This window comes from Chiloscyllium punctatum, chromosome 41 (assembly GCF_047496795.1).
Source record: "Chiloscyllium punctatum isolate Juve2018m chromosome 41, sChiPun1.3, whole genome shotgun sequence".
NCBI classification, from domain to species: domain Eukaryota; kingdom Metazoa; phylum Chordata; class Chondrichthyes; order Orectolobiformes; family Hemiscylliidae; genus Chiloscyllium; species Chiloscyllium punctatum.
The window spans coordinates 15,249,140-15,479,015 of record NC_092779.1 but is presented as its reverse complement, the minus strand read 5'-3'; the positions used below and the strand labels follow the sequence as shown (position 1 = coordinate 15,479,015).

The following is a 229,876-nucleotide window of genomic DNA, read 5'->3' as shown; positions in this document are numbered from 1 at the left end:
TTTCACCAGCCTACTGATATTCCAGTCATATTTTTCAGTGCCTATTTCTGCTTGCACAGAGCTTTTTTATGAGCCTTGGTGCTAGTCATTAAGGATTTCTTTCGGTTCTTATGCCCCCAAGAGATTGCCTCGTCCGAAGTAACAGCACAGATGTAAAGAGACATTGAGAGACAACAGCCGAGAGACACTGCTTGAGATGTTACCTTCCTCCTGGACTGGCAATATGCCTCACTTTGTTGTACAACTGGACCCATTAGACCATAAGACATAAGAGCAGAAATTAAGCCATTCAGCCCATCAAGTCTGTTCCACCATTCAATCATGGCTGATAAGTTTCTTAACTCCATTCTCCCACTTTCTCTCCATAATCTTTGATCCCCTTGATACTCAAGAACCTATTGATCTCACGCTTAAATATATTCAATGACCTGGCCTCCACAGCCTTCTGTGGCAATGAATTCCACAGATAGACCACTCTTTGGCTGAAGAAGTTTCTCCTTATCTCTGTTCCAAAAGGTTTTCCCTTTACTCTAAGGCTATGCTCTTGGGTCCAAGCTTCCCTCTTCTTCCCAAAATATATCAGCACCATCTCAACGGAGGGCTAGCTGCTGGACTGGGCCTTCATATCCCTGCAGACCTGTGTCCATTCGTTGCTGCCAAAATGAAAAGACCAATGCCTTGGCCTGCCAATTCTCAGTTTCTTCAGACTGAGATTCCAAATTTCAAAATGTTCTTCAGAGGTTTTCAGATGGCTGAATGTTTCTTCAGGTGTTGGAACCCTATTGACTTGACCACTTGCAGGTCCTGAATGTGTGCATGTGTGCACTGAAGTTAGTTAAATATAAAAATAGGAAGATGAAGCTTCTGTTATACATGACACAGGGGGAGCACATGTGGAGTACTGTACACAGTATTGGTCTCCTTCTTTAAGGAAGAATGCAATTACTTTGGAAACAGATCAGAGAAGGTTTATTAGACTAATGTCGAGAATGGGTGGTTTGTCTTATGAGGAAACATTGGACACCCTTGACTTGTGTCCACTAGTGTTTAAAAAAATGTGACTTAATTAAAAGATATACAGGTAGTCCCTGAGTTGTGGATGGGTTCTGTTCTTGAGTTCACTCACAAGTCAATTTGTACACATGCACAATGCAGGAAAACATAGAATAATCTTTCATAAGTACAGGAATTTTTTTGATCTTTAAAATTACATTTCTGTATGGGATAGCACTCCTAAGCACAAGGGTTTGTAAGTTGAGCATGTGTAAATTGGGGAGTCCCGTGAGATCTTAAAGGAATTTGGCATGGGGATGTAGAAAGGATGTTTACTCTTGTGGGAAAATCTAGAGTTAAGCATTGAGGACAATAGGCATCATTCATTTAGAACAGATATGAAGAGGGAATCTTTTACTCACAGAGTGCTGTCAGTCTTTGGAATTTTCTTCCTCAAAAAGTGGTGGAAGCAGAGACTTTGCATATTTTTAAGGCAGAATATATCAATTCTTGATAAGTAAAGGTAGGAGAAAGTGAGGACTGCAGATGCTGGAGATCAGAGCTGAAAAATGTGTTGCTGGAAAAGTGCACCAGGTCAGGCAGCATCCAAGGAGCAGGAGAATCGACCTTTCGGGCATAAGCCCTTCTTCAGGATTCCTGAAGAAGGGCTTATGCCCGAAAGGTCGATTCTCCTGCTCCTCGGATGCTGCCTAATCTGCTGCGCTTTTCCAGCAACACATTTTTCATCTAAGTGAAGGTAGCCAAGGGTAGGCAGGACTGTGGAATCAAATCAGCCATGATCTTATCGAATGGCAGAACAGGTTTGAAGGGCTGAATGGCCTACTCCTACTCCTAATTTGTATGTTCATAATGTACCTAGTTGGAGCTGCCTTGTACAAAGTGACCTCCAAGCTTCTCTTCTCAGAACAGGTGGACATTGGAAGCAGGGTGCTCAAGAAGAAGACCCATGGCAAGGCCAAGATGGCAGCTCCACTTCCAATAGCAAGCACTATAGGAGAGGTGGGAGAGTTAGGGACACCTCACAGTGCAGCTTACTTAGGAGCATAGGAATTAGGAGTGAGAGTAGGCGGTTCAGTCCTCCGAGACCACTCCACCATTTAACATGACAATAGCTGATCTTATCCTGGTCTCAACTCCACTCACCTTCCTGTTCCCCACAGCCCTTTTCCTGCTGTTCTTCAGAAACCTATCCATGTCTTTCTTAAATCTGTTGACTGATTCTGCCTCCACTGCACTCTGAGCCGTGTGTTCCACAGATTCACAACCCTCTGAGTGAAGTAGTTTTTCATCTCAGTTTTGAACCTACCTCCTCTCATTCTGTCTCTGTACCCTCTTTTCTGAGATCGTCCCACAAGGGGAGTATGATTTAGCATCTACCTTATCGATCCCCTTTGGCATTTTCTGTACCTCAATCAGATTCCCCCTCATTCTTCTGAACTTCAGCAAGTACCAGCCCAAGCTACTCAACCGCTCCTTATACAACAGCCCTTTCATCCCTGGAATCAACCTGATGAATCTCCTCTTAACTGCCACATCCTTCCTCAAATAAGGAGACTGAAACTGGACACAATGCTCCAGGTGTGGTCTCATGAATGCCTTATATAATTGTAACAGTTTCTCACAGAGTCCTCAAGTGCAAAAATACCAGCGTCAGGTTGTAGGATTGACCCTTGACAGAGTTTCTGCGGCCCCTCCATGACCCCCCGCACCCCATGAGCACTGTTGCACCCCCTCAGGAAGTAGGACAAATTGTTGCTGCCATTCCAGTCACATCCACAATCCACTGCTCCAAACCTATCGCTGCGGGCAGCCAGAAAAATCCATCTTTGCACCATGTGACGTGCCCCTTTAATTGTACCCATATCTTTAAATATGACTTCACACAACCTTCCACACCCACCAGCAGTTATTGCGAGAGCCACCTGAGATCGCACCTGGAAGTGTGATTAATTATTTACATCACCTCAGTTAGGTGGGCGTAGAGAAACCAAGTTGGAACTGACTTATATCTGAAGCAAAAAATTGGCCCATAGTTTTCCAAGTGGCAATGACTGCTAGTTATTTTAAAAATTCCATATTGTTTATCGTCTTCCTTTCAGTATGTGCTTGAAGCTTAGAAAAACTCAAAATAAGGGAAACCAGATTTCCTTAACAAATAGCAGTATTTGGATCTAAAGGTGCCCTCTTCCTTCATCTTACATTTTGACCCTGTATTATTGTCTTATTTAAGGAAAGGTATAAACGCATTGGAGGCAGGTTAGAGGAGAGTTACAAGATTGATACCTGGAAAGAGCAGGTTGTAAAACAGGACAGGCAGAAGGCAGTAGAATTTGGGTAGTTGAGTATTTTTAAGGCAGGGGAATAACAGGGTTTCAGGAAATGGAGAGTTCAAAATACAAATAGATCAACCATAGAGTCATAAAGTCAAAGAGACGTACAGCACAGGAGTAGACCCTTTTGTCCAACCTGACCATGCCAACTAAACATCCCAACCCAAATCTAGTCCCACCTGCCAGCACCTGGCCCATATCCCTCCAAATCCGTCCTATTCATATACCTATCCAGGTGCCTTTTGAATGTTGCAATTGTACCAGCCTCCACCATTTCCTCTGGCAGCTCGTTTTATACATGCACCACCCTCTGTGTGAAAAAAGTTGCCCCTTAGGTCTCTTTTATATCTTCACCTCTCACCCTAAACCTATGCCCTCTAGTTCTGAACTCACCCACTCCAGGGAAAACACCTTGTCTATTTACCCTATCCATACCCCTCATGATTTTATATAACTCTATAAGGTCACCCCTCAGCCTCCAACACTCCAAGGAAAACAGCCCTAGCCTATTCAAGCTCTCCATAGCTCAAATCCTCCAATCCTGGCAACATCTTTGTAAATCTTTTCTGAACCCTTTCAAGTTTCACAACATCCTTCCTGATAGGAGGGAGACCAGAATTGCATGCAATATTCCTAAAGTGTTCTAACCGATGTCCTGTACAGCTGCAACATGACCTCCCAACTCCTGTACTCAATACTCTGACCAATAAAAGAAAGTATATCAAATGCCTTCTTAACTATCCTATCTACCTGCAACTCTGCTTTCAAGGAACTATGAACCTTCGTGTATAAGTCTTGCTAAGATTTGCTGTCCCAAAATGCAGCACCTCGCATTTATCTAAATTAAACTCCATCTGCCACTCCTCAGCCCATTGGCCCATCTGAAAAAGATCCCTTTGTAATCTGAGGTAACCTTCTTCGCTGTCCACTACACCTCTAATTTTGGTGTCATCTGCAAACTTATTAACTATACCTCTTATGCTCACATCCAAATCATTAATATAGGTGACGAAAAGTAGTGGGCCCAGCACCGATCCTTGTGGCACTCCACTGGTCACAGGCCTCCAGTCTGAGAAACAACCTGTCTTCTACCTTTGATCTAGTTCTGTATCCAAATGGCGAGCTGTCCCTGTATTCCATGAGATCTAACCTTGCTAACCAGTCTCCCATGGAGAGCCTTGTTGAACGCCTCACTGAAGTCCATATAGATCACATCCGCTGCTTTATCCTCATCAATCCTCTTTGTTACTTCTTCAAAAAACTCAATCAAGTTCATGAGACATGATTTCCCACACACGAACCATGCTGACTATCCTTAATCAGTCCTTACTTTTCCAAGTACGTGTACATCCTGTCCCTCAGGATTTCCTCCATCAATTTGCCCACCTTCGATGTCAGACTCACTGGTCTATAGTTCCCTGGCTTCTCCTTACCACTTTCTTAAACAGTGGCACCATGTCTGCCAACCTCCAGTCTTCCGGCACCTCACCTGTGACTGTCGATGATACAAATATCTCAGTCAGAGACCCAGCAATCACTTCCCTAGTTTCCCACAGAGTTCTAGGGTAAACCTGATCAGGTCCTGGGGATTTATCCACTTTTATGTATTTCAAGATATCCAGTATTTCCTCCTCTGTAATATGGACATTTTTCAAGATGTCACCACCTATTTCCCTGCATTCTATATTTTCCACGTCCTTTTCCACTGATGCAAAATATTCATTTAGTATCTCCCCCATCTCCTGTGGCTCCACATAACAGCCACCTTCCTGATTTTTGAGGGGCCCTATTCTCTCCCTTGTTACCCTTTTGTCCTTTATGCATTTGTAAAAATCCTTTGGATTCTCCTTAACCCTATTTGCCAAAGCTATGTCATGTCCCTTTTTGCCCTCCTGATTTCCCTCTTAAGTATACTCTTACTGCTTTTATATTCTTGTAAAGATTCACTCGATCTATCCTGTCTATACCTGACATATGCTTTCTTCTTTTTCTTAACCAAACCCTCAATTTCTTTAGTCATCCAGCATTCCCTACACCTACCAGGCTTTCCTTTCACCCTGACAGGAATATGCTTTCTCTGGACTCTCATTATCTCATTTCTGAAGGCTTCCCATTTTCCAGCCGTCCCTTTACCTGTGAAAATCTGCCCCCAATCAGCTTTTAAAAGTTCTTGCCTAATACCATCAAAATTGTCCTTCCTCCAATTTAGAACTTCAACTTTAAGATCTGATCTATCCTTTTCCATCACTATCTTAACCATGATCTTCTTGAATGGCCTACTCCTGCTCCTAGTTCATATCCATGTTTGTACCACATGGAGTCCAATGACAAAGTCACACAGAACGACATCATCTGCAAACAGAAAGAATTTAGACTTTTGCCTCCATCAAATATTTCTTTGTAAAACCCCAAAAAAATCATTACCAAAACCAGGTTCATCTAGGCACCTTTTAAAAACTCTGAAAGCTTTGTGGCTTTCTTAACGGGTGAACACTCTCCTATCACTGTGACTGGATCAAACGTCTGTGGTTTCCAGAAATTTGGAATAACACTAGTAAGTACCACTAATACTCAACGGGACAGTCAGCCTTTGCAGAGAGAGAAACAACACTGATATGTACTAGAAATGATAAGCGGTCACAAACCTGAAGTCTTAACACTATTTCAGTTGATGCCAGATTCTCTTTTATCAAAACAATTGTAATGCCATTGAAGCATGCTGGATGTCCACTGCAGCTAAAGAGATAACTAGTTAAATTAAGGTGAGCACTGTATGATGTTAAACCTCCTCCAAGGCCTCTCAACCCAGGCAGTTTAATATCTCTCCTTTATCCCATTATTACGAACCTGGAGGAAGAAGTGCTCATTGAGATAATGATGTGCCTGGCTGACTAATCTCACATTAGCTGGTACAGTAAGTTGCTGTCTGTTCACAGCAGGTAATTGTAGGGGTTGCCAAGATTAAGTGGAAGAATATTATTGCAGGCAATTTTCAAAGACAGACCAGACAATGTCCACTTTATCCTTACTCATCCTGAATTATAAGGACTGGCTGGGAATTAAATTGTTCTCAGTGTCCTTGTTCATGTGAAAAGTGGCAATAAATAATAACTTACTACATGATGGACCTTTGTGATGTGTCTCACAGTTAGTTTGCAGTATATCATTAAGGGATGTTCTCATCACTGTATGATAGTATATATCTTAAAGCTATATTGCATTCTAGCTGTGAGACAAAATACACATTCTTGCTCACTGTGTTACCATAGAGTCATAGAAATGTACAGCACGGAAACAGATCCTTCGGTCCAACTTGTCCATGCTGACCAGATATCCTAACCTAATCTAGTCCCATTTACCAGCACTCGGCTCATATCCCTCTAAACCCTTCCTATTCACATATCCACTCAGATGCGTTTTAAATGCTGTAATTGTACCAGCCTCCACCACTTCGTCTGGCAACTGATTCCATACACGTATCGCCCTCTGCATGAAATGGTTGCCCCTTAGGTTCCTTTTAAATCTTTCCCTTCTCACCCTAAACCTATGCCCTCTAGTTCTGGACTTCCCCATCCCAGGGAAAAGAGCTTGTCTATTTACCCTATCTAAGCCTGATGAAGGAGCAGTGCTCCGAAAGCTAATGTGCTTCCAATTAAACCTGTTAGACTATAACCCGGTGTTGTGTGATTTTTAACTTTGTACACCCCAGTCCAACACCGGCATCTCTAAATTATGCCACTCATGATTCTATAAACCTCTATAAGGTCACCCCTCAGCCTCTGACGCTCCAGGGAAAACAACCCCAGCGTATTCAGCCTCTCCCTATAGCTCAAATCCTCCAACCCTAGCAATATCCTAGTAAATCCTTTGTGAACCCTTTCAAGTTTCACAACATCCTTCTGAAAGGAGGGAGACCAGAATTGCACACAATATTCCAAAAGTGGCCTAACCAATGTCCTGTACATGACCATCCAACTCCTATACACAATGACTTAAAAAGTTTAACACATGAGAACCAATAAATGCAGAATAGCACTGGAGCTCGATTAGGCTAAATTTGAAGGCAGGGAGAAAGTAAGGACTGCAGATGCTGGAGATCAGAGTAAAAACGTGTGGCTCTGGAAAAGCACAGCCGGTCAGGCAGCATCTGAGGAGCAGGAGAGTCAACGCTTCGAGCGTAAGCTCTTTATCCTGATGAAGAGCTTATGTTTGAAACGTTGACTCTCTTGCTGCCTGATGGACTGTGCTTTTCCAGCACCACATTTTGTCTCTAAATTAGGAGGCAGACTCACAATTGTCCTCACACCCTCCACAGTTTACTGGATTTTCCTAGCTGTACTACTCTCTCCCACTGCACCCTTCCATCACCAACATTCAGCGTCTCACTCCAAGTGTGTTTGCTCCTCTGAGTTACTTCTGCCATGTAGCCTGTAGGTTGGGGGTTGGTGAGCTGGACAGCTGATGCAGAGTTCTGCTGGAAGTATGGGCTCGATTCCCACACCAGCTGAGATTACCAGGAAGGCTCTGCTTCTCAGTCTTGCCTCTTGCCTGAGGTGTGGTGACCCACAGGTTAAACGCACACTCTAATGGTGAAGCGCCCTGACTGAGTGAGTATGGATAGCAGAGGGCAGAAAGAGTTTGTAGTGTGCAGGGTTTGGTGGGTAAGAGCGAGTGTGGCAAGATACTTTGTACAATAGTGAGCTTTGGCAGTAACTTTAATCGAGTGAGTGTGAAGTATTGGAGAGAAGATGGTGGCATTTCCTCTGGTAGAGCAGAGAAGATCATTGACCTTCTTCATACATTCATCCACCAAGATCTCCATGTCCCTGTTTGAAAAGCAGGGCACCAAATTCTCTATCTATCATCTCCAGGGCAAGCAAATCAAACTGTGCAGAATGATCTTTTAAAGATGGCACCAGCACCAGACATCCTGAGATATCCTGACAGTGGTGAATATATCCACCTGCAGGCATGTGGGAGCGTGCAAACAGCAGGGTGACATAGGAAGGTGGTGCATAGGTACTGAGGCAAGTTTGGGTTGATAGCATGAGAAAACTCAAGCTTCTCAGGTAGAGAAACCCTCTGTGAAATCTGCCAAAAATGACCCTGCACTGATTTTTGGTAAGGTTCAGTCCAAAGTCGTTCTTTCTTCCGGTCTTTATGACTGCACTCCAGTCTTTATTGGGCCTGAAATCAGGAATATTCATAAAGGGTGAGAAGGAAAGGTGTGCATTGTCCTTAAAGGATGATAGTAAATCCATGAGCATGGCCTGAAAAAAATACAAAAGCTGCCAATATTTTGTAAAAACCTTTGCAAAGATGGTTTGGGTGAGGAAAATACTCGTTAAAATGTAGGACAATAGATGTGGAACAAAAAGAAAAATTGCCAGAAAAGCTTAGCAAGTCTGGCAACATCTATGGAGAGAAAGCAGAGTTAACATTTCAGGTCCAGCCATGCTTCTTTAGAACAGCTCTTCTGAAGAAGAGTCACTGAACCCAAAACATTAACTCTGCAATCTCTCCACAGATGCTGCCAGACCTGCTGAGTTTTCTTTTTCAGAAATTTCTCCTTTTGTTTATGATCTCTAACAATGGCAGTTCTTTGGCTTTTTTACAATAAAGTGGAGACAGGGAATTGTGCTGTCGCTGTATAGTATCACTTCAGAATGATATACAGTCCAGTGGCAAATTTGGAGTTGGTGGCGTGCCCATGACCCTGCTTCCCATGTCCTTTGAGATGTTAGAGATTGCGAATTTGGAAGGCGTTGTTGTAGGAGCCCTGGTGAGTTACTGCACTGTAAACAGTAAATACAGCTGCCATTGTATGTTGATGATTAAGGGAATGAATGTTCAAGTGGGTGATGGGATGTCTTCAATGGCAGCTGCTTCATCTTGGATTGTATTGAACTCCTTGAGTGTTGTTGGAGCTTCCCTCATCCAGGGAAATGGAGAGTATTCTATCACACTCCTGGGTTGTGCCTTGTCGGTGGTGGAGAGGCTTTGAAGAGCCAGGAGGTGAGTTACTCGCTGCAGAATTTCCAGACTTTGATTGTCCAGCATTGTAGGATGCACCAACAGATGACAGCAAAAGGACAACCAGCTCAAAGTCTCCTAACCAACTGAATGACAAGAGCAAATAAAGGTTCAAACAAAATCAGAAGTGAAGAACTTGCATTCATATGGGGCCAGCCAACTCTTCATGATGTTCCAATGTATTTTGCAGACAACTGAGTAATTTAGGAATATAGTCATTGTCACAGGGAAACATCAAAAGCAATTTGTGGACTACAATGTCTCACAAACAGCAGGGAGAGAAATGATCAGACAAGTCTGCTTTTATTTGATTATTTATTTATTGTCACGTGTATCTTGCTACAAAATACAGTGAGACGTGTTGGATAGCAATTTTGTTAGTTATTTTCTATGCAGTAATATTTTTTATATGTGTTGGCAGCCCAGGTCTCAGTTTAATGGTTCATCCAAAACAAAGCACCTCCTACAACATAGCACCTCCTACAGTACAACACTTCCTGCAATGTAACACCTCCTACAGTACTGCACCACCAACAATACAGAACTGAAATGTCAACCTGAACTCTTTGCATCAGTCTGTAGATTGGGGCTTGAACCCACAAACCTCTGACATAGAGGCAAGTGTAATATCGCTAAGCCACATAAAATGCTGCTCTAAATCTTACATTTGGACTCTTAAAACACTTACATAAATGGGACCCTCTGGTAATCCTGATGAGTGATAATTGACTGGGCTGTGTATAGCTATTTTTTTGCTTAACCCTCATGTATTTCTAACGGTGACATAGAGATGTACAGGACGGAAACAGACTCTTTGGTCCAACTCGTCCATCCCGACCAGATATCCCAACCTAATCTAGTCCCATTTGCCAGCACTTGACCCATATTCCTCTAAACCCTTTCTATTCATATACCCATCCAGATGCCTTTTAAATAATGTAGTTGTACTAGTCTCCAGCATTTGCTCTGGCAGCTCATTCCATAAACACACACCCTCTGCGTGAAAAGGTTTCCCCTGAGGTCCCTTTTACATCTTTCCCCTCTCACCCTAAACCCATGTCCTCTAGTTCTGGACTCCCCAACCCCAGGAAAAAGTCTTTGTCTACTTAGTATCTCCATGCCCCTCATGACTTTGCAAACCTCTATGAGGTTACCCCTCAGCCTTCGACATTCTAGGGAAAACAGCCCCAGCCTATTCAGCATCTCCCTGTAGCTCAAACCCTCCAATCTTGGCAACATCCTTGTGCACGGTGGCACAGTGGTTAGCACTGCTGCCTCACAGCACCAGAGACCCGGGTTCAATTCCTGCCTCAGGCGACTGACTGTGTAGAGTTTGCACGTTCTCCCCGTGTCTGCGTGGGTTTCCTCTGGGTGCTCCGGTTTCCTCCCACAGTCCAAAGATGTGCAGGTCAGGTGAATTGGCCATGCTAAATTGCCCGTAGTGTTAGGTAAGGGGTAGATGTAGGGGTATGGGTGGGTTGCGCTTCGGCAGGGCGGTGTGGACTTGTTGGGCCGAAGGGCCTGTTTCCACACTGTAAGTAATCTAATCTAATCTAAATGTTTTCTGAACCCTTTCAAGTTTCACAACATCCTTCCGATAGGAAGGAGACTAGAATTGATATACTAAATGAAGTCACTTTCCCATAAGAAAACAGGTAATAATTTTTAGTCATGTACTGTACCTGACTTCCAATTTTTACATTTAATAAAACACTATTGGATGTTCTAAACTTAATGGGTCTGAAAATCCTCTTTCTAAATTTGCCATGTCTTTTTCTTAGGGGTCCCTCAGGTACAAGGATGACCTGCTTCTTCTTCAGATTGATGGGATTGGAGGTGGCTGATGGGTCCACTGCACAAACTGCAGACTTTGCCATTTGTGGGGCAGGTGATATTTGGAGAGTTGGGTAGATGAGTTGTTGGGAGGTTTGTGCTCTCTCTCTCTCTCTCTCTCTCTCTTTCTCTCTGATGTCTTGAATTCACTTTTGCATGTTCCCAGCTGTGTTATTTGATATGTTTGGTACCTACCAGACTATAAGACAGATATGATTCGGAGATGCCGGTGTTGGACTAGGGTGTACAAAGTTAAAAATCACACAACACCAGGTTATAGTCCAATAGGTTTAATTGGAAGCACACTAGCTTTCAGAGCGACGCTCCTTCATCAGGTGATTGTGGCGGGCTTGATCGTAACAGAATTTAAGGCAAAAATTTGCAGTGTGATGTAACTGAAATTATACATTGAAGAATTGATTGTCTGTTAAGCCTTTCATCTGTTAGAATACAGTGATTGTTTCACTTCTTTCATGTGTAAATCACAAAACCCCTTTTTTAAAAGTTGCATTCTCGGGTTAGCTGTTAACAATGGTGATAGCTAGACAATATGTTGAAGGTTTAAGCCCCCTGTGTTCTCTGTCTATGACCTGATGTTTAGACTGATTCCAATCGAAAAAGTGAGATAACAGAGTTTTACATGAATTCATGCAGTTTTTGAGCTCAGAGTTCTACATGAATGTATGTGGTTTTTGAGCAAAGTGCAATGTAACTCTGCAAGTACAAAAAAATTCACCACACAAAATATATGTGTGCATGTGGGTCTTTGTCTGTGTGTGTGTGTGTGTCTGTCTGTCTGGGGTGGGGGTTGTGAGTGTGAGAACGTGTGTGTGTGTGTGTGTGTGTAGTGAGTGCAGAGTGTCTTACGTCTGTGAGGGGGTGCATGTGTGGGAGTGTGTGTGTCTATAAGGGTGTGTGTGGGTGTCTGTGTGTGCATCTGTGTGTACTTCTGTCCGTGTGTATGTGAGAGTGTGTGTGTGTAGGAATAGCTGTGTGTGTGTAGTGCAATAGTGATCACCTGTCACATGTCACATTACAGGTGATCACCATTATACTACACACACACAATCAGCTATTCCTACACACACACTCTCACATACACACGAACACAGGTACACACAGACTCACACACAGACACACACACACACACACACACACACACACATGTTCTCACACTCACAACCCCCACCCCAGACAGACACATACACACACAGACAGACAAAGACCCACATGCACACATATATTTTGTGTGGTGAATTTTTTTGTACTTGCAGAGTTACATTGCACTTTGTTCAAAAACCACATACATTCAGGTAGAACTCTGAGCTCAAAAACTGCATGAATTTATGTAAAATTCTGTTATCTCACTTTTTAGATTAGAATCAATCTAAACATCAGGTCATAGACAGAGAACACAGGGGGCTAACACCTTCAACATATTGTCTAGCTATCACCATTGTTAACAGCTAACCCGAGAATGCAACTTTTTAAAAAAGGGTTTTGTGATTTACACATGAAAGAAGTGAAACAATCACTGTATTCTAATAGATGAAAGGCTTAACAGACAATCAATTCTTCAATGTATAATTTCAGTTACATCACACTGCAAATTTTTGCTATAAATTCTGTGTTACGATCGAGCCCTCCACAATCACCTGATGAAGGAGCGTCGCTCGAAAGCTAGTGTGTTTCCAATTAAACCTGTTGGACTATAACCTGGTGTTGTGTGGTTTTTAACATAAGACAGATAGACAGACAAATGGCTGATGGTTTAACCTCAGGCGATGGCAGACATTGAGAAGGAGAGTCCTTCATGGTCACCTCATCTGGTACAGGAAATGAACCCACACTGTTGGCATCACTGTGGTACCAATCAGCCACCCGATTCCGTTGTTCTGTAATTCCTGAATAAACTTGCTTCATTTTAGTCATTTTTACAGGGTCATCTTCACCCACCATATGTCTGTTCATGCATGTGCATTGGTCTATATAGGGTCTGATCGGTAAACCTGCTTCTATGAAGATGTCAAGCCCTGATACAGTTACAACATTTAAAAGACATTTGGACAGGTACATGAGTACGAAAGGTTTAGAGGGATATGGGTCAAATACAGGCAAGTGGGACTAGTTTAGTTTGGGAAACCCGGTGGGCATGGACTTATTGGACTGAAGGATCTGCTTCCACGCCCTGTATTCTATGTCCTTCAAAACATTTCTCATTCCATAGTTAGATTACACCATTCAAAGTAAACAATAAAGGCAAATCCTTGTGTTTACATTGAATTTTTGGAATAGAAATTGGTCTTTGCTGGTGTTTATGCACCACATTCTTGCCCCCCTTCACTTAACCTTTTCTCCCTTCCTCCTTCGTGTGCATATCCTTCCCATTCAATGCGCTCCTGCTGTTCACCTAAATGACTCGTTGTGACAGTTAAATACCACTTTCTACCATCTCCTTAGGTGAAGACGTCTCTGCTGGAATCTTCTGCTGGGAGTTATTGATGACTGCCTTATGTTAATTTTCTCCATTTCTGGTCTAGTAGGAACATGGTCTCTGCATCTACTCTGTCAAACCCTTTCATGAACTTAAGGGTCTCTCTTGGATGACCCTAAAAATGGTCAGTCATGATGTTCTTTTGTCAAATCTGTGTTGATTGATGATTACACTCCATACACCCGTGTAAGAATTTCAACTTCTTTGACTAACATCACTTTAAGCAGGAAAGTTAAGGGTGAACATTTGAATGAACGAATTAGTGTTGTTGTCATATGTAGATAAATGAGTACAGTGAAAAGTTTACAATTCACCATGTATGGTGCCATCTTAGGTACAAAGTACCTAGACACAGCTTCCTCAGTACAGGTTCTTCAGGGGAAAAAAATTAGGAAAATAAAGGAATAAAAAGTCCAGCATTACAGATGGTAAAAATAAATGAGAAGATAGAGAAATAAAAAGTTCAAAATGAGTGTCCTTCTAACCTAGTCCATGCTGGTACCTAGTCTCCAATCCGTTCTGGGCCATGACTCCAGACCACGCGGGCCGGGAGATTCGAGGGGTGCTTTTGGCCTGGAGCTCTCTGCCCTTTTGCCATAACACAGATGGGTGATCCTTGTGGAGGCCTGAGCTGCTGCATTCGGACAGGGTATGCTGTTTATTTCCAAGCCTAGCAGCAGTCAGGGGAGATCGGCAGGTTGCTCTGTCTTGGCTGTGTCTGTCTGAGATGCAGCGTGGTGGTGCTGTCCATGATGGCAACATGAGTTAGGCAGACCTGCGGGGCGGTAGTGTTGTCATGGTCATCTCACTGGACTTGTAATCCTGAACCCCAGGCTAACGTGCTGAGGATATGGGTTTGAATCCCACATGACAGATGGTGAAATATTAATTCAATTTAAAAAAAATCTGTAACAAGTTAGCCTGATGGAGGCATAAAAACCCCATTTTGATTGTCATAAAAACCCTGTTTGGTTCACTAATGTCCTTTAGAAAACGAAATCTAGCCTATGTTCCTGTCATTCTCCCTCCAGACCCAGCTGCCAGCCTACCCATCCGCATCCCTGCTGCTGGTTCTTTCCCCAGTTCTGAGGAAAGGCCATTGATCCATTAACTCCATTTCCCTCCACAGATGCTGTCTGACCTGCTGCACGTTTCTACTTGTTTTCAGCGCTGAGAGGTGGTGCAGAAAACCGTGACTGGAATTAAAAGGCAGAAACTGTATGGTCGGCAGCTCAAAGATGATCAACCACATTATGTAGGAGAGATTCGGGAATTCCCACTCACAGTCTGGCCAATCTCACTGGAATAACTTTCCTAGAATTCAGACATCATAATCAACATGCCTGACATTTAATCCAATGAGACCTACTTTGCTGCCTATTGGTCTCAGGTGTATTCCTAAGGCCAGGGCACTGTGCATCAGGAGCACTAATCCATGTACTGTACCTTTAAGAGAGTGAAGGACTTCGAGAGGCATACAGAGTGCTGGAGAATTTACAATGTAACATGTGGTCCAGCAGCTAGAGTAGCAGGTTGCCTCGATACAAAAACAAATTCAAGTTCAGCCAATCAGATTAAATTATACCCCAAAAATACCAAACTCAAATCAAGTTTGAATTTAGTATATTGACAATATTAAAAACCAATGACACAATCCGATAGTCTGGGGGTATAAGACTGGGAAAAACTGAACAGTTGGGAGGAGAACTGCCAGAAGACCACCAGACGTAGGCTGCTAGTCAGAACTCTCTGAGAAGTACCTGTCTAGAGGAAGAGTTTGCATGAAAAACATTGACACCAACCTGTAGAGCAAATCTGCAGAGGAAGATACCAAGAGAAGATTCGATGCTGGCTGGTTTTAAAATTTGAATTTTTCTGTAAATCTTAATCAGGCGTTTTATCGGACTAGTATTATAGAAGGGAAAGTAAAAGATTGGTTAGAGGAAGGAGTTGTAAATAATTGTTAGTTAATTATTCTCTGTTATACCTTAAGAAATAAAGTTATTAATTTTTACTTTAAATAGTTCTTGGCCCCTCTTGAATTTTCACAGATTATAGCACGGTTAAATCATTTGTGTTGCAGGTTTAAATTAGTGGGTGGGGGGGATGTTTACCGCATCTCGTAACACACACACATCCAAACAAACTCAAGAATTCCAAATTTACATAAGGACTTTCATAAGTCTTCCCGAGTGCAATATTGGAAAAACGGAAACAGAGAAAATTGGAGTTGGAGTAGGCCATTCGGCCCTTCAAGCCTGCTCCACCATTCAATATGATCATGGCTGACCATCCAACTCAGTCCTCTCTTCTTGTTTTCACTCCGTACCTTTTGATTCCTTTAGACCCAAGTGTTATATCCAACTCCTTCCTGAAATGATACAATATTTTGGCCTCGGCTGCTTTCTGTGGGAGTGAATTCCACACGCTCACTGCTCTCTGGATGATGTAGAGGAGCGGGTGTTGGACTGGGGTGGACAAAGTTACAAATCACACAACACCAGGTTATATCCAACAGGTTTATTTGGAAGCACTAGCTTTCTGAGCACTGCTTCTTCATCAGGTGGTTGTGGATCATAGACCATAAGACACAGAATTTACAGCAAACGATTACAGTGTCATGCAACTGATACAATATATTGAAGAACCTTGGATTGCTCTTCAGTCTTTTAGAATGGGTTGCAGGTTTTGGTTCATTAATATATTAATCCCAGAACTTCTTTTAAGTCTCTCTCTGGGTGAAGTCACTTCACCTCATCTCAGTCCGAAATGGCATACCCTGTAACCTTAGACTGTGACCCCACCCCCCTCACCCAGTTCTGGACTCCTCAGTCATTGGGATAACATCCTGTCTGTGCTTACCCTGTCCAGTCTGTGAGATACGCACACTTTGATGGAAAGTACTGCGCTTTGTATGAAATTGAAACAATAAAAGTTTAACTGTGCTGACATCATTTTGAATCGCAAGAGTGAAGTCGGAAAGGTGAAGCTCAATGATTTGTTGTGTGACTGTCTCATCTTCAAAGTGGGCAGATACCTCCTTGGAATACAGCACGGCTGTTAAAAACCTGTAATAAAACTAAATATGACCTTGATGAGCATGTGGATATGACTTTCACTTGGTCAGAAGTTCTCATCTAAAAATACCCTGACTCCCTGTGCTCCAGGTTGACCTAGATTCTGACGATCAGCGTGAATTCCCATTGTACAGCCCGATACTCCATCTCCAACAAATGGAAATACTGCATAAAGTTTAGAATGTTGTTTTAAAGAGATGTCCAGTTAGTAAGACAAATTGCTAGAAATTATATGATTTTTGCAAGTAAGTGATGGTGTAACTCCCACGCTATTGCTCACAAGGATATAATTTTCTCCAAGAAGGAATGCAAATCACCAGTGGGCAGTCGAATCTAGCCAGCTGCAAAACTGAGGAAATACATCTCAGTTCACTGCTCATTAAGTAATGTACCATTAGTTGCTGATACACCAAGGATTTATATCTATGTAGTTACTTAATTGAAAGTTAGTTGCAGAGTGTTTAATATTAAATGATTTACAAAATGTATTCCTCACCTGGTACACCGTATATATTGCTGAAGGCAAGTTCCTAAAGAGTTCAAGAACCTCTCAATTTATCCTATCCATTGCCTTTTCTTTCCAGAACCTTGCAGTACCTATGCCTCAAAATCTGTCTCGTCAATACAGGGATGATAATCTGCTTGATAATACCTTATCTTTAAACTCTTGAAGCTAATAGTTGGCAACTAAAACAGAAATTGCTGGAAAAGCTCAGCAGGTCTGGCAGCACCTATGGAGAGAAATCGTTGTTAATGTTTCAGGTCGAAATGCTAATGTTAAGATGAGATTCCCTACAGTGTGGAAACAGGCCTTTTTGGCCCAACCAGTCCACACCGACCCTCCATAGAGTAACCCAACCAGAACCATTCCCCCTAACTAATGCACCTAACTCCATGGGCAATTTAGCATGGCCAATTCACCTAACTTGCACATCTTTGGACTGTGGGAGGAAACTGGAGCACCTGGAGGAAACCCACACAGACACAGGGAGAATGTGCAAACTCCACACAGACAGTCACCCGAGGCTGGAATTGGACCCGGGTCCCTGGTGCTGTGAGGCATCAGTGCTAACCACTGAGCCACCGTGCCCATTACTGATTTCTCTCCATGGAAGTTGCCAGACCTGCTGAGCTTTCCCAGCAATTTCTGTTTTTGTTTCTGATGTACAGCATCCATAGTTCTTTCTGTTTTTATTTAGTTGGGTTTTAGAAATATTTTTCTAAGCCCCATTCAACAAGGGCAAGGAAACAAAATCTCACAGCACGCAGCTCACGCCTTGATATATTCTTCACTCTACATTCTATGCTGAAAAGAGATCTCATTTGAAACTCTATATTGACCCTATTCCGATGAGAGTTTAAAGTACTTTAATGATATGGAATATAAACCCTTTATAGACGTGCATCGTGCAGGCATATATTCAGCATTCCAGAGGACTAAGTTCTGACAGCCAAATTCATTGCAAATTAAAGAGTTTTACTGCACATTAACTAGTGACAGATTTAAAGGCAACACAGCCGGACTGTTGATGTGCAAAGAATAAAAAGCTAGGTAGCTCGAGATTATGTTAAATATTGAATCAAAATGGAACACTGCTGGATTCTTAAATTGCTCACTCACAATAGAAAGCCAATGTTTGCTTTTACTTTCCCTTCCCATTTGAAGAGTAGATTAAAGCAACATTGAAATATCATAGCCTGGTAATGACAGTTTGTATCTCCCTACTAAGGCTCAACACATTCAGATCACATTTGTCTGCCACCTTGTTATTTTACTGAGGTTAGGTTTCTTCGGGATAATGGTGACAAATGCCAAGAATTTGCTCCTGGATTCTCAGAGGCAGCCGCTGCAAAGTTGTGATGGACGTTACTTTGTGATGCCTGGGAAGTAGGGGATACCGCAACCACTTGGGAAAGGTCAGGCTGGGTTTATGGCCATCAGGCAGCTGACAAGCTGGTGTTGAGGCTCCCATCCCTTTAAGGGACAAGATCCCACTCCCTTCCAAGAGCTGTTGGCTGGTCAACAGACTGGTAGGTCTTCAGTCCCAGCAGAAACTCCAGGAGCAGCGGTCAGGGAGGAGATAGCCATGAATCCCCCCTTTATGAGGCAAGAGTGGGTCAACGGGCCTAGTTATACAGGCTGCAACAAGTGGGAGTGGCATTGCTAGGACGCTGACCATTTCCTCCTGAGTCCGCTCCACCAATCACAATGCTTCCTATTAGGAGGCTCCTGTGCTGTCCCACCCATTGAGTCCACAGGGAGGATGCCAGGTGACTTCAGGCAGGGCCTCAAGAGGCAGAGAGGCCCACCCCACCCCCACTTAGGTATGATGTCAGCGGTGGTGGGTAAGACGCCCTTAATTGGCCATTTCAGTGTCTTTTGAGCTGGATGACAGTCACAGTTCTTTGCTCTTTCTTCACAAAGCTGCAACTTTCAGCTTTCTCAGTACATAAAATTACTGCTGGATTTGTTCTCATTGCCCTTCCAGGCAGTAAGATCCCGATCCTAACAATAAATTGCATTAAAACTATTAACAACCCCCTCTGTCTCTTGCATTAGGTCTCTACACCATCTGCCCTCTTGCTCCTTCTCTGCCTCTGTCAAAAAAGTATTTTAAAAAAGCCTATTTTCCAACACCTTTCAGTTGTGAATTAATGCCATCTCTTGCATTATCTTAGTAGTCTGAATCTAGTTATTAGCTGCATTTATTTAAGTTACATAGTGGTTTCTCTCCACATTACCGGCAGCTCCTTAAATTTAAAACAGAACAAACAAAAGCAGTATAAAACCAAATGGACAAATGAGGGGAAGTCTCATTACCTTAGCTGCTTCTGATGAACCTGCACTGTATTCTGTCATACCATTGTTTTTCTTCTGCTTTGAAGAACAGTTGCCCTCTTTATTACCTCTCCTTAGTTAATCGAGGAGACTTTGATCTGCACCAGATTTGGGGAGGCAATGGCTGAGTGATATTATCACTGGAATGTTAATCCAGAGACCCAGGGAGCGTTCTGGGGACCAGAGTTTGAATCCTGCCATGGCAGATGGTCAAATTTGGATTCAATAAAAATCTGGAATTAAGAATCTCCAGATGACCATGAATCCATTGTTGATTATTGGAGAAGCCCATCTGGGTTCACTAATGTCTTTTAGGGAAGTAAATCTGACATCCTTACATGGTCTGGCCCAAATGTGACTCCAGACCCACAGCAACTGCCCTCTGGGTAACTAGGGTTGGACAATAAATGCTGGCCTGGCCAGTGATGCCCTCATCCCGTGAATGAAAACATTTTCTCTCAAGAGTTCCAAGGGTCATTCTGAGTTGTGCCCCTCTCTTCCTTATAAAAGGTGTGACAATGGATTCTGGTTCTGCCTCTACATGGCACTACATTGTTCCACATCGTTTTGTGAGAAACTGTAGTCACCTATTAACAAACTGCAGTAAACGAGAAGCAAATCAATTCAACTTTCATCTCTTAATCACACAAAGATGACAAACTAAATTACAGAAAAGTTAATTTTATTAGCAATCAGCTTGGAATATTGATAGTGCACATTATAAGCGTGTGTGTGATACAAAAGAAACCAAGAGTAAAGCTCCTCATAATAGAATTCATGGCACATTATGATGTTACAATGACATACATCAAGGTTAAGTTAACCCACTGGAAATGCCCTTCAGGAAACCAGGGCATTCCATGATCCCTCAGTGTTCCTAAGAGGTGGAGCTGCTGACAGTTTGTATTCCTGAAGAGGTGAAAGTGAGGACTGCAGTTGCTGGAGAGTCAAAGTCGAAAAGTGTGGCGCTGGAAAAGCACAGCAGGTCACGCAGCATCAGGAGTGATGAGGGAGCTTATGCCCGACACGTTGGCTCTCCTGCTCCTCGGCTGCTGTGCCTTTCCAGCGTCACACTTGTCCACTCTATATTCCTGAAGACCTGCTTCCTCTGCAATGTATTATTTGTGACCTCCTTGAAAAAAAGGCTCTGTGGTAAATTTTTATGCAGCTCTGCTGTGCAGGCCACACTGTCGACTGACATATTGACTTCCAATCCAGATTCCACTTAAATGGATTAAAAACGGAGCCTCCAAATATATACACTAATGTAGTAGAGTAACACAATTCTGACTGACATGGTGGGTCAGTGGTTATCACTCACAGCAGCAGGGACCCAAGATCGATTCTAGCCTCAGGTGACTGTCTGTGTGGAGTTTGCACATTCTCCCCATATCTGCGTAGGTTTCCTAAGATGTGCAGGTTAGGTGAATTGGCCATGCTAACTTGCCCATAGTGTTCACGGATGTGTAGATTAGGTGCATACGTTTGGGGTAAATGTAGAGTAATAAGGGAATGGATCTGGGTGGGATACTCTTCAGAGGGTCAGCATGGACTTGTTGGGCTGAAAGAAGTGTTTCCAGACTGTAGGGATTATATGATATTCCTCTTTCCTATGTTCTTAAAGCCGACTTTTATTTGTTTCCCTAATGTCTATGTAACTCAGTGTCAAAGTTTGTTTCATAAATGCTTCGATCAAGTGGTGGCTTAATACATTTAGCATAGCAAATGCTGCATTAAAAATCAGCTTGTTATCACTGGATAAGTTATTGGTGGTAACTGGATAGAAACCTTTCAATCTTGGAATGCCACTAATGTGGATCAATGTTCTTGTGGTATCAGGTGAAACCCAGGAGCCGGGGAGGCTATTAAGTCCCTTGCTTCTGTTCTGCCATTCTTAGTCATGATTGATCATGAACTTCGATGTCATTTTCCCACGCTATCCCCATATTCCTTGACATCATTAGCTCATCTGCTGATCCTGTCTTGAAGATATTCAATGTCCGAACTTCCACAGGGCTCCACAGGAAGTAGAGGATTCCAAGCCTCTTGCATCCATTCATGGAGATGCAAATGTAATGCCATCTTCCCTCTTACAATAGCTTGTCACACTACTTCATAGTATATGGAAGCAGGCCATTCAGCCCATCACGTCCACACTGACCTTCTGATGAGCATCCTACCCTGACCCACCCGAATCCTGTAACCTCATATTTCCCCATGGCTAGCCCACCTAACCTACACATCCATGGACACTATGGGCAATTTAGCACGGCCAGTCCCCCTAACTTGCAAGTTGGACTATGGGAGAAAACCAGAGCATCCTGAGGAAATCCACACAGAAACGAATGGAACTTGTAAACTCTACATAGACAGTCGCCAGAGGTTGGAATCGAACCCAGGTCCCTGGCACTGAAGCATATTGGCATATTTTGTTGTGATGTTTATAACAGCGTTGCTCCTGACACTCAGTTAGGAGACTCAGAACATTCAGTCTTCTCCTGGGTGAATCACAAACATCTTCTACTCTGAGTGATATGTGGCCAAGTCTCTCAAACCAGATTTTTGGGTTAATGTATTGCTAAACGGTGGTAGGGTTAGATTTGGAGGGCTAGGGGATGGCAGTACCCTCAAACTCTGGTAACATGAAACTCTGTCAGCCTGAATATTGCAATGGCCCTCAACTGCAAAAGAGATAGGTCCAACAAGTCATTGCAAGTACCCCTGAGTGGTACTGCCTTTTGCAACATGGCCTTTGTTCTGGGACACTTATAAGCCCAGGTATGTGTAACCACAATCTCTAAATTGCTCAGTTGCCAGGGTATGGGGTTGGCAAGTGTGGAGGGAGGACAGGATGAATCTCTTGACCATGTGTGGGATGCTCTGTGCAGGGAGAGAATGAGGCAATTTCCTGGTAAAGAACCAGTACAGACATATTCCATACAAAACTGTCAAAGTTTCAGAGACCTCCAATGTACAACTTCTCTCATCTTCGATAAACTTTGATTCTGGTCCTACATTGATGCTGTTACGTGACATAAAAGTAAAACTACTCGCTCATACAATTTTATCTATTTCTTACTGGCTACAAAAGTATGTAAAGCAATATGGAAACATTCAATATTGTGCTTTTCACTGCAGTTAAAGAAAAGCAAAGTATGTAATGGCAATTAGCACTTACATTAAGAAAAAAGCATGATCTGAATACTTTTGAAAGTAAAAAGGGAGCAGATCGCTGCTTGGAGACAGCCAAAAGGTGGTAAGATTCTGTAGTTTCCAGGTACACACTGCAGCTTCTCTGCTTCCCAGGTCCCGATGCCACCACCCTCCCATTCCCTGTCAGATTGTCAACCTGTCAACCACCCTCAACTGCAGAGGAAAGAAGTCAATGCAAATAATTGCTTGTGGGTGGGAACGGGACATGGAGAAGATTGCGTCCAATTGTGATGCCCCTTGAGGGTGAACAGCCCGCTGGTAAACACCAGACGGGCTGATGGATAAAAACATCAACTTGGGTGAAAAATATATTCTCTGGCACTTGCGCATCCCATACTCCAGAATGGATCCAGAGAGGACACAGGAAAATAGTTGAGAAAGTAAGTGAATGCAAACATCCCTTTCTTTCAGATACCCAATAAAGTTACAAGATGCAGGGCTATATCTGCATGTATCTTTTGATCCAAGCTTTCTGTGACACATTATGTATAGCCATAGGTGAAAAGAAGTAATGCCCTACTGATATAATCCCTGTTTCTGGTTTATACATATATCCAGTACACAATAACATAAGCACCACAGGGTTTGAAAGATGTTAGAGCGTGGTTGGGTAAAATGTAACAAGGATAAATTCTTAAATGCTGTCATCAATTTGATATTGGTTGAAGTGACTAAAAGTTGATACAGAATAGCACAGGAAACAAGCTCAAAAACAGAGGATGAATACGTTTGAATTCCCTTTTAAATTTTTCAATTAATACACACTCCAGATTACATCTTCAGAAAACTCCCTTTTTTAAGGCGCATTAGAAGGAGATTCTTTGTTTGCTCCATTTAGATTTCCTATGTAACATTTAGTTCTAATTCTCCGATGACCTGCTTCAATGCATTGCTGTCCAGGCTCGCTATCACTTTGCGCTGACCCCGTTTCTTGGGGACAAACACTTCCTTTGTTGTTAAGGTGGCATTGTCTTGGAGGATACTGCAAACAGAAAATGTTATTTGTGTTACAAACTTGTTCAAATTTGATGTTGAAGCTTACCTCATCAGGATAGAATCTCAAGAATGCCAAATTTTCTTTGACTATTCATGGGCACCAAACAACCCCAGTACCCAGTGGCTAACCACTTTAACTCTACCTCCCACTCCGCCAAGGTCGTGCAAGTCTTGGGCTTCCTCTGCCGCCAAATCCAAGCCACTCGCCAATGGAGGAAGAATGCCTCATCTTCCGCCTCCGGACCCTTCAAACACACAGCATGAACATCGACTTCGCTAGTTTCCAAATCTCTCCTACCCCCCCACCTCCCAGATCCAACCCTCTAACTCAGCACCGTCCTCTTGAACTGTCTTGCCTGTCCATCCACCTTCCCACTTGTCTCCACCCTCATCTCCGTTCTATCACTATCACCCCCCACCTGCATCTACCTATCACCTTCCCAGCTACCTTCCCCCCACCCCCACCCTCCTATTTATCTCTCCGCCCCCTTTCCCTCCTGACATTCCTGTTGAAGGGCTTATGCCTGAAATGATGACTCTCCTGCTCCTCGAATACTGCCAAGTTTACTTATACTTGTTATAAACTGCACAAATTCATGCACAGCCATCAGTCTGCTGTAAACTGAAGGAGCATGTCTGTGCATTGTGCCTTTTCCAACTTTTGGGATAACCATTGTCTACTGTAAACCAACAGCAATGCCTTAATCAGGAATTGACTTGCTTGAACTGAATTTAAAATCAAATTTGGCCATTAACCATTCAATGGTACATTAACTATTTATCAACCAGAGTCCAAGTTCCCACTGATTGGGACATTTTTAAATGCAGTACAAATGATTGTTCTGTTTGAGATTTGGTATTCTTGCGATTTTGTCCTGATGAATGTTAGATGGAAAATTTCAAGAAAGCATGTTTCTTTTCTGTCAGTCATATTCAAGTTCTATGCAACAACCAAGCATTTATGTTTAAGAATAATCCCCAGGCTACATTTAGGTTTGAACAACATAATGTCATAACTTGACTTTCAGCATTTTGTGTTTCAAACCACTCCTTTTGTGTTAGCTTGTCATTTAAATTATTCACACTGACTTTCTTTGCCCTTAAGTCAGTCATTATCCCTTAGCCAAGAGAGTAACCAGTTCCCAGTGTAAATCTATCACTGAGAAGTTAGTTAAGCGCTGACTGATATAATTCAGCTGAACACAATGCTACAGATACTGGATGTCAGAAATAAAAACAAAATCAGAGAAACAGAGTAAGTGGACAGGATTCACCAGGTTCCTTGGAGGTGTGGGGGCCGAGGAGAATTAGAGAGGGACATGGGCGAAGGTAGAAAAACTCCAAATGAAGCTTTTGGCTGGATTTCAAATACATAGAGATATCCTTGTGATTTTCTCATCTTCACAGTGGAGATGACAACCCACCCAGCAGTGCAGGGTGAAGGGAGCTGAGGGCAAGTCATTAACAGGAACTTTCCCAGGTTTGTGTCATTTTATAGATGCCAGAGTTCATAGTGAGAGTACCCAGCAGCCTGAGGGTTACATGACATCTGCCATTTAATCCCTAAGAAGAGGGAGCCTGCTATCCAATGGCAGACACAGGCCTGTCACTGCACCTCTCTCTCATGAATACCGCTGTCACTGAGAGTGACCGAGCTCAAGACTCTTCCTTGAGTGAGAAAGATTCAGCCCAGTGTTTCAGAACAAATCTTTGTCAGAACAGGAAAGAAAAAGTGAGATGGGACAGCATTGCTTGAAACCTTTTCCAGTCCTGAAAAGTGAACTTTGTTTCTCTCCCCACAGATGCTGCCTGACCAGGTGAGAATTTCCAGTAGCTTGGCTCTTCAGTTTGGAGCCATTCATTTGTGGAGGGAAAGCAAAACTCTGGGTGGTATTTCTAGGATACAGATTGATAGCTGCTGGTAAATTCACCATGTGAGGAACCGAAGAAATCATCTCCATTTCTCTCCCACTCTGGGGCATGAGATGGATGCGTTCTTAGTTGCTTGCTTGCTATTTCAGATTAAAGGAACATGTGCAACATCTACAGAGTCTCAAGAACACCAAAAGAATGGACCTTCCTTCCCCTTCATCCCCAATGCCACTATCACCCCTCACCATCCGAACCCACTCCTGTTCCCTCAACTCCTTCTGCTGAAGAAAGAATAGAAAACTTTGCTGTTACATTTTCTGTCAATTTTCCAACTTTTACCTGATGTAAAACAGATGGAAGCGACATTGAGTTTTTAATAAGATGATATGTTAATAAAGGAACACACAGCCGGAAACATTATTTAATGAGGAAATCCAGCGGATGCTGGAAATCAGAAATGTGAAATTACTGGCAAGACTCAGCAGGTTCTGCAGCATTCGAGGAGAGAAATAGAATTAACATTTTGGCTCCAATGACCCTTCCTCAGAAATGGGTGTAGCCTTGAAAAGGTTGGTCTAAATGCTGAGGACGAGGTAAAGGGGTTGGGGGGGGGGGGGGGAAGGAGTAAATGACAGGTGGAGATGGAACGCAGAGAGAGAGAGAGAGAAACACAGCTAGACAGACAAAAGATCAAGTCATTGTTTAAACCTCGTGGAAGTAACAGACAGCCTGGGCGAGTGAAGGCTGCTAATAGGACAATGGGTGTGGCTGAATGGAGTGGTTTTTGTAGCAGTCCACATGATCACAAGGCCTGATGTGTAGGAGTTGGGGCAAGGACAGTGGAGAGAGTGCTCAGGCCTTAAAGTTACTGAACTCTACATGGACAATTGAGTCCCCTTGCATTATTTAATGCAAAGGTTTGATTACATTTCTATCACTTATGCTGATTTTGATTTTCCTTACCTGAACATCTTTAACTTTGCCTTCTCTGTATCAAGTCCATCAATGCGAAGAACCAGATGTTCGAGAGGCTTTCTGAGAGGGTTTGTAAATTCAATCACTAGGGTTACCTCATGCCCAAACATCACTGGGCCTTCAACCTGAAGAGAGTGTTGGCGGGGGGGAGAAATAAAACCTGTTAGGGGCTACTAGCAATAACCATTTATCAATCAGAGTCCACATGACAATCAAACAATACCTCTTTACATACAGTATAAATTATTGTTCCCTTTGAATTTGGTATGGCCTGATGACTGCATGCCTCTCTTTTTCAGCCATATTCTGCACCACCAAGCAAATGTTCATGGGAAATTTACCTTCCCCACAGCCTCCTGGTCCCTGGTTCCAGAAGGTTCCCTATAATATGTTCAGCCCGTGGTAAACCACAGGTAATTGAAACTGTGGAAAACAATTCTGCAGATACGGTGGTCGCCCTATGCCACAGTTTCAGGCTTGCCCCTTTTGTGTTAGTTTATCATTTGAATTATTCATACTGACTATCCTTACCCTTAAGTATGCCATTAATTCTCAATTAAAACAGTAACTTGTTGCCACTGTGATCCTAGCACTGAAAATAATGGAAGTGCTAACTGGAATCAATTAATCAATCAATCAATCAGATTTGTCTCAGTCTTTATCAATCCCTCAGGATTCCTACAGAGAAATAAATTCTCCCCATATTTGTGTGTTTCCTCTGGGTGCTCTGGTTTCCTCTCAAAGTCCAAAGATGTGTAAGTTAGGTGGGTTGCCCAAGCTAAATGGGCGGCACGGTGGCACAGTGGTTAGCACTGCTGCCTCACAGCGCCAGAGACCCGGGTTCAATTCCCGCCTCAGGCGACTGACTGTGTGGAGTTTGCACGTTCTCCCCGTGTCTGCGTGGGTTTCCTCCGGGTGCTCCGGTTTCCTCCCACAGTCCAAAGATGTGCAGGTCAGGTGAATTGGCCATCCTAAATTGCCCGTAGTGTAGGTAGGTGTAGGGGTATGGGTGGGTTGCTATGGGTGGGTTGCGCTTCGGCGGGGCGGTGTGGACTTGTTGGGCCGAAAGGCCTGTTTCCACACTGTAAGTAATCTAATCTAATCTAATCTAAATTGCCTATAGTGTCCAGGGAGGTGCAGGCTAGTTGGATTAGCCATGGGAAATGCAGGGTTACAGGGCTGGGTTGAGTCTGAGAGGGATGCTCTTCAGAGGATCGGTGTGGACCCGATGGACCAAATGGCCTGTTGCCACACGGTAGGGATTTTTCTGACAGCAAAACAATGGACAACATTTTGACATCATTTTCTGAGGCAAACTGCTGGAAATGCTCAGCAAATCAGCCATGATCTGTCGCTAGAGAAACAGGTTTTCCATTTTGGGGTCAGTGACCTTCCCTCAGGGCTGGTGCACTGCTGAGACAGCATCTGGACTACTCTGCACAGTATCAGTCTGCTTATTTAAAAATTTAAATGCATTGGAGTCAGATCAGAGAATATCCACCAGATTAATACCTGCAATGGATGAGTTGTTCAATGAGGAAAGGCTGGACAGACTAGGTTTGTACCTTACAGGGTTTAGAAGAGCCAGAGATAACTTGATTGAAACATACCATCAGACCATAAGACACGGCAGCAGAATTAGGCCATTCAGTCCATCAAGTATGCTTCACCATTCAATCATGGCTGACACATTTCTCAACCCCATTCTCCTGCCTTCTCCCTGTCACCCTTGATCCCCCTTACCAATCAAGAACTTATCTCTGTCTTAAATATACTCAATGACTTGGCCTCCACAGCCCTCCGCAGCAATGAGTTCCACAGTTTCACCACCCTCTGCCTGAACAAATTCCTTCTCATCTCCCTTCTGAAGAGCCATCTAAAGGCCCCAGGTCTTACTTTCTCCTACTGGTGGAAACATCTCCTTCACCTCTCATCCTTCTAAGTGCTGAGTAAGACCTAGAGTCCTCAACTGCTCCTGATATGACAAGCCCTTCATCCCAGGATCACCCCCATGATCATCGTCGGGACTACCTCCATAGCCAGCACATCCTTCCCTCGATACAGAGCCCAAAACTGTTCACAATATTCCAAACATGACCTGACCAGACCCTTGTACAGCCTCAGCAGTACATTTCTGTTCTTGTTGTCTCGCTCTCATGAAATGAATGCTGACATTGCATTTTCCTTCCTAACTACCAACTGAAGCTGCATGTTAACCTTAAGAGGAAGGTGGACAGGAATGTGGATTTGAGGTTACAACAGGGCCAGCTATGATTTTATTGAACAGCAGAACTTGCTTGTGGTGCTGAACAGCGTACTCCTGCATCTTGTAAAATAAACTGATGACGGTGCTAGGCAAATGCAGGGAGGAAATGAGTCAGTAAAGATGGGTCAAGAGGAAACAAAAACAGAAATTGCTGAAAAAACTCAGCAAGTCTAGCAGCATCCGTGCAGAGAAATCAGACTGAATGCTTTGGGTCAAGCGACCCTTCCTCAGAAATTCTAGAATGGGTCTAGAGGAGGTGTGAATGACAATCACAGAATCATTATCAGAATCTGCTAACTGAGAACATAGGTGCAATGGTTATGATTGACTTGCTTGTTGATTGGCAGAATGCACAGCAATTGGGGAACCAGCCGATATCAAACATAGTGAACCAGAAAGAACCCTATCTTTTATTCCATATTTACTACTCAAACTGTAATTGCATTCTTCCTTATGCACTGTGTTGAATTTAGTTTAAACCATATCATGCTATTGAACCACAAGTTATCTCATAAGGCCTGGTCTTCAACCATTTGGTTTGATCATGGACAACAAGCGTTATCACAAACAACGTTTCATTAACTATGAGCACAACAAAAGCATGCACTCTGTACTGTGATGTGGAGAAAAATGTCCACATTGCACACATTTCTCCCTTCCCCAAACTTACAGAATCACAGGATTCTGTTAAACGGTTATTTTATTATTCATTTACTTCTACTGCTCTGGATGACAATTACCAAATACAGATACTCTGAGAGAACTGATTATTAGACATGTAGGAGCAAATTTCTGAGGATGCTAGAATTTAGATTAGATTAGATTACTTACAGTGTGGAAACAGGCCCTTTGGCCTAACAAGTCCACACCGACCTACCGAAACACAACCCACTCAGACCCATTCCCCTACATTTACCCCTTCACCTAACACTACGGGCAATTTAGCATGGCCAATTCACCTGACCTGCACATCTTTGGATTGTGGGAGGAAACCGGAGCACCCGAAGAAAACCCATGCAGACATGGGGAGAACGTGCAAACTCCACACAGTCAGTCGCCTGAGGCAGGAATTGAACCCGGGTCTCTGGCGCTGTGAGGCAGCGGTGCTAACCACTGTGCCACCCATGGTGGCATCCTGCCACTCTGTATTGAAAACAAAAATTGCTGGAGATCACATCAGAACTCTGAAGAGTCATCCAGACTTGAAATATTAGCTTGCCCTCTCTTCCTGGATGCTGCCTGACCAGCTGTGATCTCCAGCATTTGTTGTTTTCAGTAATTATTAGACATCTTGGGCTCTCCACTTTTTAGAAGTACAGAAGTTCTGAACCAGAAGCGAATCACCTTGACCAAAATGAACATACAAGCAAACGAAAAATATTTTTGATGAGCCATTTTTAACTTTAATCTTTACTGGCTGCCACCAGTGTGTGAAATGGAATTGAATTTCATTCAAAAAGTAAAATCCCTCTAGTTAATAGGTGCAAAAAAAAATCCTTCATCATTTTTCTGTGTTTCAATAGGAGTTTGGCCCCTGTTTTGGCAAAAACAGTAATTTGAGCCCATTTTATACATAACTTACTCTCATGCTCAGCTTTGGAATCTGCAGGGGTACAGTCTTCTGAACAGCAAGGGTCTGCCCTGTTTCATTGACCCGGCCACTGATGAAAAAGTGCAGGATGGACTGTTCAACAAGGTGATCGACATAGTCCTTTGACTTGATCTTCACTTGTGCCTGATGAACTGAGGGTAGTGATATGACTAGGTTAGAAAACCATCTTTGAACAGAAGATTGTTGTCCTTTGTTTTGAAGTTAGAACCTGTCGTTTCACTTTAATGTTTTTATCAAAATGTGTGTTGCTTTGTCCAAATAGTTGTTTTCCACCAATTCAGCTCAAATTGATCACTCCATTAACTGTAAAAATGAACATCCAGTCCAACTGGCTCATATATCCAAGATGTGAAGAATTGAGTGTAAAAACAGCATGTACCACCACATAACAACGGCTGATAATAATCTAGGAACAAAACATACTCTTCTGGTGTAATGAATTTAAAGATAGTTGACTCACAGAGAAGATAGCTCTCACAGAAAGAACAAGTGTGAAAAACTTGCAGTCTGGATTGAAAACTAGCTTAATGTTAAAAGGCAGGTAATTAATAAATGTAGAAAGCATTGGTTGTATAATGAAGTGAATAGTATGGAGGTTATGAAGTTATTATATGCTGTTATTGCACACAAGCAATCTCCCTGAGGTAACAGTGGCTGAAGGACCTGAACTTAAGGGAATTTATATTTGCCAGGATTTGGTGTTGGAGAGACTGTTAGGTCTGAAGGTTGATAAGTCTCCGGGACCTGATGGCCTGCATCCCAGGGTACTGAAGGAGGTGGCTCGGGAAATCATGGATGCGCTGGTGATTATTTTCCAGAGTTCAATAGAATCGGGGTCGGTTCCTGAGGATTGGAGGGCAGCTAATGTTGTGCCACTTTTTAAGAAGGGTGGGCGGGAGGAAGCAGGAATTTATAGACCAGTTAGTCTGACCTCAGTGGTGGGAAAGATGCTGGAGTCTATTATAAAGGATGAAATTACGGCACATCTGGATAATAGTAACAGGATAGGACAGAGTCAGCATGGATTTATGAAGGGGAAATCATGCTTGACTAATCTTCTTGAATTTTTTGAGGATGTAACTCGGAAGATGGACGAGGGAGATCCAGTGGATGTAGTGTACCTGGACTTTCAGAAAGCTTTTGATAAAGTCCCACACAAGAGGTTAGTGAGTAAAATTAGGGCACACGGTATTGGGGGCAAAGTACTAGATTGGATAGAGAATTGGTTGGCTAATAGGAAACAAAGGGTAGTGATTAACGACTCCATTTCGGAATGGCAGGCAGTGACCAGTGGGGTACCGCAGGGATCCGTGCTGGGACCGCAGCTTTTTACAATATATGTAAATGATATAGAAGATGGTATCAGCAATAACATTAGCAAATTTGCTGATGATACAAAGCTGGGTGGTAGGGTGATATGTGATGAGGATGTTAGGAGATTACAGGGTGACCTGGACAAGTTAGGTGAGTGGGCAGATGCATGGCAGATGCAGTTTAATGTGGATAAATGTCTGGTTATCCACTTTGGTGGCAAGAACAGGAAGGCAGATTACTACCTCAATGGTATCAAATTAGGTAAAGGGGCTGTTCAGAGAGATCTGGGTGTTCTTGTCCACCAGTCAATGAAGGCAAGCATGCAGGTACAGCAGGTCGTGAAGAAGGCTAATAGCATGCTGGCCTTCATAACAAGAGGAATTGAGTATAGAAGCAAAGAGGTGCTTCTGCAGCTGTACAGGGCCCTGGTGAGACCACACCTGGAGTACTGTGTACAGTTCTGGTCTCCAAATTTGAGGAAAGACATTCTGGCTATTGAGGGAGTGCAGCGTAGGTTCACAAGGTCAATTCCTGGAATGGCAGGATTGCCTTACACAGAAAGACTGAAGCGACTGGGCTTGTATACCCTTGAGTTTAGAAGACTGAGAGGGGATCTGATTGAAACGTATAGGATTATGAAAGGATTGGACACTCTGGCAGGAGGAAACATATTTCCGCTGATGGTGGAGTGCCGAACCAGAGGACACAACTTAAAAATACGGGGTAGACCATTTAGGACAGAGATGAGGAGAAACTACTTCACCCAGAGAGTGGTGGCTGTGTGGAATGCTCTGCCCCAGAGGGCAGTGGAGGCCCAGTCTCTGGATTCATTTAAGAAAGAATTGGACAGAGCTCTTAAAGATAGTGGAGTCAAGGGTTATGGAGATAAGGCTGGAACAGGATACTGATTGGGAATGATCAGCCATGATCATATTGAATGGCGGTGCAGGCTCGAAGGTCTGAATGGCCTACTCCTGCATCTATTGTCTATTGTCTATTGTGTATGCACTAGTAGGTCTCTTCTGGATTTTAATTCCTCAGTGTGAAGTTTAGGAAATAACTATGCAATGTTGAAAATACATATGATAAACAGAATGAAAAGAGCATTTGAAGAACAGAATGATTATTGATAGGTTTTAATCAGTCTCAAATGGTGGTGAAACCGAATGAAATTGATCACGCTCATTAGCACAGTTTCTGTTGCAGACTGGGATTGATGCTGGGAGTGAATTAGGGATGAGGTATTCCTGACACACATCAATATGAAACAACAACACTGCCACTTTTCATTTATGAAGCGCCTTCAAAGTAATAAATCATTCCAAAGGGCTTCACAAATGTTGTCAAACACAAAAATTGCACACGGAGTCTCAGGAGGATACACTCAGATAGATAACCAGAAACATGGTCAAAAGGAACTGTTTGTTAGGGAGTGTCTGAAAGGAAGAGAAAGAGGTGGAAAGGTTCACAGAGGGAACTCCAGAACTTAGCATCCAGGCATCGGGGGTGCATCCATTCATGGAGGGTTACTAAAATTAGGAATGTGGAGGCAAGTCAGAATTGGAGAAGCCCAGATGTGAGGGGTTGCAGGGCTTGAGAGGTTACAGAGACAGGGGCGGGTGAGAGCACTATTTCCTTCTGCTTCCTCATTAGCCACCTTGGAGTCTGGAGGTTTATTGTCTTTAGGAAGGAGGAAATTAGACTTCAGTGCAGTCAATAAAAAGACCTTGTATTTATGGTACCAGGAGTCTTGGGTATGACAGCAGCCACAAAAACATCAAGGTCTTTGGATGTATCTGTGGAGGCATTGCAGATGGAAGTCAGAGCAGAAAGGCGCTGTTTCAGGGGCCCTTAGAAGAAGTGATCCATAAAGAAGGTGTTAAAATGTGATGATGGAGGGAACTAGCAGAGACAGTCAAACCAATCTCCACTACCACAAGAACAGTCAGAAAGTACCAGAACAACTTCAATGACTCACACAATTGGTTGAAATATGTCAATGCACTTGTCTCAACACAGCCTGGGACTGCAGCATTGTAATAATAGTGCTTGACAAGCAACCCAAGGTTCAGGTTAACGTTCTGGGGATGAAAGTTCAACACTCTCTATTGCTCCTTAACATTAAATAGAATACCATCACTGAATACCCTGCTATCAACATCCTGGGTGTTACCATTGACCAGGAAATGACCTGGACAAGTCACAGACATACTATGACTACAAGAGCAGGTCAAAGGTCAGGAACTCTTCAGCAAGTAACTCACCTCCTTACTCTTTCATACTTGTTCACAAGCCATACATCAGGAAAGTAATAGAATACTTGGCACTTGTCTGGTCAAATATAGCTTTGACAACACAAGAATGGGAGGAGCCAGTGCTGGACTGGGGTGGTTGATGAAGAGCAGCGCTCCGAAAGCTAGTGCTTTCAAATAAATCTGTTGGACCATAACCTGGTGTTGTGTGATTTTTAACTTCGAACACTCAAGAAGCTCAACATAAAAAGACTTTGGGAGTGCAGGTTCATAGCTCCTTGAAAGTGGAGTTGCAGGTAGATAGGATAATGAAGACAGCGTTTGGTATGCTTGCCTTTATTGGTTAGTGCACTGTGTATAGGAGTTGGGAGATCATGTTGCAGCTGTACAGGACATTGGTTAGGCCGCTTTTGGAATGCTGCATTCAATTCTGATCTCCCTAATATAGGAAAGATATCATTAAACTTGAAAGGATTTGGAAAAAAGATTTTCAAGGATGTTACCAGGGTTGGAGGATTTGAGCTATAGGGAGAGTCTGAACAGGCTGGGGCTGCTTTCCCTGGAGCATCGAAGGCTGAGGGGTGACCTTATAGGGGTTTATAAAATCATGGATAAGGCGAATAGCCAAGGTCTTTTCCCTGGTGTAGGGAAATCCAAAACAGAGGTGAGAGAGTGGTGCACGTATGGAATGAGCTGCCAGAGGAAGTGATGGAGGCTGGTACAATTATAACATTTAAAAGGCATCTGGATGGGTATATGAATAGGAAAGGTTCAGAGGGATATGGGCTAAGTGCTGGCAAATGAGATTAGATTAGGTTAGGATTTCTGGTCGGCATGGACGAGTGGGACCGAAGGGTCCATTTCCATGCTGTACTGCTCTATGATTCTATGACCGTGCTGAACAAAGTAACTCGTCGATCATCACTCCATCCATTACCTTAATAATTCACGCTTTCCACTATCAATGCATAATGGCCGCACAGTATACAATATACAAGGTATAATGCAGCAGCTCCCAAGCTTGTAACCTCCACAAGGACAAGGGCAGCAGATGCACAGGAACACCCCCACATGCAAGTCCTCCTCCAAGACAGACACCATGCTAATTTGGAACCATATCACCATTTTGTCACTGTCACTGGGTTGAAAACCTGAACCCATTTCTTAACAGTGAGTGTACTTACAGCAGATGGTTGTAGTTTTTCCAGCAGACAATTCACCACCCACTTCTCAAGGGAACTTAGGAGGGGGGGGGGGGGGGTGCGTAAATATAGGACAAGGCCAGCAATCCCAACATTTTATGAAAATATAAAAATATAACTACACATCCACTCAGCCCTTGACCTTTCTGAACTCTTGCAACAGCAATCTCACCAAATGCTGGATTACTGCATACACTGACCAGTCACACTCTTAACTTGCCGTACACTCCACACAGACTACTTCATTTCTTCAAAATCTTTATTTAAAGTGGCAATGCACCTCTATCTCACCTTTAGGAGATGCATGTGTTCATCTGGGGTCAAGTTTTGCAGGCATGTTACATTCACTTTCACACTCTGTCCAAAAGGTACAAGTGGCTTACTGTCAGTTGCAGAGAAATGCAATTGGGGAGCACTATCATAATGGAAGTTACTCTTTCAACAGGAAGTGGGAACACTCCAAGTTCTGGACTGATGTGTTTGCAGGGGAAGCTAAAGACAGAGCTAAGTGGGCAAAATGAGGTTGGTTGGAGAAGATAAGGCAATGATCAGCAAAAATTCCATCAACTTTGTGCAATTTCTCAAAGCATTGCTATGCCCTTATACTCAGCATGTAGCTTCTCAAGAGATGATGTCACTGCCTACACAGCTGAACAAGAGCGTCAGACTTTTAAGTGACGGGGGGTTACCTTGCAGGAAGTGTTACTGCACTCCATCTGGTGTAGGAGCACCTACAGTGCTGTACGAAAGGGAGTTCCAAGTTTTTGTCACAGTGACAGTGAAGGAACAGTGATATTGTTCCAAATTTTTTTTTGTTTATTCATTTCTATGGGATATGGGTGTCGTTGGCTGGGCCAGCGTACATTGCTAAACTCTGATTGCCCTTGGAGAAGGTGGTGGTGAGCTGCCTTCTTGAACCGCTGCAGTCCACCTGCTGTGGGTTGACCCACAATGCTCTTAGGGAAGGAATTCCAGGATTTTGACCCACAATGCCCTTAGGGAGGGAATTCTAAGATTTTGACCCAGTAACAGTGAACATATATTTCCAAGTTAGGATGGTAAGTGACTTGGAGGGGAACTTCCCATGTATGCCATTCCCGTATATCTGTTTGTCCTTCTAGGTGGAAGTGGTCGTTGGTTTGGAAGGTGCTGTCTGAGGATCTTTGGTGAATTTCTGCAGTGCATCTTGTAGTACACACTGCTGCTACTGAGCATCGGTGGTGGAGGGAGTGAATGTTTGTGGATGTGTTGCTAATCAAGCAGATTGTTTTGTCCCGGAGGTATCAAGCTTTTTGACTGTTGTTGGAACTGCCCCCACCAAATGGGGAGTATTCCATCATACTCCTGACTTGAGCCTTGTAGATGGTGGACAGGCTTTGGGAAGTCAAGAGGTGATTACTCGCTGCATTATTCCTAGCCTCTGACCTACTCATGTAGCCACTGTCTTTATGTGGTGAGTTGAGTTGAGTTTCTGGTCAATGATAAGCCCTAGGATGTTGATAGTGGAGGATTCAGTGATGAAAGCACCATTGAATGTTATGGGTGGTAGTTAGATTGTCTGTTACTGATGATGGTCATAGCCTGGCATTTGTGTGGCACGAATGTTTCTAAATCAGCATTGTGTAGGATAGGAGGAACACTTGCATGTGATGGTGCTCCCATGCAGCTGTTGCTCTAGCCTTATACAAAGATTGCAGTTTGGACGTTCGGACATTTGTTCTCCTACTATTTTCACCCCAACTCAATAATGACACAAGGTTAGTTGTGTACCACAATGAGTTGTCATTGGATGAAATGCATGAGAAGGAATGGTGGGTATTTGTAAATCCAACAGCTGAAGGTGCTATTTATTGTGATCAGAATACTTCAGAGTAACTATTGAACATTGAGGATCATGTCTGTTTGGCTTTGTCAGGCGTGTTGTCCAAGCCCCCTTTAGGAACATGAAACTTCATTTGAACTTATGCCCTGCCTTCGGCCATCTCCAGATTCTGAGGTAATCAATGCAGAGAGTAAGGAGGTGAGTTACTTGTAGAGATCTATGGAAGCTAACCTGATATGACCGACCAATAGTTCCTCTTTCTTCCAGAAAGGTGACTTCCCATTGGCAAACTCATTGATGCCAAAAATAGCACTGGGGCAAAATAGTCTGAATGACCCACACAGATGACCCATGTCTGAACGAACCACGCATCAAGTGAAAATCCAAGATCACAGCAAAGAAAATGAGCAAAACTTAGCTGTTGCAAAACTCAAAATAGTTTCCATTCCATATACCCATCAGCAACACAGAAATCAGATCCAACTGATTTCAATTTCCCAACTGTACAGGAGATTAATTCTTGTTGGATACCCTTTAGAAATGATGTCCCTGCAGGTTTGACCATTAAAAAGTGGAACCTCCACCCCAAATAAATATTTAAATGAAGCATGCACATATTGCTGTTCCCTCACCAAACCCCCAATAACCCCATAACTGGATCACAATGCACCGGTAATCAGAAAATCCAGAACAATGGGTCTCACCTTGATGAGGTTCCACAGTGACTTTAATGGTCTCCCGCTTAAATTCAATTTTTGGAACTCCAGTGTAGAACACCACGGTGCCACTCAGAAAGAGAGTCGTACTGCGTTTTTCATTGCTGTTGTTTTGGAGTTCTATGCCAACAAAGAAGTTGGTATCAAGGAGGACATTCTCAGGAACATGCATGTTTAAAGATACATCCATTGTGACCTCAGTTACAGCTTGTTCCTTCTTCAGCCCGTGTTGGATTGCTGTGTTCAGTGCCATCCTCTCCTCTGGACTGCCTGAAGAGAGAGGTAACAAAAAAAAAGGAATGGCGATGAGGTCTGCCCATGAGGTAATTTTACAAGAACTAGAGGGCATAGGTTTAGGGTGAGAGGGGAAAGATTTAAAAGGGACCTAAGGGGCAGCTTTTTCATACAGAGGGTGGTGCATGTATGGAATAAGTTGCCAGAGAAAGTGGTGGACACGGGTACAATTACAACATTTAAAAGGCATCTGGATGGGTGTATGAACAGGGAAGGGTTTAGAGGGATATGGGCCTCTAAAATTGGATTAGATTAGGTTAGGATATCTGGTCAGCATGGACGAATTGGACCGAAGGGTCTGTTTCCGTGTTGTACATCTCTATAACTCTACGCCGCCATATGCATTGTTCATCAGGATTAATAAATGGCAAGTGTTGGGGAAACTCAGCATCTTGCGAAGAGAAACTGTGTCACCTTTGAAGCTTAGTGTGACTTATCTAGAACTGAAAAGGGGACTGATCATAGGTTTATTCATTGGGAGAGTAGATTCATAAGTGCTCTCTTCCAAAGTGCTGTGCAAAGTCAAGATATCTCATAGGGATCGATTTCGGGGCATCCCTCTTCATAGACAGGAGGGATAGTTGTCCCTGAAAATGGAGTGGAAAACCTGTTATTTAATCCTATTTGCTTAAGACTTCCTCCCCCTTGCCACTTTGCAAATGTAACTTATGTCTGCTGGAAGTCATGCTATGCAGTAATTCTCCTCACAGCTAAATTCGATTTAAATTAAAAATTTATTCATGTAGAATTAAAAATTCATTAACCTGGATTGTTTGAAAGTTGGCATCTATAGATCACAATTCTGATGTGGCAGATTAGTGCATTTTTAACATCACATATCTCACTCCAATTGTGTTTTCTGAAAGCTTTTACTGCTGAAGTTGATTCCTCTGTTACTTGAATTCCTTTCCTCTCACTCCCTTTACTATATCTTTCACTTGCTGTACAAGATAAACCAGCTTCACTCTCTACTCATATACCATTCCAGTTTCATTAATTTAGTGTTTCAGTCTTCCTCCACCCTTGCCACGCATCAAGTAATTTGCTACATTGAAATTTGGCCAGTAGATTTTAGCTGTGATGACAGGGTGGCTAGTTACTTATGGATGAGAAATTGCTTAGCATCAGCCTGTCAGTGCAAACTGGGTAGAAAGAAGAGTCTTCTGTTATAATGGGAGGCTTAGGCTTATGCAATATTGGCCTTGGGCTCCTCTTACATCAGACTGGTGAACTGCATAGAGCTCACAGTGTCCTGAGGCAACATGTTGGTAAGGCTGGTTTGAATTTCAGCCCATTGTATCATCAACAGTGGCTCTTGGCAGTTTGCAAATGAGGAACTAAGTGTTTGGGACTGTGTGAGTACAGACAGAGGGAGATAAGTGAACAGTAGGAACAGGGGTGATCAGGATTGACAGTGAAATGGACTTGCCAAATTATGCATCTTGGTGCCCATTTGAAGATTGCAAAACAGTGCAGCATTGTTGAATTTCCAGGCCCAAAGTATTCATGGCAATCAGTGTTTTATTTCCTGTTCAAGCAGTGTGGAACATTGAAACATTCCTGTTACAGTGTTCCATATTTGCTGCATGCTTAACAATTAGCCAAGACTTAAACGCTTTGTAATTCTCATTAACGTGACAGATTGGTACAGATAAACCGATTTTATGCTTTCGAATTAAAGGTCATATTAATGTCAGAATTAGGAAGAATAAAATGTTTAAACGTTTGGCAATTAAATAAAGGTTAAGGAAAGGAAATATAGATGCAGATATTACAGAATTAAAATAATGCAGATCATAAAATAGCAAGCTTTAAATTCGGCGCAGATTTTCTTGCTGGCTTGCCCATTGCTGATGAGTGAGACATGCAACTTCAAGACTTTTTCAACAACCATTATACCCTTCACATCATCACCGTCACCTTCTGCACTCCTTCCCCCATCATACCCTTCACATCATCACCATCACCTTCTCGACCCCACACCCTTCCCTTCTCTTCACTGTCGTGTTTTCTCTTTGGGAAATTTCCCAATTGAAACCTGAGCTGTAGACACGGCAACATGTTGGCCTGAATTGATTTGACAGAAGATACCCAAAGATTACATTTCAAAAAGAGGAACTTTAATATGGTCAGAAAATAGAATAACCCACTTGCAGAGAAAAGGAAACAAACACATTCTTGAGAAAGGAGTGACTTGTAGTTTGAACATTGCAATCCACAAAGTGAGGGCTCAAATTCAGAACAAATAAGGGGCGGACCATCCCTTGAACTTTAAGGTTTCATCTATCTGGCCTACATGTGACACACAGCCTTGGGTTGACTCTTAACTCCAATAATCTCCAGCCCTGAAATGGCCCTATCAAGCCACACTGTTCAAGGAGTAACTAGAGAAAGGTAATAAATGCTGTCCTTGCCATCAATGCCCACACCCCATGAAAGAATAAAGAAAAAAATAAATTGTCAGCTTCCCTGGGACTTCCCAAAGCTCAGGTGTAATGAAATGTTCCTCACTTACCAAAATGAGTGCAGCTCCCATAAAACACATGACGCTCAATACCATCAAGGACAAAGCAGCCTGTTGACTTGTACCATGTACATCACCTTCAATAGTCACTCCCTCCAACACCAGCACCAGTATTTACTTAATAAACTGCAGCAACTCACCATCTTAACACCATCAAAGGCACCTGTGGGTCTATGGTTATTCAACGAGTGACACCAGTGTGGAAGATACCTCATCATGGGTGAGGTCTTAGCTAATTTACACCACCACTGACAAAATCCTTCAGGTTTAGCTGATCCAGAGATTAAGTCACATGAGATCCAGGCTGAGTTGTAAGTTGGGAACAAAATTAACTTGATCATATCACAACAGTTGGTAGTTGTGGAGGGGGTGTCTTTCTAACTGGAGGTCTGTGACCAGTGGGGTTCTGCAAGGGTCAGTGCTAGGTCCTCTCTTGTTTGTAATTTATATAAATTATTTGGATGAAAATATAGGAAGTCTGATTGGTAAGTTTGCAGACAACACTGAAGTAGAGTTGTGAATAGCAAGGAGGGTTGTCAAAGGATACAGCAAAATGTAGATCACTTGGAAAGTTGGGCACAGAAATGGCAGATGGATTTTAACCTGGGAGGTTAAAAAAGAAAGTTTACATTAAAAACTTTACAAGTCCCTTAGGAGCATTGATATGCAAAGGGATCTCGGGATGCAAGTCCATAATTCCCTGGAAGTGGCAGTGTAAGTGGAAAAGGTGGTAAAGAAAACATATGTTATGTTTGTCTTCATTGGTCAGGGCACTGAGTAAAGAAGTTGGCAAGTCATGTTGCAGCTATATAAGATTGTAGTTAGACCACATTTGGAATGTTATGTGCAATTCCAGTCACCACACTATAGGAAGGATGTGGAGGCTTTGAAGATGGTGCAAAGGAGGTTTACCAGATTGTTGCCTGGATTGAAGTGTGATAACTATAAGGAGAGGCTGGATAAACTTTGTTTTCCCTTGAGCATCGGAGGCTGAGGGGCAACCAGATAGATGTATGCAAAATTATGAGAGGCATGACTAGGATGGATAGTCAGAATCTTTTTCCCAGGGTAGAAATGTCAAACACTAGGGGATGTAGGTTGCAGTTGAGAGAGGAAAATATTAAAAGACATGAGCGAGGCAAGTTTTACATCAAGGTTAGTAGGTGCTTGGAGCTCACTGCTATGGGAGGTGAAAGCAAAAATGATAGCAATATTTAAGAGGCATTTAGACAGACACATTAACAGGCAGGAATGGGTGGGATATAGACAATATGAAGGTAGATGGGATCAGTCTAGAATAACATCATGGTCAGTACAAAGGCCAAAGGGCCTGTTCCTGTGCTGTACTGTTCTATACTTGATGATCATTATGTGCTCAAGCTTTTGCTGTTGTATGCGATGGACTAGATGAACCAATAGGTATTTTCATCAAGTCGTACAGTGCAGAAGAGGCCCTTCAGGTCTGCACTGACAAAACGACTCTAAATCTACACCAATCCCACTTCCCAGTATTTGGCCCACAGCATTCAATGCCATGACACTGCAAGTGCTCATCTGAGCACCTTTTAAAGGTTGTGAGTTTTCCCGCCTCAACTTGAAGATAGTGAGGACTGCAGACACTGGAGAGTCAGAGTAGATAAAATGTGGAGCTGGAAATAGCACAGTAGGTCAAGCAGCATCAGAGTAGCAGGAGAGTCAACATTTCGGGCCAGGACCCTTCAACTACCTTCTGCTGAAACAGTGCACTCTAGATCCCCATCAAACCTCTTGCCTTTCATCCTAAGTTACACCACCTTGTTACTGACTCTACAACGAAGGGAATAGTTACATTTTATCCACCTTGTCATAATCTGAACCATCTTAATCAGGAGCCCTCTCAGTCACCTCTGCTCTAAAGGAAACAATCCGAGCTTATCCAGCTTCCATCCGTAGGAAAAGAGCTCGAACGCAAGCGGCATCTGGTGAATCTCCTCTGAACCTCCTCCAGTGCAATCACATCCTTCCTTATAGCATGGTGACCAGACAGTTCCCTGCCCTGGTCAAAAGTGAAGACTGCAGTTGTTGAAGATTAGAGCAAAGAGTGTGGTGCTGGAAAAGCACAGTTGGTCAGGCAGTATTCGAGGAGTGAGAAAATCGACATTTCGGGCAAAGGCCCTTGCCAACGTGAAAGAGTTTATAGATTTAAGAAAGAACTATTTGACCCAGCCACTTTGGTGTGTTAGCAAGATGGAATGACTCACATTAAATGAGTTGCCCAGGTGAGAAAGTTGCTTCTGAAAAATAACACATCTTAAAAATATGTGGATCAATGACCTGACATTTAAGATGGTTACATAACTGCTTTGCCTCCATGATTTTAATTTATTTGCACATAGGAATTTATCCTGTCAAATTTCAAAACAACTGATGATCTCCCTCATTTTAAGTTGATGGTGTGAAACTTTATGACTACATGCCACTTATTGGGGTGGCATGGTGGCTCAGTGGTTAGCACTGCTGCCTCACCACACCAAGGTCCCAGGTTCAATTCCAGCCTTGGGCGACTGTCTGTGTGGAGTTTGCACATTCTTCCCGTATCTGCGTGGGGGTGCTCTGGTTTCCTCCCAAAGATGTGTAGGTCAGGTGAAGTGGCCATGCTAAATTGCCCATAGTGTTAGGTGCATTAGTCAGAGGGAAATGGGTCTGGGTGGGTTACTCTTCGGAGGGTCGGTGTGGACTTGTTGGGCCGAAGGGCCTGTTTCCAAACTGAAGGGAATCTAATTCATTTTTTAAAAACTAATAATTTACAGTGGGGGCCATGCAGCTTCTAGAAAATGAGGTTACTGGGATCTCAGATGAATAAACATTTGCTGAAATCACTACCTTTTATCAGAATTTAGCTGCTTTTTGCTTCAGCATTTTTGTCTTGTTTTTCTGAAGGTGAATCGTCAAGAAGCTTCAGTTCAGAGTATGTAAGTCAGGAGCTTTTTTAAAATTTGAGTGCTTGATTACCAATAGCTTTTTCAAGCAGACTCTATACACATATGCTAAGCTAATTATCTTTTTTGTAACCTTCTGTATTAGAACCAGGTTTTTATCTATATCACAGGGGAGACTGTAGGATTGCGTGGGTCAGAAATAACAACTTATAAGTAGCCCGCTTTCTAGTTAAATACTTGGAAAGAAGAGCAAATTTTTATAATGAGCAATTTAAGAAATGCTGAGAGTTCATTGGACAAGCAATGCTGCAAAACTAGCTTGGAGCCATGCAAGGAGAGATGAAAGTGAACTGGGATTAACTGCAACAGAACAGGACAGAGGAAGAACCCAAGACAAATGATGTCTCATTTCAGTTTATGTAGACTTGACACTGTCAGGAAGTTCTTTGGAATAATCCCCAACACATCAAGTTATGGAGTCTCTCACCCCTAGTATTCCTGGTTCCCTATATTCTAGTTTAGAAGGTTGAGAGTTACTTCATTGGAATGTATATAATTCTTTGGAGGCTTGATACAGTGGAACTGTTTTGTCCCCTGGCTGGAGAGCCTAAACCTGGATCACGGTTTTGAAATAAGGGATCAGCTACTTCGGTCCAAAACTGCCTGATAGTGTGGTGGAGGCAGCGGCCATTAAACAAATTGGATAATTTGAAGACAAAAGACTTGCAGCAAAATGGGACAAATGCTGGGCAGTGGGACTTAGCAAATTACTCAAACCTACAGAGACACAATGGGCTCAATCACCCTCTTTCTGTGAGGTAACCATTCTCTAATTCTGAGAGAAACTTCTTCATTCAGATGAGGGTGAATCATCGGAAATTTATCACCCCAGAAGAGTATGGAAGCTGCACTCATTGAGTATACTCAAGGCTGAGATCTGGACAGTTTCAGACACTAAAGGACTCAGGAGAGATGTTGGGACAAAGTGGGAAAGTAGAGTTGAGGTGGGCAATCAGCCCTATTGGTACTGAACGGTGCAGCAGGCATGAGGGACCATTTGCCCTCCAGCTGTTGCAATTGCCTTTGGTTTCCAAAGAAATGCCTCTGCCCTCCTGCAATTCCAGCCTCCCACAAGTGGTGTCACTACTGCTTTGCGTATTGGGTCTTCACTACAGGTCTTTTTCATTGTGTCACGTAGCAAGTGTCTTAAACCTTGACATTAGTTCCCCAATTTAAAAAGATAAATATGCTGTTTTGTTAATTGGGGAAACAAATATTGGAGAATCAATAAATGAAAGGCCAATGAAATCTCTGGTTCCGCAGCCATCTCAAAGACTGAAATATTGAATAAAGGCCTATGACTTTGACACAAATGGACAGTACTGGGAGGGCTTCCCGTGCTTGTCTGTCCATTAAATTTGAATGAGTGCCCTGGAGGCTTCTGGATATAAGTTAAAGGCAGGTGACGCTCCATGTTGAGAAAGTGTGTTTGTAAAATTCAACCCTCAGGGTAGGAAAAATATTTTCATCAAAATGTACATGTGACCACAATAACATGCTCAGGGTACAGTGCGGATGCCTGTGGTCAGAGCATTTATTGAAGAAAACTAGCCTCTGCCTCACAAATGTGGCAATTGCAATGGAACAGCAACATACCCCCGGACCTTTGTAGAACAACTTTGAACTGACAACTTTGTAAAGAAAGGGAGACAAACAGAATTGATTTTATGGATGCATGCTCTACCCATGGAGGGAATTTCTTGGAAAACCACAAGAATTATATGCACTCACAATCGAAAGACACAGATGGAGATTTTTCACGGTAATGACCCCTGGACAGTATAGGCTGTCTGGAGCTAAGTCTCCCGTTACCAAGACTGAGAGGCCAGTGCTCCAGGTAGACTTTAAGCCTCAGTCACAGCATCTTCCTGCAGCTTCTAAAGCTGCAAGGGTCACGGGGTAGACCCTCCAGCTTTGAAGACCTGACCCTGTCTTTCACTGGACAGCAAGCCCCCTCTCTGCCATTCTTGGGCCAAATGGAGGACCATTACAAATGAGTGACTGTTTCCCGCACTGTGCCAGCTTTTGACCCTCACCTAAACCTGAAGGCAGGGGCTCAGGAGTCAATAGGGAAAATCCTGTCCCATGACAAAACACAGAGACAAGGAAACGTTTGCTCAACAAAATCAGTTCGGAGACCCACTGGGGATAGGACCGCACTGCTTGCTGTAAAGGAGCATCGTAAATGCAATCAATAAAGTTTGTGTTTACAGTGTTTACCCTGTAGAAATCAAACAGAGTGACACTTCCTCCACCAGATCACATTAAATTTGTGGAAATCACATGAAATTCTCAGCAGTGTGACAGATTTCGCTGTAGTTTTAACAAATTGCCTAATGCATCAGCATCGAGAAAGATCTCATTTCACCAAAATTTCACAGTTATATATAAATCCCACAGTTAGATTACGCCAAATAACACATTTCCCCCCGCAGCAGTAAATTTTCACCTTGTGCTTTAAAACTGATTTTATCGAGCACGTTATGCTCATCAGTCTCAACCTCAGGATTCTCTGCAGCAGCCTGATCATGTTCTCCATGTCCCATTTACAATATTTTCATGCTGTTGCTGTGCTTGCAGCTCTGCAGGACAATGGCTTGTTAACCATCGGAAAAATCTGCATGAAGCCTTCTTCCCACACCTCTATGCAAACATTGATCTGCCAGACGTTCATAACCAATCTCAGTGAAATTAAATATTCGATGGCTGTAACTTCCAAGGCAGCACAAATGTTGGATACAATAAGCTTTAATGCAGATTTGACTTTGCCAGGTGTATGCAAAAATCAGCAGCATCCTTTTATTACTGATTTAAAAACCCGTGACCTTAATTGTCACAGACATTCCGCTGCCACACTACTGTAATTTTGCTCTCAGCGCTGAGGATAAAAGAGCGTTTTTTTCCAGTCGTATGAGAAACAAACAATTGTTCACTGCATCTACACTTCTCCATAGACATATGCTTAGACAAAGGCTTTTATACTCCAACACTGAAATTTAGAAGAATGGGGGGGGGGGGGGGGGGGATCTCATAGAAACATATAAAATCCTGATGGGACTGGACAGGCTAGATGCGGGAAGAATGTTCCCGATGTTGGGAATTTCCAGAACTGGGTCACAGCCATTCAGGACTGAAATGAGGATGTACTTCTTTACTCAGAGTTGTGAACCTCTGGAATTCTCTCCCACAAGAAGCTGTTGGGGCCAGTTCGAAAGATATATTCAAGACGGAGCTGGAGGTATCCCTTGTGGTTAAAGGAATCAAAGGGATATGGGGAGAGGGTGGGAATGGGATACTGAGATTGCATGATCAGCCATGGTCATATTGAATGGTGGTGCAGGATCAAAGGGCCAAATGGCCTACTCCTGCACTTATTTTGTGTATTTCTGTGTATTACAGAGTGTTCGCATTCCAAAATATTTCTTTGGTCATAAAACACTTTTGAGATGAACACTTCAGCACAACATGTGCGCGTGAATCTGGAGGGGTGCAAGCAATTAATTGTAGATTTCTTTAAGCAAGCAGTTCTGCTTACTGAGGCACACAGATTATGAACCAGAAGTGCCAGTTAGAATTGTTTATTTTTTACTGAATGAAGTAAAGAAAACAAAGTAAGGGGAAGGAATAAAAGATGGAATCCAAAAAGAGAGCGAATTAAAGAAACAAAAATGAAAAGTTAAAAAGCGTTATTACCAATTATTTACAATTTAAGCCAATGAGACTCCACAATTGCAAATGTTCATAATCAATCCCAGACAGGTCATTTGGTAGTAATTAAGACTTGTTATGCCATTAAAAATTTATGCTGATACACCACAGCAGTTATAGCATGAGAAGCCTACACTGATACATTAGGGCAATATTGAGTGGGCGCAACATGATTAGAGTACTGCCTTTTGAATGTTACATTAAACTGAGACCACTTCTCCCTGTGCAGGTAGATGTAAAAGACCCCATAGCTCTATTGCAAAGAAGGGGAGGCGTATCTTGAGAGTCCTGGCCAATATCAGATTTGACTTTCTTTTTGTCTCCAAAAAAGAAGTACTGGAATGGGCAAGCTCTGAATTTATCTGGCAAGTTAGTGAATACCTATCACGCAAATACAACATCAAAATGTTCACTGTATTTCAATGCTGAGAGCTCTGCACTCTTGGAGAAAAGCTTAGCAGGAGTAGAGCTATTCAGCACTGACTTCCTGATATTAACCACACTGGTGGAAGCTGTTGACAAATTTGATCCTAAATAATGTTGCTATTCTTTCTACTGCAAAATCCAGATATTGTTTGTGTAGCACATTGAGTGCAGTATTCCTACAGGGGTACAGTGACAACAAAATGAGCAAATGTTTTGACAGGTCCAAATACAGCATAAAATATTTACGACCTCGAAGCAGCACAGAAATGGAAGAAGTTAATGTGCAATTTGCCTCCAACCGGATTTGTTCACCTGATGCAGCAATATGTAATGTTATGGGCGATAACATAAAAACTGGAACACTGGTAATGTGTATTGAGAACTGCAACGGACATTTTCCTACAATTCACCGATAAATAAATATTACATTCACAGGCACATCAGTGTCTGAGCCAACATTAATATACTTAGTTAGAAAGAGGCCCAAAGTAATAAGAGACCTTTAACTTCAGATCACCTGTTATGATATGGTGACAAGATCATGAGTATGTTTCTTAAAGGTAATACTGATCATGAGACATCCCATAACAGAAGTAACCAGGGAAGGAAGGACAGAAAGGCAGAAAGGATTTTCTTAACATAAGACCATAAGATATAGGAGTAGAATTAGGCCACTCAACCCACTGATCACAGCTTAAATGTTTCTTGACCCCATTCTCCTGTCTTCTTCCTGTAACCCTTGTTCCCCTTACTAATCTCTGTCTTAAATGCACTCAATAATTTGGCCTCCACAGCCCTCTGTGACAATGGGTTTCGCAGATTCATCACCCCTGCAGCTGAAGAAATTCTTCCTCATCTCAGTTCTCTTTACGCAGAGAGTAGTGAGTGCATGAAATGTGTTGCAATGGTGGTGGTGGAAGCAGAGTCATTAGGGACATTTAAGCGACTGCTTGACATGCACGTGGACAGCAGTGAGTTGAGGGATGTGTAGGTTAAGTTAATATATTTTACATTAGGATTAAACCTCAGTACAACATCGTGGGCCAAGGGCCTGTTCTGTGCTAAACCTTTCTATGTTCTATGTTTTAAAGGGTCATCCCATCACTCTGAGGCCCTCTGGTCCTGGTCTCTCCTACTGGCAAAAACATCTTCTCCATGTCCACTCTATCCAGGTCTCTCGGTATTCTATAAGTTTTCAATCAGATCCCCCTCATTCTACATCAGGTACAGACCCAGAGTTCTCAACCATGCCTCATATGATAAGCCCTTAATCCCCAGGATCATTCTTGTATATCTCCTCTGGACCCCCTCCAACACCAGCACATCCTTCCTTAGATACAGGACCAGTCTGACCAGAGCCTTATACAGCCTCAGCAGTATATCTGTTCTCTTGTATCTCAGCCCTCTCAAAATAAATGTTAACAATGCATTTGCCTTCCTAACTGCCAATTGAACCTAAAGAGAATCCTGAACTAGTCCTTCCAAAGTCAGATTTCTGAAGTCTTCCACTATTTAGAAAATAGTCCACACCTCTATTCCTCCTACTAAAGCATAAAGTCACACTCGCCCACATTATATTCCATCTGCCACTTCTTTGCCCACTCTCCTAGCCTGTCCAAGTCCTTCTGCAGTCGCCCCATCTCCTCAACAAACTTTGTGTCATCTTTAAAAAATACCCTCAGTTACTTTGTCCAGATCTTCGTTAATGTACAGCGTGAATAGGTGTGGTCTGAACACTGGCCCCTGCAAAAGTCCACGAGTCACGGGCTGCCATCCTGAAAAAGATCTCTTTATCCCTAATCTCTTTCTTCTGCCAATCAGCCAATCCTCTATCCAGGCTAATACCTTGTCCCTAACACAATAGGCTCATACCTTATTTAGCAGCCTCCTGTGCTGCACCTTGTCAAAGGCCTTCTGGAAATTCAAATAGACCACATCCACTGGCCCTGCTTTGTCTAAATTGCTCATGACCTCCTCAAATAATTCTAACAGATTTAAAACATAGAATAATACAGTGCAGTATAGGCCCTTCGGCCCTCAATGTTGCACCACCCTGTGAAACCAACCTGAAGCCCAACTAACCTAAGATTCAGTGATGACCTCAAAACCAGAGGCCTTCCAGTTTGAAAGCAGCAGCAAGTTGCGATGTCAGGTAAGTGAGGGAGGTGACAATTCAAAATGGAGACATCCTACACCCGCCTTTTCTTTCTATTTTTTAATAAGTGGCTTTTGCGCCTGGTGACCACAGTTTATGGGATGGTGCTGGGGGTGAGAGAGGGGTTCTTCTAGTGGTGCAAGGAGCTTCGGAGGCTGAGGGGTGACCTTATAGACGTTTATAAAATCATGAGGGGCATGGATAGGATAAATAGACAAAGTCTTTCCCCTGAGGTGGGGGAGTCCAGAACTAGAGGACATGGGTCTCGGGTGAGGGGGGAAAGATATAAAAGATACCTAAGGAGCAACTTGTTCACGCAGAGGGTGGTGCGTGTATGGAATGAGCTGCTAGATGATGTGGTGGAGGCTGGTACAATTGCAACATTTAAAAGGCATCTGGGTGGGTATATGAATAGGAAGGGTTTGGAGGGATATGGGCTGGGTGCTGGCAGGTGGGACTAGATTAGATTAGAATATCTGGTTGGCATGGACAAGTTGGACCGAAGGGTTTGTTTCCATGCTGTAGATCTCTATGACTCTATGTGAGGCAGGCATGGAGAGTCTGTTACCAGGAAGATACCCCCCAGGCAGCTAAACAGTGAGGCCCTGGATGGCTGACAGAAAAGTAATAATTGGCCTCCTTTAGCTGGTCATTATAGGCTCTTAACGAGTTGGGTTAGCTGGCCAACTGCATGGAGTAGTAGCCCTGGGATAGCACTTCCTGTCTCCATCTCCCACCCAAGCCAGCAGTAACAAATCAAACCTTGAGAAAATGTGCACAGGTGAGGATGGCTCTGATCTGCGTCTGAACCTCCGTTAGTGAAGAAAAAGGTACAAAGTGCGTTGCCCCTGTTTGAACAAATAACAACCTCCTGACACCCCATATCTCTCAGCTCAGTGACTGGACACTGGCTGCTGGTTCATCACAGCCCTGATATCAAACATCTCGTCCAACATGTCCACATTCCTTTTGTGGTTTCACCCCTCAGTTTTATCTGCAGCCTCCTCCAGCCATACAGCCTCCAAGAACAGTGCATGCCCCAAACTCTGGTCTTGCAAGAATCCCACACATCCTTTATCACCAGCCTTTGGCAGCTATGCTGCTCCCGCCATATAGGTCCTTCACTCTAAATTCACTTCATGAACCTTTCCATTTCTCTCTTATTGGTAGGATCTCCCTTTAAACCAACCAACAGTTCTTTTGGCTCAGAGTAATAATCTGCTCCCATGAGGTGTTCTGGGACATACTGCTGTGTAAAATGTGATATAAAAATGCAAGCTGTTGTTGTTTCGTTCCTGCCTCTTCTTGGCTCATCAGGAAATTTGAGAAGGAATGGGTAAGTCACCTCCTCAGCTCCCTTCTGGGCTTGCTGCTCCTTGGCAGGAGGGTTTCCTGTCAGTTCTTCACCAGGCAACTGTCTCGCTAAAAGAATGAGCTCCAGTAGTGTCACAGTCTGCATGATGTAACCAGGCTGGGATCTGTACATTAACCTGCAGCTGCCAAAAGCAGGGCTGTGCATGAGCAGGACTGGAAAAGGTATGTACCACACTGACGACAATTTAACCTCTTCCACAAACCATTCCTGTTGGGTGCAGAGAATTAAAACAGGATGCTTCACTCACAGGCATCGGAGTACGGCACAATCTCAACCTTCACTTCAACGTCAGCTATAGTCAGCCATGAGTTAGATTTGCAGGATAATTATAGCACAGAAGGAGGCCATTTGTCCATCGGGTCTATGCCCGCGGTTTGCAAGAATGACTCTGCTAGTCCCGTCCCCTGCCCTTCCCTCGTTGCTTTGCAACATTTCTCCCCATCAGGTATTTATCCAATTCCCTTTTGAAAACCAACTACTGAATCTGCCTTCATCGCAAACTCAGACATCCCCAGGTCTAACCACTCACCGCACAATGTAATTGCTCCTCATGCCTTTTGACCAGTGATTTGATTTCATTGTCCTCTGGTTCTCAACCCTTCAGCCAATGCAAACAGCCTCTCCCTACTGCTCTGTCTAGCTCTCTCAGGAATTTGAATAACTCTACCAAATGTCTTCAGCCTCAGCATTTCCAACCTATCAGAGATTGAAGCCTATGACATCCATTGCTCCCAGTCCATTGCTGTGTAACCTGCTCCCCAATGAAGATGACTGATGATTATGTGCCTCTCGCTGTGGAGTCCTCCCGGATTTGGAAGATATCCCTGTCTGGACGACAGCTCCAAAGCAGCACAGGTCAATGATAAGGCAACAAGATTGGGTCCCCAGTCCTCTGGACCCCACACATGGCGTGAGTGACCATCTACTGGGAGAATGAGATTGGGTTTCTGTCAGTCTGACCTTTGGCCATTTAGTGAAGCCTCATGTGATACCACTGATTTCATCGCTGCTTGGTCAATGGTAACATGGACCTTAATGGCTGCTTTCACAGATGAAGAGGGCGATCTCAGGAAGTGGAGGATAGGTGATGAGTGCAGGATTTAGACACTCACAGTCAGTGCATCTCCAGATGTTTTATGAAAATAGCTGATGGTTTCTGTTGTTTGGAAATGATAGATGCGTGCTCCTGAGTGTGTACTCACCTGGAGTAATTGTGCGGAAAGAGTCAATTCTCAAACTTGTGGCTGAAAAATGTCAGTCTGAAACTAAAAAGGTGGTTTTGTTCTTTTATATATCAATGGCCTCAATATCAACCCTGGCTCCCCCCAAACCTATTAATGGATGGGAGTGAAATAGGAGGAGTACAGGTTTTGCTTTAAAGAACCCCAAAACACTTTGCACATGTCTGCTGCCTTTTGATGGAGATGGACACTGTGACATTCAAATGTCCTGCTGTGGAGAGGTTTGCTAACTTAGCTTACATATTAAATTGGATTCCTCCAATATGTTTGGGAGCCCAGTTTAAAGTTCACTGTTACTTTGTGGTCTTTCCCAGGAGCTTGGGAGAAAAAAAGTGGGAGAGCTTTAACACAAAGATCAGTCTCTGAGGTATGCCATGGCATTGCTATGATGTCTGGAGTCACATATTCACCAAGAAGGCGGACCTTATACAGTCCAGAGCATGTTGCTCTGTAGTCTTACCAATGCGCACAATGTAATAATAAACATTGTTTAACAGTAGCCTAGAAGTCTGACCTGACCTTGACTGAACAGCCCAGTTAGAACATGATCCAACATGGAGGCAGTGATGGAGACAGTAGTCTAAGAGGGACACTGTCCCTGTCAGATGAATGTAAATAAGATGGCAAGATTGAGCAACCACAAGACAAGGTTAAATTCTGAGACAAGAAGATCTCCTGAAAATTTCCTGAGTACAATGGACTCGTCAGTGAGGTGAAGCTAGTGAAGACTTCCATGAAGTGAAGTGAGGAATACTCCAAAATGGCAGCATTCCTGCCTTAGCTCAGAAATCCCGATGTGGCCTCCTCTATATTGGGGAGACGGGCCGCCTACCTGCGGAACGTTTCAGAGAACACCTCTGGGACACCCGGACCAACCAACCCAACCACCCCGTGGCTCAACACTTCTACTCCCCCTCCCACTCCACTAAGGACATGCAGGTCCTTGGACTTCTCCATCACCAGACCATAGCAACACGACAGTTGGAGGAAGAGTGCCTCATCTTCCGCCTAGGAACCTTCCAACCACAAGGGATGAACTCAGATTTCTCCAGTTTCCTCATTTCCCCTCCCCCCACCTTGTCTCAGTCAAAACCCTCGAACTCAGCACCGCCTTCCTAACCTGCAATCTTCTTCCTGACCTCTCAGCCCCCACCCCGACTCCGGCCTATCACCCTCACCTTGACCTCCTTCCACCTATCGCATTTTCAATGCCCCTCCCCCAAGTCCCTCCTCCCTACCTTTTATCTTAGCCTGCTGGATACACTTTCCTCATTCCTGAAGAAGGGCTCATGCCCGAAACGTCGATTCTCTTGCTCCTTGGATGCTGCCTGACCTGCTGCGCTTTTCCAGCGACATATTTTCAGCTTAGCTCAGCAATCCCTGACCTTTCTGAGGCCCTTCTCTGCTGATGACGGACTGACACAAACTTTGATGAGAGCTGTGAAAGGTCCAGCCCTAATCACAGGCCTCGCTATCTCCCCTATCCTTGAGAACACAGCTCACCCTCCCCTTCCTATTTCTGGGGTATGTCCCAAAGGGGCCCCACTGAAACAGCAACTGCTCCAGGTCAGCACTTTCTTATACACAAACAACCTCAAAGCTGAAGAGATCCTTATCAGGCAAAATGTTGATGAATCCTCAGCAGAATTCCAGTCAATCCTTGTTTCAGTCCCGATAATCTCTTTATTGAATGCGCTGGTCTAACCAAAGATCCCAACAGTACATCTCAGTACATTACACTGAAACTTTACAGAATATCATCATGGAAGACATAGCACCAAAGGTGAGCTTATCACTTGTTACAGTAAGTTCAAATTTAGGATCTGGGAGGCTGCAGCCTTTCACTTAAAAATCACTTTGGTGCAACATTTGCCAACAATGATAAAGTTTAGGAAAGACACTTTTTGAAGTTACAGGATCAGAACAAACCCTTTATGAGTTGGAAAGCACATGCCCAATTCAACCTTTTACAGTGGTTACCAGACATTCCTGTCCAAGCCAAGGTGATAGCAAAATCCATTCTGTGAGGAATGGCCATGCCCAGATGATATTGCTGTTCTTAGTCAGACCCTCAATAATAGTGACACCATGTCCATCAAACTGTATCACATTTCAGTCACATCTTCATGATGAAGCAGAGTAACAGCACAGCAGGAAAGAAAAGGATACACTCTGGTTCCCACTATTTGGTGGGGTGCCATGTCCCAGAGGTCCCTCCTCATTCCAAATCTTTCCCCACCTCAATCCTCCCCCTCACCCCTGTCCCAACCTCTCCCCCTTTCCCCATCTCAATCCTCCTCTTCACCCCTGTCCTAATCTCTCCCCTTTCCCCATCTCAATCTTCCCCCTCACCCCCGTCCCAATCGCTCCCTTTTCCTCAATCTCAATCCTCTCTCTAACCCTTGTCCCAATCACAAGCTTCTCTCCCCATCTCAATCCTGAGTGCCAACACTCCCTTCCTCTCCTCTCTTGACCACTGGGCTGTGTCCCCAAGGATCCTAAACTGCGGACTCCTGCCACGGGTGCCCCACTGCTGCCCACTTGCCGGGTGGGCAGTTTCTCACAACGTCAGCTGGGAAAGGGAATAGTGTAAGTTCCAATGATCGAGGTCCTGCTAACATCACAGAATCACAGGACTATAAAAGGGCACCAGTCATCCTGCTTTGCCTGTCCCAGTTCTATTACATAGTGCTAATTTCCCACAGATCCCCCATATCACTGTGCACCATTACTATCAAAATAACCATCAATGCCCTAATATGATCAATAAGAATCCTACTGCTCCAGCCTTGGCGATTTTGGCCTTCCCATCTCTGGTAAATATCAGAGTCAATGAATCAAAGTACTACCATTAAGAATTAGATTTCCATTTTTCATAAGATTTTAGACTACCTTAAAGATGTGGACCCTTACCCTCTTCATGTTTGTATTGATTGGTGATGTCTTTCCTGCTGTCAGATCCAATCTCCTTGGTAAGAACTAATTTTCCAACTTCATCGGTCTTCACGTCGCCCTTTATTAGGGAGCCATCCTTCTGTTTGTTCCAATAGACTATGTCACTGTTTACCTTCAAGCAGAAAATCAAAATTAACTCAAACTATGGTATATATTTTGCAATCTATTATTAGATCCACCAACAGGAAGTTATTTCATAGCCTGTAATCCCAGCAATTAGCTTATTGAATTATACTACATGTTCCTTTGGTCATTCATTACAAGCAGAACAAAAATTGCATTCAGCCTGCCCTAGCTTGACTACTTCTTGATATGATTCTGCACTTGGGCAGCAGGTGCTGAAGAATTCTGAGTGTTCTAACAACAATAAATTTAATATAATAATTTAGACTTGATGAAGGCATCAATTGATCACACACAGGGACTGATGTTTTGCAAACAGAAAGGAATATGCTTAGTCTTGCACTATTTTCGAATTCTCCAGGAACCTGAGGAGTCAGTTGTTCATTCTTGCTTTCACCATGGCAACACTTTGGCCAATCATAGTCAACCTGCTAACCAATCAACACACTTGTTGCCGGATATATAAATTATTGTGCTCATCTGAAATGTGGCATTCTTGCCTTTGCCCTGATGAGTACAGGACCAGAAGCTTAATCAACCTTTAAATTACTTTTATATGCTTTTGATGTGGAGGAAGCAAGCTCCAATGGGCTAACTTCGCTCATTCCGAGCAGTCCCTTGGCTGTGTCACTGCATTATATAAACTTACAGATGCAAAACAGTCAAACAATTTCACATCACAACTGCTGCTGCTCCCATTGCTTTACTGACCAGGTCCTGATCATGTTTCAAATACCATTTGAGGTATCCTCAAGGTACATCTTCACTCTCCTTAGCTGCCCCTTTATTAACATTATTTTGCCTGGTATCATGATCTCATTTGTTATTTAATCGCTCCTATCTTCCACCTTATCCTTTTGTTCTTACTGTTCAATTCCCACCTCTGAACTTGCTTAAAGTCTGTTATATCTAGAAGCTTTGCCAGTTCTGATGAAAGTTCACCAACCTGAACCAGTAACTTGGACACTGTTGAGTATCTCCTGCATTTTCTGTTTCCATTGCCAGTATCTACGGTAATTTGTTTCAGGAAGGCCAAAAGGGTTGACAAGAAATACAAGCGAACGTCCAAGCATGAAGCATTAGCAGGGGGTGGGGGAATTAGTGGGATATGGCAATAGTCACAGCTCTGAAAAGGAAGGTTTGTTTTTTTAATTGAAGAAAGAAAGAGACAGAGAGTGGAAGAAATAGAGAACACATTCAAATTAGCAAGCACAGCTGATGATGTAGTACTGGACTAATAATCCATTGCACTGGGCTAATGTTTTAGGGAGGCAAAAGTGAGGACTGCAGACGCTGGAAACCAGAGTTTAGATCAGTGTGGTGCTAGAAAAGCACAGCAGGTCAGGCAGCATCCGAGGAGCAGGAAAATCGACATTTCGGGCACAAGCCCTTCATCAGGAATGTTTTAGGGATAGGAGTTCAAATCTCATTGTGGCTGATGGTGAAATCTGAATACAATAAAAAAATCTGGAATGAAAAGGCTAGACTAATGGCTACCAAGTAACCATGGCTGATTTCCGTAAAAACCCATTTGGGAAGGAAATCTGCCAAACTTACCCACAGTCTGGCTTACATGTGACTCCAGGCACACAGAAATTTGGTTGACTCATAACTGCCCTTTGGGCGATAAACGCTGCCCTAGCTAGCGTGGCTTATACTCCATGAACAAATGTTTCGAAAGAAAACATTGTCTTGAATGGGGAACAGAATTCACATCTCTGCATCATGTCATAAAGTAAATCTTCAGTAATAAAACGGTTCTGCTGGGACTTGTTTATTGCTATAAAAGTCCTGAGGACTGCTACATACTGCCAAGTTGCTACATACCTCCGCATAAATGAAAGGAGCATCGTATGGCAAGTAAACATGTCCATGCTTTATGGCATTAACAGAAGCTGGTCCACACCTAAACATGCCTAAGGAAAGGAAAATAAATTATCAAAACATCACACAACTTACTGGAGAGAAGAAATAGAAAAAGTTGCAATGTGACATCAACTAAACTTGGAGTAAAGGAGGTTTAGTAGACTCTTGATCTATGTGCACCAGAGGTTCACTCGAATGATCCCTGGTACGGAGGGATTGTTCTATGAACAAAGACTAAACAGGCAGGGAATCTACTCACTGGAATTTAGAAGAATGAGAGGTGATCTCATTGAAACATTTCGGATTCTAAAGGGGCTTGACATGTTAATTGCAGAGAGGATGTTTCTCCTCATGGGAGAGTCTAGGACCAGAGGGCATTTGTCTTAGAGTAAAGAGGAGCCAACTTAAGACTGAGATGAGGAGGAATTTCTTCTCTCAGAGGATTGAGTGTGTTCGGAACTCCTTGCCATGCAGAGCTACGGGGACAGAGTCCTTGTGTATGTTTTACCATTGCGATAGATAGATTCTTGATCATGAGAGGAATCATGGGTTATCAGGAAAGTGGACGTGAGGAGTGTCAGACTGAATGATGCAACAGGCTCGAGGGGCCAAATGGCCTTCTCTCATTCCTATTTCTTATGGCTTCATGAGCAGGTTTGGGTGAGGTAGACAAAGAAAAGCTCTTTCCATTAGCCAATGGTATAAAGACCAGTGAGGGGCACAGATTTAAGATTTTGGAGAAGGGATGTGGGAGGATGTGAGGAAGTGCTTCGTTTATGCAGTGAATGGAATGAAATAGATCTGGATTTGTTGCCTACAAGGGTGATGGAAGCAGAGACGATGACAATTTTAAAAGGCAATTGAAGGAAATAAACTCCAGGGTCAGACCATGGGAATGAAACTGATTAGATTGTTCTAAAGAGAGCTGATTGAGATTTGATGGGCTGAATGGCTTCCACAATAACTCCGAAATATAACGCGGTCCAATATTAGAGATGGAAAACCAATCACATTAAGTCAGAATTAAATGCACACTCTCATAATAAAATATGCTATTTTCGAATATCCTGCTCTAAACCTTGCTATTTACAATAAGCTTAGCATTCAGATCATCACATATTGATGATATTCAGTTAAGCAAACACAAAACAGATGATCAGAAGAAGATAGACTACAGTTGTTCTACCAATGATTGTACTGTCATATAAATGTCAGCAGGCACCAGCGGCTTGGGGATGGACAATGTGGTGAAGGAGGTAATGAACCAGGAAGATCTTTGTTTCTGGAAAGAGTTGGAGTTGACGGAATGTATGGTACAGATTATTTAGGCCGCTAAGTTTATGATAGTCCGGTAGTCATTCTCTTGTGTAATGCAGTCAGTGTAGTCTGTGTCTGTGTGTGAGTGTGTGTAAAGTATACAGTAACATTAATAAGTCTGTGACATGACAGCCTTGCAAACAGTACTGCAAATAAACATCAAGACCCCTGGCTCACAAATCTATAGCAAATGTTTAAAGGACTAACATACAGAAAACAAATCGGAATGATAAAAGATGGCTTTATCTATGAGTGCAATCACCAACATTAAAAAGGAATTGTCACCGTTCTGTACACAAATAATTGTGATATATGAATTTCAAACACAACCCTCGGTTTAACACTATGTCAGGGCATTAACAACCTAGGGGAAGGAACGGGGTACAAAAAATTGTTGTGTTCCTGAACTAGTAGCTCAGGACTCAGTTAACAATCTGCAGACATGATTTTAAAATCTCACTCTCGACAGCTGAGGAACTTAAATTCAATCAATTAAATAAATCTGGAGTTTTGTAGCCAGCAACATAAGTGGTGACTATGAAACGGTGAGTTGTCATAAATACCCAAATGGTCCATGCTTTTCCTTTTGGGGAACATATCAGGCAATTTTTCTCCAGTCTAGTCTAGATGTGACTTCTGACCCACAGTGTGATCCTCTGAAACAGCTCATCAAGCCACTCAGTTGGATTCAAGACAGTTCACTACCACGTTCCCAGAGGGAACGAAAGGTAAGCAATAAATTCTGGCCTTTCCAATAACACCCGTGCTCTGTGAATTTCAGGAAAAAATACAATAAATGAGGAGACTGGCGGAAAAGGAACAGAAAGCTACTAAAAGGATTGCCCAGTTATTCAATCCAAAAAACTGGGAGGGTTTTGGCAATTTTTGCTCATGCCATTTCCCCTTAAACATCTCCGTAGAACATTTTTAAAAATAAAGCAGTGATAAATTATTACAATGAATATAGGAAATAATGAATTTGGCTTAACAGTTGACTGATATTTCTCCAAAATGATTCAGGGCATCATCTTTTATACCTTGCCCTTTTCCGAAATCAATGTCCTGGTTCTTTCCCAATCTTTTCTCTTTTTTCCAGCCTTACCAAAATCCATTTACTCTTTCATCTTTGCTTCTGTTGCAAAATGCACACCTGAAACAGCCCAATCTTTCTTCCTTGCAGAGGTGCTGAATAATCTGCTCTATTTTTGACCGCGTTTTCTCTTTTCATTTCTGATTTTTGGCACTTTCATTTCTTTTCATTTTTGTTACCAGCTGTTCCCTTTGCTTGATGCCAATGAATTCCATGCAAGCAGCCATGTAACCAGCACTTGTGTTTGATTGGGGGCAGCTTTGGTAGGTCAACTTCATGTCATGGGAACTCTGTGTGCTGCGAAGACCCTTTGAGGGGCGCACTCAGCACGTTGTTGCTCCTTGTAGGCCCATCCAGGGTAGCAAGGCCTTAGGGGGGTGTTGCCAATCAGACCCTAGTCCATAAGGTCCTCAGAGGCATAACAGGCAAGAGGAAGATTTTGCCACTTCGCTGTCTGCGAAGGCAGAGGATGATGGGAGGGTGGCTCAGTGGTTAGCACTGCTGCCTCACAACATCAGGGACCTGGTTTTGATTCTAGCCTCCTGTCCGTATGGAGTTTGCATGTTCTCCCAGTGTGTGTTTGCATTTCCTCCGGGTGCTCCGGTTTCCTCCCATGGTCCAAAGATGTGCTTGTTAGGTCAACTGGCCAATTTAAATTGTCCATGGTGTGCAGGCTAGGTGCATTAATCAGGAGTACATGTAGTGTAATGGGTTAGGGGGAATGAGTCTGGGTGGGTTACTCTTCGGAGGGTTGGTGTGGACTTGTTGGGCCAAATGGCCTGTTTCCACACTGTAGGGATTCTTTGATTCCAGGTGGTCCTGTTTAGCATGTCTCAACACAAACCAAAGTCTGACCACTAGCCTGTGCAGATACCACCCATAAAGAGCGCACCCCTGGGTCCCCACATTAAACAATGTCGAGTGCAAACATCAGCCAGGTCTGCTATTGATGGACAATGGGAAGTGGGTCAGAGCTGTGCACCTGGGAGTCTGTAATAATGATCTACACTTAAGCTTCAGACAAAAGCAGGAAAGTCTTTGACTATCTGTGTTGGGACAGAGGGCAGCAGCCTCTGAAACTCAGAAGTCATTTTCAAGATACCCTTCTGCTCACCCCCAAACAGGGAGGGGACTACCCAAAAGGTCATTGAATATGCCCTCCCGTTTTCTCCAGGAGTCATTACCACATTTGTGGTTGAAGAAACAAACCTTTAAATATTGCACCTGGAAATATTCAAATGTTCCTGGATAATCTCAAGTCGGGCTGTCCAGGAAGAAAAGCTGCAAGCCTATCATCTGAGCTATTACGACTCCAAACTGACATCACCGTCCTCAGTCAGTCCCTCAGTAAGGGTGTCAGCATGTCCATCAAACTGTATCACTTTTTCAGTCACATCCCCACAATGTGGCAGAGTAGCAGCAGAGAAGGAAACACTCAGTGACCCATTATTTGCTAGGACACCCTGCCCTATCTGCCCAAAATCTGTGCATCGAGATTTAACGTATCCAGTCACATGATGACCCACAGATGAAACCCATGAACCTGAGCAGGCATCAGTCTTGAGTTGAGGGACAGTCACTGACCGTGTTTGAATTAAAACAATGTCAACATTCTGGGTTAATAGAGAAAACTGTGGAGACAATATTTCCTCAGAGAAACAAGAGGGGAACCAATGCAAGGCGTTTTATGTGTAGCCTAATTCTATCCTAGTATATTCTGGATATTAGGATGTGGAGATTACTCCTTGACATCCAGGAGATATCTGGTTTCCTTGGCCTGGCATTTGTTGTTCTGGAATGATGCATACTCTAGTCCACTATGGAGGTTACTCCATCAGCTTGACCATATTTCTGGCTCCAGTGTAATCAGCCTACAAATGGGAGCTGGGCTGTTCAGTCACTTCCCACCCCAGCCTGAATCTACAGGCTCCATGGTTCCCTCCATTAATGACTAACTGGCAGGCTCCTGCATCCTCACTGGTAGCACAATGGGCTGAATTGGCTTATTCAGTGCTTTATGATTCTGTAATCCTGTGTTCAACAGATAAACAGCAGGAAGTGTAGCAAAGGCTGTCTTCCCTCAACCCCCAAATGCCATTGAGGGTCCAGTGATAGGAAACAGCCTGTGAGGTGATGTTACAACAGACAGAATCCCCAACCCAGATTCAGCAACAATGACAAGGCTGGGAGATTCAGATTGTCCAGATTTTACTAATGTGATGAGCACTCCATCCTCTTATATACATAAAAACCAAATTATTTTCATCACCGTTACTGGGTTTTAGATAGTCACTGTCAAAAAAACCCCAGAAAATTCAATGCTTGCCTACAAATTGTTGAATAAAATTAGATCTGTCTCTCCAATGTCCTCCGTTCTCCCTTGAGGACATGTTAGAAGCAATAACCATTACAGTGATGCCCAAATTGTCATGAAGTGCCACAGGTATATGTTTGTGTTTCATATTTCTCAAGGATATGGGTCTCTCACAGTTCACTAGGAATCAGGGTTAGGTATGTTTTTACTGTAGATATCAACATCAGAAAGACATAGTTCAAGAGACAAAATCCTGTAGTGACCCACCTTCACTTGTTTCCTGAGGTGTTGCATCTATTACTTGCCATCCACCATATTCTGGCGGTAGATCAATTCTGGCCATCCAACATTCATTCCAGCAGTGGTAGTTCCTAGTTATGGTGACCAACAAGACAACAACATTGGTAAACTTCGCAAGTGTAAATTATAATGTAGAAACCAAATGTGGGTGTTTTCCTGCTATTTTCTGCCACCTTAATATTTGAAAGCAGAATTGGAAAGGAATGGTCAAATCGCGTCTTACAGCATCTTGTTCAGAACTGTTCAAAGTCACAGTCTGAAAATTACAAATGTGACAATTTTACTGAGAGAAATGATGGGAAGTTTGCCAACAATGTCAACATGAAAACGAGTTGAGATCTGAAACATTTTCTTTCAACTCCAATATCCAGATTCAAAATGTGGCACACAGCTTGGAACAATATAAATACCGTCCAATTAAATCAATCCCATCTTTGTTTTCGATGACACAACTGTTGCATAATGTATACTACATTAGCTGGAGTGTTTTTTGAATATCTAAGTGTCCCTGTGTAGCCACGCTTTCAATTATTCAGAAATAAATTTGAGTAATCAATGTAAAATTTTAAATGATAAATGGTACAATGTACAACTGGGTAACAGAATACATTCAAATTTATCTTCCTCTTTCCAGATTATAAAGGCTTTGATGACAGCTACAGATTTCTTTTCTTGCCAGAATACCTCCCGAACCAAACTAGGAAAGGGGAAGGGTCATATCAAGTTCACAACCTGACCTGACACAAGACCATTCCCTCCGTGACTACCTGGTCAGGTCCACGCCCCCCTACAACCCACCCTCCCATCCTGGCACTTTCCCCTGCCACCACAGGAACTGTAAAACCTGCGCCCACACCTCCTCCCTCACCTCTATCCAAGGCCCTTAAGGAGCCTTCCACATCCATCAAAGTTTTACTTGCACATCCACTAATATCATTTATTGTATCTGTTGCTCCCGATGCGGTCTCCTCTACATTGGGGAGACTGTGCGCGTCCTAGCAGAGCGCTTTAGGGAACATCTCCGGGACACCCGCACCAATCAACCACACCGCCCCGTGGCCCAACATTTCAACTCCCCCTCCCACTCTGCCGAGGATATGGAGGTCCTGGGCCTCCTTCACCGCCGCACCCTCACCACCAGACGCCTGGAGGAAGAACGCCTCATCTTCCGCCTCGGAACACTTCAACCCCAGGGCATCAATGTGGACTTCAACAGTTTCCTCATTTCCCCTTCCCCCACCTCACCCCAGTTCCAAACTTCCAGCTCAGCACTGTCCCCATGACTTGTCCGGACTTGTCCTACCTGCCTATCTCCTTTTCCACCTATCCACTCCACCCTCTCCTCCCTGACCTATCACCTTCATCCCCTCCCCCACTCACCCATTGTACTCTATGCTACTTTCTTCCTACCCACACCCTCCTCTAGCTTATCTCTCCACGCTTCAGGCTCACTGCCTTTATTCCTAATGAAGGGCTTTTGCCCGAAACATCGATTTCTAAAGCTCCTTGGATGCTGCCTGAACTGCTGTGCTCTTCCAGCACCACTAATCCACAATCAAACCCATGCCCACTTTCCAGCCAGTTAAACTTCAACCCTATAGGATCAACATCAGCATTCATGCCAAACAGGCGATGCTTATTAGATGGCTGATCACAAATTACTCATACATTGTACCACAAACGTCACTATCTGAAATGTGTATCTAACTTGCATCACATCTCACTGGGTAGGTGGTGTGTTGCAGCCATAGTATGTGGGAGCTGTTGTCCTCCTGTGTGATCTTCAGCAACTACATCTGCAGTGAGAATTTACAGCTGAAGAAACTTCAGCGTTGCCTTGATGAGCTGGATTCTGAATTTCCGATACTTTGATACAACAGAATGAGTGTTACTGGACACTTTGTTCTAGAAGGACGACACACCCACATGGCGAGACCAAATGAAATTGGTGGTCAGGAACAGGAGGGTGGGACTGCAAGGAAAGCAGCAAAAGGGTCCTACAAAGTAGCAAGGAAGTAGCCTTCACCTTTGCCAAAGAGTTCAATGTTAATGCAGCTTGCGTGCATGAGAGTAGAACTCCAGGAAGAATGAACGAATGGACCACAGCAACATGCAGGAGCCAATTAATTTGGGTACGGAAAAGAAAAGTATCAGCAAGGTCCATTACATGTGGGAGATAAATACAGTTCCCTGTAGCTTGAGATCATGAGTCCCAGAAGTAGTATTGCCTGCCCAGTGCCAGGATTTATGATCGCTCCTCAGAGGAATTGGGAGTACACGAGGAAGGATGCAGTTGTCATGGTCCACGTGCGTACTAAAGACATAGCTAAGACTAGGACAGCAGTTCTGCCAATATAGTCTGAATACCTAGATGCTCAATTCAAAGACAAAACCTAGATTTCTAACTGAACCAGGAGCAAATTGGCACAGAGTAAATAAGATTGCAGTCGAAGGCATGGCTTAGTGATTAGTGTGAGAGAAATAGGTTTCAATTCATGAGGATTGGCACCAGTACAGGGGCAAGAGGAAACGGTTTTGGTCAGTCCTCATCTGAACTATGTTGGGATCCATGCTTGAATCATAAAACTAGGGCTGTATGGAGGGCTTTAAGCTAAATAGAGAGCAGGAGGGTTGTGTTCAAGGGAGATTTAGAAATTTAAGAAGAAAGTACAAGGCAATATTGCAGGGTAGCTAGATGGATAATGATAACCAATGAGACAGAAAGGACTAGAGCATAAAACATAACAGCGCATCAGCAAAGATCAGCATAGACCAAAAAGATAAAAAGGCAGAATTAAAAGCATTTTATTTGGATGCTCAGAGCATTTTTAACTAGATAGGTGAACTGAACTGAAATCCTCATGATTTCAGGAAATAAATTATTATGATATAATAATCTGTATGGTTACAAGGTGATCAGGACTGAGACCTAAACATTCAAGAGCTCTTGACATTTCCAAAAGATAAGAAGACAGAAAAGGAAGTGGATTAGCTCTGTTAGTAAAGGATGGTGAAACAGTGATGAGACATTATCTTAATTCAAAAGATTACAATGTGGAACCAGTTTGAGTGGAGGAGGGAAGAAACAAAAATACTAAATGTGAATAGTTTTTAGACTCCTTAACTTTAGCTATACTGTAAGATTATATATAAATCAAGCTAAAGTGGGTCCGTAGAAGAAAGATAGCACAATAATCATGTTCAGTTTCAGCCTTCATATGGATTGCACATATCAAAGTGGCAAAGGTAGCCTGGATGTTATGTTCATTGAGTATATTCAACACAGGAACAACTGTACATTCTGGAACCAACCAACCAACCAAAGACATGGCAATGTGTAGTGAGACGAGATTTATTAATTACTACATAGTAAAAGGTTATCTAGGTAAGCGCAATCATAACATTATACAATTTTACATTAAGTTTAAGACTGAGAAAACTGAGTCTAAAATGAGTGCCTTATACCGAAAAAGAAGTAATATTAAGGTTATGTAGACAGAGCTGACTGAAGCTGACTGGGAAAATAGAGTCAGAAGTAAGACAATAGTGGTGAGACATTTAAAAAGACCATCAACAAAGTTAGAGTCATCAGATCATCATAAATAGAAGCAAGAGCAGACCATTCAACAACATTGCCCCACTGTTTATGCCAGTCTTATGTCACCACAATTTGCAAGACATAATTATGTGTGTTTTCCAGAACCAGGGAATGCACAGACAATGGTGGAATTGAGATTAAGCAAGCAAAAAGAGTAGGTCAAATGATCTTTGTCTGATAGGAAAAGAACAGAAGTACTATATATAAGTGATGTTATTTCTGAATTTAACAGAATTAACGTGATAAAGTACACGGTTAATGGTTCTCACCAGATTGAATCCTTAGTCAAGTTTGTATCTTTCTTCCCATTTTCATCAAGAATGATATCAGTGGTTAAATTAGCATCATTGTCATGTGCTGAGGAGAAGTTTGTTATCACTCTTCCTGGTATCCCCAAGCAGCGAAGAACTGGTCCGAATGGAAAGAACATAATATGTTCAATTTTTACCAGAAGGAAATAGCCCTATCTGTGAATGAAAACTCTCTGACCTCTTAGCACTTTGATTATCTGATCAATACAACTCTAAATCAGGAACAGAATCAGGAATTTTGACGGTACTTGTGACAATGGTTGTGTCCCTACCTCAGAGCCAGGAGGCCAAGGTTCAAATCCCATCTGCTGCAGATACATGGAATAACATCTCTGAACAGGGTGATCAAAAATATCTAAGGTCATGAATTTAGAAAGAAGGAGTGGTGTAGAGGGGTCAACACTTTGCTCAGAGTCCAATGCCCCAGATTAATGGTCTGGGGAAATGGGTTCAAATTCACCATGGCAGCTGTCGAAATCCAAATCCAATATAACTCTGGAATTTAAAGGGCTCTTGTGGTATAATGGTAGTGTCCCTACTTCTAGAGAAGAGTTCAAGTTCCATGTACTCCAAAGGTGTGTCATGACATCTCTGAACAGGTTGATTAGAAATATCTATATCAAGAATTTAAAGAAATGCTATTTGCTCATCCCTATCAAAAGTGAATTTAGTCCAACTTACAATCTTTGTAACAATTCTGAGAATACATACCAAGTGCCCAGAGACAATTTCTAGTATGAATTTAATACCTTACCGTCAGCGCTGGGTGCATTACTATCCAGTTGAAGGGTACCTTTCCCCCCTTCACCCCAATCAATATGAACATGTAAAGGACCTCATCCAATCACGTCCCCCAGTGGCAGGTGGAAGGGCATGCCACGGGGAACACAACAAGGAGACCCTGTGGAGATCATTCTTCATTTCTGACAAGGTTGGAGAGTCCTCCATTCAAAGGCATCTTAGTTCCTGACTATGGAAACCAGCAACAGCAAGGGAAATGACTACTGACAGCCCTGTAGACAACACTCCTCCCCAGTAACTCCCAACCCCACCCTCACTTTCACCGCCATGTTCCACCAGCCCCCATCCCTCAACTGGGACCCAGTGATGATACCCAGCCTCGGTGGGAGGGGGAGGGTGGTGGTGGGGGGTGTGTGTGTGGGTGGAAACAATATACAGGCAGGAGCCACCATTCCCCATTGGCACTGCAAGATCTCTGGGTCACTGGTCCTGGACTAGCCCAAGTTTTTCCAAGTACATGATTGATATTTAATTTGGCAGGGCCTGGTCTGAAAGAGACAAAGCAGAGCACCTTTCCAGCCAGCAGATACAAACTTGTGGGCACCTCCATCAAATCCATTCTCTAGTATTGTCACTGTGCCCAATGTTGACCCTAATTTGTCTTTCCTGTACACTGATCAGATCCTGTAAGAGTAACGTGCTAGTGTATATCTTAAAGAGAACTTTACGTGCAGCCTATTTGCTCTCTGCACACTTTGTGCATAGCTTTACAGCAACTGGGAATTTAAACAGATTAGAGGGAACATTATCTGTGATCCAGGTCAGAGACCATGTAGTCTCACAGACCTATAGAACAGAATGTTTTTCTCATTACTCAGAACTGCCAAAGTAAAAACTATTTCCTGACATACTCCCTCCTGAATGTTTCCCAAGCTGATTTAGGATTAAATCACCAATCCTTCAGCATCAGGAAGCCAAATCCTGCAACTCTCTGCCTAACAGCACTCATGATAAGGTTTGATCATTCTCCCCACATCTCTTAGCCATGTGTCCTCCTAGCTATGGGAGGTGCTTTTTACACAGTGTCACACATTAACCCTTACAAAGCCAAATAGTACAACTGCATTTTAGTTGATGCATTGTTGCTATTGTGACTGTATTTGTGTTTGGGAGTGGAAGGACAGAGAGGCACTTCATGTGACTGCACAAGCTTGATACATTTGTGCAGATCGGAATAACCTCCCCCATGTTGGCTTTGGTGGAGGTTGTTAGGGGGCGGGGGGGGAGGGCGAGTGGCGGGAGCCCCACCCCCTGCCTCAGTGTAGACCACTTTGAAAAGGCTTGCAGATAGTCTTCCTGTTCAATGATTGATGCTCTCTTCAGGTCTTGTCCAGCCATTTCTCTGATATGCACCCAGTGACAGGCAGGGTAGTCACAATGTGGAAGGCCTGAAAAGCAGACCCTATTTAGGCAATCATTCAGATTTCATTTTGGAGAGTGGCTGTCTCTCCATCAAAGCCGGTCAGTGCCCGATTGTAGGGAGCCAACATTGGGAAGGGGTTGCGTTGCAAGTGTGAACCCCATATTGCCAAATAAATGCTCTCCTCCTGTGCAATCCCTAGCTCACAATACTGATCCCATCATCACTCACGTGGAGTCTGAATCCCTCAGTGATCTCCCAGAGGGCAGCATTGCTTCCTTGATAGTGTTAGTTGCAATGAGAGCTGTTGCACTCTGACTGATAGCCATTCACAGGGATGTGGTTTCTGCTGCCAGGGACCTTGATCCCAGCGGGGGGGGGGGCTTGCCACTTTAATTCAGCAGGCCTTATCGGAAGGGGGCAATGCAAGATTCTTGTCAACTCTCCATCCAATGGGAATAGACCTTGGCTGACCCCATTAAACGCCTGTGTGTGTGTGTGTGTGTGTGTGTGTGTGTGTGTGTGTGTGTGTGTGTACGCGCGTGCATATGCGTAACAGCGTGGGCTCAGAGAGACAGACAGACGGTGTGTGTATATATGCCAAAGCATACAAATACCTAGCTATGATTACATAAAATGCAGGCCTCAAACTATGTTCATATCCAACTTGGTAGGAGACAGAAGCTCTCACCTGTGTTCAGTACAGCAGCAAAGACCCAGCATTGTCCATAACAAACCGGCAGCCCCGTCTCGGCATACTGCTGTAAAATTTCTCTGCTGCTATTCCAGGCTGTGGGGGATATTCCATTTGTGTACTCCCCATCCCAGCATCCAACAAGGACACCACCATCATCTTTTGAATTTATCTGGATTGGGGGGGGGGGGGAAACATTGGTTGATCAAAGAGACTAGTTTATTTTTCACAGGATATCTTTAAATTAAATTACTGTAAAGACATTGTTCAGAAACAGTTTCAAAGTTATGTTCTCCAATTACTTATCACTTTGAAGTTTGCTTTTCAAATTGATGAAATCATATTATCAATGAAGTATTGTAACATTACCATGCTGTGGATTTGAAGATGGTAAACTAAGACATTGTGCAACACAAAAATCTGTATGATGCATGGTTATTTTAATTTTGGATGATTTAACATATGTTCATAACAATCATTTCAGATCCTCCCTGGTTTGAATTCACTTGAATGGATTTCCACAGGTTTTGATGTTCAGTTATAATCTCATTGTTGAAGCTCTGTGGATAATTGTGGATACAATGGTGCTGTGCAGCACTGTTCAAACACCCGCCATCATCAATCACAGTGGTTTCACAAGCTGAGATCTTAACAGTTGCATTTACTAAATTCTATCAACCAAAAACATTTCTCCCTAAAACTGGAATAGAACAAAACTGAACTCCCAAACATATTCTTGACAACTCCAATCAGGGAAATGCATGTTGTGTTCTTTATTTTGAACTCCCTCATTCTGCTGTTCTCATGTAAACTTAAAAATGGATGGTATTGTAGGTATTGTAGAAATAGTTTTATAGTGTACCCATGTTCATTTAAGTAAGGAGATCTGGGGAGCAAATTTCTGGTGATCTACCAGTCCACATCCTGGGCTCATCATATTCACAACTAAAAGGTGGGTGCTGCTTCAAGTGGGGGACAGAATTTGTTGCCTTGCCTTAACATGGCATGAATGAGTCCAATATCTTCTATGCTTGAGAAAAGAATTTATATCTGGTACCACAGCCATAACCCTATCACCTGGTCCCCTTTTAAATTTAGAATCCCTCCTCTTTCTCTATCCAAGGCCCTTTAGCAGTACATTTACTGAATGTCTGATTGACCATTTTTCTTGTGGGTCTCTAAACAGTAAGTGATGGCAAGTTATTCAACCACAGGAGCATCACAGTCAAATCCATTTCTGTGGTAACTCTCATGGACAAAGAGGGAGTAGTAGTGAATTTAAATTATGATTGCTTTTCCTCTCTTAAGCCTGAGACAGCAAGGTATTTTGTGACTTAGTCCTTTCTTTTTCAAGTATTATCTCTTACTGAGGAAGGCTGAAGGTTTGTCAGGTTCGAAATCTTTGAAATAAATCTAAACACTTTAAGATGAAATCAAAGATAGGGTTCATTAACAAAACTGACAAATGGCAGCAGAATTCCTTTGCTTGTCAATCTGTATAAACAAGAACTCAGGAAGTTAAGGAAAAAACAGGCTTAGAAAGGACATGGATTAAAATGACAAATGTTGGTTAATCCAGCGGTACTAAAATAAAAATCAATACATAAATTACGTCTCTGAGATTGTCTTCTCTTCAGTGAGCTAATGAGGTAGGTGAAGTAAAGCCCACACCAATGGATAGTTTTGTGATCCATATTGGTCCAACACTACTTCTTTCTCTCAAGCCATGTCACACCTCAGCTTACTTGAAGGGGTTGCTGTAGCTTAGTTGGCTGGACAGCTGTTCTCGGACACAGAATGATGATCAACTTTGCGAGGTCAATGCCCACAATGGCTGAGGTTATCCAGAAGGATTTGCCTTTTCAACCTCTTCTGTTGTCTAAGGTATGGTGGCTCTCAGATTAAACCACCTCAAAGTTGTCGTTCTAATGAGAAAGCAGCTCCATGATCTGGTAAGACTGCAGTGACTTTCCAGTCACTTGTGAAATGCTAATTTCTGAAAGAAATCAATCTTATTTGGATGAATTGATGGTAACTGCTTCCATTGCTACCCGAGGGAGTCTGATCCATTGATTGACCCTTCTCCCACTGAAAACTTGTTTCTGCAGATTACTTTGGAATTACTCCTCTTCAGGTTATGTCTCTGGTCCTGACATTCTGGACAAACAGAGATTGTTTGTCATGATCTGCATTATAAAGTCCTTTTATATCCCAGAAACTGAAATCGTATCACCTCCTGACCTTGTCTTTTAAGTGAAAATGTGCCCAATTTATGTAGCCACACCACACAGTCAAGTCCCTCCATCTCCAAAATCATTCTAGCTGCTGTCTGTGGTGTCCTGTTAAGAGCTGCAACACTCTTACTGTCATATACACATACTGTACACACACATACACTGGGGGGGGGGTTCATTTCACTCAACAATTTTTTCTGTCAAAAACAACCTGACCTCAACTTAAAACATAAACAGATTCGAAACAGGACCTCACACCCAAAGTGCATTTTCTAACCTGCGATGTCACCTCTTGTACATTGATAAAACCTTTAATTATCTAGGGACAAAGACTTGAAAGGAATCTGGGTTTTGCATTTTAATCAGCAGACTCTTCCTAAGTGATTAAAGGATTCAACAAGGGCAACTAGTTTTAAAATTGTTAACTTTTTGCCTATAAATACTGTGTCTTACACCTCTCTATCAAACCATACTTTAGGAGGAAACTGAGCTCCAAAAGCCTGCGGTTTCAAATAAGCCTGTTGGACTATAATCTGGTGTTGTGCGCTTTTTGACCTTGGCCACCCCAGTCCTACTCCAGCATCTCCACATCACTGTATTCTAAGTATGATTGTACCAATGATTTGCAAGGATTATCGCAGTTACCTGCTGCCAAACACAATTGTGATGGCTTCAGTTTATTGTCAAATAACATCCTCCAGTTGTCTTTTGATTCAACAAGTATGGATCCATGTAGCTTATAGTGCACAGGCTCTGTCAGACATTGCAGTATTTCTTACACAGAAAGTACATGTACATGAACTTTCAACTCAACAAAATGGTTCATTTCTCATTGCCATGCTCTGACCAGAGTTAACCTGTTCAGTTTAAAATTTAAACAAAGTCCGGGAGTTAAATGTCGAGAATGCAATGCTGGAAAAGCACAGCAGGTCAGGCAGCATCCGAAGAGCAGGAGAATTGATGTTTCGGGCATAAGCTCTTCACCACTCTCGACTCTGATCTCCAGGATTTGCAGTCCTCACTTTCTTCCGACAGTTAAATGTCAATTATCATAATGTGGTGCATTCTGCATGGCAATGCCTCTAACAATCAGAGTCCATTTGTCAACTCATTAGCACTCCCCCCGCCACCCCATCCCAACACAGTGTAAATATTGGCTTTCCCCTTGAATTGGTACCCTTGAGTGGTTTTGATGAGTGCAAGACCAAAGGCTTTCAGGAAATGTGTCTTTTTTTTTCAACAAAACTCAAATAGTAACTTATCAAACTTCAAACTGATGTGGTTCAAGAAAAGGACTGGCATAACAAATGATTCAAAATGGAATTATACTTCAATCAATGATCTACGTGACAAACTAAATTACTTTCCTCATCAATTCAGGGAATGCCTTAAAATTCTCAATGTGATTAAGTATAACTAAGGAGTTAGTACAGCTGATAAAGTCCAAGCCAACAACTTAGAAGTTGCAAAACAATAACAGTTCTACCTGTACTGTCAATGTTATTAATCATTGGTCCCCAGGTTCACCGTCTGGCATGAGGTACCAAGAGAGTTTCTGTCAGTAATGAAAGTTTCTCCACGAGATGGGAAAAGAAACTTTATGATCATGTGCAGGTTAAACGAGTACTTCTCAATCCATTGAATATTAGTTTTTTTTATAAAACACTCTAGGTGAAGGAATGGAGTGTAGGATGTCACTAGAGTTGAAGCATAGGAGATGGAGTGAATCAACAAAAAAAAAAGCAGCTGGATTTCATTCAGTTCCCCTGTAATTCCACAAAAAAAGTCAGACACTGATTCAGGTAGTGACTTTTCATTTCATCCCTTTTATATTTTCTATTCCACTGATCCTACCCAGTATTTACATCTTCCATCTTACCTCCAGAAGATCAATTAGTTTCCCTTTTTAAACTGCAGTGCTAGTTTCTGACAATGAATCGTGGGTTTGGATTCACTGACAAACATTGCTTGCAATGAAATCATTTCACAGCCCACATCCCATTTTGGAAAGGTACCAAGGAAACCAAGCTGTACTTTTGAGACAGATGTTTTTGAATAGTAAATGATGCAACCACTCACAAGCATGTAACTCTGTCTTCTCCACTGTTGCAAATGAGCCTTGTTCATCTTCTTTATTACCCCTGGATTGTCACAAAACTGGTAGGAGTGTGGTATTACAGATTCAGCATTCTATGGATAAAGAACTGGTTGAACAACAGGAGACAGAGAGAAGTAGTTGAAAGGAGTTTCTCAAAATGGAGAAAGGTGACCAGTGGTGTTGCACAGGGACCAATGCTGGGGCCACTATTGTTTGTGATATACATAAATAATCTGGAAGAGGGCTCTGTTGTTATGATCAGCAAGTTTGCAGATTACACGAAGATTGGTGGAGTAGCAGAAAGAATAGGGGACTGTCAAAGAATACAGGAGAGTATAGATAGACTGGCGAGTTGGGTGGAGAAGTGGCAGATGGAGTCCAATTCAGGCAAATGTGAGGAGATGCATTTTGGGAAGTCTAATTCTAGAGCGGATTATACAGTAAACAGAAGAGCCTTGCGAAGAGTTGATGAGCAGAGAGATCTGGGAGTTCAGGTCCAGTATGCCCTGAAGGTTGCTGCACAGGTGGATAGAGTGGTCAAGAAGGCATATGGTACACTTGTCTTCATCAGACAGGGTATTGAGTACAAGGGCTGGCAGGTCATGTTAAAATTGTACAAGACATTGGTTCGGCCACATTTGGAATACTTTGTACAGTTCTGGTCGCTACATTACCAAAAGGATGTGGATGCTTTGGAGAGGGTGTAGAGGAGATTTACGAGGACGTTGCCTGGTATGGAAGGTGCTAGCTATGAAGAGAGGTTGAGTAGGTTAGGATTGTTTTCATTAGAAAAAAGGAGATGGAGGGGGGAACCTGACTGAGGTTTACAAAATCATGAAGGGTATAGACAGGGTAGATAGAGATAAGCTTTTTTCCCAGGATGAAGGATTTAATAATGAGAGATCACGCTTTCAAGGTGACAGGTGAAAAGTTTAAAGGGGATACATACAGCAAGTACTTTACACAGAGAGTGGTAGGTGCCTGGAATGTATTGCCAGCAGAGATAGTAGGGGCAGGCAGGGTAGATCAATTTAAGATGTGTCTGAACAGATGCATGAGTAGGTGGGGAGCAGAGGGATACAGATGGTTAGGGATTGGGCGACAGGTTTAGACAGTGGATTTGGATCAGCTCAGGCTTGGAGGGCCAAAGGGCCTGTTCCTGGGCTGTAAATTTTCTTTGTTCTTTGTTCTATCACCATTGGGTTATGCACATCTCCTTCACGCACTGCAAACTCATTGTTGGATTTTCCAACAGGCTTAAGGACCTTGATACATAAAATGGGTGGCATCCAGATTGTCTTGATTTCCAGTGCATTCATCCCATCATAGTTGCCTTACACATGTGGCTTCCAGTGCATTCAAGTACACCACACTGCAAGCTTGATAAATAATCCAATTGATTTGATTTACTGTTGTCACATATACCTAAGTACAGTGAAAAGTTTTGTTTTATATGCAGATCAAAACACAAAGACACACAGACTATCAGTGTAATGCTTCACACACTCAAGATAATCCAACAAATTTTATCCATTTGGGAAAGAAACAGTTAATGCTGGACACTGCATTGTGTTTTCTGTGAGTATGGCAGATTGGATATGGTCAACACCTTGATATGCTGTTTAAAATGATCCATTAATCTTTGGGATATATGGCCTACATACCTGGCATCACAACAGCACTACAATTCATATACCAAAACCTAATGTGTATGATAGCGATTGTCTTTTGGGCATTCTGTTAGTGGTGAATGTCACTCATGCTGCTACTGCCTGAAAGCTTAATGCTGAAATAGGGTTCAGTAAAGATATCCTGAAGGAAAAGACGACACTGAACACACTTTTCTCACAGTAAATCATGAAAACTCCTTATGTAGTCACTCTTGGACTTGAGAAGTGCTCAGTCTCTCTCAGATCACCCTGGAAGGGTGGGGTATGTCGAGTGTTTGAGTAACAAGTGAAGGTAGCTGTTTCACATGTATCAAACAGCAGATTCCGTCGATTGATTGTAACAAGCAAATATGGACCATACCCAACAAACCCACACTTGCAAAATCCTCAGCACCAGGTCTAACATTAGCTGTCATTCAGCAATTGGACAACTTTCGCTAGGTAAGCCTGAGTGTGTGAATTACACTAATAACATATTTTGAATCGTCGATCAGGCTTGCAATGTGCTACACATGTATAAGGGAAGCTACATGTATTAATATTTTTTGTTTTGCAGACAGAAAAAGCATGGTGCCTGTTTCCACTCAACCAAACAGCTAACAACCAGCCGCTGGCTCACTTCTTATTGCAATACCTTGACCAATCAGAGTTACTCAGCCTAATTTGAAATCTAAACAAACCCTGGCAGTTAACTGTTAATCATTAGCTGTTACACGCCTCCTGGCAACATCTCCACCAATCACAATCAGCACCCTCCTTTATTGGTATTCTTACAAATTGTTTGATGAGTTCAAGGTGAAAAGCATTGGCAGAATGTGTGTTTCTTCAGCAAATCTCAAGTCTGTCCTGCCAAATATTTCTTTAATAGTATTAGGAAATGGATAAATTCTGCCACGGGATGTTTTGCAGCCACCTGAGGGGACTACACTGGTTTCTTTTTGGGGTTTCAGTTGATAGTCAATGTTCGATTTATGTATAGCACAGAACAGACCAGTTAACCCAACCAGTCCCCACCAATATTTATGCAACATACAAACCTTCTTCAGCTAATCATTATCACAATCGTCCCAACAATGCTGCATACCTTTAGTTCTTATTTATATTATAATATGAATGGTTATATATTAGGAGCTAGAAACAGAGAGTTACACATAAAGGTTTCAGTTGGGAACATTTACAACTGCATCTGATTGGCACAGAATGGACAATCAAATCAGATGAAAGTAGACTGGTGCAGCCCCTTCAATACCAGAATCTGACAAAAATTAAATGAGACAGAACTTTGCTTACTTGAACATACGATCTAGGAGGAATAGGCCATTCAGCCCCTCAAGCATGCTGTGCTATTTGATACAATCACGCTGATCTCATCTCTGTCTCAAGTCCACTTTCCTGCCCGCTCTCCATAACCCTTCAACCCAAAACCAATTAAAACTCCGTCTTACTCCTTCTTAAATTTATTCAATGTCCCAGCATCCACTGCACTCCGGAGGAATGAATTCTACAGATTCACAACCCTTTGAAGGAAGTAATTCCTCCTCAACTCTGTTTTAAATCTGCTACTGCTTATCCTCAAACTGTGACCTCCCCTTCGAGATTGCCCCACGTGAGGAAATATCCTTTCTATATCGAAGCTTGAAGCATGAATTGTGATTAAGCAAACAGCACATAACCCATCAGTACTACACCAAAGTCCTGTTTCTGTTAACTCCTGAAATGACTCTGGAGTATTATTCTTATTGTCCTGCTGTCAGATCAACTCACCATTGCAGATACAACTCGGGAGATTTTGACTGGACATCCTCTTGTCTGCAAGGGCATCTGTGCTCTGTCCAGTATGTAAATACACGTGTCCAATACCATTCTTTCAAACTGGATGGAATTAAGGGTACAAACTGAAGATTATAAAGTGAAGATGCAATCACTTATGTCAACATAATAATTATATTGTGTTTCATTAATACCTTCTGAACATAAATAAAAATCATAATGTTCAGTATGATAAATGAGATTTTTCAAATACTGAACAATAAGTAAATACACTTAGTTATAAAGTTTAAAATCAAACAGTTTCTTGGTCATTATTCATGAAAGACAATGGACATCCCCCTCTAGTAGAGAAACATGATTGGTTTAATTGCTTGAAGGCACCATTTCACATTAAGGACAGAGCAAGGTGAGGCGGTGGACCTCCATGAACTATTGCAGGGTACAGGGACCGAACCTGTGCCTTTGGAATGTTTTACACCAATCACTTGGCATCAAAGCTAACCATATTTACACCTGGTACTAAACAGCCCTATGTAAAACAGTGCCCAGCATCATAAATGCTAAGTGAAAGGCTGAAATTAATTTGAAAGATCAAAGCAGCTCTTGAATAGCACAAAGCTTGATTACCTGCCAATTATGCATTTTTGCTGTTTCTCTGCTATGACTAACTGCTTTTCTATTTAATCAAATTGGAACATTGCCCACCTTGGTACCTGCTTCAGCTTATCTGCCTCTCAAACCCTTTATTCATGCCTTCATCACTTCGAAAACAGAACTATTTCAATGCTCCACTCATCATCTTGCAACCTCTGTAAAAGTAACCTCCTTCAAATCTCTGCGGGTCATAGCTTACTCTTGGCTCACATCCTGTTTACTGATTGCTAACATACATTTGTCCTAGATCTAGCAATGCCTTCATTTTAAAACTTTCAACCTATTTTTCATTTTCTTCCATGACTACACCCCTCCCAATTTCTGTCCCATCCTCCAGCCCCACATACCCCCTTGGATCTCAGAGGTTTCTTTCGTTCTGATGCTTGAACATTCCCAATTTTAACTGCTCCAAAGTTGCTCACTATGGCTTTGATTTCCAAGGCCACAAGTTATAGAGACATAGAGACCTATAGCACAGAGACAGGCCCTTTGGCCCAAACTGGTCCATGCCGAGCAAAACGTATATCCACACTGACCCCACTTGGCCCATCTCCTTCTAATCCTTTCATATCCATGTATTTATCCAAATGCCTTTTAAATGTTGTTAATGTACGCGCCTCAACCACTTCCACTGGCAGCTCATTCCATATGCGTACCACCCTCTGTGTAAAAAGTTGCCCCTCAGGTTCCCTTTTATTTTTTCCCCTCTAACCCTAAACCGATGCCCTCTAGTCCATGATTCCCCAACCGTGGGAAAAAGACTGAGTACATTCACCCTATCCATGCCTTTCATGATCTTATACCCCTCAATAAGGTCCCTTCTCAGTCTCCTATGCTCTAAAGAAAGAAATCCTAACTTGTCCAACCTTCCCTGTAACTCAGACCCTCGAGTCCTGGTGACATCCTCGTAAATTTCTTCCGCACTCTCTCCAGTTTAATAACATCCTTCCTATAGTAAGATGACCAAAAACTGAACACAATGCTCCAAGTGCAGTCTCACCAACATCCTGTACAATATAGCTTCCCAACTTCTATCCTCAATGAAGGCCAGTGTGCCAAAAGCCTTTATTGCCCTGTCTATCTGTGACTCCACTTTCAGAGAACTGTGAACCTGAACTCCAGGATCCCTCTGGTCCACAACACTCCTTAAGGGCCTACCATTCACCATGAAACTCCTATCTTGATGTGACTTTCCAAAATGCAAGGCCTCACACTTGCCTATATTAAACTCCATTTGCCATTTCTTGTCCCACTCCCCCAGCTCCTGCTGCAATATCTGATAACTTTCCTCACAATCCATGATACTGCCTATTTTAGTATCATCAGCAAACTTACTAATCATGCCTTGTATATTCTCATCCAAATCATTGATGTAGATAACAAACAGTAATGGGCCCAGCACCGAACCCTGAGGCACTCCACTAGTAACAGGCTTCCAATCGGACAAGCAGCCTTCCACTGTTACCCTCTGCTTCCTACCATCAAGCCAATTGTGTATCGAATTTGCTAGCTTGCCCTGGATTCCATGCGATCTAACTTTCTAGAGCAGCCTATCATGTAGAACCTTATCAAAGACCTTACTGAAATCCATGAGACACGTCTGCTGCCCTGCCCTCATCAACCTTCCTAGTCACTTCATCAAAGAACTCTAACAAATTTGTGAGGCATGATCTCCCACTCACAAAGCCATGATGAGTGCTCCTAATCAAACCCTGTTTTTTCAAATGCACGTGTATATTATCTCTCAGAATCTTCTCTAGTAACTTACCTGCCACAGATATTCTCGAACTCCCTGAACTCCTCTGCCTCAACATTCCTGCCTTACAAAGAAATGTAATCATAGATACTGCAGGAAGATCGATCTGACAAAGGTATCCCACACCATTGCATGATTCTTGACTGCTCTCTAAAGTAGCTAGCAACTTCTCAGGGTAAACAGAGATGGGTAATAATTTAACCTTGACTTTACATGCAAGACTTAAAACCCAATTCAGAATAACCTCAGTTATCCGAACATCAATTATCCGAATTTTGGATTATCAGAACAAGATCTCAAGCTCTCTTAAAAACGTTATCCGAACAATCAATTATCTGAAGAAAATACTCCCCACGAATCTCATTCGGATAATCAAGGTTGTTCTGTAATATATTTAACAGATCAATGATCTATTCTTTGCCTCATTCCTAGAATATGAATGAGCTTTTGGTAATGCTCAAGAGCAGAGATGTCTGTTAGGAATGGCTCAGTACAGTCAAGACAATTTCTCTACAAGATAAATAAAAGCAATACCTGGTCAAAAAACCAAGTTCTGGAGACCACTTCTGTGAACTTCCCATAGTAAATGCAGCCAATGTCATTTAAGACGTATTCTTCTTTTTCTGCGTCATTATCCAAATAAACAGCATCCTCTGGATTGTTATAACAGAAGTTTAAAACAAAACAGGCAGAATTTACAAGGTAGGTTAGGCTTTGTGTGTTAAATACTGAGAAATACAATTTCATACTGAAAAATTTTGAAAACTTTAATGAACTAACCATCTTCTGTGTAACAGGGAAAATTGCAAAGTGAAGCTAGGAGTGATTATCAGACAGTAATTCATTCTAGACCGTTGCTCCAATGTGTGATTATCAGCCAAAGTTTCATGATGTACAGATGTAACTGAACCAGAGTTTAAATTGTACCATGGTGGCTCAGTGGTTAGCACTGCTGCCTCATAGCATAAGGGTCCCAGATTCGATTCTAGCCTTGGGTGACGGTCTGTGTGGAGTTTGCACATTCTCCCTGAGACGGTGTGGGTTTCCTCTGGGTGCTCCGGTTTCCTCCCACATTCCAAAGATGTGCGGATTAGGTGAATTGGCCATGCTAAATTGCCCAAAGTGTTAGATGCATTAGTCAGAAGGAAATGGGTCTGGGTGGGTTACTCTTTGGAGGGTTGGTGTGGACTGGTTGGGCCGAAGGGCCTGTTTCCACACTGTAGGGAATCTAATAAAAAAATATAATCTAATCCTCATTCATTGTAATTGGTTCTAGTGTGCTATATCTGGATTACCTTTTGCCCTTTCCCTCCCACAGTAGATCCCAACAATCTGCAGTGCATGTCAAAGATCTGGGTGCAAGGAACATGCGAGTTTCCAACTATTTAAATTTAATGATCCAAAAAAAAAAATCATGCATGGGCGTTTTCCCAAGTTTCTGCTGTTTACTTTCAGCAGCCAAGGCTCATTGGCAGGAGAGGATGTTCATACAAACAATATTATAAAAGCAACATATTGCAGATGCTGGAAAACTGAAATAAGAACAAAGAGAAAAGGCTGGAGTTTAGATAAACAGTCATCTCTGTTCCTCTCCACAGATGCTGCATGACCTGCTGAATTTCTCAAGCATTCTTGTTTCAAGGAACTTAGATATTTTTGGTTATAATTAAAAATGATTAATGCCAGTTATTAGAAGTACCATGGGAAAAAACAGACAGAAGGCTGTGAAAATACCATATTGTCACCTCTTCTGGATGATACTGCAGATTGGAAGGTGTGTCGTGAGAACCGACTCCTTGTAGCTTCAAAACAAAGTGAGCCTTAAAAGGGATTCATTTTATAAAACAGTACATTTAAAACAGTTTATTACATTCACAAAGAAATCGTTTATAGTAATAATAGTGTGGTGCATTGAGCAATACCTTCACACCAAGGGTTGAAGAGAATGTAAATATCTGTATCTTTATCTCTCACAGTTCTGCGGATCCCATACGGAGTCATCACAGCTACATACATTCTGAAACGTCCCACGATGCACTGTGGAGATGACATGACCGAGAGAGTAAGCGCGTTGTTCCAGATCGACACCACTTTGGCTCCCCATTGTCCTTTCTCCAGTTGTTCTTTGATAAGAATTGGAATGTAAGTTCCTTTGGTGCGATCCGGATACCTACCTGCAACAAAAGCAATAAGTTCCAATTCAGAACAATTGGTTCACTTCATTGTGATCATATTTAGCTCAGTTGACTGGACAGCTGGTTTGTGATGCTAGCATGGGTTCAATCTGTACACTGACTGAAGTTGCCAAGGACTCCCATTCTCAACCTCCCCCCCTCACCTGAGGTCTGATAACCCTCAAGTTAAACTGTCATCAGTTCTTTTAGATCAGATTCCCTACAGTATGGGAACAGCCCCTTCAGCCCAACAAGTCCACAATGACCGTCAGAAGAGTAATCCATCCAGACCCATTCCCCTACCCTATATTTACCCCTGACTATGGGACAATTTAGCATGGCCAATTCACCTGAACTGCACATCTTTGGATTGAGAGAGGAAACTGGAGCATCTGGAGGAAATCCACGCAGACACGGGGAGAATGTACAAACTCCACACAGACTGTCACCTGAGGCTGGAATCGAACCTGGGTCCCTGACGCTGTGAGGCAACAGTTCTAACCACTGAGCTACCCCAAAAGTGTCTCTCTTCTCTCCTTTTCTCACTCTGTCACACTCACTCAACACATGTTTCACGTTCAAGAACAGCTTCTTCCCTGCATTTATTAAGCTTCTGAATAGACCTCTCAAATTTCAAATCTAATGTTGATCTTGCTTTTGTGCACCTTCTCTGTAGCTGTTATTTTATTCCTCACTTTGTTCAATCTATGATCTTTGTGTCTTTATATGTTATGATCTGCTATTCTGCATGCAAAACAAAACTTTTCACTGTACCTAGGTACATGTGACAACAATAAATCAAATCTCTCTCTCTCTCTCTCTCTCATGAGAGAGCAGGTCTATGATCTGGTAAGACCATGGTGACCAATTTATTTTCACACAAGTATATTGGTAGATACAATAAAAACCGAGGGGTTTATTTATAGAACAAAAGCTATCTGTAAAGCATGGAAAATATTCAGAGAAAAAGAACAATGATTGATGCAAAATGTCTATGTTTAAGGTAGGAACATTTCAAAATGTTTGAGCACATTCTCTTGCAAACTTCTTTGTGGTCATGTTGAGCAAAACACATTTATCATAATAAACAATGTAAGATTAAATAAATCTGAAGACTTTACCACATGTACCCACATCATTAGTCATAAGACCTTACACTGCAAACTCCATCCCACAATCCAAGCTACATTTTTCCAACACTTCAAATATTTATCCCAGACTCCCTGTTCCATGTGATTCGGATGCCCCATGTAGCTGGGGGATTATCTTATATGGGTATATTTTCGTTCTTTTTATCATTGCACTATTTTTAATTTAATTTATTGTTCCAGTTGGAATGATGGATGCTCCCAACTTTGGCCAGTTTTATCCAACCCAACTTCAAAAAGCAGAAATGTAACAAAATTACAGTCAATCAAGGCACTTTATTTCAGCTCCAGAGAAGTGGCTAAGGCAGAAAGCAACAGAAGGATACATTTTTAGGGTGAAAGAGGACTGTAAGCGATTCATGGGGAGTATAAATACTGATATAGGGTGGACAGGTTCTCTCCACACTATGGGCTCTACGTAAATCCACAGAAAGATTTGCTGATAGTGACTTCAATCCATTTACTTGGACTAACTCAGGTACTAAGCAAATTACTACTTATATTTCTGCCTTGCCTCAGTTTGCATGGCCATACCAATATTTCCGGACTTACATTTTCAGTGTCTTTTCTCTCTCTCTACCACCCGCTCTAGCAGTGTTGCCAACTTGACCTCCTGTTTGTTCAAGCTAAATCCTACAATGTGGAAGAATCAAGCACAGTTGAGTAGATGGCAATGATCTTCTCTGGGCTATGCCCACTGTATTCACCTTATATCTGAAGCACTGCTGTAATCTGTCAATACTGTGCCCAATAATCATCTTGATGGTTGCATTGGGTCTTAGATTTCTGACATTCAGGAGAATCAAGGAGGCGGGGAGAAATGGAGTTAACATCTCTGATCAGTGACCTATTCAGAACTCTGATAAAAGATCACAAACTTGAAATTTTAAGGCTGTTTTTCTCTCTCTCTCTACCGATGCTACTAAAGTATTTTCAGCATTCTCCATCTTTACTTCGGGTGTGAAGCCTCCACAGTGTGAAACGAGTACACAGTTTTGATTTCCAACAACCATTCTACCTTGGTCTACATGCAAGCCTGCCACAGGGGACTATCACAAAGTTAAATTCTGTGGGTACTGATGGAGTAGTTGGCATTGCCTAGATAATGGTGAATTAATCTCAAATCACTTGCTCATTGGTTGAGTAGGAATGCTTTCTGCTCATTTTAAATGATTATATTGGATAGAGGGGAGGTGTAGTGGGGAGCAGATAGGTGTGTGTGACCAATCACTTTTTGTGGGAAAGACAAGAATCTGGTGGAGTTAGCCAGCTCCATCATGCTGATGTTGTCAATCGGGGTGTTTGGCGATAAAATGCTTTGATCCACCTGACTAAACTACTTTTTGGTTGTTTAATGAACCATCGATTACAAATCGGTGGACACCACTGCAGCTGCCTTACAAGAACTGGAAGTATTAAAAAATGCGATTTCACATATTCTGCTGCTGGAATGACTTGACCAACTCAGAGTCAGGTCACTATCTTGATACAGATAGCGCATTCAGAAACTTCCTGTGCATTTTTCCTGTGGCTTGGTAGCTTTACCTGGAACTGCTGATTAATGAGTAAAGACAGTGTACCTTTGGTGTCTTTATTTTTATTCAGTCATGGGTTACGAGCATCACTGGCAATGATGGCATTTCTTGCTCATCCCCAATTTCCCCAAGAATGTGCTGGGTCTTGAACCAGGGCAGGCCATGTGGTGTAGGTAATCCCACTGTGTTGCTGTTTGAGATTTTTCACTCAGCAATACAATGAAGGAACAATGATACATTTCCACATCAAGATGATGTGTGACTTGGACAGGTGTCTGCAGGTTGGTGCTATTCCCACTCACCTGTTACCCTTGTCCTTCTGAGCGGTGGAGGTTGTGGGTTTCGAAGGTGCTATTGCGGGTAAGTAGACATCCCATCTCTGCTGCTGCTTCTCTTCCCTACTGGCACTGACCACCAAGAGCTGACAGCAGTGAAACAAAGCTCCAGTAAAAATGAATGTTGAGGCTCCTCAGAGGCGGGAACATGGCTGATTTGAAGAAGCCAGTTCGCAGGAGCATCATGTGATACATAACTGCTTGAATTCAGTGCACTTGGTATTTAATGAACAATTAACACCAACAATAACCAAAATCCAGTTCCCGTCTTGGACAAAGCAGCAATCATCATCCTCAGTCCCTCCACAGCCATTTCAACCTGGTACCACCCAGATGACGCACATTAAGCTGATTTTGTTTCTAATCAATCAGTTCAGAGATGTTATGACACACCATGAAGTAGGCCTTCAACCGAGGCCTCCTGGACCAAAGACAGAGACACTACCACTGTGCCATAACAGCCCTACCACCAGAAAATGGAGAACAAAGCCTGCATTTAATCGATAAACAAGATCATAATTGGTATACATTTAAACATTTATTGAATTAACCTTCTCGCCCCTAATGATTGATTTTATGTATTCCAAGAGCAGTTTCAGCCAGCTCAATAACAACACACAGATGGTTTGTGTGTTATATAAATTATTTTCTTCATAAGGATTGTTTACTGCATACCCAAAACATGAAGTCACTTGTTCTGAGTGCGCACAGCTTCTTAAAGATAGCTTTATGTGGCATCTGTCTGCAAGACTTACTCTGCAAAATTGTTTCATGATGGCAGCAAGGAGAGTAATTTATATTGTATCGCACATTATACAGGAAAGAAAATCAGTTAACCAGGCTGATTTTCAGAGATATTTGTTCCTGTTATAATTGTCTAGATTCCAGGTTCAAATCCTACATGGAGATGTAGCATGTCATGTCCAGATAGGTTGATCAAAACGTGATATTTGCCTCCTGATATTTTGTTTTTGACTGTGTGGCGTTTGCTCATTCTCCCCATGTCTGCGTGGGTTTCCTCCGGGTGCTCTGGTTTCCTCCCACAGTCCAAAGATGTGCAGGTCAGGTGAATTGGCCATGATAAATTACCCAGAGATGTGTAGGTTAGGTGGGTTACTCTTTGGAGGGTCAGCGTGAATTTGTTGGGCCGAAGGGCATGTTTTACACACTGTAGGGATTCTAGGATTCTAGAAAATCGAATATGCAAAACTGCCTCCCTGATATGGTGGTGAACTGGGTGTGCTGCTGCTCTAGTAAACTAGCTGGGTTGACTAATAGTCTCAATGCGACATGCGTTCAAATACCATTCAAAAGACTGATAGGGGAGCCACTGGGATGTTGTACAACCCCATTGGTTTGCGAATAGAAGGAAACCTTGCTGAGCTTTCCCATTCTGAACCATATATGTGTTCAGTCCTAAAACCAACTTGGGGCTGTTGTCTAACGGTGATAGCTTCCTTATCTCTAGGCGAGGTGACCAGAATTCAACGCCCACTTGCCTTGGAAGGGTGCTACAATGTGAGCAAACACTTCGATTAAAAACAAATCAAATCTACTGAAGAAAAAAACCCAAAGAACTGCGGATGCTGGAAATCTGAAACAAAATCAGAAATGGGTTGGAGAAACTCAGCATCTCTGTGGAGAGAGAGAGAGAAAGGTGAGTCATGTTGAGGGACCCTTCTTCAGAACGCGAATTACCACCAGGGACGGGTAATAAACGTTGGTCCAGTTAGTGACACCCACATCACGTGAATGAATAAAATAAATGTATAAAGAATGATGATAAATGATGAATGCTGTATGTCCTAAAGACCTGCATTGCTGCTCTGTGTCAACCTTCTGTTGTATATCCTCCACAAACACTGCTCCTCACAAAACTGAGGGGACGTGGCTTTGATTTTGAACATCCTAGGAACTAGTTCGGGCCTTCTTGTGAAAGCACAAAGGCTTTTTGCAGTTGGATAATCTACAGCTTCTACTGTTCATATACAACCAAATAAAAGTGCATAATTTTGTCCTTACTGAGGCTCTTACAGAGTAAACAATGTGGAAAGGAATCTCCAATTCAGACGAGTGAGTGTTCCTTTAATGCAGCTTCCAAGCAACATTTTGAAACCAATCCTGCGTGGTTTTAATCAGTGCAACAACCTCTGCTTTTAGATAGTAATGGACTCCTGAAGCTAATTTAAATAATCCTTCAGGCCACTTAAGGAAAGTCTTGTGTTAAGGTGAATGGGAGGCAGCAATAAAGCAGGAGGTCTGCTGTTGGGATTTGAACTCAGGGTTTTGTTAAGTGGAGGAGAATGGATCCCCTTCCCCTCACCTGTGCGTCCAAGCAACGAAATGTTGGGGTAACTATGCAACATCTAACTCTGTGCTAACTCTGTCCATAGTACTGGAGTAACAGTGCCACCTCACTCATGTTCCAGTGCTAATAGCAAACAGCCTGACAGCACCATCAGATACAATCAGGTTAAAAACATGAGATAAAATGAACATTTTTCTGTTGGGTTATCTTACTTAAACAAGGAACATACAGCAGTACAGCAGAGATACAGGCCATTTGGCCCACCATGTCTGTGCTGAACATGTTGCCATTCTTAACCTGCACATGGTCCATATCCCTCTATTCCCTGCATGTCCATCGATCTGTTCAACTACCTCTTAACCACTGCTATCCTATCTGCTTCTACCACCTCTGCTGGCACTGCATTCCAGGCACCTATTACCCTCTGTGCAAAACAAAACTTGCCTCACACATCTCCTTTAAACTTTTCCCCTCCCACTTTAAACCTCTGCTCCCTAGTGTTTGCCATTTCCACCCTGGGCAAAAGACTCTGACTATCCAACCTATCCATGCCTCACATTATCTTATAATTTGGAGGTGCCGGTTTTGGATTGGGGTGTACAAAGTAAAAAACCACACAACACCAAGGTTAATTGGAAGCACTAGCTTTCGGAGCGCTGCTCCTTCATCAGGTGGTTGTGGAGTATAAGATGGTAAGACACAGAATTTATAGCAAAGGTTTACAGTGTGGTGTAACTGATCTTTTCAGACCAGGTCTTTTTCCATATATAGTTTCAGTTACATTACACAGTAAAAGTTTTCTATAATTTCTGTGTCTTATGATCTTATACTCCACAACCACCTGATAAAGAAGCTAGTGCTTCCAAATAAACCTGTTGGATTATAACCTGGTGTTGTGTAATTTTTAACATTATTTTATATATTTCTATCAGGCCTCCAATGCTCTTGTGAAAACAATCCAAGTTTTTCCCAAACTCTTCTTACAGCTAATACACTCCAATCCAGGCAACATCCTGGTAAACCTCTTTTGCATCTCTCCAAAGCCTCCATTTCCCTCCTATAGTGTGGCGACCAGAATTGCACACAATACTCCATATGTAGCCTCACTGAAGTTTTATACAGCTTGGAACTATTACAATAAAATAGGTCCATTAGTTCACCGTGATCCTTTTTTTTTACTTTTAACTAAAATCAATCCACTGTTTTTGACCAGAGTTGGGAGGAGACTCACAGAAACATTGCTCTGGGGAGACAACTTGTGGCCAGAGCTGGGAACTGCATTGCGAAAAAAAAAAGGCAAAAGGGAGATGTTGACATGTTTGGTAAATGTTGATGAAAAACATCACTGAGAACAATAGTACCAATAATTTTTGTACAACAAATAGATTTTTTTAAAAAAACAATGTGTAGATTTTATGATTTTTGCAGAATCTATTTTTTTAATCAGCACTGAAATTTGCATAGTCTGTCACAGAATATATGAATCATATATTCTTTCATCTTTTACTAAATGAGTTGAGTATTTACCTGAATCTCTTCTGGGAATGATACAAGATTATTGACCTAAATTCTTCTTCTTCAAATATTTATTCACTTCCCTTTTAGAAGTTATTACGCCTCTGCTTTCACCACTGTTCCTAGTGAAGTATTCGATGCCCTAGTAACTTTCTGCATATATAAAAAAAACCTTTCAATTTCTTTTTTTCATGGTTTTCATGTTGAAGCTTTTACTCTGTACTTACCCATGCTTGGCCATTGAAATCATTTTCTCTGGTTTACCTCATCAAAAACTTCCATTTGGAATAGCTCAGTTAGATCAAATACTAAAATTCACTGTTCCAGTAAAAATGACCCCAGTTTCTCTTCATCAATAAAGCTCTTGTCCTGTTTTGAATATAGAAGATCTCTGACGTACAACTTCAATAGATTTCACATCTTCCTATAATCGGTCACTCAAAACTAGATGATGTACAGTCAGAGAGGCATACAAATGTACAGCATGGAAACAGGCCCTTCAGTCCAACTCATCCATGCCGACCAGATATCTTAAATTAATCGAATCCCATTTGCCAGTATTTGTCCCATATCTCTCCAAACCCTTCCTATTCATATATCCATCCAGATGCCTTTTAAATGTTGCAATTGCAAAAACCACCATCACTTCCTCTGGCAGCTCATTCCATTCACGTAGCACCCTCTTTGTGAAAAGTTGCCCTTTAGGCCTCTTTTGTATTGTTCCCCATTCAATCTAAACCTATGCCCTCTAGTTCTGGACTCCCCCACCCCAGGAAAAAGACCTTGTCTATTTACCCTATTCATGTCCCTCATGATTTTATCAACCTCTATAAAGGTCACCCCTCAGCCTCCGACACTCTAGGGAAAACAGCCCTAGCTTATTCAACCTCTCCCTAAAGCTCAAACTCTCCATCCCAGCAACATCCTTGTAAATCTTTTCTGAAACCCTTTCAGGTTTCACAACATCCTTCATATTTTATATTGTTTTCATAAACTTCTGTTTTCCAAGTTGAGGTTGAACCTTAAGTACTGGACAAGCGGAGGAAGTCATGTATTTGTCCATCTGCTGCATGGATCCAACTGTTCATGTGTGTCAAGGTTTGGGCTTTTTTAGCCACCAGTCTATTTTAACAATGGAGACTGACAAACCACAGACAACAATACTGTCTCAGTGAGTTTTTATTTTCGTTCAGCCAGTTGTTGCAATTTGGGCTGCGCAGCGATGTAACATCCGAGATAAATCAGATCAATACTTGAAGGGAAACTAAAATAACAGGCCTGCGAGAGACAGCATGAGAATGCAAAGAATTGAGAGATCTTTCAAAGCACCAGGCAGGATGCACTGAATGGGAGAAAGTGACGACAGCAGATGCTGGAAACCAGAGTCGAGAGTGTGTGGTGCTGGAAAAGCACAGCAGGTCAGGCAGCATCCAAAGAGCAGGAGAATCAGCGTTTCAGGTATAAGCCCTTCATCAGGCAGGATGTACCTAATGGTCTCCTTCTGCATTTATCAGAAGTCCTGAATGTTCTGAAATGCACAAAAGATGGATATATCCCCAGGATCTGACCAGTGGAGCGCCACAAGGAACTCTGTGGGAAGCTAGGGAAGTGATTGCTGGGCCTCTTGCTGAGATATTTGTATCATCGATAGTCACAGGTGAGGTGCTGGAAGATTGGAGGTTGGCAAACGTGATGCCACTGTTTAAGAAAGGTAGTAGGAACAAGCCAGGGAACTATAGACCGGTGAGCCTGACCTCAGTGGTGGGCAAGTTGTTGGAGGGAATCCTGAGCGACAGGATGTGCATGTTTTTGGCAAGGCAAGGAATGATTAGGGATAGTCAACACGGCTTTGTGCATAGGAAATCATGTCTCACAAACTTGATTGAGTTTTTTGAAGAAGTAACATAGAGGATTGATGAGGACAGAGTGGTGGATGTGATCTATATGGACTTCAGTAAGGCGTTTAACAAGGTTCCCTATGGGAGACTGGTGAGCCACATTAGATCTCATGGAATACAGGGAGAACTAGCCATTTGGATATAGAGCTGACTTGAAGATAGAAGATAGAGGATGGTGGTGGACAGTTGTTTTTCAGACTGGAGGTCTGTGACCAGTGGAGCGCCACAAGGATCGATGCTGGGTCCACTACATTTTGTCATTTATATTAATGATTTGGATGTGAGCATAAGAGGTACAGTTAGTGAGTTTGCAGATAACACCAAAATTGGAGGTGTAGTGGCCAGCGAAGAGGGTTACCTCAGATTACAACAGGATCTGGACCAGATGGGCCAACAGCCTGAGAAGTGGCAGATGGAGTTTAATTCAGATTCAGATTCAGATGCAAGCTGTTACATTTTGGCAAAGCAAATCTTAGCAGGACTTATACACTTAATGGTAAGGTCCTGGGGAGTGTTGGTGAACAAAGAGACCTTGGAGTGCAGGTTCATAGCTCCTTGAAAGTAGAATTGCAGGTAGATAGGATAGTGAAGAAGGCATTTGGTATGCTTTCCTTTATTGGTCAGAGTATTGAGTACAGGAGTTGGGAGGTCATGTTATGGCTGTACAGGACATTGGTTAGGCCATTTTTGGAATATTGTGTGCAATTCTGGTTTCCTTCCTTTCGGAAGAATGTTGTGAAACTTGAAAGGGTTCAGAAAAGATTTACAAGAATGTTGCCAGGTTTGGAAGATTTGAGCTATAGGGAGAGGTTAACAGGTGGGGCTGTTTTCTCTGGAGCGTCAGAGGCTGAGGAGTGACCTCAGAGGTTTATAAAATCAAGAGGGGCATGGATAGGATAAATAGACAAAGTCTTTTCCCTGGGGTGGGGCAGACCTGAACTAGAATACATTGGTTTAGAGTGAGAGGGGAAAGACAAAAGAGACCCAAGGGGCAACGTTTTCACGCAGAGGGTGATACGTGTATGGAATGAGCTGCCAGAGGAAATGGTTAGTATAATTGCAACATTTAAAAGGCATTTGGATGGATACATGAGTAGGAAGGTTTTGGAGGGATATGGGCCGGGTACTGCGGTGAATTAGATTTGGGTTAGGATATTTGGTCATCATGGACTAGTTGGACTGAAGGGTCTGTTTCTGTGCTGTACATCTCTATGACTCTATGAACTCTACGATGCTTTTCAGGCACAATTTTAGTTTTACAAAAAACTGTGCTGCTTGTTTTTAAGAATTCTAAATATTTATTTATTCTTTTCTATGGTCTGTAGAAAGTTGTAACTCCTGATGTTAGGCTGACAGATCTGTGATGACTTCGTGTATTCCTTCTTACTTACCTGAACAGAGGTATTTCATGGCAATATTTCAGTCCTCTGGCACAACTTCCAAACCCAGAGATGTCTGACAGATTATTATCGGAGTCTCAGATACTTCGTCCCTGATTTCACTAATGCTCATATCATACAAGCCATGACACCTTATAATATTACCATGAGAAATACATTAATTTCTTCATTTCTACATCTTTATCTATGGTCAGCCAAATTACATCTCCTCCTGTGTCCCATTATCACATTTCTTTATAGAATCTGATACAAAGGGTTTAATTAGTATTTCCCCCTTTCATTGATACTCTGAAAGTATGTATTTTTTCCATCTGAACCCACCTCTGCACTTCCACTAACTCTCTTTTCATAACTCTGGGACATCTCCACAGGACCACTTTACAGCGGTGTTGTGGACCTAACCGTCATGGACCAGAAACTCAACTGGACCAACCACATCAATGCCAGAACCACTGGAGCAGGTCACAGGCTGAACATTCCATGGCAAGCGTTGCACTTCCCACTCCCCACAACCATATACGGGAAGAATATGCTCCATTTGCCTGGAGGAATGCAGCATTCAAGAAAACTCAACACCTTCCAAAGCAGCCCACTTGATTGGCAACGCACACAGATACTGATTTCCATCCATAATTTCTAGGCTCTGCTTGATTTTCTATTAGGGCTCTGGCATTATTATACGCCTTCTTATCATGTCTTATTTTTAAGTTCTCTAATCCTCCAGGGTATCTCCAGCTTTTGCTTTTCTTCCTTTCCTTCTTATAAGAATGTATTTTCTGTATCTCAATCAACCGATGTTTCATTTTGAATAATGAATTTGCCTGTTTTAAAGTTAAACACTGTCACCTTTCACGTTTTCCCCTCTGGTTTTGATTGAACCAGATTGTGCTGAGAGTTACTGTTCGCAAGACTTATTTACTTCAAGTCATTCAGCGCAGAAACAGACCCTCGGGTCCAACTTGACTGTGCTGACCAGACATCCCAATCTGATCTAGTCCCATTTGCCAGCATTTGGCCCATATCCCTCCAAACTCTTCCTATTCATATACCCATCCAGATGCCGTTTAAATGTTGTAACTGTACCAGCCTCCACCAATTCCTGAATTCATCTGTTACTCACCCTCAATCTCTTAACCTCATTCTCACTCACTCATACCTTCTATCCACAACCGAAGTCAGGGGAGCAGCGCCAGAATCAGTGAACAGGATGACTCCAGGGAGGATGGGGGGGGGGGGGGGGGGGGGGGGGGGGGGGGTTGGAGAAGAGGGGATGGGAGGGATGGCAGCAGAAGTCTAATAGCCCAGGAAGTTAGGGGATAGGTTGGGGAGGACACAGATAGGGAGGGGGACTGTGTATGTGGTCCATTTATAATTGCCTTTGAACTGAGTCGCTTGCTAGACCACTTCAGAGGACATTTAAAAGTCAATCACGTCACTGTAAGTCTGGATTCACAAGTAGGCCAGACCAGCTAAGGATGGCAGATTTCCCTCCTTAAAAAAGGACATTTGGTGCCAAATCGTGGTTGGCACAGACATGGTGGGCTGAAGGGCCTGTTCCTGTGCTGTAATGTTCTATGTTCTATGGCATGTCATTGTCATTGCCCCATAACAATTATTTTGACAGCTCCAATCTAATAAAGATATTAAAAAATAAGAAATGTTGATTTTAATGCCCTGCAAGTTTTCTTTATGTCTTTGCTCCCTGCATTGCTCAAGGAAGGGTCCTGCAAATGAATGTTCAGTTCCCGGGGACTCTAATGTAAAGCTGCAGGTTTGACAAGCTCAGATATAGCTGCACCCTAAAATTATAATATCGAAAATCAGCAAACAAAATGCTGGCGGAAGTAATTGCCCCAGTTTCGTGACATGTTACTGCATGACATTTACTTTCAATTATTATCCAGCGCTTCACTTTCTCCTTACAACTTTGGAATTCCCATCCTCAACGGTAGTGGATGCACAATCCTCCAATATTTTTAAGGCAGTGCTAGATTGATTCTCGACTACCAAGGGGTTGCAAGACTATCAGGGATGTACAGGAATGTAAAGTAGAAGTTAAAATCAGATCAGCCACAATCTTATTGAATGACCTCAGCTTGAATCTTGCTCATATGTTCATAATTGCCCCTCCATTTGCCATCGGTTACCCTATAGGTCAATTCTCCCTGAGCTCTGCCTTCCCCAAAACGTCTCAATGCGTGCCGGCTTTAACTTTGGGAGAATCCGGCCAACCAATGCTGCATTCAACACCTCGAATATCGACAGTACGGCTGAGAACTGACGATAATTCACAGGGAGAGTCACATGATCTCCCTCTGTCTTCAGCAACCAAAGGGAATTCTGGGGCACGCGCACTGATCTGAACATGTTACACAGGCTCCCTCTGTCAACGTACTCACCAATCAAAAACTCAATCCACAGCTTGTCTTTTTCCAAATCGATTGCTCGGTTGACAGTGATGGTGATTTGGAAAGGCTGACCACGTCTCACAACAAGGTTGCTGCAATCATAGAGCGCTGTATGATGCTGCCTCCTGTTAATGTCATCTGGATTTGGGTGAACGTCAACGCTCCATATCTCCAGAAACGCTTTAATGGAAACAAAAATAAAATGTAAATTCTTTGTCAGACAGTTGAGTTATTTTTATATGCATTGCACTTTGTTTTTAATTCATTCAGGGAGAGATAGTTCTCTCTTCAAGCCATCCTTTTTAAAATGAAGTGCAGCATTAAGTACAATTATTGAAAGCAGAAACACTGGAAGCATACAAGTTGATCAGTACATTTTATACAGATTTCAATTGTATTACCACCCATCAGTTCCACTACATTATAAATCATATAGTTCACACAGTGCAAAAAGAGGCCATTTGGCCCACTGATTCTCCAAAGAGCATCCCACCCAATCCCTGTAACCCTGTACTTCTCATGGCTAGTCCCCCTAACCCGCACATTCCTGGACACCACAGGACAACTTCACAACCTTTCAGACTGTGGGAGGAAACCTGATCATCCGGAGCAAGTCCGCTCAGAGATAATGTGCAAACTCCATCCAGAGAGTCACCCCAGGCTGGAATCCAATCCGGGGTCCCTGTGATGAGACTGAAGTACTGACCACAAAGCCACCCTCCAATCTTTCCTCCCACAAATGCTTCTCAATACGTTGTAGAGCTTCAAACAATCTATTTTTGCTTCAGATGGTTAACATTGCCAATCTCTTTTTAATATTTCTGCGTGAAAATGCTTTAATGCATTTGCTAATTGCAAGTATGTTCATAATACATACCAGCGTTTATAAAGCTCTTATGCAACTTTAAGCTTTTATAACATTGTTTGCATACATGATAAAAACATGCTGTAAGTCTGGATAAAAGCACATTTTTATGTTAAGATAGTGTTGTTGTTAATGATGTATTAATGGTTTTCCATTTCATTCCCATTGTAACACACAAGTTGAGAGGGCAGAGAGGAGGATGGGGTGGGAAGAGAGCAGTATGGAATTGGAACGAACTCTCCTTCTCTTTCCAGCTCACATGTGGATCAGTACAGAGCCCCCCCCCCCCAACCCCCACACCCCACACCTCTTTTCCGATCAGCATCTTGTGCAAGTTCAGCAAGGCTATGGGGTGTTTGAAAATTGAGAATGTATCCTGAGAGAAGCATTCAACCCCAATTTAAACACTTTATTTCCTCCTTTGCAGGGTGTTCCTCAGAACCATCATCACCAATATGGTGAGTGGTACAATGGCCTGCAGAAATATGCATACACCTCACCTTTGCCATATTATGGACTTAGATTACCCTTTAGGACTTGAACCTGAGACTAAACATTGGACAATGATTTGTGTAGAGTCATAGAGGTGCACAGCACGGAAACAGACCCTTCGGTCCAACTCATCCATGCCGACCAGATATCCTAAATTAATCTAGTCTGATTTGCCAGCAATTAGCCCTTATCCTTCTAAACACTTCCTATTCATCTACCCATCCAGATGCCTTTTAAATGTTGTAATTGTACCAGTCTCCACCACTTCCTCTGGCAGCTCATTCCATACACGCACCACCTTCTGCATCAAAAAGTTGCCCCTTGGGTGCCTTTTAAATTTTTTCCCTCTCCCCTTAAAACTAAATGCCTTCTAGTTTTGGACTCCCCTACCCGGAGACAAAGACCTTGTCTATTTACCCTATCCATGCCCCTCATGATTTCATAAACCTCTATAAAGGTCACCCCTCAGCTTCCAACGCTCCAGAGAAAACAGCCCCAGCCTATTCAGCCTCTCCCTGGAGCTGAAACCCTCCAAACCCTGGCAACATCCTTGTAATATCATCAATTCACAAACTCAGCACATAAGGTTTCATACATTTTGAATTTTCAGTCCACTAATGTGCATGACAGCGATTTCGATGTAAACATCAAATCTTGAAATCGTTTGAGTGCTTAGCAGCAGAAATATTTAACACGGTCAGTTTCGCTTTTTACTGTTTCTTATATAAATAGCGTCTCTCTTTATGAGAAGAAATAAAAACACATCTATATCAAATGCTTTGACAGATTCAAAATGAGAGCAGTAATACGGTTATATACATAGCACATGTTTGAAGCTGAACTCAATTCTGAATTTTGTTTTATACAAATGTTACTCCAGAGGTTATATCTGAAATATTCACCATGCTTTAGAATTGTATGTTTGGCAGACATGGCATTTTTGTTCTTCAAAAGATAATTGTAGCTGCCGACTAGAACCATTTTAGCTGCAATAGTTGTTTCATAAAGCTCAGTCCCTCTCTGGGGAAATAGCTTGCTGGCTCTGTCGCCATAACAAAGCACCAATTTAACAATCAGTCAGAGGACGGCTGCTGAATGAGAACACATCAGCTGTGCAAGCTAAGCACTTTAAGATGGTTTTCTGAACAATAGAAAATGTGCAAATGTGAAGTCTCATATATATTAATGGAAATATCTTTGTTCTTTTGCACATCAATTATGAATTAGCTTTAAAAATAACAGCCCCAAAAGGATTGCGTCTATGAGAAACATTCTGGAGTAATGCTGCCTTGCCTCTGTAACTTGATGGAAATGGGTTACGCAGGACAAACATGCAGAATTCTGAAACAGTAATTGTACAATCAAATTAAACCCCATTTCCTTATGTTAGGCTGAAAGAGAATGGAACCTTAACAGCATTTTTAAATCCCTACAGTGCGGAAGCAGACCATTTGGCCCATCGAATATGTACAAGACCTTCTAAAGATCATCCCACCAAGACCCCCTCCAATCCCTGTATTTCCCCTGGTTAACCAACCAAACCTGCAAATCCTTCCAATCCATCTAACCTGCACGTCTCTGCACTGTGGAGGAAACCAGAGCACATCTACGCAGACAAGGGGAGAACGTGCAAATTCCATAGAGACAGTTGCCCGAGGCAGGGATTGAACCCAGGCCCCTGGTGCTGGGAGGCAACAGTGCTACCTACTGAGCCACCCTTAGTGTAGTATGTTTTTAAAAATATCTTTCCCTTTTCATCATGTTTAATACGAAGCCAAAACACATATAAAACAAAGGTGACCAGAGGTAAATAGGAAATTGTAGTCAATTGGCAAAATTAAAAAAAGTCTTGCAATTTTTAAACTTTTGCACTGCTGTTAGGAAGCTACTTTCCATAAATGATCAAAAAGCAGTGAATGTCTGTATTCCATGACAGTCCCCATCACTGGCATTATCCTCACTCATCTTGTGTGATCCCATGTCCAGTATATGGCACAAACCAATTCACATTTCCATAACAGCCAAGGACAATATGAGGTAAAACTTCTGTATGCAACAAATGGTTAGTGTTTGGATTGCACTACCTGATAGGGTGGTGAATATAGATTCAGTAGTAGCTTTTGATAAGGAAGTTCCAGGTAAGAGCCATGAGGGGTGGCAGAGAGTGGCACAAAGGAGGGGTGCAGCTTGTAGAGAAGGAAAGTCACAGTGCGGTCTTCGGATGGTGGGGGTTACCTGATGCACAAAGGGCATCTTCTGAAGATTTCGATCCTTTCAAGTTTTACACTACCTTTCGGTCTATATTTATTCGATATCTTGTATACCTTACTGCTTATCTCTGTTGTACATTTTAGATAGTTTACATTTTAAAACTGAATGCCAATGTTCTAAGCTTTCCTGTCACATGTTGAATAATCAATATGTAACATAACGCCCAGCAACAACAAGCTGCAATGGTGAGGGAGGGCAGCCTCCAACAGCAGGAGGCGACACAGAGGGAGGACACCAAGCAGAGCAGTCAAATGGACCATTTCTGGAGGAAAAGGTGTCTTTGGGGGAAGGAGGCCCCAAGGAGGAGAAGGATCAGACAGATAAAGGATTTTCTCAAACAGTTGTAAACCATATGCTTAATTCCATATAAATGCTGCCTCTTGCTTAGCCTTAAATTTTCTTTCATACTTGTAATAAACTGAGACTAGGGGAATAAAGAATCCCTGCTTCATGATCTTTCAGGCGCCTGTGTATTCAAATCTCACGTTACAGACATGTGCACAGCTAATCCTGCTGCTTTGCTTCACTTTCTAATTCTTAGCTGTAACAAACTATTTTGTAACTAGTTCATCAAATCACAATCAAAAAGTGTGGCGCTGGAAAAGCACAGCCGGTCAGGCAGCATCCGAGGAGCAGGAGAGTCGATGTTTCGAGCATAAACTCCTCGTCAGGAATGTTACTGATGAAGAGCTCATGCTCGAAATGTCGACCTTCCTGTCCCTCAGATGCTGCCTGACCAGCTGTGCTTTTCCAGCACCACACGTTTTGACTCTGATCTCCAGCATTTGCAGTCCTCCCTTTCTCAAATCACAAGAAATACAAGCTTATGTCTACTACTTCCCTTCTCCTCACAGGTTCCTTTGCAACAATTAAAAATAACATCCTTAGCAAAACACAATTACAGAATTCTGCAAAATAAACTTTTGCCCTTGCTTGTTCAATGAATCCATTAATTTTCATTGTGCTTGCTGGACACTTAACTGTTGCAGAGGTCTGGCTCTTTGTCTGGAGTTTTGCTTCAGTTCTGCTGGGAATTTCCTGGGAAAATCTTGCTGGCAGAAATTCTGTGTTAGCTGCTCAACAGGTTTTCATTAGCATTACATCAATAGATCAGGAAAAACCCTGAGGAAATTCACAGCTTTTGTTTCTCTGTTCCTCTCCCCCATTTAAAAATCACAAATTCTCTTTTTCCCCAATTATGCTTCCTTCCTGCTTTAGCAAGTGACCTACTTTTAAAAATACATCTGAATGAAATGAATTCTAAATGTTCATCTTTCAATCTTCAGGCATATAGGGTACATTACCTCCCTTTAAACCTACCGCAAAGAGAAACACAACAGTTTCCCTACTTTTAGTTTCATTCAATCGACATTTGCCTAATAATCTGATCTGTCCATTTTGTCACCATATCCACTATTATCACACGTAAAGAACTGAAAAATTTGCAAGTGTTTACAATTAATTTATCACCTATGACAAAATTTCAAAGTGGAAGCAGCTGATGATTAATTCTCCACTTCAGTGCAAGGCAAAGTGTTCAACTGGATTTAAGAATTGTACAAATCTCATAGTGATGCCACTGGGAATTGATTCTGTTCTGAGGTTTGAGCCGAGATACAGTGACGGGTCAAAGCAAAGGGAACTTTACTGCGTATCTAATCACACAATAATCGACCTCGGGTGTGTTTGACGCAGACACTGGATGCTCAGAATAGTAAGTGTTGTATTAACTCCCCATCTTGTTGAACAAGGACAATCACACAGCAAAGTAATTAGAAAAACACTTTTCATGTTGTTGAATTCATGAATGATTTCAAATCCAATGAATTAGCCATTACAGACAATTTAACTCTTTCCTCCTCACTTACAGTAAAAAAAACTTGTAAAGCTCCAATATTTGAGAGCCAAGAGCAAAGCATTCTTGTAGTAACGCATTATTATGCTTTGCATGCACTTCCATTCCAAAGGTAGCATTATGAACCTATTGTTTTGCTCTAAAGCATTTATGTTTACAGAAACTGTCTCTGGCTCCTTTTTGGTGCAGGAGGCCATTCAGCCCATTGTTTCTGGACTGGCTCTAACACCAAGTCCAATTCTATTATCTAGTGCCAACCTCCTGCCTTTTCCTCATTTCCCTGCCCACGATTATTATCCAAAACAAAAACCATCCAATGCCTCATTGAATGCCTCAATTGAGCCTGCTTCCACCACATTTCCAGACCCTAACGACTCGCTGTGTGAAAATGTTTTTTCTTACATCACTCTCACTTCAGTTGCAGCCTAACGTTATCACTTGAAATACATGCCCTCTCGTTTCCATTTCTTTTACAAGTGGAAACAAATTCACCCAATCCACTCTGTCCAAGCTGCTCATTTTGAAACCTCATCAAAATCTGACCTTTGTCAGATCTCATCGCAGCCTCCTTCTCTCCAGGGAGAACACTCCCAACTTCTTCAATCTGTCCTCATATCTGAGGTTTCTTATCCCTGGAACCTTGCTAGTAAAACGCTTCTGCACTCTCTACAATACATTTGCAACTATCCTATCATGTGACATCTACAACTGCACACGATACTCCAACTTAGGTTTAACAAGGACAAGTTCACCTTTGCTCTGGAACTCTTTGCCCCTATTCATAAAGCTGAGAACAATGTATGGTCTATTTACTGCTCTCTCCACTGCCCTGCTATCTTCAATGATCCGTGTGTGCATACACCAGGCTCCTTCTGGTCCTGCACCTTATTTAGAATTGTACTTCCAATTGGATATTTCTTTCAGTGTTCTTCCAACCGAAGTGCATCACCTGACACTCCTCTACATACATGGTCCTTAATACAAAGGGAAAAAAATCCTAGCTACCTCTATACACCTTGCCCCTGTTATCTACCCTGGCTTAGCAAGAAAAGAAAAAGACTTGCCTTTCTAGAACACTCCCTGGATTCTCAAAGTGCTTTATTACCAAGTAAGCATTTTTTGAAGTGCGGTCAATGGCATAATGTAGGAAATGTGACCAACAGGTGCACAGCAAGATCCTACAACAGCCATGTGACAATGAACAAATAGTCTGCTTCTTCGATGCTTATGGGTGGGTTGCTCTTCGGAGATGAAGTCTTTTGGACTCGAAACATTAGCTCCCTCTTTCTCCATGGATGCTCTCTGACCTGCTATGATCTCCACCATTCGTTGTTTTCTGTAGACATTCCAGCATCTGCAGTAATTTGTTCCAGCTCTTAAGAGGGTTGGTGCAGACTCCGTGGTTGAATAGCCTCTCTGCACTGTCAAGATTCTATGATTCTGCTGGGGTCTAGTATGTGGTCAGTGAACCTCACAGAATCAGAGGAGCACAGCCTGTTAATATCCACCTATTTATATCCAGTTTACACCTTGAACACTCAGGTCCATGCACCCACACATACTCAGTATGGGCTCTTACTAGTTGCCATGCCTGGCCTTATAAAACCTACACTCTTAAACCACAAGAGAGAGAGCTGTCTGGAGGTACAGATGAAGTCAAGGAGGCTGCGTTGCTATAGCAACATTCACATCCTCCTCCAGCTACATTGATCTAGTGCTGCTCTCAAGTGCCCCTGTGAAATTCAAACCCGTTCATGTCATGGTGTTATCACTCCATGTGGTCTTCTGCTTACCTACACTACATTGTGCCCTGTATCATTCCTTTCCAGCATTATCCATCTCCACAACTTGGCTCTGTGTCACCTGCCCAAGGTATTTCAACTTCCCACTGTCAGCCACTGATAATAATCGGCCTGTGTTGTCAGCTCCCAATGATTTTAATAGCCACTTGTTTGTACGTCATTCAGCCCATTCCACCCTAAGCACCTTTCAGAAATACAATTCAATCTTTCTCCTGTGCACTTATTTTTATGGATAAACATTCTGAGGGAGGAATGATTGCTGTAAAGAGAATTCCTGGCTGAGATTATAAACTGCTTCTGAATGTGCAGATTAGAATTTACAAATCCCATAATGATCTAAATGAAAAAAAACACAAGACAATAAGCACAAACTCACAAAAATACTTCAATTAAATCTTGTTCTGTCACACTGCACAATCAGAGGACTCGTAAGTGGTTATAACTTCAATTCTGACACTACCATTGAATTTAATGCTGGATGCAATTGATTCAAAGAAATGGTTGCCTCGGAGTACTTCCAATCTGTAAAACAGGTATCAGCACTTTGGTGTCAGCATCTGCTTTCTGAACTGAAAGCATCAGACAGTGAAACATTAAAGATAAGTGGTTAATAAAACTAAACAAGTTGGAAAAAAAAACTGTGTTTGGATTGATATTTAGTATTGTGGAGCTGTACAATAGCTGGACAAAGTGGGTGGCACAGTGGCTCAGTGGTTAGCACTGCTGTCTCATAGCACCAGGGACTGGGTTCGATTCCAGCTTTGAGCAACTGTCTGTGTCGAGTTTGCACATTTTCCCCATGTCTGTGTGGGTCTCCTCTGGGTGCTCCAGTTTCCACCCACAATCCACATATGTGCAGGATAGGTGAACTGGCCAAGCTAAATCGCCCATAGTGTTCAGAGATGTGTAGGTTAAGGACATTAGTAATAGGATAGGGGAATGGGTCTGGTTGGATTACTCTATGGTAGGTTGGTGTGGACTTGTTGGGCCTAAGGACCTGTTTCCACACTGTAGAAATTCTATTTTTTTTAAATTATAGAAACAGACCCTTTGGTCCAACTTGTCAATGCCAAATAGATATCCTAAATAAACCTTGTCTAATTTACCATGCTGACCAGATATTCTAAATTAATCCATTCCCATTTGCCAGGACTTGGCCCATATCCCTCTAAATTCTTCCTATTCATATATCCATCCAGATGTCTTTTAAATGCTGTAATTGTACCAATCTCCACCAGTTTCTCTGGCAGCTCATTCCATACATGCACCACCCTCTGCATGAAAAGGTTACCTCTTAGGTCCCTTTTATATCTTTCCCCTCTCACCTTAAACCTGTGCCTTCTAGTTTTAGACTCCCCCACCCTGTGGAGTTTGACAAGCTTTGTAGCTTGTCCAAATACAAACAAAAATGGCTGTTTTAACCGATCTCCCACCAAAGTTGCAGGGATATAGAAAATAGGAGCAGCAGTCGGCGATTTGACCCTTCGATCCTGTTCTGCCATCCATCCTCTTCCTGCTTTTCCCCAATATCCTTTGATTGTCACAGCCTCAAGTGCTATATTCATCTCCTATTTGAAATTATACAATATTTGGCCTTGTATTCTTTCTGTGACAGTAAATTCCACAGGCTCACCACTCTATGGGGGAAGAAATTTCTCCTCATCTCAGTCTTAAATGGTTTGCCCCATATCCTTAGACTGTGATAACTGCTACTGGTCTGCTCATCATTCTACATCTCCCCTGTCTGTTCCTGTTAGAACTTCAGAGATTTTTTATGAGACACCCCCTCATTCTTCGAAGCTCCAGTGAACATAATCCTAACCAATTCAACCTTTCCTCATATGTCAGTCCTACCATCCCAGGAATCAGTCTGGTAAGCCATTGTTGCATTCCCTCTATAACAAGAATATCTCTAGATATGAAGACCAAACCCGCAGGCAATATGGCAGGTGGCTGGGTGAACTCTAGTGGTAGTTCAGGGCCAATCACTGTTGTGCTGATGGGCAAATTGGACAACTTCATCAGCATTTATTGTATAAAACGTAACTCATCATTTACAAAAGTCAGAATTCTATCACAGAACAAAGAGCAGCCTGGTGGCTCAGTGGTTAGTATTGCTACCTCACAACGCCAGGGACCCAAGTTCAATTCCACCCTCGGGCAACTGTCAGTGTGGAGTTTGTATGTTCTCCCTGTGTCTGCGTGGGTTTCCTCCTGCAGTCCAAAGACATGCAGGTTAGTTGGACTGGCAATTACATACTGTCCAGGGGTGTGTAGGCTAGGTGGACTATGCAGAAAACGCAGGGTTATGTGGTGAGATCTTCTTTGGAGGGTCAGTGTGAACTCAATGGGATGAATGGCCTGCTACCAAGCTGTTGTGATTCTAAATGGTTCATCTTGGTAATCATTTTAAAAATCAAAACCTTTTAAAACTTAATTCTGACTGCTCTCCACAGATGCTGCCAGTCCTGCTGAGCTTTTCCAGCAACTTCTGTTTTCATTAATATCAGGGTGTTGGTGAGACCACACCTTGAATAGTGTGTAAAGTCCTGACTTCCTTGTTTAAATGTGATGGAGACAGTTCAGAGGAGGTTGACAAGACTGAATAAAACAGATTTCCTACAGTGTGGAAGGAGGCCCTTCAGCCCAACAAGTCCATACCGACCTTCCGAAGAGTAACCCACCCAGACCCATTCCCCTACCCTATATTCGCCCTGACTAATGCAACTAACCTACACACCCCTGGACACTGTGGGCAGTTCAGTATGGCTAATCCAACAAGCCTGCACATCTTTGGACTGTGGGAGGAAACTGGAGCCTCCAGAGGAAACCCATGCAGACACGGGGAGAACGTGTAAACTCCACACAGACAGTCGCCCGAGGCTGGAATTGAACCTGGGTCCCTGGCGCAGTGAGGCAGTAGTGCTAACCACTGAGTCACCTTGCCACCCTGATATCTAGAATGAGTGGGTTGTCTTATGAGGATAGTTCGGATAGGCTGGGTTTGTTTCCACAGAAGTTGCAAAAATGTGCGATTTTATTTCCGTGCTTTTTTAACATTTGCAACAAATCACTTTAAGCCAGAAGGAAAGTAGCTTAGCCTGCCTTCAGCAGATGCTCCGAGTTGTGAGTTTGAATTGGAAACATAAGAGACTTCTCGCTAAGCGAAACAGCCACTTTTGTGCTTCTTGCAAACCAGTGGAAGCATTTGGAAAAGGAAGGCTGAGGTGATACATTCAGATCAGTCAGAACCAATTCAACAGATTTTGGAAACAAAAGGCTAAGGCACTGTTCTTCAAGTTTTCCCTCTGCCCATGTGTTTTTTTCCCTCTGTTTATGTCTGACTGTCTGTGTATAAGGAGGAGCTTACCAGGATTCTACAGTTTTAATAGAGTTTACATTAATTTAGTATAACAGTTTATCTTTAACTTGGTTAAAGTTTAATGGCCTGTTATTATTAATGATGTTCCTTAACTACAGGAACCTAATTGGTACTTTTTAAAATCAACCTGCATCTAAAAATTAAGGTGGTTTGGGGATTTTGCGCATACGTTTTCAAAAAATAAGCTTTAATTTATGTGACAACTTCAGGGTTAGCAGGGCTCGATTTCCAGTGGGTTACCCCAGTGCATGGTGACAGAATTTACATAAGTGAGGGGCAACTTTATTGAAGTGTATAAGACCTTGAATAGTCTTGACAAAAGTAGACATGGAAAGGACATTTGTTTCTTGTAGGCATGTCTAGAACCAGCAGAAACTGTTTCAAACTTAGGGACTGCCCTCTTAGTATAAAGAGGAGGAGAAAATATTTTCTCTTAAGAGTCATGCAGTTTTGTATCTCTGCCTAAGGAGGTGGAGATGGGGGAGGTCATTGAATATTTTTAATATCGTGGGAGTTAGATTCCTGTTAGGAATCAAAAGGTTGGAACAAATTATCACAGGTTGAACCTGTACCGAAGACAAAAACAAAATGCTGGAAATCACAGCAGATCAGGCAGCATCCATGAAGAGAGAGATCAAATATTTATGCTGTCCCCTCCACACTTCACATCGGCTCTAATAAAAGAGTCATCTCGACTCAAAACATTAGCTTGCTCTCACTCCACGAATGCTGTCTGACCTGTTGGGAATCAGAGGTTACCAGGTAGATGGGAACATGAAATTCAGAACACAAACAGATCAGCAATGATCCTACTGAATGTCAAAACTGCTCAAGGGACTGAAGGGCTTATATTTGTATGTTGCATGTATGTGCACATTTGTCATCTTAGATTCATTTCATTTGTTAATGCAATAACACAGATGGATGGGTGCATTCTAAATACTTCTCATTATTTTGTCCAGTTTCCCAGTGTATTGACAAGCGCAGACAACACAGAAATGTGAAATAGAAAATACATTTATCATAAAATAAGTCTCTTGATCTTAACAAGAAAATATTAAGGAACCTTCACCATCTCTTTATTTTTGACGCTAATAGACAGAGAAGCATGAATACTTAGCTAGATGTTTGCATAAATTGACATCGGGTGTTTAAGCTGACACTAACATCTGTCTACTGAATTAAAGGTCTATGACAGTGGCACGTTAATGACAAAAGAGGTTAGTGTAAAAAGTAAATGGGCGGAAAGATATCTGTACTCAAATTCACATTTTATTGACACTCAAATGTTGTGAGAGTACTAAGATAAATGATACACCGTTTGATTATGATAAAGCTGTGGTGAAAGCAGAGACAGCAAAACAAGAGAGTGTGAAAGCAATAAAATCTAATTTATCAAATGGAGGCTGTGAAAATTCGGTAATGTTTAATCTTGCGACACTGGGGATAGCCCTGTATCCACTGGCATCACAACAGGAGCATTCCTGCACAGAACCTGGGGTCAATGAATTTCAAGTGAAGTGTGTAAGTCCTGCCAGCAGGAGGCAGATCCACCAGGGAAAATGTGGGAATGAGATAGGGTAAGGATCCCAATATTATTCAGGGCACTGGTTTGTGATCAATTCATTGCTTCCAGCAAATCAATCTACACACAGAATCAGAGCTGACAGCATTCTATTTTCAAGACTGTCCTACTCTGATCAAAAAAATGCCTTGGCTGATGGATCTCACAGAAGCCGTAAAACCAATCAGCACAATCTGAGCTGATCACCATGTTGATTGGTACATTGCTACGAAGTTCCCACTGCAGAGGCCCTTTTGGTGAGGTTCCCTTTCGGATAGACGTGGCTGAACTAATATTTCAGTTGGACCAGTGATAGAGCTACTCATCTGAATTGGAAATATTCACCAAGTGACCATGGCCACATCTTACTCAGTCACTTACCCAGCACAGTGGTCAATGTTACACAAGGACAACAGGACCCTAGAGCAGCTGTGCAATGATGTCATGGGGCAGCACGCCACTGAGTATAAAGTCTGGGCAGAGTTAGAAGAGCAGACTACACTAAACTCTTTACTCTCTGGAAGAAACACAGAGCACATGGACATGAACATGAACACATGAAGAAGATGGATTAGTCATTTTCTAATATATTGATAGTAAGGCAGAGCCTGATACATCCGTAATTACTATAGACTGCAGCTTTTGGTGTTCATTTATACGAAAGGGAGTTACTTTGAAGTATAAGGCTGAAGACAGAAGATTAAAGGGTGACTGAAAGGAAATTTTCAGGGTGCTAAGATACTCCTCTGGAGTAGGTACTCACCTGGTGAATAACAATATCTAGGGGTTATCAGTCTAAGGGGGAAGAGGAGATTTTCTTATTCACTCAGTGTCAGTATTTGGAATGTGTGATTTAAAAAGACAGTGGAAGCTGATTCCATTTCATTTTAAAGTGAGAAGGACAGGACCTTGAGGGTGAGGAACTTCCAGGATTATGGACAAAAAGGCCAGGATGTAGAATGTAGCAAGCCTGCTCTTAGAAAGGGGTGATGGGACCCACTGATGTGATAAATATCAATAATCCAACAATTCTATGCCTAATTGCCTTTTTGAAATTTCTTTCGAACTTGCTTCCAACAAGCTTAATGGGAACACTCGTAAGATCCTAACAACCCTCTGAGATAAAAAAACACCTGCCTTCATTTCGATTATTTTAAGCCCATGATCTTGGCGTTTAATAGGACTAGCACCTTCATGTCATTGTCAGCTGCATTTTCTGGCTCTGACTGTGGCCAAGACTCATTGGTCTTTCATGGTGTCGTCAACTCTGCCTTACAAATACCTCCAAATAACTGGCTTTGCATGCCAATGGACATATCCTCTTTCCTCATCCCGGCTAATGGGTTAAGCTAAAATCAAGTTAACTTTTTTAATTCACTCTCAGGACATGAGCATCACTGGCTGGACCAGCCTTTACTGCCCGTCCCTAGTTACCTTTGAGAAGATTATGGTGAGCTGTCTTCGTGAACTGCTGTAGTCCACGTGCTGTAGGTTGACCCACAACGCCCTTACGGAGGGAATTCAAGAGGTTTTACGCAGTGACACTGAAGGGACGACAATATATTTCCAAGCCAGGAATATACATGACTTCAGGGAATTTTAGAGGTGGTGCTATTTCCACATATCTGCTACCCTTGACCTTCCAGATGGAAGTGGTCGTGGATTTAGAAGGTGCAGTCTGAGGATGAATTTCTGCAGTGCATCTTGTAGACCATACACACCGCTGCTACTGAGTGTCAGTGGTGGAGGGAGGGGATGTTTGTGCATGCAATGCCAATCAAGTGGGCTGCTTTGTCCTGGATGGTGTCAAGCTGCTTGAGTGTTGTTGGAGCTACACCCATCTAGGAAAGTGGACAGTATTCCATCACATTCCTGACTTGCGCCTTGTGGATGGGCTTTGGGGAGTCAGAAGATGGCTTACTCACTCCAGGATTCCTAGCCTTTGACCTGCTCTTGGTGTCTATATGGTGAATCCAATTTAGTTTTTGGTCTATGGTAATCCACAGGATGTTGATTGTGGGGTCATCAGCTTTTTCTGGTATTGATAGGGGAAGGTCACTTTTAGAACTGCACAATGGAAAAGGCATGTGGCTCTGAAGGCACTCAATAAGATGTGTAGCATATCCTTTCCCTCCTGAGAAAGACGACTCATGCCGAGTCATGCCGGAAAAAATTAGGTCTACACTGAGTATGATCCAATATGGAACTTAGTCACAAAGTGCTGTTGGGTGCAATTTTGTGTCTGTCATTTTTGTAACCAACTCTTAGCAAGAGGAAGGGTCCCAAAGAAGATTATCTCTATTTCATACTGTCCAGTCATCAAATATTCTTGCTTATCAACAACTCTTTTAAGTTATAAATGCTTCTGCCGAGTCTGCCCTTAGCCCTCTCTGCTCAGAGGAGAGTAAACATGCCTTTTTAATCTCTCCACATAACCGAAATCCCTCATTCCTGGTAAAAGAATCTCCTCCACACCTTCTTCCAAGGTCTTGACACTTGTCAGGAAGTGCCACATTCAGACTTGGATAGAATGGTCCAGCTAAGGACAAGCCAAGGATTTGTCAAGGGGGTGACATGGCATCCTGACCTTTCTGTACAACAACACAATTTGAAAAGTCAATTATTCCGTAGGTTTCCTGAACTGCTTTGTCGAATTTCCTCACCATCTTCCTCCTTCTGAGAAAATGTCGCCCCAGTAGCTGCTGCTCTTGCAGCTTTGAGATGATGCGAACTCTCTGTACTCCTGTGCCCAGGGTATTATTTGAACTCATCTGCATTAAATGACATTTGCCATGTGTCTGCCCACTTCACCAGGGAATCTCAAAGTCTGTATAACTTGCCTCAACATTCACAATGTGGACAAGTTCTGCATCATTTGCAAACTTGGAAATTCTGCTCCTATGGCCAAATTCATTTAACAAAAACACCAATAGGGCTGACATCTGAGCCCTGGAGCATCTTATACCTGCCTACAGTCAGAAAACCACCCATTCCTCACTGCTCTCCAATCACATTTCCCCTCTCCAATCACATTTCCAATTTACCATGGTCTGCTGCGAAGCACTTTAGGATTTCTGCAGTTATGGGAGGCACTATGTCAATTCAATATCTTTTTTTCTTGTATTTCTTTCCTTTCCATTTTCAGACTATTAGTATTTCCTATTTCTGTAGTCAGGGCAAGTTTGTGCTCACTTATAAGTCGCTGTGCTGCCATTGCTATGATATTACGAAGTAAACGGTACTGAGAAGTCATACATTGTAATTGTCCAACTGTGCTCCTGGTGCGAAATCTCACTGCTCACAGCTTCTATTGAAAACTCAGGTGCAAATCTTACATGAGTTGCTGACCACTACAGTCAGAGAGTTACTCCTTTAGCTCGGTACAGAATTCCTCCCATTCTGCCTCAATGGAATTCCAGAGTACCGGACTATCACCCAACTGCACCCCATGTTTTGATGAATGTCCTGTTTCAGATACAGCAAGACCATTCAAGATTCAGTTTCTCTGAATCTTGACCAACATTACAAGAACACATGAAGCCATTCCTATAACATAAACATAAGCAGAATATCAAGTCATGAATACTTTAGCACACTGATCAGAATGAAACGCAGAGTCAAAGATTTCATTTCATAGAATTCCTACAGAGTGGAAACTGGCCACTTTGCTCAACAAGTCCACACCAACCCTCCAAAAGGAGTATCCCACCCAGATCCGTTCCCCTACCCTATTAATCTACGTTTCCCCTGACTAATGCATCTAACCTAAACATCCCTGAACACTAGGGGGAAAATTACCATGGCCAATTCATCTAACCTGCACGTCTTTGGATTGTGGGAGGAAACTGGAGCATCCGGAGGAAACCCACACAGACTCAAGGAGAACGTGCAAACCCCACACAGACTCCAGAGGGTGGAATCAGACCTGGGTCCCTGGTGCTGTGAGGCAGCAGTGCTCCCCACTGAGCCACTGTGTCATAGAGACGTACAGCACAGTAACAGACCCTTCTGTCCAACTAGCCCATGCTAACCAGATATCCTAAACGAATCTAGTCCCACTTGCCAGCATTTGGCCCATATTCCTCTAAACCTTTCCTATTCATATACCTTTTAAATGCTTTAATTGTACCAGCCTCCACCACTTCCTCTGACAGTTAATTCCATACACACACTACCCTCTGCATGAAAAGGTTGCCCCTTAGATCCCTTTTATATCTATCACACCCTAAACCCATGCCCTCTAGTTTTGGACACCCCCACCCCAGGGAAAAGAGTTTTTCTATTTACCCTTTCCATAACCCTCATGATTTTACAAACCTCGATAAGGTAACCCTTCAACTTCCAATGCTCCAGGGAAACAGCCCCAGCTTATTCAGCCTCTCCCTATAGCTCAAACCCTCCATCCCAGCAACACCCTTATAAATTGTTTCTGAACTCTTTCAACTTTCACAACATCCTTCCCATAGGAGGGAGACCAGAACTGCACACAATATTCCAAAAGTCGCCTAACCAATGTCCTGTACAGCTGCAATATGACCTCCCAACTCCTGTATTCAGTGCACTGACCAACAAAGGAAGGCATACTAAATGCCTTCTTCATTATCCTATCTACCCGTGACTCCACTTTCAAGGAACTATAAAAGTGCACTCCAAGGTCTCTTTGTTCAGCAACATTCCCCAGGACCTTACCATTAACTGTCCCCTGATTTGCCTTTCCAAAATGTCATGGTCAAAAAGAAAAAGCACAATTGAATTAGATGTGCTGACCAGAGACAGCATGGTAGTTCAGTGATTAGTACTGCTGCCTCACAGCGCCAGGGACCCAGGTTTGATTCCAGCCTCGGATGACTGTGTGTGGAGTCGACACACTCTCCCTGTATCTGTGTTGGTTTCCTCCGGATGCTCTAGTTTCCTCCCACACAGTCCAAAGATGGGCAGGTTAGGGTGGATTAGCTATGGGAAATGCAGGGTTACAGGTAGAGGGGTGGGTCTGGGGTTGACGTTCTTCAGAGGGTTGGTATGGATTTGATGGGCCAAATAGCCTGCTTCCACATTGTAGGGATCCTATAATTTAGGAAGAAATCCTCAATAACGCAGCAGAGTGAATGGTCTCCAATGGTCTTAATCTTCCTGAGCAGGATTGGGTTAAACCTCCTGTTTACCCCGGCTGCTTGACCAAAACGTGTGTACACTGACTCTTCAGAGCATAGCCTGCTGCGTCACAGGTGCGGTTCTCAATGTTCATGTCAGAAATTCACCAAGGCTCCTCAGATACCACCTGCAAATTGCCCTCCAAACCACTCACCATCTTGACTTGGAAATATATTGCCATTCCTTCACTGTCACGGAGTCAAAATCCTGCAACTCCATCCTGAAGGCCATCGTGGATCTAACAATACCAAATGGAGTCCATGCGGTTCAAAGAGGCAGCTCAGCTTCACCTTCTCCAAGGCAACTAGGAACCATCAATAAATGCTGGCCCAGCCAGCGATGCCCACATCCTACAACTGCATGAATAAAAAGAACAGGTTCTGACGGGTCACTGGACTTGAAAAGCTAACTCTGTTTCTCTCTCCAGAGATTCTGCCAGACCTGCTGAGTTTCTCCAGCAATTTCTGTTTTAGAATACAAAGAAACTCTGTTCTACGCCCAGTCCCTCATGCACACACAAACTAAGGCAGGTTGAGAGGTTCCACATGAACTGATTAACTGTCTACACGGTTTTATCATTCAGCTGGGCAAACTTGTTCTTTCTCCTGCCTGGAGTAAGGTAATTGCAGCCCGGGCAAGAATAGCACCTTAAGTGGTCCTTAAATTAACGCTGAAGGGCCTCAATTGGCGGCGGGAAGGTCAAGCTTGAGCCTTTTCACCCAGAATCCAATTGCAGTGAAGGTGCCAAGGTCAAGAGGTTTCTGGGGCAGTTCCTGTGGGACCTGAAGACCCTACTGACAATTTTCTCCCTGTCCAGACAATTTCCTTCCTCTATTTCACGTCTGTTTTAATCCTGCTACATCTACAACACCTGTTGACCTGCTTATCATTTTGGCCATTTTAAAACCTCTTTAGTCTTGATGCACAGTGATGTATAAAACCTTATGGCATACGCAAGATTGGTCAAATTAAAATAAGTTTTGCTTCTCAGCATCAAAATGAAAAGGAGCTGTTCCTTACACTGCTTGGCATATTGAAATATCTCTTTCTTTAACAAGTGCTATATTGTTGTAGGTATGACTGGCTCCAGAGCTACACTTTTTATCAGCTGCAATTAATGCTTGTTGACATATTGATCTGTCTCGCCTGGCTACACAGGCAAGTAAGGGTACACAGCCCCACAGAGACACCACTGACATGTCTGTTTGCCTAATCAATATTTATGACTGACCCGATTCACCACGGTGAGTGTACTTCTCAATCATGCAGGTCTAATATCATCAGGCAAAATGCAGTCGTTCAAGTCACCACCTCAGTCAAGAGCGAAACTGGCAACATTAAAACAATTAATTTGTTAAATGAAAACACTGGCTAATTGATCAAATTCCGCTTGAAAGAGCATCTCAAAAGATGTCACGAGAACATACGCCCATCCCCGAACAAGAGCTAAGCAACAGAAAGCAGAGAGGACTTCATTCCAAACCATGCGTGCGATCGAACCAGATGGAGCACAGTTTATTTGCAAAACGCTGACAAATATTCAGAAAGTCGTGCCTAGAAAAACATAACAAGGAGCAGTCATATGGCATCCAAAGAGCTCCCGATAAGCAAAAGGAAGTGACTTGTACATGTGATTTATAATTTATAATGAATTTTATCGTTTGAGGGATTGTTTAACAGAAGTTCTATAATTAGCATTGGTGTAGTAAATATGGATGATCATAACTCCATTATTATTCATTGGATGTATAACAAACGTAAAGAGCCCAGTAACATTTCTCTTAACAGTCAGAAAGATTTCTTCTTTCTTGTCTCTGTGGAAGTCGAACTTGAAATCAGTCTCTAAAGTTGTGAAAAAGTTTCTGACAAGTTTAAGTTAAAATTAAGGTGGGGGGGGGGGGGGAGGGGAGGTAGAAAATCAGGAACAATAAAAGCAAAATACTTGGATACTGGAGATCTGAAATAAAAACAATTTGCTTGTGAAACTCAATAGGTCTGGGCAGCATCTGTGGAACATGAAAAAATGCATTTCTTTAACTTTTCAAGTCTGGTATGACTCTTTGGAATCCCAGAGTTCAAAATGAAAGTGATTTTGAACTTTATACATTAACTGTTTCCGTCTCCACAGATGCTGTTGGTCTGGTGGGCATCATTTCTTTTTGTCAGTTGACACATGGGATCTGCTCTATATGGACTAATCTTAAATCCTGCATGTCCTCTTAGTGACACAGTCCATATTGCCTGTTTGAAAGTTAGATAAGGTAGTAATAAAGGCCTATGGCATACTTACCTTCTTCGGAAGGGGCACTAAGTATAAGGATGGGCAAGTTATGCTGCAGCTTTATCGAACTTTAGTTCAGCCACACTTGAAATATTGCATACAGTTCTAGTCACCATATTACCAGAAGGATGTGGATGCTTTGGAGAGGGTACAAAGGTTTACCAGGACATTGCCTGGTATGGGGGTGGGGGGTTTAAGCTATGAAAAAAAGGGTTTGCTTTCACTGGAACACAGGAGGTTGAGGAGTGGCCTGATATAATTTTCTAAGATTGTGAGTGGCATGAACAGAATAGAAAGTAGGAGGCTTTTTTTCCCCCCAGGGTGGAGGGGTCAATTACTAGGGGATACAGGTTCAAGGTGCAAGGGGGGGGGGGGGGGGGAAGGGTAGTTTGAAAGAGATGTGCAAGGCAAGTTTTTCACACAAACCGTGGTGAGTGCCTGGAACATGCTGCCAGAGGAGTTGGTGGAAGCGAACACCAAAGCACCTGGACAATTAAATAATGAATAGGAAGGGAATGGAGGGATCCAGATTTGTAGTTGAAGACTGTTTTAGTATCAAAGGGCAAGATTTGTCAGCGCAGGCTTGGAGGGCTAAAGGACCTGCTCTTCACTCTTCAGTGCGGCATTTGTTCTTCATTCTTTGAATCCAACTGCTGACTTTTGTGGATTGAAGTTTTAGCTAACTAATAATCAGCTTTTGTGTCTTTTGATGTTCATTAAGTTCCATTTAAGGCATCTTGTAGAAAATCATTCCTTTTGAAGCACAGCTGCACTTAAGTCAAGTAACTCCAAGAATGAGCAGATAGATTTTTAGTTTTTACAATTTCTTTTTCATTCACTCTTAGGACATGCCTTTCAGTGGGGAAAAACTAGGTAAAAACACGGACTGCAGATGCTGGAAGCTAAAGTCTCAATTAGAGTGGTGCTGGAAAAGCACAGCAGGTTAGGCAGCATCTGAGGAGCAGGAAAATTGACATTTCGGGCAAAAGCCCTCCATCAGGAATAGAGAAAGAGTGCCTGCAGGGTGGAGAGATAAATGGGGGGTGGGGGAGGGGGGGGGGGGGAGGGGTGGTATAGAGCACAATAGGTGAATGGGGGGTGGGGCTGGAGGTGATAGATTAGATTACATTTAGATTAGATTAGATTACATTACATTACAGCGTGGAAACAGGCCCTTCGGCCCAACAAGTCCACACCCCGCCTAGGCGCAACCCACCCATACCCATACTTCTACCCCTTACCTAACACTACAGGCAATTTAGCATGGCCAATTCACCTGACCTGCACATCTTTGGAGTGTGGGAGGAAACCGGAGCACCAGAGGAAACCCACGCAGACACGGGGAGAACGTGCAAACATAGGTCAGAGAGGAGGGTGGGAAAGGTAGCAAAGAGTACAATGGGTGAATGGGGGGATGAAGGTGATAGGTCAGAGAGGAGGGTGGAGTGGATAGGTGGAAAGGAAGATTGGCAGGTAGGACAAGTCATGAGGGCGGTGCTGAGCTGAAAGGTTGGAACTGGGGTGAGGTGGGGGGAAGAGGAAATGAGGAAACTGGTGAAATCCACATTGATGCCATGGGTTGAAGTGTTCCGAGGCAGAAGATAAGGCATTCTTCCTCTAGGCATCGGGTGGTGAGGGGGCGTCGGGTGGTGAGGGGACGTCGGGTGGTGAGGGAGCAGCGGTGAGGAGGCCCAGGACCTCCATGTCCTCGGCAGAGTGGGCGGGGGGAGTTGTGTTGGGCCACAGGGCGGTGTGGTTGATTGGTGCGGGTGTCCCGGAGATGTTCCCTAAAGCGCTCTGCTAGGAGGCGCCCAGTCTCCCCAATGTAGAGGAGACCGCATCGGGAGCAACGGATACAATAAATGATATTAGTGGATGTGCAAGTAAAACTTTGATGGATATGGAAGGCTCCTTTAGGGCTTTGGATGGAGGTGAGGGAGGAGGTGTGGGCGCAGGTTTTGCAATTCCTGCGGTGGCAGGGGAAGGTGCCAGGACGGGAGGGTGGGTTGTTGGACGCCGTGGACCTGACCAGGTAGTCACGGAGGAAATGGTCTTTGCGGAAAGCGGAAATGGGTGGGGAAGGAAATATATCCCTGGTGGTGGAGTCCGTTTGGAGGTGACGGAAATGTCTTTGGATGATGTGGTTTATGCAAAGGTTGGTCGGCTGGAAGGTGAGCACCAGGGGAGTTCTGTCCTTGTATGGTTGGAGGGGTGGGGTCTGAGGGCGGAGATGCGGGATGTGGATGAGATGCGTTGGAGGGCATCTTTAACCACATGGGAAGGGGAATTGCGGTCTCTAAAGGAGGCCATCTGGTGTGTTCTGTGGTGGAACTGGTCCTCCTGGGAGCAGATACGGCGGAGGCGGAGAAATTGGGAAAACAGGATGGCATTTTTGCAGGAGGTAGGATGGGAAGAGGTGTAATCCAGGTAGCTATGGGAGTCAGTGGGTTTGTAAAAAATGTCAGTGTCAAGTCGGTCATCATTAATGGAGATGGAGAGGTCCAGGAAGGAGAGGGAGGTGTCAGAGATGGTCCAGGTGAATTTAAGATCAGGGTGGAATGTGTTGGTGAAGTTGATGAATTGCTCAACCTCCTCGTGGGAGCACGAGGTGGCGACAATGCAGTCTTCAACGTAGCGGAGGAAGAGGTGGGGAGTGGTGCCGGTGTAACTATGGAAGATGGACTGTTCTACATAGCCAACAAACAGACAGGCGTAGCTGGGGCCCATACGGGTTCCCATAGCTACCCCTTTGGTCTGGAGGAAGTGGGAGGATTCGAAAGAGAAATTGTTAAGGGCGAGGACCAGTTCGGCCAAACGCACGAGAGTGTCACCTCCAGTGCTGTCAGGGAGCAAGCTTCAGCATGTTTGACCCAGTAACTGTGAATGAACAGTGATAAAGTCCAAAGTCATTATGGTTTGGGGCTTGAAGGGGGATGTGCAGATTGTGGTGTCTATACTCATCTGTTACCCTCCTCTATTTTAAAAAATGTATTATATGGGTGTCACTGGCTGAGCAAGCAGTCAAGAGTCAACTAAATTGCTATGGGTCTGGAGTCACATGTAGGCCAGACAGGGAAGGATGACAAATTTCCCTTCAAAATTCTGAAGAGTTTTATGACAATTGACAGTAGTCACCATCAGGCTAGTTTTTATTTCTAAGTTTCCTTTTATTTATTGAATAAAAATGTCATCATCTGCTGCAGTGGGGTTTGAGCCCATGCCCCCCAGAGCATTGTCCAGGTTTATTAGATTACTAGCCCTGTGGCATTTACCAGTAGGCCATTCCCTGTACCCCGTATGGAGAAATTAAACTGTTATCCCATTCCCCAGGTCATTATCCTGGAGTAGGAGAGGGGGAAGTTATATCAGACCTACCCGTCTGGAAGCCCTGGGAAGCCAAATGAAGGCCTGTTGATGGAGGCCGATTGGGATTTCCCAGATAGTCTCTAGCTCCCTGTCTAGCAGCGGGGGGATAGTTTAGCTGCCTGAAGGTGCTCCAGATATAGAGGAGGTTGCGCTATGGAGTGTATCTGCATCCTTAAAAATGGATGCCAAGAACATCTCTTTTATTTCAAGTAAGGAAGGGTTGGAGAGAGAGGACACATCTGTTTCAAGGTACCCCCACCCCCTCACTTTCCTGCCCTGGCAAGCTTCTAGTGGGAGATCATTTGGCCCTTCAGCGCTGATAGCTCACCTGGTTAGACAGTGAGTTCAACACCAGATCAACAACTTTCTTCTCTGGGGAAAATCACACCAAGGGACTGTTTGTTCAGACTTCGACCCCAATTGTATCCTGAAGCCAATAGGAGAATCCAGCCCATTATCATTTTGGTTAGATGTTTTGTTAAGTTCCATATTATCATTTCCTTTCATGTTTCTTTTAAAAAAAAATTTCTAATGTGAGAAGAGAAATGCAAAGCACTCAAGCCAGCACAGTGCTCTTGATTATTAAAGGACATTTTGTTTTAAAATCAGGAGATGCCTATTTTGAAGTGAGCAGAATTCCTTTTTTTCATTCATACAGCGTGTGGCACTTTGCCAGCATTGCAAGTACCTCAGCAACATAAAACAAAAGCTGATCCAATAGGCAACTATAAGGGAAAGGAGTATGGAGGCCAGTGAAGGCTTTAACTGTGTAGAAATGCATCTTTCATGAACCAGGAGATAAAAGGAATCCCAAATCACTTGCCATCTGCTTCCTCACGGCTTATTTTATTTGATTCTCACATCCACAAACATTTAGTTGCTTTTATTAATTCAGAAACACTGCACTGACCAGTCTCGAAGTCTTATGTATGGCCAACATTTTAGCATTCAGGAATCAAATCAATCGAAGGTTGTGCCTACTGCTGTACAACTGTGCATGTACAAACACAGTTTAAGCATTCGATCTCCTGTAAATAATCTGGCAATCTACAACACCTCTGTGACTAACCACAGAACATGTTTGAACATCTGGAATGGCTGACAGTGACAGAATTGTATTTGCTTCCTGAAGTCTGGCAAAACTCATACAAATGATGTAAACTATCTGAGTAAAGGGTACAGCCTTTGAGCAAGATATCCCTATGGGCCCTGAATGTACTTCCATACTTTCATGTACGTGACCACATTTTTTTTTCCACAATTAGTTTTAAAACCAGAGCAATGACTTTGTCAGGTTACTGCCCAGGGCTTTGGGATATGGTAGCTGTCCCTTTCACTACAGGTTTGAGATTAAACATACATTAACACAAACATCTGGGAAATTCTGCATTACAACAGTTATGAACAACAGATAGGCAGAATATTCAAAGTGCAGATCATATTCTAACCCCAATTCCACCAGCTGCAAGCGTGCATCTAGATCTGGACTGAATTTCAGCCAAATTACAGTCTTTCAGTTAATGCCACTTCCCTGGAATCAAATCTTTTATTCTGCTCTTTACCATATGTGACAAGTGAGAGGCATTTACATAGTTTAAATATCTAGGAAGCCAACAGTCAATTGTTGCATTCAACTTCGACCATCATAGAATGCTTGCAGAAGAGAGGCCATTCAGCCCACTGATCTCCTGCCAGCTCTTTGAAAGAACAGTTTAACTCGGCTCCACTCCCACACCCTTTCCCCAACTGCTCTGCTAATTGCTTCCTTCAAGGTGCTTATTGAAATCCTTCTGAAAACCATCTTTCCAACCACCCTTACATTTCAGATTCTAACCATGTGCTGCTTCAACAAGATTTACTTAATCTCTCTTTTGGTATTTTTGCTAATTACCATAAAACAGTGTCTTCTGGTCCTTGAACCTTTCACCAATGGGAGTGATTTCTCGCTCTCTCTGTCCAGATACTTCAAAGTATTGGACTATCAAATCATCTCTTTGGTCTTCTCCTCATTGAAGAGAACCAATACAGATTCTCTAATCGATCAGCGTCTGGGTCTATTTCAAGGTGATTTGCAATGAACCCATTTCACTTTACTGGCAAAGACAGATTCTTTTCCTAATTTTTTTTCCTCAGTGAGAAGTTTTGAGTCATTACAGTAGATTATCTTGGGGGTGGGGGCATGTCAGGCAGCTCTTTCACTGCTTTCTCCAAACCACCACCAGCTACCTTTTGGAGAGAATCCTTCCCAGCCTAATTTTCCAAACAAGTGCCGCCAAACACTTCTCCAGTTGTCAGAATACTCCCCAAAGCATCCCACAACACTCCCTGTTCTGAAGAAGGGTCACTGGACCCGAAAGATCAACTCTGCTTTCTCTCCACAGACGCTGCCAGACATGCTGTGTTTTTCCATGCAATTTCTTGACTTGAACTGACTGTCAAAGATGTATGTTTCTGAAGGGACTCCACAGAGCTGACATGGAGAAACTGCCTCCTCTCATCAGGGAGTTGAGAGCTAGTGGTTTGTAGCTCCCAATTAAGATGGAGATAGCGGGCTGAATTTCTTCTTTCAGCAGGTCATTGTGCTTCGAATTTCTCTTCTTCAGACATCATGGAGGCTGGGTCATTGAATATATACCATAGACTGTTGACTAATGAGGGAGTTGAGAGTTTTGGGGTAGGTGGGGCCAGCACAATGGAGTTAAAGCCAGAATCAGATCAGCCATGATCCTCTCAAATGATGGGCTTTTACGCTCCTGTTAGGTCCCTTGCTGTGTTACACGATTCAAGCAAGATCTCACAGTTACAAAAATATTCTAATTTGGGTTCGATTTCACGAAGCGACTGCTCACAAAGCCCAACACCATTAAAGATAGCTTCCCCAGCACAGCAAGACTCCGCACCCAGTCTGTGTGGTCTTTGCCTTCTCTTTATCTTTCCCTCTCTCTATCTCCATCTCTCTCTCTCCCCAAATCTCCTGCTCGCATGATTGCTCATCTGCAAGATTGCCAGGTTGCTACTGCACATGTGCAGGAGTGACAATTCTCCAGCTGGAGTCTAATCAGTGGTTCCAAAAGGATCTGCTTATCTTCCTAGCAGTCAGCCTGTTGTAAGAGCCCTGAACTCTGAAGCCAGCCAGCTGAATACTGCTGCCCACCAACTGAGACGTGACCGAACTGATCAGGGGACAGTTCAATTGGCACAATTCACTTAGTTCCCTGGCTGGTGCACTCTTGTGTTGAATTCTAACAAAACGCTCAAATTCCACGCATGCAGTCCTCCTCCATCTAAATGTTGGCACTGGCCTAAAGCACAGTCTTTCTGCTCTGATGTATTTCTTTCATCGTGACAAAATATTCCATTTTTACCTGAAACTATTTCATTATTTATTCAGAGAGGATTTCAACACTAATTGCAACTTATTTCCTGCCAGATTGCATCCTTTCAAAAGTATTGAATTTCAGTGGGCAATTTATAGAACTCGAAATGACATTTATTGAGTCTATTTTCAACAGTCTGGGGAGATTACAGGATTATATGATGGGAGTCTATAAAGATACAAAAAGGTGGGACAGAGTAGGTGGTAACATTGTTCTCGGTATTTAAAAGGGGACTAGAATGAGAGATATAGATGGGAGATTAATGAGGAAAGATCTACAGCAAAACAGGAGGATGTATTTTAGAGAAGCTGAGAGTAAATCACAGCTGCAAAAAGGAAGAGTGGGCATAGGCTTTCCAGAGGTGCAGTAGGAATTGCTTTTATACATTTTAACAAAGTTTTGGTCACACAGCACAAGCAGTGTGAAGAAAATTCATGCCCTGCATCAAAATAACTAAAAAGGTTAACTGTGAGCTTGAAATAATGCGATCAAGAGATTTGGGGGGAGAGAGAGAGAGAGAGAGAGAGAGACAGAGCGTGTGTGAGAGAGAGACAGACAGAGTGTGTGAGAGAGACAGAGAGAAGTGCAACAGCTCATGCAGAAGGCAAACACCAATACAAACTGGGTGTGGAGTTTTGCTGTGCTGGAGAATGTAGGAATCTGTTACATTCCTATTTCAGGGCATTCAATTATAAGGGAATTGCTCACACAGAGCCTGGTATGGGATCAGTGTCAGGTTCAATGGTTTGATTGTTCTGTGTTTGATCACACAATTGTTTTATGTTTATTGTGCTTGACTGGTTGAGTCTGTGCATGGGCTCTGTGAGCAAATTAAACAGACACTACAGACGGTGCAAGAAGAGAGAGCTTGGATAAGTATGATTGTGGATATGGTATGATTGCACAGATATTTTAAAGCTATGCCAATAAATCTATTGCACACTTAGAAAGTAGTGTCATCTTTACTGTTCCGAAAGAAATAAAACATGAAACAAACTGGAAAACACAACCATGAAGAGGCAGCACATTGCTAGATATTGTTCATCCGGACACCAACATTCCTGTCCCAATGGTCTGAAGTATCTCAGGGAGTGAGGGTACAATTTTACATTAGCTATTCTTTAAGTCATGCCTCGTACACTCTAGATCTGTAAAATGCGCCAATGCAAACATCTTTTCTATGTAGGTTTTGTTGGAGTGGCCTGCAGAAAAAAAGCTAGAGAGGACCATCCCCTACTCACTTCACCTGCCTCCCTACTCCAGGCTTGCACCTCTTGCAGGAATTGGGCCAACTATCATAGAAACTGTACAGTGTGGAAGCAGGCTATTTGGCCCATCGAGTCCATAACCAACTCTCTTAAGAGCTAAGTCTATTCAAGGCATCCCTGACAATCCCAGTTGTGTTGGAAGACCTGATCGTCCAACAATGGGACCTCCATCCCAATTTTCTGCTCACCACCCAGGAATCACCTGTTGTGGCTTCAGGAATATCAAATAGGTGACAGAAAATCCATTAGGCTCCATGCAAATGAACTGCCATCTTGCATTTCTTTTTATATTTGCAGGCTTTACAGGCAGGGATCAGCATTTATTGTCCATCGCTAACCTCCCATAAGCAGGCAGTGGATTGCTGTCATCCCAAAGATAATCTTGTGTATCATTTTCAATCTTATAACCTATCACTCCAATCACTATTTACCCTAATTTTAAGCTAAGGGCAGAAGGACAGCAAAGTTGATGTACTGCTGGCCATTTATTTCAACTTTGCTACTCAGCTGAACAGGCTGGGGCTGTGTCGGAGTCGGAGGGGTGACCTTATAGAGTTATATAAAACCATGAGGGGCATGGATAGGATAAACAGACAAGGTCTTTTCCCTGGGGTGGGGGAGTCCAGAACTAGAGGGCATAGGTTTAGGGTGAGAGGGAAAAGAGTTAAAAGTGAACCAAGGAGCAACATTTTCATGCAGAGGATGGTGTGTGTATGGAATGAGCTACCAAAGGAAGTGGTGGAGGCTAGTACAATTACAACATTTAAAAGGCAACTGGTTGGGTGTATGAATAGCAAGGGTTTGGAGGGACATGGGCCAAGTGCTGGCAAGTGGGACTAGATTAGGTTAGGATATCTGGATAGCATGGATGCATTGGACCAAAGGGTCTGTTTCCATGTTGTACATCTCTAAGTTCTGCACTGTATTGTTTTAGTGTTCAAAGTCATTTTCATACTGGGCATGGGTTAATTACTGCAGTTTTAACGACTGATAAACAAAACGATCTGACTGCAAGAGAAGTTGTCCATTTAGGGTTAGACATTTTACAGCCTTCAGGCTGGTATTTGGCGCAACCATCTCAGGATGGAGTAATTCAACTAGTTTATTTCTGCTTATCGGCTTAGTTGACAGTTTGTTTGGTCAATGTGTCTTATTTCCCAAAATAGCAATGCTGTGCTAATATGTTCAAGTATGGAATAAATATTAAATTACCAACAGGAAGCAGCAATGAACAATATGCCCCTGGAAATAGTGTCACACAGCAGAAGAGTGTAAATTGACTGTGTCCTGTTGCAAACCTAACTGTGTGACATTCTGACCACCATAGGTTATATAAACATAAAATTAGAAGAGGTTACAAATACACAGCAGATCTGGCAGCATCTGTGGACAGGAAGAGAATTTATTTTTTGTTAATTCATGGGCTAAGCGTGTCGCTGGCGGGCCAGCATTTATTGGCCATCCCTAATTGCCCAGAGGGCAGTTTAGAGTCAACCATATTGCTGTAGGCCTGCAGTCACATACATGTGGATGGCAATTTCCTTCCCTGAAGGACATTAGTGAATCAGATGGGATTTTCCTGATTCATCAACAATGGAGTCATGACCATCATTAGACTCTTCATTCCAGATTTTTATTGATTTCAAATTCCACCATCTGCCATGGCGGGATTTGAACCCTGGTCCTCAGGATATCACCTGATTAACAGTCTCGAGTAACAGTCCAGTGATAATACCACTGGGCAATCACCTCCCCTGTAAATTAACAGGCGGTATTATACTGACCACAAGGAGGCAGGATTGGAGGTGGGGGGGGGGGGGGGGTAAAATGGAGGGAAATCATTTCAAATTGACACTGCCGCTGGATTGACTGAGCCATTTTACCAGGCATTCGTTCAGCAGAGGTAACCACTGGAGACTGTCCCTCAGTGTGGGGAGAGGGTTCTAAAGCCACAGGGAGCGCTGGGTGTAGGGAAGGAAAGTCCTGCGGCCTCAGTGCTTTCCTCAAAAGGCCCTTCTCTATAATCACTTGGTTTGTGATTTAGCAAAACATTTTTTGAGGTTTACCTGCAGAATGCAGCATTAACCTAACCTGCCCCAGGAGCTACGTTTGTACCTGGTGGTGCAAGAGGCCTTGCGCATGGATGTGAGGCTTAAAAGTGAATGAAAGATTCAGCAACCAAATAAACCACATGCCCCCGGCTGCTCCCTTCTCCAGCTGATGTTAGACCCTCCATCAAGTTGGTAAAAGCCAATTTTTCAGGTCTGTGACCTTTCATCCAAAAGCATGACGGTAGAAAGGGGTACTGTTATATCTCGTTCTGATGAATAGTCACAAACTTGGAAAGTTAACTTTGTTTCTCCCTCTACAAGATGCTGCCAGACCTGCTGAATATTTACAGCATTTTAAATTTCCAATACACACAGTTTTTTCCACTTTTCTGTCAGTTGTATAATAGGAGTCCATCTCCCGTTGTGCTGTTCACAAGAAGGCAAAATCAAATATTTTTCAGGTGAAGTGGAATTAGAGTGATAATTAGATTAATTTTCACAGATATACTTAAAACAGCCAGGCATTCTCTCTATATTTTCACATTCCTAAAAGGTGGCATGGTGGCTCAGTGATTAGCACTGCTACCTCACAGCACCACAGACCTGGGTTCGTCTCCAGCCTTGAGTGACTGTCCGTGTGGAGTTTGCGCATTGTGCGTGTGTTTTTCCTCTGGGTGCTCCGGTTTCCTCCTGCTGTCCGAAGATGAGCAGGTTAGATAGACTGGCCATGCTAAATTGTCTAGTGTTCAGGGATGTTCAGATGAGGTAGGTTAGCTGTGGTAAATGCAGAGTTACAAGGATAGACTAGGGGGCTAGTTCTGGGTGGGATACTCTTCAGAGGATTGGTGCAGACTCGATGGGCCGAATGGCCTCTTTCAGCACTGTAGTGATTCTGTGATTCTATTATCAATTCCCGCATCCACATTTTAATAGAAATTGCCCATGTTGACACAACAGTGTGAATACACAATCCTATAACAAGTCTACTGATAAGGAAGGCACTTAGTACAGCATACAAGTTGACAGAATTTTGTAATGAAAGCTGTCTAAGTCCACATTTATAAAGAAGAAATGGACTAAGAAAGCTTTTAGAATTGAGATTTTTAAATGCATTATTAATTTATATATAATCCACCTACTCAAACAATGTCCCATAGCTGTCTGCTGAAATTTACTTTTGTTTCAAGACATACTGCAAGTGATATGGAGATTCATTGTGAACAATTTACAGATTTCCGATATAAACTTGGGACTTCGGAGGTCAGCTCAGTTGGCTGGTTTGCTAATGGAAAGAAGCACCAACAGGATGGGCTCAATTCTCACACTCCTGGGGTTATCACAAAGGACCCCACTTCTCAACGTTTCCCCTCACCGGAGATGTGGGGACTCTCGGGTTCAAACACTACCAGTCATCTCTCAGTAAAAAACAAAACAGTTTCTGTGGCGACTTTGCATCTTATAATCTTGTGATGCATCAGAAAGATTTGAGACACAGTCTCAAATTACTTTAGAGCCAATTGGTGGCACGGTGGCTCAGTGGCTAATACTGCTGCCGCACAGCACCAGGGACTGGAGTTTGATTCTACCCTCAGGGGACTGTGTGTGGAGTCTGTATATTCACCCTGCGTAGGTTTCCTATCACAATCCAAAAAATATGTAAATTAGGTGGATTGGTCATGCTAAATCGCACAGAGTGTCCAGGCCTGATGGACTGGCCATGGGAAATGCAGGATTATAAGGATAGGGTAGGTGGGTTGGATGCCCTTCAGAGGTTTGGTGTGGACTTGATGAGATAAATGGCCCACTTCCACACTGTAGGGATTCTATATGTCTACGAGGGGTATGGATAGGGTGAATAATCAAGAACCTTTCCCCAGGGTATGGGGGTCCAAAACCAGAGGGCTTAGGTTTAAGGTGAGGGGCTAAAAGATTTAAATGGGAATGAGCTATCAGAGGAAGTGGTGGAGTTTGGTACAATTACAGAAGTACAGGGCAGAGGTTTAGGGGGAGGGGGGAAAAATTTAAAAGTGACCTAAGGGGAAACTTTTTCACACAGAGGGTGGTGCGTTTATGGAATTAGCTGCCAGAGGAAGTGGTGGAGGCTGGTACAATTGCAACATTTAAAAGGCATCTGGATGGCTACATGAATAGGAAGGGTTTAAGAGGGATATGGGCCAAATTCTGGCAAATGGGAATAGGTTAATTTTGAATATCTGGTCAGTATGGACGAGTTGGATCAAAGGGTCTGTTTCCATGTCACACATCTCTATGACTCTATGTGCAAGTTAGGTGGATTGGCCATGCTATAATGCCCATGGCATCTAGGGTTGTGCAGGCTACATGAATTACTCAAGATTACAGGGAGAGGATACAAGGATGGGTCTGAGTGAGACTCTTTGAAGGGTTGGTGTGGATTTGATGAGCCAAATTGCCTGCTTCCACTCTGTAGGATTCGATGATCCTACAAATTGCATGCTTTAGAATCAGAACAGTCACTGTCATGATGTAGGTAACTCCGCAGCCATTTTGCACACAGTAAACTCTCATCAACAGCAATGCAACGGTGACTATAAATATGTTTGTGAGATTGATCGAAAGATAAGAAATGGCCAGGAATAATTCACTTGGGTCTTCTTCAAAATAGCATCCGTCTCACAGAGAGTTAACAGCGGCTTAGTTCAACATCTCCTCTGAAAGACAGCGCTCCCTCTGTACTATCCAGGAGTGTCAGCCTAAATCAAATTATTAGTTTTATCTGGAAGCCACAGATTCCCACAGACAAACATTTTAGAGAATAAAAATCAGAGAAATCTAATGGTTATATAACATTGTGAATCGGAGTCAAGAGTATTTTAAGGAACAGACAAAAATCAGGTTCCAACCTAAATCATTCCCGACATGAGAGGTCACAATGGGGTCGGTCTTAAAGCCTGATATGTATAATTTATCTTATTCCTCTAAGAACTACTTTTCTTGTAATATCAAATTATTACAAAGATAAGAACTATATGCAAAGAAAATGAATGGTTTCCATCAATTAATTCACAAGAGAATGTTACTGTAATGGGTCTATGTTGCACAGAATTCCTTATGGCAAGGGGTGAATCAGGAAACATATCCGAGAGCATCCAGCCAATCAAACGGCAGCCAATCAAACGGCAGCCAATCAAATGGTCAGCAGCTCTCCAGTCTCAGCAGTGGCAGTCATATCAAGGGCTGTATCCAGTCCCCAATGGCAATTGATGGAGCCTGACACCAAGGTAATTGGGAAGGTATCAATAGCACACAGGTGTGGAGAGAATCAGATGGGATTAGATCTTGACAGTTATAAAGGACCCATGTCCCCCTCCCCTTCCCACCTGCCCCTTACCCATCAGCAGTTCGAGGAAGTGAAATCTGAGAGACTTCATGCCTGGTGCTCACCTTCAACTCACCGCATGCAAAATTACAACAGGACAAAAGTCGGGCAGGTAGGCCCTAGGAATGCATGTAGGACCTGTGTCCAATGTTATACCCTCCCTTTGCCCACCTCAGCTAAAATGTCCCCGTGAGAGTAGCAATGTCAGCCCCCGGGTGTGAGATACTGACGTATCCACTACTTCATCTGGACTATGTCTACTATCTCTTGATGACTTGTAGGGTCTTCTCTATTCATTTCCCAGTCTCTCCTTTGTTTGGTGCCATGGTGAATGGAACCTGTGTCTGCAGATCACAGCTGGCATAAAGCCATCGCTCAAAAACGTACCTGTGTGGTCTATTTGTGGAGGTGCCAGTGTTGGACTGGGGTGGATAAAGTTAAAAATCACACAACACCAAGTTATAGTCCAACAGATTTATTTTAAAGTTCAAACTTTCAGAGCGCTAAAGGGGCAGCATTCCGAGAGCTCATACTTTCAAATAAATCTGATGTCATGTGATTTTTAACTGTGTGGTCTTAACACAGACAAGGTAAAAACAATGACTGCAGATGCTGAAAACCAAATACTGGATTAGTGGTGCTGGAAGAGCACAGCAGTTCAGGCAGCATCCAACGAGCAGCGAAATCGACGATTCGGGCAAAAGCCCTTCATCAGGAGTTAATAGACCTTCTTACTTTTGTCTCCTTTACTTGCACTGAATTCCAAAGAAAGGACATTCTAAATTAAAATTTGTGATGTGATCATTTGATTAATTGGATCACCAAGTTACCACTGGAAGGTTGTTTATGCAACCTTTCAGAATTTCACAGCTGGATCACAGTATATTCGTGACTCCCAGTTGAATAGAAGGTCTTAATGACCCCAGAGTATGTGTAAAAGCACTCTTCAATATGCTGTACCATTTTCTGATTATGTCTATAAAGAAGAACTATATAGAAGTACATAGCATTTAGAATATAATGACATCCACTTATTCTGCAGCAGTATGTCAAGGCTAAGAGTAATGGTATAAATGACATACTCCCTTAACTCATAGCTGAACAGAATTATTTTATTCATTGTTAACCAGGCTGTTGATCTTCCCTTCTCTAATCTAGAGACAAGTGAAGATGATAATGCCTATCAGCGAATTGGATAAATAACCTTTGGGAAAAAAAAAGTGCTGATTTAAGTTCCACAGCAGCAGGAAATGGCAAATTTCGACTGAACAGAATGACATTTGCAAGGTGAGGTTTGAAATTGATTTCAGGTCAGTGCGTAGCTGGATGAAGCAGAGATTCTTCAAATTACTAAACCTATCAATCATAGATATGGAGACCTACAGTTTCAATTTGCACTATAACTGTAACTGAACATGAACTTGCTGTTATCTTAATTATATCACAGAGTTGATCATTTAATCAATGACTCCCCTGGTATAATGACATTTCATAATGTCGATAGGTTTCCACTGCTTTTTAATGGCCATAAGGACTTTTGGCAATGCATGTAACTTGCACAAAATGTCTATCCCATTTATAAAATTTCATCACCTTTTGGCAGCTGTTCGAAGAGTTATTCATTTTGATAACACCCACAACTGTAAGTTAAATCAGAAACGTCTGAAAGAGATTGATCTGGTACCTTCCAGGTTGGGTAGTCCTCTTGGTCTGAGTCCAAAGTACTCAAAGTCATTAACCTCATTCTCTTCAGCATTGGAGATACTGGAAGGGGTGATTCTCCGACCAACGTAGGAAGGCAATGGGCTCCTGCTGTTTGAGTCACCGGAGGTGGGTTCAGACATTTTGAAACACAAAACTTGCTAGAACAAAATGACACAGACTGAGTCAGAGTAGAGTAATGAAGGAAAGTTACAAAGAGTGAGCATTCTACAGCTGGATGGAAAAACAGAACAGATAACCTTATCGACAGAGATTGCCAGCAAATACAGACGTCACCCTTCTTTGTTGAAAATTTTAACCCTCTCACAAACGTTTTTTTTTATTAATCATTCATGGGATGAGGATTTTGCTGGGTCTGGAGTCACATGTAGGCCAGATCAGGTAAGGATGGCTGTTTCCTTCCCTGCAGGACATTAGTGAACCAGATGGGTTTTTTTCCCCTCAGCAATTAACCATTCATGGCTACCATTAGACTCTTAATTCCAGATTATTTTGGAATTCATTTTCCACCATCTGCCATGGCACATTTCAAACCCAGATCCCCAGACCATTAGCTGGGTTGTTGGATCAACAGAACAGCGATAATACAATTAGGCCATCACATTATTTGATTTAATTGGGAGGCTGAAAATGCATTTATACTGTAGAACAATAGTGTAAATACTGGTAGTTGGAAGCAAAACAGAAAATGGTTGGAAATGCTCCACAGGTCAGACCATACCAGTAAAGAGAAAGTGAGGTCAGTAATCCATTTCTTTTCATCAGAACAGTGCCTGTCTTCCAAAGTATCGATACTCTCTCCTTGTCAATTCTTAGTCAACCAAACAAGTTCTTTAGTATGCATCCACTGTCCCCATCAATATGGGTCAGTGTGGAGGATCTTATAGTCAAATATTAATACTGACAGTCCTTTGTCAAGCTCAAATCTGTAGCCTGTCCACTTGGTATGGCACTAGAAGACCACCATCATCCAATGACTTACATCTCAACACAACCTGTTCAAGAAGGGGAGGTTAGAACATAGAACAGTACAGCACAGTACAGGCCTTTCAGCCCTTGATGTTGTGCTGACTTTTTATCCTACTCTAAAATCAGTCTAACCTACACACCCTTCATTATACTAAATTCCATGTGCCTTTCCAAGGGTCGCTCAAATGTCCCTAATGTATAGACTCTACTACCACTGTTGGCAGTGCATTCCACACACCCACCACTCTGTATAAAGAACCAACTTTTGACATCTCCCCTAAAACTTCCTCCGATCACCTTAAAATTATGCCCTCTTGTGACAGACATTTCCACCATGGAAAAAATGTCTCTGACTACCCCCTCTACCTATGCCTCTCATCATCTTTTACACTTCTATCAAGTCGCCTCGCATCTTTCTTAGCTCCAGTAAAAAGTCCTACCTCCCTCAACCTTTCTTCATAAGACATGCCCTCCAGTCCAGGCCGCATCCTAGTAAATCTCCCCTGCACCCTCTTTAAAGCTTTCACATAAATGAGGTGACGAGAGGTTAACACAATATTCCAAGTGTGGTCCATCCAGGGCTCTGTAGAGCTGCAGCACAACCTCGTGGCTCTTAAATTCAATCATGCTGCGAACACACCATTCACCTTCTTAACAACGCTATCAACCGGGGTGGCAACTTTGAGGGATCTATAGACATGGACCGCAAAATTCCTCTGTTCCTCCACACTGCCAAGAGTCCTGCCTTTAACCCTGTATAATGCATTCAAATTCAACCTTCTAAAGTGAATCACTTCACACTTTTCCAGGTTGAACTCTATCTGCCACATCAGCCCAGTACTGCATCCTGTCAATGTCCCGTTGCAACCTCCGACAGCCCTCCACACTATCCACAACTCCACCAACCTTCGCGTCATCGGCAAACTTACTAACCCACCCTTCCACTTTCCCGTCCAAGTCATTTTTTTAAAAAAAAACACAGAACTGATCTGTTAGGTGGGGAAGTTAGAGGGCACGGGGAAATTTGCGATTATTAAGTTAGCGTTACTAACATTCTTTACAAGGCTTTCAACTTTACTGAGGCTGGCATTATACCCGTGCACAATAAACATGGTCCATACTTTCTATGGACTTCCTTGAGTTAGTTTAGTTTGATGGTTCTTCCTGAAAAAGAAATATGATGATGGTTAACTTGATGCAATGTTAAGATATATGTTACATTTTTGATGTTTTCATGATCATTAAAAGGAACTTTGGAGATGCATCACATGTAAATGTGGTTGCTTCAGACAGTCACTTTTAGATATCATTTGAGCCAGTCTTTTTAAAGCACTGAAGAGAAGTGAAGCCCACTCCTGCATCCATCTTACAATTCAGAGCAGGCCATTCAGCCTAATGGGTCCACTGTGATGGTATTTCCTACACGCCTCACTCCCCTTTCTTTGTCTCAGTGATATATCCTTCCACTTGTTCATCTTCCAAATGTTTAGATAGATTCCCCTTCAGTGGTCCTATAGCAGCTGCTCCTTGTGATAGGTAGCCTATTACACACTCTGATTGTTAAGCTCACATATTCAATCCACACTAGCCCCTGGGAATTGCATTGTATGTGACACCTTGCAACCGAGAGGGATACCAATCCAGAGTGTCATGGTTTGGAGATGCCGGTGTTGGACTGGGGTGTGTAAAAAAAAAAATCACACAACACCAGGTTATAGTCCAACAGGTTTAATTGGAAGCACACTAGCTTTCGGAGCGACGCTCCTTCATCAGGTGATAGTGGAAGATTAGGATTGAGCCCTCCACAATCACCTGATGAAGGAGTGTCGCTCCGAAAGCTAATGTGCTTCCAATTAAACCTGTTGGACTATAACCTGGTGTTGTGTGGTTTTTAATCCAGAGTGTGACAGACTGACAGCGGTGAGATTTACTATTTCATCTGCTACTGCTTTCCTCCAGGGATAGAGAAAGTTAACGAGATCAGCCTTTTGAGAACTTGCCAACAGTTAAAGAATAAGCAGGATTCCCAGATCGCCAGGGGTTTGCCAGAAAGAGAATTCCCAATGATCTGCTGCTGATGGGCACATTTAAATAAAGAGTCTCTACATATATATTTTTAAAAAGGTTACACAAAAGAGCAGAAACGTAGTGGTAGATGCTTTTAAGACTATCATTTTACATTTGACTCTGAAGTGTAAAAGTCCATTAATGTGTCCAAATCAAAACCAGTATTCTAAAGATCTCAAAGTTACTCACTGGCAAACTTTGTGTAACAAAGGGCTATTGTCCCAGAAAATAAATGTCTTGCATTCATTCTGGGCGGCATGGACGGGTTGGACCGAAGGGTCTGTTTCCATGCTGTACATCTCTATGACTCTATATAGCGCCTTTCACATCAGCAGATTGTATCGACGCTTTTACATTTAGTCTGTTGTTTACACAGGCTTACACTTAAAACTGAAATTGGTGGAAAATTCCTCGAGACGCTTGCATTTCTGAAAATGGCATGAAGAAATTGCTTTGGAAGCATCGGGTTGTTGTTGGTTTTAACTCACACCAAACAACGGAGATGGGGACATGTGTTTTAAATAACCTCTACATCAAAGCTTTGAGAAGATCTTTTAAGTGGAACTGAGTCAGTCAGTCAGAAACGATGGTAACAGCATCAGAGCAGGGAAAACAAATGCACAAAGTGCTTCGAAGTTTCTTTTCCAAAAACTTTGTGACAGAGGGAGATCAAACTTTCGATCACTGTGTATACATTTTTTTTCCAGCGTCAGTGAGACTGAAAACCAATAAAATGATTGCAAGCTTTATAAATGGAAGCAAACCTGGTGAATTGCTACAAAGACATTTGAAGGCACTACAATGAAAAATTCAGTCAGAAGCACCAAACTAAAGTATTTCCCGGAACCAACCCAAACAAATCGTAAGTTACATTTACTGATATTGGAAATAAATCTGTTTCTCCAATTAAACACCCAGAAAAGCTAGCGGCTCCTCTGTTATTGCACAGGAGACATTTAAACAAAGACCACTGATAACCATAGTGCACTCTGCTGTTCACGTTTCAAATGCTATCCTGTTATTTGGCCAACACTCTGAATTTAACAAAGAAATGACCACAGTCTCCAGTTTGAAGAGTAATAGGGAAGAATTTGCATATATTAGAGACATATGGAGATTATTCCAACTTTAAAAAGCAGGAACCGACAGCCTGCAAGTGGCAAGGCCGTACCCCAATAGTGCATTGAGACGTATTTTTATAAATTAAACAGCCTCATCACAAAATCTAACTTCAATGCAACAAATTGACTCAATTAGCAACTTGAACTATGAAAAAAGATCAGTTACCTGATGAGAGAGAAGAAACTAGCAACCTGGAGACAGAGTACTAGTTAAGAGCATCTGAATGCACCAGCTTTATACTGATTGCCAGAAGCCAGTTCCCCCTTTGCAAAGAATGTGAGCAAGTTTTTTTTTTCGCATTCCCGGTTTTGTGGTTAACAATTCTGACTCAGAACAGCAAAGAGCACGGTGGCCACGCCTCTCAAACCTGACCAGAAGGAACGGGTGCACAGCTTATGTCTGCAATTATTCACAATTCTCTAGTTATCAGCGTTCCCCGGAGCAGAAACACTCAGCGAATGTTTCACCCTAAAACCCAGAGAGAATGTGGCCTTTCTCCTCCCACAGAGGCTGCCTGTCCTGCTGAGTGTTTCCAGCATTTTATTCCAGTTTTGCAGCACCCAAGCAGGTGTCTTATCTCTGGACCAGATGCCAGTCCTTTTGGTGGTGTTCAGGCTCTTATTGAGCAGTCTTACTACTCAAGTTAAATAAGGAGTGGAGGTAGCAAAGATATCTCGTTGATATTGAAGTATTGCTTTCTTCAGGTCAAATTAGGGTGGGGTGAAGGGGGAACAAATCCTGCAATAAGATAACAAGGGAATAGGCTTTAAACTTGCCCCTCCTCCAACCACGACCTTCCCCCCCCTCCCCATTCTCCTATTTCCAAGACCCCAACCACTTCTCCAAATGAAACTGTAGTGAGGTTCCATTACTGTGTTACTGTACCAATGGTTTCACTCCTGTTGCATTGATTTGATTTATTATTGTCAAATGTACCTCTGTACAGTGAAAAGTTTGGTTTTGCCTGCACTACACAGCATAGAAAGACTACAAGATCACAGGATGATAGAACAGAGTGAGGAAAATAAAGTTGCAGCTGCAAAGATTGTTAGCAATTTTACACTGCTGTAGAGAGCTTCCAAAGAGTTGTGTTAGCGCCATCTTGAATCAGTGGTGTATACAGTAGTTTCTGTTCTGCCCAGTGGAGTTTTTAACTAAAGGTCAGTCATTCAGACAGTACCATTTAACACCAGTTCATCTGTTTCTACAGAAAGCCCCAATTGAAAATGTCATTTCCTTTGCAGATCCTTGCTGCTTTTTACATTATCAATTTCTGCAAGGTCTGTCCCGACTCCTTAGCCAATTGGTTCTTTAAATTCTTTAATGCTCATATTAAAGGTTAACATCGCATTACAACAGAGACACCAATCACAAGACAGCCTTATTAAGCTTTCAGACAGTCTGACCGACACTACCCTCACAAGCCTCCATTTATTAGCTCTAGAGATTAAACATTATTTCATCAGCAGTATATTCCTTCTCCCATCATAGGAATACTATCCATTACAAAATCTACAATAATCTATTATGGATATCATTTTATATTGGATAACAAGCATTATTCAAAATCTGCTACTTCCAGTATAATTCCACAAATCACAAAGTGACTACCCGGATTATAGAATCGTAAAGATGTACAGCACGGAAACAGGCCCTTCAGTCAAACTCGTCCATGCCAACTAGATATCCTAACCTAATCTAGTCCCATTTTCCAGCACTTGGCCCATATCCCTCTAAACCCTTCCTATTCACAAACCCATCCAGATGCCTTTTAAATGTTGTAATTGTACCAGCGTCCACCATTTCCTCTGGCAGCTCATTCCAGACTTGCACATCCTCTGTGCGAAAAAATTGCCCCTTAGATCCCTTTTTAAAATTTTCCCCTCTCACCCTAAACCAATGCCCTCTAGTTCTGGGCTCCCCCACCCCAGGGAAAATGCCTTGTCAATGTATCATATCCATGCTCCTCATAATTTTGTAAACCTCTATACGGTCACCACTCAGCCTCCAGCACTCCAGGGAAAACAGCCCCAGCCTATTCAGCCTCTCCCTGTAGCTCATTTGCAGTAATATTTTACAGGTATCCACCTCGGATACCTGAAGTATTCCATATCCAAATGCAGCAAGACTTGGACAACATTCAGGCAACTAATTGGTGCCCCACAAGTGCAAGGTAATGATCATCTCCAGCAAGACTCAATCTAACCATCGTCCCTTGACATTCAATGTCATTCCCATCACTGAATCTCCGACCAACTTAGGGCAACATGTTGGGGCTAGTTTAGTTTGGGAACATGGTTGGTGTGGATTGGTTGGACCGAAGGGTCTGATTCCACGTTGTAAGACTCTATGACTCTTCAATGTCATTCATGGGATGGTGATGACCTAGTGGTGTTATCATTGGTCTGTTACTAGAGAGACCCAGGTAACGTTCTGGGGACCCAGGTTTGAATCCCACCGTGACAGATAGTAGAATTAAGAGTTTAATAGTGACCAGGAATTAATTGTCAAGAATACCCATTTGGTTAATTACATGTGACTCCAGACCCACACAACTGTCCTCTGGGAAATAAATGCTAGCCTAGCCAGCTACGCCCTCATCCCATGAATGAATAAAGTAAAACATTCCCATCACTGATTCCCTCACCATTTTAAGAGTTACTCTTGACCAGAGACTGAATTGGATTCGCCATAATAATACTCTGGCTACAAGAGCAGGAATTCTTCAGTGAGTAACTCACTACCTGTCTCCCCAAAGCCTAGCCAACATGGACAAGGGGCAAATCAGGAATACTTTCTACTTACCTGGATGAGTGCTGTCATGACAGCACTCAAGAAGCTTGACACCATCCAGGACAATTCAAACTGCTTGATTGGCACCATGTCCTCCACCTTCAACTGAAAAAAAAACTGCAGATGCTGTAAATCAGAAACAAAAACAGAAGTTGCTGGAAAACATAGAACATAGAACAGTACAGAACAGAACAGGCCCTTCAGCCCACGATGTTGTGCCGACCACTGATCCTCATGTATGCACCCTCAAATTTCTGTGACCATATGCATGTCCAGTAGTCTCTTAACTGTCCCCAATGACCTTGCTTCCACAACTGCTGTTGGCAACACAGCTCCCTGTGTAAAGAACCCGCCTCTGACATCCCCTCTATACTTTCCTCCAACCAGCTTAAAACTATGACCCCTCATGTTAGCCATTTCTGCCCTGGGAAATAGTCTCTGGCTATCGACTCTACCTATGCCTCTCATTATCTTGTACACCTCAATTAGGTCCCCTCTCCTCCTCCTTTTCTCCAATGAGAAAAGTCCGAGCTCAGTCAACCTCTCTTCATAAGATAAGCCCTCCAATCCAGGCAACATCCTGGTAAACCTCCTCTGAACCCTCTCCAAAGCATCCACATCTTTCCTATAATAGGGCGACCAGAACTGGACGCAGTATTCCACGTGCAGTCTAACCAAAGTTTTATAGAGCTGCAACGAGATCTCATGACTCTTAAACTCAATCCCCCTGTTAATAAAAGCCAAAACACCATATGCTTTCTTAACAACCCTGTCCACTTGGGTGGCCATTTTAAGGGATCTATGTACCTGCACACCAAGATCCCTCTGTTCCTCCACACTGCCAAGAATCCTATCCTTACTCCTGTACTCAGCTTTCAAATTCGACCTTCCAAAATACATCACCTCGCATTTATCCAGGTTGAACTCCATCTGCCACCTCTCAGCCCATCTCTACATCCTGGTCAATGTCCCGCTGCAGCCTACAACAGCCCTCTATACTGTCAACGACACCTCCAACCTTTGTATCGTCTGCAAACATGCTGACCCATCCTTCAATCCTTCAATCCCCTCATCCAAGTTATTAATAAAAATTATAAACAGTAGAGGCCCAAGGACAGAGCCCTGTGGAACACCACTCACCACAGACTTCCAGGCAGAATATTTTCCTTCTACTACCACTCGCTGTTTTCTGTTGGCCAGCCAATTCTGAATCCAGACAGCTAAGTTCCCCTGTATCCCATTCCTCCTGACCTTCTGAACGAGCCTACCATGGGGAACCTTATCAAATGCCTTGCTGAAGTCCATATATACCACATCCACAGCTCAACCCTCATCAACTTTTCTAGTCACATTCTCAAAGAACCCGATAAGGTTTGTGAGGCATGACCTGACCCTCACAAAGCCGTGTTGACTGCATTTAATCAAGCCATGCTCTTCCAGATGGTCATAAATCCTATCCCTCAGAATCCATTCTAACACCTTGCAGATGACTGATGTGAGACTTTGATGAAAGAGTGAACATTGATGGTGGTGGAACAAGAACAGAAATTGCTGAAAAAGCTCAACAGGATTGGCAGCATCTGTGGAGAGAAATCAGAGTTAACCTTTCAGGTCAAAACATTAACACTGATTAATCACCACAAAAGCTGCCAGACCTGCTGAGCTTTTCCAGCAATTTCTGTTCTTGTTCCATCACCATCTATGTTCACTCTTTCCACTGAGTAGCAGCAGTGTGTACCATCTGCAAGATGAACTACAGCAACTCATCAAGGCTCTTTAGACAGCGCTTGCCAAACCCATAAAGTCTACCACCCACAAGGACAAAGGCAGCAGGCACAAGGGAACACTGCCACCTGCAAGTTTCTGTCCAAGCCACGCACATCCTGACTTGGATGTACATCACCATCCCTTCACTGTCGCTGAGTCAACATTTTGGAGCATTCTTTGTAACACCATGGCTATCCTATATCCCAAGGGCTACAGTGGTTTAAGTAGGTAGCTCAACACTATCTTCTCAAGGGCATCTAAGGATGCGTAATAAATGCTGGCCAAGTCAGCAATACCTACATCTCATGAACGAATAAAAATTTGCAAGCACTTGAACAAGCAAGTAGTCAGCAGGAACGTATGGAAAGATAATCAGGAAGAAACAACACTTGAAGCAAACATCTTTCCTTCAGATCTGCAAAGGGAGCACAGAGGAAAGCATTCTGGGCTAGAAAAGCTTAAAGACCAGTCCTATCTGACACTTGGAGATTTCATTAAGAAGCAAGGGTCTGTTGGAGCATCAGAGTTAAAGGTTCGGCAAGGATGTAAACATATTGATCTAAAAAACGCCCGTTGGCCGAGAAGACATTCCTTAAGTTAGTGATTTTTTTAAGAAGGTTGAGAAGGCAGGAAGTTATAATAAAGAGTACTTATAGTTCACAACAAGCATTGTTACCATATTGACTGAACACCACAAGACATGGTTATAGTAGAGAAAACAAAGGCTGAAGGTACTTAATAATGAGGTTGCAGCACTGAAGTTGTCATGAATCAGGATTAAGGTTAGAAAAGGAACACTTTGAAAGCTAAAATCAGTAGTATCAAACAGGAGAACGTGGTTAGAAGACTTTGATGCCATAGATAAGAGGGTGAGATCCTTAATTTAAACCTTTGTTCGAACATAAAGCATGTATTAAGTTCACAGCTACAAGCATCTTTTTGTAAAGTCCTGGTCAGTGATACACAACATTTATCAGGTCATGAAGAGTGGGGAATCATGCATTTGACCCAGGAGAAATCAGGAAACCTCCATTTTGCCTGCAGAGAGTAGATCTCCATTTTAACCACAACAACACAAGGAACCCCACAAATTTACAGCATGACCATTTAATAGAATTATAAGCATTGAGAGATGGAAATTGCAAGTTGTTTAAAGTAAAAATCTTGAAGGTAAAAAAGATTACAAGGGAAAGAATGTAAAAGCTTTGGAGAAGAATAAATAATCACACTAGGAAGACATGGCTGGAGAAAAAGTCCTGCCTCAAAGAGTTAACACCAGAGATGGAATATCCTATTGGAAAGATGTTGTGAAACTTGAAAGGGTTCAGAAAAGATTTACAAGGATGTTGCCAGGGTTGGAGAATTTGAGCTATAGGGAGAGGCTGAACAGGCTGGGGCTGTTTTCCCTGGAACATCGGAGGCTGAGGGGTGACATTATGGAGGTTTACAAAATTATGAGGATAAATAATTTTCCCTGGGATCGGGGAGTCCAGAGCTAGAGGGCATAGGTTTAGGGTGAGAGGGGAAAGATATAAAAAAGACACCTAAGGGGCAACTTTTTCACACAGAGGGTGGTACGTGTATGGAATGAGCTGCCAGAGGATGTGGTGGGAGCTGGTATAATTGCAACACTTAAGAGGCATTTGGATGGGTATATGAATAGGAAGGGTTTGGAGGGATATGGGCCGGGTGCTGGCAGGTGGGACTAGATTGGGTTGGGATATCTGGTTGGCATGGACAGGTTGGACCGAAGGGTCTGTTTCCATGCTGTACATCTCTATGACTAAGTCGAACAAATGATTGGACATCTTGGAGAAAACATTTCCTATGACAGAATTCCTTCAAATTCAAACCCACAGTTGAATAAGTTGTATTTTACCAAAAGACACAACATATTTTAGAAAATGTTTGACAATTTAAATTCTTGAAAGAGCAAGATATGACAAAAATGTAAAACTGTGACTGTGGAGATTTATAATCAAAATTCATAACATTCGGAATTAGAGTTGGAATTGTTGATGAGTCTTAAGTTTCCCAAAGAAGATCTGATTTCAGACAAAGCTATATAGGTGGTGCTGAAACAGAAACCAGGAATGATTGCAGCCAAATCCTCAGAGGTGATGGTAAGTATCAGACTCTATCCATGTTATAAGATTTAACAATCCAAAGATGTAGGGTAAACCAGTTGGGAGATTCAGCCAAACAGCAGATATCAAGAGTCAGTGTCAGTGCTGTGAAGTGACAAAGTTGATTGATGAGGAAAGGGCTGTAGATATTATATACATGGACATCAGTAGGCATTTGATAAAGTTCGAGAGTGTGGTGCTGAAAAAGCACAACAGGTCAGGCAACATCTGAGGAGCAGGAGAATCAATGTTTTGGGCATAAGCCCTTCATCAGGAATTAATAAAGTTCCCCATAGTAGACTTTTGGAGAAAGTGAAGTCGTATAGGATCCAGGGTGTACTATCCAGATGGATGGAGGAGCGGCTGGGCAGCAGGAGACAAAGAGTAGCAGTGGAAGGAGTTTCTCAAAATGGAGAACTGTGACCAATAGTGTTCCACAGGGATCCGTGTTGGGACCACTGTTGTTTGTATATATATAAATGATCTGGAGGAAGGTATAGGTGGTCTGATTAGCAAGTTTGCAGATGATACTAAGATTGGTGGAGTAGCAGATAGTGAAGGGGACTGTCAGAGAATGCAGCAGAATAAAGATAGGTTGGAGAGTTGGGCGGAGAAATGGCAGGTGGAGTTTGATCCAGGCAAATGTGAGGTAATGATTTTGGAAGATCCAATTCAAGAGCGAAATATACTGTAAGTGCAAAAGCCCTGGGGAAAATTGATGTACAGAGAGATCTGGGTGTCCAGGTCCATTACCCTGAAGGTGGCAACGCATGTCATTAGAGAGGTCAAGAAGGCATATGGCATGCTTTCATCGGATGAGGTCTTGAATACAAGAGTTTGCATGTCATGTTACAGTTGTCTGGGACTTTGGTTCGACCACATTTGGAATATTGAGTACAGTTCTGGTTGCCAGATTACCAAAAGGATGTGGATGCTTTGGAGAGGGTCCAGAGGAGGTTCTCCAAGATGTTCCCTGGTATGGAGGGCACTAGCTATGAAGAGAGGTTGAGTAGATTAGGATTATTTTCATTAGAAAGATAGAGGTTGAGGGGGGACCTGATTGAGGTCTACAAAATCATGAGAAGTACAGACAGGGTGGATAGCAAGAAGCTATTTCCTAGAATGGGGGACTCAATTACTAAAAGTCATGAGTTCAAGGTGAGAGGGGAAAAGTTTAAGAGAGATATGCATAGAAAGTTCTTTATGCACAGGGTGGCGGGTGCCTGGTTCACATTGCCAGCAGAGGTAGTAGAGGCAGGCAGGATAGCGCCATTTAAGATGCATCGAGACAGATAGATGAATAGACAAGGAGAAGAGGGATACAGATCCTTAGAAAATAGGTGGCAGGTTTAGATAAAGGATCTGGATCAGTGCAGGCTGGGAGGGCCTTCGTTCTTTGTTCAAAAAGGCCTTGCAGGCATAAGCAGTGACCAACTATGACAAAGGATGCTGCATCAGTCAAACAATAGGTCACTTCCTGAAGATGTGCAGGAGTAGGTTGCAGTTTTAGAGCAGGCAAAAGCCAAATGCTGACACATAAAGTTGACAATACAATAGAACCAGCAACATTGGGAAAGATACCCAGTGCATTCCGAACAGAAATCGGCGATCCAACCTACTCAGAACATGTTTGTGTTCAGGATCTGGTATTGCATTAATTTTATTTGAGAATGCGGATGTCTTCTGAACTTGAATGCCATTGCTGAAGAAACAAAAGTTATAGCCTTCAGAGATGAAGCCACATGGTCCGGGTAGTATAAAGCTTAGAGATAGGCTACTGGCCCATGTGATTGGCATGGCAAGCAGAACCATGATCTCCTGTGTCCCATGAGAGTAAATGGCACCCATTCTCTCTCTGCCAGCTCACACACACAGGGGCATCATGATCTGCCAGTGCACAGGCACTTACCTCATAACCAGGCATGGCCTGGAAGCCCAGAGAGGCCAAAACCTTGTGAGTTCACAGCTACATGATCCTCTCAAACTACTGACCCTTCCTGGACATTGTGCATCCCACTCACTCACTGGGGATAGTTCACCCCCCGCCAGGCAGTATTACACCCCTACTCCCATTCACATCACACTCAGTCCTTTTCTTTACCTCATTGCAGGAGACATACCCAACCATATTGAGAGAGCAAGGCAGGGTGGGGTTGGAGGTGATGAACATGAAGGTTCTCACTCCAGTGGAGGACAGGGCATTCCTGTTGTGGTCCGGAGACACAAACAGTGAATAACTTTACACTCTGCGCTTCTCAGATGAGCACCAAGGCAAACTCATTGTGTTGCATAAACTTCCCACCAACTTCATTAAGTAATTCCTTCTCTTCTCTTCTTCCGCCCCACTAGTGGCCAGCCAACAGCAGATACAGAGCAAGAGGCTGTACCCTGAGGAGGAAGCACTGGCAAGGGGTTCATCTGCATCCTCCACCTGCTCAGAGGCAAAGACCCCAGTGAGTACTCAGGCTAAGCTCAGGGAACAGGATGGTGAACATATCACTGATGCATATCCAGAACTTGTCGAGGAAGCTACCCTCAGCTTTGTAGAAGGCCAAGTGTATCCATAAGCCTTGCTCTAAAGCGGCTGGGATACAGTGAGCAATTCCACCACTGTGTGCTCTTGTAAGTGTACACAGAAATTCCTGATGAAGAGCTTGTGCTCGAAACATCTCCTCGGACGCTGCCTGAGCAGCTGTGCTTTTCCAGCGCCACACTTCTTGACTCTGATGTCTAGCATCTGCAGTCCTCGCATTCTCCTACGCTGAAATATTCCCAAAGACATGTGTGGCCCATCAGAGAGCCCACCCCCAGGTGAATATTACCATGTTGTCCCACAGCCTGACAATGCACATTATGCAGCTTAAACCCTCAAACCCCCTGCAGTGCTGCAGAATACAATGAGCCCTCACTGTATCCTCACAATGTCTGAGCATCCTCACTGATAATGCCACCGACACTATGGGCAATGAATGGGGATGTGTTCACTCCATTCGGCTCCACAGTTATGGTAAGTTGACACATGATTTGGCCACAGTCCATCACATAGACTTCAATAAGATGCTGTCATCCTCCAATTCTCAGGCAATGGATTGACCTTTGCTTCCTGAAGGCGGGAGATACGTGACAGATTCCACCATTGCTCCCATAAGGTGAGGGGGTTCAACTAAACATCTCAAGCCCTGGTTCCAAACCTCCCCGCCAAATCTTACCATTATCCTAAGTGTCCCCCTGAATCATCTCTACTGCCTTGACTGGAATCCCGATTTTACAAGTGTGTGAGTTCTCTGATGCACGAGGGACTCTCAAATCACCCACTTTGCTGATGATGGGAGCCGTTCCAAAGGACATGATTGAAATGCAGCCCATCCTTTCAACGGTTCAAGATAGTCCACATCCTTCACTTTGGAGAAGCTTCTCATATTGGGACAATGAGATGATCACAAAGCCTGGGAGAGTGCAAGTGAATATATACGTTGGTGAAAGTGCAGGTTATATCCAGTGATTGAATACCCATGCCACTGTGTGCTCAGTAGCACATTTAAAGTCAATATTTTATTGCATAGATAAATCAAATAGAAAAACCACTCAATCCTTAAGTAGTGTGGCACTCAGTAAGAGGGCTGACAACCAACTGTGCAAATGAAATATTAACAACATAAAAATTGATCAACCAACTCGATCATCCTGGAGACTGTGACAATGAAGTTGTCTCTGGCCTCTCTGGCTCCATTGACCATTGCTGGGTCTTCCCCTCAGATGGTTATTATGTCCCAGCTTTATCCTCCTCCTCAGAGGATTCCTCTCACTCCCACATCTCCTCTCCAGACAACCCATCCCACTTTCTTGGCAAATGAGAAGGAGGGTACAGCACACTGCTCAGGTGTGGGACACACTGTCTGTGATTGGGTTGCCCTGCCTGAATGATCCAGAAACCTCACCTCCAGGGGCCCTCTGCTGTCTTCCACCCTGACTCTCATCGAAGCTTTGCCAGCTGCGGTCTGTCGCTGCTCAGTCGCAAACTGAGAAATTAAAGTTAGTCACTTGTTGCAGAGTTACCCCTGCTTCCCCCCTCACCTATCCTTGGATATGCAAAGGGCCTTTGAAAGAGCCTGGCACCCACATACTATTCACTGTAATTCTATCTAGTACTGACCTGCATTATCAGGCTTAAAGCACAGTACTACAGACGCTGGAGATCTGATTTAAAAACAGAAAGTGCAGGAGAAACCCAACAGTCTGGCAGCATCCGTGGAGAGAGAGAGAAGCAAAGTTTGTGTTTCAAGTGACTCTCCTTCAGACTCTCCTCCAGTTTTCAAGCAGCTGGTATAGGGATGAGATGATGACTCGGCATTGAGAGTCATCTTCTACTCTGCGTTTCACTAGTTTTGCAGATAGCTGCACTTATTGCTGTAGATCCTGTTTCAGGAAAGAGCTCTCCTTTGACGTGGGAGCCTCCTGCTGCTTCTCCCTCTGCAATAGCTGTTACTGCAGCTACACATGACTCTGTTAATATCTGCATTGGCTCCTCTGCAGGACACTCACAAGGTGAACTGCTGGCTTCACCTCTGCCATGGAGTTTAGGATTATCAGATCGGGCAAGATCTCATTGAGAGGCAGAGCCATTGTCCTGATGGGCTGAATTGCCCACTCCTGCTCCAATGTTATACGGGGGAAATCTTGAAATGGTCAGGTTTCAAAAGGACTTGGGGGCTCAGGTGAATAACGCGTCAAATAAAGCAGCACGGTGGCTCAGTGGTTAGCACTGCTACCTCACAGTACCAGGGGCCCGGGTTTGATCCCAGCCTCGGGTGACTGTCTGTCTGGAGTTTGCACATTCTCCCTGTGTCTGCATGGGTTTCCTCCAGGTTCTCTGATTTCCTCCCACAATCCAAAGATGTGTAGGTTAGGTGAATTGGCCATGCTAACTTGTCCATAGTGTTCAGGGATGTGTAGGTTAGGTGCATTAGTCAGGTGTAAATGTAGAGTAAGAGGGTAGGGGCATGCGTCTGGGTGGGATACTCTTCGGAGGGTTGGTCTGGACTTGTTGGGCCAAATGGCCTGTTTCACTCTGTAGGGATTCTTTTTATTCTGCAACTTTTATGAAAAATATTATGAGCAAGTTCAGGCTGTAACCAAAAAGGTGAAACAGAATGTTGCTGGCCTTTGTTTCTAGGGGACTAGGTTACAAGGGGTTTGATGCCACGCTCCAGCTCCACAAAGCCCTGGTTGGACCACACCTGAGGAAGGGTAGATTGGCGTTGAAGGATATGCAATGGGGACTCACCAGAATGAGATCTGGCCTTGAGGAGTTAAATTATGAGGAGAAACTATAGAATTTAGGGCTGTGTTCCCCAGAATGTAGAGGGTTAAGGAGAGTTTTGATCAAAATGTTCAAGACATTAAGGTTAAATGGAGGGAGAAATTGTGCCTGTTGGTATTAGAAGGTCTAGAACTACTGGCATAGTCCAAAAATTCAGACCAGAAGGAGTGAAACTGTTGTTGTGTTGCTATAGTCTTATCAGACCATAGGGACTGCTCTCTCATGAGAGAGAAGTGACTGGGGGTGGTTTAACCAGAGGGCCACCAGACCTCAGGTGGGGGGGAAGAGGTTGAGAAGAGGAGTCCTTCATGGTAACATCAAGCCAGTGATGGGAATTAAACCCATGCTGTTGGCATCATACTGCTCTCTAAACCGACAACCCTCCCAACGGAGCTAAACTGATTCTCTTGGATTGCAATTAGAAACAGTCAAATTATGGGAGATCTTTGAACCCAGTTCTGCAGACGGTGGATGCCAGATCAATTGCTAAATTTGAATGGGAAAGTAATCGACTTTTACTAATTGTGGACAGGGCAGGAGAAAGCATACAGAGGTGGGGGGTGGGGGGGAGAGTTCGGTGGGCAACTATTTGGGTACCCATAGACGGGTCTCCCTCCACACCAACTCTTCCTGCTCCAGTCACCAGAATTTACTCGGTGGCCTCACACCACATGTTTAATCCTAGTAACAACAGGAGAAGGCAATTAATTGATCATCTGTGGATTTCAATTAGCACATGCATAAGTTGGCTACCTCCCTTGCCATTGGTAAAATACCCAGGTAAGGGGGCGTGGAGTAGATGATGGGGACAGTACTGCTGCCCTGGTCCCCTGTAACACCCCACCTGCTACTCTGCCTCTTGGGTGGGGGTTGCGAGTGAAGGGACCGTAAAGTTGAATCTTAAAATGTAAAAGATATATGGGGCAAAGATGGGACATAGGGAGTTAAATTGCAAATCACTCATGATCTCATTGAATTGCAGATGGTCTCAAGTAGGTAAATCACCTCCTGATTCATTTCTAAGTTGTTATGTGTTGATTCAATGTGTGTCACATTTATTAATTATGGTATTCGACCTGGCAACCCTTGTTAAAAGTTTTGAGCTCGTCGTGAACAATATATTCAAAGTGACTTTCTCCCTTTTAGCACTTGCATCAGTAACACTGCACTCAGCTGGACAACTGCTCTGAGGGTTTGATGCAACAGCAGTGACTCATCTGAAGAAGGCATAAGGCTGGCTCATGAAGTACAAGATAAGTACAAACTTAGATCAAAGTCCTGTCATGACGTTGATCTGCTGTAGGATCTTCAACCACACATTCAAGTTCAAAATAACTTTCTGCTAAAACACCAAAGTCAAAAGGAAGGCAGTTTCAGCTAATAGGATGTGATGACAAATATAAATATTTATCAGTACCGACCAGAATTTGGTTACATAGTGAACAAGCTCTTGCCTTATTGTTTCCAGTCCAATCCTAAAGTGCGGATTTGTCAAAATGAATACAACTTTGTTGTAAATAAAAGTTCAGAAGTAAAAGTGCAGTGAATAGCGAAGAAGGTGACCTCAGATTACAATGAGATATTGATTAGATGCGCCAATGGGCTGAGGAGTGGCAGATGAAATTTAATTTAGCTAAATGCAAGGTGCTGCATTTTGGGAAAGAAAAGTAGAGCAGAACTTAGAGACTTAATGGTAAGGTCCTGGGGAGTGTTGCTAGACAAAGAGACCATGGAGTGCATGTTGCTAGTTCCTTGGAAGTAGATTCGCAGGTAGATAGGATAGTGAAGAAGGCTTTAGGTGTGCTTTAGGAATTGGGAGGCCATGTTGCAGCTGTACAGGACATTGGTTAGGCCACTTTTGGAATATTGTGTGCAATTCTGATCTCCTTCCTGTTGGAAGGATGTTGTAAAACTTGAAAGGGTTCAGAAAAGATCTGCAAGGATGTTGCCAGAGTTGGAGGATTTGAGCTAAAAGGAGAGGCTGAACAGGCTGGGGCTGGTTTCCCTGGAGCGTCGCAGGCTGAAGGGTGACCTTACAGGGGTTTATAAAATCAAGAGGGGCATGGATAGGATAAATAGACAAGGTATTTTCCCTGGGGTGGGTGTGTCCAGAACTGGAGGCCATTGGGTGAGAGGGGAAAGATATAAAAGGGACCTAAGGGGCAACCTTTTCACGCAGAGGGTGGTACGTGTATGGAATGAGTTGCCCAAGGAAGTGGTGGAGGCTGATACAATTATAGCATTTAAAAGGCAACTGGATGGGTATATAAATAGGAAGAGTTAGAGGGATATGGGCCAAATGCTAGCATATGGGACTAGATTAGGTTGGGATAACTGGTCGGCATGGATGAGTTGAACTGAAGGGTCTGTTTCCGTGCTGTACATATCTATGACTTTATGACTCTATCACTCTCACTTTTCCAAGTCCAACAATTAACAGCATTTAATGATAGTGCGTGTTGCGTGACTCTTGTTCTTGGAAGTGAGGAGTAATCATTCAAAGCTGTCAACACCATTTAAAGCAGGATGTATTTTTGTTTCAAGTCCTAACCTCTTTATGGAAGAAAATGATAAATAAACATACAACTTTTGTTTTCATGCTTGATCATATATTTAGAGAAGTCGAATGAAGTTGTTAGAAACGGAGCAAGCTGAGGACTGAGAACAGCGTAGAATTCAACAAAGGAGGACCAAGAGGTTGCTTAAGGGGGGGCAAAATAGGGTATGAGTGTAAACTTGCATGGAACATGATAGCAGACAGTGAGAGTTTCTTTACATGTGTAAAGGGAAGGGAGGCAATGGGCTCCTGCTCCAGAGATCCAGATAATGTTTTAGGGACATGGGATCGAATCCTCCATGGCAGATGGTGGAATTTGAATTCAATAAGAAAAAAGTCTGGAAATAAGAATCCAATGAAAACAGTGAGTTGTTTATGGGAAAACCCCATCTGGTTCACTAATGTCCTTTTGGGAAGGAGCCACCCTTACCTGGCCTAGCCTACATGTGACTGGAAACCTATTGTACTGTGGTTGATTCTTAACTACACTCATAGAATCCCTACAATGTGGAAACAGGCCACTTGGCCCAACAACTCTATACCAACCCTCCAAACAGTATCCCACGCAGACCCATTCCCCAACCCTATTATTCTACATCTTCCTTGACTGATGCACCTAACCTACACATCCCTGAACACTATGGGCAATTTAGCATAGCCAATTCACATAACTTGCACATCTTTGGACTGTGGAGGGAGATTGGAACACCCAGAGGAAACCTGGGAAGAATGTGCAAACTCCACACAGACAGTTGCCCAAGGCCAGGATTGAACCTGGGTCTTTGGCACTCTGAGGTAGCAGTGCTAACCACTGGGCCACCGTTCTTCCCCTAAGTACACTCTGGGCAATTAGGGATGGGCAATAAGTGCAGCCTAACCAGCAACACCCTCATCCCATGAACGAATAAATGATTGACACAAATTAATGAAGTCCCCTTACTGCCCTAAAATGGGAGAATTAATAATGGGGAGCAAGGAAATGGCAGAATAAGTAAACCAATTGCTTTAATTATGTCTTTACAAAAGAACCACAAACAACTTTCTGAAAATATTACAGAAGCAAGTGATTTTAGGGAAGGAGGAATTGAAGAAAAGTAGTACCAGATACAAAAAAAAGTTTAGGAATAATTAATGGGACTGAAAGCTGATAAACCTGCAAATGCTGCAAATAATCTACATCCAAGGTGGTAAAGGATGTGGGCCATGGAAGTATTGGATGTGTTGGTTGCCACCTTCCAAAATTCCATATGGTCTAAAACAGTCCTGGAAGATTAGAGAGTGGCAATTGTAATCCTGCTATTTAACGAAGAAGGAATGGAAAAAATATTGGGAATTACAGAGTACTGAGCTTAACAGCAAGTTGAGTGGGCAAATGCATTGCAATATAATGTGGATAAATATGAAGTTGCCCATTTCAGTTGGGAGTACAGAATGGGGGAGTATTATTTAAATGCTGATAGTTTGGGAAAGATTGATGTGTAAAAGGGCCTGTGTGTCCATCTACACTGTTCATTGAAAGCAAATATGCAGATGCAGCAAGCATTGAGGAAGGCAAATGGTATATATTTTTCTTATCCTTTCACAAGATGAAGACATCGCTGCGCAGGGGAACATTTATTGTCAGTTTTTAATGCCCTTAGAGCAGTTAAGATTCTATGACATTGTAATGAGTCTGGAGTCACGTGTAGGCCAGACTGGGTAAAGATGGCAGATTCCCTTCCTGGAAACACAAACCACACCAGCTGCCAAGGTGAGACTCAAACACTCACCGAGAATTCTGGGTTACTAGTTCAGTACTGCTCCACTGCTCCCCTTTTGGCCTTCATTCAAGAGGATTTGAATACAGAGACAAGGAAATCTTCCTGTAGCAGTACTGGGCCTTGGTGGGACAACACGTCATGTATTGTGTGCAGTTTCGGTCTCTATAACCAAGAAAAGATACACTTAGAGCCATAGAGAGTAGTCATAGAGTCATAGAGATGTACAGCACGGAAACAGACCTTTCAGTCCAACCTGTCCATGCCGACCAGATATCCCAACTCAATCTAGTCCCCTTTGCCAGCACTTGGCCCATATCCCTCTAAACCCTTCCTATTCATATACCCATCCAGATGCCTTTTAAATGTTGCAATTGTACCAGCCTCCACCACTTCCTCTGGCAGCTCATTCCATACACGTGCCACCCTCTGCGTGAAAAAGTTGCCCCTTAGGTCCCTTTTATGATTTTAATCTCACGCCTTAAAACCTACACCCTCTGGTTCTGGACTCACCCACCCCCAGGGAAAAGACCTTGTCTATTTATCTTATCCATGCCCCTCATGATTTTATAAACCTTTATAAAGTCACCCCTCAGCCTCCAACGCTCCAAGGAAAATAGCCCCAGCCTATTCAGCCTCTCCCTATAGCTCAAATTCTCCAACTCTGGCAACATTCTTGTAAATCTTTTCTGAACCCTTTCAGGTTTCACAACATCTTTCCGATAGGAAGGAGATCAGAATTGCACGTAATATTCCAAAAGTGGCCTAAGCAACATCCTGTACAGCCGCAACATGACCTCCCAACTCCTGTACTCAATACTCTGACCAATAAAGGAAACATACCAAACGCCTTCTTCACTATCCTATCTACCTGCGACTCCACTTTCAAGGAGCTATGAACCTGCACTCCAAGGTCTCTTTGAAAGGGAGTGCAATGAAGGTTCACCCGACTGATTCCTGGGGTGGCAGGTTTATCACACGAGGAGAGACTGGGTCAACTGCATCTGAATTCATTGCAGTCCAGAAGAATGGGTGGGATTTCACTGAAACATATAAAACCCTGACAGGGCCAGACAGACTGGATGCAGGGATCATGTCTCCCCAACCAGGTTGTAGGGAGGAGTCAAGCCTCGGAATATGCAGCGAGCCATTTTAGACTGAGGTGCAGAGAACTTTCTTCACTCTGAGGGGGACGAGCCTGTGGAATTCTCTACTACTGTGGAGCTTAAGTCAGTGCATATCTTTCAACAATAAATTGACTGAGGCTGCAGGAATCAAGCAGTGTTGGGGTTGGAGGGGTGGGAGGGTGGCGCAGGGGGAGTATGACATTGGGATAGAGGATCGATCATGATTGTGTTGAGTGGTAGAGTAGACTCGATGGGCTGAATAGTCTACTGCTGTTCCTGGTTTTATGTTTCTATCATTGACAGGGAAAACCTTACATTAAATTTTGTTGGGGATAATAGAAACATATAAAAATCGGAGCAGGAGTAGGCCATCTGGCTGTTCAAGCCTGTTCCACAATTCAATCTGATCATGACAACTCATGCCCCTGTTCCTGCTTTTCCCCCCACACCCTTCGATCCATTTAGCCCCAAGTTCTGTATCCGACTCTTTCTTGAAATCATACAGGGTTTTGGCCTCGATTGTTTTCTGAGTGAAGAAATGTCTCCATGTCTCAGTCCTAAATGGTTTACCCATATCCTTAGACTGTGACCTGTGGTTCTGGACTCCCTGGTCATCAAGAACATCCTTTCTGCATCTACCCTGTCTTTTAGAAATTGGTCCTTTCCATTTGAGACCAGCTGCATTGCAAACCGGGGAACTGCCCCAAGCTCATGAAAGTGAGGACACAGCCTTTGTTTCATGCATCCTTGGGAAATGAGTGTCACTGGCAAAGATTACATTTCTTGTGCGCCCCTAAATGCCATTGAAAATGTGATGGTGAGCTGCCTTCCTGAACCACTACAGTCCATCTGGTGTTGGTGCACCTTCTGTAAGGAAGACAGTTCCAGCATCTCGTCACCACGACGATGAAAGTCCCACAATTCTACATTCTGGTGCCATATGACAAAGAGGGAAACTCAAACGTGTTGGTATTTATTCTGCTGTCCTTGTACATCCAGGTAGTAGAGGTCACAGATTTGGAAGGTGCTGTTGATAGAAATGTACTTGACAGCACTGCAAACAGACCCTTCAGTTCAACCTGTCCATGCCAACCGCTGCAGTGTATCTTATAGCTGGTACAAGAGGGCATGATTCATTCCTTAATGCCGGGGCTTCATTTTTGAATTTGTACTCAACCACACAAGCTCACATTCATAAAATCTACCCTATGGTTTTCTTGTGTTTGTCAATGTGATCTTAATATACGATTGCATTTGTGATGGAGCCACTCAGAAATACTCATTCCTTGATAAGTAAAGATGCCTTGGACTAAGGGAGACCCTACTGAACAGTCTCTTGCCTGGCAGTAAAGCTCACTTTAATCATGTTAGCCATCACTAGTGGTTGGCATTCTGCCGATCTGACTACAGATATTAATCTCTTTCTGACTGGGGCTGACATTTCTTGTGGGCATTGGAAGCAAAGATATTCTCGACATGCTCCAGTGATGAAGACAAAGCACAAACCTCAGAGTGTGGAGGGGGAAGACCTCCGCAAGGATGCAGTTGGACACATGTGCAGCATGTCAAGGCTTGTATATCCCCATTAGAAACATTCGGAGCAGTCTCTGATAGCCCTCCGATCCCAATTCCATTCCAGAAGCTGCCTGCCAACAGGAGAACCTGACAGGAGCAGGGGCAGCACTCTTGGGAAATGGTCCTTAACGGAGGTGTCAGTGAGTTGGATTACCTTCCTGCTTCCTTACAAGGATCCAATGAGACAATCGTCTGGAAACAGACTACAGTAGTGACATCAGAACAGCTATGTTCCTGCCTCCCCACCTCCCACTCCAAACCCCACTTCACAGGACCAGGAAAGATCGCCCCCCCCCCTTCCCCCCCCCACACTCCCTCCAGGGAGCAGTTCTAAGTGCATGGAATCTGCTATCTTTTGGACAATGTTTTGAACTGAAGACCCATCTGTCCGCAGCTCTCCAGATGGATATCAAACAATCCACAGCCCCAGGTCAAGGAACAGCAGAAATCTTGGTGGGAGAAAGCTCAACTGAGGCATTCAAGAGGGCACCACACGCTACTTGGGATCAAAACAATGTGCCCTGGTGTAGAGAAAACGGAGATTGATGCTCCTTTAATGAGCTGGTGCAGACATGATGACCTCATTCTGTGCTGTAACAATTCTGGGATTTTCCTCAATGTCCTGGCCAACATTTATCCCTCAAGTCAGAGGAAATGGTAGATGCAGGGAAAGTTACAACATGTAAAAGGCATTCGGACAGATACATGAATAGTAAAGTTTTAGAGGGATATGGGCCAGATGCAAGCAAATGGGATTAGTTCAATTTGGGTAGCCTGGTCAGCATGGACGAGTTGGACTGAAGGATCTGTTTCCATGCTGTATAACTCTATGACTCTAAGCAACTTCTTTGGGCTTTATTGCTTGCTGCTTTAGGGAGCTGTTGCTTTTCGTACATTCAGCAATAGCTACACCTCAGAGTTCTTTTTTGACTGTAACACCCTTTTGTGACATTTGGAGGTTCGAAAGGTACAATATAAAAGCAAGTATTTCCCTTTCAAGTAAAAATACAAGTCTATGTCTCGTGGTTGATATGAATCCTGGCAAGTGTGTAAGACACTGAGGAAAATCAATACCAAGGGCTCAAAACAGCGGAAACCTTACAGCAGTATTGATTGTGTAAGAGGGAACTTAAAAAGGAGATTAGGGGAGCTAAAAGGAGACAAGAAATGATACTGGCAGGTAAAATAAAGAGAAATGTTCTGTTATTTTATGCAAATATTGAGAGTAAAAGCATAATAAGAAAAAGAGTAGAGTCCATTAATAACCACAGCGGTGATTTGTGTATGGAGCCAGAGGATAGAGATTGAGTTCTAAATGAATGCTTTATGTCAGTGAAGGTCCGTGATACAACTAAAGAAATTAGCATAAACAGAGAGGAGGTTCTGAGTGATCTGGCAGGCCTAAAAAATAGATAAATCTCCAGGGTCAGATGAAATGTATCCCAGATCATTGGATGAGGCAAGGGGAGAAAATAGTTGGGGTACTGGCAATAATTTTCAATTCTTCCCTGGCTACAGGAGAGCTGCCGGCAGATTTAAGGACATCCAATGTGACACCTTTATTAAAGAAGGGTGCAAGGATAAACGACAAAACTACGGGCCAGTCAGTCAAACCTTGATGTTAGAGAAACTATTAGAAGCGATTCTGAGGGACAGAATTAATTTGCATTTGGTGATGCAGAAATGAATCAAGAAAAGTCAGCATGGTTGTGTTAAGAGGAGGTCCATGTCTGACCAACTTAATTGAATCTTTTGATGAGGCGTGTAGATGAGGGTAACGCTTAGACCTTAGCAAGGCTTTTGATAAAGTCCTGCATGAGAAACTGACTGCAAAGGGAAAAGCCCATGGATCCAAGGAAATTTGGCAAATTGGATCCACAATTGGTTTAGTGGCAGGAAGCAGAGGATGATGGTTTAGGAGTGTTTTTCTGTCTGGAAGGTCAGTGTCCATTGGGGTCCCACAGGGGTCAGTGTTGAGGCCCTTGCTGTTTGTGTTTTATATAGATGATTTAGACTTGACTGTAGCTGGGTTGATCAGTAAGTTTGCAGATGACACAAAAATTCATGAGGTGGTGCATAGGGAGGAGGCTAGCCTTAGATTACAGGAGAGTATAGAAGGCTGGTTAAATAGACTGATCAGTAACAAATGGAATTCAATATAGATAAATATGAGGCGATGCGCTTAGACAGGACAAACTAGGCAAGGGAATATATAATTAGTGGTAGGATCCTGGGAAACACCAAGGGTTAGAGGGAACTTGGTTTGCATGTACGCTGATGCCTTAAGGTATCAGGTCAAGTGGATGAAGTGGTAAAGAAGACAGATGGTGTACTTGCCTTTATTAGTCAAGACATAGAGTTTGAAAGCAGAAAGGTTATGCGGGAATTGTTGGTTGGGACATAACTAGAGTACTGTGTGCAGTTCTGGAATCCACATGATAGAAGGGATGTGAGAGCATTGGGGACAGTGCGGAGGAGAATTCCCAGGTTGTTGCCTGGCCTGGAGAGTTTCAGTGATGAAGAGAGATTGGATAGACTGGGGTTGTTTTCCTTAGAGCAGAGGAGATTGATAGGGGTCATGATTGAGATGTATAAGGTTATGAGGGGCATAGATAGGGGAGACAGGAAGAGACTTTTCCTCTTGATGGAGGGTTCAGTGACCAGAGACATAGATTAAGGAAGAGGGCAGAAGATTTAGAGGAAAATGTGAGGAAAATCTTTTTTTCACCCAGAGGCTGATGGGAATCTGGAACTCAAGCCTGTCAGAGTGGGAGAGGCAGAAACCCTCATAACCTTTGAACAATATTTAGATGTGCACTTGCCCGAAACATCGATTCTCCCTCTCCTTTGATGCAGCCTGACCTGCTGCGCTTTTCCAGCAACACATTTTTAAGCTCTGATCTCCAGCATCTGCAGTCCTCACTTTCTCCTATATAGGGCCATGGGCCAAGTGCTGGGAAATGTGATTAGAATAGTTAGGGACTTGTTTCTAACTGGCACAGACGCGATGGGCCGAAGTGCATTTTTCCGTGCTGCAGATCTCTCTGACTCTGAACCAGGTAATTTATTAATGGGACCAGATTTTAATTTAATACAACAAATTCCTGCAGCTCATTTCTCTTTAGGTGGGAGCTTTGCCAAAAGTTAGACTCTTGAGGCACTTTGGTAGTGTCATCACCTCTGTCCCAGAATGTGCTTGGGTTCAGGTCCCACCAGCTCCAGAGGAGTGTCACAGCCGGTCAGAAAAGTTTATTTAAGGGGAGCAGTATGCATGCCTTGTTACTTACCCCTTCATTTTCTCGTTTGCTTCTATTTTGAACTTTCAGGGAAATATAGAAAGCTGACAAGCTATCAGCAGAGTGCACGTGGTTACATTATCATTATCCATGCTGCAGACAGAAACCACAAGGAGCCCTGGTGCTTTCTGAGCTGACAGCTGGTTTTACAGCCAGCAGCATTGTCGAAAATGGTATTTTAGTGCAATGAGGTCATGTGTTACATCCAGAATACATGGCAAAGGAAGGGAACAAAGAGGATGCAAAGCAAGCTTCCATCTTAAGATTGGTAGGAAGCCATCTGTTTTCAATCAGCTAAGACGTCTGGAAGCAGGAGACTTGTTCAGAGTTCCACCCTCCTCAGCAGGATCAGGCTAAAGCCATCATCGCCCCCAGAATATTATCCATCCCGTTAGTTCACCTCAGGGCAGTGAGCAACTACTTATTGCTCTCCCAGATGTGAGTCTTAGAGAAATGTGTACCTGATCAAGGCAGGAGGATTACATGATCCTCACGGACTGGGCAATCATCCAGAGCATCAAACCTCATGCAGGGTATTTCAGTGGCACTGACTGGTGTTCCAGGGAAAAGTCAATCAAAAGCACAGCCAATCCAGTCAGGAAGACATCTCTTGAACTTGAATTACCGTTGGAGTGTTTCCTTTCTGTTGACCTGCTTCTGGCAAAATCCCACCAGCTCTGTGCCACAGTCAGGACGTTGTTGTTGTGGGGGGGTGCAGGGAGGCCGAGGGGTAGACATTGAGGAATGGAGCAATTCCATGGGTCTCTTGTTAATTTTGCAAAGAGAGACTTGGAGAACGCTGTAAAGCTTTGGTAACCAGCAGCAGGTGACACTGATTGCTGCTGACTCCCCGATCCCAAAGTAACGACAAACCTGCAGAAACTCAGCAGGTCTGGCTGCATCTGTCAGCATTTCGAGTGCAGTGACTCTTCCTCAGAATCACAAACCATTAACTCACTATTTTTCTCTCCATGGATGCTGGGTTTCTTCAGCACTTTCTGTGTCAGAGCTCTGGTATCTGGAGTTCTTTGTTTTATTTTACTCTCCACTTCCAGCTCCTCTTGATGATGTTGTCAATAATTGCCCTGCTTACTGTGGAACTATACCACACAGACAAGGTGGTCTCGACATCCATTACCCAGCCATTATCCAGACACATATCCACTACTGATGCTCAGTACATGTTGAGTTCACTGTCTCTAGCCTTGGGGTAATTCCAGCAGCAATACAGGACTGCACTGGAATAAAGCAAAGGACAATTCCTGTTTGGGTTTGAATGATACCTGTCAGACATCCCTCCTTTTATCCCGAATGATGCTTTATCCCATAAGGGGATAGGGTGAATAGCCAAGGTCTTTTTCTTAAGGTGGGGGGAATCCGAAACTAAAGCACATAGGTTTAAGGTGAGAAGGGAAAGATTTAAGAAGGACCTGAGGGGTATCTTTTTCAGGCAGAAGGCAGTGTGTCTATGGAACGAGTTACCAGAGGAAGTGGTAGTCCTGAAGAAGGGTTACCCCCAAAACGTTGACTTCTCCACCTCCTGATGCTACCTGGCTTGCTGTGTTCTTCCAGCCTCCTGCTCATCTACCTTGGATCCCAGCATCTGCAGCTTTTTTTTGTCTCTAACAGAGGATGTGGTGGAGGCTGGTACAATTACAACATTTAAAAGGCATTTGGATGGGTATATGAATAGCAATGGCTCCCTAATGGTAAGGAAAGGACCCAAGTCAATCCTGTCTGAATATTATCTTTATATTATCATTGGCACATGACTCCAACAGGTTAAAACTCAACAGTTTTCCCAAGTCAGGAGGACAATAGAATTTGCCCTCTAATGGGGACAGTGGAGATTCAATGATCCTGTTTAAACAAAGAGTCATTCAATTATGGACCTACATATTCTTCACAAGAGCAGCTCAAGACATCAGTTATACTTTCAATAGTAGAGCATCAAGTGATACCTTGTAACACTGGAACCAATAGCTATCAGGGGAAACTCTCCTGGTTGGCGTCATACCTGGCACATAGGAAGATGGTTGTAGTTATTGGAAGTCAGTCATTTCAGCTCCAGGACATCTCTGCAGGAGTTCTTCAAGATAGTGTCCTAGGCCCAACTATCTCCAGCGGCTTCATCAATGACCTTCCCTCCATCGTAAGATCAGAAGTGGAAATGTTTCCCGATTTCGCATAACATTCAGCGCCATTTGCAACTCCTCAGGTACTGAAGCAATCCAGATCCAAATGCAATAACTGAGCAATACACAGCCTTGGAAAGAAAAGTGGCAAGTAACATTCAGGCCACATAAATGCCAGGCAATGCCTATCTACACTAAGAGACAATCTAACCACAGCCCTTTGACATTCATTAGGATTACCATCACTGATTCCCCTGTTGTCAATATCCTGGAGGTTACCATTGACCAGAAACTCAACTGGATTAGGCATATAAATACTGTGGCTATAAGAGTAAGTCAAAAGCAAGGAATACTGCAGCGAATAACTCATTTCTTAATTCCCCAAAGCCTGTCAATCATCTATTAAGGCAGAAGGAGTATGATGAAATACTCCCTACTTGCCTGGATGAGTACAGTTCCAACAACACTCAAGAACCATCCAGGACAAAGCAGCCAATTTGATTGGCACCATATCAACAAGCATTCACTCCCTCTACCACCATTTCTCATTAGCAGCAGTGCGTGCTCTCTACAAGATCCACTGCAACAATAAATCAAAACTCCTTAGACAGCAATTTCCAAATCCATGACCACTATTGTCTAGAAGGACAGGGGCAGCAGATACATGAGAACTGCAAGTTCCCCTCCAAGCCACTCACCATTCTGACTTGGAAATATATCACTGTTCTTTCATAGTCGCTGAATCCAAAACCTAATGGCACTGTGGGTCAACATTTATTGAATGGACTGCAGTTCAACACAGCAGCTCACCAGCACCTTCCCAGGCAGAATTCATAATGGACAGTCAATGCTGACCCGGGCGGAGGTGGGTACTGCAGATGCTGGAGATTAGAGTCAAAAATAGAGTGGTGCTGGAAAAACACAGCAGGTCAGGCAGCGTCTGAGGAGCAGGAAAATCGATGTTTCAGGCAAAAGCCCGTCGTCAGTCAATGCTGACCCATCTAACAAAGCCCATTCCCCCATGAGTGAAAAGAATTTCCTTGATTTGTTACCTTGGAGATGTCACTAACATTGAGTTGATCACAACAGTGGGCTACACTCTGTGTGTGGATCACTAAAGTATTTCTCCTCCAACCAGGTCTAAATTTTGCAACTCTCCAATGCCCAGTAACCAGGGGTGGAGAAAGAAAATGCTACAAATTCACTCTGAACCCCCTTCTTGAAGCACAGCACTTTGAAGCTAATGACTGGAAGAAGCTTGTGATCCATCACTCAAAATGACACCCAGCATCATGCTCTGAATTCAAATATGTTAGTGATGAGGCATAGCAGAGAAGGAGAGAAAAGAAAGCAAATGGTTCTCTCTGGATTTCACTCCCTCCTGGAATGCTCAGCCTCATGCATTCAGAGTTCTGTGAGTCACCATGACGATGTTGCTTCTTTAACAAGGTTATTCTGTCCTTTTTTTTCAGGGGATGTAAAAGCAGAGGTCCCACTAGTTACCTGATGAAGGAGCAGCGTTTCGAAAGCTAGTGCTTCCCAATAAACCTGTTGGACTATAACCTAGTGTTGTGTGATTTTTAACTTTGTACAGGGAGACAGTGAGGTCTGCAGATGCTAGAGATCAGTTGAGAGTGTGTTGCTGGAAAAGCACAGCAGGTCAGGCAGCATTTGAGGAGCAGGAAAATCAACGTTTTGGACCAGAGCCCAGGGCTCAGCTAAATGTTATTTTCCTCTGAAATGACCCAACGCACTAGAATACATTAGTTTGCTCAGTTTGTAGACCAAATCCATGACCACTATCGTCTAGAAGGACAGTGGCAGCAGATGCATGAGAACTGCAAGTTCCCCTCCAAGCCACTCACCATTCTGGTCAACCTAGTTCAACCATTCAATCCAGGTCACAACGTCCCTCTTGATCTGTAGGAATCACAAGCACCACATTATAAACTCAGTCATGAAGTTCAAATCAAGATATCAGTCTCCAAAACTAGCTCCCAAGTCCAACAGGAACAATCAGCTTGCATCCAAATAGCAGCTTTAATGCAGAAATATGTCTGAAAGCACTCAGGAAGAGCATGATCAATTTTTTAAAAACAACACTGAATACAGAAGCTACATCAAAACTGATGACCTAAATCTTGGTGGAAGAGCTGGATGTTAAAGAACATCTTAAAGGCGGACAGAGAAGCAAGAGCAGCAGAAAGGTTTAGTGAGAGATTTCCAGAACTCATGGGTTTAGTGGCTGCAGACACAGCCACCAACTGTGGAATTATTAAAACTGGCTTAAAGTTGAAATGATTCCTAGAACTGTGACATTTGAGTTTGGATCAACTGCATTAACCAAATCACTTTCAATTTTAATAAGGCATCATTTATCCAAGCTCTTTGGAATGGGTTCAACCATAACAACAGCAGATGACATTCCCTGGAAGTGACATTCTTCATGTCTGGTTTACATTTAAACACAGGAACAAAGTGAGCAATATGGAAAACTGCTATAACACGCTGTGCAATGAACTGGTCGAAATGAGGTTCATGTATGGCGGTGCTGTAACCATAGCCATATTGTCATGGGCAACAAGAGTGCCTTACAATTGGGGGAAAGGAATAGGCTGGAAGGATTGATGAAAGAACTACAGGAGGAATTTTTTTTTATATCAGAAGAGAATTCATCTGCGGCTGTACTAACATTGAATGAGACATCCTTGTAATAATGCGGCTACACCTCATGGGATTACGGATGAAGCCTTGAATGTGCTATGTCAGTGTTCAGATGACAGGTGTAAGACATAACCAGAAAAGAACAGCTGATACCAGTCACACTAGACTCATTTCTTTTTGACTGCTGGTTTATGTGTCATCCTCTGCTGCTGGTGCACACACAAGCACCCTGCTCATGAAGCTCATTATCACAGTCATATTTCAGCACTCCTTCCAGCGTCATGGGCCACCCTTCATTTAATGTGAGCAAGATAGCACCCCTTTTGTTCTGTTTCATTTCCTCTCTTCCCCATGCCTCTTTTAATCCCCGTTTTGTACTTTATTTTTCTGTCTTACCAAAGGACCTTCATTAGCAGAATCATGGACAATCATGTCTTAATGCGCATTAGAAACTGAGTTGAAAATTTTACAAACGTATTCCAATCCACCTTCAACTAATGTGTGCTGACTGCAACTGAAGGTGCGCTTTGCTTTTGACAGTTTTAGATAAATGTGACGCTTCCCAGCTTCAGTCCTGCCAAATGTCGCTCTGCCAGTTCTGGCAGCATTCCCTCTCCCCATGTATTCACAGCAGTTGTATTTTGAAGTGTGTTCATGTGATACACACATTGATCAAAAATCAGAATATTAATACTACCATGGTTACGTCAATTAGTGTAAAAAATTTTTTTTCCGTTCTGTCTGCATCCAGCAATGTGAGCCAACAATGCAGCCATCTAGATAATTGTACGAGAAAATCTTGAAGAGCCACTTGATGCTTTGTGAGACCTCTTTAATCAGATGCAACAACATGACTCTTTAAAAGGTCAGGTCATTCTCAACCTCAGGTTGAACGAGAACATTTCACACTTATTCAAAGGTAGTGTTGCTTTTGTGTTTGCAGACTCATCATCCCATATCTAGTCCTGTATGAGCTAAAGTTTTGTCTAATTAAACACTGACAAAGCCTAAACTATTGCTGTCACCCTTGGCCCATTCCCTGCACTATGTGTGATCCCATCCCTCTCCCACACCATTGTCTCTGGCTGAAGTAGGCAATTTGTAATCTTGGGCCTATTTAACCCAGGTTAAACCCGCAATCTCATATCACCCCCAGCACGCTGGCTCAGTGGTTAGCACTGCTACCTCACAGCACCAGGGACCCAGGTTCAATTCCAGCCTTGGGTGATGCTCTGTGTGGAGTTTGCACATTCTCCCCGTGTCTGCGTGGGTTTCCTCTGGGTGCTCAGGTTTCCTCCCACAGTCACAAAGATGTGCAGGTCAGGTGAAGTGGCCATGCTAAATTGCCCATAGTGTTAGGTGCATTAGTCAGAGGGAAATGTGTCTGGGTGGGTTACTCTTCAGAGGGTCGGTGTGGTCTTGTTGGGCCAAAGGGTCTGTTTCCACACTGTAGGGAATCTAATCTAAAAAATAATGAAGGATATTATTAAATTGGAGAGGATACTGAAAAGGTTTACCAGATGTTGCCAGGATGAGAGGGTTTGAGTTACAAAGAAAGGCTGGATAGATTGGTACGTTTTTCACTGGAGTGTAGGAGATTGGGGAGGTGATCGTATAAAGACTAATAAAATCATGAGGGGCATAGATAACATGAATAACAAAAGTTTTTTCCCCAAGGGTAGGTGAATTCAAAACTCAAGGGCATATTTTTTAAAGTAAGAGGAGAGCAGCACCTGAGGGGTAAATTTTTCGTACAGAGAGTAATTCGTACATAGAATGAACTACCAGAGGGTGTGATCGATGTTGTTACCATTACAACATTTAAATGACAGTTGGACAGATACATGAATAGGAAAGGTTTGGAGGGATATGGGCCAAATGCAAGCCAATGCGACAAGTTTAGTTTAGGATTATGGACAGATTGGACTGAAAGGTCTGTTTCCGAGCTGTGTGACTCAATAGCTGTCTGATCATTTACTTGCACCCCCTATAATATTGCTGACTCTCCCATGACTCTACTTGCCTGCTGCAGACTTACATGGTTTCCAGGCTATTCCAGTGCTCCAGTGTCTGAACCTCCTATCTTACCACCCCTTATTCCAACCTACTCTGTATCCCCATCACTCTTGTGATCCCTAAGGTTCGCTTTCGACCAGAGCCTCAATTAACACTCTCATCCTCGACCTCAAATCCCTCCAAAGGCCTCACCTTTCCCTGGTGGATTACAGTCATAGAGTCACAGATTTGTACAGCATGGAAACAGACCCTTCGGTCCAACCCGTCCATGCCGACCAGATATCCCAACCCAATCTAGTCCCACCTGACAGCACCTGGCCCATATCCCTCCAAACCTTTCCTATTCATATACCCATCCAAATGCCTCTTAAATGTTGCAATTGTACCAGCCTCCACCACATCGTCTGGCAGCTCATTCCATACACATACCACCCTCTGCATGAAAACGTTGCCCCTGAGGTCTCTTTTATATCTTTCCCCTCTCACCCTAAACCTATGCCCTCTTGTTCTGGACTCCCCAACCCCAGGGAAAAGACTTTGCCTATGTATCCTATCCATGCCCCTCATAATTTTGTAAATCTCTATAAGGTCACCCCTCAGCCTCCGATGTTCCAGGGAAAACAGCCCCAGCCTGTTCAGCCTCTCCCTGTAGCTCAAATCTTCTAACCCTGGCAACATCCTTGTAAATCTTTTCTGAACCCTTTCAAGTTTCACAGCATCCTTCCGATAGGACGGAGACCAGAAATGCACGCAACACTCCAACAGTGGCCTAACCAATGTTCTGTACAGCCGCAACATGACCTCCCAACTCCTGTACTCAATACTCTGACCAATAAAGGAAAGCATACCAAACGCCTTCTTCACTATCCTATCTACCTGCGACTCCACTTTCAAGGAGCTATGAACCTACACTCCAAGGTCTCTTTGTTCAGCAACACTCCTTAGGACCTTACCATTCAGTGTATACGTCCTGCTAAGATTTGCTTTCCCAAAATGCAGCTCCTCGCATTTACCTAACTTAAACTCCATCTGCCACTTCTCAGCCCATTGGTCCATCTGGTCCAGATCCTGGTGTAATTTATCCACTCTTCGCTGTCCACTACACCTCTAATGTTGATGTCAACTGCAAACTTACTAACTGTACCTCTTATGCTTGCATCCAAATCATTTATGTAAATGACAAAAAATAGAGGACCTAGCACTGATCCTTGTGGCACTCCACTGGTCACAGGCCTCCAGTCTGAAAAACAACCCTCCACCATCACCCTCTGTCTTCTACCTTTGAGCCAGTTCTGTATCCAAATGGCTAGTTCTCTCTGTATTCCATGAGATCTAACCTTGCTAATCAGTCTCCCATGGGGAACTTTGTCGAACACCTTACTGAAGTCCATATAGATCACATCTACTGCTCTGCCCTCATCAATCTTCTTTGTTACTTCTTCAAAAAACTCAATCAAGTTTGTGAGACGTGATTTCCCATGCACAAAGCCATGTTGACTATCCCTAATCAGTCCTTGCCTTTCCAAATACGTGTACATTCTGTCCCTCAGGATTCCCTCCAACAACTTGCCCACCACCAAGGTCAGGCTCACCTGGTCTATAGTTCCCTGGCTTGTCTTTACCGTCCTTCTTAAACAGTGGCACCAAGTTAGCCAACCTCCAGTCTTCCAGCACATCACCTGTGACTATCGATGATACAACTATCTCAGCAAGAGACCCAGCAATCACTTCCCTAGCTTCCCACAGAGTTCTCGGGTACACCTGATCAGGTCCTGGGGATTTATCCACCTTTAACCATTTCAAGACATCCAGCACGTCCTCCTCTGTAATCTGGACATTTTACAAGATGTCACCATCTATTTCCCTACAGTCTATATCTTCCTTGTCCTTTTCCACAGTGAATACTGATGCAAAATATTCATTTAGTATCTCCCCCATTTTCTGTTGCTCCACACAAAGGCTGCCTTGCTGATCTTTGAGGGGCCCTATTCTCTCCCTAGTTACCCTTTTGTCCTTAATATATTTGTAAAAATCCTTTGGATTCTCCTTAAGTCTATTTGCCAAAGCTATCTCATGTCCCCGTTTTGCCCTCCTGATTTCCCTCTTAAGTATACTCCTACTTTCTTTATACTCTTCTAAGGATTCACTCGATCTATCCTGTCTATACCTGACATATGCTTCCTTCTTTTTCTTAATCAAACCCTTAATTTCTTTAGTCACCCAGCATTCCCTATACGTACCAGCCCCCCCTATCACCCTGACAGGAATATACTTTCTCTGGATTCTTGTTATCTCATTTCTGAACGCTTCTCATTGTCCAGCCGTCCCTTTACCTGCGAACATCTGCCTCCAATCAGCTTTTGAAAGTTCTTGCCTCAAACTGTCAAAATTGGCCTTTCTCCAAGTTAGAACTTAAACTTTTAGATCTGGTCTATCCTTTTCCATCATTATTTTAAAACGAATAGAATTATGGTCGCTGGCCCCAAAGTGCACCCCCACTGACACCTCAGTCACCTGCCCTGCCTTATTTCCCAAGAGTAAGTCAAGTTTTGCACCTTCACGAAGAAAAGCTTGTGCTCAAAACGTCAATTCTCCTGCTCCTGGGATGCTGCCTGGCCTGCTGTGTTTTTCCAGCACCACGTTTTTCAACTCTGGTACTCCAGCATCTGCAGTCGTCACTTTCTCCAAGTTTTGCACCTTCTCTAGTAGGTACATCCCCATACTGATTCTTCTGCTTCTTCTTCTGAGTGTGGTGATGGGTGTAAAAATGGATGCTCCCCATCACCAGGAGAAAGTGAAGATTGCAGATGCTGGAGATCAGAGTCAAAAAGTGTGGCGCTGGAAAAGCACAGCCGGTCAGGCAGCATCCGAGGAGCAGGAGCTTTGACGTTTCGAACATAAGCATTTCATTAGGAATAGGACTACATTCCTGATGAAGAGCTTATGCTTAAAACGTCGACTCTCCTACCCCTCGGATGCTGCCTGAGCAGCTGTGCTTTTCCAGCGCCACACTTTTTGACTCCCCCTCACCAGCTCAGCAAACAGGAGAACCTATTGGATCATCAGCCTGTCAGGTATCTAAATGGTTGCCTGGTTGACTTCATTTACTGGGAAAACGTCTTGGGACAGTCATGCCCCATCCTGCCTGAAGCCTACCAGCCACTCAGAGGCTTGCATTCACAATATTGGGACTTCAGTGGCTGAGATGTCAGAGCAACATAGAAGTCCAGGAGCAGTGGACACCGTTACATTTTGGGGGGGTGGGGGGAGTGTTGGGATTGTGACCAAGGGCTTTCAGGGAGAATGGGGAGGTCTGGGGGTATGGCTGCATTGACAGAGGGTTGACGTTCAGTGACCATCCTTATAAGCCACCCATTTATGCCTTCCATCACCCCCACCTAGTGCAGACCAAGGCTTGTTCCCCATGTTCTGACATATAGGCCATCCCAATTTATCAACCAGGACAGTGATCAGTGAATCCATCTCCTGGGAATGGAGTTAATCATGGCAGAGGCATGAAGAGGGCCTTACATAGTCCATAGCTCATTGCACTTAAGAATCTCAGTTAGCAGTGAAGTGGAAGTGCTGTTGAAGATAATGAATATTGTGACAAAGCTGGTCCTTTAACAAATCCTTAGCTTTTTTCTTGTAAACCAACTCCGAAAAGTCTGGGGGTTGAAGGGTTTTAGGGCCAATTTGTTTATAGCTAACAGACAGTGTCTTAAGCAGAAGGCTTCCAAGTTTAAAAACAGCACTTGTATAATGAAAGGGAAGTGGCCAGTCCTCCCAGCTCAGGTTTTCTCTGGTTTGTTTTTTTTAGCAGTAGTGTGAAGGAAGGGTGCTGGACCCACAGAAGCAGGTCCAGACTGGTACTCTTTCTGTGACTTCTCTCCTGTAAGAACTTGTGTTTGATTTTACCTTTTGTGCCAAGAGTTGTTTATGGGGAATTTTGCGAGTATTCGGAACAGCATCTTTAAGTTGGGATAATCTTTTGGGATTTCAGATAAGTTACATTTTTTCAGTATTCCACTATCTATTGTTTGGGCTTCATTCAATAATCTTGTAAATAAATTCTGTTTTGCTTAAAACCAGCTGATTCCCTCCAGGACTATCTACATCATAGTAAAGTTAGAGTCTGGGCAACCTTCTTTTAATGTCTTGAGGGGGGTCAGGCCTGGTCCTTTACAGTATGTCCCAATGCCAAACCACCTGATTACCTTCCCCTGCCACCATCTTCACCTGCACTTCTCAAGAGAGGTAATTACTGCTGTCTATCTCTGCAAACCCCTCTACCCCCATAACTTTCCGCATTTCTCAAACTCTGAACTGTTGAGCATTCACTATTCCCTTCATCTCGCTGTTAGCAATGGCCTCTCCGGGGTGGCACGGTGGCTCCGTGGTTTGCACTACTGCTTCACAGTGCCAAGGACCAGGGCTTGATTCCGGCCTTGGGGGACTGTCTGTGTGGAGTTTGCACATTCTCCCCGTGTCTGCGTGGGTTTCCTCCGGTTTCCTCCCACAGTCCAAAGATGTGCAGGTCAGGTGAATTGGCCATGTTAAATAGTCCCATAGTATTAGATGCATTAGTCAGAGAGAAATAGGTCTGGGTGGGTTACTCTTCGAAGGGTCGGTGTGGACTGGTTGGGCCAAAGGGCTTGTTTCCACATTGTAGGGAATCGAATCATCTCCATCTGACATTCTGAAATTCCCTCCCATCCTGTAAGAATCTCCTCAGGACTTACTTTCTCGACTGAAAGTTTGATCACCTGGCCGAACAGCTCCTTCTTCGACTCGGTGTCAGTTGTAATCTGACTGTGGAGCAGAGAAAAGTCTTCCCACACTAAGGGACAATGTAAGACCAGCTTGTAACGTTTAAGTGACCAGAATCATCTCTAAGTTTTAAATTTAAGTCCTTGCTCACTTCAAAAACATCACACCTTTTATTTTAACCAACCAAATGTGATTTTTTTTAATGTAGCCTCTTATAGCATTAAGTATTTTATGCTTGCTATTTGCTATTGTGCAATGGATTCAAAAAAATTATTTTTGGACAAAAAGAAAATGTGTGAATTCAGGAAACCACACCTTCCTGCTGTTACAGTAAGTTTCTTGGAGTTCCTCAGGGAGTGTTGGCCACTAATTTTGAAACTTTCTTTGATATTCTAAATATATCACTCTGTTTCCTTTGATTAAATACAATGGTAAAGATGTCACCTCTATCTACTCCAGTTTATTGAGATCTGCTTCATATTTTGGGGGAAACGTTTGGAAAATTGGTCTGTAAACCGCTGATAATTCTGTCTTCTCTACAAACAAAAAAACGTGACCAGAAATAAATAAAAGTTTTCTCTGGACTAAAAGAGCCTCTAAGTGAGATGCCTCGAGGAGTTGAGCACAGTCCGAAGTCACGCGGAACTGGGTTACAGTCCAACAGGTTTATGTGAAATCACAAGCTTTCGGAGCGATGCTCCTTCGTCAGGTGAAGTGCTCCGAAAGCTTGTGATTTCAAATGAACCTATTGAACTATAATCTGGTGTCAGGGTGACTTCTAACCTTGCCCACCCCAAAACTGGTACCTCCACATCAGGGGGTTGGGAGCAATGTTACTTTCAAAATAGAACGTAGAACAGTCCAGCACAAGAACAGGCCATCTAGCCCACCATGTCTGTGCCAACTATCATGCTATTCTAAACCAATGCCATCTGCCTGCACATGGCCCATATTCCTCTACTTCCAACCTGTCAATGTGTCTGTCTAAATGCCTGTTAAAATGCCTCCTATCTGTTTCTCCCACCTGATCTGGCAGTGCATTCCAGGCACCTACCACCCTCTGTGTAAAAAAAGTTTCCTCACACATCTCCTTTAAACTTTTGCCTTCTCACCTTAAACCTATGCCCCCTAGTATTTGACATGTTCATGCTGGGAGAAAGCCTCTGACTATCCACCCTATCCATGCCGCATTATTTTATACACTTCTATCAGGTTGCCTCTCAGCCTCCAATGCTCTAGTGAAAACAATCCACATTTGTCCAACATCTCTGTATAGCTAATACACTCCAATCCAGGATGATAAGCCTCTTTTGCAGCCTCTCCAAAGCTTCCACAACCTTCCTATAGTGTGGTGACCAGAACAGCACACAGTGCTCCAAATGTGGCTAAAATAGTCTTATACAACCACAACATGACTTGCCAACTTCTATACTCCATGCCCCAACCAATGAAGGCAAGCATGCCAAATGTTTTCTTTATCATTTTATCATCTTGTGCTGCCACTTTCAGGGAACCATGTACTTGCACCCCAAGATCCCTTTGTATATCAATGCTCTTAAGGATCCTGCCATTAACTGTATACTTTCCTCTTGCATCACCTCACACTTATATATTTTCATTTGAACGGAGGGTTGACAATCAGGGAGCTTATATAAACAGATGCTGGAAATATGAATTAAGAAAAATATCCCAGCAGTTGAGGAGAGAAAGAGAGTTTCAGGTTAGTGACCTTTTATCTGATGAGCTTATATAGGATACTGAGGGATCAAGCAACAACAAAAAAGACATCCTTTATATAGTTCCTTTAAAATAGCAAAATGTCCCCAGGTGTTTCATAAGAGCATCACCAAACAAACATTCAACACCACTCAAGGAGATATTACAGCAGGTGACCTAGAACTTGGCCAAAGAGGTAGGTATTAAGGAGCATCATAAAGACGGAAATAATCCCTTGGAGTTGGAGAGGTTTGAGAAGGGAAAACTAGAGTTTAGTATTAATAGGAAGGCTATTCATGATGGAGAAATTAAAATCGGAAATGTATAAGAGAACCAGAATTGGAGTGTTGTTGAAGGAGGAAGAGAATACAGTGATAGGTCGTGGTGGGATCCATAAAAAGGTTGGAAATTTTTTTAATTGAGGAATTACTTAACAGGGAGAGAGTGTCCATCGATGACCATATGAGTGATTGAAATTTAGGCAAGTAAGAGCACAGCTAGCAAAGTTTTGGATGACCTTAAATTTGTGGAGCGTAGAGGACAGGAAACCAACCGTTTCAAGCATATGTTGAAATAATCAAATCTAGGTGGTAGTATAAAGTCAGGACTGAGGGTTCAGTAGCAGACAAGCCGAGAAAGGTTTGGTTTCTGGTGAAATGATGGAGGTAGATACTGTTGGCATGGATACATGCTTGAAAGCTTATCAAGTACAACACCAAGATTGCAAACAGTCAGTTCCAACCTCAGATGATTGCCAAACAGAAAAATGGAGCCAACGGCTAGGAAGCAAAGATTGTGTTGGGTACCAAAGTTACTGACTTTGGTTTTCTCAGTGTTGAGATGGAAGAGGTTTCTGCCCCAACAGCACTAGATGAGGAATAAGGTGAGGGGAGCAATCGAGAAGGATTGCAAAAAGACAGATCTGGGTACAATTATATTCCATGGGAAAAGTAACTCTGTGCCTTCTGATGATGTCGCACGTAACCAGATCAGTACTTCTTGAAAGTTGGATGGTAATTGGTTAGACCAAACTGAATATTTTTTGATTTTTGGAAGTATTAAAGCAGCAGATTAATCATCATGGTGTTGCCGGCTAGAAGGTGGGAAAAATTGTGGGATGAATTATTGAGATTAAGAGGCAACTACATTTGTTTAAAAACAAGGGACTGAGGAATGTATATGATGATGGCAGATTAATATCTATCAGAAAGGGACAACATTGTTAGCCCATACACATCTTAATCTCTAGCCTGAAAATATTTGTACAAGTTAGGGACTAAATACATTTTGGTTGCTTTGTTCCACCAGAGTAGTTTGTTAAGGTAAATATAACATTATGAATATAGAAATAGGGCAGAAGACCATCCAGTCAGTCGAGCCTATCCCACCATTCACTACCATTAAGGCTTCATCTTCAATTTCCCTCACTCTCCCCATAGACCTTCGTTCTCTGAGAGATCTAAAATCTATCCACCCCAAGCCTTACATAGAAACCAAAAGAACTGTGGATGCTGTAAATCAGAAACAAAACCAGGAGTTGTTGGTGAAGAGAAATGTTCTGAGGAAGGGTCACCGGACCCAAAACGTTAACTCCACTTTCTCTTCACAGATGCTGCCAGACCTGCTGAGCTTTTTCAGCAATTTCTGTTTTTGTTCCAGCCGTAGAACTGTTCAATGACGGAATACTCACAAGGTCTGCTCAGGAGAGAATTCCTGACCCATTGAGTGAAGTAAGTTCTCCTCAGCTCAATCGTATGTTATTGCCCTTATCCTGAAGCTGTGTCTCCCTTATAGAATCCAAACTCCGGGAAACAATGTCTTGGTTTGTACCATGTCAAGCTCTGTCATAATTGTCAATGTTCCAAGGAGATCACACCTCACTGTTCTAAGCTCTAGAGAATATGGACACTAGATGAAAGCGAGGATAGCAGATGCTGGAGATCAGAATCTAGGCTTCATTCCTGATGAAGGGCTTTTGCCCAAAACGTCGATCTTCCTGCTCCTTGGATGCTGCCTGATCTGTTGTGCTTTTCCAGCACCACACTAATCTAGAATATGGACACTATCTACTCAGTCTCTCATCTTAGTACTGCCTTCTGATCGTGAGGACTGCTCCATTGTCCTCCATTACATGTATATCCTTCCTTAAACAGAGACCAAAACTGCACAAAGTATATCAGAATTTTTCTCAATAAAGCCCCATTCAGTTCTAACAAACCTTCTCAATTCTTCTATTGCAAAACACTTAAGATATTTTTTTTTAATCCAGGGACTGATAGGAGTCAGGAATGGGAGCTGGGCTGAGGCAGTTAAACTTACCATCTTTAAAAATTACAAGGATAAATTCTTGAAACATCATAACATTCAAGACTATGGGTTGGCTGCTACAAAATGGGATTGATGTAAGTTTAGTGTATTTTTAGCAGTATAGATTTGATGGACCAAAGGGGCTCTTTGGTACTGTTATGATTCTATGAATTTATAAAGGCCTACATACCATTGCTTCTGAGGTACAGGTGAAATAAATGGCCCACGTCACAGTGAGATATTGGCACAAACCTTTTTTGGATTTTCTTCCCATTTTTGAGTTAATGGGATTGATCAAAGTGGGCCATCTACCAACAGGGTTACTCTACAATTCAAGCTTCTGGGGTGTTGAAGATCTTGGAGCACTCTGCAGGACTATAAACATCCACTTTGGCTGTGAGTAATTGTCTGTCCACTACATTTAGCCCGACCTGTCCCTGAGACACATGTTTCTGTTTTAATTATAGACCAGCAGTTCATTCCCTTGATAAATACATCACATCGGCCTTGCTGCCTCAATGGAAGGAAAGTTCTGCCAAGCCTTTCGGAGGCTGAGCTAAATATAAACTTCAAGAAAAGAAACAGATTTCCATCTCGAAATGTGAAATAATGAAGTCTTATATATACATATAGAAAACTTCGCCATAAGTGACCAATTCATTCTGATTCATTAATATGTTGATCACTTATCGACTTCCATTATTATATGTAATAATTGGTTAAGTTGAACAGTTACAGCTCCTTCTGTATAGAATGCGGTATTAGTGGGTGAAAAGTTGTTACTACTATTCCTTTTCTCTTGACTGGGGCTAAGAGAGGACTGCAGATGCTGGAGGTCAGAGTTGAATGTGGTGCTGGAAAAGCACAGCTAGTCAGGCGGCATCCGAGGAGCAGGAAAGTCGAGGTTTCAGGAATCCTGATGAAGGGCTTATGCCCGAACCATCAATTCTCCTGCTCTTCAGATGCCTGACCAGCTGTGCTTTTCCAGAGCAAAACACTCTTTGACTAAGGGCCTATTGGTTAACTGTGGTAGAGAAATAACCACTGGTAACTATTAACAAGAAGAAGCTTTTATCATAACAAGGTGTAGTTTATTGCAAGGTAGCAATTAGGTGCGTGTTGCATTAATTTTTTAGACATTGTAGCTCAGACTATGATGGGCCCTGGAACAAAGAACAATGCAGCACAGGAACAGGTCCTTCAGCCCTCCAAGCCTGTGCTGACACATTTTACCCTTCCATATTAAAAACGTCTTCACTTACAGGATCCATATCCCTCCATTCCTTTGCTATTCGTGTATTTGTCCAGGTGCTTCTTGAATGCTGCTATTGGGTCTTCTTCGGCCACCTCCTCTGGCAGTGTGTTCCAGGCACTCACCACCCTTTGTGTGAACAATGTGCCTCACACGTCCCTTTTAATCTTCCCCCTCGCACATTGAACCTGTGTGCCCTGGTAGACCTGTAAATATATGTCTGGACTCCATGAGATTCCAAGATATCTGACTTGATCAGTGATGTGGAAACTTGTTTAAACAATTATTTCAGATCAAATTTATAGCCACAATGAAAAAGGTGGACTAATTAGGAAAAGCCTGCAAGGATTACTTTAGGGAATATCATGTTTAACTAACTTGCTGGAGGCTTTTGAAGCGGTGACAAAGATAGTTGATGAGGGTATTGCAGCTGATGGGGTGTGCACGGATTTTCTGAGGCTTTTCATATGAGGAATGTTACAGCTTGTGGAATAAACAGGGCAGAAGCAGCATGGATACAAAATTGGTTAAAGGATAGAAAAAACAGAGTAATGATGAATGGATATTTTCCAGGCAGGAGGAAGGTTTATAGTGAAGTTCATTGGTGCTGGGATTGCCATCACTGAATCCCTCACTGTCAGCATCCTTGGCGTTACCATTGACCAGAAACTCAACTGGACTCACCACATAAACACAATGGCCACAAGAGCAGGTCAGAGACTAGGGGTACTGCGGTGAGTAACTCATCTCTTGACACACCAAAGTCTATCCACCATCTACAAGGCACAAGTCAGGAGTGTGATGGAATACTCCCCGCTTGCCTGGATGGGTGCAGCTCCAACTACACTCAAGAAGCTTGACACCATCCCGGACAAAGCAACCCACTTGATTGGCACCACATTTACAAACATTCAATCCTTCTACCATCAGTGCTCAGTAGCAGCCGTGTGTACTATCTACAAGATGCACTGCAGAAATTCACCAAAGATCCTTAGACAGCAGCTTCCAAACCCATAACCACTTCCATCAAGGGCAGCAGGTACTTGGGAACACCACCACCAACTACCAGTTCCCCTCCAAGCCGTTCACTACCCTGACTTGGAAATATACCACCATTTCTTCACAGTTGTTGGGTCAAAATCCTGGAATTCCCTCCCGACCAGCATTGTGGGTCAACCCACAGCGAGTGCACTGCAGCGATTCAGGAAGGCAGCTCACCACCACCTTCTGAAGGGCAAATAGGGATGGGCTATCAATGCTGGCCAGCCAGTGACACCCGAGTTCCATAAATGAGTTTTTAAAACCCACAGTTTGGTTTTGGGGACCCCTACCTTTCCTGTTTTATGTTAATAATCTAGGTCTTAGTCTGCAGGGACTTATTTCCAAGTTTGCAGATGATACAAAACTCAGAAGCATTGAAAACTGTGAAGAGAACAGTGTAAAGCTGCAGAAGGAAATTGACAAGATGGTGGAGTGAGCAGCAGAGTGAGCAATGACAGTATACAGCAATAATCATAGACATTATTGATAGGGACATTGAGTACAGCAGCAAGGAGGTTATGCTGAACTTGTAGAATACATTAGTTATTGTGTATAGTTCTAGGAGCCACACTTCAGGAAGGATGTGGATACATTAGGGAGATTGAAGAATAGGTTTTCAATAATGATTCCCAGGGATGAAAAACTTCAGTTACTGAGATAGGCTGGAGAAGTAAGGACTACTTTCCTTGAAAGAAGACTAAGAGAAGATTGGATAAATGTTTTCAAGATCATGAACAGCCTGGAGAGACTGGATAGGGAGAAACTGTTCTCACTCATGAAAGGGTCAAGAACGAGTGGGCACAGTTATAAGGTAATTTGCAAAATTAGCAAATTTGATGTCAGAACTAATCTTTTCACACAGTGAGTCACGAGTGGCTGGAACATACAGCCTGGAAGTTTGGTGGAGGCAGGTTAAATTGAGGTGTTGAAGAGAGCATTGTATGATTTTTTAACAAAAATAAATTTAGAGTTATGGGGAAAAGGAAAGAGAATGGCACTAAGTCACAATGTTCATTCAATGAGCTAGTTCAGACATAATGGGCCAAATGACCTGCGTCTGCACCCAACAATTCTGTCTTTCTGTGAGATGGTTATTAAGCCACTCAGTCATAGGGCAGTTAGGGATAGGCAACAAAATGTTAGCCTTGTCAGCAATACCCTTATTAAAGAATGAAGAAAAATACCAAGGCAGTCTGTAGATTGACAAGTTAGCAGCACTAAATCTTTCATAAACTCAGTTCTCTTATAGAGGCATCAAGCATTTCCAGAATAACACATGCTGGAGGAGACATTGAACAGGGAAAATTGACAAGATGGTGAGTTTATATTTGCCAATCCTCATTTTAAAACCTTTAGCTTTCTTCTAATTCTAGCCTCAGTAAGAATGAGCATAAAATGATCATCACATGTAATAGTAGGACTGTAATTGTCATTGGGATGCTATAAAATAGAACACAGCTGGGCATCACAGACCCTATGACTTCCCATTTCTCCAAGGAGATATATATTTAGTTTCAACTTTCAGCTTCTAAATACTAATATATGCAATAATCTCAGCTTCACCCCACAAGAATTCTTATGGTTTTCTTTGAACCAAATTAATTCTGCATACTTTTGGAATGCAGCCAACTTCCTGTGTGTTCGTGCTGATTGAGGTCAGCATTCTACATAATGCAAAAACGGAATCTCTGGAAAGTTTCAGAGAGGATTCAATGCTCCACGGAGATTAGACAACATCAACACTCACCTGGGTTAATTAAGTATGCTGCATGGATTTGTGAAAGGGAAAGGTTCTGTGGGTGGAGGACTGTGAGTGAAACCAGTTGCAACAATTGAGACTGACTATACCTCATTACCTGACTGAGATTTCCTTCCATTCCTCACTGGCAGGAACTGATCACTCCTGACCCTGAATACATGTGATATTTTTTATTCATTCACTGGATGTGGGTGTCACTGGCTAGGCCAGCATTTATTGCCCATCCCTAATTACCCGGAGGTCAGTTAAGAGTCAACCACATTGCTGTGGGTCTGTGGTCATATGTAGGCCAGACTGGGTAAGAATGGCAGATTTCCTTCCCTAAAGGACATTAGTGAGCCAAATGGCCTTTTTCCCTGATGTTCTTCATGAGACTCTTAATTCCAAACTTTTATTGAATTCACATTCACAATCCATGGCAGAATTTGAACCTGGGTCCCCAAGGCGTTAGATAGGTTTCTGGATTGATAGGCCTGCCATAATACCACAGGGTCATCGCCTCTCCCAGATGCATGTTAAAAATTCCAATCGCAATCACAGTAAGCACGTCCATTTTCAAATAGGTTGATGGCATTGATTCGTTTTTAACAATGACATGATGCGGCACACTTTGAAAACTCTTAAAAGTGTTCACCTTTAAGGAATGTCAAATACCTGGATATTGCGTGGACGAAAGGTTTGGAGCAGTGGGCTGTGTTTCCAATGATGTGTGATGGTATGACTCACCAGTGAAGGATGTTAATTCTGTTGCTAACATGCAAATCTGTGATTTCTCACAGGCTTCATAACAAGAGATACCGTAGAGATAATGTTTGACAATGAGGTAACATTTGAAAATACACTTTCCCAATGTGCGCTGGTATAATGTACTTTGGAACAGCCCACATTATCTCCTGTTAAAGGTTTAATGAAGCAGGGGTGCAGATCTTTGTGTGGGAGTAGTCTATAATATCCTGACAAGAAACGGACCCTGGAGCCATTAGCTTGATCTTCAGTTACTGCTGTAAGTGTATCAGACATCATCCTTCTGAAAAATAGCTTCAGCTCTGAGCAACTGATGCTTCAGCCTTGCTGACTGTAATCAGTAAATCTCACAAACACCAATGGAGCTTGATTCCAGACTCCAATTTGGAAAAAGTCAGAAGTGACTTCACTTCACCTGACAAAGGAGCAGTGCTCCAAAAGCTTGTGATTTTAAATAAACCTGTTGGACTATAGCATGACGTCATGGGCCTTCTGACTTTGTCGTCCCCCCCCCCCCCCCCCCCCCCCCAGGTCCAAGACCAACACCTCCACAATTTGGAAAAGGATGTGAAAGGGCTGATGTGGTAGTGATTAGTAACCCAGAGGCCTGGGGACACAGGTTGGTACCCAACTATGGGAATCAGGAGAATTTGCATCCAATTAAATCTGGAATATATATCTAGCCTTAGTTTTCTTTTCTTCATTATTTATTCTCAGGCTAAACCAGCATTTCTTGCCCAGAAGATAATTAAGAGTCAACCACATTGCTTTGGGTCAAAGAGTCATAGAATCCCTACAGAATCCTTTTTGGCTCATCAAATCCACACCAATCCTCCAAACATCATCCCACCCAGACCCATACCCCCTACCCTATCCCTGTAACCCTGCATTTCCCATGGCTAACCCACCCAGCCTGCACATCCCTGGACACTATGGGCAATTTAGCATGGCCAATCCACCTAACCTGCACATCTTTGGACTGTGGGAGGAAACTGGAGCACCCGAAATCATAGAGTCAAAGAGATGTACAGCACGGAAACATACTCTTCAGCCCAACTCCTCCACACCGACTAGATATCCAAAACTGATCTAGTCCCATTTGCCAACATTTGGCCCAAAGCCCACTAAACCCTTCCTATTCATATATCCATTCAGATGAATTTTAAGTGTTATAACTGAACCCAACTCCACCACCTCCTCTGGAAGCTCTTCTGGAATATGAACTCTTTCCAAGACAGTACTGTTTACTTCTCCAAGTTCCCTAGTTTCCATACCCTTCTTCACAGTAAATACTGACATGCAATATTCATTTAGTATCTTGCTCATAGAGTCATAGAGATGTACAGCGGTTGGCCATGTTGATCTTTAAGGGGCCCTATTCTCTCTTAGTTACTCTTTTACCTTTGATATACTTGTTGTACTCTTTGGATTCTCCTTAATTCTATTTGCCAAAGCTATCTCATGTTCCCTTTTTGCCACCCTGATTTCCATCTTAAGTTTATGCCTATTGCCCTTATAGGAACAAATTACTGCAGATGCTGGAATCTGCACTGAAAACACATCTCTGGACACTACGGGCAATTTAGCATGGCCAATCCACCTAACTGCACATCTTTGGATTGTGGGAGGAAACTGGAGCACCTGGATTCATAGAATCAAAGAGATGTCCAGCACGGAAACAGACTCTTCAGCCTAACTCCTCCACGCCGACTAGATATCCGAAATTGATCTAGTCCCATTTGCCAACATTTGGCCCAAATCCCACTAAACCCTTCCTATGGGCGGCACGGTGGCACAGTGGTTAGCACTGCTGCCTCACAGCGCCAGAGACCTGGGTTCAATTCCCGCCTCAGGCGACTGACTGTGTGGAGTTTGCATGTTCTCCCCGTGTCTGCGTGGGTTTCCTCCGGGTGCTCCGGTTTCCTCCCACAGTCCAAAGATGTGCAGGTCAGGTGAATTGGCCGTGCTAAAATTGCCCGTAGTGTTAGGTAAGGGGTAGATGTAGGGGTATGGGTGGGTTGCGCTTCGGCGGGGCGGTGTGGACTTGTTGGGCCGAAGGGCCTGTTTCCACACTGTAAATAATCTAATCTAATCTATTCATATATCCATTCAGATGAATTTTAAGTGTTACAACTGAACCCAAGGGAGAGAAAATCATGGAGCCTACCTCAACTTTTTGCCATCAAGCCCTGGAGTTGACAATTTGATCTAGGAAGTGGAACTGGGACCAGCAGGGCCACAGCAGATACACGCTGCAATCATACAAGTATTCATTTAGAACATCAGTATCTGTTGGGGGTGGAGGACTTGGGTTTCTCTTGGGTACCCTTGACTGTTGATTAAAGAAATGGGTGTCACAAAGTTAATGTTGAAGTAGGATTAGCACCGTCCAATCTGATCATGTTGTACACAATATTTGGGTAGAGAAGGGAGTTTCTGGGGGCAGATGCATTCTGTACAGCACCTGAGCATCCCTAGTTATGGTGCCTGACTAATATGGTCAACTGTACTTATTGCTATCATATAATAAGCCATCCTGTTAGAGAGTCATAGTCATAGAAATGTACAGCACAAAAACAGACCCTTCGCTCTAACCCGTCCATGCTGACCAGACATCCCAACCCAATCTAGTCCCACCTGCCAGCACCCAGTCCATATCCCTCCAAACCCTTCCTTTTCATATACTCAATCAAATGCCTTTTAAATGTTGCAATTGTACCAGCCTCCACCACTTCCTCTGTCAGCTCATTCCATACATGTACCACCCATAGTGTGAAAACATTGCCCCTTAGGTCTCTTTTATATCTAAACCCTCTCATCCTAAACCTATGCCCTCTAGTTCTGGACTCCCCCACCCCAGGGGAAAGACTTTGTCTATTTATCTTATCCATGCCCCTCATAATTTTGTAAACCTCTATAAGGTCACCCATCAGCTTCCGACGCTCCAGGGAAAACAGCTCCAGCCTGTTCAGCCTCTCCCTATAGCTCAAATCCTCCAACCGTGGCAACATCCTTGTAGATCTTTTCTGAACCCTTTCAGGTTTCACAACATCCTTCCGAAAGGAAGGAGACCAGAATTGCACGCAATATTCCTACAGTGGCCTAACCGCAACATGACCTCCCAACTCCTGTACTCAATACTCTGACCAACAAAGGAAAGCATACCAAACGCCTTCATCTCTATCGTATCTACCTGCGACTCCACTTTCAAGGAGCTATGAACCTGCACTCCAAGGTCTCTTTGTTCGGCAACATTCCCCAGGACCTTACCATTAAGTGTATAAGCCCTGCTAAGATTTGCTTTCCCAAAATGCAGCACCTCGCATTTATCATAATTAAACTCCATCTGCCACTTCTCAGCCCATTGGCCCATCTGATCAAGATCCCGTTGTAATCTGAGATAACCTTCTTCACTGTCCACTACACCTCCCATTTTGGTGTCATCTGCAAACTTACTAACCATACCTCTTATGCTCGCATCCAAATCATTAACATAAAAGACAAAAAGTAGAGGACCCAGCACCGATTCTTGTGGCACTCCACTGGTCACAGGCCTCCAGTCTGAAAAAAACCCTCCACCACCACCCTCTGTCTTCTACCTTTGAGCCAGTTCTGTATCCAAACTAAGACATTTTCTGTTTAGAGATACCTGTGGTCTATCATCTACCACTGATAATTGGACAGGCCTCAGATATTCTATAGACAGAAGAGGAACTACCTCAAACACACCTGACCCCAGGCCACATATTGGCAGAGGTGATCATGAGGTGCCAACTGTGGAAATCAGGGCAGTGCCCTACTGGCCATATATAGTTCAGATCACTTTTATCAGTTGCATTTCTGCTGTTGGGTGTTGAACACATATTTTGATGCCAATACCAATATGGCAGACATCTTATATACAGTTCAGATAGTGCCTGCACACACTGCACACAGTATGAACTGCTATTCACTCTCTTTACTCCTATGAATTTCTGTGCATCAGTGAATGTCTAGGTCACTGTCTCTCTACCTCTGTTCAGCAAGTTCCTTGGCTTGTTGATATATTCGCTACTTCCATATTAGTTAAACTTGTTACAGGACCTGCTGCCCAAATATGATTAGCATGTGTGCAGATTCCATGTCTAAATTATATTCGAATGTTAACTATTTTTGTCTTTGCTGTCTGTACATTCTTTCTCTTCCTGTGCCTCTATGGATTTCCATCTGTTAGCAATTTTTCCCTTGAGCTTGTTCCTTTTCCTTTGACCTCTCACCTCCACAGATGGTCAGAAGTTCCACACTTTCATCTCCCTTTTCTTCCTCCCCTTTTGCTCGGAACAGACTTCTTCATTCCCCTCTCCTTTTCTGGACTGACTTAACCATCTGCTGCTTCCACCTCGTCAAGTCTCCTATCCAAACACAAGCACTAAATAAAACTCGTTAACAGATTGGAGCCAGCGGAGGTGTAAGAGGAAAGAGCTACATTTAAGAGAAATACAAGGTGTTTGGAATAGGTCAGGAAGAAAATAATTATGTTTAATTTATGACCCAGTGGCAACTGCTGTTTGTAGTTTTACTTAGCTCTATGTTTATCTTCAAAGTTTCGGTACCTGGATATTCTGCGGGTTACTATACTTTCAGCTGTGCTCTCCGTGTCCTTCTTCCTTTGCTACCTTGTAATCAAGCAGCCCTTTTGATTGGTACCCCATCCACCACCTTAAACATTCATCCACCCACCCACCCCCATCCCCTTCTAAAGGGGCAGCAGTGTACAGAGGAACCTCAATTATCCGGCATTCGATGAACTGCATTTTGGATTGTCCGAGCAAGATTGCAAGGTTCCGATGCTTGGCTAACTCTGTTATCCAGAGGAAAGTGAGTACCGCAGATGCTGGAGATTAGAGTCAAGAATAGAGTGGTGCTGGGAAAGCACAGCAGGTCAGGCAGCATCCGAGGAGCAGGAGAGTTGACACTTTGGGAAAAAGCTCTTCATCAGGAAACCCCTGATGAAGGGCTTTTGCCCGAAATATCGATTTTCCTGCTCCTCAGATGCTGCCTGACCTGCTGTGCTTTCCCAGCATCACTCTAATCTTAACTCTGTTGTCCAGCTTTTGATTAACCAAGCAAAATACTCCCCGCCTTGCCCTTCAGATAATCGAGGTTCCTCTGTCGACCATCTGTAGCAATTCACTAAGTTTCCCTTGGTAGCACCTTCCAAACCGGCACTCTCTATCACCTAGAAGGACAAGAACAGCGGACGCAAGGGAACACCACCACCTGCAAGCCACACCCTCCCCCGACAAAAAATCCTACCCGTCTTTCTTCCGCCTACATAGATCCCTGAGGTCCACGTGAAGCAGAAAGTCGTGCAGCATCACGATGGTCAGCTTGCCTGGGGCTCTCTATCAGTCCCTTGGCGACACATATGCGTAGCTGAGAGAGGACGTTGATACTGGGTGGGGACTGGAACACCATTCCTTAATTACTGTTGGGTAAAAATCCATGCCCTGTAGATCTACCAACACCATCTCAAGGACAATCTTTGGAAAACTAATAAATACAGGTCTAGCCCACATCCTTTGAATAAATACATAAATGATCTTTTGAGTATTGCATCTTCCCAAATACTGAAACAAACTTTGGTTTTATAAAGCTCTTAAACCCTGCATTTTTTGAACATTCGCCTTTTATGGGGGTTGCAAAACTGTTGAATGATGTTGAGGAATTCAAAAGGCACTAGACCTAATCTATGCCTTTGGATTCTAATCTCTTTATCTTCTCCACGCTTGCCTCATCCCGGTCCCTCAATCCCATTCCTGCCAAACTCTCTACAACCCAACTTCCTTTTCCAAAACCTCTCTGGCAGAATGGCTGCCTTGACAATATCTCTTGGCTAGAAACTTGTTGGCCGTCAAAATCCACCACTTTCAATGGAAATCTGCAATCCTAGAGCAAGTTTGTCCCAGTTATTTATCAGAGTATGTGAGTGTTCCGAGTGCTGTAAACTAAACAGGCTTTTCACAGTCAACTTCTATGACCATAAACACAACTTCAAAATGCACATCAGAGCTCCTTGCACTCCTTTAATTGAACATGGCTTGAATCCAAAATATTTTGCATTATTTGTTTTTTGTTCATATTAAAATGCTTCTCTGATGAGATTGCATCATTTTCCAGTTTTGGTGAGAAATCTTATAGCTCTGTAAATAAATGAACCAATCCTACTCACCTCACAAACCTACATGAGGTTGACTACATTGACTTCCGGGTCACCAACGTTATTATTTTAGCATTTCCACCCTCATGTTTGAAACCCTCTACAGCATGAGGCACAGGCAATCCCAGAATTCTCTGTTCTTTCTTTCTATTCACTTGTGTCATTGGCTGGACCATATTGCCCATCCCTTGATACTCTTTGGAAGAGGATGGTGAGCGGCCTTCTTGAACTGCTGAAGTCTATGTGTTGTAGGTTGACCCACAATGCCCTGAGGGAGGGAATTCCTCCAGTTCAACTCCTGTTCTCTTTGCCCCATCACTGGCAGCTATGCCTTCAGCCACCAAGGCCCCAGCCGCTACAATGCTCACCCTCAACTCTTGCAGCTCCTCACCTCTCAACATTTGAAACCTTCCATGCAACCTGCATCTTTGGCAAGTTTGTCGTCGCCACTTGTAACAACCCCCCTTCCGTGCCTCGATGGCTGCTCTTGTTTGATTTGCCTTCTGCAAAGTGGCCTGTGACATTTTCCACCATCGAAGGTGCTACACAAATGTAGGTTGCTGTTGGAAATGAATCGCAACCATCTGGGACACACGGGACATGTACTGGCATGAAGTGGTAATGAAGGTGAAAGGTTTAATTCCAAGGGCTCAATATCACAGAAAATACTCAAAGCGGTGTTGTGCCAGACCTCCATTGTCCAGGTTTTAAATGGCACCTCGAGGAACCACAATCCTTCGATCGAGAAGGACCAAAGTCTAAGATCAATGATGACATTGGTGTAGGCAGGATTCTAGCTTGGCAGCTCCAACTCCATGATGAATCGCTACCCTCCATCTGGTGTATGTAAAATGACACATCCTTCTCACAGCTTTCTCCTCTGGCCTGGGTACAATTCCATGGGTGTCGGTATACCTTCTGGTCTCCAATCGTCATGGTTACTCATCCCGTGTGAGTCTTGGCTGCTTGATCATTTGGAGGTTTGCCCATGAGAGCACCAAGCCAAACCTTATCGTACCTTCCAAACAGGACCCCCGTTATCCCCAAGAAACCCAAGGTGGCACGGTGGCTCAGTGTTTAACCCGACTGTTTCACAACGCCAGGCTCTGATACCAGCCTGAGGTGACTGTATGTGTGGAGTTTGCACATTCTCCCCGTGTCTGCATGGGTTTCCTCTGGGTGCTCCGGTTTCCTCTCACAGTCAGAAGATGTGCAGGTTAGGGTGGATTGGCCATGGGAAATTGTCCTGTGGTGTCCAGGGATGTGCAGGCTAGGTGGATTTTTTTTATGTCTGTTTTCAGTTGGTGTCTCATTAATAATACCAACCCAGTGTGGCAGTTCAAGGCTGCGGTGCGGTTCTGGCACATGCTGTGCTCTGATGTGATCTTCCAGCCTTGATTCCAGGTTTTCCCAAACCCAGAGCTGAAGTGTTGGCTACGGGAGACCCCCAGCATCAGTGACTGCCATGGAGCTCCAACTGAGTGAGCCACTGTGAGGCAGCTTTAAACCTTCAGCCTAAATGACAAAATCACAGAAATATTATGGTGCTGAAAGAGGCCATTCAGCCCACTGTGCCTGCACTGGCTCCTAACCCACTCTCGAGGCCTAGGTGGCTTCCGGCAGCAGAAATAATGGTCGAACTTATACTCGTTTTAAAAAAGCCGATTACATCTCCTCATAACCCTCTCCAATCCACACTCCGTGATCTTACAGGTCTCCCCCCTCCCCAACACCACCCTCCCCACAACCCCTCCCAGCTCTGACAAATGTGCGCCCCTCACATTCACCAGCACCCTTGGGGTTTTACAATCTTCACTGCAACATCTCGGCAATTTTCCAGCCTTGAAATTTATTCCTGGTGGGAAAAGGCTTGAGGAATCCCTACTCTAACGCAGTGCACTGTGGGAAAATCCTCATCATCGAGGCAAACGTTACCAAAGCCTCGGGAGAAGGCCAGAGTTTGAAAGGCGACTGAGCTCAATCCTGAACGTATGTCGATAAAATATGAAAATCCAAATTCGTTCTTCTCTTTGAAAGTATCTATGCATCCTGAGCGGATATGCAGTCGTCCACCTTAGGAAGCCCAACAAACTCGTATGTTATTGTGTGGCATTAAGAAAGAGAGAATCTGAAAGATAAAACTTATTGAAGGGCTTCCTTCAATAGAGTGGGGAGGAGATATCAAACCCTCAAACAGCTTTGAGAGCTGAAGTTTTGCAGGGGGTGGAGGCAGCATCACAGCCTCTGAGCAGCAACATCTACCTTGAATTTATGACCAAGTCCTTACAGACGTACACCCTGTACAGTTTTAAAAAAGGAATATGGGCAGTGTGGGCTGGAGTGGACTGGGAAAGGAGTTCCGCAGAAAAGACAATAAGTGAACAATGGCAGATGCTTAAGAAGATTTGAATGTGAGCATCCAAGTTAGTAAGTTTGCAGATGACACCAAAATTGGAGGTGTAGTGGACAGTGAAGAAGGTTACCTCAGACTACAACTGGATCTTAATCAGATGGGCCAATGGGCTGAGGAGTGGCCAATGGAGTTTAATTCAGATAAATGCGAGGTGCTGCAGTTTGGGAAAGCAAATTTTAGCAGGACTTATACACTTAATGGTAAGGTCCTAGGGAGTGTTGCTGAACAAAGAGACCTTGGAGTGCAGGTTCATAGCTCCTTGAAAGTGGAGTCGCAGGTGGTGGGTATATGAATAGGAAGGGTTTGGAGGGATATGAGCCGGGTGCTGGTAGGTGGTACTAGATTGGGTTGAGATATATGGGCGGCATGGATGGGTTGGACCAAAGGGTCTGTTTCTGTGCTGTACATCTTTATGACTCTATGACTCTCAGATACTAAATGACTCCGGTGAGGAGGAAGGATTCTAAGAAAGGGCTAAACTGAGTATGGTTAACCAAGGAAATTAAAAATTGTATCAATTTGAAAGAAAAAAGCTTATGATGTTGTCGAGCTTACTGGTAAACCTGAGGACTGAGAAAGTTTTAAAAGCCAACAAAAGATTACCAAAAACTAATAAAGTGGGTGCAAAGAAGCTATGAGAATACGCAATCAACCAATATAAAAATGAACAGTAAGAGCTTCTTCAAATATATAAAAAGCAAGAGAGAAACCAAAGTAAAAATAGAAAATTGGGCTGGGGAAATAATTATGGGGAACCCAGAAATGACACAAGAACTAAATAGATACTTAACATCAATCTTCATAGGAGTCGATATTAATAGCATTTCAAAAATACTACATCAAGGGGCAAAAGGTGGGGAGGAAATTAATACAGCAATTATCATGAGAGAGAAAATGCTAGGGAAGCAAATGAGGCGAAACAGAATCCCCTGGACCTGATGGGATATATCCTGGGATCCTGAAGAATGTAGCTATAGTGAATGTACTGGTAATAATCTGGCAAGAATCCAAAAGTCCCAGATAATTGGAGTTTTGAAGAATGAGTGACAACCTTATTGAAATTTGCAAGATTCTTCGAGGACTTGGCAGGGGAGATGTGGAGAGGCTGTTTCTCCCTTGTGGGAGAGTCTCGGACCAAACTACTTATTCTCTGATTAAGGGATCGCCTATTTAAGACAGCAATAAGGAGGAATTTCTTCTCTCTTCGATGGAAGTGAATCTGTGGAATTTGTTGATGCAGAACTGTATGGTAACTAAGAATTTTGAAGGCTAAGATAGGCAGATTTTTAATCAATAGAGGAGTCAAGGGTTGTGGGAATGAGGTAGGAAAGTGGAATTGACGATTATCAGATCAGCCATGATCTCATTGAGCAATCTTGATGGGCTGAATGGCCTTATGGTCTTAAGTTCTCAGGGGATCACAACAATATTCAAGAGGTCACAGATTGTTTGGAAATTGTTGGACTATCTAACATCCAGGCCTGTGGTATCAGCTCAAATCATGGAACAGGCATCTGTTGAAATACATCCTAATTCCAGGAAGCAAATGTCTGCACATTGGTAATCAACTAATCAGATGTTAATTAATGAAAGGGAAAGATGTAATTCATCTACAATACGGACTTTACTTTGTGCTCAGAGTGGCTCCTCTTACTGTTGTACAGGACAAGCTCCTCAACTGAGTTCATTTCCATTCTGCATTGCACAAGGAACTTCTTTGGTCTTGCATTGCTCCTATATTCCACACGTGGACAGATATTGGAGATGTTCAGTGACATCCAGAAGTATTTTCAAGGTTCTCAAGATTCTTCACTTGCAGGCCACCCATAGGTGAAGCAAAAGAACCCATGGACCATCTAGGTCTCCCTCCTCAAACCCCACCATGCAGTTATACCACAGCCAAGCATCTCATCAGAATTCATGTGAAGAATGTTTGGGTATTCACTTATAAATTGTGTATTGCTGCTTTTTCACTAGTAAATGTAAGATGTGTGGAATATAGGAGCAATGCAAGATCAAAGAAGTTCCTTGTGCAATGCAGAATGGAAATGAACTCATTTGAGGAGCTCGTCCTGTACAACAGTAAGAGGAGTCACTCTGAGCACAAATTGAAGTCCGCATGCTTTATTTTGATTCAATTGCCCTGAATTACTAATAAAGGTGGACACACATCACAAAGCCATATTGTACACATGTTGGAACACAATGCAGGCCAATACAAAACAGCCGTCCATAAGTATGAAGAAACATTTGTATGCCAGATCTTTAAAATTAATCTTAATACATCCCTGTGTGAGATCGCGTTTATAAATTGGACTTCCATAAATCCGGGACCCTCTGTAAACATTAATATTACAGGAGATTACGTTGAGGTGTAACATTCTAAAATGTGTTATAAATTCTCCTCAACAATCCAATTCAAACTGAGCTTCTTCTATATTTCATGAGATTATGTAAGGATATACAGCACAGAAACAGGTCATTTGGCCCAACTAGTCCATGCTAGTATTAATGCTCCACTCGATCCTCCTCCCATCTTTTCTCACTTAAACCTCCCAACGTAACCTTCCATTCTCTTCCCCTCATCTTTTTTTTAGATTAGATTAGATTACTTACAGTGTGGAAACAGGCCCTTCGGCCCAACAAGTCCACACCGCCCCGCCGAAGCGCAACCCACCCATACCCCTACATCTACCCCTTACCTAACACTACGGGCAATTTAACATGGCCAATTCACCTGACCTGCACATCTTTGGACTGTGGGAGGAAACCCACGCAGACACGGGGAGAATGTGCAAACTCCACACAGTCAGTCGCCTGAGGCGGGAATTGAACCCGGGTCTCTGGCGCTGTGAGGCAGCAGTGCTAACCACTGTGCCACCGTGCCGCCCTTCTTGTCCAGATTCCCCTCAATGTGCCCATTCTTTTTCACTTTGACTCCTCCCCATGGTAGCCAGCTCCCCATTCCCAACACTCCTCGATAAAAACAGAGTGGATGCTGTTCAACCAGAAACAAAATCAGAAGTTGGTGGAAAATCTCAGCAGCTCTGGCAGTATCTGTCAGAGAAATCAGAGTTAACGTTTCAGGTTAACTGCAGCAGGACCTTGATCAGCTGGGGGAGTGGGCCGAGAAATGGCAAATGGTGTTTAATATAGATAAGTGTGGGAACTTGCATTTTAGAAAGTCAAATCAAGATAGGAGTTTCATGGTGAATGTTAGGGCCTTAAGGAGTGTAGTGGAACAGAGGGATCTTGGAGTTCAGGTTCACAGTTCTCTGAAAGTGGAGTCACAGGTAAACAGGGCAATAAAGAAGGCTTTTGGCACACTGGCCTTCATCAGTCAGGGCATTGAGTATAGAAGTTGGGAAGTTATGTAGCAGTTGTATAGGATGTTGGTGAGACTGCACTTGGAGAATTGTGTTCAGTTTTGGTCACCTTGCTGTAGGAGGGATGTTATTAAACTGAAAAGATTAGAGAGGAAATTTACAAGGATGTTACCTGGACTCAATGGTCTGAGATATACGGAGAAGCTGGACAACTGGGACTTCTTACTTTAGAGTGTAGGAGACTGAGGGGGGGACCTTATTGAGGTGTATGACATTGTGAAAAGCATGGATAGGGTGAATGTACTCAGTCTTTTTCCCACAATTGGGGAATCAAGGACTAGAGGGCATCGGTTTAGGGTTAGAGGGGAAAGAATAAATGGGAACCTGAGGGGCAACTTTTTACACAGAGGGTGGTACGCATATGAAATAAGCTGCCAGAGAAAGTGTTTGAGGCGGGTACATTAACAACATTGAAAAGGCATTTGGACAAATACATGGATAGGAAAGGATTAGAAGGAGATGGGCCAAGTGTAGGGAAATGGATGGACATTTTGTTCAGTGTGGACCAGTTTGGGACAAAGGGTCTGTCTCTGTGCTGTAGGACTCTATGACTCTATGACCCTTCCTCAGAAGAATCACTGGACCTGAAATGTTAATTCTGATTTCTCTCCACAGATGCTGCCAGACCTGCTGACATTTTCCAACTATTTCTGTTTTCACTCTCCTCCTCAATCCATGACAGATGTTTTGTTGTCTATCTCGTTTGATGGCCTCTAGATGTCCTCTTCCCCACAAGAGGAAATGTATCTATTTGTATCCATTCTAAACTTTCAAAAGTCTCAAAGACATTTATTAGATCACCTCTGAACTGTTTTGTTCCAGGAGGGAATGGACCCAGCCTGTGAATCCTCTCCTGATATGTATATCCAGGCAGCTTTGCAATCACTCCAATGTACTGAATCTTCTCTGCACGTTGCTATATTGCTGCTTTAATATGGTGAGGATGTAGACCAGGAGTGATGACAGGAAGCATTTCTCTGTACAAGGAGATTATAGAAATCTGGAACTCGCTCCCTTCTTGAGGCTGGTGAGGTCAATTGAAAATTTGCAACATTGAGATTGATGGAATCTAGTCGGGCATGCGTATTTAGGGATAGGAAACCATGGAGACTCAACCCAGATAGGACATAAATCAATTTTGATCCAACTGAGTGGTAGAACGGATTGTAAGGAACTCTGTAGTTTCCTCCAGTTACTTTGCCCCATACTTTGCGAATTTGCCTGCATTGTGCTGTAGTGCTATTCTCCTACCAGTGGTGGCAGTACCGAGCTCAGTTTTACACCCTCATCTTCTCCATTCATATGCTGGAGAAACTCCTTTGATCCCAACTGATGTCATCTGCTGCTTCTCAAACCTCGATAGGTTTGCAATTTAACTACAGATTAAACAAAAAATAATAAATGTGAGGACAGAGTGCTTGTCCTGTATTCACTCAAACAGCTCTCAGGAGGCGGAAGTGAGTACTGCAGATTAGAGTCAAGGTCAGAGTGGTGCTGGAAAAGGGTGCTCAGCAGCTCAGGCAGCATCCGAGGAGCAGGAAAATCGACATTTCGGGCAAAAGCCCTTCATCAGGAATTTTGTCAGGCATTCCTGATGAAGGGCTTTTGCCCAAAATGTCGATTTTCCTGCTCCTCGGATGCCGCCTGATCAGCTGGATTTTTCCAGCACCACTCTGACCTTAGCTCTGAGGGAGCCCAGCACCATCCAGGACAAACCCTGGGCAGCTTGATTGGTACCTTGCGCACCACCTCCGACATTTGCTGATGCACGCTGGCTACAATGCATGCCATTTATAGGATGCACTGCAATAACTCACCATGGCTCCTCCGACCAGACCTTTCAAATCCAGGATCACTACCAGCTTGATGGACAAGAATGGGAATACCGTATCCAGCAAGTTCCCTCCATGCCATATACACTATCTGGAACACCATCAGCATTCCTTCACTGTCGCTGGGTCAAAATCCAGAAATCTCCACCCTCACAGTATTGTGGATATACCTACACAACATGGACTGTAGTAATTCACTAACAACTTCTCAAGGAGAAGTTCACTAACAACTTCTCAAGGAGAAGTTCACTAACAACTTCTCAAGGGCAATTAGAAATTAGGAGCAAGAGTAGGTCATTCAGCACAGCTGCTCTGATATAACCTGACTATGATTGATCGTCCATCTCAACGCCATACTCCAACTCTCTCCCTACATCCTTTGTCACCTTTAGCCTATAGAAATGTATCAATTCCTTTCATAAACATATTCAGTGACTTGGCCCCCATAGCCTTTTGTGATAGAGAGTTCCAGTAGGTTCACCACCCTCTGTATGGAGAAACCTTTCCCCATCACAGTTTGAAATGACCTTTCGCGTATCCTGAGATTGTGACCCTTTGCTTTGTAGCCCCCACCCCCCACTCCCCGAACCTGCTCCCAACCCTGGTCCATCACCCCCATGTCCAGTCTGTCCAGAGATGGTCAGTAAATGCTGGTTTAGCCAGCAACATTTAAATCCCATGAAAGACTTTTTGTAATCCAGGAACTGAGAGGGGATCTGATTGAGACGTATAAGATTATTAAAGGATTGGACACTCTGGAGGCAGGAAACATGCTTCCGCTGATGGGTGAGTGCCGAACCAGAGGACACAGCTTAAAAATACGGGGTAGACCATTTAGGACAGAGATGAGGAGAAACTTCTTCACCCAGAGAGTGGTGGCTGTGTGGAATGCTCTGCCCCAGAGGGCAGTGGAGGCCCAGTCCCGGGATTCATTTAAGTAAGAGTTGGGTAGAGCTCTCAAGGATAGTGGAATCAAGGGTTATGGAGATAAGGCAGGAACAGGATACTGATTAAGGATGATTAGCCATGATCATATTGAATGGTGGTGCAGGCTCGAAGGGCAGAATGGCCTACTCCTGCACCTATTGTCTATTGTTATTGTCAATTATGTCTGCATTTCCTGGCTCAATTATTCCTCAAACTTTAATCCACTACATCAGAGGGCAACCTTTAGTCTGAACTCCCTGTGTATAACAGAAAGGGAGATGTACCGGTGAATTAGCAATATTATTTTAACTTTGCCAAATTATCACATCTTAAATAGCCACATGCTGGACACTTCACAGTAAGATTTCTTTATTTACAGTTCATACATTCAGGTAATTGTTGATCCTTTTCCAAGTTCTTAGCTTCATCAAATCCTTTTCAACTTTGGCCATTAATCTGAATAACATCTGTTTCCCAATTAATTAGTCATTGTCACAGCAGCTACAATGCAATAACAGTGCAAATATAGATATCAGACATTATTCAGCCACCAAAATATTTAAACATTTCTTTCCAACATTCTTTGCTCTTTATGAAAATCTTTATTTGATGAGTGACAAGATTAGGTTTCTATTTAAAATATAGTGGAAACAAATCATTGCAACATTTTTTGGATTTTCTGTGAAAAAGAATTGTCCATGCCGTTTAAGGAAGGTTTGTTTCTATGGCAACATGTGGATGTGCCTCAGCATTAACGCGATTACCATTGATAATTATATTTACTTTGACCGTATTATTAAACTGGAGAGGGCTCAGAAAAGATTTACCAGGATGTTGCCGAGAGTGGAGGGTTTGTGTTATAAAGAATTGACCGGAAAGGCTGAGACTTTTACCACTGGAGCGTAGAAGGTTGAGGGGTGACCTCATAGAGGTTTACAAAACCATGAGGGGTATAGATAGGGTAAATAGCAAAGGTCTTTTTTCCCTAGTGTGGCGGAGTTCAAAACTAGAGGGAATACTTTTAAGGTGAGAAGAGAAAGATTTAAGAAAGACCTGAGGGGCAACATTGTTTTAAACAGAGAGGGAAATGAGGAAGTGATGGATGCAGGTACAGTTGCAATGTTTATAAGACATTTGGATAAGTTCATGAATAGGAAAGGGTTTGGAGGGATATGGGCCAAGCTCAGGCAGGTGGGACTAGTTTAGTTTGGGATTATGGACAGCATGGACTGGTGGGACCCCCGAAGGGCCTGTTTCTGTGCTGTATGACTCTGACTCTCTTCAGGCAAGTAATATTAGCACCAGGTAATGATCATCTCCACAAGAGCCAATCTAGCCATCGCCTTTGACCTTCAATGTCATTCCCATCACTGAATCGTTCACCATATCAGGGCGACACCTTGGAGCTCGTTTAGTTTGGGAACGTGGTCGGCGTGGACTGGTTGGACCGAAGGGTCTGATTCCATTCTATATGACTCTCTGACCAGAAAGAGATAATCTTGAAAAGTCTTTGTGCTGAAAGATGTGGAGAAAGTTTATGTTTATTCGTTGATTGCTGTTCTTCTGCCTACTGCCCAAGTTGCTGTCTGTACCTTTGATCAAGATGGAAGGGCTGAAAATAAATTTAGTTTTTTGGTGACTGGACCTGGTGGGCGTCGTGAATTTGTTACTGGTTTCATCATCCATGGGCCTGGATTAATTATCATGAGAATAACATTCAAACTCCATCCTGTCATTTTTAGCATTTTGAATTTTGTAGTCACTTGTGAGTACAGCACATGAGTACAGCTGTAAAAATATACTGTCGAAACTTCTACACTGATCAGGGCAGAAGCAAGAAAAACAAATTTCAAAGGGAACAAGAATTTATATTACATGAGGAAAGGGTGCTGATTGGTTGGCGAGTTAGTTGAGACGTTGTCATGGAAAATGCATCTGGGAACTATGGTTCCTCAGGAAGTGCGAAAAAAAACTCAGTGGGTTTAGCAGCATCTGTGGAGAAAGAAACAGAGTTAATGTTTCAAGTCTCGTGTGACTTCTTCAGAACTGAAAGGGGCGGGAAAATTATGTTTTTATGCTATAGAGGGGAGGAGATTGTGAGGGTGGTGAAAGAGGTACTAATAGTGATAAAAGAGGGATTATAGAGATAGCAAAATGGGTACAAATGTTGGATGTGAAAAGGAGAAAATGGGTCCATTGAGCTGAAAGCAAAGCCAATCCGTAGAGGAGACACAGTCAAGGGAGAGTGGTGGGTGGAAGAAAATTGTAGGTCAGAGGTCGTCCTCTGATGTTGTGAATCTCAATATGGTGTCCTAGACGCCATGAAGTGCCTCGATGGAAAATGAACTCCAATCTGTGTTAGCTTCACTGTAGCAGGTCTAGAACGGTAATGTTAGCGTGGGAGAAAGGTGGCTGATTAAAATGACAAGCAACTGGAAGGTCAATGCCATTCCTATAGAGAGAGTGCTGTCATCTTTACACTGACGAGACTAAACACAGACTGGGTGAATGCATTCCAGAACATCTCTGCTCTGTCCATTCTGGGGGAGCTGCCCAACAGGCTAGTCAAGCAACAGCCTGTTGTAACTCATTGAAACAGCTTAACAAAATGTCAGTCCAGACATACAATCACTGGGTATGTCCTGTTATGTTGACAAAGCAGACTCAGGCAGAGTTTGGGGGACAATGGTACATGTGACTGGAAGTAGTTCTGACAATCCTCAACATTGAATCCAGTCTCATAGAGTCAGACAGCACGGATACAGATGTTTCGGTCCAACTAAATTAGTCCCACTTGACTGCGTTTGGCCCATATCCTCCAAATTGTTCCTTTCTATGAACTTATCCTAATGTCTTTTAAATGTTGAAACTGTACCCATATCCACCACTTCCTCTGGAAGTTCATCCCGCATACAAACTACTCTCTTTGTTAAAAAGGTGCCCCTTGTGTCTTTTTAAATCTTTCTCCTGTCACCTTAAAAAATATGCCCCTTAGTTTTGAACTCCCCTACCCTGGGCCATGAAGTTCCGATAGCAAGCAGACAAGTTGGACTAGTTCACTTTAGGAAACATGGTTGCAATTGATGAGTTGGGCCGAAGGGCCTGTTTCCACTCTGTGCACCTCTATGACTCTATGTTCTCCACCTCAATATCAAGAAACTTAACAGGATCAGCCACATTAATAATGTGTCTGGGAATTCTACAGTAAGTAACACATCTCTGGACTCTAAAATTATGTCCACCATCTACAAGGCACAAGTCAGAAGGGCAATGGAATAAGCTTGCCATTTTGCTGGATCAGTATAGCTCAATTATTGGGAAAATGGACCCCAATCAAGCCTTGACAAGGCACTTTACTCTCTATCCCGAATATCCACAGTCAGTGTGTTGTGGCTATGGCACTGTCTTACTCATGGGATTCACTGCAGGAACTTACCAATGTTTCTACAACAGTGCCACCTGACTCTACAGGCCCCAACCATCTGAAAGGACACAGTGTAATTCACCAAGCAGAAAGGCTTTCTTGAGATGGGCAGCCAGATCCAAGTGAGGCAGTATCTGCGGATGAGCCAACATTATAAGGAAGGAGCATTGTTAATGTATAATGATAACAGCAGGATTTATTGACATTCCCTGCAGTTGTAACATGCGCCATCATGGATGTTGTAAGTAGCAGTAACATACAACACCAGGAAACATTTATACAACCCATGATGTCCAAGATTGTGGTGGACAGGGACGTGTTACACCATTTAGATGAGGTTTAGCAATGTAAACATTTAATTCTCTCCATTCACTAATGGGCGAAAGAAGCAAAAGAGAAGGGGGGGAGAAACTTTCTCACACAACAAATGGGGATAGTGCTGACTGAGAAAGTGATGTAGACAGATTCAGTCAAGGCTTTCAAGAGGGAATTCCATTTGGAAGAAAGTTCAGTGTTACACAGAAAAGGTTAGGAAGTGGTACCTGGGAAACAGCTCAGTCGAAGACCCAGCACAGATACAGGGGAGTTGTGGCCTCTATTTGTACAGAATCACAAAATGCTGTGTCAGTTCTCTGATTCCATTGAAAGTAAAATATTCAGGGAAGAAGCTGTCATCCTATCACATTTGTTGTTCATTCAGCTTACATTGGACAATCAATCTACTTATTCCACAACACGGTGAAAGCAAACCAAGTCCCAGTCACCAACTGGGCAAGGCCGTCGATTTGGAATTACGGGGAACATAGGAACATTAGTCTTCAGAGTAGGAATAGGCCATTTGGCCCATCAAACCTGCTTCACTATTCAACAAGACTAAGGCTAATGGTTCTGGTCTGCAACCCTACTTTCCTTTCCTGTCTACCACCACCCCACAACAGCTCCTGACTCCCTTCTCCATAGGAATTCACTGGAGAGGTAGATTGCAAATATAGACATTAGCATTCTTTTAGTCTAGGTCATCAGTGACCTTCTGCATGCAAAAGAGGAAGCCTGTGATGGACTATTATTCCCACCAGTGGCCACCAAGATTTTATTTTAACTGGTCATCCAGTGATAGTTCAAGTAGTTGTAAGATAACATTAGAAAGTGATGATGGTTTCACTTAGCTCGTAAGAGCAATGGTGAGGTTTATTTCTTCAGGGACAGGGTGGTTCTGCATTGCTTCAGCAGCAACAGCAACTCGATAGAGATTGACTTCCAATGTAAAATGTTAGTCATTATTTCCAGCAAAGGACAGCAGTGGTTTCAAGAAAGTAGACCGTGTTCCTTGCCACATGCACAAGCCCCTCATAGTTTGAACAACAGATTATTTATTTTGAAATAAACAGGCTCAATTGACAATCAGAATTGCTCAGAAAACCATCACCTTTCCATTGCCTCTGTAAGTGTTATGATGGGGAGAAGTTACAGTATAATGGGTGGATTTGGAGATGGCATGTTGATGGGGATGAGGAGGTGGGACATATGGAGTGGGTGAGATATTAGAGTTGGGGGTCAGTGACCAGCCCATGATTGTACTGAATGGTGAGCAGTCTCCTTAAGCTGAATGGTCTACCCGTGCTCTTATTTACACTTTCTCTTTCAGTGAACCAGTCAGGATCAAACAGGAAGCTGAACAACTATGACAGTGCTGTGTTCAATTTGCTTTGTTACAGTAACATAGAAAATAGGAGCGTGAGTGGACCATTCTGCCCTTCAACCCTGCTTCTCTATTCATAATGATATCCCAACTCAGCACCCACTTCCTGCTTTTGGCACCTGCTCTGTGATCCCTTTAACCCTAAGACTATATCTGCCTCCTTCTTGGAAATAGTCAATGTATTGGCCTCAACCACGTTTTGTGTCAGAGAATCCCACAGGCTCCCCGCTCACTGGGTGAAGACATTTCTCTTCATCTCAGTCTTAAATAGCCTCCCCTGTCTCCTTCGACTGTCACCCCTGGTTCTAGTTATGCAGAAATGTTGCTCAAATGAACAGGATGCCATTCCAAACTCAAAAGGGAGCACTTGCATTTCTGTAGCACCTTCAATGAGGTCAGGCCATCCTAGAGTGCTTTACAGCCAGTGCAGTATGTTGGGAAATGTTGTCCCTATACTAAAAGGAGCATTAATCGTGGGGTGGCTCAGTGGTTAGCACTGCTGCCTCACAGCGCCAGGTTCGATTCCAGTCTCGGGCAACTGTCTGCATGGTGCTTGCACTTAAGTTGAATTGAATTTAGTCTCAGGTGTACCGAGGCACAGTGAAAAGCTTTGTCTTGCGAACAATACAGGCAGATCACAGATTTAAGATAGTAAATAATAGGTAAACAGCAGCAAAAACAAAAATACATGTGAATGTTAAAAGTTTGTGAGTCCATTCAGTATTCTGACAGTTAGGTAGAAACCGTATCGAAACCGGCTGATGTGTATGTGTTTAGGCTTCTGTACCTTCTCCCTGATGGTAGAGGTTGTAGAAAAACATTGCCAGGGTGGGATGGAGCTTTGAGAATGCTGGTGGCCTTTCCTTGACAGCGGGCCTGGTAGATAGATTCTATAGATGAGAAGTTGGCCTTTGTGATTGTCCAGGCCGAGTTCATCACTCTCTGCAATCGTCTCCAATCACATTCTCCCCGTGTCTGCATGGGCTTCCTCCCACAGTCGAAGGATGTGCAGGTTAGGATGAATTGGCCATGCTAAATTGCCCATAATGTTTATGGCTAGGTTCAGTGCACTAGTTGGGGGTAAATGTAGAGTAGGAGGGGAATGGGTCTGGGTGGGTTATTCTTTGGAGGGTCAGTGTGGACTAATAGGGCTGAATGTCCTGTTTTCACACTGTAGGGGTTCTATGATTCAGTGGTAGTGTTCACATCCCTGCATCAAATGGCCGTGGGTTCATGACTGTCTCACAGAATCTGGGTTTATTAATGTAGGCTGCCACCTCAATGCAGTACTGGGGGAGAGAGGCTCCCTCTTTCTGAGGAGCTATTACATGTAGGTCCTTCCAGCCGTTCCAAATGGATGTGAAGGATCAGGGTGATTGGCTGGGCCAAACCTTATCAATGAGCCAATGGCAGGTAAAGAATGGCCTGACTTTATTGCTATTTGGTTCTTTCGATTATAACCATGGCTCCTTTTTAAAGTACCCGTTTGGTTTTAATGAACTTCAGAGATACCCCACCCCTTTTTCTTCATAATAGGCTACATTCAAAATGACCTGGAGGTGCGAAGGGATTCTGTGATTTCTTACATAATTAACGAATGCTATCCCAACTTTATCCCCGTGCTAAGCTCAGGCTTTTCATTATTTAGGAGAAAGTGAGGACTGCAGGTGCTGGAGATCAGAGTCGAGAGGGTGGTGCTGGAAAAGCACAGCAGGTCAGGCAGCATCCGAGGAGCAGGAGAGTTGACATTTTGGGCATAAGCCCTCCATAAAGAATGGCTCTTCCAGATGAAGGGCCTGAAACGTCGACTCTCCTGCTCCTCGAGTGCTGCCTGACCTGCTGTGCTTTTCCAGCACCACCCTCTTTTCATTGTCTGACCTAATATCTGCTTGTATGTCTCAGTGTCAACTTGTATTTTGCACTTCTCCTTTGAAACACTTTAAGACAGTTATTATGTTAAAGGTAATTTATATCTATACTATTGTTGATTTATTTTGAACCCGGGGTCTTTTAACATTGTCATCTTTCTGTGTCTACACCACAATGATTGATACACAGTAGCACTGCAACTTTGAGATTGCACTCTATCATTAGCCGTGATGATTATTCATACAGTGATCGATGGGTGACACTCCTCTGTATTCTCTTGTGAAAATATCATCGCACTCAAAACTAAAACCAGCTGGAGCCACATTCCACCCAGTTGCTGGACAACTTTTGCCACCTTGTGGCTATTATGTGAATAGCAACTCCTCATAAAACCTCCAGTTCTGCAGAAAATCCAAATGATAACGACACCTCATTACCAATAAAGTCACAGTCTGTGACCCGTTCCTTGATGTGCTACCAGTGGATGGGCAATGAGACTTGTTAGGAGTGTTGTGGCAAATGTAGCAAGGCTGCCTTTATAGCACTCAGCCTGTGCCCCAAGCATTAGAACCTCAGGAGATGTGTTAATGAAGGTGGTGCAGTGGTTCAGTGATTAACACTGCTGCCTCGGGTGACTGTCTGTATGGAGTTTACACGTTCTCCCTATGTTTACATGGATTTGCCCTGGTTTCCTCCCACAATCCAAATAAGCTACATGTAGGATTATGGGGATAGGGTAAGTGGCTGGGTCTGGGTGGGATGCTCTCTGGAGGGTTGGCGCAGACTGTGGGTGCTGATTGGCCTCTTTCTGTGTAGAGATTCTATACGGTGACCATCCCACAATGCAGTCTCACTGCCTCAATGAAGACTGGAGGATCTACATCCATGTTTTGGGGGTTGGATAGCTCAGTTGGCTAGATGGCTGGTTTGCAGCGTAGAGTGATGCCAACAGAATGGATTCAACTCCTGATAAAATGATAAGAGGCACAGATAATCAGATCTCTTTCCCAGACTGGAAATATCAAATACTAGGCACATGTTTAAGGTGAGAGGGGAAACATTTAAAGGAGATGTACAAGGCATGCTTTTTTGCACAAGTGGTGTTAAAAGACACTGCCAGGGGACATGATGGAAGCATAAACATTAGCAAAGTTTAAGAGGCATTTAGACAGACACACGAGCTGGCAAGGAATAGAGGGATATGGACTATGTGCATGCAGATGGGATTAATGGAGAATAACATCGTGGTCAGCACAGACATGGTGGGCCGAAGGGCCTGTTCCTGTGATGTACTGCTCTATATTCCATGTTCTATGTTCAGTTGCCATTATTTGTTGGTAAATTTGACAGCTCTATCTATGTCAACAGTGGCTCAGTTGGGAACCCTTTTTGCTTTTGAGTCACAGTACTGTGTAGGCAATGTTGTGTCCTCATGTACCTTCAGCCTGAGACTCACCAGTGCCAGGTCAGAGGCACCACCTTTCAAATCTGGCACAAACTAAGGCCTGGTCTGCTCTCTTATCTGGTTATAAACGATTCCATGCTGCTATTCAAAGGACAGCAGAGAGATCCGTCAAGTATCTTGGTCAATGTTTCCCGTCAACAAACATTAGTTAAAAAAAAGGCCATTCCGCATATTGGTCCTCGCGGGATCGTGCTGTGTACAACTTGGCCATCATTGGATAATTTAAAGGCTGAGTTACACAGGATCGTCAAAGGTAACAGGCAGCAAGGTGGAGTTGAGGCCATTATCCAATCAGCCTCAACTGAGTTACAGTGGGGTGGGCATGAGGGGCTGAATGGCCTATGACATACACTCATCCTACAAAGAAAGAGACCGTTCTGCCCATCAAGTCCACACTTGATGTTTCTGTTGTCATGGTTCCATTCTATATTTATTTCACAACGGGCTGTGGTGGGATTTAAACTCACAATAACCGAGACGTCAAACTATAACTGCTAGAGTACGATGGCCACTAATGTTGCAACAGGAACCGTGTGCATCTTCCTAAAGCTGTACATACACCTCCCATCAGCAAGTGTTTACCAAGGAAACTATCTGTTCACTGATCTTACTTAAAGCTCTAACTGGGTAACCAGCTCTCCCTGAAAGAGAAATAGCAGGATCAGGTCAGGGCAGACAATCTCACAAACTAGAGGAGTCACCCATAACCTGCTAATCCACAGGGACTGTTCTACTGTCAAGTGAACTCTGCAAGATAAAAGCCCATGCATCCACCATCTATTCAGTCATCTCTTTCAAACTCTGAGATGACAATCGTTCCACTAGCTCTTTGCCCGAGGGCTGGTCTTTTGGCTCATTGTCAGCCAATGCTGCTTCCTGAGCCATCTTCACTGGCAATGTATGGTTTGCCTAATGCCTTCCACTAACAAGGGCAGATCGAGTAGGCAGTTCCCAAGGTTACCTCAGCTAGAACAGAAATTGAATCTGGACTGTTGGCATCATGCTGAATCACGCGCAAGCCATCTAGCTCACTGAGCTCACCAGCCTCCTGTATACTACGTGCCCACTAACCTTCTGCTGTGCAGACTGTCAGCTTCTACATGCTCAGCAACTTCATGATGCAGAAGTCCATGCATCAGCTGCTGAGTGGAACCTCCATTTGGGGTGGTACAGTGGCTCACTGGTTGGCACTGTTGCCTCACAGTGTTTGCACATTCTCCCCATGTCTGCCTGGGTTTCCTCCAGGTGCTCCAGGTTCCTCCCACAGTCAAAAGATGTGCAGGTTAGGGTGAATTGGCCATGCTAAATTGCCCATAGTGTTCAGGGATGTGTAGGATTGGATGCATTTGTCAGGGGTAAATGTAGAATAGAGTCATAGTCATAGAGATGTACAGCATGGAAACAGACCCTTTGGTCCAACACGTCCTTGCCAACCAGACATCCCAACCCAATCTAGTCCCACCTCCCAATAGGGTCTGGGTGAGTTACTCTCCCGAGGGTTGGTGTGGACTTGTTGGGTCTAATGCCCTGTTTCCACGCTGTAACAAAAAATGTAGCTGCATGCACAGCTTAGGAGTGAACATTGCCTGTTAGCCATTAAATCCATGGAATTTGCTGAGTTTTGTTTCCATCACTTTCTCCTGTACTTTTTATCGACTAATATTACAATTATTATCTGAAGTTTCCCGCTTTCATGAGGCACCCTGGTTCCCCACTATTTCTGGTGTGTTTCCTGGACCTTCTACTGTGAAGACAAGACACAAAATATATGTCTGACTTCTCTTCCCTTTCCTCATTCTCCAGTATAATGTCTCCTATCTTAACCTCTGTATGATTTGTTTATGTTCTCTATTTTATTATTTCTTATGCATTCGTAAAAGCTCTTAACCATTTGTTTGGTAAACATACCCTCATTTTACTTTCTGAGGAAGGGTCACCGGAACCAAAACACTAACTCTGATTTCTCTTCATAGATGCTGCCAGACCTGCTGAGCTTTTCCAGCAACTTCTGTTTTGGGTCCTCACAGTTTACTTTCCCTGCTTTTCTTTCAATATATTGAGCATATTTTGTTTGTGTCAAAAACTTGCCCGATACTCAGCTTTTCCTTTTCTTTTGGCAACACTTTTCTGCTTTAATCCAATAATTCCCTGGGTTATCTGTCGCTGACATATATTTCTAGTGCAGATCTTGTTCCTCAAGGGAATCTCCAGACATTGACAATTTGGAGTTAGGAATTATTTCGTTAAATGTCTGCCATTTCTAATCTCCTCTGTAAAGCAATGTTCAATGTGTCACACATTGCTGTGTCTTAATCATTGGCTAATACATATGAGGTGCCTTACTAGCCATCAGACAATTCAGTACAATCCTTGGACAGAGTAGAGTTACCATTTTATCTAGGCACAATAGATACAATGATGCTTTTACACTCAACAACCCCTCCACCCCAATATCTTTTATTCATTCGTGGGATGTGGTTGTCACTGGCTAGATCGACATTTAATACCCATCACTAAGTGACCTTGAAAAGGTAGTGGTGAACTGTTTTATTCAACCATGGTGTAGGTACACCTACAGTGCTCTTCCAGAATTTTACTGTCCATTTGATGTTAATGAATAATAATGGGCGACGTTCATCAATCTGTGACCCCATGGGTTTGGTTAAAATGACCCCTGTATGGTCCAGGAAATTCCCTGTAATTGTGATTTGTGATTTGTGCAATGATGTTGAATTTCTGATGGTGTGTATTACTACATTGCTGTTGATAGAGAGGACTTGTGGTTAAATAGTGTGGGGTGGTACGGTGGCTCAGTGGCTCAGTGGTTAGCACTACTGCCTCACAGCACCAGGGACCCAGGTTCGATCCCAGCCTTGGGTGACTGTCTGTGTGGAGTTTGCACGTTCTCCCCGTGTCTGCGTGGGTTTCCTCCCACAGTCCAAAGATGTGCAGGTTCAGTAGATTGGCCATGGGAGGTGTAGAGTTCAAGGGGTAGGGTGGAGGGGTTGTTCTTTGAAGGGTCAGTGTGGACTCGTTGGGCTGAGTGGCCTGTTTCCACAGTGTAGGGATTTGATGACTTAGTTGAAGTCTGTACCATAATAAAGCTGGTTACAGGACATATATAGAATACATGTGTAAAATACCTCATCATTAAAGTAAATATCCTACCTAAAGAGTAACCACTAATCGCACACAATCCGATTCCACCAAAAATGTTTCAGATCAATCCTTCCTCAGTGGAACGGAACATTATCCTGCCCTACAGTCGAACCAAGAAACCTACACTCATTAATGCAGTCTCCAGTAAAGAGAAAGATTTGGTCACTGGGAGAGTGGCCTCCCAGGTTAGCACGTGGACACAATGGCCTGGTGACTTACTTTCTGAGTCAGTCTCCCTCTCGATGATTGCAAATCTTTGTCTTATTGTGGCACCCATGGGCCGGTTCTAAAGAGCTCATGAAGTCTCACCAAAACACCTTGACTTACGTCCTGATGACATTCGAAGAGAAGCACATTGATAACGCTCCCTCGTACTTGTTCATAAGGTGGGACCGTTACTGGCCAGAGTTCATTGTTCAATCCTACCTGTCCATGGATGATTTTGGGAGGCTACACCCTTGAAGGAAACTGAGTGGCTCCTTACACCGTTGCAGTTAAAAGTTCTCCTAATGAAGAGCTTATACCTGAAACTTCGATTCTCCTGCTCCTCGGATGCTGCCTGACCTGCTGTGCTTTTCCAGCTCTCGACTCTGATCTCCAGCATCTGCAGTCCTCACTTTCTCCCCATTGCAGTTAAAAGTCAACTGTGGGGCCTGGAGTCACACGCAGGCTAGTCCAGGGAGAGGGGGGGTGTGGGGGGGGGGGGGGGGGGGGGGTGGGTGGGTGTTGGTGGGGGGCAGATTTCCTTTCCAAAAGGACAGTGAACCAGATGTGCTTTTACAACATTCTGCCCATTTTGTTGCCATAATTACTGATCCGACCTTTTACTTTCCAGATTTATTGTGTTTGAATTTATCGGCTGCCAAGTGGAATTTTAACTTGGAGGACTGCAGATGCCGGAGAGACGGAACGGATAATGTATGGAGCTGGAAAAAGCACAGGAGATCGAGCAGCATCGGGGGCAGGAGAGTTAACGTTTCTGGTTGGAATCTTTCATCAGGACTTTAACTTCTGGTGGGATCCTAATCTGTGTTTGTTGTCACCTTCGATCTCAATTTTCCAAATATTATTAGAGCCCACTTCACCGTACACAAATTATAATTCATTTAAGTGACACTGAATGACTCATATCAGTAATCCCCACTCTCTCAGGATACAACTGGTTTCCTGAACTCCCTTTTCAAAAAGCTGAAATCCTTAGCCACACTTTAAATTGTTGTGACGATTTTGTCTCACTCTATGCTAATTTTTTAAGGTGTAAATCCTTGACTAGTTAGTGAGGGTGTTGACTCAAACATTGAGCTACCAACAAACATTGAGTGACATAACAGCCACCATTCCACACCTGCAGATAGCACTGACTAGGAATTAAGTAGCACTTGCTGCTCATTCTGAATTACAGCCTTCGCTCCTCTCACAATCCCCTCGACTTTGTAACCGAAGATCATCATTTCACGTTGGTGCTCAGCCTTCCACAGGCTTGCAACTCCTGGCTTTGCTTTCCCTGCTTTTTCTGTTCCCTCTTCAGCCCTATCCATTCGTTTTGGCTCTGCAGCTTCCTCTCTCTCCCTTCGATTAAGGTTTTGCTCAACTCCGTGAAGACCTCTGAACCAATGAGAGCAAACCCATACAGGCATGGAGCCATTGCTTGTGTCCCTCTCCCATGGTGGGTTTGATGGTAGGCATTTAATCAGGCAGGGCAAGGTGGCATGTGGGAACTGATCCCCTTCCTGACTCCGACCTGACTGGATCCATAGGATCCATAAGAAATGGGTACAGGAGAAGGCCCGATTCAAGAGGGTCCTGGGTGATTCAATCTTCATCATGACCACCGTCCTGCCCTTTCCCCATAACCCTTGATTCCCCCAATGATCAAGCATCTCTCTATCTCAGCCTTGAATATACACACAGACAAATGTTCCGAAGGAGTTCCGAAGATCCCCTGAGAGAAGAAATTCTTCTTCATCTCAGTCTTATTGTTGCTCGTTTATTCTGAGACTGTACCCTCTGGTCCTAGACTCTCTCATGAGGGGAAACATCCTCTCAGCATTGACCCTGTCAAACCCGTTAAGAATCAGATGTGTTTCAATGAGGTCACCTCCCACTCTTTGAAACACTAGGGAGTAAAGTCCCAACCTGTTTCACATTTGCTCGTAAGACAATCCCCTCCATGCCAGGGACCATCCTAGTAAACACTCTCTGAACTGCCTCCAATGAAATGATCTCTCTTCTTAAACAAGGGGACCGAAAGTGCTCACAGTAAACCAGATGTGGTCTCACCTTTGTACGGGTGTAGCGAGACATGGTTCATGGTCAGAAGGCCCAGAGACACTCTTGCTGACCTGCTGCCAACTGAGGTTCCAAAGTGGCCAATTCATGACCATTTCATCACCACATCTGTGCCCTTGCTTCTACCCCCTGTGACCTCCACCCCCTGCACCAAATACCTGCCAGACCTTACTGCTCACCCAGAAAGCAGCACTCACCTGAATCCACCACCAGTGGCAGCTAACACATTCCTGCCCACATTGACTGTGGGACCTGCCAGTGGTGGTCCCATGCCCTTTAAGTCTTCACATGAATCATGTGGGTGCCGGATCCTTACACCAAGGTGGAGGTGACTCCCAAGTCCTGCTCCTCCTTTGGGGACAACCCCGCGATCGTTCTCCTCTGAGCAGAGAAGAGAGACCTAATAGGAATGATGAATAATAAGGATGAATAATTCGCGATGTTGGAGGGCTTTTGACAAGACAAGATGGAGAGAAACCACTTCCTCTGGCAAGCAGGTTGGTCACCACGTGTCGTGGATTGAAAATGGTTCTACATGAATGTGGAGGGGGAGTCAGGTTCCACAGCCCCTTTCACAAAGCCATCAGATTGACAATATTATGAAGGAGAAGCAGGGATGTGTGACAACATGCCCTCTAGTTCCTTTGGGGTTTGCAGGCAATTTACTGAGGGGCAGGACCCTTCAAACATTGTAAGAGGGAAGGTAGTGGCCTATGTGGGACCTTTTGGTGTCATTTCCCTGGCCACACAGCTGAGAGCAACACCAGTGTGGCACTAAATTGGACAGCTCTTCCATATGGGCAACCACAGGCACAATGGACCGAATGGCCTCCTTTTGTGCAGCAGGATTCTATGAGACCAGGTCAACGGGATGACCACCTTGCTCTCAATGTTCCATACCTTACCAAATAGCAGCTAGAAAGTGGGATAAGCTACTTATGACACCCTTTGAAATCTCTCAATGCTAATTGTAATTCACAATTGTGATGGTTTACACAGCAAGAGGGAGATAACCAGGATTAGGTTACAAGAGGGGCTCAAATTGGTTGAGATTTCTTCCTTCAATCTCTCTCTAGTCAGGCAAAACTGATGATTTCAATGACAGGGCCATGTTTAGGTCCTGCTGTTTATCTGTGGAAGAGCTGTAAATATTTAACCCATTTTGATTCACAATTAGCTACTGGGCGATTTCATACGCAATTGCAGATCCTCTAGAAAATGATATCAATGTCTCAGCAGTCAGAGATTTATAAACTGTAATTGAGCTATTACATCCAGGTGAAGAGGAACCAGCTGTCTTCTCTTCAACCTCCTCTCTGTCAGTCACAACAAATAACATCTTAACGCACAGCGATATCACACACATCAATTTGAAAAATGAAACTAGGAAGCAAACACATGAAAGAGCTCCAGTTACAGGGTTTTCTATGGTTAAGGAAAAAGGCACTAACCGAGAGAAAAATGCCACATCAATCCATGCACCAACACAGGTTATACATTTAAAAAGGACAATAAAAATGAAGGCTATACAATTGAAACCTTCTTAGATTTATTCAGGTATTAGATGTTTAAACCTCAGACTACAGTCATTAACTGATGCACTAAGAACTGACAAAATCTTTGAGATGTCGGTGAGCGTTTTTTTTCCCAATTTGTTTTTTTTTACTCAAGCGTTGTTTTCTGAGGTGATGAGGGGAATGTCCTTGATGTCATGTTTTTGCTCTGCTCTGATGCTCCAAAACACCTATTGAAATTTGCGAGGTAAAAACAATAACTGCACACCTATTGAAATATAGTCTGGTGTGTATTCCTAAGCTGGTTCCATTGTCTTTCCAAGCAGGCTATCTATCACCTTGCATTTCCCAATTATCTGAGAAATGTGAATTAAAACAGGAGATATGAATTTCTTGACATTAACTCAATTGTCAGGTTTCATTGCCCTCACAAAAAGTAGTAATTTCAGTGCAGCTGGTTTTGTTTATTCCAGATGGGTTTCATGAAATTTGCCTCAATCATTGGTCATTGAGTCATAGGGATGTAAAACACGGAAACATTCTGTCCAACTCCATCCATGCCGACCAGGTATCCTAACACAATCTAGTCCCACTTGCCAGCACCTGACCCATATCCCTCTAAGTCCTTCCTATTCATATACCCATTCAGATGCTTTTTAAATGTTGTAATTGTACTAGCCTCCACCACTTCCTCTGACAATTCATTCCATACATGTACCACCCTCTGTGTGAAAATGTTCCCCCTTAGGTTCCTTTTAAATCTTTCCCCTCTCAACTTAAACCTATGCCCTCTAGTTTTAGACTTCCCATCCAAGGGAAAAGACCTTGGCTGTTCACCCTATCCATGCCCCTCATAATTTTATAAACTTCTATAAGGTCATCCCCCATCCTACGACGCTCCAGGGAAAATAGCCCCAGCTTATTCAGCCTCTCCCTATAGCCTAACCCTGGCAACATCCTTATAAATCTTTTCTGAACCCTTTCAAGTTCCTCAACATTTTTCCTGTAGCAGGGAGACTAGAATTGAATGCAGTGTTCCAAAAGTGGCCTAACCAATGTCCTGTACAGCTGCAACATGACCTCCTAACTCCTATACTCAATACTCTTGACCAATAAAGGCAAGCATACCAAACATCGCCTTCATTATCCTATCTACCTGCGATTCCACTTTCAAGGTCATTTTAGTTCTGGTTCTTGTTCTTTTTTTAAAAGTCTCAGATGTAACAATCAAATAATGAAGGTTAACACTTGCTTTACCATTATTGCAACAGAGCATTTATCTCCAGAAGTGTGAAGTATTTTCCTCTATACAATGGTGCATTGCAAGATGGCGCTGGACATGGTCGACTCCTTGCGAGCTCCTGTGTGCAGATCTAAGTTTCCTATTTCCTACAATCGTTCTACACTCTTTAAACTTAATCGCATGCTTTTAAAAATTACTAATAACTCTTTTATCTAAACTCACAGGCTTGAAGCTCCTACAATCCTACTGACAAACTCTTAACACTCGCCCGGACCTGTGTTTTTATTTTTGCTGCTATTTATCTATTATTTGCTACCTATGCTACTTAACTCTGTGATCTGCCTGCATTGCTTGCAAGATAAAGCTTTTCACTGTGCCTTGGTACACCTGACTATAAGTTCAATTCAATTCAGATCGTTCATCGTTCATGTGTGTTATACAACTCCTCCCAATTCCCCACGCCACACATTGGTTTGCCCCAGTAACTTCAACAGAGATTTCACTTTGTGAAACTGGGGCTGGGGGATGGAGAAGGGATTTGCAAACACTTGTTTTCCATTTGCCTATTTCAAAGATGTGAAATTGGCAGAATGGAGTTAGATTTGACCAGAAAGGGTCTGGTGAAAGAGTTCAGTATCTGAGCTGGGCTGAGTGCCAATTTCTGATGAAGGGCTCCTGCCTGTAATGTCGATTTTCCTGCTCCTCGGATGCTGTCTGACCTGCTGTGCTTTTCCAGCACCACTCTAATCTTGACTCTGATCTCCAGCATCTGCGGTCCTCATTTTCACCTCAGTGCCAATTTAGTTGGGCTGTTGTTAGGTGACCCTGCCGGCAGTTGACACAGGCATCAGTACAATTGCCCCTGCAGTGGGGAACTAGTGAAAAGTATCAGGGGCAGGAGGGGAAATGTAAGGAGGCCCATTTTGCAGAAGTACATCCCAGCTTTACCTTCTTTCTTAGGGATTCCAGCTCTTTCCTGGATGGTCTCCCATTGTTTTGAACTCATCCAAAACCCCAGCTGCTAAATTGTATCCAGTTTCATTCATGTATCACCCTCTGTGCCCATTGATTTCCATTGGTTCCCAGATTAGCAATACCTCAACCTTAAAACTCTCACCCTGGTTTTCAAATCTGTCACGCCAACCATCTTTGTCTTCTCTCTCTTGCTGTCTCTGAAATGGTCACTCAGGATTGAGGAGGACTTGCTCCCTCTTCACTCCAATGTGTTCTGAGGTGGCTGATGAGTCGAATCCACCATGTACCCTCTGCCACACATGGGGCAGGTGATGCTTTGAAAGGTTGGGTCCAGAGGTTTGAATGCTCCCTCCAATAACTCCCCCTTGCCTCTCTCCATTCCTGACAAAGCCTTTCAATGTATCGGCCCCTTCCTTAATAAACCATCTCCAATTATGGTCAAGCAAAGGTCAGGATTTCCCATAATTTGTCGGAGTTGCTCGTGCTCATCAGGGATGCTTTGAGGACATGTTTTGTCTATGATCCTGGATAATGGTGGCACGGTGTCTCAGTGGTTAGCACAGCTGCCTCACAGCACCAGGGGCCTGGGTTTGATTCCCACCTCAGGCAACTGTCTGTGTGGAGTTTGCACATCCTCCCCATGTCTGCGAGGGTTTCCTCTGGGTACTCCAGTTTCCTCCCACAGTCCAATGATGTGCAGGTCAGGTGAATTGGCCATGCTAAATTGCCTATAGTGTTAGGCGCATTAATCAGGGGTATACATAGGGTGGGGGAATGAGTCTGATTGGTTTGCTGTTTGGCGGGTTGGTGTGGACTGGTTGGGCTGAAGGGCACACTGCAGGGAATTTAATCTATTTCTGATCTGTTCTAGCCCTACAATCCTCCTGGACACCTGTGCTCTACTATTTCAAGGTCTTTTGGTCATCCTCAATCTCCATCACTCTGCTATTGTGCTAAAACTCTTGGATCCGAAATTGCCTTCTTCAACTTCCCTCTCTCTCTATCCCTCCCTTTCTTTTGCAACACTACTCAAAATCTATTTCTTTGACCAAGCTTCACCAGCCTGAATATTGTGTTATAAATACCACGTTGTTTTATTTCCTTCATTTTTTGAATTGTGAACGAAAGAAAGGGGGATAACTGCCTTTTCCAAAGAGACTGTGTAAGGAGATAGCTGCAGTTTTAAAAAATCATAGTGACTGGGGCACATCACACGTGCTGGATTGTCCTGGTATAGGGAGACCAAACACCAACACTACGGAGTTGATGGCTCTGAACGAAGAGAGATTTACAGGACAATAGATGCCTCGTGGCTCCTGACTCGGTGACCATGCTCTGTGTGGAGCCTGTGCAGCAGAGTCCCACCCAGCTTGAAAAAGGGGACACATCCAAAAATCCCTGTCCCTCTTCTGTGTGGAGGTATGAGAAAGTTTCCAGTTTCTGCAAACGTTGCTGGAAAATGTTTTAGTGAATGAGGAATAAAGCACCTTTAAAGAGAGGGAAAGGATAAATTCATAATGAGCGGATGAAAGAGAGCAAAGAACAGCAGCAAAGAAGTAAAAAGGAATTTGTAAGAAACCAGAAGAAAACAACACCTCGATCTATGGAATCCGGGCTGGTAATATTAAACTGTGTTTCCCTGATGTTTCATTCCTTTTCCATCTTTTGTTTCTAGATTTTGTCTGTCTTTGTGCATCTGTCTGTCGGTGAAGGGGAGATTTTAAGAAAGGATAGGGTTCAAGCTGTAGGGTTATAAATCATCAACTCATACTTCTGAATTTCCATTGGTTAAAGAGAAGGTTTTCGTAATAAACAGTTACTTTCTTGTTAAGTGCAGAAACCTGGTGAGTGTTTTCTTTCAACCTGAGCTCATTGGTTGGGTAGATTTGGGAACTTTTGACAGATGTGAATTCAGTCTTTTCGCATTTGTGTCAACTCCAGGAACAAGTGGGGGTTTGATTTCCAGAGCACCACTCCATGTGAGATGTGACAATGTTGTGTGACTTTCTTTTGTTGGTTGCTCCTGTGAAGTGCTTCAAGATGGTGTGCTACATTAACGGCGCTATACAAATGCAGGTTGCTGTTGTTGCTCCCACTCCACTTCAGTTTCATCCTCACCAATCGTGCGGGTGATAAATTCCTGCTACTTTCGGAAGGCACCATGTCACAAATTGTTTACCCTTCATTTCTCTTTTCAAGCTCAGAAGTCCAGTCCAGTCCCTGGAAGAGTGAAGGAATGAGACAGAGACAGGAAGCATCATCCAAACTTACAATTACAGACTCCATCCTACTGGCAGTTCAGAGAGTAGGGTAGAGGGATCTACATGGGGACCTGCACCCTACACCAATTGGCAGACGCTAGGGTAAGGGAATACTCTAAGTCAGTAAGCATCTCCCTTTGTTCTAGCTAGCTCACCGAGATATCCAAAGAGATGCAAGTTGGGTAGATTGGCCACGCTAAATTGCCCATTGTGACCAGGGATGTGCAGGCTAGGTGGGTTAGTCATGGGAAATACAGGCTTACAGGGATAGGGTAGGGGAGTGGGTCTGGATGGGATGCTCTCCGGAGGGTCGCTTGGACTCGGTGGGCTGAATGGCCTGCTTCCACACTGTCGGGATTCTATAATTCTGTATCTTCTTGCCTTTTCTCACTTTTCGTGACAAGAATTCTCAGAGCTTCACCAAAACTGCCAATTTAGCGGGTCAGAAATTGGGAGACCTTTTCCCATTTTCACTTGTGCGAGAATTACAGGCACCACAGGTAAAAGTGAATTTCCCCTTTTAGGAGGTTGAGGCTGTCTATAAACGGTGCCAGCAACAAACTCCATTGACGCACCCCATTAAATGAGCTGCACCCATTCGGTCCACCAACTGGGGCCTGACTTTAATCCATTGGATCACATTTGTCGCTCATGTACAATATTCATTCAGTGCCCCAAAACAATCTTAAATTAATTGCAACCTTTTGCTTTGTGATTATGAATGAACTTGTTCCATTTTATGTAAAATTGACTTCAGAACATCCACATGGCTCCTTATTTGATATCACTTAATTAAAGTCTCTACAATAAAAGGCAAATTATTCAACTGTAGGGTAGACATTGATTCTATTAAATCCCTTTCAGATTTTGAACTGTTACAGACCTGTGATTTCAAGGGAGACATTTAAGGTGAAATTGAACCAGAGTTACTGCTAGTAATCTGACAAGAAACAGCACAAAGGACTGGTCTTCTAGCCCAGATAAAAGCAACATTGATGTTATTCATTCACGGGATGAGAGCATCACCGGCCATTTATTGCCCATCCTTAATTTTTAAGAGTCAACCATGTTGCTATAGGTCTGGCGTAACATGTAGGCCAGACCACGAGATTTCCTTCCCGAAAGGGCATTAGTGAGGCAATCAACTGTGGATTCATGGTCATCATTAGACTTTTAATTCCAGATGGTGGAAAATGAGGACTGCAGATGCTGGAGATCAGAGTCAAGATTAGAGTGGTGCTGGAAAAGCACAACAGAATAGACAGCATCCGAGGAGCAGGAAAATAGATGTTTCGGGCAGGAGCCCTTCATCAGGACCTGATTCATCATTCCTGATGAAAGACTTTTGCCCGAAACGTCAATTTTCCTGCTCCTCGGATGCTGTCTAACCTGTTGTGCTTTTCCAGCACCACACCAGGAACCCAGTTTCGATTCCGGCCTCGGGCAACTGTCTGTGTGGTGTTTGCACATTCTCCCCGTGTCTGGGTGGGTTTCCTCCGGGTGCTTCAGTTTCCTCCCACAATCCAAAGATGTGCAGGTCAGGTGAATTGGCCATGCTAAATTGCCCATTGTGTTAGTTGCATTAGTCAGAAGGAAATGGGTCTGGGTGGGTTGCTTTTCGGAGGGTCGGTGTGGACTTGTTGGGCCAAAGGGCCTGTTTCCACACTGTAGGGGAATCTAATCTAATCTAATCTTGACTTAAGTACAGATATTTATTGAATTCAAATTATATCATCTTCTATGGTAGGAATCGAACCCAGCTCCCCAGAACATTACCTGGGTCTCTGGATCAATAGTCCAAGAATTGTACCATTAGGCCATTGCTTCCCCCCATGGTGATTTGTAATAAAAAGCAAAGTGCTGGAGACACTCAGCAGGTCTGGCAGCATCTACGAAGAGAGAAAAACAGAGTTATGATTAGATTAGATTCCCTACCGTGTGGAAACAGGCCCTTCGGCCCAACAACTCCACACCAACCCTCTGAAGAGTAACCCACCCAGACCCACTAGCCTCTGACTAATGCACCTAGTGCTACAGGCAATTGAGCATGGCCAATTCACCTGACCTGCACATCTTTGGACTGTGGGAGGAAACCAGAGCACCCGAAGGAAACTCACGCAGACACGGGGAGAATGTGCAAATTCCACACAGACAGTTGTCTGAGGCTGGAATCAAACCTGGGACCCTGGTGCTGTGAGGCAGCAGTGCTAACCACTGAGCAACCGTTATCATTTAAAGTTCAAAGAAACTCCTCTTTGGAACTGAAGGGGTCTGGAAAATGGTGGGTTTTTTTGTACTGTTGACAAAGGGGAAGCTGGAACGAATGGAACAGACGGTGAGGATGCACAGACTAAAAGATAAAAGGAGCAGCAATCTAGTAGAGGAGTGATATAAATGAAAGGTAGGTGTTAATGAAAGGTGGTTAATAGCAGCCAATGGAAAGAGGTCAGCTCTTCTGAGAGTAAACCCTAGCAAGTGAGATAATTGGAGGGAAGAGGGATGCCATCAAAATGTAGAACACTATTCACAGTCTGAAGTTGTTGAATTAAGTGTTTCGTTCTGAAAGCTGCGCAATGCCAAGTGGAAAATGTGGTGCTGTTTCTCAGGCAGGCTGGGGCCAAAAATGTGATTGTGAGAGCAAGGCGGTGTACTGACATGACAAGTGTGTGGAAGGCGAGGGTGAGAGCAGAGATGTTCCACAGTGCGGTCATCTATTGGCCAAGCCAAATCGAGGCAATCCCATTGTGGGCAGACTAGACTGAATAGTACACTGCTTCACCTGGGAGGTGTGTTTGGGACTGTGGTCACTGAGGATTGAGGAGGGTCAGAGGGCAAGTGTTACTCTGTCTGTGACAACGTGTTGGACTGGGGGGGACAAAATCAGAGGTTGCACAACCCCAGGTTATAGTCCAACAGGTTTGTTTGAATTCACAAGTTTTCAGAGCACTGCTCCTTCGTCAGGTGAAGTCACTTCAGAGCATCAATGTGGACTCAAAAGCTTGTGATTTCAAATTAACCTGTTGGACTGTACCCTGGTATCACATGACCTCTGACCTTCTATGATTGCGTGGGAAGGTGAAGATGTGAGGAAGGAGTGATAGAGGAGTGCTCCAGGATATCTTAGAGGGAACGGACCCTATGGAGTACTGATGAGGGAGGGGAGGGAAAGGTGTGTTTGCCTGCATCAGACTGCTGGAGATAGCAGATCAGTTAGCCCAAACTCTTTCGGTCAGTCAGGGAGATACTTCAATTGAACTGAATGTTAATGTACAGTAACAAATGGCCCATGCTCAGAGAGCAGTATGGTTAGTAGCAGATATTACAGAGTCCAGCTCAATAGATCACCACTCATTCTTACAGTTCGGATGTTTAACCAGGCAGATGAACCAAAATAACCATTGACTGATGCCCCTATACATGTATTGGCTGCGGTATGTAGCTCCCTTGATGCATGACGAAAGGTTCCGGGTTCAAGACCTGTTTGAGTGCAAAAGGTAACACCGGGGTCTGAGTGCAGTACTGAGGGAATGCCGTAGTGTCCTTGAGGCTGTCTTCTGGTTTGGAATGTAACATTAAAGCAAGCCCCCATCTGCCTGATTGTGGGTGATGTAAAAGATCTTACGGCACTGTTTGGAAGGAGAGCAGGGGAGATTCCCAACCCCTCCCCCGTCTTAGGGATCCTTTTTTAACTTCACAAGGAAACAGATGATGGAGGCCACCATCATGTTGTTGCTCGTGGGAGAATGTTTGTGGCTGCTGTCTCCCACATTACAGTAGTGGCTATGCTTCAAACGCACCTCAGTGGGCGGTAGAGAGGGCTCGTAGTTGTGAAAAGTATCAATCTTTCATTTTCTAAACAAAATAAGGAAGGATGTGCAATGGCTATTAAACTTTCAAAACACTCCAGCAAATCAAATCAACAAACACCATTATCCACCAGATCCAAGGTGGGGGAGTGAATGAATCTGTTTACAGTACAAGTGTTGATGCATGAAAAGAGTTTGCTGTGGTCTAACATTGTGGATCCCATTACATGACATCAATAGAATCCCTCACACACAACAGGAAAGCAAGTCCCTAATTCCCATTGCGTGTGAGTTCCCGATCTGGTTCCACTTGTACACAATCTCTTCCATGACTGCCAGGTTTCTGTAAGTTCGCAACAATTTCCATTAGTCACACTGTTAATAAGTGTAGATTCTTTTTATTACTACAGTTTCTGTGCATTGCACTCACATAAAGCAACAAATCCCCCAAACGGAAATCTCAAATCTGAATATTGGGTCAGTAGGAAACGGCCGTGGAAAACAGAGAGCAGTCAATCTTTCCTGAAAGCACGTCATTTCAAACCACAAGTGTCTTTATAGGATCTGCGAGGCACTTAGCTCCCCTGCTGCTCCCCTGTAGCGTTGTGGAAATAATTCTCTGATTATACGCCTCTGTCAATCATGGGACATTAGCAGCCAGCAGAGACCCAGTCACAGCCATCAATCAGACCCTGTTCAGTTTCAGCCTAGTTTCCACTTTCTTGAGAATTTAGCATGCATAATAAATCCTTAGAAATGAGGAGAGCATAAAGCTGTAATTTAATCTGGGCTCCAAATATCACTCTTAGTCATTTAAATTTCTCACTGGTGAATTATGGCGATTAAATGATCCTGTGATTTAAATGGAGAATATAGAAAAATGAGTGATTTAATTTTTTGAAGGTTTTGCTTGGCATCAGAGCTGAGTAGAGCAAATTAAAACACAAACGTGTTGAAACCAGAACATATAAACAGGCCTGACCTCACTATTTTTTACATTTTGATTGAACCCTCTGCAGTTTCCAAGGAGATGGAGGTTTAGGATGGAGGGGGCGGGGGGGGTGGGGAGAGGAGGTGATGTGGGGAGTGGAGGAGGGGAGGACATGGGGTGGGAATAGGCTGATTTCAAAGGCAGCGAATTTAAAGGGGGAGGTCTTGACCTAAATATTTATTGCAGAGGCGGGAAACCCGAAGTGAAAACAGAAAGTGCTGGAGAAACTCAGCAGGTCAGGCAGCATCTGTGGAGAGACAGTTAATATCGCATGACCGACGTGACTCTTCTACAGAAGACGCTCGAGTTGCCCGACTCGTGGGGATATGGTGAGACAGGAGGTGATGGGGAACCCGGAATTAGGGACTGCACTACCCCCTCACGCATTGTGGAGGACAAATTCCTGGGTGAGTCATCTACCACACGTGACTGACTATCATTAGGCCACAGGAGCTACTTGCTGAAGAGTGGTTAAGACTTCATTGGGGTGTAGTTGGGGGGGGGGGGGGGGGGGGGGAAGGGGGTGCATGGAGAGATCAATCAGGGATTGCTGTGCTGGAGAAGGGGGTATGGAAAAGAGAAATGGTTGATCAGGAGAAGTCTGATTGTGGGAGGTCAACAGCAAGTGGGTTTCCATTGGAGGGCGAATGAGGACATAGTCAACTAGCGAGAGGTCAACTTGGAAGGGAGCATCAATCTCATTCAATCCAATTGAAGGTCTTCAGTTGAGTGGGGCACCGCCAATAATGGGCGGGAGTGGGTAATGGGCGGGAGTGGGTAATGGGCAAGTGGTCAATCAGAGGGAGATGGTTGATTAGAGAGGAGGCAGTTTGGAGGAGGCACCAATCAGAGGTGAGATCAACTGTGAGGGGTGGAGGGTAGTTGCAGTTGGTTGATCAGGGATTGTGGGGGAGGGGTTGAAAATTGTGAAGTTAGAGAGAATGAGCCATTGGGTGGGCGGCTGACCTTGAGTGGGAGGTCAGAGGCCTCAGTAAGGGAGTGGTGTTGGAGCGTAGAGATCTCAAATCCTGCAGGCAGGAACAGGGTTTGGAGGTCAAGTAGAACAGGGTGATCTCCCACCTTCGGGTGGGGGTACTGATTGATTGATACATGGACACAATGGATGAGGGTGGTGTAGGAGCTCGTGTCACCGGGTGGAGGCAATGACAAATCAGCTCTCAATTTTTTCCATCCTCAAAGCTCACAAGCAAAACTTGTGCATATCAATCAACCATCTTAAAAAAGAAAATATTGGAAACAATGAGACCAAGAGAAAGAGGGTTAAACTTTCATGATAAGGTTCCTTGGGCAGATATCTGTATCTAGGAGATGGATGTGGAGGCTCTGACCTACTGAAACCTTCAATCCTTCCCTCGATCCACTTTCCTGAGATTACAGGAAACCAGGGCAAAGACAATTAAAGTGAAAAGCTGACTGACAATGTGGTTTGCAGCCTTGTTGTTGTATTTTAAAAACCCATCTGTTCCATTTACTCTTCCTTCCCCTTTGCCAACAGTATTTGTTATAAATGCACCATTTTCCAGCTGACAGTCCTGAAGAAGTGTCATATTAGACATGAAACATTAACTCTGTCTCCATCTCTCTCTCTCTGTAGATGCTGCCAGACATGCTGAGATTCTCTAGTACTTGCTGTTTTTTTTTATTTAAGAAGGAGACAAGGTTGAATTTGATTCAAATTTGATACAGAGTGATATAAGTCCTAATTCCTTGTAGTGGGTTGTTCTCTGGTTCACCATCCTGCCTCGTTTAAAGGTGAGAACAGACAGCTGGGTGCAGATGTGAGTCAGGAAACAGATTTCTCAGACTCCAGCTGTGCCCAACCCAAGCTCACTTTTTTTTTCAGTTTAACTGTTCTCCCCAGAAAAGTGTGGTCTTGGATTTGCCCTACTTTAACCCCACCCTCTCATCATTCCCACAAAGTAAGGTGGTGATGGCTGAAATAACTCCACAGAGGGCCAGAGGTCCTATTCTTGATGTAAATTCACCGTTCCATCTTTACTCATACGTCAGTTATCTCTTACCATGACATCCATTGGGCTAGGAATTTATCATTCAGTCAGTCTTTCAGGGTGGCTCAGTGGTTAGTACTGCTATCTCACAGCACCAGAGACCCGGGATCGATTCCAGCCTCAGGTGACGGTCTGCGTGGAGTTTGCATGCTCTCCCCATGTCTGCGTGGGCTTCCTCCTGATGTGCAGGTTAGGTGGGTGCAGGGTTATGGGAAATGCAGGTTTACAGGGATGGGGGTTCGGTGTGGTTGGGATGCTCTTCAGATGGGCCAAGTGGCCTGTTTCCACACTGTAGGGATCCTATGAAATCAAAAATGCAAACAGAAGGTGTTGGAGCAATTTAGGGAGCCTGGCAGCTTCTACGAAGAGAGGCAGATTTAATGCTTTGAGCCTTTGGAACTGAAAGGGGCTGGAAAACAATGAGTTCTATGGTGTTCACAAAGAGAGAAGAGATGCCTAGGGTCCAAATGGTGAGAGTGCTCAGAGCCAGATGACAAAGGGAGTGCCAATGCTAATAGAGATGGGATACGCACAGAGAATAGGTGTTAATGGTAGATGTTAAGAGCAAAAAAATTGATTAGTGCTATTGACAGCAAACACACATGAGCAACTGAGCTGAAAAGATTGTTTATTGAATATTGACTACTATATGGTGGAATTGAATATTGAATGAAGATTATAACAGGAATCCAATGTGAGTCCACAGGTTTAACACCAGCCTTTTCAATTTATTCCAGTCCTAGTAAATATATCCATGGCCAAAAGCTGTTTTAATAAATGTATGCAGCAAAGTAGAATCAGCTCTCAATTTTTTCCATCCTCAAAGCTCACAAACAAAACTTGTGCCCCAAACTTGTGCATATCAATCAACCATCTTAAAAAAGAAAATGTTGGAAACAATGAGACCAAGAGAACGAGGGTTAAACTTTCATGATAAAATCTCTCCAGGTCTGATTTTTAACTCTGTTTAGGTGAATGAGTTTAAAATAAGGCTCATGTTTCTCTTGTCACAGTTCCTGCCCGATCTGCTATTCTCCAATTTTATTTATGTCAGAATTCACATCCCTGTTATGTCATATAGTTTGATCACAGGGGTTTAGCACTGCCATTGGCAGAAATAAGGTAAAAACAATGACTGCAGATGCTGGAAACCAGATTCTGGATTAGTGGTGCTGGAAGAGCACAGCAGTTCAGGCAGCATCCATTGGCAGAAATAAACCTGATAATAAGGACAGCACTAAGGAAAATCTGATGAGAGATTGTTGTGATCCCAGTGGAGAGCAGTAACATGTTTAGAGGGTTTTATTTAGAATTTGAAAACCCAGGAATTTACAAAATGAATGAAGCTATAAGATTCACATTTTAAAGAAAAACATTTAATACAACAACATCAAAGATAATGTATACTAATAATCACAGACATTCATAATCAATTGGTCTAGAAGCAGCATGAGTGAGAGACAGGGATTGAACCCAAACCTTCAAGCTAAGAGGTAGGGACACTACCACTGTGCCACAGGAGCCCCACATGTGATGCCAAAAGGTCAGCTGAATTAAAGATAGTAATAATCCGAATGTGTGTAGCCAATGTCAAGTTAGCCACTGCCTGCACATGCACAAATGGCGCCAATGATATCACACTCTTTTGGCATTGTGATGATACTATGCCATTAAGAGGTGTTTTTGTTTTAACGAATAAGCATTAATACAGAGGTGTTGAGCAGTCTGCTCCAAAGCCAATCAAGTAAACAGATTGTAAGGACTTGAGCTTTTATTTTCAAAGTTGAAACAATAGAAGCAGCCTGAATGGGTGGGGTCAGGCTCCCACAAAATCAGAATTTTTTTAGTTTTAGCTTTCTGCAGTTGCTGGGGTCTTGAAGCTGGATGTGGAAGCTCATATTCCTTCTTTGTTACATTGAAAAGCTGAGGTTCTCTTCCTGCTACTAGGATTGCATGTGAGATATTCTATTTGACTGAATTTGTTTTTGCCAAGGGTGTGTTTATGGGATATTGCTATATTTGTTTATGTATTTTAGTTTAAGAATTTCAAACAAGTTACAGTGAGTTAAGCCAATTCTTTTATTTTAATTTTGTCTGTATTTTAATTATAGTGGAAAAATAAAATGTGTTTTGTTTCAAGTCTGGTAGTTTGACCAATCAAATTGCATTCGGAGCATAATGCTTTGCACCTACAGTTAAAATAATAAAACATTAAGGTCTAGATTATCTCCTTAATATATTTTGAGGGGGTTTGGTCAGATCCACACAACATAGAATTGAGATTCAGAGGTAGAGTAGAACTATAAAGTTAAAACTGCCCTGCAGGGTACAGCTTCCTTTAACTTATTTACCACTGCAACCCTCATTTTCTTTTTTAATTGCCACAAAGAAACTAGAGCAGGAGTAGGCCATTCAGCCCTTTGAGCCTGCTCACCCATTCAATATGGTCATGTCTGATCATCCAACTGTGGACCCTCTTCCTGCTTTCTTCCCATTCCCTTTTGATCCCTTTAGTCTTAAGAACTATGTCTAATTCCTTCTTGAAAATATTCAATATTTTGGCCTCAACAGCTTTCTCATAGAGTCGTAGAGATGTACAGCACGGAAACAGACCCTTCAGTACAACTCGTCTATGCCAACCAGATATTCCCAATCTAATCTAGTCCCACTTGCCAGCACCTGGCCCATATCCCTCCAAACCCATTCTATACATATGCAATATTTATATACCAGGTGCCTTTTAAATGTTGTAATTGTACCAGCCTTCACCACTTCCTCTGGCAGCTCATTCCCTGCCCACACCACTCTCTGTGTGAAAACGTTGCCCCTTCTGTGGAAGAGGATTCCATGGCTCATTGCTCTTTGGCTGAAGAACTTTCTCCTCATCTCAGTCCCAAGTAGCCTCCCCAGTATCTGCACATTGTGACTCTGACAATCGGTCAGGTAAGCTGGTGTGTCCATGAATACTGCTTGTGAGAGTATCTGTGCGTATATATATATATATATATGAGTGGGGGAAATGATTGTGTGGAAGGTGTTCCTGTATGTGTCTGTATGCATGGCTTTGGTTTTGAAAGAGAGAGAGAGAGAGACGGAGAAGGTCTATCAGTCTCAGTGTCTGTGATTTTATTTGCTGTTTTTCATTAGCTGGAATATCATTAACGCTGCATTTCAGCGCATTCATGATCTCTGCTCCACTTGGCAATGGCATTACCCATAAATGCAGCCTTGAGCAATATAATGTACACAGTTACTCATAGGCTAAACACAACTTATTTTAATTCAAACTGCCTTCGACTTCCATTTGACTTCCACCCTGAAAAACTCAAATCCAATACTTCTAAGAAATTGGAAGATTAATCACTTGATCTAGGTATTGTATCAAAGGGCTGTGATTTCCTTCGATTCCCACTTACTTCTCGCCAGATTCTCCTTTCAAACTGCTTCCAGCCATCCCACATGTTTCATATTCAGCGCAGGAATCATTAGCATCTTAAGTGTAACCACCTCAGGTCAGAACTCTCCTGGTTCCAAAATGTTTCAACTCTGCAATTTTGCATCTAATATTGTTTCCCATTCTCATTTTCTCTTTTCCCAGGCAACTCGGTCACATGATCATTTACTGGAACCAGGTGTTTTGCAAGAGATCAACACCTAAAGAAACCCAATTCTTAAAGGGCCTACATAAAATAGAGTTCCTTCTTCCTCAAAAGCCCATCACAATATTGATGGGTTGGATCATTGTCTGAGCCCTGTGTCAGGCATGACGTGGAGGTGCCGGTGTTGGACTGGGGTGGGCAAAGTCAGAAGTTGCATGACACCAGGTTATAGCCCAACAGGTTCTTTTGAAATCACAAGCTTTCGGAGCGCTGCTCCTGTGTCAGGTGAACGTCACCTGATGAAGGAACAGCGCTCAGAAAGCTTGTGATTTCAAATGAACCTGTTGGACCCTAACCTGTTTCACGCGATTTCTGACTGTTTCAGGCAGGTAGGGTCATGCATGACAAGGAAGCAAAGCCGAGTTAGATCATCTTAGCTGAAGTAAATGCTGAAAGATAATCTTACTGAAATAGAAGCATCCAATGTCATTTACTGGAATGGAACTCACTGCCTGGCCCTGCTAGTTAGGTGTGTGTGTGTGTGTGTGTATATGTGTGTCTGTCTGTGAGTGTGAGAGTGTGTGTGTCTGTGTGTGATTGTGTGTGCGTGTCTGTGTGTGTGATAGTGTTTGTGTGTGTGTGCCTGTGTGTATCTCTGTGTGTGTGTGTGTGTGTGTCTGTGTGTGTGTATCTGCATCTGTGTGTATGTATGTCTGTGTGTGTATGTGTGTCTGTGCGTGTGTCTGTGTGTGTGTCTGTCTGTGTCTGTGTGTGTGTGTGTCTGTGAGTGTAATAGTGCGTGTGCGTGTGTCTGTGTGTGATAGCATGTGTGTGCGTGTCTGTGTGTGTGATAGTGTTTGTGTGTGTGTGCCTGTTTGTGTGTATCTGTCTGTGTGTGTGTCTGCCTGTGTGTGTGTCTGTGTGTGTTTGTGTGTGATAGTGCATGTGTGTGTGTGTGTCTGTGTGCGTGTGTGTCTGTGTGTCTATGTGTCTGTGTGTGTTTGTGTGTGATAGTGCATGTGTGTGTGTGTGTCTGTGTGCGTGTGTGTCTGTGTGTCTATGTGTCTGTGTGTGTGTGTCTGTGTGCCTGTCTGTCTGTCTGTCTGTGAGTGTGAGAGTGTGTGTGTCTGTGTGTGATAGCGTGTGTGTCTGTGTGTGATTGTGTGTGCGTGTCTGTGTGTGTGATAGTGTTTGTGTGTGTGTGCCTGTGTGTACCTGTGTGTGTGTGTGTGTGTGTGTGTGTCTGTCTGTGTGTCTGTGTGTGTGTGTCTGTGTGTGTGCATCTTTGTGTGTGTATGTCTGTGTGTGTATGTGTGTCTGTGCGTGTGTCTGTGTGTGTGTGTCTGTGTGTGTCTGTGAGTGTAATAGTGCGTGTGCGTGTGTCTGTGTGTGTGATAGTGTTTGTGTGTGTGTGCCTGTTTGTGTGTATCTGTCTGTGTGTGTGTCTGTCTGTGTGTGTGTTTGTGTGTGATAGTGCATGTGTGTGTGTGTCTGTGTGTGTGTCTGTGTGCGTGTGTGTGTGTGTGTCTCTGTGTGTGTGTGTCTGTGTGTGTGTGTGTGTGGATGAGTTCCTCCTTTTTCTACAAAAGAGAAGTTTGTCGCTGAGTGTGACACAATGTGCTTGCATGATGGACCTGTCCTGACTGAATAGCAGACACAGTGCGCACAATGCGAGTTGTGCACATGAGACTTGATGCAGCATGGGAAGGAGGGATGAAGCTATGAACATGAACTGTGAGTCACGTTTGATGGAGATTGCTGGAAGACGAATGATGAAGGTGTGATCATTTGAGCAGTGGTGCAGCAGTCAATGGGATACAGCACTTGAAGATGCATTTACTAATCTTGACCATTCATTGGAGGTCATGAAACTTCTTTTGAAGCAACTGTAGTTTGAGTTAAAATGAGTTGTTCCAGTGGTCTCTATGTTACCTGATCCGATCGCCTTATAGAATCATAGAATCACACAGCACAGAAACAGATCCTTCATTCCAACTCACCCATGTCAATCAAATTTCCCAAACTAAACTAGTCCCAGTTGCCTGCTTTTGGCCCAAGCCCCTCTAAACTGTTCCTATTCATGTACCTGTCCAACTGTCTTTTAAATGTTCTAATTGTACCTGCATTTACCACTTCCTCTGGAATTCATTCCACATACAAACCACCTTCTGTGGGAAAACTTTGCCCCTCCAGTCCCTTTTAATCTTTCTCCTCTCACCTTAAAAACATGCCCCCAGGTTTCAAACTTCCCCATTCTACTGTCACCTATCTACTGTCTCTCATGATTTTATACGGTCACCCCTCAACCTCCTACACACCAGGGAAAAAGGTCCTAGCCTATCAAGCTCCTCCTTACAACTCAAACCTCCAGTCCTGGCAATATCCTGGTCAATCTTTTCTGAACCCTCTCCAATGTAATAATATCCTTCTTATAGCAGAGCAACCAAAACTGTGCACGATACAAAAGTGGCCTCACCAACGTTCTGTACAACCTCAACATGACTGTTCCTACTCCTATACTCAGTGGTCTGAGCAATGAAGACAAGTGTGCTACACACCTTCTTAACCACCCTGTCTACCTGTGACATGCAACGTTCACAGAAATAGGTACCTCAACCCCTCAGACTCTCTGTCTGACAATACTACCCCAAGTTTTACCATTAACTGTATAAGTCCTGCCCACGTTTGTTTTACTGAAATGCAATACAAATTAAACTCCATCTGCCAGTCCTCAGCCTTCTGACTCAATTGGAGTAGAGTGGTGCTGGAAAAGCACAGCAGTTCAGGCAGCATCCGAGGAGCAGGAAAATCCGACGTTTTGGGCAAAAGCCCTTCCTCAGGAATACGTATTCCTGATGAAGGGCTTTTGCCCGAAACGTCGGATTTTCCTGCTCCTCGGATGCTGCCTGAACTGCTGTGCTTTTCCAGCACCACTCTACTCCAGAATCTGGTTTCCAGCATCTGCAGTCCTTGTTTTTACCTTCTGACTCGATTGATCAAGATCCCTTTTCTAATCTTAGACAACCTTCTTCATTGGCAACTATACCACCAATCTTGGTGTCATCCTCAAAGTTGCTAACCACGCCTCCTAAATTCTCATCCAAATTGTTTGTAATAATTACAGCCAAGAGTGAACCCAGCACCGATCTTTGTGGAACACTGCTGATCACAGGCCTCCAGTCTGAAAACCAGCCCTCCACCACCACCCTCTGTTTCCTACTGTCAAGCCAATTTTTTACCCAATTAGAACGCTCTCCCCAGATGCCAATCTCAGAGTTTTGCTCCCTGGGATAGTAGAATTCCCTTGTCCTCTTTCTTTCCTGCACAAAGACCTGCAGCACTGTATTGTAGAACCTGAGCCCATACTCCAGTAATGTTGTACCATTATTCAGGAACGTAGGAACATTAGAACAGGAATAGGCCATTCAGCCCCTCCAGCCTGTGCTGCCATTCAATGGGATCATGGCTGAACTGTAGCCAAACTCCACTTATCTGTGTTCGGCCAATATCCTTTAATACCTCTGCTTAACAGAAAACAAAACTATCTCAGATTTAAAATTAACAACTAATCCTGCGCATCCTACCATTTATGGAAGAAAGTTCCAAGCATCTACCTCCCCTTTTTGTGGAGTAGAGCTTCCTAACTTCTCTCTAGAATGGCCCTAATCCACAGACTGTGTCCCTAGTTCGACAATCCCTAACCAGTGGAAATAGTTTACCTTTATCTATCCTGTTTTTTTCCTGTTCATAGCTCAAAGACTTTGATCAGATCAGCCCTTAACCTTCTGAATTCCAGAGAAAACAGGCCGAATTTGTGTATTCTCTCCTCATAGTTTAACCCCTGTTGTACAGGTATCATTCTTGTAAACCCTTGTTGAACTACCTCTGAAATCAATCTATCCTTCATGAGGTGTGGTGCCCAGATCTGCTCACAGTACTCTATGTGGGGTCTAACCAGGCTTTTGTATAACTGCAAGATAATCTCTGCTTCCTCTAGAGATAAAAGTCAGCATTCCATGAGCTTCCTTGATTATTTTCTGCACCTGTTTGTGACCAAGTGGAGTCGCAGGTAGATAGGATAGTGAAGAAGGTGTTTGGTCAGAGTACTAAGTACAGGAGTTGGGAGGTCATGTTATGGCTGTACAGGACATTGGTTAGGCCACCATTGGAATACTGCGTGCAATTCTGGTCTCCCTCCTGTCAGAAGGATGTTGTGAAACCTGAAAGGGTTCAGAAAAGGTTTACTAGGATGTTGTCAGGATTGGAAGATTTGAGCTATAGGGAGAGGCTGAACAGGCTGGGGCTGTTTTCCCTGGAGCGCGGAGGCTGAGGGGTGACCTTATAGAGGTTTACAAAATTATGAGGGGCATGGACAGGGTAAATAGGCAAAGTCTTTTCCCCAGTGTGGGGGAGTCCAGAACTAGAGGGAATAGGTTTACGATGAAAGGGGAAAGATATAAAAGAGACCTACAGGGCAACTTTTTCACACAGAGAGTGGTGCATGTATGGAATGAGCTGCTAGAGGAAGTGGTGGAGGCTGGTACAATTACAACATTTAAAAGGCATCTGGGTGGGTATATGAATAGGAAGGGTTTGGAGGGATATGGGCCAAGTGCTGGCAAATGGGACTAGAGTAGGTTGGGATATCTGGTCAGCTTGGACGAGTTGTACATTTCTATGACTCTATGACTCTATCTATGCAACTGAAGTCCAAAAGTCTTTTCATACCATCTATAAAGTACTCCACTCTGTTGTCTCATGGTCCAAAATGGATGATGTCCCATGGTGAGTATGTCAGTATATCTCTAACAAACATACTCAGAATGTCTTCACTACATCACAGCATAAAGATCTCTCTACTCCATCTTACTTCAGATCACTTGCAGCATGGTGTGCTAGTGGGAGTATGCTGCTGAGCTGTAGTCTAATAATTGTTTATAATAAAGTAAAGCCACCATAGTATAAGAAAGAGATGGCTTGCGGTGGTAGTTTAACCCAGTGGTCACCACACCTCAAACAGGGAGGGAGGTTAAGAAGAACAGTCCTCCACAGTAACCTTAGTTGGACATGAGGATGAAATCCACACTGGCAGTATAACCCTACATTGTAACGAGCCATCCAGCCACCGAGCTAACCAATGGTCTCACAGGGTGTACTGAGGTTATAGTGAGTTGCACAAACATCCATTGGATTCAATATCATGTTATCCATGTGCAGCTGCTTAAGAGACGAAAGCTAACATAAGCACTGCCACAGCATCCTGATTGCAAAAATCTCATCAGTAGTGAGCACTCTGCGAGGTTTATGCAATTCGCTCCTGCTCATACCCATCAACATTTCCTGGTGTCAAGTGTTGTGGGCGACCGTAGCCCTGATTCTATTTCAAGGAAGCTTTGTGGCTGCAGACACCAGACATCTTGTAACCCTGTCACCAGAGGCTGGCTTGTAACAGAGTGATTCCAACAATATAGGTTCAATTCCTCCACTGTCAGAGGTTACTATGAAACATCCTCCTTCTCAACCTCTCCCCTTGCCTGAGACATTGTGGGCCTCAGGTTAAAGCACCACCAGCTGTCTGCCTCTCTCTCTCTCTAATGATTGAGCAGCCCTATGGTCTGCTAAGACTATGGTACCTTCAGTAGAAGCACCAAGTGAGAACTGCCATCACTGTCAGGTGCAGAGTGAGTGAACAACTTGGGGCACCTTACCAAGTCCTCTCCTACTTGTGCTGCCTTCACATATAAACAGTGCCATCCCCCATGTAGAGTGACCCAGTTCTGATGGCACCATCACATGATATTCTGCCTCCAATACCAACACTCATTCCTGCCCTTGGCCAGCCAACACATCCCTGCGTCCAATCTGAAAGTAGATTTCCTGATTGGATGATCCTGGACTGTCTTTCAGACAAGGAGGAGTCGAAAAGTGTGGCGCTGGAAAAGCACAGCAGGTCAGGCAGCATTCGAGGAGCTGGAGAATCGACGTTTCAGGCATAAGCCCTTCAGCAGGAATGTGGGGTGGGAGGGAAGGAGGCAGAGAGATAAATAGGAGGGTGGGGGTGGGGCTGAGAGGAGGGTAGCTGGGAAGGCAATAGGTAAATGCAGGTGTGGGGGATGGTGGTGGTTGGAGGGGAGGATGGAGCAGGCAGGTGGGAAAGAAGATGGACAAGAGGGCGGTACTGACTTGGAGGGTTGGATCTGGGGTGAGGTGGGGGGAGGGGAGTGAGGAAACTGGTGAAACCAATGTTGATTCCATGTGTTTGGAGGTTCCCAAGGTGAAAGATGAGGCGTTCTTCCTCCAGTCATCGGGTGGTTTGGATTTGGCAGTGGAGGAGACCCAGGGCTTACATGTCCTTGGCAGAGTGGGGAGGGAGAGTTGAAGTGGTCGGCCACAAGGTGGTGGGACTGTTTGGTGCTTGATCTATCAGACAACTCATATGCTTCAATGTCTTCAATGTTGTTATAATCAGCCAGCCAAAGAGTAACAAGAATTTGGTTCTCTCCAAGCACGGTTTTGTTTTCAATAATATTTTCTCTCAGGTTGCTCTCAGCAGTTTCCTAGAGTTAGGTCTTTAATTCCTGGCGATTCCAGAACAATCCTGGAGTGCTGGCAGACCCAGGCTCCTAGTAACAACACACAGAAGACTGGCAAAGCACAGAAGGCCTGTGGCTAACTTCTCAAGTGCAATGTATTTCAAAAAGCAACAACAGCCAACAAACAGAATGATCTCCAAAAGCTTGCTCTTGGCTCACTTTCTTGGCCAAACACTCTTTCACAAAACCCTAGCCATGTAACAGAATGTCTTTAACAGCATTCTCACCCACAGCCACTGGGTAGTCAATCTTGGATGAGAGAGACAAGTGACTTCTCCATGAGGCCTGATCATCACATCACTGTTTGTGGGATTTTGTTGAGCGCAGTGTATTTCCCACAATACAGCCACAGGTGGCTCAAAGGTCGTCTCTTTACCTGTCATGCATTTTGGGAGGTCCCAAAATGCAACATGCGGTTCGGGTGCCAATCGTTCTTTCCTTTCTGTTCCCTGGGAACATTTTCCCACATTTCATAACCGAAAGGCCAACATCCTGATCCAGAGCCCCTTTCAATTTCAGCATCCACCAAGTACAGGCCTCTGTGCCTGCCCACAGTATCAATAAGGAGGTGATGGCCTGATGGTATTATCGCCGGCTCACCAACCCAGAGACCCAGGCAATATTCTGAGGAAGGTTAAAATCAACCAGGCAAAAGTGAGGACTGCAGATGCTAGAGATCAGAGTCAAGATTAGAGTGGTGCTGGAAAAGCACAGCAGGTCAGGCAGCATCCGAGGAGCAGGAATATTCTGAGGACCCAGCTTTGATTCCCACCATGGCAGAGAAATCCATCTGGGTCACTAATGTCCATCCTTACCTGGTCTGGCCTACATGTGACTCCAGACCCACAATAACGTGGTTGACTCTTAACCACCCTCTGGGCACTTAGGGATGGGCAATAAATGCTGGCCTAGCAACAGATGCCTTCATCCCGCAAAGGAATAAAGAGGAGGAAATTGGTATTCGCACGTGAGATACGATTGTCAACTTGGTGGTCTGGTTGCCATGGAGTCAGAAATTGTTGGATTAGAGCCTCAGGTGGAATGGTTGAGGATGTAACCTGTGGTGACAGTATAGTGCAGTACTGAGGAAGTATCTATTGTTTGGAAGTGATACATGGCAACACCACCCCCTCCGAGCCAATCACTGACTTGGAAATATATCACAATTCATTCATTGGTGCTGGCTCAAACTCCTGCAATTCCCTCCCTAAAGGCATTGTGGGTCTCCCTCCAGTATGTGGGCTACCGTGGTCTAAGGGACAGCTCACCACCACTTTCTCAAAGGGCAACTAGGCACAGGAAATAGATGTTGGCCCAGTCAGCGACTCCCACTTTCCACAGGGAAATTATGGAAAAGTACCCTGACAGAGATAGAAATCTCTACGGCACCATAAAGCAGACAGATAGTGAATTACAAAGGACCATATCTACCAGAGGGGGAAGAGTGCTGTGCTGGCCTACAGTAAGTGTACATTGACACAATCCATCATTGTCACGTGTGTTGGAACATGAGGAAGACATAAAAGGTTTTGCAATCTGCCCCCACCTGCACTTGTCACCTCTGCACGGTGCCGTACACCGGGAGGATTTGGTTGGTGGGATGGAGGGGCGGTTTAAGAATAACTGTGGGTTTTTTTTTCCATCGAATTCCGCTCAGGCTGTGATCTGGCTTTCTAAATGACTTCACAGAGTTCTGAATTGAAAGCGCCCTAGGCAGAGGCTGCATTTAAAGCCAACGGTAGCCAGCCACTGGATGGAGCATGGCATGTGCAGAGTGAGAGCGTTTCATGAGAATGATTAGATTAGATTAGATTAGATTCCTTACAGCCCCTTCAGCGCAACCAGTCCACACCGACCCTCTGAAGAGTAACCCACCCAGACCCATTTCCCTCTGACTAATGCACCTGGCACTATGGGCAATTTAGCATGGCCAATTCACCTGCCCTGCACATCTTTGGATTGTGGGAGGAAACCGGAGCAAACCCGCACAGACACGGGGAGAATGTGCAAACTCCACACAGACAGTCACCTGAAGCTGGAATTGAACCTGGGACCCTGGTGCTGTGAGGCAGCGGTGCTAACCACTGAGCCACTTGATTGGCACTACATCTACAAGCCTCACTCTCTCCGCCACCGATGTTCAGTAGCAGCAGTGTGTACTATCTAGAAGATGCACTGCAGAAATTCACCGAAGTTCCTCAGACACCACCTTCCAAGCCCATGATGACCTCTATCTAGAAGGACAGGGGCAGTGGATTCATGGGAATTCCACCACCTGCAGTTCCCCTCCAAGACACTCATCATATATCACCGTGACTGGATCA

The 229,876-nt window shown here is 43.4% G+C and overlaps 1 protein-coding gene and 1 long non-coding RNA gene across 3 annotated transcripts; one reads left to right on the top strand and one right to left on the bottom strand.

The window, feature by feature from the left end:
* Positions 1–20,285: 20,285 nt before the first annotated feature.
* On the bottom strand, positions 20,286–133,530 carry LOC140464870 (coagulation factor XIII A chain-like). 2 transcript variants are annotated; one of them, XM_072560434.1, is made up of 15 exons: positions 133,322–133,530; positions 128,961–129,134; positions 94,185–94,373; positions 81,395–81,646; positions 80,007–80,125; positions 77,057–77,164; positions 69,288–69,462; positions 66,394–66,532; positions 62,494–62,597; positions 57,467–57,555; positions 55,475–55,628; positions 37,849–38,130; positions 30,525–30,685; positions 26,665–26,801; positions 20,286–23,815 (listed from the first exon to the last, which is right to left on the bottom strand). In XM_072560434.1, the coding sequence occupies exons 2-15, from the start codon at positions 129,118–129,120 to the stop codon at positions 23,677–23,679; spliced, it is 2,208 nt and encodes a 735-aa protein (XP_072416535.1). In that variant the 5' UTR covers positions 129,121–129,134; positions 133,322–133,530; the 3' UTR covers positions 20,286–23,676. The 2 variants fall into 2 exon arrangements, with proteins under 2 accessions (XP_072416535.1, XP_072416534.1); XM_072560433.1 differs by having other exon boundaries at positions 128,961–129,138; positions 133,322–133,529.
* On the top strand, positions 132,689–146,882 carry LOC140464871 (uncharacterized). Its single transcript, XR_011955003.1, has 3 exons — positions 132,689–132,896; positions 142,192–142,295; positions 146,309–146,882. It is a non-coding gene; the product is annotated as an uncharacterized lncRNA (long non-coding RNA).
* The last annotated feature ends 82,994 nt before the right edge of the window (positions 146,883–229,876 follow it).

Excerpts from the sequence above, each read along its gene's own strand:
- LOC140464870 (XM_072560434.1), bottom strand. The coding sequence starts at position 129,120 with ATGTCTGAACCCACCTCCGGTGACTCAAACAGCAGGAGCCCATTGCCT. Across the intron at positions 94,374-128,960 it reads AGGACTACCCAACCTGGAAG|CGTTTCTGGAGATATGGAGC; the intron begins GTACCAGATCAA and ends TTTCCATTAAAG. Across the intron at positions 81,647-94,184 it reads GTGGATTGAGTTTTTGATTG|GTAGGTATCCGGATCGCACC; the intron begins GTGAGTACGTTG and ends CTTTTGTTGCAG.